This window comes from Phocoena sinus, chromosome 10 (genome assembly GCF_008692025.1).
Source record: "Phocoena sinus isolate mPhoSin1 chromosome 10, mPhoSin1.pri, whole genome shotgun sequence".
NCBI lineage: Eukaryota > Metazoa > Chordata > Mammalia > Artiodactyla > Phocoenidae > Phocoena > Phocoena sinus.
The window spans coordinates 72,557,263-72,845,620 of NC_045772.1; the positions used below are offsets into that span (position 1 = coordinate 72,557,263).

The 288,358-nt window shown below is 36.0% G+C and overlaps 2 protein-coding genes across 5 annotated transcripts; both read right to left on the reverse strand.

Moving 5' to 3' along the window:
* Positions 1 to 29,009: 29,009 nt before the first annotated feature.
* LRRK2 (leucine rich repeat kinase 2) lies at positions 29,010 to 182,042 on the reverse strand. Of its 4 annotated transcripts, none has more exons than XM_032644297.1 (51): positions 181,788 to 182,042; positions 181,423 to 181,508; positions 176,912 to 177,021; positions 174,322 to 174,410; positions 170,891 to 171,025; positions 168,181 to 168,315; positions 165,626 to 165,757; positions 159,886 to 160,005; positions 159,273 to 159,412; positions 159,100 to 159,179; positions 157,650 to 157,756; positions 144,122 to 144,251; positions 142,587 to 142,711; positions 138,216 to 138,328; positions 125,929 to 126,073; positions 125,665 to 125,804; positions 123,566 to 123,694; positions 123,321 to 123,491; positions 118,692 to 118,950; positions 114,445 to 114,633; positions 108,001 to 108,119; positions 107,508 to 107,577; positions 106,744 to 106,961; positions 99,124 to 99,374; positions 98,692 to 98,840; positions 94,498 to 94,591; positions 91,972 to 92,158; positions 90,691 to 90,872; positions 87,962 to 88,191; positions 87,430 to 87,557; positions 85,868 to 86,086; positions 82,340 to 82,541; positions 81,252 to 81,340; positions 74,849 to 75,036; positions 73,811 to 73,965; positions 72,606 to 72,752; positions 72,256 to 72,447; positions 71,450 to 71,596; positions 68,192 to 68,292; positions 64,961 to 65,151; positions 59,591 to 59,751; positions 50,664 to 50,834; positions 49,331 to 49,431; positions 43,092 to 43,286; positions 41,636 to 41,829; positions 40,319 to 40,391; positions 38,136 to 38,320; positions 34,722 to 34,874; positions 33,286 to 33,494; positions 31,435 to 31,488; positions 29,010 to 30,797 (listed from the first exon to the last, which is right to left on the reverse strand). In XM_032644297.1, the coding sequence occupies exons 1-51, from the start codon at positions 181,939 to 181,941 to the stop codon at positions 30,676 to 30,678; spliced, it is 7,566 nt and encodes a 2,521-aa protein (XP_032500188.1). In that variant the 5' UTR covers positions 181,942 to 182,042; the 3' UTR covers positions 29,010 to 30,675. The 4 variants fall into 4 exon arrangements, with proteins under 4 accessions (XP_032500188.1, XP_032500187.1, XP_032500189.1 ...); XM_032644296.1 differs by having other exon boundaries at positions 31,417 to 31,488; XM_032644298.1 differs by having other exon boundaries at positions 31,417 to 31,488; positions 181,423 to 181,570; positions 181,788 to 181,924.
* Positions 75,062 to 79,748, reverse strand: LOC116760060 (high mobility group nucleosome-binding domain-containing protein 3-like). Its single transcript, XM_032644300.1, has one exon. It carries the CDS (start codon positions 77,645 to 77,647, stop codon positions 77,372 to 77,374), a length of 276 nt encoding a protein of 91 aa, XP_032500191.1. The 5' UTR covers positions 77,648 to 79,748; the 3' UTR covers positions 75,062 to 77,371.
* Positions 182,043 to 288,358: the final 106,316 nt, after the last annotated feature.

Genomic DNA, 288,358 nt, shown 5'->3' on the forward strand with positions numbered 1-288,358 from the left:
AGAACATCTTACATATACATTATAAACACTGAACATTAAAAATCAAACTACCTGGAGTGCTGAGTAGTCCAGAAGTACTGTAGTCAGATGAGCTTGTGACATCTATTTAATACAAAATGATTAGGCTGTTTATGTGTATAATTTTATCTGGTAAAATATGAAAAAAATATTTTTAGATCTGATGTATAAACCATAGGTCCAAGTTCAGCAATGGTATGCTAGCAGACTTAAAACCACGTGAAGCTATATAAGAAAAAAATATTATCAACTCAACAACCTGCTGGAGTAACAAAATTATAAGCCTCACTATTAAATGAACTGACACCAAATTACTTTATTCCAGATAAATTGCCTTAAAACTTGTTCAGGGAAAGAGAAAAGGGTTGTGTAGACAGGGCTCCAAGTCTGATATTTCAGTTTCAACCAAACTTACTCCCACTTTGAATTGTTTTACACTTGGGAAACCTAGGTACCATTTCAAGATTTCAACTGAATAAAGGATTCTGCATTCACAGAAACTGGAAGTATTAAAACTATTAATCTAGATGAACTGAGATGTTCAATCTCAAGATGTCTGATATCAAGAGACATTAATGTCTCTGTCCCTTAGTAACAGAGACTGAGAGGATATCTGAACTACCGGCATCAGAGCCAAAGTCTTTATGTCTACCCCCAACAGATGTACTGCCACTCATTCTATCCCCTCCAAGTTCATTGATTCCAAATCCCTGTTGGCCAAAAGCCCCTAATTTGGATTCTAAGTTTCCAGAGCTATCACCAAAAAAGGTATTACCATTTCTCAAATTGGTGTCACCTGCAGAATATAAAATGACTGTCACAGAGTATATTGAAAATATTTTATGATTCAGAAATTTGTATGCACAAATATGAGATATCAATAACTAGATCATTGGAAATGGATCCTTCAGATCTAATCACTCAATTTCCTTCAACTGTTTTGCTACTAAAGTCACCATCACCAAATGAACTCAAACCAGAAGCTCCAAAACCAAATGCAGCATTGCCCTTCCCTGCTCCAAGTTCCTAACTAAAGACCCCGTTCCAACGGATGAAAAAAAATCAAGATGTTATTAAAATTCAATCTTTAATAATTAGTTAGTTTGTTGTGAAATGTTATTTAGAGAAAAGTGTTTCCACTACTTAGTTAATTTAATTAACTTAAAATTTGCCAGAATGAGTCTTTATTGGAATACCTGACCTACTGACATCAGATCCAAGGCCTTTAAATCCAGCCCCAACAGATGCACTGCCACTCATTCTATCCCCTCCAAGTTCATTGATTCCAAATCCCTGTTGACCAAAAGCCCCTAAATTGGATTCCAAATTTCCAGAGCTATCACCAACAAAGGTATTCCCAATTCTCAGACTGGTGTCACCTGAAGAATATAAAATGATCATCACAGAGCCTACTGAAAACATTCTATGATTCAGAAGTTTGTATACACAAAAATGGGATATCAATACCTAGATCATTGGAAATGGATCTTTCAGATCTAATCACTCAATTTCCTTCAACTGTTCTGGTACTAAAGCTGCTGTCACCAAATGAACTCAAACCAGAAGCTCTAAAACCAAATGCAGCATCGCCCCTTCTAGCTCCAAGTTCCCAGCCAAAACACCCTGTTCCAACTGATGAAAAATCAAGATGTTATTAAAAATTAATCTTTTTAAACTAATTAATTTGTTGTTAAATGTAAAGAGAAGTATTTTAACTAATTAATTTAATTAATTTAAATTTTTTCTGGAATGAGTCTTAGTTGGAATACCTAAGCTACAGGCATCTAAAACCTATGGATTCACCCCCAGCAGATCCTCTACTGCTAATTTCACTCCAATCAACTCTACTGACTTCCAATCCCTTTTGACCAGATGTCCCCAAACCAAATGCTAAATTTCCAGAGGCACTGCTACTAAATCCAGCCCCTCTGCCTATGTTGGTGCCTATATGTTCAGCTGTCTGCTGAAATTAAAAAAGATTGTCACCAGGGAATATTTAGGTACAACTTATGAGTCAATACTTTTTATGCACAAAACCTAAAGAGTAGTACTTAGATCACTGGAACTTGATTTTCCAAAGCTCCCTGTTTTATTTTTACCATAGCTTTTTATTTTCAAGATCACTGACACCAACTCTGCGTGAGCCAGAATTACCAAGACCAAATCCAAATTAACCTGCCTTTTTACTATCAAGTCCAAAATCAAAAGACAAATGGAAACTTAAACTGTAATCAGGAGCAATAAACAAAGGATGTAAATCATTTGTGTTTTTTCTTAATAGAGTCTAGATCAGAATTCCTGAGCCTCTGAAGTGAGAGCCAAAGCCAAAGCCCAGCGAGAACAAACTCCTTGCTCTTCTTCCTGTTTCCACCAATTTCCACGTCTTTTAAGATAAGTTGCTCTGACACCAGAAATACCTATATTTACTGTACTTTATTGACCCTCACTTCTGTCACTGACTTTAATTTCCAAATATATAAAAAGTTATTTATCCACACCATTTTGTTTATTAAAAATATAATATAAAACAATATTGAAAACCATTTTGAAATAAAAATCACTATAACAAATTTTAACACTTTTGTTTTGCTTATCACCTCCTAATTCTTGACTGTAGATATACACATTTGACAGTTTCAAACATTCTTGCCTTTTCAAGACAACTAGTTCAAATATGAGTAATAGAACTTAAAAAGTCAAATTCATACAGAAACATGAGACCAAAAAGTTTCTGTTTCTTATGACAAAACTTGGGAACAAGAGAGTTTAAGTGGCTTTACCAAAGTCCACAGAAGGTTAGTAGAAAAGACTGGATAGAAACCGGATCTCTTCATTCCAGGTCCAAGTCCCTTCATAAAAGCATTCAATCTATTGTCCCTTCTAAAAGCATTCAATCTACTTGCCTCTTCACTAAAATGTTTAAATTGATTTCTGTTGAAGATAACACAGATCCTTTAAGAATCAAACATAGTTTAAAAATCTTTCCCATGAGTCCCTCCAACACTAAATCTGTATTGGTCAAAAAATAACCATCAGTTCCTCCTTTGCTAATTGATTACTTTTTCTGTCAAAAGCAGAAACTAAGAAACAACTTAGAATACTTGTTTCACTGGCAGCAGAATTCAGAGAACAGTTACATTCATTCATATTATACAAGAAATTAATCTATACACATTGCTTGAACTAGGCCTTCATTATAGTTTTGAATGTAACATTCCCTCCCTTCCACATATCTTTCCATATATGATTCCACACAGTGTAACTAGGGGTGTGCATGGCAACCAATTTACCATGAAGTTTGAGAGAATTCCATAAGAAAAGTGAAGCACTAGGTTCATTTAAGATAAAGTTTCAATATATTCTATAGAATATGAGCAAACAATTCACACCTCAGTGTTGTAAACAAGAGCAAATATCTGTGTTAACTTATTAGTCATACTGAGCTTGTCAATCCCAAAACAGATGACTGAACAGATAGGAAACCTTTGTGTCTTTCCTGAAGAGATTTCAACCGTATCCCTACACCTAAAACTGCTTCTCTCTTTTCAGTTATCACCACCTGGACTCAAATATTAAATTTTAATATAAAATATTGAAGTTATCTTCTTCACTGTATCTCCTTCTTTCCGACTTTTGCAGAGGTACAAAATACAGAAACTTCAGGGACCAGGCAAGTAAAGGAAAAGTTTGAATCAGCCAATAGGTAGAAGCATATTGAATCAGAGAGGACATGCCTCACCGAATGAAAATTAAAATTATTTTCCAAACAAAACAAAATTAAAGGCCACAAACAAACTGTCTAAAAACCCTACTTTATAATATTGCTTGGCAAACTGAGTATGCAATTTCAAGAGAGAATCTTGGTATAGAAAATGGATTGTGGTTGCCGACAGAAACATGAGAGATTCTGCACTAAAATTGGGTCCAGGAAGCATTTTAAATTATTAGTTTATAATCATAAAAATGATTGATCTTCACAATAATAGTAAGAAAGATAGCATAAGAAAATAAAAATTATCAGGAAGAATTTAATTTAATGTAAACTGCTTTGCCAAAATTCTCTTAAAACAGAATTCATCACTCTCATTGGCACTGGAATTAGTGCCTTTAGCTTTTCACTGTTACTATTAAGGCCATGTGCTGCTAATAAAACAAAGATGACTAGATTATCCCAAATGAAAAAAGCACTTCTAGGTCAGTATTTTTCTCCAACAGTACCTGCTGGGGTGTCTTTTAACTCTAAACTGTTGACATCCTGAGGTTCTCTCAACCTGTCTTCAGCTTCTCCTTGAGCACTAAATCCACTGTTAAGGAGTGAACCAACAAGAGATTTCTTTCTCCTGTTTGAGTCACAAAAGGATAAGCTACTGAGCAAAAAAGGACCTAATGCGAATAACAGAAGATTGTATTTGAAAACAGTATTGCTAACACTATAAAGGGTTATTGGATTGTGACACTATAAAAAGCCATATTTTATTTTGTGTAAGTGCCTTTACTCTGGTGGCACTTAGAACAACATACACCCCTTATTGACTTAATCACTATGCCCATATCTTTTTGTCATAGTTCTAAGACTTCAAGAAAGAGATGAATAGAGGTGTGAAGATTTAATTGATGTGTAGTAGAAATTCTTCCTCTCATGGACAGGGCAGAAACCTCCCCATCTGCTTCATTGTCTACCGCTAAGCTCCAAGTTCCATTGTTCAACCTCCTCTCATCAAAATATTCTACCATGTTGGATCCACACTGTCCTTGGCTTAGTAACAGCTGATAAATTTAAAATAACATACCTGATTCTCTTTTCCATATTTCTACAAAGAAAAAACGATGAAAACATTTACTCATAAATTAACATTTACTCACCTCCAAGTCTTAGCTTAAATGTCATCTCAGTGAGGCATACTCTGACAGTGTAAATTTGCAACCCCCATTTTAATCCTCCCAATTATCATTATATTACCCTAATTTATTCCATAGAAATTGTCACCCTGTAGTATATCATGTTTACTACTTATAATGTTTATTGTTTATGAACTGTCTCCTCCTTCCAGATTTTAAGCTCTATAAACTCAAGATTTTTGCCTGTTTTATTCACTGGGGTATTCCAGATGTCTTGAAATGTGCCTGAACCATAAAGGACACTCAATTAATATTTATTTAGTAAATGCATTCATCAACAAAGACCTTTTGTTAAGGTAATATACACTGAATTACATGAGTTATTTTGTGCTTTCTGTCATACCATTTATGTTTTTTTAAATCTCTATGATAAAATTAAAGTACTTTAGAATTAGGTCTTAATAACTATGATATTCTTGTAAATTTGTGGAAGACATGCATTTTGGTCACTAACTAGACAATAAAATAAAATGTGTGATTTGTAAGCAAAACTTGAAGACTATGTAAGAGAAATACAAATAAAAATAAAAGACAATTCTCTCTGTTGACAATAAGGGGAGAGACTCTCCTCGTTTTTAGATCATTTACTTTAGAAAATTGTGAGTTCTTTGTCTACATCTTTAAAATGTTTGTAAATCTTTGTAAAGGTTATATAAGCAACCCAAGAATGTTTCTTCGAGGGATTGGTGACCATCTTTTTGAAATGCTGTCATCAAGGGAGAGAGCTCCCCTATGTCCTAGGTGATATGAACATAACTTCAGCTGGTGTCTGGCTCCAAGCACAAACCTACCTCTTTTATGATTTTAAAGATACAAGAAAGTACTTTTTTTCTTATAAAGGCAATTAGCAAACACAGGTGGCTACCCCAACTACCAAGCAAATTTAGGACAAATCATGTGTGACAATTGGTGATGTCAAGTGCTCTTACTTGAGGACTAGTTATTGTTCATCTTGAGGACAGGTATGTAGTGAGTTGTATCTGCCTGGCTGTATAAAAGGGTGAGATTTCTTTCTGTCCTTGCAATCTCTCCATCAGATTGCCTGTGACGTGTATCACATTCTGGTTGAATGCTTATTCAGTAATAAAACTGTTTTCCTTCTCTTCTACTTTTGTGGAGAGGTTTTCTGGGGTGACAGGAGATTTTGTTTTAAATTATCTTTCCTCAACAACTCTTGCATTTCTTAGCCATTTTCCATGTTTACAGCAAAATTATTTTTCTATAGCAAACAATATACAGGAATAAAATATTAATGATTTTGAGAATAGTAATGAGTTAGTCTACTACGTAGTTGGATGAAGAGGCCCCCAACATTTAAAACATCATGAAATTATAATATTTACTTATTAGTGTTTGGTTTAGGAGGAATTCAAGTGCTGCTTAAATTACAGCCAATTTGTATTATTATGTTATTAAGTAATCCTCAAACCACTATTACATTTACAACTCTTCTCCATATAGAACTTTTTTCTTTTTCTGAGCTTTCCCTCTACCTGCCTTACTTCACTACACACTCTTCTCCTTTCCTCTTTTATCCTCTCTCTCTCACTGTCTTTCTTCACTGCCATGTACTTTTATAACTGCATCTTGAAATCTAAATATCTCAGTTTGATGGAAAAGCAGAAAGAAATAAGGCCATATTCAGTAGTGGGAAATATATGAGCTTTTGAGTCAAACTCATCTGGACTTCCAAACTTGCAATCAGAATGGCCTTTGATAGGACCTCCCTTAAACTCAGACAAGAGGGGTTCCTACTTTAAGCCACACAAGTTTCACTCTGGCCTTCCTTGAGTCATGGTCCTCCTTAGAGGGCAAAGAATACAGACATAGGGTCAGGTGGATATGCTAACCCAGAGCCAGGACCACCTTCCCTCCTCCACTGTAGATCATACTAAGGCCCTAGGGCCCTGTAGTCTCAAGCATGTTACTATCTTTCTCAAGACGGTCTTTCCAAGGTTAGACCACATCACAGAAATGAGAACCCCTAGGCCTGGGGGGATGGCCTGGAGGTGGCTGTTTATAGGAAAAGTAGATGGAACTGAGACATGCAGGTTAAGATATCCCTCTATGTGTGTGACAAAGCAAGGAATGGAAAGGGCAATGGGACAGGAACATTGGCAAGGGTACTGCCCATCCTATTCTTGGGTTGAATTCCAGTGATCTGAAAATTCTGCATCGGTATCAGGCCTTCCATGTTGTCACAAATATATTTTTGTCAAGGTGGAAGAAAAAACACATTTTAATTAGATGTTTTTCTTTTTATTTATGCATATGCTATGTAGACATTCATTTTTATTCTTGCCCCTGGCTGTGCCCTTGACCTGTCCTTGGCTAAATTATTTAATACTTCTGAAACAAAGTTTCCTTATCTATTAAACTGAGAGTACATAATAAATGAGGATAAAACAATATCTACTTCATAATATATTTATTAATTAAGTAAAAGAATTAAATGAGATGAAAGCACCTCTCACAGTGTCTGGCACATAAATAGTCAACAGTCAAAAGCCACATATCTTTTAATATATTTCATTTTCTTCACCAAACTTGTCACATCAAACTCATGCAGATTCATTTTATTTCACTTATTTAATTCATGATAAGTATTCACTATATCCATCATACCTCTCCTGAGTTTAACCTTACAGATATATTAGATCCTTCATTTTGTTAGACCAACATTTCTTCTGAATTTATTTCCTCATTCTGTTGTTGAAATGAATAGCCTGGTATCTTAGCCAGTGTGCCATATTCGTTTCTACTAACTATTTTATCCTTCTCATATTTTACTATATAAGACTTATTCAATATATAAATATTGCCATTGGGGTTACCAGCAGTAATGGCCAGTTTTATGTGCCACATCTTAGATGTGTAAAAGTATCTTACTTGCCTTATCTCTTTTAACTCTCTTACTCTTACTCTTTAACTCTTGCCTTATCCCTTTAATGGTTCTCCTATTAGGTAGGTACTATTATTAATCCTCACTTGTAAATGAGAAAACTGATACTTTAAAAAGGTTGAATAACTTGCCCAAGATCAGGTGGTAAAATCTGCTAAGAAACCCTTTTCTCTTAAGCAAGAGGTACACTGCTTTCACCTTGCTTAAAGACAGATTGCTTATACAATTCTTAGAGATAAATAAAATATGTTCATATACTTCATAGCTCAAAGGTAGGTAAAATACATTTACTTATTTCAGAGTAAAGTCATACTATATTTTGCATACATTTTGCATAAATTTTTGGAAGAGTTATCTTATACTTTGGATCTTAGAATGGAATAGAATAAAGAAATAGACATAATTCTGCTCCTCCACCCCCACTCTATGGAGAAAAATTGCCAGATCAGAGAGGAGAATATGCGTGAGCTGTGTGGAAGGAGAGATTTTTAAATTAATAGTGCTAGGGATTCCCTGGTGGCGCAGTGATTGAGAGTCCGCCTGCCGGGGCAGGGGACACGGGTTCGCGCCCCTGTCCGGAAAGATCCCACATGCCGCGGAGCGGATGGGCCTGTGAGCCATGGCCGCTGAGCCTGCGCGTCCGGAGCCTGTGCTCCGCAGCGGGAGAGGCCACAACAGTGAGAGGCCAGCGTACCGGAAAAAAAAAAAAAAAAAGTAATGGTGATAAATGAGTTATGTTGTCTAAAATTAATGAATATCAATAGTATAAAGTACTACAGTGGCCTATGGATCCTTTTCTCAGATATGTGAGACTTTGTCCCTTTTAGGAATGAAGGTTGTGGGATTAACATAGCTCTGGAGCTTGTCCAGTTTGTTTTTTTTTTTTTTTTTTGCGGTACGCGGGCCTCTCACTGCTGTGGCCTCTCCCGTTGCGGAGCACAGGCTCCGGACGCACAGGCTCAGCAGCCATGGCTCACGGTCCCAGCCGCTCCGCGGCATGCGGGACCCTCCTGGACCGGGGCGCGAACCCGTGTCCGCTGCATCAGCAGGCGGACTCTCAACCACTGTGCCACCAGGGAAGCCCGAGTTTGTCCAATTTTACGCTGGCTGGTTGGGTGGTTGGTTGGGGCTTCCTTGCTTGGCATTTTTATTCATCCAATGCAGCTCTAGTTTTAGAGACCCTCAGGTCCCTCCTCAATGAGACCTGGAAAGTTCCCTGAGCGACAAAGGAATAAATCCAATTGCTCATAATTTCAGAGGATTTTCAGAGAGCTATGGAATTCCAAGTGTTCCCTTGCCTCGTTCTAACTCCCTGAAGGAGGAAGTAGAGAAGCTCTTGCTATGCCATTGTGACAGAACCTAATGAGTCTTGTTTGTAGTTATGATGAGGTGACTTCTTCATGAGACAGTGGACCTGCTGCTTATTTTCAGTTTGTGTTTTACCTCAAAGGAAATATGTGCCAATTACATTTTATTGTATTAAGGTTGTAGAAAGAGAGATCGAAAAAATATATAAAAGTAATCTTGGGCTATTTGATTGCTGTGTACATTACACCAGAATCAAATTGAATCTATATTGATATTGACAAAAATCCTATCATTAGGTTTACGAAAAATTCCATAATAGTAGTGTTCATTTTCTGTGGCTTATTTTTCATTTGGTGGAGGGGGAAAACAAATAATGGGTGATAGCGGCCTAGTTTCCAACTGTACCAAAATGATGAGTAATAAACATAGCTATTCAGTTGCTCAAAGAAATCTGTAGTAAAACTATTGGAACTAAGATCGATTTTAATTAAAATAAATCAGTAAGGAATTAATCGCAGAATACAAAATAAAAGCATGTTCTGTCAATAAAAATATAGGAAAGTAAAACTTTAAATCTACATTCACATTTTTCTCATAGGTTTAAGAAATTTTTAAAAAGCACATAACCAGAGTAGTTTCCTATTTCAAAGGTCACCACCTTCATAAATACTGATTAAATATTAAATGGCTGGCCCAGATTATGTTAAAACACACTATGGTATGTTCCTTTGTATTAATAAGGAATATTTCATTTTAGGTGTTTTAATGATTTTCCATGGAAGAAATGTCCTGTCTCCAAAGAAAAGCACTGCCACTCTATCGTTATTTAGCATAAATAGCATAAGAAAAGAAAACAAGGTAATTTACCTGATTTGCTTTGAGCTATTTTATCATCTGAATAAAAAAAGGGAGAACTGCTGTCAGTGATAGATTTTTAAATAGATTTTCCAATAGAAAGTGAATCTTGATTGCAGACAGTTCTTGTCCTGAGAGGTGTTCCCATATACATCTGCTAACTGAGTCAATACTCAGGCATGAATATAGTAATTATCCATTGACCATGGTATCTTAATACCCCTCCAGACCAGACCCATAAAGGAGAATGGCTGCACTAATGCTCCAGCCAATTTATAGAGTCAGTCTAGATGCATGAATTAGAACACAGCAAAATATAATTCTTAGATGACTTGAAAAGGTGCCTCAAAGCATAAATTATTATTCTGTTGGTGAAATCTGTTGGTGAAATGTAGAAGAGTTAGTTAAAAGTTTTTCATGTGACAAAAGTACTGTATAAATTAAAATTAATTATGAATTAAATGGCTACAATTTCTATTTTACAGCTGGATACCAAAATTCATGTACACACAACTTACAGATGATTCCAGGATTGTTATTATTATGAATCAAGGTGAATTTTCTTCATATTTAAATAAATAGCATGTAAATTTGCAAGATTGTCAAGCTATAGTAAGTATAGCAGAGTCAAAAACACACAATAAGAATGAGTACTTTACAACAAATGGCATGATTTACATGCAAGCACACATATTAAGAAAGATTTAGAGTCATCAAAATATTTTTATCAAATACATCAAAGCATTGGTCTCCAAAAGAATTTTCTCAATAACTATGTGAAATAAAATACTTAACAATGGCAATAGAATTTTGCATAAGGTTACCAGTCAATTATATATTCAAGAAACCTCAAAAAAACCATTTTGGGTAATATTTTTATTTTGGGACTTAGTGGATTGCAGGTTTCTTTTCTTTTTTAGTGCTTCTCTATGCTCTAAAATTCACAAATTTCCTAAATACAAACTGACTATATCATTCAAATAAAAAGTTAAAGCTTTTTTATTTTTTATTTTTTGATACTAAGATAAAATTTTAGAAATTGGAGCTCTTCTGGGAAATCCAAGACTTATGGTCAGCAAATCTATCTGAGAGATATAGGTGCAAATTAAAACAAACAGTAAATAGAGCTGGTTAAAAGACAAAGGTCTTCCTATGTGTTCTGATAAATCATTGCCAAAACTAAATTGTGCATAGTTTTATACACACACACACACACACACACACACATACACATTTAGCCAAAAGATAAGAGGAAATGGTTTACAGACAGTGTTTGGGGACACTCAATATTGTCTCTAAAGAAAAATTATACAATAACATTCCCCATATAGGTTAAATACCTGGAAAATTCTAGCTATCTGAAATGTGGGTTGCAATCAGGAGTCATCCCCAAACCCCCTTGCAATAAATAGAGATGTCACAAAACCCATGCATAAACTTCTCCCTCCAGGAAAAATTCCTTGGTGTCTCACAGAGAGTGCCTACCCTTACAGCATATACGAGGTTAATGAACTGGGATAAAAAGTGTTCTCATCACACTAGACTGAAGACAGTAAGAATTGGAACTGAGTGCTAAAAGCAGACATAATGACCCTATAAAGATATAAAGCTAGATATTCAACATAAGTGAGGAGAAAGAAAGGCAAATTAAGAAGAAACATAGAAACTATCTCTAGAGTAGGGTCCAACTGTCACATGCATATCAGCATATGCCAAGAGCATCATTGAATGGTATATAATATAATTGGCATTTATTTTTATGCCCTCAAAATAAGGTTAAACTGTTCAGAAGTCCCATGTCTCCCTGGGTCTGAAGATAGGCCTTCTGTGGTTCATTTTAGAAAGTTTACCTTGCAGAGGGTTTGGTTACCTTCATATAGAAAATTTTTATATGTAGAACAAATCATTTATCAATCATCCTGAATTATTTTATTAATTCAAAACAAACATATACTGAGTGTCATTGCAGCCATAGATCAAAAATCCTACCCTTGAGTAGTTTACAATCATGTGAGATAAATGAGTGAGGAGTCCTGGTAGTTCATTCACAAAATCAAGTATGTATAAAAACAGAATACATCAATTTTCTGCATTCCATATTGGTGGGAATGTAAATTGGTACAGCTATTTTGAAAAACAGTATGGAGGTTCCTCAAAAGATTAAAAATAGAACTACCATATGACCTACCAATCCCACTCAAGTATAGACCCAACGGAAATAAAATCACTATCTCAAAGAGATATCTTCACTCCCATATTCATTGCAGCACTATTCACAATAGCCTAGCCAAGACATGGAAACCACCTAAGTGGCCATCAACAGATGAATGGCTAAAGAAAGTGTGAGATATATATATATATATATATATATATATATATATATATATCATGCACAGTGGAATACTATTCAGCCATAAAAAGAAAATCCTACTATTTGTGGCAACATGGATGGATCTTAAGGGCATTATGTAATAGGGAAGAACATTTTGTATTCTATTACAAATTAATCACTAAAGGGATGTTGCCTATAAATTTAAATTATACATAATGGCTTGTCTCTGGGGACCCTGCCTCCCAGGTAATGAGCACTAAGTTAAGATACCCTTGTTTCCCTTGTTTAGCTCGCCAGAAACATCCTGAACAGGCCCACCCGTGAATGACTTCAGGGAGGAAGAAATTAACACATCCCCTCCGGAGGCTGATGGGAACCAGGAAATGTTTGACTTTACTCCTTCCCCTTTTAGTATAAAAGAAGCCTGAAGTCTAACTCAGGCAAGATGGTATTCTGGGGCATGAGTCCACCATCTTGGTCTTCTGGCTTTCTGAATAAAGTCTCTATTCCTTACCCCAACAACTCGTCTCTCAATTTCTGGCCTGTTGTGCATCAAGCAGTACGAGCTTGGACTTGGTAACAATTATGCTAAGTGAAGTAAGTCAGAAAAAGACAAATACTATACGATTTCCCTTTTATGTGGAATCTAAAAACATCTAACTCATAGAAACAGAGAGTAGAATGGTGGTGTCCAGGAGATTGAAGATGGGAGAAATGGGAAGAACTTCATCAAAAGTACAAACTTCCAATTATAAGATGAATAAGTTCGGGTGATCTAATGTACAGCAAGGTGACTACAGTTAATCATTTTGTATCAGGTACGTAAACGTTGCTATGAGAGTAGATCTTACATTGTTCTCACCACACACACACAGACACACACACAAAATAATTGTGTGAGGTGATTGAGGTGTCAACTAACTTTACTGTGGTAGTCATTTTAAATATATACACATACTGAATCATCCATCACGTTGTATATTTTAAACTTATGCCAATTATATCTCAACATAGGTGGAAAAAATTTCTGTGTTTCAAAAGTGGGCTCAGAATACTCCTTGCTATATCAAAGTGAAGATTAATTTCTGAAAGATACTGACCTGAGTTTAGCCTATAAAATAGGGCTTCCCCATCTACAAAAATGAAAAAAAAGTGAAAACAATTAGATCATTTTATACTTCTCTATAGCATACTTTTTAAGAGAATGAGATTAATTCTGTTGTTTCCATTCTTCTTTTAAATTCATTATAAGCAATCTACTTTTTGTATCTAATCATTATGTTATTTCAATGTTAATTTATTATTTTGGAGCTTTCTTATTTAATAAATCTCATATATATATATAAGTAATACATTTACCTATCAACATACTTAAAGTTTTTAACATCAACGTACTCTTGGGAATATATGTAGCCAAATAAATTAGACTCACAAATTAATATCAACCAATACTTCATACCTTTTTCATACTATTTATACTTATACCTTTTTCAAACCTTTTACAGCTGCCAATATGAAGTTTATTTTCTGATCTATATTTTACTTTATTTTCCCTAAACATTTTCTGGCTAATGTGTTCATAAGCAAGGAATTAGGCAAAAAAGGGAAAAAAGACAATTGTATAGATTTTACTCTACTGAGAGGATAAAATAGCCTGGGAATAAAATAAGAACTGATTTTGCATATCCATTTTGTGCCAAATCTACCTCTTGTATCACTGAAGCTTTTTTCCACTTAGCCAGGGAACTATTTATTAGGTTTCTTTCTTTCTATACATTTACGGTTGATGAAACAATACAAATATTTCTTCTGACTGATTCTATGTATGCCCTTTAAATATCTGTCTTCTGTAACTTCCAGTCATCAATTCTTTATCATCCTGTAACCTACTGAAAATGAAGGGAATCTGTTTGGATCATAAATCTTATTGACTAAGAGCAATAAAAATTCATTTCAACTAAGGCACTTGGAATTTCTGCAAAGAGTAGTTTTTCAGGTATATTCCTTACTTCTGACTATGAACTTATAAATACCTGAATTTTGTTAGTAAATAACCAGCCTATGGAAATCCTATTGAAATATTTATAATAATTTACCAGAATTATCAGGGATATCTAGGAATTTACTTTAGAAATATTCTCCAGTTCTCTGGTGAATTTAGCATACTTTAGCAAATACAAACACATTTTGTTGTGATATATCATTTAATAAATGCTTTGAAATGAGTTTTGTGAACTGTTACTTAAGACATAAGAAATACATTTATGCAAAGTATAGGCAAAGAATATTTATATTTATATAAAATAGAAGCAAAGATTACAGCAAAGTGCTGTATAAGATTACAAAAGTCACCATTACTTGAAATAATCATTTTCTAAGGGCCTATCAATTTCTCAGGTAGCTGGATTAAGGATAGGAATGTTTTCTCTTAATCAAAACAAATAATTGTAGTCCTCTTTATTCTGGTTTCTCACAGAGAAGCAAAATGTTTCCTACTCCCAAATTTAGAAAATAGATTTTAAGTTTAGATATAGTATGAATTTCCTCTTTTGCACACCTTTCTCCTTATGTTTGGATATTATTGTTTTCCTATCCTTTTCAGAAACAAACCTAAAGGGCAAGAAATACATTTGTTTCTAAAGATTTTTTTTTCATTTTGCTCAATTTTTAATTAAAATTCATTAATGATCTTATCTTTCAATTAATTCTAGAAATTAATTAATTGACTTTCTAAAATGTCCATGAAAGTTGTTTAAGAAATATTCTTCCTACAAAATTTTCTTTTGATGATGAACCAGTCTTTTAATTGATGAAACTTTATGATTTGTGAAAACTGAAATTACCAGTGTGGGTCTTTAGTCTTAAGGTAGATGCAAGATCAAGACAGAGTCATCAAAAACCTGTTCACTAATATTTCTAAGCATATAGATACAGATATACATATTGCCTTAAGACAGGCTTGTAAAACCTGAAATAATACCTAATAAAAGGCAAATCCAATTTTCTTACTTATTATCCTACTCTTGGTGTAGGAAAGATTTCCCAGGAGGAAAAATATTTGAAATACAGAACACTAAACATTTAAACAAATATATTCATGGATCTATCAAGATATGGAAGGATTCTTTAAGTTAGTCCCTTACCTTTGCAGAAGATGCAAAGTACCACAACCAAATACAAAAATATCAACTTCATGGTGGTGATTTGGGACCTAGAAATGAAGAACAGTCATGGTGGAGAATCAGATCTGCAAGGGCTCCTGTAACTGGAGTTTTTATACCCACACATAGCACCGTCTTTCATCATGGGCTAGGTATGGTAAAGTTAGTGATGACAGGGCCAAAGTAAATATCATAGCATGCCCCAGATGAAATCCATCTCAAGTTAGTTTAGTGTCTTATTTCTGTGATATCTTCTATCTTGAATCAAGTCCAGCTCACACCAAACACAGACCATGCCTTCTTGCCACCCTAGGCAAACAGCAGAGGCAGGAACTAAAAGCCCCAGGATTAAAAACCAATATGCCAGTGATATATATTTATCTGTACTCTACTGATCATTGCAAAAGTCTTAACACCTCAAGAAACTCAAATACTGTGATTAAATATTGTAATTGTCTCTCCCTTAACAAGAAAATGAATTTTAAACATTAACCTACCTTGAAACAAAGAACTCTTTACTTATCGATATATTATTAGGTATTTCCTTAGAGAAATATGTAGCTATCACATAGGGTATATGCATAGGTATAGACATACTAAGACATATTTAAGTGCAATATGTTTACAGTAATTGCTTTTTTACTCACAAGGATACATAATTCTCCAGTAATATACATTTTACCATGACGTTTATAATCAGATATGTAAGTAGAAGATGTATGAAAATGAGAACATCTGAAAAAATGTTTTAGGACAAAAATTAAATTGAATAGAAAATGCCATCCATAAATTATATATGTAGATGTTCTGGGATACAGGGAGCAAGTTCAAATTAGGATTTAAGAAGAGAAGATCTAGTCTGTGCTGAGCAAGGTAGAGGGGATTGACAATTAGAGGAATCCCTGATACTGGTCAGCTGGACCTGAAAACTAGAAGGGCCGACTCCATGGTTTTGATGATGCCATCTGCTTCTCATCTGCTCCCAGTCACTACCAAGCAAAGACTTCAGTGGCCAGAGGGAAAACAGTCTTTATTCCCTCCAGAAAAGCAGAATAATCCCAAGAAAGGGGAAAAGTAGCCAAACATCCCTTTCTTTCTTCTTTATTCACTCACGCCTCTGCTAATCTAAAGGAAAAAGTGATGCCTGCCTTCTTCGAGGGCCTCCTCAGTAAATACTGAATGCTTGTACTCCATGCTGCCTGCTCCAGAGGATCTCCTTAGTCTACTTACTGAATTCTTAAATCATTTTGAAAGTGGGAAGAGTTCCACAGATTTAAATATTTAAAATTCATTTTCCTGTTTAAGGTAACACATTTACTGAAGGCCAGGCATTTTTTAATCTGACATCAGTGAAAGTATCGGATTTTTCCTTGTGGGGCAGAGACCTGGAGAGTGGACAAACAGGAGACACAGGAGCACTGAGGAGAGGGCTGTTCATGCCACGAACAGAGAGGGAGGTAACAAAGGACTGACTTCACAGACCATAATTTTTCCAAAACCCAGCTCTGATTGTCTTAATAATTCACAAATAAAGACTGTACATTGAGGACTTTTCTCCAACACAGAAATTAAAAGTATAGCTAAGAGGGAACATTGCCACCATTACTGCTGCCATTTAAGACATACTTTTCTTTATCATACATGACTTCATTGTGAAGGAGATTTGGTCCCGGAGCACCCATTTATCAGGTGATCATTATGACATAATTATTCTTTTATGTGCTTGACTGTGAGCTTAGGTATGAAGGAGACCAGAATGAAACATTAAGTTACCTAGAGGCTTTTGGGGGAACTAAGAATACACAGAAGATAGAAATTTTCTATAAGTCAGGTTTAGTAGGCAATCCTATAGACGTACCAAGAAAGGCAGGATTTCTTTTAGCTTGGGAGAATCAGGGAAAATTTCATGGTTTCATAGTCTAAGGGCTGGACCAAGGCTTGGACTTGCAGAATCAGGGAAGGATTCCAAGTGGAAAATGCATTATGAATAAGGTCAAATGCAATTTCAAATATTTCAATGTCCTCTCTCTTTCCAGATCACTTCTTCTAGTAGTGTGATTATAATGATCTACTGGTTCCCACTCAGAACGATAATGCATTGAGCCTATTTACCTTTCATTCACCCTCACTTCCCTCAACAATTCAAGTACTTTCTTCCTTGGTTTAAAGTCTGTGGTCAATCATTATCATTCCCTTGCATGAACCCTCAGTTCCCTTGACCCTCTCTATACTTGCTTGGCAAAACCACAACCATGACTTAAATTAGACTCTTTCCTTTTCCCTACCTATACCAGGCAGATGAACATGATAGGGTAAAAACACATCGTCATGCTATCTTGTCTCACTTAAATTCATTACCCAAGTGGATTCTTAAGACAGTCAGTTATACTTTGTAGTCCCTTTGCTTCTATGCTCTTCTGCTTCATATTTTTTCTCTTCCCCAATAGTCAATATCTCCTTCCCATCCTCCCTCTTGTCAATGACCTTACTTCTAAATTTCCTAAGAAAATAAAAGCCATCAAAAGAGAAACTCTACATCCCCATGCAAGCACACCTGCTGGTATTTGTACCCTGAACTCTGCCGACCTTCTTATTAATACAGATGAACACTATGTGCTGCCACCTAAGCTTGACCTCCCATTTCTGTACTGGATTCCATCCAGGAGCATCATGCCAGGACTTTGCTCATTTCTATCCATATCATCAACGTTTCCCTCCTCTTTTGGCTTACTCCCAACCATATAAATATATGCTGTTATTTGTCTTTACTTAAAAAATGAATAAATATAATAAAACAAACAATTTTATGGTATCTGAATTATATCTCAATAAACCTGCATTTTTAGCTATTGAACTCACTTCCTCCAGTTCTATTCCCACTCCTCCACCGCCCTTAATGGTTAAACTTCACAAAGGAGCTACCTGTGCACATTGACTCTGGCTCCTGACATTCTCTCAGAATGGACTAACTCCCATTGTTTTCGCTCCAGCACTGCACACAATGTGCTCTTGTCAAGGACACTGTATTCTTTTGTGAATCCAATGGTCAGTTTTCAGTCCTGATTTTATTGACCTCTCAACCTCATTTAACACAGTTAATCAATTCTTCCTTCCCAGTACACCTGACTTCTGTGATTCCCAGTTTTTTCCTGCTTCATTTGTTACTCCCTCTTCTGCCGATTCCTTCTCATCTACAAGACCTCTTAACACGAGGGTCTGGAGGCTCAAATTTGAATCTCTTCTTTTTTTCTAGCCACTTTACTTCCTTGGTGACTGTACCCAAGTTCTATGGATTTACAAGGCCCACTCCATCAGCCCCAACTCTGATCTCACCTCCTACCAACTCGCTCTTACCCTCTTTCCTCCAGCCTCAGAGGCCTCTCTGCTGTCTTTGGTGAAGCTCACCAGACAGAATCCCATGTCAGAGCCATTGCATTTGCTGTTTCTCTCCCTGGAATACTCTCTCTTCAGCTATCCACAGACTGTGCTCGCTCACCTTATTAAAACTGGAGTTTTAATGACATACTTTGCAAATAGCTAGCGTCCACTTCTATATGTTATAATTATTTTCCTCCAGAATAACTCTTTTCAGGGTTATAATTAAACTTTAGCCTTAAGAATTAAAGCCTTGGGCTTCCCTGGTGGCTCAGTGGTTGAGAGTCCACCTTCCGATGCAGGGGACACGGGTTCGTGCCCCGATCCGGGAAGATCCCACATGCCGCGGAGCGGCTGGGCCCGTGAGCCATGGCTGCTCAGCCTGCGCGTCCGGAGCCTGTGCTCTGCGGCGGGAGAGGCCACAACGGTGAGAGGCCCGCGTACCGCAAAAAAAAAAAAAAAAAAAAAAAAAAAGAATTAAAGCCTCTCTATACGTAAAACATTTAAGTTATGGATAATTTGCATATATTTTAAACAGATGTCCAGAAAGATGGTTAGATAACATAATTATTTGTCACTATTACTATTTTTACACTATTAAATTTAATATTAATCAATATTCTAATTTCAAAGTAAATTAAAAGCACTTTTAAATTTCTTCTAAGTTATTTTTACTTTTAAGCAATTGCTAATTCTTCCCCTAAATACCACCCCCTCACCTCATAAATGTTTGCTCAAATACTATCTTCTCATGGACACCTTCCCTGAATACTTTTAATTACAAACCTCACCCCATGACACTTCTTCCTTCTCCCCTCTTTCTGCTTGATTTTTTCTCCATAGTTTTCACCACCATCTAATGTATCCATTTTGATTTAATCTGTTTAATACATTTAACTATTGTCTGTTGTGAGTTCTAGAATGTAAATTCAATTAGGACAGGTATCTTCATGTCGTTTGTTCACTGCTGAGTCCCAGTGCCTAGAAAAGAACCTGGCACATACTCGGTGCTCAATAAATACTGAATGAATGATTTAATGAATAATTTTGGGGGGGCTCAAAAATAAACATTACATTAAATAATAATGTCAGTAATAATCATAATTAGGTGTTAGTACTGAAGCTATTTATATTGAGATTCATTTCAACATAATATAGCAGGCATTCAGTTAGACACATTGTACTGAAACAAAGAAAATATTGATGGTTAAGAAAAAGTTCCCACCATTTGAACCTTCTAGTCCAGATTTATTCTCAGTTAATGACACAGGGAAAATGCTATACTAACAGTATTATAGTTTTGTTTGATTTCACCAACTCAGATTTGCCTAGTAGTGAAAAATTGTTACAAAGTTTTAAGATGTGTCCTAGAATTTTTTCACTATAAGGTTAATAACTATAGATAAAATTTGGTTTACAGTGGTGCTAAAAGTCAAGATGACAATAAAATGCCAGTAAACTATATTTATATATGTGGTCTTGGTATGAGTTTTTTTTTCAATTTTCATTGAGAACCAGATAATTCAATGCTTATGCATGAAAGCATGTAAGCTACAAACCACATTTGTTTGACCCTAGTGCCTCTCTCCTCCTCAGACCACTCCTTTTAGGATTCCACTTCAGGTTATTCTTTTTTACCTTCTAAAGTTTTTCAAAGTATCCGTTATTGATATTATAAGAGGAAAAGTATTTTTAAAGGAATTAAAACTATCCACTTAGCAAATGTTAAATAGTGTTCTTAAAATAATTTTTCTAGGAGTTATAATTATAACCTCTTTTCAGGGTTATAATTAAACTTTAGCCTTAAGAATTAAAGCCTTGGGCTTCCCTGGTGGCGCAGTGGTTGAGAGTCCACCTGCCGATGTTCTGGTGCATCTCATATTGTTCTGGAGCATCTCATTATGTAGCTCCTTTTTACAAGGAAATTAAGCACTTTAACTCTTTTGTAATAGTATATTGTTTGGATAAAACCATGTAATAATGCTAAAACATACACTGCATAACTACGGTACATAGCTTAAAAGCACATCCAACAAAAAGAACAATAGTCAAATGTTTCCTTCTTGATTTTAAAGGATGTGGCTTAAATGTCTGTACACATAATGATATACTGCCAGAGGAAAAGTCAACAGTTGAAAGAACAATAGCATCAGGGTGGGCAAGATAGTTTGTTTTATCAATAACGTTTATTCCAGAAGCAAACACAGAAAATGTTAAACAGTGTCTCTTTGGATTGTGGAACGAGTTCCCTACTTTCATATATTATTACCTGAAATTATATTCAAAAGTTGAGTGTCTGAAAATTAGAAAACTTTTACTATATGGGAAGACTCATACCAAAAAGAAATACAATTGAATTTTTAAATAAATATTATTCAAAGTTATATAAATAATTTAACTAATATTTAACATTAGATATAGACAATAAATAATTTTCTACAGTAAATTGCCACCTCCAATTTAACTTCCCCAAATTTTCTTAGAGTAATACTTAGTAAGCAGAAGAAACTGGTAATGTTGGAACAGACTTTCAGATAGTGATTTAGAGTAAATGAGAAATTTTGCAGGGTTCTGAGCAGGCTATTATAGTGACCTTGATACTTACAGTTATTATGTCAACTTCTTTGAATAAAATTTTAAAAGGAATTTGAACACCGACCTTCTCTTGATAAAGAGGTTTATAGTAAACCATATCCCTGACTATAGCTTTATGTCTTCTCTCTGCATTTGTATCATTGAAATGGTTTCTTTTGCTCAATCTAAAGCATATTTTTAAAGATCCCTCTACCATTTGTCCTTTAAAATTACCCCTTCACCCCACTTATTGTATCAATTCCCTCTTTCTAGCTTTCTTCTGCTTCTTAACATGCACTGCTGTCTTTTCATTCTTGTTGCACTTCTTAGTTAGGCATACTTCTCAACCCACTTCCATCAGCTTTCCACCCTATAAGCCCTGTCCTCTAAATGGTCACCATGGACGGCTTCAACACCACATGTATTTGCTGTATTCAGTCCTGATAGATCCTTATTGAATGTTCTGTCTCTTTTGATTCCACTGATCATCTCCTTCTTTAAACTGTCTCCTCCTTGGGCTGTCCCATTCTGTCTGTTCTGAATACAGATGTGTTCCAGAGCCTTCTTTCTCCAATGTGACCCTCTTCATTGGCCATCTCACACTTTCACATTTTTAAATGATGGTGCTATAGAATGAATTGTGATCCCTCAAAAATTCATATGTTGAAGTCCTAACCCTTAGTACCTCAGAACATAACCATATTTGGAGATAGGGTCTTTAAAAAGGTAATTAAATTAAAATGTCATTAATGTGGGCCTCAATCCAATACAACTCGTGTTCTTATAAGAAGAGAAAATTTGAACAGACATGTGTAAGACAATCTGAAGACACAGGGAGAAGATAGCCATCTATAAGCCAAAGACAGAGGACTAGAGCAGTTCCTTTCCCCACAGCCCTCAGAAGGAAACAACCCTGTCAACACCTTGATCTTAGACTTCTAGCCTCCAGAACTGTGGGAAAATAGATCTCTGTTGTTTAACCACCCACTCTTTGGTACTTTGTTATAGCAGCCCTAGCAAACCAATACAGATGACCTCTCAACAGATCACTTCCAGATCTGCCTTTGACCCATAATTTCTTCTGAGTCTTGGATCAGCACTCACAACTGCCTACTGAACATTCCCATCTGTGTTTTACAAGAAGCTGAAATAAATGTCAAAAATGAGATAATCATCTGCCCCATACCTGCTACGCTTTTCCACTTTCCAGTATGTCTTAATACTCAACACTTTAAGCTTAAAAGTTCAGAATTATTTTACATGTATAGTCTTAATTGTAATGTTAAAACTGAGTAAGGCAGTATGTGGTGATGTTAACTAGAAATGAGTGATACATTTCATTATCTATGAATCATTTACTCCTTATCAAACCATATGCCCTACTGACACTTGACAGGCTGGGGAAAAAAAATTAAATCCAAAGAGATAAGAAGAACTCCAGAAATTTATGAAAATTTTTAGCATATGTTTTCAGGACAATGTTACCTCATTAAGTGCCAAGTAATTAGTGTGACCTCTTTTTAAATTGAGAGATAACATGCATGAGTAAGTAAATAAAATATAAATGTGTAATTTAAGAAATTGTTATACAACAGAACCCCATCTAATCAACAACTAAGTCTAGAGATAGAACATTTTCCAGCATCCTAGAATCCCCCACCTGCCTGCTTCTCAATCATAATTCCTTTCCTCCTTTATAGAGATGACCACTCTCTTGACATTTGTAATCACCATTTCTTTACTTGCTTATAGTTTTGCCATCTATCTACGCATCCTTAAACAAGAGTTCAGTTTTTCTTTTCATTTTTGTATGAATGGAAGCTTACTGTGTATATTCTTTGTGTTTTGCTTCTCTCACTCAGTGTAATGTTTGTGAGAATCACCCAGGTCTTCTTATTTGACATTCTGTCTATGTGGAGATATCTTTTAATTTATCTTAATTTAGATTCTCAAGGTTTCTTGTATAAAGATTGGTATCTTTCATCAGTTCTAGCCATTTCTTTGCCATTATCTCCTCAAACACACCTCTCCCCTATTCCTCTTCTGATAGTCCAATCAGACAAATGTGAGAAATTCTTACTCCATCCTACAAGATTCTTGACTATTCAGTATATATGTTTGATCTATTTTGTTATCCCTGCTGCATTACAGAAAATCTCTTTGGATTTATCTTCAAGTTTATTAACTTTTTGTTCACCTGTCTAAAATGCTATTAAACTCATCTATGACATTTTAACTATAATTATTATATTTTTCCTTTTTAGAAGTTCCACTTGATTCTTTTACAAATCTCCTTAGTCATAATTATGGTTTCCTGACCCCTGAAGAAATTGTCAAGTTTATCTTTGTTTCAGATTCTGTTTCACAATTCTACAATAATATTTGGACTCTTAGACAGCCTCTGAGTTGATCCTGAAGCTTCTCTCTCATGTTGTCTTCTTTTCTTGTAGGCTTTGTTTATTAAACTGTACACTGCTTATTATCTTGAAAAACTTATTTATGTTATTTAAGAGAAAGGATAAATATCTATTCCTCCAGAGAATATGTAAGTTTTCTTTTTCCAGACACTTAATCAATACCAGTGGAACAGCTTTCAATAGTCTCTTGATGTTTTTTGGAAACACATGTCATGTAAATTTGGTCTGTAAATATATTACGAATTCAGTTACAATGTCTCAGATTCTTTTATAACCACCTTGCTATGCTCAGCACCAACACAATTTTACCTGGAGGGAGAGGCTGCAAATTGTGGGGTGAGTGAAGTCTGGTTTACCTTTATTCGAAGAGTATACTTCTTTGGGGATACAGCTTTATTTGAGGAGTGAATCTACAACTAGACTCCCCATGTTGGGTAGGACTTCATTTATGTCTTCTGTCCCTATAAATCCTTCAAAACCTCACCCCAATTTCACCAGAATTAACAAATTCACTCAAGCAATTGGTTGTTTACACATGTATTTATTACTTTCAAAACATATCAGAATTTTAGTTATCAACCATAGATGTTTTTCATTGCCACCCAGGATCCACTCCCCCAGTTGCTGGGAAGGTTGTAAACTTATCTGACAGCCTGCTCCTAGAGATGCCTCTGCTGAAAGTGTTGAAATGTCCAAGGTTACTCTGCCTTCTTCAGGTATCCCACATCTAATAACTGGCCTGGGGCTCTCACCCCAACCTAGGACAACCCTAATGTAGAAGCTTCACAGGTCTCCATGAGGTTAACTGAGGCCCTGTTATGTTTGTGACAACACCCAATTTCTCCTTTTACCCATTGTGCTTGCTTTCCCCCTGCTCCCCGCGACCACGTGTGGATTCAGGGAGCACAAACTGATGAACTTCCTGCACAATAATTTCTATCTCAGAGTCTGCTTGCCAGGGAATCTCGCTTGTGACATCTTTTTGCAACTGATTTTATGTTAATTCAATTCTTGTGAGAGAATAAACTTGTATGATTTCAGCCCTTTAAAATTAAATGATGACCTTAATGATGTATGGGCCCTTTTATGGTCAGTTTTGTAAATGTTCTTTGCATTTGAAAAAAAAGGGGGGAGGGATAAATTAGGGGTTTGGGATTAACATATACACACTACTATATATGAAATAGGTAACCAACAAAGACCTACTTTATAGCACAGGGAACTATACTCAGTATCTTTTAATAACCTATAATGGAAAAGAATCTAAAAAAGAATATATATGTGTGTGTGTGTATATATACACATATATATATAGCTGAATCACTTTGCTATACACCTGAAACTAAGACATTTTAAATCAAAGTTTATTACAAAATAAACTTGTAACTTTGAGAGCTTATGTATAAGTTTGTTAATTCAAGATACTTAAATAAAATATCTAGAGTGAAAAAAACACATATGGTAAAGATATTGGTTGCCATGTTCTTCATATGTCCATCATGTCAGTTATTCACTGTGCTGTTCAAACCTCTGCCCTCACTCATTTGTTCTTCTTCTGTCTAGTTGCTCCATTATTGAGAGAGGTATGTTAAAATCTTTCACTCTGTTGTCTAACTATTCCTTGTAGTTTTGCTAATTTATACATACCATCTTACGGAAAAACCCAAATGAACTTTTTGGCCAACCCAATATTTGAGAATATGTGATTATATAAATTTTAATGCATATTGTGCATATAAATTTAAAATTTATGTCTTTACGGTGGATTAAACATTTTGCCATTATGAAATAATCCTCTTTATTTCTGGTATGATGTTTGCCTTAAAGTTTTTTTGTCTGACATTAATATTGCTGCCTTGGCTTCATTTTGGTTGTTAATTGTATATACACATTTCAACACTTAAATATACTTAAATTTTAGACGTATCATATAATGCACACAAGGATTTTTATTGTCTCAAAATCTTATCAACTGGATCATTTAGTTCATTTACATTTTATTTAAGCACTGATACATTAGGTTTTATACCTATGAACTATTTATCAGTCCCCTTTTTTTGTTTCTATTTAGTCATTTCTTACTTTCATTTGGATTGAAAAATATTTTGTAATTTATTTTTTCCCTCTCAACTAGTTTGGGAATTATATACTCTGTACTTATTCTTTTAGTGGGTACTCAAGAATTGACACTATATACATTGTCAATATATACATATATATCTAACAAAATCTAGACTTTTCTTTCTCCCTAGCTAATTCAAGGACTTTAAAACACTTTTCATTTTATTAATAGCTTGGGTGATTTTTTAAAAATAATATGGATGATACGAATTTGGGTTGTAACACCAGGAAGGATGACTTATGGGCCTTCCCAGAAGCTTGCTGTCCCCAGTAGGGAGAGGATGGGACAGTTCTGCTTCTCGCTTACGGAGACGTATCCCTTCATGTTCCAGCCCAGTGGGAATACCTGTCTATATTTGATTCCTGACCTTGGAGTGTGTTGGGATTTGTCCTTTGTCCTTCAATCCTTTTGAAGCTGAGAAAACTGTCGCTATGTTCACTAGGATCAGCAAATGCTCACAGGAAAAACAGCTTTGGTGTTCTGCTTAAGTCTTTGTCTTCACCTTCACTTTAATTTCAGCTTGATACTTCTATGCCATCTTACCAGATCTTTTCCTTCTGTTTACCTAGGCTTTTTAGTTTTCAGCAGATGGACTTCTCCAAATCATTGCCAACTGGAAACAAAACCAAAGCCAATTTGTTTTCATACTACTTTTATTAACACAAAGTCAGTTTCTCCCAGCTTCCACTAAATAAATGCTAAGCAAATATTCAAAGTATTAGTTTGACAGGTTGCCAAGTTACTAGCTTTCTCGATCTCTGATACCCATGATATATAATCCAGAGGCCTTAGTCTGTCACTCAAGTAACACAGCAGAATGAATAATCAGCAGAATATTGGCTCCGTCTACCAGCTTCAGACGTCAAAATTCACCTTTCTCTCATCAACAAATATAAAGCAGCTAACAGTCCTTTTAGGTTTGGGGATAAAAGTGATAAGAATATGCTTCTCACAACAACTGTATGTGATAGTATTTTTGTCCCTTTTGACATCTGAGGACATTAACATGAAGACAGATTAAGCAACATGGCTGGCACAAGGAGATGGGGTCAGGCCCAGGAGCCCAGAGCACATCTCTTAACTTCTACAAATTTTTTGAATCTGACACATAGAATAAAAAAAGAAATTTTAAAACATTAATTCTTCTGTGTGTGTAAACTTTCAAGGGAGATTTTTCTACATGTTTTTGACAGGTAGGCTTTTAACTAGGGATTGAAGACAGGTTGATTATTTCTTTACTTTTTCCATTATGTGCAATTCTGCTATAAAAATCTCCTTCAGTCACTGTTTCAAGTTATGTCAGTTTTCTCTCTTCCTATTTACATTACCTTGAAAATGTAAAAATTACTTGAAGGAACAATTAAATAATTTATAGACCAATTTATATCATGACATTTAGAAAGTAAGTCAACACCTGGAGAAACATATTCTTTAATATAAAGTCAATAAACCAAAAAGTGGAGGTAAAGAGTAAAATGTCAATAGTTATGGATGAAGGACAACTTATTTATCTGTAATTTACACATACTAATTATCTTTATGGAACACCAAAATGTACAAAATAATTGAGGGCATTTTATGAAAATGGGATTGAGTTGACTTAAAAGACTAACATTTCACTAAGGGTATTGCTACATATTGTTACTACTTGTGTTTACTTTTGAAATGAATATATATCAGTGAAGACATTCTATTGTATGTGGCTGAACTTATGTTCATCTCTGAAATAAAATCTCTCTTGCTAAACAAAGATACTCCCACCTTTATTCAAGAATTCTAGTCACATAAAACTGAAATGATCTCATTTATTTTATAATCTCCTACTGCAAGAAGAAAGAACTGTCCAGAAATTATCAGAAATTCATAGAAGGTTTTGAATGCAAAATTAAATTTCCCATATATAATTATGTGCCAGGAGCATTGTGCTAGCCAGTAATGTAGCTCAAACATAGTGGATATGAAACAGATAAAATTTTTAAAAACCCATATTGTAGGAGGGGAAGGGAGCAAAGAGATGTTGAGTGTAATACATGGAAGTTACATAGAAAAAATAATTCTGTGCTAAGGCAGAAGAGTTTTCATTGGATGATCTTCAACCACACCGCTCTCTCTACTCCCACTCCTACCCCACCCCCCAACAACAAAAACTCAGAGCAATCTCACCCCACTCTGTACACAAAACATTACCCAGCTCAGAATAGGGATGTACCATCTGGAAATCAGCAGCCACAGGCAATTCATTGGAGGAGAGAAAATCATAAACCCTATCAAGTACACTGATCTTCATATTAAAAAATTAAGTATGTCCATAGTTAATACCATTGATAGAGTTGCACTTAATATGCTTATTTCAGTAAATGCAGAAAAAAATCCTGTTAACTCTTTGCAAGTACCACTTTCATTTCGACACGAGGAAATCCCCTTGCTGTAATAGGCTGACATGGAATTTAGACCAATGTAGGATAGAAAAGTAAATCAGTAAGCAGCAATAGAACTGACAAGCAGGCAATCTTTTTTGCTACTTCTGTTCTGTTTCATCAATATGTCTTACCGTCCAGATGAAAAATAAATAGTTCACACATAATCAATAATGCCTGCCAGAATTAGATTCAGAGAAGCTCCCTTTTCTTTATATCTAAACTTCCCCCAAAGTATATTTTCTGTTAAGATAAATGCTTACGTTTTGATAATGATTAGCAGTTTACACTAGGGTTCAAATCAGAAAAAAAAATTAAATGACTATTTTTTTAATAAATCGGTTGTTCTAAAGTCTTATTTTTTGAACAGTACTCAAGAGTGAACCATTCTTCTTAAGAAAATTTTTATGAGAATTTGAAAATAGAATACATTATGCCCATTGGGTTTTATCCCGAGATCCTGACAACTGGTTGTACTATAGAAAATTGAATAAAGCTCCAGGAGAATATTTCAGTTAGCAACTCCTATAGTGGAATGTTACATACACAGATGAATACAAAGTTTAGATGGATTACAGACTTATATGTGAAAAATAAAACATTATCACAAAGTTTTAAAATTCACAAACATGCTTTAAAAAATGTTTATTGCTTCATTTAAATACAATGTTCATTTACCTATTTCTCCATAACTGTCTTTGGCATATGAATACAAAGTAACAATGAGAAATATCACAGGAACAAATAGCTCCATCATTTCTGACTTTTTTTTGAACTACACAACAAATTAAAATATAGGTCCTCTGAAAAATGGAGAATCTTTCAGGGTTAAGAATTTATTAATTACCCTTAATATAAAGAAATTTAGTCTTCATATAATAAAATTCTCAGTTTTGAGATTATTAAATGGGCTAGTTATCCTATCATAGGGAATTGTTTGAAATTATAAATATTGGCCAGGGTCAACAGATTTACCAAAAATGTATTTTTTTAAAGCAGAAATGACACTTAAATGGTTACCTAGGTACTCAGCCCTGATACTCCTACCATGGGAATTTATTTAAACAATTTAAGTATAATTTAGAAGATTAGGTTAACAGGTACCATTATAGCTAAAGCTCCTTTCTTCTTCAGCAAACTGGTATGTTACATTCTTGTCCCAATGGTCTTAGTGGGAGTTGTAGAATTCTATAATTCTGAAAATAGTTTCTACCTGAATGATGTAGAATTTGCAGGGTCACAAATTTAGGAAGAAGAAGAGTAGAAATATTTGGAGTGGAGAAAATTAGGAACAAGTAGCCAGTGGTCTGGCTTAGCACTTAGAATCAAAATTAAAACATAAAAATATCACTTGAAGGACTGAACATTTTATTTACACCAATTATAAAACTTCAGGGCTCCATATTCAAAGGCAGAATTGTAATTAGGAAAAGAGAGTGGCTATGTCTTTCTTGGAGAGGAGGATTTTGACAATATGTTGGTTTCTTATCAGCACATTTCATGGCATTTTCTTTTAGATAAAGTGAAGTTGTATGAGATGCTCTGCTTGCATCAGGAACAAAAAGAACTCACATCCCAACAAAGGGCTTTATTAGTGCAAATTCACTGACTATTTACAAGCATATATGATAACTTCATTTAAAAGCAATCTAAGAAGGAATGTATTACATGTAAAACTGTTCTAACATTTTTATTCTGTTTTATAGAATATCTAGAAAGTAGTCCAGCAATAGACCTGTCAATCACAGAATGTAAAATAAAGTTTACCTTCATTATGAGTAACAAAACAAAAAATTATCCACTTTGTAAATTTCACTACGAGTACTGCAATTAAGTACTTTTTCGATTTCCTTTCATTACTTAATCCACAAGATTAATTAGGATATATAAGAAACATTAAGTTTATACATTTTTACAAAATAAAACCTATAAACATTCCTTCATATACACAGTAGCAAACAGCAAGTAGTGGAAATACCCATTTTTTTTTTTTTTTTTTTTTTTTTTTTTTGCGGTACGCGGGCCTCTCACTGTTGTGGCCTCTCCCATAGCGGAGCACAGGCTCCGGACACGCAGGCTCAGTGGCCATGGCTCACAGGCCCAGCCGTTCCGCGGCATGTGGGATCCTCCCGGACCGGGTCATGAACCCACGTCCCCTGCATCAGCAGGCAGACTCTCAACCACTGCGCCACCAGGGAAGCTCTGAAATACCCTTTTTATATGTGAACATTTTTAAAAGAATATTTACAAGATAATAATTTTCCCATCCAAAGACAAAGATTTCCAAGATCTCTCTTATTCAACAGATATTCTTCTCATTTTTTCAGCTAATTCTTTTCTCACTCCAATATGTTTTTCTAAATTTTTCACTTCATGTGGAAGATTGATGTCCCAAACAGACAAGCAGGACTGTATCTCTAGAAAATTAAAAAACAAATCATGTTTCAAAGATCTTCCATGAGACATTTTTATTTTACTTTTTGTTAATTTATATTTAGTTGCCTTGGACAAATGTGTGTGTGTGTGTGTGTGTGTGTATGTAAATAATGTACTAAATTATTGCCATTTATAAGAAATTACATTTGGAAAATGTTTAAAATACATTCTATAATGTATTTTGTTCTATAACTACTAAACTTTAATAAGTGTGGACCTTTAATAACCTATAACACTTCATTTTCTGAAAGAAATAAAGATTTTTCAAACACTGTTCAAAATCAGACATAATATGGATATAGGTAATATGTAAGGAAAAATATCCACATTTAGTTTAGGTTTGAGCTAGTTCTCATTTTATAGTGGTTGATATTTCTATTTCACCTGAAAAATAAATACTTAACACTGCTAAATAACTAAAACTTAATTTTAAAGATTTATATCTAAATTATTTGCACTATAAAGAAGCTACCAATTAAAAATGCCTAAAGTTTTATAGCATATGTAATATTTACTGTAAATGTATAAACACATAATATGTTATAATCATTCATATCATTGCACCCTGCTTGGAATATAGCATATCCTATTAAACATTACCTTTTTGATGTTGCATACCTTCAATACTCTTCCGGTTATACCCCAAAACGAGCATGACATTTTTAAGGCTTCCTTTATCAAAAAATAAAAGTTTTCTGTTAAAACAATATAATAAGTTGGACTTCAAAGCGTACAACTGTTCATATTTAAGACACAAAAACCTTGGAACTTACAATTCCATTATTTATGAGATCCCTCAACTATACTGAATAAAAAAACTCTCCAAGATGACCAGAAATTTTTTAAAGTTAGAAAATTTGTGATCTACTCCTTATTATCATTCTTATTAATTGTGTGAATCTGAGAAAATAGCTTAACCTTTCTGCAAAATGGGTTCAATATTTATACAGTACCCCTCCAGCCAAAGTTATATGTCGAAGAGATAGTGCGAAAGTGCTTTGGATACTATAAGGCACTGGTCAAATGTGAAGCATCTGGATAGAGAGTTGCATGAATAGATAATATACTGATACCCTGTCACATAACCATACTTTATTCTCAAGTCATTCAATAATTTATTCAACAAATATTTATCAAAAGCCTCTATGTACTAGGCCCTAGGCTAGGCCATGGGAATAAAAGGGAACAAACACAAGCAGAGCCAACCCACATGGAGTTTACAGTCTAGTGAGGAGATTAGTTACTACTCAGTAACTAAGTTATTAACTAGGCAAAAGATGAAACCACACACATAAAACCTTGAGGTAGGGCGAAGCATAGTATTTAAGAGGGACTGAATGTTCTTCTAGACCAGAAAGAGCAGAGAGGAATATGGCAAATGATAAGGGCTAGAGAGCTAGAGTGAAGCCAGATCATGCCATACATTGTACATTAAGTTTAAATTATTTAAAAAATCAATAAAACCCATTGAAATCTCACTATAATGTCAGTAATGAACAACCATTTGGATGCCAAAGTATTGGGCTGGCCAAAAAGTTCGTACGGAAAAACCCGAATGAACTTTTTGGCCAACTCAATACATACAAATTAAATTAAAGGATAAAACAGCCTTGGTGAGTAAGACTAGAGGGACGACGCCCTGCACACCTACTACTTTGCTGGTGTGGACGTGTGTCCTGGTAGTCACCAGTCACTAGGAGCACCTCATTCTAACTCCTGTGCAACTCTGACACCCATTCATGGACAATGGGTGAGGTTGAGGAGAAACATTTATCTCAGCCCTTAATATATTCCTGTAAAAGGAATTTACTATTCTCTTTACCCTGTTAAACATTTTATTTCTCATTTGCTAAAGCTACATTAACTCTAGTTTTGCAGAACTTAACCCCATTTTTGTGATCAACTCTATATATACTAAGTCTATTCCTTAAAGCAAATAATTAGTCAAAAGAAGATAGTTAAGTGTGAGTATCATGTGCTATCATGATTTTTTCATACTTAAGTAGAAAAGGAGTACCAAGAAAAAACATAAAAGCTTGAGTAAAACATGATTTGTAAATTGTGAAGTTCGGCATATATTGCTACAAGAATCTAAATTTATTTATAGAATGAAAAACTAGTAGGAAGCTTAAACTATGATCAAAATAAACATCTGTTTTAATTTCTTTGGTCAAAAACTTAAAAATACTCAACATTATATGTTTTTGTCTTAATTATAAAGAACAAAGAGAAAGTAAGACCCAAATTTAGTGTCAGAATAATCTGCTTCTCTTATGGGACTAAAAACATCTATTCCCTCCGTGTTTTTAAGGGCCCTATTCAAAATACATCCTGCAAAATTTCACTGTGAACTTCTGAGACACTTCACATGACGCTGGAAAGTGAAGAGAAAACTTAAATTTAAAATAAAAACATATTTTTATAGTCTTAGAGAATATGAAAAAAAAGATCTAAAGGAAAGAAACTTGCCTAACTGTGCAGTCATCATGGCCCTAACAGAATCACAAAAGCTGTGAATTATACAGATGATTCGACGAGCTGAAAGATCAAGGAGTAAGATATGGCCCCCCCCAGTCCCTATCCAGAGGGCAGTGTTCTTCTGGAGGCAGAGAGTTTTCACTCTCCCAGAATAAGACATTTGGTGTTTCGCTTCCTTGCTTGCTTTGACCAGCTCCTCCCTAAAAACCGTAAGGAAAGTATGCATTAATACTTTTTTCAGAAATAAAGAGATAAAATAAATGTGTGTCTCTCTCTGTATATACAGACACACACACATATATAACATTTTAAATTATGAATACATGACAGCATACATTACATACTATTAAAATTGTACAGAACTAATTTTGCTAAATATAGTATGTCAAAGAGCCACGTTTCACTACATAAAGCATAAATGATCAAAGATAACAAAACTGTCTCCTAACTTCAAGAAATTCTGAAATAAATAAGATAGATACAATTTTTATTAATAAGCCTATGTAATCCAGCAAAAAAAAAAGAACCAATTTGCCCAATACGAAGAAAAAAAAGTTAGTTTCAAAAGGTTTTTATGAAGTCTAAAAGTTATAGAGGAAAATAAAATTATAATCATCTACATGTAAAAGATATGAATACAAACGACTGAATTTTTCGCTGAGCTAATGAGTAATTCATGACAAAAATGAGGTATCCAGAAGTAAAAGAATCGTAATAATTTTAGAATTTCATGAAGTAAGGGACCCTTTACCAGGCAGAACTTCTGAACATAAATTTCCTCACCATCCAGAGAAAAACTAAGAAGGTGTTAGGAAAGTAAACTCTGAAATCTCATTTTATGGATACGGTATATAATCTAAATGTTCTCCAGCAGATAAAAAAATCTATACTATAAAACCAGAACAAAACTATGAAGTAGCTAGCAAAGAAGGCTGGCAATGGTCCTGTGTGCCAGCAGCAGCAAACAAGGGATGTGCTTGATGGGAAGTCTCCGACACACTGTATCAGACTGAGCACTGCGGCCTCAGTCTGGCATCTTGATCTTCCCTCCTTAGTGCACTGGTCAATCCAGTACATTTTTTCACCCATATTTTATATTGTTTTGTGACTTTTTCTTTGTAATACCTTGAGGAAACCATATCTATTATGTGCCTATTTTTTTTTTCAAAAATGAAATTTGTTGGATACCAACAGATGGTGCTGAGAAGCATTAACAATTTTGTTTCTGAGGGTTGTTTTTTTAAATAAGCCATACTTCCTCTCTCTGTGAAATATGAAGTGTAAGGACAGCTCTTATAGGCATAAAATAAAGAACCAATGACACTGTACCTACAGTCAACAACATATTGTACACTTAAAAATTTGTTGATTGGGTAGGTCTCATGTAGTATTCTTTTCACAGTAAAATTAAAAAAAAAATAATTTACTTTAAAAAGTGCACACAGTCTATCAGTTCACAGAGTTTTTCAGTCTTCTTGTCCCATACTTCCACAAATGGGCTATTTTTCTTAGCAACATAAAGAGCCGTGTCTACCACCACTGCTATGATGTTGGAATCACTGAAAGATGCATAAGAAAACCTAGGGGGAAAGAAAAGAATGTCATTTCATTTTTCTAGTATTTCAAAATATAATACAACCTTATTATGTTAGCTCTTAATGCATATAAAGGATTAACACTATTTTGAAAAAGAAACAGGCTAGAGTATTTGGCAATTATTTCATATTATCCCCTAACCATTCTGAATAGAATACTTTGTGAACAAAAGTCCAGGACCAGAAAGCTCCACAAATGAATTCTACCAATCATTTAGAGAAGAGTTTTAACATCTATCCTTCTCAAAATATTTCAGAATATTAGAGGAAGGAATGCTCCTGAATTCATTCTATGAGGCCAGCATCACCTCAATACTAAAAACCAGACAAAGAAAACACATAAAAAAGAAAATTACAGGCCAGTATCACTGATAAACATAGATGCAAAAATCCTCAACAAAATATTAGCAAACCAAATCCAACAATACATTAAAATGATCATATACCATTATCAAGTAGGATTTAACCCAGCAATGCAAGGATTTTTCAATATCCACAAATCAATCAGTGTGATACACCACATCAAACTGAAGAATAAAAAGCATATGATCATCTCAATAGAGGCAGAAAAGGCTTTTGACAAAATTCAACATCCATTTATGATAAAAACTTGACAGAAAGTAGTCGTAGAGGGAACATATCTCAACATAATACAGGTCATATATGACAAGCACATAGCTAACATCATTCTCAATGGCGAAAACCTGAAAGCGTTCCCTCTAAGATCAGGAACAAGACAAGGATGCCCACTCTGGCTACTTTTATTCAACATAATACTGGAAGTAGACACAGCTATCAGACAAGAAAAAGAAATAAAAGGAATCCAAACTGGAAAGGAAGAAGTAAAACTGTCACTGTTTGCAGATGACATGATACTATACATAGAAAATCCTGAAGTTGCTACCAGAAAACTACTAGAGCTCATCAATGAATTCACTAAAGTTGCAGGATACAGAAATCTGTTGCATTTCTATACACTAACAACAAACAATCAGAAAGAGAAATTAAGGAAACAATCCCATTAACAACTGCATCAAAAAGAATAAAATAACAAGGAATAAACCTACTACAGCAGATAAAAGAGCTGTACTCAGAAAACTGTAAGACTCTGATGAAAGAAATTGAAGATGACACAAACTGATGGAAAGCTACACCGTGTTCACGGATTGGAAGAATTAATATTGTTAAAACGACCATACTACACCAGGCAATCTACATATTCAATGCAATCCCTATTAAAATACCAATGGCATTTTTCACAGAACAAGAACAAATAATTTTAAAAATTTGTATGGAAATACAAAAGACCTGAATAGCCAAAACAATCTTGAGAAAGAACATAACTTAAGGAATCGCACTCCCTGACTTCGGACTATATTACAAGCTACAGTAATCAAAACAGTATGGTACTGGCACAAAAACAAACACATACATCAATGGAATATAAGAGACCAGAAATAAACCCACCCACTTATATTCAATTAATCTACAACAAAGAAGGCAAGAATGCACAATGGAGAAAAGACAGTGTCTTCAATAAGTGGTGCTGGAAAAACAGGAAAAACAGCTACCTGGAAAAGAATGAAATATAGAAGATTCTCTAACCGCATATACAAAAATAAACTCAAAGTGGATTAAAGACTTAAATGTAAGATTAGGTACCATAAAACTCTTAGAAGAAAACATAGGCTGAGCACTCTTTGGTTTAAATTGTAACAAAATTTTTGGGGGGGATCTGTCTCCTAAAGCAAAGAAAATAACAGCAAAAATAAACAATGGGACCTAAGTAAACTTAAAAGCTTTTGTACAGCAAAGGAAACCATCAACAAAATGAAAAGACAACCTACTGAATGGAAGAAGATATTTGCAAATGATACGATTGATAAGGGGTTAATATCCATAATATATAGACAGCTCCTATAACTCAACATCAGAAAAAACAAAAAACCCAATTAAAAAATGGGCAGAAGACCTGAACAGACGTTTTTCCAAAGAAGACATACAGATGGTCTGCAGGCACATGAAAAGATGCTCAACATCATTAATCATCAGAGAAATACAAATTAAAACCACAGTGAGATATCACCTCACACCTGTCAGAATGGCTCTCATCAAAAAGACCACAAATAATAAATATTGGCAAGAATGTGGAGAAAAGGGAAACCTCATACACTGTTGGTGAGAATGTAAATTGGTGCAGCCACTGTGGGAAACAGTATGGAGGTTTCTCAAAAAACTAAAAATAGAACTACCATATGCCCCAGCAATTCCACTCCTGGGTATTTATCCAAAAAAATGAAAACACTAATTTGAAAAGATACACACACCTTAATATTCATAGTAGCATTATTTACAATAGCCAAGATATGGAAGCAACCTAAGTGTCCATCAACAGATGAATGGATAAAGAAGATGTGGTATATATACATATAAAATAGAATAATACCCAGCTATAAAAAAGAATGAAATTTTGCCATTTGCAACAACATGGATGGACTTAGAGGTTATTATGATAGGTGAAATAAGTAAAAGAAAAACAAATACTGTTTGATATCACTTCTACATAGAATCTAAAAAATAAAACAAACTAGTGAATATAACAAAATAGAAACAGACTCACAGATACAGAGAACAAACTAGTGTTTACCAGTTGGGATAGGGAAGGGGGGGAGGGCCAAGATAATGTTAGGGGATTAAGAGGTACAAACTACTATGTATAAAATAAATAAGCTATAACGATATATAGTGCAACACAGGGAATATAGCCAATAGTTTATAACTATAAATGGAATATAAACTTTAAAAATTGTGAATCACTATGTTGTACCCCTGGAACTTACATAATATTGTAAATCAACTATACCTCAATAAAAAAAGGAAGAACAAAGAAAACTATACAAAATACATGTGTTAAATCCATATCTTTAGTAAAATAATGAGTTGCTGCCTCTCAAATTCCATGTTTAATTTGATACAGAGATAATGAAAATTAAAAAAAATTAGACTGATAGATACTACTAAAATTACTATGAGTTTTCATATTTTATCCCAAATGTGATTAGACTGGGTGATTTTTTAATGTTCCTCTGCTTTCTAAGTTCTATAATGAATATTTAAATTTACAATAGAAAAATAAAGTACGCATTTTGAAAGATCTTTGGGATTATCAATAGCATTACTGACTTGATTATAAAGAATAAAAATGAAAAATATGGTAAATGAGTTGCACAGATAAGAATAACTTACAGCTGATTTGTCCTGGTCTCAATCAGTTTCTGAATGGTGAAATCATCAGAAAATGAGAAAACTTTTGTACCACATCCTCCCCACGTAATGTTTTTCTCGGTTGAATTCATGGATTCACTCAAACACATCAGTGGAGTGCTGACATTTCCTATATTGAGTGTCTTCACAGGAGCAGCTCCTTTACACTTTGCCAAAAAGAGAAAACACATTCAGTAAATTGAGTAGCCACAGAATGAAACAGTGTAAAATTTCAGCTTTCTAAAAACTACTTTCCCATCTTAAATGGTTAGAGGTATTAAAATAAAAATTCAGGATACATTTTTCAAAGGACTTATAAAAACAGGATTTAATTCAAATGGTATTCAATGTGTTATTCTTATAACCAATCTCTTCACTTCTCCATGCAAAAATTGTACAGGAAGTAACCTAGAGATTATACTATAATTACGTCTTTGTCTCTCATTAGATAATAAGCTTTTTTGATAACAAAGAGTATGAATGGGTAGGATGTTGAATGACTAGATAGAACCACAGATGAATGATGGATGGAGAAATTAATTCTTTAATGATAAATGTGAATCTTAATAACAGAAAGTCACATGATTTCTTCAAGGTTAAAGAACAGGTTAACCACCTAGAGAAATGGAAATAAAAACAAAAGGAAACAAATGGGACCTAATGAAACTTAACGGCTTTTGCACAGCAAAGAAAACCATAAACAAGAATGAAAAGACAACCCTTAGAATGGGAGAAAATATTTGGAAATGAAGCAACTGACAAAGGATTAATCTTCAAAATATACAAGCAGCTCATGCAGCTCAATATAAAAAAAACAAACAACCCAATCCAAAAATGGGCAGAAGACCTAAATGGACATTTCTCCAAAGAAGATTGCCAACAAACACATGAAAGGATGCTTAACATTACTAATCATTAGAGAAATGCAAATCAAAACTACAATAAGATATCACCTCACACTGGTCAGAATAGCCATCGTCAAAAAAATCTACAAACAGTAAATGCTGGAGAGGGTGTGGAGAAAAGGGAACCCTTCTGCACTGTTGGTGGGAATGTAAATTGATACAGCCACTATGGAGAACAGTATGGAGGTTCCTTAAAAAACTAAAAATAGAACTACCATATGACCCAGCAATCCCACTACTGGGCATATACCCTGAGAAAACCGTAATTCAAAAAGAGTCATGTACCACAATGTTCACTGCAGCACTATTTACAATAGCCAGGACATGGAAGCAACCTAGGTGTCCATCAACAGATGAGTGGATAAAGAAGATGTGGCACATATATATAATGGAATATTACTCAGCCATAAAAAGAAATGAAATTGAGTTATTTTTAGCGAGGTGGATGGATCTAGAGACAGTCATACAGAGTGAAGTAAGTCAGAAAGAAAAAAAAATACTGTAGGCTAACACATATATATGGAGTCTAAAAAAAAAATGGTTGTGAAGAACCTAGGGGCAGGACAGGAATAAAGATACAGACATAGAGAATGGACTTGATGACACGGGGAGGGAGAAGGGTAAGCTGGGACGAAGTGAGAGAGTGGCACTGACATATATACACTACCAAATGTAAAATAGATAGCTAGTGGGAAGCAGCTGCATAGCACAGGGAGATCAGCTCAGTGCTTTGTGTCCACCTAGAGGGGTGGGATAGGGAGGGTGGGAGGGAGGGAGCCACAAGAGGGAGGATATATGGGGATGTATGTATACATATAGCTGATTCACTTTGTTATACAGCAGAAACTAACACACCACTGTAAAGCAATTATACTCCAATAAATATGTTAAAAAAAAGAAAGAACAGGTTGGTAGCAAGCCAGACTTAAAACTTGTTTCCCCTGTTTTTTCCACAATGTATTTATAAGAAATTATCTAATTCACTTATATAAAAATGGAATTATTTCCATCCCTAACCTTATAAAGCAGATCTCATTTATCAATTCATCCTTGGTTCATTCATATAAAATATACAGTTAATCAGTAAGTACTTATAGAGAATGTACTGTGTTCAACACTTCCTGAAGCAATAGAAAGGTAAAAAGCAGAATATATGATCCAGAATCTCAAGGAGTTTATAATCAGTTAGAAGGAAGGTGGTGATGAGTAAACATAAGACAAAGAACTTAAATTTTGATGCAGAATGCATTCAACATTTACCTTAACTGTTTTATCTTCAAAAATTGCTAGGTTGCCATCAGCAGTTCCCACTAAAAGGAAATTTTTTTGCTTGCTAAAAGAAAAAATGTCAAAATTGTTACAAAAATAATGCTTATATTGACCAAGATGGTCTTAACATCCCACCTACCTTAACTAAACTTTAGATAGGTTTCTTCCTGATTATTGGCCTCTACCTCCTTTTCCTTAGGGCATTTACTTGAGAATACTTACATTGCAACTTCTTTCTCTGCCCATTTAAGATGTAGAGCTTCTTCAAGTTTTACAACTCAAGAATGTCTTTTCTCAAGGATCTGGGTGCCCTCTCTGAAATGTCATCAGGAAGGATGGCACCCCTTCTCCCATTCTTTGTGGGAGGGTAGGAGCCTACTTCAATAAGCAACAATCAGCAAACAGATAACCTAATCACACTGACCCTCCCCCTCCCCCAATGTCCTCCAGTACTTTTCCACTAGCTCACTATAGGGTTTAAAAAATCTCCCACCTTTTATTTCAGCAGAGCTGAGTCCAATCCCTCTCCCCTATTGCAATAATCTTAAATATAAATTCTTCCTTGCCTATTTGACTTCATCTGATGAAATTTTTATTTGACAGTATCCAAATAATTTCAACTCCAAAATTGCCAGTGGAGTTTATATTTTAGCCACCAAAAACTTGAACTTCACATTTTTCTAATACTTTTTTTCCAGTACTGACTTAAACCAGAGAAGTATATGGTGCATAATCTAAATGGCTCCTGGAAATCATACTGCCCCAAATATTACAGCAACTAACCTGTTACACCTGAAATTCTGCCATTTCGATAAATTCCTGAGATAAAATCCTTTCGACTGATAATGGTTAAGCCATTTCACTATTGACAACTTCTGAATTCATCTACTGAAGTTTTTTTCCAATTTGGTAGTTAGTTAAGTGATATGCTTTAGACTGGCATTAACAGTTTATTGATATACATGTATTCAAAGTAAGAATTAATGAGAACTCATTTTTGAAGAGGCCCTACAAAAATGAACTGATGTGCTGAGTGGTGAAGAGTTACAGCCATAGTTGAGATAAAACCAGGAGCAAGGCTGGAAGCCTGAAGAAATGACTGACCTATTTTTTAACTGTCTCAGCTTGATCTGTATACAGAAAAATGCAAATATCTTCGTGGCCTCCTATAGTTCCCTTTAATATATGCAACCAATGGAAAAATGTTAAAAATGAGCAACCTTTCTTGATACTGTAACAATTTTGCACACAATTAAGTCATCTAAAAGATATGTAATTTTCCCCCAATGGTCAAAATCACTACCTTACCTTTGCTTGGAAAAGGAATTGCAATACAAGCAAGTAACAGAATCAGTCATCTTTTCAAGAGTGTGCCTCTTTCTCTCATCTTCAGTATTGATGACGAGGAGCATGCCAGACTGTGTTCCAGATACAATCCAGCTTTCCTTTTCAACAGGAAGATGCACCAAGGCTAGGCACAATATTCTACTATCAGTAACTTCCTGTTAAGAAAAGAAAACACGCTTTAAAGGACTTGGTTCTAACTTAAGCGACTAGAACTTACATAGAATGAAAATATTATGTAATCCACATACTTAACTCTTTTTACTTTCTTGGTTTTCATTTTTAAAACAATGCCAATTTTATTTAACTTTCAACAATAAATGAGTTAACTGGCAAAAAAAAACCCTGCCTAGAATGCACCTGAAACTAAAATTTTAAAATTGAAAATTATTTCTCAGTGTCATTTCCCACTCCATCAAAGTAATATAAGAGGATTGTTCAACCTTAAGAATAATGTTTAGGTACAACATTTCTTTCAAGGCAACAATCAAAATATAAGGTTTTTTTAAGTCTAGAAATTTACCTTATATTTCCCAATATAATTTATTGATCCATCTTGCAGAAGCCATGCACAGATCTCCTCTATCACCCACCCCCGGCTGCTCTGAGTGTTGGCTACTAAGAGCTCAGAGCTGCACCCTTCACTACCTTCAGCCCATGGGAGCTGGCTTGTTAAGAAATGGTTGGGAGGTTATGCCACCCCTACCCTTGGACAAATTGCAGCTGATGACTGACTGATAAGTGGGAATGAAATATTGGACCCCTTGCCTGGTGAAGGGATAAATCTGCGCCGTTATTCACATTCCAGAGTTTCTTGTGGGTAAAGACTGAGGCTAGACTTCCTCAGACACTACATTTTTGCTAAGCTTCTTCCCCTGATCTATGTGGCTTCCCATACCTCCTTAAAAGTTTCTCTCTCCTTGAATCACTCATATAAGATTCTCTGTTTCAGGCTGTGTTTCTAGCATTCCTGACCTAAGACACACATATACTGTGATTTTAAAATAAAACACACACTACTTCATTTCATGTGAATACACTTGTTTTAACAGGAAGCTAATTTAATAACACTCCTATATTACCTCTTATTTTATTTCCTCGCAAGTAACTTTTTTGTTTTTGTTTTTTTTTTTAAAGAACCAGTCACTGCAGTCCACTTGAAAGTCATGGACACCCTCGGGAATCTCACGGGCCTGGTACTTGGCTGGGCCCCTGACAAAAGGTTCTGCCCAGCGGTTGAACCCAGATAGCTGTGTCCAAAACCAAATGCCGGTTCTTCAAGTCCTCCCCCGGCCCCAGCTGGATGCTTCACACCTGCACACTGAGTACCCTAAATAATTTTCAATTGGTTCATGCTTTAAAATAATTTGCAAAGTGAGTTTTCTGGAGTTTCACTAATTTAAATGGTATTTGGACTTACCGCAGAAGTGTATCTTTCTGTATTTAAGTCAAGAAAGGAGAGCTGTCCTTTGTCAGTGTGCCCACAGCCCAGCCAAATGCTTGCATTCTTGCTGTTATGATTCATAGCAACCATGCATTCAACAGTAAAGTTTTTAGGTATTGATATACGCCTCATCAGACAGATTAACTCAGCTGAATTCAAAATGTCAAAGACCTGAGAAAGTTTAAAAATTAACAAAATAACACACATCAGGTTAACATATGCTCTCTTGAAAGATCGTATCATTATGCATAATGTAGTATTAAATGTTACAGCACTAAACCTAAATCTGTTATTTAAACTGTGACACATTCAGAGCAACAAGATTAACAATCAAACTATAGATATTAAGATAATACTTATTTTTAAACTATGCATGATATACGCACTTTTGTACATATGGTATGTTTTGTAACTTGAAAAGAAAATCTCAAAAGTGCCAAATGAACAGAAATTTAGCAGAGTCAGGAACTATTCTTCATTCAGTTTCATACCGCAGAGACGCATCATGTTGAAGGGCCCACGATAGAATACACCTTCTACCAGTTGAAGGGAAAAGACATTTTGATTTTGGTAACAAAACTCACAAATCACCTCTAGATTCTGTTTTTATATTTTTCCTGCAAGCACTAACGAACTAAAGAGACGGCAGAGAGCCAGTGTAAGGAAACAGAACCAGGGGTCAGGAAAATGGAATTAGAGCCCCGTGTCACAGCCACTTACCTGCCACTCACGAGGCTCCAAGACAGCTCCATTTCTCCCAGTGACTCATCTGATAAAGGTGATGAGTTTACCCACCTTGCCTAGTACACACTGTATTTTAAAGACTAAATGGGTATGTGAAAGTTTCTGAAAACTGTCATGTGCTAAAAAAAAAACCCTCAAGATTGTTATGTAATCTGTAAAATACAGGTGAAGTATAACTGAAAATTAAAAGAATAAAAAGTAAAATAATAATTAAGCTCTGGAAAATTTTGCTTTGATAATTTTTTTTAAAGTCTGTGTAATTAACACTGGTAGCAACCAAAATTAAAAAGCCAGTAAGGCAACTAGTCAAGATGATTATATGATGTTTGATAAAGGCAGTGTATACATGTCCTCAGCTATTTCTGAGTAGGAAATTTAAAATTGAACAAAAATTTTTCAATGAATGATTATACAAAATTGAGAGTCCACAACATAAAAACAGCTCTTATTTTGATCTATTAAAATCTGTTTCATTTAAAACATAGTAAGAGTTCTGTTTCCAAAAATATGGTGGAAGAGGTTATTTGGACAAAACTTCCAGCTGAATACAACTTAAAATGCTGAAGAAATTATTTTTTAATCTCTTAAAAACATTAAAGATCTAACAACACCATATAGAATTTTCAGGCCAAAATATTAATGAAAGACAGAATCCAGAGAGGTCAGATGAACCCTGAAGCCCAATTTTCCCTTTAGGCATTTGTCTATTGAAGCAAAATTGATGTGCGGTTTTTAGTGCCTTGTGAGGCCAGTGGGAAAGAGTTAAACCTATGGCCTGTCCAAAGTGGAGAATGTAGTTAATGGTCTTGTTCCCATAAAACTGGGATCCCAAAAGGACTGCATATTTAGAATAAATGAGAACCAGATATAAAGCCACTCCACACTCCCACTCTCACTGGTTTATAAGAAAAGTTGCATTAGGACTTTACAGACACAGGGGGAGAGAGCAAAAGAACCCTGAGAAACTGTTTATTAATTAATAAGCTTGCTCTCAAGATTTGTAGACCAGATTCTCATCACCTGGGTGATTCAAAAACATCTCAAGCCAGGAATTGAGTGTAAAGCAATTTATAGCAAGATAATCCAGAAAAAGATGTGCAAGACCTATATGCAAAATTATAAAACTTTATTGAAAGACACTTAAGAAGACCTAAATAGGGCTTCCCTGGTGGCGCAGTGGTTGAGAGTCCGCCTGCCGATGTAGGGGACACGGGTTCGTGCCCCGGTCCGGGAAGATCCCACATGCCGCGGAGCGGCTGGGCCCGTGAGCCATGGCTTCTGAGCCTGCGCGTCCGGAGCCTGTGCTCCGCAGCGGGAGAGGCCACAACAGTGAGAGGCCCGCGTACCGCAAAAAGAAAAAAAAAAAAAAAAGAAGACCTAAATACAGAGATAACCCATATTCAAGAATAGAGAGACAATATATCATAAGGATATTGTCTACAGATTCAATGCAAGTCTAATCCAAAGCACAATAGAATTTTTCATAAAAGTTGACAAAGTGATTTAAAATTTTTTTTTTTTTTTAATCTTTTATTTTTTTTTTTTAACATCTTTATTGGGGTATAATTGCTTTACAATGGTGTGTTAGTTTCTGATTTATAACAAAGTGAATCAGCCATACATATACATGTGCTCCCATGTGTCTTCCCTCTTGCATCTCCCTCCCTCCCACTCTCCCCCCCCCACCCCTCCAGGCTGTCCCAAAGCCCCGAGCTAATATCCCTGTGCCTTGCGGCTGCTTCCCCCTAGCTATCTACCTTACTACGTTTGTTAGTGTGTATATGTCCATGACTCTCTCTCGCCCTGTCAAAACTCACCCTTCCCCCTCCCCATATCCTCAAGTCCGTTCTCCAGTAGGTCTGCGCCTCTATTCCTGTCTTATCCCTAGGTTCTTCATGACATTTTTTCCCCTTAAATTCCATATATATGTGTTAGCATACGGTATTTGTCTTTGTCTTTCTGACTTACTTCACTCTGTATGACAGACTCTAGGTCTATCCATCTCATTACAAATAACTCAATTTCATTTCTTTTTAAGGCTGAGTAATATTCCATTGTGTATATGTGCCACATCTTCTTTATCCATTCGTCCGATGATGGGCGCTTAGGTTCTTTCCATCTCCGGGCTATTGTAAATAGAGCTGCAATGAACATTTTGGTACATGACTCTTTTTGAATTTTGGTTTTCTCAGGGTATATGCCCAGTAGTGGGATTGCTGGGTCGTATGGTAATTCTATTTGTAGTTTTTTAAGGAACCTCCATACTGTTCTCCATAGTGGCTGAACCAATTCACATTCCCACCAGCAGTGCAAGAGTGTCCCCTTTTCTCCACACCCTCTCCAGCATTTATTGTTTCTAGATTTTTTGATGATGGCCATTCTGACTGCTGTGAGATGATATCTCATTGTAGTTTTGATTTGCATTTCTCTAATGATTAATGATGTTGAGCATTCTTTCATGTGTTTGTTGGCATTCTGTATATCTTCTTTGGAGAAATGTCTGTTTAGGTCTTCTGCCCATTTTTGGATGGGGTTGTTTGTTTTTTTGTTATTGAGCTGCATGAGCTGCTTGTAAATTTTGGAGATTAATCCTTTGTCAGTTGCTTCATTTGCAAATGTTTTCTCCCATTCTGAGGGTTGTCTTTTGGTCTTGATTATGGTTTCCTTTGCTGTGCAAAAGCTTTGAAGTTTCATTAGGTCCCATTTGTTTATTTTTGTTTTTATTTCCATTACTCTAGGAGGTGGGTCAGAAAGGATCTTGCTGTGATTTATGTCATAGAGTGTTCTTCCTATGTTTTCCTCTAAGAGTTTGATAGTTTCTGGCCTTACATTTAGGTCTTTAATCCATTTTGAGCTTATTTTTGTGTATGGTGTTAGGGAGTGATCTAATCTCATACTTTTACATGTACCTGTCCAGTTTTCCCAGCACCATTTATTGAAGAGGCTGTCCTTTCTCCACTGTACATTCCTGCCTCCTTTATCAAAGATAAGGTGTCCATATGTGCGTGGGTTTATCTCTGGGCTTTCTATCCTGTTCCACTGATCTATCTTTCTGTTTTTGTGCCAGTACCATACTGTCTTAATTACTGTTGCTTTGTAGTATAGTCTGAAGTCAGGGAGCCTGATTCCTCCAGCTCCTTTTTTCGTTCTCAAGATTGCTTTGGCTATTCGGGGTCTTTTGTGTTTCCATACAAATTGCGAAATTTTTTGTTCTAGTTCTGTGAAAAATGCCAGTGGTAGTTTGATAGGGATTGCATTGAATCTGTAGATTGCTTTGGGTAGTAGAGTCATTTTCACAATGTTGATTCTTCCCATCCAAGAACATGGTATATCTCTCCATCTATTTGTATCATCTTTAATTTCTTTCATCAGTGTCTTATAATTTTCTGCATACAGGTCTTTCGTATCCTTAGGTAGGTTTATTCCTAGATATTTTATTCTTTTTGTTGCAATGGTAAATGGGAGTGTTTTCTTGATTTCACTTTCAGATTTTTCATCATTAGTATATAGGAATGCCAGAGATTTCTGTGCATTAATTTTGTATCCTGCTACTTTACCAAATTCATTGATTAGCTCTAGTAGTTTTCTGGTAGCATCTTTAGGATTCTCTATGTATAGTATCATGTCATCTGCAAACAGTGACAGCTTTACTTCTTCTTTTCCGACGTGGATTCCTTTTATTTCCTTTTCTTCTCTGATTGCTGTGGCTAAAACTTCCAAAACTATGTTGAATAAGAGTGGTGAGAGTGGGCAACCTTGTCTTGTTCCTGATCTTAGTGGAAATGCTTTCAGTTTTTCACCATTGAGGATGATGTTTGCTGTGGTCTTGTCATATATGGCCTTTATTATGTTGAGGAAAGTTCCCTCTATGCCTACTTTCTGGAGGGTTTTTATCATAAATGGGTGTTGAATTTTGTCGAAAGCTTTCTCTGCATCTATTGAGATGATCATATGGTTTTTCTCCTTCAATGATTTAAAATTTTATATGGAAAAACTAGACTGAAGAACAGCTAAAGCATTCCTAAAAGATAAAAATAAGGGGGGAAAGAGACTATTATAAAGCTTCAGGAATTAAGACAGGATTGTACCGGAGGAAGAACAGGTAAATTGACCAATGGAAGAGAATGTGTGTGTGTTTATCTTTGAGTGTATATTACAGAATGGAAATGGAAAATAAAAAGATCAGTAGAAGACAAAGGAAGAAACAATTTCATAGATGAAGCTGGAAAAATTGGTTACCCATATGGAAAAAAGGAAATTGGATCTAGATAAAAATGTCATTCAGAACTTAACTATTAAGAACAAAACTTTTAAACATTTTGAAGAAACCATAGGTAAATATTTTTGTGACTCTGAGAGAGATAAGGACCTTTTAAAACAGGACCCTAAAATTAATAACGATAAAAAGAAGTATTGTTAAATTTATCTCTATTAAAATTAAGAAAATCTGTTAATCAAAAGGCACTCTTTAGGAAATAAAAATGCAAACCATGAATTGGGAAAAGAAATGTGCAACATATATAACCAACAAAGTTTTAGTATACAATGTATAAAGAAGCGCTTTTTAAATTTTATTTTTACAAAAACAACTCAATAGAAAAATGGCTAAATAATGAACAGGCATTTTCCAGAAGAGGAAACATATATGTGACCAATGAATATATAAAGAGATGCTCATCTTTATTAGTAATTAGGAAAATGTAAATCAATACACAAGACTGAATCTATTTGGAAAAAATTAAGAAGTCAGATACTCCAACGTTTAGGGAGAATATATTAAAAAAACAGCTACCCTAATATACAGATGATGGAACTGTTAAGCTGGTACAACTTCTTCAAGAAATGATTTAGATATTCCCATATCCCATGATTCTGCAATTCAACTCCTGGTTAGATACCACAAAGCAATTCTGATACAATTTGCACTAGGCGACATGTACGACCACACTCATAACAGCACTATTTATAATAGCAAAAAACTAGAAACAATACCAATACCCACTGATATGATCACGGGTAAATACATTGTTGTGCATTCAAACAATGGAATGGAATAGTAGGGAAAGTAATCAATAGCTATGCTCAACAACATGAATGAAGCTTACAAAATAATGTTGGGAGAACAACTGAAAAAACTCAGAACAGCACGTGACTATGATTCCATTTTAAATAAATTATAAACTGGGTAGTAAAATCATAAAAAGAAAAATAAACAATGATTATCATGAAAGTCAGGAGACTGGCTACATATAGGGAAAAGAGGGTGATGCAATCAGAAAGAGGCATATGTGCATTTCTGGGGTGTTGGCCCTTTATTTTGTGCCTGGGGTAGTGACGGGATAGAGGAGTTTTGCTTTATAACTGTTTTAAACTGTGTGTGTTTATATGTTTGAGTATATATATTTGAATATTACATATATAGTTTTTGATGTTCTGAACAAAATACTGATACATTTTAACTACACAAATACCTGGGCAGAAGTAGGTCTTTCCTGAGGATTTTCTTTCAAACATTTTTTAATTAACTTCTCAACCATAGGCCATGGGGCACAACCATATTCTTTAACTGGATCTAAAACATTACAAAACATATCACGCTTAAACACTGGACAAATCAGAACAATTATTTTATTTCTTCTCAATGTGTATGAGAGGTCCAGACATTGCAAAGGAACCACTGATCTCTATAATCCCATATATATCATGAATCTACTTATCACTCTTAAAGCTAATTTTGTTAACTGTCTCCACTAGAGACATCAAGAATGAGTTCTTAATTTTTACAGTATAAAAAGAGACACAAATACCAATTGAATAAAAATAGATTTTCCTTTCATACCTTCATTTCAAATAGACTTTGAAAACACTTTTGTTCATATAATAGACTTCTTTGCAAATACTTTTTATTTTAATATTCAATGTAGACAGGCATTTAATCCATTTAATCCAATGTTACCCCCACAGTCACTTTGTGCACATTTGTTTTTTTTATAAGAGGTATGCCATTTTTCTGATTGGTATAGAATACAGGCCTGAAAACTTTCACTGGAAAGCTAACTGATAAAATGAGGGAGACGACCTAGATTGTGCACAAAGTTTAGTCGAGTAATAATAGATTTCCTTCTGCTGGGAATCTTTAAAGGTCCCCCAGAAGGAGATAGTTAAAGCTGTATTCCCTGCAGATGTAACATAGTATACACTCAAAACTTTTCTTAAATGAAAAGAAAAGCAGAAAATATGAGAAACAACTAAATATATTTAAAAGAATACTTTAGAATGAGAACTGAAGCGTTAAGGAATGAATGACAAAGCCCTAGAATTTCTTTAAAGCATGAGGCAACCATTCAAAATGAGATTTGATCTCATTAAATACTCATTTACTAATTCTTACTAATATTTACTACTAAAAATTATTATTGTAAATAATTCAAGCTTCCATTCCTGCATAGAAATTACTTCACTCCAAGAAAATGAAAATACCCCAAGCTAATGGACACTTAGTAACTCCTTACAAGAAGAAAAGTCACTAAACCTGGAGTTCTAATAGTATTTCCTTCTCTGAGTATTCTTCTAAATATAATACCAAATATATCAATATTTGGAATATTAAAAAGAAGCCCTATAACTTCTATCTTTCTCATATGATTTTATTAATATGTCACAGAATTTAAGAATATTCATGCACTAAAAAAGTATTCAGCTGTGAAATGAATTACTATACAACTACAATTAAATAACTTGGAAATGAAGCTGCTACTATTAAAAAATAATAATAATCTTTATTGTAGATAAAATAAAACTTACCAGGTAATTTTCCTTGTATTGCCAATTCATCAAACTCATTTGGGAACTTCAAACCCTCTGCTATTCTACCTCCAGTTGTCAAAATATCATAGAGTAGCAAACCAAATGAATAAACATCAGCCTGTTGGTTATAAATAACATTTCCTCTGGCAACTTCAGGTGCACGAAACCCTGAAAGTAAACAGACATATTAATAAATATGCCCAACCCCAGAACTTATACACCCAGGGAGGTATATACTTAGGCATATGTGCTGATGAAGAGACAGGAAGATGAGTTCTAAACAGGCCACATCATCTCTATAAGAAGACATCTTAATCAAGTCAATTAACAGCCCTATCCCAGGACATTTCACCCCAAGGTCCATCTTCAAGAATAACAAGGATAAACATTCAATAATAAATTATTAAGTGATATTTCATAATTAAATAAATAAAGCCTAAGAGGGGGGGAAAGTCTACATCATTCTTAATAATAACTATTCCCAGAGCAGTGTTTCAAACAGAGGAGGAGACAGGAGGGAGATTTCTAGACTTCACTCCAAGTCACTTTAACCTGGCTGCAATGCTAATGGCCTTATCATTCCAAGAATTGTGACTCTGCTCCTTGAACCCAACTGAACACTAAAAAGAAAACCTCGAATAAAACGAATAAAAGCCCTCTCTCTCAGGTGTAAGTTCATGCCTGAAATTCTCTGAAATAAAAATAAAACCTTTCATTTTGCAATAGAGATAAATCATTTTTAATCACTTCAGGGAAAAAAAAGTAATTTCAACATTACCTGTAATAGTCAACAATCTAAGGAAAACCAACTATGTTCTGTATATAAATATTTGAAAAATAAACACATTAAATTATCACTTTTTGACTATTAACTTCATGAAGATTAAAAACAATAACAAACCCAGAATGGGAAATAGGTGCTCTAATTCAAGTTTTGAGGGAATTTTAATTGATAAACCTTTCTAGAAGGTAATTAGTATTTCAAAATTCAAAATATGCCTACCCAGCAATATGATTTTTAGAAATTTAATGTTTAAAAATTAGTTTCATAAATGGGAAATTTTTAATTTACAAGTCTATTAATTAAAGCCTTTCAATATATCAAAAAGTTCAAAAAAAATAAATATATATCAAGATGTGGTTAAGTAAATTACTGAAATATTATGTAACTCTTAAAACTGATATATGACACAGAAAGATGTCCCTGAAATATTAAGTAGAAAAAGAAAACAGAGACGCAGAATTTACAATACAGTATGTATATAAAACACTCAAGCACATTAAATCTAGATATATCTCTTTGTTGCTGGAGTGTTATTTCCACTAATTTATTAGAAACACATCTTTTGACCTGCTCAATAGCATTTGCTGCTTTCAATTCACAACCTTATGTTTTGCAAATCAAATCTCAATTTAAAACATCATGGAGTATTTCAACCAAAATGGGGAGGGGAGGGGGACTGAGGGCATCAAGACCTAAGCTACCAACATAACATTTAACTATCAATCTAATAAACCATAAGATCCTCCAAGCTACTCTACATGTATCCTTATCACTGAGGACTTCCCTGGAAAAGCAACTGCAATTTCTTCAAAAATTTTTGCCTTATTTTTCAGTATACTGGTCACCATAGTAGTAACAGGAAGAATAACATTTCAAGCTACTCAATGTATTCACCACTGAATTTAATTTGGGATGAAAATGAACACTTTTAATGTTACTTGTCACTGGAAGGCTAGAAATAGAAACATTTCCTGCCTGTTTACAAAAGGACAGTGTTGTCACCTGATCTAATACTGTGAATGATCTATGGTGGTTATGGACCATGCTACTGTACTACACGGATACCCTCTTTAGCACTGATGCCCCTCAAAGACTACAAATGTTAAGTACTAACTAAAATCCTAAACGTACGTTGTTGTATTAGGCTGTTCAAATAAGTCATTTATTTAAACATGTATCACTTCTACTTCTAGGTAAGATAGAATAACAGGGACTAGACTTACCATTCTGCATAAAACAATGAAATAACTAGACAACATGTATGAAACTCTGGACACCAGGAACACAAGACAGTGATCTCTGAGAGAGAGCAAACAAACAAGATGAGTTTTCTGAGTGCCCTTCAGAGGACAGGGAAAGGGAAGGCAAACAGAGCCTTCTGTGTTAAGAAGGGGACCCCCTGTGTTAAGAAGACAGAGCAGAGGGCTTCCCTGGTGGCGCAGTGGTTGAGAGTCCGCCTGCCGATGCAGGGGACACGGGTTCGTGCCCCGGTCCGGGAAGATCCCACATGCCGCGGAGCGGCTGGGCCCGTGAGCCATGGTCGCTGGGCCTGCGCGTCCAGAGCCTGTGCTCCGCAACGGGAGAGGCCACAACAGTGAGAGGCCCGCGTACCGCAAAAAAAAAAGAAGACAGAGTAGAGAGTCCAGGAAAGAAAAGACAGCTAAGGAATGTGCCAGGCATTGTGCTAAACACTTTACATGAATTTTTCATCTGATTTTCACAACAATCCCCTACAACAGATACTATTATTAGGTACTACTGTTTAACCAAGGAAAGGAATTAGGTAATTTCTCCAGCCCTGGCTAGTAAGTGGTAGAGCAAGGATTCAAATTAAGACACTCTGACTTCATAGCCCAAGTTTAACAGAATCCAGACAGCCAATAATCATTAGGTCATATATATCTATCTCCAGAATCCACTGCGGTGCCTAGAATGTGCACCATTGAGAAAGATTAATTTAAAACAGACATTTGCTCTTTTTATCTGAACATAAGTCTAAATGCTATTCATATTTACTCTCATAACTTTTTGCTTATATCACAGGCTAATACTCTCAAAATCTACAGTAAATGCTAATCATCTTGTTAAAAGTTTTTCTGCAAATAACATTTTCCCCAATGTGAGACAATACCACAATTTGAGCTGCCCATCTTATAACTGATTTATAGAGGCAATGACACTATTTATATGATGAAGAGATGGGAATCACCTGGGGATCATTTAAATAACCTCAATGTCTGGGCTCCACCCAAACTATTTAAATCAGAATCCTGGGCATGGGGTCCTGCTACCTGTACATTTGAAAGTCCTCCAGTAGCTTCAAACATGTGGCCACATTGAGAGCCCCTGCTCCACACCTACTAAAATACAACTGTAAAGGACACAATCCTAGGGGATATATCCCTTAAGCCCTACATGTTATCTAATATACAGCCAGAATTGAAAAACATAACCAAAGAATCCTCCATCCTCCATCTGTCACTTAGACCGCATGGAACTTCTTGCAGTTATCGGAATGAGACAAGTCATTTTCTACCTTAGCGCGTTTTGCCTGAAATGTCTCCTCCCACTTACTTATTTATTTACTCAAACCTCAAACTTCTCCTTTAAGATGTCATTCCAGAGTCACCTCCTCTATGAAGGAAGTCCTGACGACCCATAGCTCAGTTAACCACTTGCGCCTTGCACTATCACTGTACCTTGAACTAGATCTCCTGTTGAAACTAATACAATGCTTTATGATTATTGTTTACAGCCGTTTCTCCTGGCAAAATGTGTGCTTCTGGAGACGAAAATTTACATTTATTAATGCCCATTCTCCAAGTTCACCACTAAAACAGCTAACACACTTGGCGCAACTGCAACATGCCAGCTCTTCTCTATGTTACTTACATGGGTTACCTCATTTTACCTTTAAACAACTCTTTGAGGTAGGCATTATTTTTCTCGTCACAATTTACAGAAATGAAAAGTGAGCCCCAGAAAGTGAATCTTGAGCACCACACAGCTATTAAGTAGTGACACCAGTTTGATATTTGGTAAACATTCAATAAATTATTGCCAGATGCATGAATAAATGAATAAAAAATAAGAATACCTTTCCCTTAGAGAATTATTACAAGTCACAATGTTAAAATAATTGGGAAAATATGATGCATTTGTCTAAAAACTATATTTAGAGATACTTTTCCAGAGAAGTCTGCATTTAAAAGATCCATAGATCAAAAACATGAGAAATTTATAAATTAGGTCTGACTATATATCACAAAGTACACAGAAACATATACTTTCTTCTTTACTTTCCAAAAAGTCTGAGTAGAGCATGTCTCATAATTTCTATCAGATGATAGGTATAACCAGAGAATAACATTTTTGTTTACCCAAAGACTGTTGTATTTCTGTGGATGTTGGCGGGGTGAAAGCCATCAGTCAGCATCCATCTCAGTCAACAGTGTAACTGTCATAAGACCCAGAATTAACCGTTGCTACTAACAGGATATAATACATACATACCCATTTGACTGAGTTAAAGTTGAATCTCTCCAAATTATTTGAAGTTGAAAGTTTCCATCCCATATTTACCTTTGAAAATGTAGACAGACACGGTGCTGTGGTACTTGCCAATAACCGAGTTGTTTCTACCTTTGTGCTCCAGCTAGGATGGTACCTGGCCAGGGGCTGTGTTCTCAGGAAGGTTGGGTTTGTGTCTTATGTGACCCTATAGACATTTTTAATGGTCCCTAAGCTTTATTTAGTTTCCCTATCTGTAAACCAGGAATAATAATAGGACTCATGTCAGAGGGTCATGAGGGTTAAATGAGATAATCAACCTATGCAAAGGGCTAAGCATGAGACAAGCACTCTGTTCGTGCCACGAAAGGTTTGCTCCCATTACCATATTCCCTGAGACAACAGTAATGAACCCACACTCACATGCACACATGGTGTTAATGCACCACAGTAAGAGTTAGTATAAAAATTCACAAAAGTTTAACAATAACAAACACATGGTCTTTTGTTTCTCTAAAATTTCCAAGTTAAACCTTATATTTTGTTTCTCATAAAGTTTCTAAGTATAACATTAACAGGAAGATCCATTAAAAAGGAAAAGACAAGGAGAGAACTAAAATCATATGAGAGGGAATGATTTTCTTCTCAAACATAATTGCTCTGGGGAAGGAAAAGTTTGGTGATGGTGGCAGCAGTGGTGACAATTACTGTTATTTAAAATTTTTAATTTGAGTTTAGGGCTGAGGTGATTAGAAGTGCTCTAACAATAATAAATACAGTAGAGATAAAGAGAAGGTCCAAGATATAGCAAGGAAAAATGCTTACCATGTATTAAGCAGCCTGGGGGAAAAGCGGGCAGAAAGAATCGGGCTCTGGGTTTCCCTGTCATGATCTTTCTCCATACTTGTGTTACTGCACATTGATACAGCAGATTAAAAGGGGTCAGGAACAAGTATCTGGCTTGGTATGAAAAATCAGTTGGATATTGAACTATAGACAGGTTTTGACCCAAACCAGGAAGACACATAAAATGAAGGGCCATGAGTTTGAACAGAGTTGAAATGAGCTGACTGCTGGCTGGCCCAGCCCACTGAGGGAGCACAATCTACAAGGATCAGAGAGGTCCACTGCCAAGTAGGGGGTTGAGGCTTCAACAGCAGGATTTCCTCTCCACGAACACAGTGACGTGGCTGGGGGGAGGGGGAACGAATTGCAGGCCCCAGATGAGTGACCTGGCCCACCTTCATGAGACATGACAGTAATGAGCAGATCTTCCAAGAGAAGAATGCCGTCATGTGCCCATTTCTAGGTGGGTTTACGAGGCCTGTGGAATCCCATCTTCTAAGATTATTCTTCCAAACCTGTATGTGACAATATTTGTGGTTTCTGGCCCTGTCATTTTGCTTTGTTTATTTGGATTTTTAATAACTAAGGTTAAGTAAACCTCTTTAAGTATATGTCACAGTTGCATGTGATCCAGGAGAGCGACTACAGGCATACCTTGGAGATATTGCAGGTTTGGTGCCAGATCACCTCAATAAAGCAAGTATCACAAAGTGAGTCATACAAATTTTTTGGTTTCCCAGTGCATATAAAAGTTATGTTTACAATACTGCAGTCTATTAATGTGCAACAGCACTATGTCTAAAAATAATGTACAATCCTTTATTTAAAAATACTTTATTGTTAAAAACTGCTAACGATCATCTGAGCTGTTAGCAAGTCACAATCTTTTTGCAATAGTAATGTCACTGATCACAGATCACCATAACAAACATAATAATAATGAAGAAGTTTGAAATATCGTGAGAATAATCAAAATGTGACACAGAGACCCAAAGTTAGCAAAGGCTGTTGAAGAAAACAGCTCTGACAGACTGGCTTGATGCATGGTTGCCACAAACCTGCAATTTGTAAGAGACACAACATCTGCGAAGCATAATAAAGCAAAGTACAATAAAATAAGGTATGCCTGTATAGGACTTAAAGCCAAATAGCTCTGCATTCAAATGTCATTTAGACTGAGCTTTATCTTGGCCACTTACTGCATGACTTTGTGCAAGTTACACAATCTCACTGAGCCTCAGCTTCCTCATTTTATAGATGAGAAGATAAAAGCTAACTTTCAGCCCTGGCATGAGGATAGGATACCATGTGTCTAATGTATCTGGCCCTGAGCCTGGGACACAGCAGGTGCTGAAAAGATAATTATTTTATTATTATTGAACAACCCAGAGACACTTGAGTCAGAAAATATACTTTGAAATGTTTATGAGAATGCACACTCTACTTCCAACAGATAGCCATGTAAAATGAAAGAGATGATATGTATTTGGAGCAAAAATAAAACCAGGCATTGGAAGCTGGGGCCATTTGCTTGTCTAAGGACAAAAATGGGGAAAGGGGAAGAGGGTAGGGGACAATTTTGCCTAGTCAGATATCCTCTAAAGTACTTTCTTCTGTCTTAAGAATGTGTTTTAACTGAGCTGCAATCATCAAGATGATGTAAAGCCAACTGTAATTTTATTTACAAATAACTAACCATGTAAGATTTCTCCAGAGCTAGAGCTGCCCCCCACTAAACAGATGTCAACCCTTCAATTTTCTATTCCCACGCAAACTGAAATCTGAAAGACAAGATGTCTGTACAGATTACTTGCCCTATGACTGTTTCTTACTAATGGGAAGCTGAGATTCTGATGAATCTATTATTAGAAGAGGAAAGAGAGCTGAGAAAGGGAGGGAGAACTCCAAGTGGAAAGAACATGTCTGAGTATAAGATCATGAAAACCCAAGAACAAAGGAAATAGAATTTTCACTGGTAGAAACTCAGTTTACAGTTAAAGTAATAGGAGTATTACAGCAGGCATGACAAAAAAAGAGTTGGGTATGACACTTAAAAGCAATATTAAAATCTAAGGTAAGAAAATGATGCCTGTGATTTCTGGAGACCATAAATATAACAGTACGCAAAATGGGTATGTCTCATTTTACATAGTAACATGACTCTACAGTACTTTTAAGTATTGAAGCATTAACAACCTATAAATTATGAAGAAAGAAAAACAAAGTTCAATGTTTGAAGGTTTAAATTACTGTACCAGTCAGAACCCTCCTACACTGTTGGTGGGGATGTAAATTGGTACAGCCACTATGGAGAACAGTATGGAGGTTCCTTAAAAAACTAAAAATAGAACTACCATATGATCCAGAAGTCTCACTACTGAGCATATACCCTGAGAAAACCATAATCTGAAAAGATACGTGCACCCCAATGTTCAGTGCAGCACTGTTTACAATAGCCAAGACATGGAATCAACCTAAATGTCCATCGACAGAGGAATGGATAAAGAAGATGTGGTACGTATATACAATGGACTATTACTCAGCCATAAAAAATGAAATAATGCCATTTGCAGCAACACGGTGGACCTAGAGATTATCATACTAAGTGAAGTAAGTCAGACAGAGAAAGACAAATCTCAGATGATATCACTCATATGTGGAATCTAATTTTTAAAAAAATGATACAAATGAACTTATTTACAAAACAGAAACAAACTTAGAGATATCAAAAACAAACTTATGGTTACCAAAGGCGAAAGTGGTGGGGAGGGATAAATCAGGAACTTGGAATGAACATACACACACTACTATATATAAGAAAGGTAACCAACAAGGACCTACTGTATAGCAGAGGGAACTCTACTCAATATTCTGTGATAAACTCTATGAGAAAACAATCTAAAAAAGAATGAATATATGTATATGTAAAACTGAATCACTTGGTTGTACACCTGAAACACAACACTGTAAGTCAACTATACTCCAATAAAATTAAATTAAAAAAATTTTTTAATTAAAAAAAATTTTTTAAAAGAATAAGAAAGTATGCTTGTATCAAGAACAGTGCAACTAAGAACTCCAGTCCCAAAGTCCCTACCTGAAACTCTTGGAGCTAGAAGTATTTAGGAATTTATACTTTTTCATATTTAAGAAAGTAATAATGCATATAACAAATTACATAAAATTCAGTGGGATCAGAGCCAACAACCTGTACTCAAACAAACATGTTTATATTTCTGCTGTGAAACATCCACACATTCACAGTGAATATGAGAAATAAAGATCCTAACAAGGATCAATTCAATCGGGTCAGATTTTGCCACCGAATCAGTTATAAAAAAAAAAAACTTTGGATTTTCAAAGTTATTTGGGTTTCAGAGTTACAAAAAAGGGTTTGAGAACCTGAATTTGGTTTGCCTCATTTTTAGGTAAGTGTTATCAGTAGCTAGATTAAAACTTTGAGGCTCCTTTTCACCACCTCTGGAGTATTTAAACATTTTTAAGAAGTCCAACTTTTAAAAATATAACTTGACATAAAACACACTCTATTTATTTAATTTGTTTTTTACCCTGGAAAATTACATCAGTTGATTTTTTTGCCCTACAGGATATAATAATCAAAATCACAAATGTAGTGGTCACAATTATTCACATACTGGTCACAACAAATATCTGTTCACAGTGTGATAGGCTACAGTGTTCTCTTGATTCTCCTGAACTCATAACTGAAGTCAGTGGTTATCTATTCTGAAGAGGGAATTATCACACAAACCTTGTCACCCACCTGGTGTGCCCTCTGACGTTTTTATCCCCATTCTACAGCAGTACTGAGCAATCCCATAGTCCGCAATCTTGGCAATGATGGCGGCATTGGGATACAGGGTGAAAAGCAACACGTTGTGGGGCTTCAAGTCACGGTATATAATCATGGCTGAGTGGAGGTATCTGCCGTGAAATGCACAGGAAACCTTATTAAAATGTGATTATACCATAATAAATTTTGTCATTATTTTTAAAAATATGTATGTTTATTATGCAAAGCATCAAAAATTCTGTGCTAAGTTTCACCTTCAAAGTTAAGAGATATTGCAGAAGGAAATCAAAACCTACAAGTCCAATATTACAGAGCAAGCTTATGCTTTTAAAACAAACAAACAAAAAGACATGTCAATCCTGATAAGTGATTTAAACTTTAAAGCACAACCACTTTAAGCAAAGTACGAATTTTTGAAGACTTACCTTTTGTATACTTTAAAAACTACTTAAAAGGAATTCTGAATTCCCTCAATACCATGTGACTATTTTAATTAGTTTAAAATGTAAATATGTTAAATAAGAATTGATAGTATTTTGTTATAACTCCCATTTATTTAAGTTTTAATTTTCTTAAAACCACAGAGAAGTTTTTCTTAGCTTTTAAAATTCTCTCTATTCCATCTCTCCTTTGATATTTATTTTTTTCTGACTAAACTATTTCCTAATTTTTTGGAAAATATTTTTTACTTTTTCAATAGTAATATATCAAAATAAAAGACTTTTCTAGCTATCAATACTGTACCGTTTGAAGATGTAATTTACTTTAAAACCCAATTCAGTTATAAATTATCAAAGAACATTTTAGACCAAGAGTTGGAATGAGTAAAACATTGTCTTGGGAAAGGTGATATGGGGGAATTTTAAAGTCTTTCCTTTTAGAAACAGATCCATTCAACCATCAGCAACTAGAGCTGGACACTCACTGTAAGTGAAGAATAAAAACTAGTTAATATAAAAAATAAAAAGTTTTCATCTCAACCAGGTCTTGTCCATTCTGGAAACATGGCTGAAGAGCCATTACTTTGCCCCAACTACTAAAGTAACTCTATTACCTTTCCTTACACACTCGCAAAATTCAGATTTCCCCCACTCTGTTTACCCTGCCCTGTGACATTAAGTTTGCCATAGCTCTGCACATGATCTCACGACTACTTTATGTCCTACCTTGAGAAAAGAATTTTTCATAGAACTTAATAGAGGTAAATTTAAATCCATTGTTTGTGGCTTTTGGTTTAGGTTCACATTATATCAATAAATATTTACTCCATTACCTAATACCAATCACTGCTAGGGGCATTAGGAGCAGAGTGGCAGCAATACCCTGAACTTTCCACTGATTGATGGGAGTGTATGTATCATTTAACGGCATCAACTAATGCAGGAGAAGATTCTTTCTCTTCCAGGATGTAGTTAAGACATTTGACATTAGGCCTATTCCTTTCAGTAAACATATTTTTGGTTGAAAAGTAAGATAGATGTACTAATGAAGTTGACCTTAATAATAAGTTATGGGCTTAAAAGAAAAATTTACTAAGGGCTTACTGAAAAGCCATTAGCTACTTTGCCCTGCTGAAGAGAAAAGCTGGGAGATTAAGAACAAAAAAGTTAAAGCCAAGTCATACATAATTGAATGGCATCCAAATCCTTCATAATGCATGCCTCTTTCAGAATATTTATAGAATACAGACTCTCTCGGAATACTTTCCAAAGGTTAAAAAAAAGTAGTTAAACTTAATTTGAAATTATGTCAGTGGGAGAGAAAGATTATCTGGATTAGTTAAAATGTTCAGTTATAGAATTTAATCTTAAAAGTGCAGTTTTAATAGCTTTTAATAGAATAGCAGAATAGCTTTCGAAATGTTAACAAGTACAGATCTTGTCTTACTAAGAATAATTCAGCCATAATTTATATATTACATGACAGCGAGCATTGTCAAATATTTTATTAAAACAAACTGGTCTAAACTCAACTAGTCATTTTTAAATTGTGATTATCATCAATGTTGCTAAGAAACTCGTATAACTTAAAGTAAACTTTATCTCATCCTAAAGAGAATTACTCTAAAAATAGAATGCCTTCATTCATTTAACAAATATATATTGGGCATCTATGAGGGACAGTCACGGGGGATATAATGTCATCTTTGTCTCCCTGCTCTTGAGGGGCCACTATCTCGGAGAGACAGGTGCTCAAACAAGGTTGCAGAAATGTGATGAGCACCAAATGCTAGGGAAGCCAGAGGAAGAAAAGCACAAAGGTACAGATAGCAAAGCAGACTCTCCCACTAGACTATAAGTTTTAAACCTTGATAAGAGCAATATAATCCCTATCTTTCCTTCTTCAGCAGCCAGCACAAAGTCCTGCATGGAGACTCAAGAAACATGTGTTAGCCAAACCAACTCTTCATGATGCAGTCAGACATCATTGTGGAGATGGTACGTGAGCAAATTCTAGAGGAAAATGAGTTCTCTAGGCAGACAATTTTTTGAAAAGACAGGAATGACAAATGCAAAGACAGACATGGATGTCAGTGAGAAGTCAAGCCCTTCAGCATGGTTAGAATGAGGGCAGTGGAATGGGAGGAGGCTGGAGAGGCAGGCTAGAGGATACATAAAGAGTTTTGATGCTATGGCCAAGGAGTTTAGATGTATTCTGCAGATAACTTGGAATGCCAGGGAATTTCAAGGATAATTAGATTTTATTTTAGAAGAATATAATATCAGAAATGTTCTGATAGTTCCCCAAAGGTACTGGACCAAGTCAGCAGTAGTGGCATAAAAATAAATTAATCAATTAAAAAGATGATGTAAAATAGTCAAGGACCTGGCGGACAAATGAGTACTTACTTTTGTGGGAGAGGGGGTTGCTCTGGATGTGACTACGAAGACCTTTGTTGGCAAATGGGAGATACAAGATAAAGAACAGATTCATGGTGGAAGGAAAAAGAGAAAGCAAATTCAATTTTGAACATACTGAAACACAGAATCTTATGGGAAATATAGGTGACCATATCTTCAAAGGTAGTTGAGAATTATAATAAAGAACTCAAAGCAGCAGACAGTTAGAGGTGTAAACTAATAGCTGAAGGCCAGGCTGCAAAAGAGAAAATATGCAACATGAAGAAAGTTCCTGTATGTCACTCTAAACAGCGCCATCATTTAAGGGACTGCAGAGGCGTACGACTTTATTGTCTCTTTCTACCTCTATAGTTATAGCTCTGTGCTAAAATATATTTGGGAAGACAAACCCTAATGCTGAGATTTTTAAATATACTTCGTGCTGGGAGAAGATCGATTGTTACTGAAATCTACTAGCCTCTTGTAGCACAAGACCCAGAAAGCTCCCTTGGCATTATGCTGAGAACAAATCAGGCAAATGATAGGAAAATATGATGAGATTTCATTTACTTTAACAGAAACTGCTGGATTTGTTATTTTAAGTAAGGTCTTCAAGAGATGAGGTCTTTCAAACAGTGATGAATTTTTTAAAAAATCAATTATTCATTTTATAAATAAGCACTTTGGGAATTATGTGGAAGATTTAGGGAAAAACCAGGACCTGGAGTCGGTTTAATCAAGGAAAATGACCAATACAACTTTTGAAATACATAAGACATAGCTGCCCTTTATCTAGATTAATTTAGTACAAGGTTCCCCCTGGTGTTCAAAAGTAGATGTAGCAACCCAGATCCAAATCTTTGCATTCCTGTTTCATATAATAATCTGTGTTTTTCAATAGCTTCCGGACTCTTTCAGGAAAGGAAATCTACTCATTTTATTCTCCTATTATATTCCCTATACAGTATTAATAGTTATATCGTATATATCAATAGTTTAGTTTTATTTGTTTGTGATCAGTGTTTGTTCTCCTTACCATCCATTCCATTTACATTTCTGGATACTGCTCAAAAGGAATAGACACTATTTAAGAAGGAAAGGAAGAGAAGGAAATTTGCATCCACTTTGTGGCTACCATGCACCAGGCACTGTCTTCCTTCCTTCCTCCCTCTCTCCCCAGTGGCAACATGTGTAATGAGAACGCACCGTTCTAGGTGCTGAGGTACAACGGTGAACAAGAGGAAAAATCCCTGCTATCGTGGCACTTAGATTCTGGTGGCAAAGACAGACAATAAACAAACTTTTAAAATAAAAACATAAAGAATACCCGGCAGGGATAAGTGCTACAGGTGCCAAAGAGACACAAGGTAGTCAGGGACACCCTCTCTGAGGAGAAACCTGAATGAAATGAGAAGTGAGCCAAGAGGATATCTGAAGGTTCGACATTCTGGCCAAGAGAATAGCTGGTATAAAGTCTCTGGCATATTCCAGAAGCCTCGGGGAGGCGAGTAGCTGAGCACAGTGACCAGAGTGAGGTGGGAGAGGGTTGATAACAGGAGAAAGATGTGATCCAACTTCCATGTTAGAATGATCACTCTGGCTACTGTGTGAAAAGCAGGTTATCTGGGGGGCAAAGGTGAAAGCAGGGAGACCAGCTGGGCGAGAAGAGATGACAGCTGCTTAGACACTGCTGGGAGGGAGAGAAGTTAGGAGAAGGAGCTGCATTGAGATATGTTTGCTAAAGACATTTGCTGAAGGATGAGGTGTGGGATGTGAGAGAAAGGAAGGACTAAAGGATGATTCCAAGGTGACACAACTGGGTGACCGGAGATGGAAAGCAGTGGAAAAGGGGGAAATCAAGAGTATGACTTGGGATGTCTTCAATTATTACAGAAGAACTCGAAACACTATTCACTAAGTATTAGGCACAGTTTAGAGACTACAAAAAAGAGAGAATCAGAGATATAAAATCAAAGCAAGTGTATGGACAGTCCCTCTGTCTCCAAGGGCCATGGCCTTTCCACCCTCCAAGGCTCTGTCCGGATGCCATCCGGCCGCGGCGCTGGGTGCACCTCTGAGACACACTATGGTCTTACAGGACAACCCAACTCAAATCACTCCAGTCCCCTTCAGAAATATGGCCTCATCTCTCCTCATTAGAATTACCCATGATAACTGACACTTTCCTTGATACTTTGAAGCCTTACCTATTTTTTTAGGGAAGGTAGGTCAATACAGGGTTAAGATCATGGGCTCTGGAGAAGGCCTCCTGGGTTCCAACTGTAATTCTGCTAGCTATGAGATCTGCACGCTCTTCCTACTCTTATTTTATGAAATTGTAAAATCTGATCAGGGAAATGGTAGTTTTACACCCAAATAGTTTGTGAAATATTGCCAGGACACATTGTTACAGGGAAGCACTCTTCTCAAAGTCTGAGAGTAATTTTGGGCTCACACTCATCATGCCCTGAATAGAAAACAGCATGACCTAATCTATTACCTCAGACCATCAGCCACATGTAGTGCGATCCTGTGCTGCAGTGTTCTGGTGAGACTGGCTTTGTCTTGTTGAAGCAAGCGATCCAGGGAACCCTTGGAGGCTAACTCCATCACCAACATTCGAGGACGAACCCCAGCTGCCAGCAAAGATATTAAGCTGGGATGGTGGAGGTGGCAAAGCACCACCAGCTCCTGCAAAGTCAAGAATCATTTCAGAGTCATAGACAATCAGCTTTACCCAAGTGTCTCCTTCCTTAAGCCCATCAACATTTGGAGCACAGTTTTCCCTGAGTGACTGGATTATAGCAAACTTTCCATTTCTTCTTTGAGCTTTTTTACATTTTCCACATTTTCAGAATTAAACCACTGGTTTTGCAACCATATTCTGAATTAAAATTTTAAGTTCTCTTTTTCCGTTTGCTCTGCTTTATCAGAACATTTAATGCTAGGACAGGACACTGTCCTATTGTGGCACACTAATAGGTCATGTCAGTCTTACCTACTGAATCCTCCTTAGCCACAGAATCCTTCTCAGCCCAACATCCTGAGCAGCCACTACTAATCAACTGCACTTTGAGGCATGTGAGGTACAACCTGCCTATTATCTCTGGTTTAATGACTAGAGAGTTTTCTGGATAGAAATGTCTAAGTCTAAAGAAATGTATGGCATTGCCCCTGCCTGAAACTCTCTAATGACTTCCTGTTACTTTAATTGGGTTGGCCAAAAAGTTCGTCTGGGTTTTTCCACAAGGTATTACAGAAAAACCCAAACAAACTTTTTGGCCAACCCAATAGATTAAGATCCCATGAACTTAAACAGCCATTGTGGCCTGACCCGATCTGCCTTAGCCCATCTTTCAAACCTCATCTCCTTTCTCTCTCTTCCTTATTCACCACCCTTCTGCCACACTGGTGTTCATTAAATCCCCAGCACCGCACACACCCAGCTCCTGCCTTCCAGCCGCAGAGTCTTTGCCCTTGCTGATCCCTCTGCCTAGAAATCCCTTCACCCTTCACACAGCTAAAGGCTTCTTGCCATTCAGATCTTAGCTCAAAACTCTTACTTCCTCAGAGTGACCTGCCTTGGACCACCCTTACTAAAGAAAGCAATCACCATGTGCAACAATCTCTCTCTAATCCAAGAAGTTAGCTGGAACAGAGAGGTCTCCAATCTGATTCCTAGGCCACATTTTGTGAGACTTTACAACCTGCTTCATGATACTGTTGTTTTGAATTCCATACATGTTATTCTGTATATTTCACTCTACTCTGAAACTGTATTTAGTTGAGATTTATAGCTTATGTGGTATTAAACTGATTCATGTTTTTTTGTTTTTGTTTTTGCTTTTTATTATTTTGCGGCACGCGGGCCTCTCACCGCTGTGGCCCCTCCCGCCGCGGAGCACAGGCTCCGGACCCACAGGCCCAGAGGCCATGGCTCACGGGCCCAGCCGCTCCGCGGCACGTGGGATCCTCCCGGACCGGGGCACGAACCCGCGTCCCCCGAATCGGCAGGCGGACTCCCAACCACTGAGCCACCAGGGAAGCCCTGATTCATGTTTTAAATTATGATTTCTGCAGAAGCTCTGCTTCTTAACAACCAGCTTCAAAGATGAGTATCAGTGCCAACTGCATTTATCAGGAAACTGATGTGTGAAGAATTCTGCAAGCTGAAGAATAAAGGCTCAATGCCCTGAGAGGGGATTTTTCAAGAACACGGACTTCAGACTGCAGTCATACTTCCTTAGTAGATAAAAATCTTTTTTTCTTCTATGTCTGATTAGCTCAGTTGGCTAAAACTGATGAGAACAAGTCAAGTTAGCTTTGTTTTCTTTCATAAGCACAGACTGGAGCCTAATTCAAATTTCCTATCCTAGAAAAACAGCTCACTGATTGCAAAGAGAAAGGAACAAAAAGAGTGTAACAGATCAGCCCCGATTCATGACCACAGGTAGAATGACCCTTAAAATGCAGCACTGAATACAAGTGTTTTCCTTTCCTTTTCTTTTTTTCTAAAGAGGCATATTACACACACTCCATTGTTTCTATTTCTTCTACTATTTCCTTGGTTCACCTAGCTGCCCATACACTAATCAGTCCCATAAACCTTTCTAGTGTTCTGATTTCCAACAAGGTTCCCTGAGCACATTACATAAAACTGAAACATATTGAAGACTAATGATCAAGACTGAAAAATTACAATTAATACAACAAACTGCCTACAGATAGAAAGAGATTGTGCTCAGATTTGGTTCACTGACTTGCAAAATATTATATACAAAATATTTATTAGCTTATTCCTAGAGCTACAGTGTAATTTTTGGTACTAATAATCAAAATTACTCCAGGATATTTTACAAAGACATGAAATTATTTTCATTATTCAGAGTAACTAATATATTGCAACTGTATTTTTTTTGTTTATATAAGTTATTTAGATTCAGATTCAGGCACAATTTTTTTTTAATAAATCAAGAAAAAAATAAGAAAGAATAGAATCAAAACTATGGTTGAGTTCTGGTGTAAGACTGCAGAATTCACATGGATTTTATCTCTCCTCTCACCCTGTCTCTCTCACTCATCCCTACTGTTAGGACTCAGAAAAAAGAAATAAATCCACCAGTATTCAAAACAAGAGAGGGTACTGGAGTGACCACTCTTGGTTATGCATTCAATCAACTTTCACTCTTCCTAACAGTACCCTGACTTTTGCTGAGGTATCCAACCCTCAGCCAAGCAGCCCATGAACTTTAAGGGGAACTGACCCCAATCTCAGCTTCAGGGAAAGGTGGGGATATTTTAAATAATACCCTGCTCATTATCACAGTGATTGGTTCAGTAACACAGGCCTAAGCCAATCAGCAACAGTACTGCCCTGAACATTGGTGCTTGCAGAGAAAAGAATGTGTGACTTAACTGAGGCCAAGAGAAGTTTTTAAATGGACTACTGTTGTATGGATTTTGGTTCCTTTGAATTACAAAAATGCAAAAAAGGTACCCTCTTTTCTTCTGTGCTTGTAAAGCCTGGAACAAAAATTCTCAGAATACTGTCTTTGTTTTTCAACAGGAGTAACCTATTTCACTCCATAAAGAAAGGACAAAAGTAGGATTTCATAACTAAACTCAAGTAAACTTTGAGGGAAAATACGGTAATTACAAATGCATGCAAAACAAGAGTTCCAGGAGATTAACAATGTATGATTTAATGTAATAATACTGTTGCATTTCTTACTTGTCTTAACAGTCTAAGTGATGTATGTTTATTAAAAATCTTCACAGCCACTTCTTCTCCTTCATAGGACGCTCGATAAACAGATCCAAAACTGCCGTCACCTTTTGAAAAGAAAGTACAAAGCACTTAGGTTAATCTGTGCAAGCAGAAAAACTCAATAAATTGTATCTTTTGTAATTACATCTGTTTCAAAGAGAAATATGACCCACTAGTTTCACTGAATCAAGTCTCCTTTAATGCTTTCTCTTCCTTCTTCTACTCCATGAACTAAGATGGAGTTTCAGGGGGAAACGAAGGCTCTAGTAACAGTTAAGTATTGGATTCAAAACAGGATTGGGCAAATAGAAGAAGGAAAAGAGAAGGAAAGCAAGTGGAGGGGGAAGGGAGACAAGAAGAGATGGAGACTTAAATAATAGACATATCCTGCTCTGATTCCCTTCAATCTGAACAAATACTGACAACAAAGAAAAAATTTAATGAGCAGAGAAAAGAAATACACTCTAGGGAAACATAAAATTTTCAGGTGGGAGTAGTAGAGATTTCTAATTTTTTAAAGCCCTTCCCTATTTCATAATCACTGTCATATTAAATTGGAGTATGGGCTGTCGTACCCTTCAGGTAACTAAGAGGAAAAATAAGGTTAAGGACTGCTATTGGGTACTTGTGACACAAAGGTGTGAAAAAATTGACAAGTAATACCACTGAAGTATCTTCTATTGTGGCTCTCTGGAAAAATAGTCCCTTAAAGAGGAAATGTACCCCCTCCCATAACTCTTCAGATAGACAAACAAAACCCCATATATGTGTATTTTAAAATATTCAGTTGACCCTTGCACAACACACAACATGGGGTTAGGAATGCAGAAGCCCCGAGTGCAGTGGAAAATCTGCACACTGCTGTCTCTGCCTCAAAAACAAAGGAACTGAAATATGTCTCACCCAAGGAAAGGAAGCTGAAAACAGTTTAGATACAATCAGGACTCAAACCCTAGTTCTTTTGATTTCACACACTATAATCCCTAATTGAACACAAACTTTTCCCTACATTTAGTTAAAGATCTGTAAAATAAAAATACAGGTACTGTATTTATTGAAAAAAAGTTGCAGATAAGTGGACCCATACTGTTCTAATCTGTGTTGTTCAAGGGTCAACTGTATTTACAAAAACAAGTCTACTAATATTCACAAATCTATTAATATGTGTCATATTAGTCACTGCCTAATAGTAACTGCTATCTGGGAAGGAAAGTGTTAACTGAAGCCCTAAAATTCACTCCTGTCCCACAAAGAAAATGCGGAAGGGAGGGAGATGAATGACCTCCCCCAGATCATCCCAGCATAAAGATACCAGGGTGTTTCTGATTGTAAAATGTTTTTAGAAGGATTTATCTGATTTGTTCAGATCAGTGGTTCTCAGCTAGGGTGACGTTGCTCCGTATCCCCAGCCCCACCTTTGACAGTGTTTGGAGACATTTTTGATTGTCAAATCTGAGACGGGGTGAGGAGATACTACTGACATCTAGTGGGTAGTGGCCAAGGACGCTGCTAAACACCCTGCAATGCACAGGACACCCCTCATAACAAAGAATTATCAAGTCCCAAACAGCATCAGTGCAGAGGTTGAGAAACCCTGACCTAGATTGCTTTTTGTATAATAAATAAACATGGAATTTATGAGTTTATGGGAAATGGGGCTAGAGAATGGGGAGTACTCTTATAAACATTTTCCTATCTGCATAATTAAAGAATATAAAACATAGGTGCTTTTGAAGGTGGTCAAAAGGTACAAACTTCCAGTTATAAGGTAAATAAATACTAGGGATGTACTGTACAACATGATAACTACAGTTAACACTGCTGTAGGTTATGTATGAAAGTGGTTAAGAGAGTAAATCCTGAGAGTTCTCATCACAAGAATAAAAATACTTCTTTCTTTTTCCTTTATTTTTTATATATATGCAATTATGGATGTCAGCTAAAGCTACTGTGGTAATCGTTTCACCGTACATGTAAGTCAAGTCATTATGCTGTACACCTTGAACTTCTACAGTGCTATATGTCAATTACACCTCAGTAAAACTGGTGGAAAAACACAGGTGCTTCAAAAGTGAACTTTTTGAACATTTCTACATAACATTGCTCAAAACATGTCCATTAATCTGAAACACAACTTAGTGCACTAGAAGGGTATATTTGGGGGAGCTGTATCTGATGGCTTGAGACTCTTTCAGAGAAAGAAAATAGTATGTCTGGTACTTGTCTGTATCTTTCAAATCACAAGTCAAGTTTGGTGGTGGTTAAGATCTAAGATTCAGGGTTAACAATTCAGCATTTTGCATTAGCCTACTATTACTAATATATTCACTCTCAGAGTGCAAAGGCATTTAAAATCATTCAAAATTTCCCAATCAATGTAAAGAATAAAGGTACAAAGGAGTTTATTTACCCCTACACGTCATATCCCAAATTTTGGACATTGTTTGTTAATAATATTAATATCCTGACACATCATCTAGTCATTCTCTCTGTGGAAATTTAATTAAAATAAAATGTATATACACATAACAACAACAAATACTCCACAAAGTAAAGTCAGAATTGTCTTCAAATACTTTACATTAAATCAACTCAATACTCTCCATAGCTCCCAAGTATTCTCAGGAATGTTTAGAACTTGAGTACATCACCAATTTAATGCTTCTGAATTTTTAATCTCAAATTGGCTTTTTATGAATATTTTAATGAAAATTTATGATTGTCATACTTAGCAACAAAATTGCTACAATGACTACTTAGAGGTATTCTTCCTTTACTTATTCTTTTTGTGACTGAAAAATGGCTGCATTACTCAACTGAAAACTTCATAAATGCCTTCCCTATCACTGAAAATTAAAGCAAATGCAAGGACATATTTCATAAATATGTGTGCTTCCATGGTGGTTCCATCCTCAACTCAAACCCAGCCTACAAAAGTGTTGGGGTTTTTTTTTGGCCGTGTCGTGCCACATACAGGATCTTAGCTCCCTGGCCAGGGAATCAAATCCGCGCCCCCTGCAGTGGAAGTGCAGAAGCTTAACCACTGGACCACCAGGGAAGTCCCAACATGATATTACTTTAAAATATATTATCCCAAAGGAAAAACATTACAAAAAATATATGAAGACACTAAAAACTATGACAATATAATTATACATAAATATTTTCTAGATTATAAATCTGCACTCTAATTTTTATTCTCAAATCAACAAAAATAGTTACCTAAAAGAAACTCTGGAGCTTGTTCAAATTCCAATTCATCATTATTCAACATAATATTTCTAGGCAGGTCAGCCAAAATCAAGTCAGGAGCAATCTGAGATATTGGAACGGTGAGCCTTGGTTGGTCTGGATTCACTAGGAGGTCTCCTGAGAAGTACATAAAACATTTTTTTTTAAAAGGTAAACTATTAAGGTTGTATATAAGTTTGTCCTTTTGATTTACAGAAATAATCACATATTTTCTATGATTTCTAATCACTCTTTAAGGTTTTCTTACCAATCTTATTTTTCTCTAGAAACTCTGAGAAAGTTTTAAAAGTTGAATTAATACCTATCTACTAGGAATTTTAAATACTCATTCCTAGGTTCACTCACTAGAAAGTAGAATTCAGAACTGCCTTAGACTATTGATACATGAGTAGGAAATTATATATTCTTTACTTTTACAACATTCTTGGAGCACTTAGCCTATGGTTATCATTGCTAAGTTACTTCCATATATCATCTATTTTAATCCTCATAACAATTCTATGAGGTAGTTTTGGTCAGTACTCTTATTTCACAGATGAGGTTATGTTGCTCAATAGCCAGTATTCAAACTCTCAAACCAACATTTTTTCTGAATCTAGAGTATAAGATCTTACTGGGTAATAAATATATTTTTCTGAACTGTCACTACAATTGAATGCAGTATCCTCTAACTCATCCCTTATGGATAAGAATAATTTTTACATTTATTTCAAACCTCACTTCACAAATATTGAAAGGATCACTTAAAAACATTTGTATGTTGTATCAACACATACCTTCTTCTACTTTCTTCATCAAGTTGTCAAGTAAGATTTTCTGATGTTCTTCACCATCATTAAAACTATATAATGCCCACTTCTTCAACAGAGTTTCTCCTTCACCACAAATATCAATCTCCAATAACCCTGGAAACCACTCTTCCATGAGAGAGTCAATGTGGTCCACAACTTGGCCCAAAAGAATACAGCCTACATAATCCAAAGAAGACTTCATCAACACCCTAGCTGAACCTTATTCTGTCACAAAACTGGAAAGAACCTTATTCTGTCACAAAACTATAAAGTTTTTTTTAAAAGTTTAGATTTCTTTAGTGGTACAATTCAAAGTTTTTAATTAATTTCCTTACCTTTTCTACAAGAAGGAACTGTAATTTTTAAGAAACTCTCTGGGTGATTATCTAAGACTTCAGATCCTACCAAGCAATAAGCTTCAGGAGACCAATTCAAGTAGATGCCTTGTCGCCAATACATTCTGTTTGGGCGAAGTGCTCGTTCTGAAAGAAGTTTAAATGAACCCACATATAACCATTAATTATTAGCGGTTCCATAAATTAAAGGGGAAAAATTCACTGCACACACCACAAATGACAGTAAGAGAGATATATTTGTTTTGAAGGAAAGTACTGGAATCGTTAAAGATATGAGTCCCCATCCATATCTATTAAATATAATATTAAATATTTTATCCTCAATTTTGGAATGAAGTAAATAAAATGCCCAGTATACAACCTAAGATAGATTTCAGGTTCATGGTGTTAAGTAGTTTAGTATGTGTAATAGATGAAGAAAGAGAATCATAAGTAAGTTCCCAAAACTTTTAAAAAGAGGTTGGTGGTCATGCTAAAACCAACACTTTGATGTGATGTAACTTTCTATATGTCGATTAACTGCAAGCAACATAGGTTTACTTCAGAATACAGTACCACCTCAATAAAGCTGATTTTTAAGCACATAAAAAATTATATTTTCCCTTTGGAGCACTAAGATCTCTCCTTCTTCCAGGAGGAAGAGCTAGCATTATAAACACCCATTTTTATTCTTTTTTGTAAACCCCTCAGGGATTGTGCAGCAGAATAGAGCTATTATAGTCCCTACACAGAATGGTCTGAATGGTCAGGAACTGCTACACTGTTAAATAAAACTCCCTGACTGCAGTGGTGGCCATTCCTAGTTTTTCTTTGCGCACACGTGCGTGTGTGTATGTTTGTGTGTATGTGTAGGTTGGGTGGGTGTGTTTAAACAAATGATGCTTACTAATTTCACCTTTTTAAATTGCTACGTCTAGTCTGCTTTGGCTTGCAAAGCGAGATAGTCATAGGCATTGTAAATGTGTCTAAAATAAGCACACATGGGCTTTGAGGAATTTTCTTCTTAACAAATTGCATGAATTTATTTGAGTGTATATCTTTATATTGGCCACTCTGAGGTCTTTTGAGCTTATTTTCTGATTTTCAGCTGCCTTTCAAACAAGTAAACTCTGGGAAAATGACATTAATTTTAATATGCTTTCCTCCTAACTTCTCTAAATATGAATTCTTCATTAAATACATACCTCTTCCTGAAAGCATGTAAGGTGAAATTTCAAGTAATCGATTGATTAATCTCGACCAAAAGCCCATTGGAAAATAAGGCATCTCATACAGTCGAATGATAATTTCAGAGTTCTCACAATGGGGAAGCTCTATTACAGGTCTGTGGTCCGACAAACTAAAGATAAAAGGACACTGTCATTATACAGCTTCATAAAATACCCAATCATGTTGACCAAAGTGCTTTACTACTTGAAATCAATGAATTGAAGATAAATATTCTAAGCAATTGCACTTTTTATAATGTTCTTTTGCTACATGCTCTTCCTACTCAAAATGTAATGGTTATTTAATTAATGCAAATGCATGATCAGATGTAGATGCATGAAATTTTTTCAATAATCTTATTTATACTATAAATAAATTATTACAGTTCGTTATGCATAGACAAGTAAAGGGATTATGTAAAACTTGAAAAAAATTCATGTCCTAGAAAAGAGTTATATCTATTTTTAGAATTAGTTACCATCCATCAACCAATGCAATTTGCACTTTTCAATGTCATATTACTTTATAACATTTCCCAGGTGCTTATAAAGCAGTAAGAATTTCTACAGTACAGGGCTATAACTTAGGCCTCCATTGTGTTGCCCATACCTCTGAAAATTCACAGCCATAAATTATTTTAAGACTATGTTGAAAACTCATTATATCCCCAGAATCTGCCTAATAACTCTTCCAGTACCATGTAAGGACACACACACACACACACGCACACACACATACACACACAGAGAGACTTATCTCCACTATTAACCTTTATTAAATTAGGCAGTGCTAAATCAAATAGTAATTATATACATAAAATCAGTCATTTACTGTATCTTTAAATGTCAAATTTAGTGTTTTCATTAAAAGAAAATGTTATACTTCAGTACAAAGTTTACACAAGAAGAAAAAAGTTACTACATTTATCACAGACCAAAGTTACTTTGACTACTAAAACAATATAATATATGGTGAATTTCCATAGGGTAATAAAATTTTAAGTTTTGGCTTACCTGCTTGGAACCAGCAAATATTCTTCTCCTGTTGGCAAGGCAATCTGGAATTTTTCTAAGAGTTTAAAGTACTGTGACATGTAGTTCTTTGGAAATCTCTTTTTCTTTGAAAGAAATTTTTCCACATCTCTACGTGAAATAATTCCCTTAGGATGTTTTGGACAGCCCTCCACTTTCACTGTCAAAATCTGAAAGATTTAAACTTATACATAATCACTAAAATTTATTTTCTGGAAAGTTTTGAATTTAAAACATTTCCTGTGCTCAGTAAAAATGATTAAAACAATTTTAATGTTGTCAAGTACAACACAGGACCTAATTTCTCTAGCTAGCAGCCAGGTAGCCTAGAAGCCCAGTGGGGCATGTACTCCCTACACACACAAAAAAATTTTTATTAAATTAAGGGAGTTAATTCAGATCAGAAATTCTGGAGATCCTCTGAAACCAATGAACCACAAGCCTTCCCCAACTCCAATTAACACATCAATCCAGTATCCCACATCCTTGTTACAGTCTCATCAATAGTATATTCCTAGGGAAATTATCTTCCAGACTGTGTTATCACTACAGGTTTGCAATAGAAATGTTACTTTACATTTATATAATAGGAGATGGTTTGCATCAGCGAGAAGAGAGGTAGCTTAGCACATTTCAGTGATTCTCAAACAAAGTAAGTAACCCCTGAATTTCACTGGACTCCACTCAGTCTGGATCAGTAGGTCTGAGATGAGGCTTGAGAATCTGCTTTTTTAACAAGAAACTCTGATGATTCTAATGTGGAGACCATACTTTGAGCTTTGATCATCATCATAACAATTAAAAATATAAGTTCAGAAGAACTCAGGTTCAAATCCAGGCTCTACTGCCAATTGTGTGACCTTGGGAAAGATATTTAATTTCTTTACCCACAGTTTCCTTCTCTGTAACATAAGATAATAAAAGTGACTGTCTCTTAGACTGCATGAGAACAAAATAAGATACACATAAAACATGCAAAATACATACAACAATTTTTAGCAAATAGCAAGCCTTCAAATGTTAGCCATTATCTACATATTCCTATTCATTTTACTTGGCCAAATTAATTTTCAAAAGAGATTTGTGCTTAATTTTCTTTAGTAGATCTATAATGCTTAAGGGATACTTAAATAGGAACAAACATTATTTACATTATCATGTAGCTGGGTAAAATACTGGACTGTAAAATCCGTAGGCCCGAGGACTTGTCTCACTCAACACCATATTTCTATTTTGTACATATACCGTCATTGAATCAATGAATGCATGACTGATTGAACATAATGATATCTAATGCAATGTATAATGGGTCATTAAATAATAAAAACTATAATTTGGGACTTCCTCCATATCGTATAGTTTATAGCCCAAACTGCTCTTACACTTTAGGTAGTGAAGAAAACTGCTGTTTTAGTGTTTTTAAAGTTGCTAAGACCTGTCTGACAAACTCACTCTCTACCCCCAGCCATACTTTATACTTTCTTTGTAGCATTCTGTACCACCTAACATGTTAAGGATCCATGTTTTGGTTATTTCCTCCCATTTGAACGTCAACTCCATGAATGCAGGAAACTTGTTTTGTCTACTGCTGTCGCCCCAGCACCAGAACAATATCTGGAACATCATTAGGTGCTGAATAAATACTGTTGAATTCGTGAACTGGGGGAAAATAAAGTTTGGAGCATTTTATCCTAGGGTTAGGTTCATAGGCACTGGAGCCAAACCACTTGGTTTGAAATCATAACTCTAATTCTCCCTGAATATGGAGTCAAACCACTTGGTTTGAAATCGTAACTCTAATTCTCCCTGAATATGTAACTTTGGATAAATTATTTAACCTCTCTGTCCATCAATTTCTTCATCTTCAAGAATGGGCACTAATAAAGTACCATTTAAAAGAGTTGTTCTGAGAATTAAATGAGATAATCTTTGAAAAGCATATAAGTAACCTCTCATATGTCAGCCATTATTGTATACTTATTCTAATTTATTTTACTTAGACAAACTGATTTTATTTTATTTTATTTTATTTACTTTTTTTTTGCAGGAAGGAAAACCTTTTATTTTAAACCACAAATAGTCAGCAGGTGGCCACAACTATCCATGTTTCATTAAAATTACATAAAACCTAGGTACAAAAGCACCACTGATTATTGTTCTAGAAAAACTGCATGAAAAAATTCAAATACACACAGTAAAAACACCACAGTATGCACAGGACTAAATTTTTAAAGCAAGTGCATGGAATGGTGAATCAATTTTACAGACAGCTTCCTATACTAAATTGGTATTTATTTTACTCAAGGATGATGGGAATCTCCAAAACTCATGACTATGAGAAGGTAAAATGTCCATCCTTATATATTTTTGTATGCCAACTAGTAGAGTCCTAAAAAATTAGCATTTACAAAATACTCGGTAAAAATAGCTTTTAAAAGTTGTCCCAAGAGGTACATAAAATCAACCCTAATTTTCATGACAAATCATTCTCTTTCGTTTACAGATTCAGTTTTCTGTGCCTTCCTTTCCAGCTTCTTGCTTTTCCTCCTTCTTCCCTTTAGCACCTTTTTTAACCTTTGTTGCCAGTTCTTTCTCAGTAGGGCTAATGTGAGGATCTATGCATAGGATAAGGGCCTTAGCAGATGTTTTTCTTGGTTTAGGTTCAGGTTTTGGGGGAGCAGCTTTCGCTGACAACCTGGCAGACCCTCTGGTGGGCTCCTGTTTAGTTACTTTGGAGCCATCCTTGCCCTCTGGATTCTCTGGAGACTTTCTCTTAGGCATAATGACTACGTTGGTACAGCTAAAAAGTAAAGCAACGGGCTGGAACTGCTGGCACCGCCACTGGATGCTGCCCCTGCCGCAGCTGTTCACGCACAGGGATCGGTGTAGCACGGCCTCCGACAAACTGATTTTAAAATAGAAGTTTGTGCTTGATTTTTTTAGTAGATCTATGCTGCGCTACCACTATCTGTAGCAGATAGTTTCCAAAGACGGACACATTAATTTTTTTCTCTCTCTACATGTGGGCTGCTTAATCCTTCAATATATAGAATCCATCCATTTCCCTGAACAAGACTTGTGGTTGCTCTGCTCACTAGAATATGGCAGAGCTGACATTTTACCAGTTCTGGGCCTGGCCTTTAAGAGGTCTAGGCATATATGAGAGACCACATGGAGGAGCACCAACACACCAAAAATGTGAGTGTAGCCTTCTTGGACTCTCCAGCCCAGCTCAATGAGGAAGCCAAGCGAACGACCCCTGTCAATGCCATGTGGAGCAGAACCACTTGGCTGAACCCAGTCAACCCACAGAACAGCGAGAAACAATAAGCTGTTGATGTTTTACTCCAAGTTTACTTGTGTACGCTAGGTTTTGGGGTATTTTGTTATATAGCAATAAAAAACTGAAACCTTATCTTAATTTTATCACCTTTGAAAGACCTCTTATTATTCCTTCAGCCTGGTAATTTCTAAGGCTAACTTATGCCCTTGTGCAAGGAAAGAAAATTTTCCAAATTTCTCACACAACTTTTTATCAAGATTAAATTGCCATGCAAGTTTTATAATACTCTACCAGTAAGTCCATTTCATATCTCTTTTATCATATAGTTAAATGAGTTTTGCAAATTTCTCTGTGTGTTGATGGAAACTTTAATAAGTTTAGTGACCTAACAGCTCTGCGCACAAAGAGGGTGGCTGGGCACATTAGAGCTTCTACACCATGAAATTATTTCTTCCCTTGTCTTGATGACTCACTTGGAGGTGAATAACCCTATTTATTTTTGCTGGTTTGGTGTCAGGCAGATCATTCTGTCTTCACGTGATTACTTATGGCTTTCATTCTCTTTAAACCTTAATAAAAATGACATATTTCAGTATATCACATAAATAAAAATGATGGCATTTATCTTTTACATTAAGAAATTTTACTGACCCTTTAGATCTATCTTTCAAAATAACCTGAGTTGTTCAAATTCTTGACTTAATTTTCAATTAAATTAACATGTTTATAGTATAACTAATAGTATAACTATGCTAATGAGAGTTTCAACTTAATTACTCCATAGTATCTTCAGGGATTTTATTGCATCATGATGGAAATTTGCTTCTGTTAAAAGATAGTGATTCTGATGCAAACCACTTTGTTATTCTATTGAATAAGATGTACCCACTCTCATATTATCCACACGTGTGCAACTTTAAATAGTCCCAATTCACATGGAAACACATCACCTTTTGGTGCAACTTTAGCCTTTTCTTGACTATACAGAGTTCAGTTATTTTCTGATACAGGTGCCACCTAACAACAAATCTTTAGGGTATAATTAAAACTCCCTTTTCTACACAGAGTGCATATAACTACACATATTGTTTCATTTAGCTCCATACCTGGCACACTTTCCAAAACTACATGAATACATCTTTACAGTTTTGAAGATTTTTTTCATTTCCTGAAATCATAAGTCTTTAATTACCAAATAGGTCAAATATAAACTTTTGCTAAAACTTACTATTTACTTATACTGAACTAGGGAGCCAATGTAGAAGATAATATTGTTATTATCCTTATTTTACAAGTGAAGAAACAAAAGGTTAAAACATTAAGAAATGTCAAAGTGAGTAAGGATTTAGGAGAGATCTGAATGCAGGTCATGCTGACTCTAGAGCTTGTGCTCTTGACCACTATACCTTCCTGGCTCCATTCTCATTAGGTAGATGAGTAAAATCACACTTTCCATGGCATATGTGCAGAAGGATGAAAATCTACTTTAAAAATATCTGCCAGACGGGCTTCCCTGGTGGTGCAGTGATTGAGAGTCCGCCTGCCGATGCAGGGGACGCGGGTTCGTGCCCCGGTCCGGGAGGATCCCACATGCCGTGGAGGGGCTGGGCCCGTGAGCCATGGCCACTGAGCCTGTGCGTCCGGAGCCTGTGCTCCGCAACGGGATAGGCCACAACAGTGAGAGGCCCGCGTACCACAAAAAAAAAAAAAAAAAAACTGCCAGAATAGTAATAACTGTCCCATTACGATTAACTGCCAATTGCAACATTTCAATACATTCTCAAGTTCTGTGGTATAGGATTTAGCCACAAATTAATTCCCTCTTTAAAATATCTTTCTTATTCTTCCTTAGATGAAATTTAGGAACTATTATTCAAGATTACCTGAGGGAATTTAATTACCATTACAGTTGATTAGAAGAGAGCTTTCTGAGGCTTCCCTGGTGGCGCAGTGGTTGAGAGTCTGCCTACCAATGCAGGGGATGCGGGTTCGTGCCCTGGTCCGGGAAGATCCCACATGCCGCAGAGCGGCTGGGCCCGTGAGCCATGGCCACTGAGCCTGCGTGTCCGGAGCCTGTGCTCCACAACGGGAGAGGCCACAACAGTGAGAGGCCCGCGTACCGCAAAAAAAAAAAAAAAAAAAAAAAAGAAGAGAGATTTCTAACATAAAAAAATACAATCATTTTAGTGACTCAAAAAATTATACTCATAAACAAAATAGCCACCAGTGAGTGCACATGCTGGAGACGCCCTCCCCAGGCTCACTTCAATTCATGATTCATCCAGATGCAGTTGTTCTCACCCAGGGTGATTTTGTGCATCCTAAAATATTTGGCAATGTCTGGGCACATTTTTGCTTGTCATACTGGGAAGGTACTACTGGCATCTAGAGGGTAGAGGCCAAAGATGCTGCTATCATCCTACAATGTACAACAAAGAATTATCTGGCCCAAAATGTCAATAATGCTGACATTGAGGAACCCTGAGCTAGTGTGTTCTGTTTGAATGGTTTTCTGTGGCAAATCTATAGAGGTGGATTATGATAGCTAATTAATATAAACTCATTGGTAACTGTTATTGGGAGAAGAAATAATTTTCCATATGAAATATAAATAGAGAAAAGACAGCCATAACCACCACTATTCAAAATTTTTAAAATTGTAAGCATTTAGAACTTACATTCCACTGAAGAGTCAAAATTTTCCTCCATGTTGTCTAGACTGAGGTTTCAGAGGCTCATCAACCCAATTTTTGTATATGTACTTATCCCAAAGATTTTCACAAAGCTTTCATTCAATTGACTATATCAATAACCAAACCAAAGCTATCATCAGGATCTAGAAAAGTACTACGGAACAGAGCAGTACAAACACCTGTCTGTGACTTGAAAACAAAGACATTAAAGTAAATTCTAAGATGTCTTCTCTTCTTTCATGAAGTTCTTCTTTATGCAGTCTTCTACACAAATTGTTCTACAGTTTTCTATATTCACAGTAGTTTCTACCTTAACTGAACACAAACTCTATAAAACTCAGTGCTCTAGGTGTCACTTGTAGTTTTCTTCAATCATTACTCCCATGCCACAAAAATATAGTATACCAACCTGGGCCATGACTTTACAAAGCCACTTGGGTTCCACAAAATATAAGTCACTTAACTGCAAGGCTGGGTCTTGAAAATGAAGGAGGACCCCTGGAGTACAAATCAAGAGTGAAACATAGAATTTAGAATATGCAAATATCAAGGGGCTTTAGAGAGAATCTAGTCCAACCTCCTCATTTTACAGATGAGTAAACTTCAGTGGCAGAGCTGAGACCCGAACCCAGGCAACACAGCTCCCAAGCCCTGAAATCCAAATATTATTTTAAAAAGTTATCTTTTGAACTATATAAAATGATCATATTTAAGACAAAGCCATACATTGAAGAGCATGTATTTAGAAATAAATAGAAATTCATAAATATTTTTGGCTTTCTAATTACATATTACAAAGACACATCTTATTTTCGAATACAGGTAAGAAACACAAAATATCAAAGGAAGCTACTGGTTTAAGAACAATGAGGAGATGAATGGATCAGATTCAATCCACATAAAGATTATTTTTCATACAGCAGAATCTGGAGATCAAAAGCAACTTCCCAACCACTTATCCGAGCACTACAAATCAACTCACACATTTCTAGCAAGGTTATATTGATCAAGTACACAATTAGCACCAAAGTCTGTTCAAGAGTTTTCATCTGTGAGGTCATGCTGACAACATGTTATGCAACAGAGCAAGATCTGCCACTCAGTAGCTGCATCATCTCAGACAACCATTGATTCTCCAAGTGCCACGTTAAACCATCCCAATAATAATTCTTCTTTTCAGTGTACAAATAGCCTCCACATAGGGTCTCACAGGTCCTGAATAGTACAGTCAAGTTCTACAACCCATGTTTTAACTCCTGCTCAGAGACCTTTTCCACTACTACCCTTAGATAATTTCTCAATTTTTCTCTTATGACATAATACATGATTCAACATCAATGCTCATGATGATCTTTCAAAAAGAAAAAAAAATCAGTTACCTATTAAAGAATTTTGTCAATATTCTGTTAAATTTTAAATGTAAGTTCTATACAAGGTTCAGGTACATTTTCACAAATTACTACAGCAGAGCTTTCAAAGAATATGCAATAAACAAACCTGATTCATTTAGGAAGTGAACTGCATGAGGAAGCTCATTTTCATCTAACTGCAGCTGATGTTCTTTCACAAGTTGTAATAATCGTTTCTGGTCAATTACAGGAAATTCAACTGGCACATTTTTACGCTCTGATAAAATGATTTTCTCAAGTTCTACATAGCAGTCTGGAATCAGCTGCCCAACAACAGGCTGATCTCGGATCTATGAAATTACAAATGACAAGCTGTAAAAATCCATTTTATTCATCGATTTGTCTGGTGGGTGGTAAATTCTATGCTAATCATTCAGAACTGTATTTTTTAATAAAATCAAAATGTAATGTAAAACCAATTAAATTGTCAGGAATAAATAAGATGATCTTAAAATAAGAAAAAATATGAACACAGAAGCCAATTTGGAAAGAACTATCAAATAATATTACATGGAAATATTTATCTAGCTATTCAGAAAATCCATGGCAAAATCCAAGATAAATCATTGACAGTAAATAAAGGACTTTCTGTTTTCTAAGACATTAAACTTACATGCAATAGATATGCTAGCATAAGAAGTCAGCAAGTATTGTAAGAGCGTTTGAACCTTATTTATTAGATGAAAATGTGATCCACAACCCAAGGTAAAACTAAATTTTGTTCTTGTTATTTGCAAAATGTTGTATTAGTGGAATGTAGGTATCAACAGTGAAATCTGGAGACAGACAAAAAATTTCCTCACCCAAGCTATGCTTTTTCGTGGAAACTTGAACTTGGAAAAATAAGAAATCATCTAAACCCCAATGATTCTGATATGAGAGGATGATCTGGGGTCTGTTACACTTAGAATCTAACAACTGTCTACTAATCGAGAGATACATAAAATAAAATTTTAAAAGAATGACCTTAAAGTGATAGTTTCTATAATTAAAATCTTTTCCAAACTTTTTTCTTAAAAATCTAATTTTAAATAGAAATGCAACCCTAACAATAGTAACTAAAATACCTTTGAGAACCACCAGGTGGCACACTCTCCCCATTTCTCAACCCATGAATATATTCTTGTATATTCTTTTTACCTGACAATAACTAACATAATTTCTACTTGAATTCTTCAACTTATTACAAATAGAAATTGGGTTTTATTACACACATGCACACACACACTTTAACTTGCTCCTTCTACTTTTAACTAGAATCTTAAGGAAATTGATTTACAGCAACTGTAACCATTACTTGCATATTTACCTCCAAACATTCAAGATTGTTTCAATGTACGCTTTGAACCAGAAAATTAAATATAATTTCACTAACCTGCACTTTTCATATTCTCTCTCTTCATCATTTATAAATTAAGATAAAAAATAAATTCAGACTGAAATTTATGTTTTAACCCAAGAAGGGAAACCTACATATAAAAGTAAACAAGAGTTCTCACAGAAAGCAATCAAGTAACCAAAGGATGAACTTTACAGGGCTGGATTACAGGGCCAGCAAAGGATCCCACTCTGCTAAGGGGCTGGACAAGATTGAGAGGGATATGGTTGGCACTGAATTCTGTTTTGTCCTCCTTGTTTTAAGCTTTATTATCAGGTCACCAACAGCCAAAAACAAAAAACTTTTATTCTGAAGTCTGCACAGACACATGTTAATAAGGGTGAGACAGGGAAAGATTAGAAAAGAGCCAAGATAAAAGGAAAAGATGAAAAACAAATGAAAGGGCAAACAAAAAAAGATTTCTAGTAGATTAAAAGCTGTTGTTTGAATACAGGTTGAAGCACCTCAGGGAGGAAAGAATATTCAAGTTCTGGCAGGTTTATTGTTTTGGGGTCATCTGAGTCACTATTCTGCAAAGCAATCAAACAGATTTTCAAACCAATATGCCAGAATGATGTATCCATTAGTAATAGATACCTTTCTTCAAATAATACTGCCATTTCTCAAAGCATTTGTTTTACTTCCTTATCTGGTATTGCCTTCAGAGTTCATGTACAAGTGCAGAAAGAAAATTGGTCTCATTAATTGATAGTGATAAATTGCTATTAGCCTAAAGCAATACCAGTACAGCTTGATGAACCACCTTATCCAGACTTTGCTTCAACTAAATTCAGGCTTTCTCAAAACAAACTCATCCTCCAAGAAGTCTTTTTTAAAATATGATAAATGCTCTGATACCAATGATAAAAAGAGAAGCTATTAAAATATTATAAATAACAACAAAGTTCTGTAAGCATAGGTATAGTCTCAAAAGAAAACTCCCTGGGTAAGGAGAATATTTAATTGAATATATTAATTTTGCATATTTGTTTCTTAAAAGTCATATTACTCTTTAGTCATATGTCCCACAAAAAAAGTAAGAAAATCTACAAATAAATGATATTTCATTCTTCTTATATAAAATGTCACTGATCCACCATTTGTAAAAGCTTTTAGTGACTGGGATAAATGTGCTGAAAGATACAAATGTGCAAATTCTCTCCCTGGGCACCACAAAGACCAGTTTATAAATGGCTCATTAGGTTTTGGATAGGAACATAATCTGTGGAAATGGAAAAGTAAGCTAACTAGCCAACACATTATAACCAAGGTGACCATATAATTTATCATCCAAACTGGAATGCTTCTGAGAATATAGTGGGACACAATTAATAATTATGCTGGGACTGTCCAGGCAAAACAGGACCCTTGTTATAAGCCATGGCCTTGATCATTAGTGCTAATGAGCTAAACGAACAGAGATTAACAGTGAAATCCACCATTGTGTTGTTATATTGAACTATTCAGGGTGTTTTTCAGTACAGTTCATACCATGCTGTCTGTAGAACCCAGGTAAAATTTCTTTCTCTTGCAAGTATTAAAAACAAGTATTCTCACTGTTAACCAATTTATTTGCGTTTTATGAATTACACTTGTCTTACCAGAAGAAAACTTTGAAATCAAAAACATAATTCCCAAAATGAAAAAACCCAGTTTGTATGAACTAAAAATTGCTTAGACATTGATGAAAACCAAATTAGTGACCCTGATTATCAGATGAAAGAAACTTCTCCCAATATTGAGAAAAAAATATTTGGAAGGGAGATCACAGTGACAAGAGACATGAAGGAACAACAAAGAAAATCAAGGAGAGCATAAAATAAGAACTCGAAAAGAAAGCAGATGGAAAATATAAGAAAGATAACCCCAAGACCCCAACATTCATCTTTATCCTTTGGATTGAATCACCACTACAGGAAGTTGGGAGAGAAAGGGCATCAGAAACATGTCTGAGATTCTCTCAGGAATATTCTCTCAGCTTCTCAGATATCCTCTTAGTTTCTCTCAGTATCCTCAAATTATTTTTATTCCCACTTCTATGAGTTTGAAATAAAGTATAGCATAAATAATTTTAAAATTGAAAGTACTTTAATAATGTTAACAGCTCTGAAAAACACCCACAATTTTAAGATAGCTGCTCTCTTCTCAAGACTTTCGACATTTCTTAGCAGTTGCACAACATGAGAATTAATAAATTATATTTATCTACTACCTAAAGTTGGCAATGAACCATGTTACCTTGAAATTGAGGCTCTCATTTATGATGGTTTTCCGAAGTTTTGCCAAAGCATCGGATTCCTCAGTGGCATTTACAAAGTGGTAATCCCGTATTGCAGGAAACCCTCTTTTGTTCAAGAGTTCCTTGGTGATTTTACTGATACAGGCTTTGCGCTGCTTCTCATCAGAAACATCCAAATGTGTCCCAACAAGAATCACAGGGGACGAAGAAGCACGAGCCTATGGGGAAAGATACAAAATACTTTTGTGTTTTTTTTTTTAAATCAAGACTGCTTACATTTCCACTGACATTCACTTTCTATGAAATTCACTTGAGTGGAAATGAGAAATCAAGACTTCTAAGAAGAAAATAACAACTTCCTTTCCTTCCTTAAACCTAAGAAAAAACTTACCCTTACAAAATTTTAAAAGTCAATTTTATGCCCCTTCTTATCCAATTATTACCACTTTTCTTTCAGGTGGCCTATGTAACAGTAATAGTATATTTTTCTTTTGCTTTTTCCGTGCCTTAAAATAGGTTATTCTCTAAGTGTGCTTTGGTCTTCTAAATAAAATAGTATTTAATAACCCCCAAATTATTTCAGAGTAATACAATTTGTTTTATATTTTCTCTTCCTTACCTGTAAATTCAATCTCCTTAATTCATATTAAAGTCATTCAGTGTGGAGTCTACAATGAAAAAAGTCACTAAAGCAAATATTACTGCGACTATAGTATTTTCTCACTTTGGCTAGCTATAATAAAGTCAAAAAAAGGAAGTTTAAAAAATTACCAAAATGACAAAACAAGCTTGATGGAGCCAAAATTTCCTGACAAATCTTTTTAAGGGCTTGCCTCACAGAAGAGCCCACTGGAACATCATTCAAAGACCATTCACTCTTACTTTGGTCTCAATTCTAAAAAGTCATATATATTTAAAACCATATATACATAAAGTAATAGCTGACAATATGACAGCAAGGGACAAATTGGAAAAATTGCAAAATTCCAAATATACTATTAATCTGGGACCATTTAAAACTGTAAGATCTGAAGGACTTCACACTAAATTGCCTCTGAGGACAGAGTTGGTGATGCACAGATTGCTTTTTTTCACTATGGTTTATTTTAAATTAGGGAAGTTCATATTACCCTTAAGAAATAATATCAGGGAATTCCCTGGTCACCTAGTGGTTAGGATTCAGGCTTTCACTGATGTGGCCCAGGTTCAATCCCTGGTCAGGGAACTGAGATCCTGCCAGCTACGTGGCACAGCCGAAAAAAAAAACAGAAATAGTATCAAATAATATCAAAATAATACCAAAAATAGTTTAACTTATAAACTCTCAATTTCTATAGCTTAAAATGGTTTCCAGTTTCTATAACTCTCACTAATATAGAAAACACTATTTTCATGTCACAACTTAATTACTTTCCCAACTCAAAATTTTAGTGCTTCTTTCTTTTAAAAAATTATTTGAAGAGACTATTTGAAGCACCTGTTTGCCCAAAATAAATTACCTTACATACCAAAAAAAAATCCAAGAATTATTTTCTATTTTCAAATGATTAGAACAGATCACCTTTATATTGAAGAGCCAAGGCTTCATGGCATCAACTTCAGCTTGCCCTTTGCTGAGGTCATAGACAGCAAGATACAGGGCTCGTTGGGTCATAAAGTGGGGGTGAGTGCTGTAGAATTCCTCACAACCTAAATAAAAATTAGAGAATTTTTTAGCCTTCCAGAAAATAGGCAAGAATTTTTCATCTTATTCAAAAATAAAATTAAGTGATACTATCCACTATTTATCACACAAAGAAAGAGAAAAACTATAAAAAATGATGGTTACATGGCTACACTGGCTTTTTACTAGGGACTGACAACTTTTCACCTGTGTCAGCTACTTAGCTTCAGCTGGCATGTACTGGTTCCTAACATTTCCTTCCATGGCTTCTCCATTCTGGTGGCGAGGGTACAATTAAGAGAAATAAGTGGCTTTGGAATAATTCCATAGGATCCACCAGGTCTCTTTGCAGTATTGGAACAGAAAATTCAGTTTTTAAGTCCCTGTTTTAAAAAGATGTGTGAATAAAAAATTCTAGCAAAATAAATACCTGCAAAATCCCACACATTTAGAATGAGGTCTTTCTTCCCTTTGCCTCTTATTTGGATGGGCCAGTCTTTCACGTCTATGCCAACTGTGGCACCTTGCATCCCAAGATCTGATTTCTTGATTTTCATTAATTGCTGCAACAAGGTGGTCTTACCACTCCCGGTATTTCCCACAATCATAAGTTTCATTCGGTTATAGGGCACAGCTTTTTTTAACCGCTGTTGAAGAAACCTGGTATTTGAAAAACAAAAATAAAATAAACTGCTTAGGAGTGTACTTATGATATAGGTGAATTCTTATGCACTGAATTCTTTCAAATATCAAACTGTTCTAAAATACAGTATGCAAAAGAGTGCATAGCTCATGTAACTAATAATGCATGTGTCTTTCAATGCACTATTGATGCATATATTTTGTTAGCGATGTTGGTGTAGTTGATAATGATCGGCAGCATTATCAAATATAATGACATTCTATCACCAGAAATAATCAAAATTTCAAAATATGTTTGTAATACTCACTAGAATTTTATACACACAATTTCTTTAAATAACACAAATAAAACCCTAAAAATTATAAAGTATAATTTTTTTTTTTTTTTCAGTATGCGGGCCTCACTGTTGTGGCCTCTCCTGTTGCGGAGCACAGGCTCCAGACACACAGGCTCAGCGGCCATGGCTCACGGGCCCAGCCACTCCGCGGCACATGGGACCCTCCCGGACCGGGGCACGAACCCGTGTCCCCTGCATCGGCAGGCGGACTCTCAACCACTGAGCCACCAGGGAAGCCCAAAGTATAAAATTTTACAAAGCTCATAGGATAAACAATCAAGGTAGAGTATATAAGCATGCTGCTATACTAAACTTTGATAGTGAGGTCGTATTTGGTACATTATACATGTGTATGCGTACATATATTCATGTATGGTATACATAATGTATATATTTATATATATCATACATGCATATACATAATGTAAATGGAAAGGGAGAACATACTGGTTAAATTATAAATTGATACATATAAATGATTATACTATCAGCAGATAATATGTTGCTGTTCCTAAGTCTTAATGTGAAAATAATTGAAACTAACTAGAAGTGCTGCAGGTGGCTAGCAATACCACCTTTAAATTAATAGTACATTTAAATGTTCTCAAAAATAAAATGGATATAGAAAGATATATTTTAAGTATGTTAAAATGTTGCCACAGTTTAAAATTAGAAAAATAAACTAAATCATAAGTGAATCTTAGGGAATATTGACTGATTAGTTCTCATAACTAATAGGAATCTGTCCAACATTCCTGATGATCTGAGCAAAAAGCATCATTATTTTCTTGAATTATTTGATGCTCTAGAAAACAAGATCTGGCAGATCAGATCTTGTACCTGCTGTTATTGAAATCAGTCATTTTCTCACATACAGCTTATGTTCTGTTTTCATCACCAATAAACAAGAAAATCAATGGTCCAAATGTCTATTTATTAAGAATTCATTCTTTGTCATTCTTTAAAAAAGCAAATGAGGACTACAATTTCTAAACTACTCCAGGTCTATGTTCTCTCTAAAAATGTTAAATATGTTTAAAAATATTTAGTTATATAGTAGCTTGATAATATAGCATAACACATCGAAAACCAGTTCTACTAAATGTTTAGTAAGAATTGAATACATTTTTATATGAACATCTTTTCCAGTTTCAGGAAGGAAAATCATGGGAAATAACTGTGTAGGGTGCGGGCTAATCACGTTTATTTAGCATAGTTGGTGAAAAGATCTTTTTTGTTTTTTCAAGTTAAATCACACTCAGGAGAACAAAAAAAACAAATCTTTGTTCATAAAAAGAGACAAAAAGCTAAATATAAATTAAGAAACTTTAAAGAAGAGATTTAGGTAACTGTAGTTCACTCGTAATGCAACAATTATTAATTGTATGCCAGGCTCCGTGTTTGGTGCCAAGAATGAAATAGTAAGTAAATGTAGCCATGGTCCTTGACTTAGTGGACATTATAGGCAAGTCAAGGATACATTAAGAGGTGATAGCTGAAACCTGTAAGATAAATATGGACAGCAGTAGTTTTGTGGAAATAAAAATAAATGATTTTACAGGTAGGTAACAATAAGAGTAATGTGCTCAAACAGTAACAATAAGACTAATGTGCTCAAACAGTAACAAAGAGTGGAATAAAGTTCATTATTAAAGATATTTGAAGTTCATAAAATATAAAACCAGAAACAGTGATACGTGGAAGTTTTGGTGGTTTCAAAAATGATCAAGTTGAGTAGGTTATCAGCTTCCTAAGCAAAATTGATGTAATTTTATATCATTTAAGTAACTATAATGCTTTAAGATATAATAGACATACGATAACTATTTGCTATATGAAATGCAGCTTGAGAAGTTATAATACTATGCTTTATTTCTTTAGATTGTATAACTGGTAACAAGAGACCAAATAGTAATAATTTCCTTTTAGAGACCCTTTCTACTGAAAAGCATGATAAGGAGAAGCCATTCTGTCAACCTTAACTTGGCTAGGAGGAAATGAAAAACTCTGCAGTGGCACTAAACAAACCCATTTATTAAATAAAGGGCAAATGACAAATAAACGTTGGATGGTACTATATATTTTTTTCTTAAATTGTAACTATATATCCATCAAAGTCACAAAGAAAGGATATCTGAAACAAATTTAATAAAAACAAATGAAAATAAAATTATCTAACCTTATGATGTCTTTGGCTTTACATCCTATGTGTTTAAAATCAAAATTAAGATGCAGTTCATCCAAAGGAAGATCCCATATTTTGCTTAATTTCCCCATTTCATTGGGAAAGGATCTCAGCTCCAAGTTGTAACTAACATCAAGAGATGTCAGATTTTCAAGACAGCCAATCTCAGGAGGAATCTTAATGAAATAAAAAAGGGCAAATCTTGTTGGTGGGAAGAAAGAAATGTGTGCTGCCAAAACACAAGATGCTAATATGAAACAAGAGAGGTTCAGAGATCCCATCAGCACCTTGCACAGCCTCTCAAAAGAGTTCTAAAACTTTCCAAAGGTTTGTCATAGTTTTCATTATAAATGTTTGAAAACATACATATAAAGGACTTACCCCAATCTATGTCATTTATTTATAATCTTTAAAAACCCATTCTGCCTCCTTCACATATTTCATCACTTCACAACACTGAAAGTAAAGAAGTTCTTTTTATGTATCCAAAACCAATCATCTGTGGCTTCAGTCTATTCCCTCACACTGTGTTCTTCAGTAAAACTAAAGATCTAATCATCACAGACTTATGTACAACTTACTGTTCTTAAAATACAACTAAATGTTTATACCTTAAGTGGCATAAATATTGGAATTTCTTTCTGTTCCAAATTTTTAAGCAATATTCATTACTTCTATAATAGCAAACATTAATTTTCTGCAAAAAAAGTCAGGTATTCCAAAATATTCAGAGTTATTCTGAACCTCATGGTTTCAGGCACTTTACTGTTTTTTTGGCTTTTATAGGCAACAGACTTGAACCTGGCCAAAAAAAAAATTTTTTTCTGGGACGAATGGATAATCAATTTCAGATTTATAACAGAGACCTGTCCATTTGGGTGAATGCAGAAATTTAAGAATGTGGAAAAGAATGTCAGCTGAAAAACACAGGCTGCATATGGCCCGGAGACAACTTGAGAAATACAGCGTGTCTGAGAGTCTGTTAACAGATTAGCGATTTTGTGATAAATTGTCACACTTAAAGCATTACACACATTCATAATTAAATATATATATATATAAATATTCAAAATAAAATAGAGCACAAAAAGTGATTTTTTAAGGAAATTAAGCATTGTTAATATACCCATTTACCTCAGGGTAGGATTAGATCTTATTCAAAAAGTAAGCAATATCAAATAACAGATTTTGAAATGATCATTTGTGATAATGCAAATTATAAAAGCATATTTTCAAACTGGAAATAATTCTAAACAAATAAAGATGACCTCTTACCTCTTTCAGTTTATTATGAGAAAGATGTAGTTTCTCTACTCTAGACCATGCACAGGCTTTTTCACTCAAGTCCAAGATACTGATTTGATTATGACTAAACAAGAGTTCCCTTAAGTTCAAAGATCTCCAGTGCACAGGACCTGGTAGATATTGAATATCATTGTTGCTCATATCTAAGGACCGCAGGCTGAAACAATACAATGTCCAGATAAAAATCAAATGAGTGTTTCCAAAATACATGAAATAACATCACAAGTAATTTTCACCAGAGTGAGAATAAGGTATAACTTTAAAACTAACATTATTTATATATGAGTACATACGTGTTTTTTTGTGTACATAAAGGTATATACAGGCTAGAAAAAAAAGGCATGTCTCAACAGGAACATTTTTAAAAAGGACAAATAAAAACAAAATTGAGGCCTAATTTCCCTACTTCAGAAACATAAAAATGTCAACCATAAGGAAAGACCAAGTGTTTTACAAACACTTATGATGCGTGAGAAATCATAATTAACAAAGGCAAAAACAGTCATTAAGATTCCTGCCTTCTATACAAGATTTACAAATATGTAGCCTCCATTTCTCTGTTCAATTTCACTCATACCTGGAGGGATTCTTCAGAGGTTGGGTCCTTAAGTTTACTATCATTTTTAGCAGCCAGCCTCAGTGTGAAAAGTATCATAACATTGAGCATGATGTCTTGTATACAGTAGGCCCTCAATGTAAATTTGTTGCTTTCAGGCAGGAATAGCTACCCAAAATTTGCAGGAAATAGCAGAAAAACACATGTCACATGTAAATGTACATGTGTAGGAAGAATAAAGATAGTCAACAATTGTGGTATATTTGACTATGTAAAAGGTTGCCTGGACTTTTACTACTGTATACTGATCCCTTTCATCCAGCATATTTGAAGTATTATGAATTAATTCTAAGCTCAAATAGCTGTACTGCCTGCTAGACCAAGATTCAGATCTGCAGAGCAACATTATTGCTCTAATTTTTAAATGATCTAGATTTTGCCCTAGTTACCTTATAAAAATGTTGAAAACAAGAAAATTAATTTGACTATATTAAAGATAAGACATGTATGTCTAACAAACAATGCAACTGAGACAAAGTTGAGAATCGTCAGGTTGTTCAAAGGCAGTGTCTCTTAGCTTTTAGACTAAACTTGGAGACTGAAGCTGGCCAACCACACGCTCATTTGTGAAACAAAAGAATAAATTTAAAAAATACATATAAAACACTAAAAATGTATACCTGAAGATGGTGTCTAAAGGTATAGTGTAATTAGGGACTGCATAATATTTTTAGTTCTCTGGGAAGAAAGCTTTCTTATGACATGCATCTTCTAATAAGCTTTTTTTTTTTTTGCGGTACGTGGGCCTCTCACTGTTGTGGCCTCTCCCGTTGCGGAGCACAGGCTCCAGACGCGCAGGCTCCGCGACATGTGGGATCTTCCCGGACCGGGGCACAAACCCGCGTCCCCTGCATCGGCAGGCGGACTCTCAACCACTGTGCCACCAGGGAAGCCCTCTAATGAGCTTTTACAAATAGGTGGCTTCCAAACACATTTTCAAGAATAAATTATGTTTAAAATATAGGACCGCCCACCTGTATTCTATAGATGCCTGTATGTCAGAATTAAGAGTCTGAAATCAAACCACCAGTGTTTAAGAACTGTGACTACAGGCAAGTTACTTTCTCTCTCTTATGAAATAGTGTTCTCATTATAAAGTGGAGATGATAACAGTAAGTATTTCATAGGATTATTAGGAAGATTAAAAAGATGATCCACTGTTAAGCAGTAAACTACAGTGTCTGACACATTCTAAACCTAGACTTAAATTAACTATTATTCATCTGTCTCACACCTTCCATGGCTAAATTATAACTAAGTATTATTTGCCTGTATATGTATATATTTGCACATGTACCTTGATGGATTTTATTTATAATAAATAATACTACTAGAATAGTTATTTAAGCTTACAACACATTTGAAATCTAATTAATGCCTGGATTTGTAGTTAATAGGAAGCTTTTATTTTTAATGAAATTAACCAAAAATATCCCCAAATACTTGGAACGACATAAATTATCCTATTCTTCACCAAAAATGTCACTCAAACATAACAGGTATAATTTCAAAGTTAACAGTGTTTTAGCAACATAATCCCCAAAGCAAGTGAAATTTTAAAAGTTAAAGTGATAGCCAGTACAATCTCATTTGATTATAATAATGCAACAATTAATTACTCTTAAATTGTTTCTACACAACAGCACATTAAATAAATATAAAAGTTAAAAAGCCCAAATATAAAAAAAAAAAAAAAAAAAAAGCCCAAATAACAATTCACGTCTTTCATCTAATATTAAAAGTCAAACACTCATAGATTTAAAAACATTAAGTTTAGTAGGTTTAGAAATCAATTACATTTATATGTCTAAGTTAAAACCATGTTTATGAAGGTTTTGTTCCACCTCGTGTGGTTTTTAAAGTTAAAATAATAAACTTACTGTGGAAGATTTAAAATTGCTTCCGGAACACATGTAAATTTGTTTTGAGATAATTTTAGGCTTGTCATGGAAGAAGGCAAAAAAGGCATAGCAGCTAAGAGAAAACGAAAGTGAGATAATGGACATTTTAATAACTTTAACTACATTTCCATTAGATTCTACAATAAGAGCAGCTACCAATGATCTATCACATAATTTAATTTCCATTCTCACACTGACAATAAAATAATTCTACTTTTAAAATAAATTAATACTACCACAAAACATTAAAACAATACACCATAATTATAAGACTCTCTTAACCTGAAAGCCACGAAAGTGTCTAAGTATAAATTCATCTGTCCAACAACTGTACAAAGTAGAAATCATTAGAATATTCATTTCAAATTATCTGTGATATTATGGGACATACATTATAGATTAATTCAAATTACTCTGAAGTAAGTCTAACAAAACATTTTGGAATATTTTACTAATCCACAATATAATATAAAAATAAAAATTCTCTATAACACCATCTTGTAAAGAGTATTCTATGGAATAACTATGGATGTTACTTAATAAAAGTATTCTTTGATCATATGATCTTAAGAGATTAGGGACCTCCCCACAGAGATTTCTACCTTGAATTTGGTGTTATTTCGATACATGTTTTTGTACTTTTATGATGTATGCATCCACAGGTAATACATATTACTGTTTTGCACTACATAAATATTATCATATCGTACATGTCTATATTCAATTTGCTTTTTCATGTAACAATTTTTTTAGATTTATTTTTCATGTTGATAAATACATCTTATTCATTTATTTTAACTGCTACATAGCATTTCCATGGTATGAATATAGCCAATTTATTCACTCTCCTGTTGATAGACATTTACATTCTTTCCAATGTTTGGCTACTATGAAAAATGCCATAATAAATATTCTTATGCTTATGCTTACTTGCATACTACTCAGTGCCTATGACAATGTTTAGCAAATTGTCAAAAAAACCCAAAAAGCAAAAGGGTGTTCTGTGAACAGTGAGAGGATGCCTCTATTGTATATAACCACTAGTAGAATTCCTGAACAGTAGGGCATCTACAATTTCATTAGAAATGCCAAATTTCCCTTTAAGACAGATATGTCAATTTTGTCAGTTATTCCTAAGGTATTTTATATCTTTTGAGACTAAAAATATATACTTTACAAAAAAAAAAAGGGATTAGGGAAACATTATGCAAAATAAAATGAAATATTTCAGAGCTGTCAATATTCTGGTATATTTTATGAATTTCCAAAAGGGAAATACAGTACAAGGTACGTCCAAGGAATAAAATTCTATGGAACATAATTTTGGAAACTGAGCAAATCATACAGACTGTTTTCTCATCTGTAAAATAGTGAAGCTAAATCAGATGAACTCTGAGATTCTTTAGAGATCTGAAAATCTGTGGTTCTATGAAAGTGGCTTGAGAAATTATTTCTTAGCATTTTCAAGGTTAAAAATATGGGTTATGTTTTATCCAGAAAATCTTTGAGGGTCAAAATGTTCCAGGACATTACTAGAAGCTATTTTCCTGAGAAGCAGAAAGGTACATGCTATACTTCACCTATTTCCAAAAAGTATTTGTAGCAAAATAAATTAGTAGAAATGATTCTCCACTTAGGAATTAAAAGTCTTAAGGTTCAGATTCTATATGGAAGACTGATAAAATCAAAGAACTAAAACTTCATTTCACATGGGAATTTATTTTTTTTTGTGGTACGCGGGCCTCTCACTGTTGTGGGCTCTCCCGCTGCGGAGCACAGGCTCCGGACGCGCAGGCCCAGCGGCCATGGTTCACGGGCCCATTCGCTCCGCGGCACGTGGGATCTTCCCGGACCGGGGCACGAACCCGTGTCCCCTGTATCGGCAGGCGGGATCTCAACCACTGCGCAACCAGGGAAGCCCCCACATGGGAATTTTTAATGGTTGTGGTCCCACTCAGGTATGACCTCCATAATGTGTCTTTCCAAATATAAAACCACTTCTAAAATTATTACAAAGTTGTGCAGTGCAAACATTTTTTGAACATAGGTATGTTCAAGCTTTCACAACTAATTAATTAATTCTATGCCCCTGAACATGTCACACAAAAATCTCAGTGCTTCAATTTCCTCAATTAGTCAAGCAGAGATCATACCTGTCCTACCCTATAGGATTTTTGTGAGATTCAGCTGAGATAACATATTGACCATAAGCTAGCCTTAGGGTCCCTCAGATGCTCTTCTTTCCAGACTTAACTTAATTAAACGTCACAGACACAGACACACTTCCCTGCCTCCACAGTCTGGATCAGATCCCCTTAAGGTACCCTCATAGCATCTTGAAACTTCTCCTCACAGCACTTAGTACGATATACAATTACATTTATTTATTCCATCATTATTCAATGTCAGTTTTCTGAACTTAACTACACGTTCCTTAAGGACACAGACTGGGTTGCTTTACTCACTAGTGAGTGAATCACTCTATTCCCCAGTTTCACTCTCATGGTAAGAACATGGTCAATATCCAAAGAGGGTGGAAGGAAGGGAAAAAGAAGGAAAATAATTCTATGCAAATTAATATGGATTTTATTGTTAGTAGTTTCTCAAAGTTCTGGGAAAATAAAATATTTTAAAGTAAGTTGTCAAACTATATTCTGCTATTAAATAGTATTAGAAATTATTTTACCAAGTCAGGTATAGGTATGTGGGTGGCAAGGTATGCATGGCCTCCATTAAGGAAGATAAAATAGGGAAAGTTCCCACTTATTTCCATGGAAGTATTCTGTTCTTCAATATTAGAACTTTCAGACAGGCTACAAATGAACATAATTTCCTGTTGTCTCACATGCTACGAGAACATAGAGTATTCCAGGATTTTTAACAAAAGTGATCATATTGTGTATTATTATAATATTTTGCACAGAGCAAGAGCTCAATGAATACACATTAACCTAATTAATTTAAAAACTTTTAAATAATTAATTTTATTTCTAAAAAAAATAATAGTGGGGTTCCCTGGTGGCGCAGTGGTTGAGAGTCCGCCTGCCGATGTAAGGGACACGGGTTCCTGCCCCGGTCCGGGAGGATCCCACATGCCGCGGAGCAGCTGGGCCCGTGAGCCATGGCCACTGAGCCTGCTCGTCCGGAGCCTGTGCTCCGCAATGGGAGAGGCCACAACAGTGAGAGGCCCGCGTACCGCAAATAATAATAATAATAATAATAATAATAATAATAATAATAATAGTACTTATACTCCAAAAATCTGCTGAAGAAACTTCAGTAGGAAACTCAGTATTTCTGCTTCAAGCAGCTCAGGCAACTTATAAGCATTTTTAGTATAATCGTGTAAAAGGAACCACAGTTTAATGACTATCTGCAGTCCAAGATATTGACATTTTAGCCTATGACAATAACAACATGTTAAATACTGTAATACAATTTTTAATATTAAAATTTTTAAATATTAAAAACTAGACTTTTTTTAGAGCAGCTTTAGGTTTATAGAAAAATTGAGCAGAAAATACAGAGAGCTCCCACATCTACCTTTTCCCTTCACCATCACCACCCCAGACACATGCATCTTTTCCCCATTATGAACAACTAGAATAGTTTGGTATACTTGTATGTATAACTGACGAGCCTATATTAATAAATTATTATTAACTGAAGTCCACAGTTTACAATAGAGTTCACTCTTTGTGTACTATATTCTGTGGGTCTTGACAAATGTATAATGACATGTATCCACATTACAGTACCACACAAACTAATTCCACTGCCCTAAAAATCTCCTCTTCTCCACCTAGTCATCACTCCCTCCCTCCAAAATCTTGGAAATCACTGATTATTTTACTAACCCCTTAGTTTTGCCTTTCCCAAAATGTCATATAGTTGAAATTATACAGTGTGTAGCCTTGTCAGATTGGCTTCTTTCACTTAGCAATATGCATTTAAGTTCCCTCCACATTTCACGGCTTGACAGCTCATTTCTTTTTATCACCAACCTGCTAACTTGATATTTAAAACTCCAGCATAATATTTAACTGAAATGCCACCTTTAAATCCCCACCTAAAATGTCCATATATGGCTCATGCAATTACATTTATTTGTTGCATTCGACCCATACAACACTCAAAAGGACTGGAAGGAGAAGACTCATATAAAACACTTACCAAGAAAATTCATTCTGGCACTTAAACTCTCCACTTTAGGACAAGTCTCAAGAAAGTCCTCTGATAGAGATGAAATGTGGTTTTTACTAAGGTTTAAAATCTTCAGTTCCTTCAGGCTCAAAGGGGAACATATTCCTGATATTTTATTTCTAGTCGTAAGAGACAAAATGAGGATTAAATTGCATAAATTCACATGCTTTGAAGAAAAATAGTCAAAATATCTTCAAAAATAGCATTAAAGCACATTTATTAATTTTAAAATTAGTTTTAAAAATTTAAGACAATTGAAAGAAGCTGTATTATGAATTTCCTCAGTCTTTTATCACATTACCATGTAAAAGTCATTACTATGGAAACAATGTCATTGTATGTCAACCTTATGAAACTTCAACGTGAGGTGACCCTTTTTTCTTCAATGAACCCCTTTCTTACCCTTCTAAAATGAGCTGTTCAAGTTTCTCTACCACATCACCGAGATTCTCAGGAAGAAAAGATAGCTGATTGTAGGACAGGTTAAACTGTTTCAAGGTTGAGCACCTCACAGCCCGATCCAAAACTACTGAGGGTCCAATGTCATTTCGAGAGACGTCAAGGTTGGCAATACAATTCATTTTCAACAAGTAAGGGGGAAATGATGTAAATTTATTACTTTGCAAGTCCAAATGTGTCAAACACTTCAGAGTCTGGAAAGACAATATTTTAAAATTTTTTAATGAACCACCTGAACAACTTAAGTTTAGCTAATATTTCTGCCTTCCATACTTCTGGTAACTAGAACCATTAAGAAGTTTCCAAAAAATTGAAAACACAATCTACAAGAGAACTTCAGTATACTGACTGGTACTACCTGCTCTGCTAATAAAATGGGTAAAGCCGGAAAAATATAACAGGTAGAAGGTCAAAAGCACACTCATAGAAATAAGGTTTAGAGTCTAATTCAGCTTTTCTTGTAAACTATTCCTGCAATGAGTAAAATGGAAGAATACTTTTGAACTAATGACTTAATGAATAAGCAGTATAACATAATCCTGGGAATATAGTTTTTAACACTAGCTTTTAGAAATTGTTACACATTTTAATATAAATAAGATTTACCATAAAGTAGTCATGTATATAATACACATTTTATTTTATAACCTCCTTTTTATTTTCTATTTTTTAATTTATTTTATTTATTTATTTTTGGCTTCATTGGGTCTTTGTTGCTCTGCACAGACTTTCTCTAGTTGCGGTAAGCAGGAGCTACTCTTTGTTGCAGCTTGCGGGCTTCTCATTGCGGTGGCTTCTCTTGTTGCGGAGCACAGGCTCTAGGCACAAAGGCTTCAGTAGTTGTGGCACGCAGGCTCAGTAGTTGTGGCTCATGGGCTCTAGAGCACAGGCTCAGTAGTTGTGGTGCACAGGCTTAGTTGCTCCACGGCATGTGAGATCTTCCCAGACCAGGGCTCAAACCTGTGTCCCCTGCATTGGCAGGCAGATTCTTAACCACTGCGCCACCAGGGAAGCCCTAACCTCTATTTTTAAATGAAATGTTTTGTTTCAAATCTCTATTTTCTATTTTTAATCAATTTCTAATTTTACTATGATAATAGCAAAACTTCCATTTATGTATCATATCAATTTTTAAAATGTTTCGTATGAATTATTGTCAAAGGGCTAAACTACCAAAAAACAATCACTTCGTTATTCTCCTCCTTATAAATCAATATATGTACTTATTCTCATATGGAATTCTAAACAGTTTAACATGATTAAAAAGGCTTATTAATGGATCACTGCCCAAAAAATCGGTTTCAAAATTTCTATCATTGTTTCAGATACTACAAGATTATTCAGAAGGAAAGATTTTTACATTATTTATTCCCAAGGTTTAATCACCAAATTTTCTTGTAAAGAGACAGCTACAAGCAGTAACAAAAAGTCCCATCTAGTGGTGCTGACTTGAAATTTCCTTAGAGAAAGTTATGAGCTGGCCCAGTCTTTGAATGCCCTAATGTATTTCACCTTGCCATGCTCTCTTCACTCTCTTTGTTTCCACTAGGCTAAATTCTAGTTTTCTTTTACTTAATCTTTAGCAAATATTGATGGTCTACCAAGGGTCAGTCATTAATTCCTTCACAAATTAGTTCAGTAATCATCTATCAAACATCTACTATATGTCATACCTTAGTAGGCATTGGGGATACATGTGAACAAGTCTAAAACAGTTCCTGTTCTAAAGGAGTTTACAATTTTGTGAGGACAATATACTTTAGATCAAAATTTATAGTAATGAGCACTGGAAGAAAAAGAGTGGGTGCCAGGGAAAGGTAAACCAGATGGGAGCCAACCTAGCCTGGAGGGAAGACAAGAGAAGAAAGGAAGAAGATGGTAAGGAAGTGACATTTAAAATGAGGTCCTTTGAAAACTTCCCTAATATGGGAAAGGAAATAGTCAATCAAGTGCAGGAAGCACAGAGAGTCCCATACAGGATAAATCCAAGAAGAAGCACACCAAGATACAGATTAATCAAACTATCAAAAATTAAATACAAAGAAAAAATATTAAAAGCAGCAAGGGAGAAATACCAATAACATACAAGAAAATCCTCATAAGGTTAACAGCTGATCTTTCAGCAGAAACTCTGCAAGCCAGAAAGGAATGGCAGGACATATTTAAAGTGATGAAAGGGAAAAATCTACAACCAAGATTACTCTACCCAGCAAGGATCTCATTCAGATTTGATGGAGAAATTAAAACCTTTAGAGACAAGCAAAAGCTAAGAGAATTCAGCACTACCAAACCAGCTTTACAACAAATGCTAAAGGAACTACCTAGGCAGGAAACACAAGAGAAGGAAAAGACCTACAATAAAAAACACAAAACAATTAAGAAAATGGGAATAGGAACATATATATTGATATTCACACTTAAATGTACATGGACTGAATGCTCCAACCAAAACACACAGACTGGATGTCTGTATCCACTGAATGGATACAAAAACAAGACCCCTATATATGCTGTCTACAAGAGACCCACTTCAGACCTAGGAACACACACAGACTGGAAGTGAGGGGATGGAAAAAGATATTCCATGCAAATGGAAACCAAAAGAAAGCTGGAGTAGCAATTCTCATATCAGACAAAATAGACTTTAAAATAAAGACTATTACAAGAGACAAAGAAGGACACTACATAATGATCAAGGGGTCAATCCAAGAAGAAGATATAACAATTGTAAATATTTATGTACCCAACATAGGAGCACCTCAATACATAAGGCAAAGGCTAACAGCTATAAAAGGGGAAATCAACAGTAACACAACCATAGTAGGGGACTTTAACACCCCACTTTCACCAATGGACAGACCATTCAAATTGAAAATAAATAAGGAAACACAAGACTTAAATGATACATTAAATAAGATGGACTTAATTGATATTTATAGGACATTCCATCCAAAAACAACAGAATACACTTTCTTCTCAACTGCTCATGGAACATTCTCCAGAAGAGATCATATCTTGGGTGACAAATCAAGCCACGGTAAATTTAAGAACTCTGAAATCGTATCAAGTATCTTCTCCGACCACAACACTATGAGACTAGATTTCACTTACAGGAAAAAATCTGTAAAAAATGCAAACACATGGAGGCTAAACAATACACCACTTAATAGCCAAGAGATCACTGAAGAAATCAAAGAGGAAATCAAAAAATACCTAGAAACAAATGACAATGAAAACATGACGACCCAAAACCTATGTGATGCAGCAAAAGCAGTTCTAAGAGGGAAGTTTACAGCAACACAATCCTACCTCAAGAAACAAGAAACATCTCAAATAACCTAACCTTACACCTAAAGCAATTAGAGAAAGAAGAACAAAAAAAACCCCAAAGTTAGCAGAAGGAAAGAAATCATAAAGATCAGATCACAAATAAATGGAAAAGAAATGAAGGAAATGATAGCAAAGATCAATAAAACTAAAAGCTGGTTCTTTGAGAAGATAAACAAAATTGAAAAACCATTAGCCAGACTCATCGAGAAAAAAAGAGAGAAGACTCAAATCAATAGAATGAGAAAGGAAAAAGGAGAAGTAACAACTGACACCGCAGAAATACAAAGGATCAGGAGAGATTACTATAGGCAACTCTATGCCAATAAAATGGACAACCTGGAAGAAATGGACAAATTCTTAGAAAAGCAAAACCTACCGAGACTGAAGCAGGAGGAAATAGAAAATATAAACAGACCAACCACAAGCTCTGAAATTGAGACTGTGATTAAAAATCTTCCAACAAACAAAAATCCAGGACCAGTTGGCTTCACAGGCGAATTCTATCAAACATTTAGAGAAGAGCTAACACCTAGCCTTCTCAAACTCTTCCAAAATATAGCAGAGGGAGGAACACTCCCAAACTCATTCTACAAGGTCATCATCACCCTAATACCAAAACCAGAGAAAGATGTCACAAAGAAAGAAAACGACAGGCCAATATCACTGTTGAACATAGATGCAAAAATCCTCAACAAAATATTAGCAAACAAAACCAACAGCACATTTAAAGGATCATACTCCATGATCAAGTGGGGTTTACCCCAGGAATGCAAAGATTCTTCAATATCTGCAAATCAGTCAATGTGATACACAATATTAACAAATTGAAGAATAAAAACCATATGATCATCTCAAAAGATGCAGAAAAAGCTTTTGACAAAATTCAACACCCATTTATGATAAAAACCCTCCAGAAAGTAGGCATAGAGGAAACTTTCCTCAACATAATAAAGGCCATATATGACAAACTCACAGCCAACATTGTTCTCAGTGGTGAAAAACTGAAACCATTTCCCCTCAGATCAGAACAACACAAGGTTGTCCACTCTCACCACTATTATTCAACATAGTTTCGGAAGTTTTAGCCACAGCAATCAGAAAAGAAAAAGAAAGGGAATCCAAATCGGAAAAGAAGAAGTAACACTGTCACTCTTTGCAGATGACATGATACTATATGGAGAGAATCCTAAAGATGCTACCAGAAAACTACTAGACCTAACCAGTGGATTTGGTAAAGTAGCAGGATACAATATTAATGCACAGAAATCTCTGGCATTCCTATACACTAATGATGAAAAATCTGAAACAGAAATTAAGGAAACACTCCCATTTACCACTGAAACAAAAAGAATAAAATACCTAGGAATAAACCTACCTAAGGAGACAAAAGACCTGTATGCAGAAACTATAAGACACGGATGAAAGAAAGTAAAGATGATACAAACAGATGGAGAGATATACCATGTTCTTGGATTGGAAGAATCAACATTGTGAAAATGACTATAGTACCCAAAAAAACCTACAGATTCAGTGCAATCCCTATCAAACTAGCAATGGCATTTTTCACAGAACTAAAACAAAAAATTTCACAATTTGTACGTAAACACAAAAGACCCCAAATAGCCAAAGCAATCTTGAGAGAGAAAAACGAGCTGGAGGAATCAGGCTCCCTGACTTCAGACTATACTACAAAGCTACAGTAATCAAGACAGTATGGTACTGGCATAAAGACAGAAATACAGATCAATGGAACAGGACAGAAATACCAGAGGTAAACCCACGCAATATGGTCACCTTATTTTTTATAAAGGAGGCAAGAATATACAATGGAGAAAAGACAGCCTCTTCAAAAAGTGGTGTTGGGAAAACTGGACTGCTACATGTAAAAGAATGAAATTAGAACACTCCTTAACACCATATACAAAAATAAGCTCAAAATGGATTAAAGACCGAAATGTAAGGCCAGACACTATCAAACTCTGAGAGGAAAACATAGGCAGAACACTCTATGACATAAATCACAGCAGGATCCTTTCTGACCGATCTGCTAAAGAAATGGAAATAAAAACAAAATAAACAAATGGGACATAATGAAACTTAAAAGCTTTTGCACAGCAAAGGAAACCATAAACCAAAAGAAAAGACAACCCTCAGAATGGGAGAAAATATTTGCAAATGAAGCAACTGACAAGGCATTAATCTCCAAAATATACAAGCAGCTCATGTAGCTCAATATCAAAAAAAGAAACAGCCCAATCCAAAAATGGACTGAATAAGTATAGACATTTCTCCAAAGAAGATATACATATTGCCCACAAATACATGAAAGGATGCTCAACATCACTAATCATTAGAGAAATGCAAATCAAAACTACAATGAGGTATCACCTCACACCAGTCAGAATGGCCATCATCTAAAAATCTACAAACAATAAATGCTGGAGAGGGTGTGGAGAGAAGGGAACCCTCTTGCACTGTTGGTGGGAATGTTAATTGATACAACCACTATGGAGAACAGTATGGAGGTTCCTTAAAAAAATGAAAATAGAACTACCATATGACCCAGCAATCCCATTACCAGGCATATACCCTGAGAAAACCATAATTCAAAAAGAGTCATGTACCACAATGTTCACTGCAGCTCTATTTACAATAGCCAGGACATGCAACCAACCTAAGTGTCCACTGATAAAGAAGATAAATGTATAAAGTAGATGTGGCACATATATACAATGGAATATTACTCAGCCATAAAAAGAAACAAAATTGAGTTATTTGTAGTGAGGTGGATGGACTTAGAGTCTGTCATGCAGAGTGAAGTAAGTCAGAAAGAGAAAAACAAATACCATATTCTAACACATATATACGGAATCTAAAAAGAAAAGAAGAGAAAAGAACATGTTTCTGAAGAACCTAGGGGCAGGACAGGAATAAAGACACAGACATAGAGAATGGACTTGAGGACATGGGGAGGGGGAAGGGTAAGCTGGGACAAAGTGAGATAGTGGCATGGACATATATACACTATCAAATGTAAAACAGATAGCAAGTGGGAAGCAGCCGCATCGCAGAGGGAGATCAGCTTGGAGCTTTGTGAACACCTAGAGGGGTGGGGTAGGGAGTTTGGGAGGGAGACACAAGAGGGAGGAGATATGTGGATATATGTATATGTATAGCTGATTTACTTTGTTATAAAGCAGAAACTAACACATCATTTTAAAGTCATTATACTCCAATAAAGATGTTAAAAAAAAAATGAGGCCCTTGTAACTTGGGCCTGCATAAAGAGGAGAATAGAGTGGGGATATATTTTAGACATTGGGGTAGCATTAGGGATCACCTTTTTTTCTTCTCTCTCCCCAGATATACAAACTTTAGGGGAAAGATACCACTTAAATATATTTAAAAATCATGCAATGTTGCTGTTAAAATATGTCAAAACTATGGTAAATTTTAAAAATTAGAAAAAGGGAAATGTACTGGCAACAACACTAGTTTATAAAAACAGGTATAATTCTTTTTCAAACTTTGCAGTTCAGTTCAAGAATTTGTTTAAAAATTTAAACATTTGTATTAAGATCGTTTTGTCCGTATATTTTCTTTGACTTCTGATCTAAGTACATAAAAAAAGGATGAACAAAGTCAATAGTCAGAGGACTACCCTATTAGCAGACTATTTTATACTTTAATTTTTATGAAATGGGAACTTTGAGCATAAAAATCAATTTTTAAGCTGCACATAATTTCAAAACTCAATTAATGCCTTATGGATAGTTTAGTTGAGCCTCTGTATTTTGCAGATAAGAAAATTAAGGTCTACAGCAGTCAGAGTAATATGTTCTTATTGTCACACAGTTGGTAGCTGAGCAGAGCCAGGACCACCAAACTAGGTCTAACCTAATTTAAACAGTTTAAGTTGTCCTATTAGAATTAAATAATTGAAGGCATAATCAACACATAGCCTTGCTAGACTTTAATACTTACCATGTAGCATCAGGACAGAACCTCGAATTCCTTTTTAATCACATTTCCATTTCCATTACCTGCCCCCAAAGATGCTTCTGGAATACCACACAGACTAAGATACTTGTATGACAACCAGAATAATGGGGGAATTATTGTCCAATGACACAAAAACAGAACGTTCCTTTTAAAGATTTAAGCATGAAAGTTAGATATAAATGTAAAAGCTCTTCAAATATCCTGAGAATTATAAGGATAAATTAAACTTACTTCACATAGTTGTTGTGGAAAGCTCGTGAGTGCATTCTGGTGAAGTTCCAGCTTTTCAAGATGCTCCAAATGACCACTTATACAGGATTTCTGGCTCAGGGCATCAATATCTCTTAGTTCATTTGCTGAAAGGTCTAAAGATGTAATATATTCTCTCTCAGAAGACAGGGAAGAAATGCTTTCTGAATGCCTCATATGTGATTGGAATTTTGATGCTCCTTTTGTCAAAAACAAACAAACAATGGAAATATAAGCAAGTAATTTAAGTTCATATGGTAAATGTTTATGGATCACCTACTACTGTCAGGCTGTCTTCAAGGCACTGGAAATTCAACAGAAAACCAAACTATGGAACTTATATTACAGTGTCAGAGATAAACAGTAAATAATAAATATTTAATCAGGTGGTATAAGTAGTGTAAAAAAACAACAGACCTGAAGAAGAAGATCAAGAGTGGCATTGGTGAGGGTATTATTTACATTTCAGGAATACAGTAGAAAGGATAAAAACTGTATGATGTATATCATAAAGGCTAAATTTTTATTTTTTTTATTTATTTTTTTTATTTATTTTTTTAAGGCTAAATTTTTAAATCTATAATTGTATTTCATTTTTCTACAGTCTATGGAATCATTAGGTAAATATAATTTGAAGGTTATGTGAAATTGGCATCAAGAAAATTTGCATAATCAGAGGAAATTTATCAAAGTGCTGTATTCTGCTCAAAATATCTATTTACTTGTGATTACTTTCAAATACTTACTGAGTGAATCATCTGAAGTCAATATTTTTCTTTTTCTCTTCAGTAAATCTTCATGATCAAACATGGGTCCCTATTAAATATTTATAATAAAATTACCATCATTTTTTGGAGCAAAGAGAACATTTTCCTATCTGGTTTCTTTAGGAGTCACTATAAGATTACTAGCTAAAATATTCATGGGACCAAGCCATACCATAAGACACAGACCTAGTCTGGGCTCCATAGACATGAAGCTCTAAAAAGAAGAAAGAGTAAAACCATTTTAAAGTGTACAGAGCACCTATATGCCCCAAACATGCTCAAAAGTCTACAAATGTAAATTTAAAATAGCATACGTGCACGCACACACACACGTGTATATATAGAGAGACAGTTTTCTCACATTAGGGAATTTCTGCACCAATAGTTCCTAGCTTTGGCACACAATTTCAGTTATTGAAAGAATGTCAAAAAGTATACAATATTTAACTGCAGTTTTTACAGTATAACTTACCAATGAATTGGAATGTCTTTGCAAATTTGGTGAGCAACGCTGCAAGGCAGGATCTCGGTAAAATTCTCCTACGCTAATTGAATTTGATTTCTTTTTCACAAGAAATGAGCCTTCACTTCCTATTTTTAAACAATAACATAAAGGCAAGTAAGAAAAGCTGACCTAATCATAAGATGCTAGCATAGTAGTTCAATCACAAAACATTAAACACATTTTCATGAATGGAAATTGCCCAATTCCTTTTGTAACATCTTTAAAATAGAAATGATAAACTATGTCAGCTTGTCATTTTCAAATTCAACTACATTATTCTTCATCCACAAATATTTATTGAATGGCTGTCACAGACTAGACACTGAGTAAGTGCAGGATAAAGATAAGCAGGAAAAATAATCCAGGCCTCATATGAGCTCATAGTACAGCAGGAAAGAGCCAAGTAAAAAAATAGTTACAAGTGCTACAATAAATACATGCATGTTCAGGAAGCAGACAAAGTTTATACATAAATCTGATCAATGTTATTCCTTTCTGTTTCTCTGAATTTTGCTTAGAAAATTTTCGAATCTTGTTTTAAATATTGGAATCACACTAAATTATTTAACATTCAGTAATTTTGAGTACATCTCTGTTTGAATTACATATTTTATAGTTTCATTTATGAAATGACATTAAAATAAACACAATGAGTTTAGTTGGCAATATTGTTTTGAGAGAGAAAAGAATTACTTTGAAAATTATGGATTTTCAAGAAAATAAGGATCAATATTAGTCATATTTTAAGGATAAATAATGTAGAGCCATTTTTAAGAACTCATGAGATTTTAAATTCTATCACTTTTTATCTTACAAGCATAAAGAATTAATTGTGTCAAAACATTATAAAATTTACAAATCCAAAAATCAATTATTTTTACATTAGCATTTCTGATGTTTTCCTTTATTTAAAAATATTTAATGAGAATTCTTCTTTCATCTATGATGGTGTAACAAACACTGAACTTAACCTCCCCACAACAAACAACTAGAAAATTGGACAAATTTTTTAAAACAACTGGTTTCAAGACATTGGGCTGCAGAGAGTACAGGACTGTGTAATCCCTGAAAGAAGGGAAACAAACTATGTGAACCTTATGATCACCCTGGCTTTCTGCCTGGAGGCAATTTAAGGGCCATTGGCACAATGAGAAGGAATTTAAACAAAGCCCAATGGCTTTCTTGAGATGAGGAAATGGAGATCAGTGTTCATGGAGACTAACTTAGCTGGGAGTTCCAGGAGAGAGTCATGGAAAAAGAGCTCCAGTAATCTGCATAGGGATTTCCTATAGCTGTGCACTAGAAGAAATGTAAAAGGGAGTTCTTCAGGAGGAAGGAAATGATACTAGATGCAAACTTGGATCAATATAAGGAGGTTAAGTCATCAAAAAAATTATAGTATTTAATGTATGTTCACCCAGTAACAGAGCTTCAAAATACACAAAGCATAAACTGATAAAATGAAAAGGAAAATTAACAAATTACAATCTCAACACTTTGTTCTTAAATATAACAAGTAGAGAAAAAATCAGTAAAGATATAGAGGACCTGAAAAACACTATCAAACAAGTTGACCCAATTTCACCCAACAACAACCAAATACACATTTTTTTAATTGCACATGAAACATTCATGAAGATAGACCACACAGTAGTCCACAAAGCATGTCTCAATAAATATAAAAGGACAGAAATCATCAGAGTAGGTTCTTTAACCACAACAAAATGAAATTTGAAACCAATAAGAGAAAGCTATGTGGCAAAATGTCCAAGTATTTGGAAAATAAACAACACTCTTCTAAATAAATCATGAGTCAAAAAATCTCAAAGGAAATTAGAAAATTTCAAAAGTGAATGTAAACAGAATATATAAAAGTTGTGGGATGCAGCTAAAATGGTGTTCAGAAGGATCTGCATGGTCTTAAATGTTTATATTATAAAATTAGAAAGCTCTAAAAATCAGTGTTCTAAGCTTCCATGTTAAGAATCTATAAAATAAGAGTCAAATAAAATCTAAATAAGTAAAAAAAAAGAAAAAGAAAAGAAAAAGCAAAAATCAATGAAAAATAAAATGGACAATCAATACAGAAAGTCAATGAAACAAAAACCTGATTCTTTGAAAAGATCGATAAAATTGATAAATCTTGAGCTAGACTGAAGAAGGAAAAAAAGGAAAGACAAAAACTATCAATGTCAAGAATTAAAGATCAGATATCACTAATGATCTTATAAACATTAACAGGACAATAAGAGATTATAAATAACAATAAATAAATTTGGCAACTTATGTAAAGTGGACAAATTCCTTGAACATTTCAAATTACAAAAACTGACAAAAGAAGTAACAGAAAAATCAAAAGAACCATAAATTTATTAAAGTTATTATATTTATAATTAAAAAGCCTCCCCCCCACCACCAAAAAGTATTCCTAACCTACAAGGCTTTACTCATGAATCCTATTAAACATTTAAGACCTCTCCTACACAAATTCTTTCAGAAAACAGTGGAGTCAGGAGCACCTTCCAATTCATTTCAAGAGGCTAGCATATTCTCATAGTTACAACAAAACAAAACTACAGACCAATATCCCTCATAGATGCAATATCCTTAACAAAATTTTAGAAAATCAAATCAAATAATATATTAAAAGGATAATACACCATAACCCAGTAAGATTTAGCCCAGAAAAGCAAGTTTGGTTTAACATTAGGAAATCAATCAATGTAATTAACTAAATAACAGAATAAAGGGAGAAAATATGCCCATTTCAACAGATGCAGAAAAGCATTTTCCAACACCCATTATGATAAAAAGTTGCAGCAAATAATTACTAGAAACAAGTTTCCTAAACCTGATGAAGGATAGCTATTAAAAAAAAAAAAAAAAAACTACATATAACATCATACTTAATGATGAGAGACTGAATGCTTTCCCCCTAAGTTTGGAAGCCAGGGAACAATGCCTACTCTTACCACTTCTATTCAGCATAGTACTGGAGGTCCTAGCCAGTGTAATAAGACATGAAAAAGAAGAAGAAAATAAGATATACAGGTTAAAAGGAAGAAGTAAATCTGTCTGTATTAGCAAATGGCATTATTGTGAACATAGAAAAATGTGTGGAGTCAACAAAAAGCTGTCATAACTCATGAGTTTTGCAAGCCCACAGGATACATTAACATACAAAGAAATCAACAGCATTTCTATAAACCAGCAGTGAATGAACTACTGGAAACTGGAATTCAAAAACAATACTATTTACAATAGCATCGAAAAACATGCAATACAAAACATTGGTGGGAGAAATTTAAATGACAAATAAACGGAAATAAATACTACATTTATATGTCAGAAGACTCATTATTAAGACACCAGTTCCCTCAAATTTATTTCTAGGTTTAATCTAAAGAAATTTTTATTTATATGTTAATTATATATTATATAACAATAATATTTTATACATTAATTCTATATTAAATGTATATATAGATTTAATTCTAATAAAAAATCCCAGCATAAAATTAATTAGTTGATTCAAAATGTATATGGAAATGCAAACAATCTAGTATAAGAAGAAAAATTTTGAAAAAGAACACCACCAGAGAACTTATACTACCAGATTTCATTAAGCTAAAGTAATCAAGACAGTATGGCATTGGCATAAGGATAAAGATTTAAATCAATGGCACAGAATAAAATCCCACTCTGAGTCATATACCTGGAGAAAACCATAATTTGAAAAGGTACATGCACCCCAATGTTCACTGCAGCACTATTTACAATAGCCAGGACATGGAAGCAACCTAAATGTCCATCAACAGAGGAATGGATAAAGAAGATGTGGTACCCATATACAATAGAATATTACTCAGGCTTAAAAAAAAGAACAAAATAATGCCATTTGCAGCAACATGGATGAACCTAGAGATTGCTGTACTGAGTAAAATAAGTCAAGACACAGAAAGACAAATATCATATGATGATATCACTTATATGTGGAATCTAAAAAAAGGGTACAAATGAACTTATTAACAAAACAGAAGTAGAGTCACAGATGTAGAAAACAAACTTATGGTTACCAGGGGATAAGGAGGGGAGGGATAAATTGGGAGACTGGGATTGACATATACACAATACTATATATAAAATAGACAGCTAATAAGAACCTACTGTATAGCACAGGTATGTCTACTTCATACTCTGTAATGGCCTATATGGGAAAAGAACCTATAAAAAGAGTGGATATATGTGTATGTATAACTGATTCACCTTGCTGTACACGTGAAACTAACACAACATTGTAAGTCAACTATACTCCAATAAATTTTTTTTTTACTTTTTTTAAAAAAGAATGCAGAAATAGAACCACACCTATATGGTCAGTTAAATTGGACAAACATGCCATTAATTCAATGAGGAAATATAGTATATTCAACAAGTGATGTTAAAACAACTGGATATCTATGTGAAAAAGAAATGTCAATTCTTCACTGACACTATATACCAAAATTAAAATGGATTATAGACCTAAATGTAAAAGCTAACAATTTAACACTTCTATGAGAAAACATAAGAGAAAATATTCACAAATTTGAGATAGGAAAAGATTTCTTAAATGGGATAGAAAAAGCACAAACTAGAAAAGAAAAAACAGAAACACTGCACTTTTCAAAATTTAAGACCTCTGCTCTTTGAAAAATAACATTAATAAATGAAAAAACAAGCTATAAATGAAAGAAAATATTTGTAATTCATATATCTGTCAAATGACTTCTACTTAGAATATAAAAAGAACTCTTAAAATAACATAAGACAACAAGACAATTAAAAGTTAGCAAAGATTTGAACAGACACTTTGCAAAGAAAATATCAATATATGAATGGCCAATAAGAACATGAAAATATTCTCAATATCAATAGTTTTCAGGGAAATGAAAATTAAACCCAAATAAGCTAGGACTACAGCCTCACTAGAATGGCTAAAATTAAACTGACTTACGATACTAAGTGTTATAGTGTAATGAGGATTCAGAGCAACTAGAATTTTCATACATTGCTGGTGGGAGTATAATATGGTATAACCACTTCAGAAAACAGCCAGACATAAAAAAGGACATACTGTATCCTATTTATATGAAACTTGAGAAAATAATAATTTAATCTATTGTGACAGAAAGCAAATCAGCGGTTGCCAAGGGACAAGGTAGGGGGGGACGTTTTTTGTAAAGAGACATATAAAAGGACTTTTTTGGATGATAGAAACATTGCATAACTTAATAGTGGTGATGATTACATGGATGTATAAATGAAAACATATACTTAAAATGGGTAAATTAGTATATCTCAATAAAGTTGCGGGGGGTTTTGTTTATTTATTTATTTTTGGCTGCATTGGGTCTTCGTTGCTGGGTGTGGGCTTTCTCTAGTTGCGGCAAACGGGGGCTACTCTTGGTTGCGGTGCGCAGGCTTCTCATTGTGGTGGCTTCTATTATTGCAGAGCACAGGCTCTAGGTGCGTGGGCTTCAGTAGTTGTAGCACATGGGACCAGTAGTTATGGCTCACGGGCTCTAGAGTTCAGGCTCAGTAGTTGTGGCGTGCAGGCTTGGCTGCTCTGCGGCATGTGGGATCTTCCTGGACCAGGGCTCGAACCCATGTCCCCTGCATTGGCAGGCAGATTCTTAACCACTGCACCACCAGGGAAGTCCCAATAAAGTTGGTTTTAAAGAATGTTTGGACTTGAGACATGAGATTTTGGAATAACTCTTATTTTTGCCCTCTCAAATGTCTTTATTCTATCACCCAAAGGTTTCAATCATACTATTTTAATAAAAAAGCACCTCACCCTATTTTTACCAAACTGTAGTATGTTAAATGTCAGCCTTAATCACTGCCATTAATATCTTGCCATGTTAAATTTTTGTTATTTCAGGAGTTATTAAAATATTATTTTTAACTCTAATAAAGATAAAAATATTTTTTATTAAGCACTTTCTATTTGCAAACACTCTCCCAGACACTTTACATACATTTTTCCAAATTCCTATAAATAATCCTGGAAGTTTAGCAACACTGCTTTTAATAAGGATAAGGGGCTTACACAAACCACAGAAGTATCTAGTCGATGATGGAATATGGAATCCAATTCCAGTCTGAGTCAGTGTTTTCACTGCAATAGCCACCACTCACTGATTATGGGCAGTATGATAACACTTAAAAGTGTAGACATACATTTTCTTCATTGCCTTAAGTAGTAGTAAAGTAATAGTAAGCATTAACTATTTCCACTAATGAATACAGTTTTCCTCAAGATTTTCCAAATGAAGTAAATCAGATTTTTGTCTCAGTTTCTACTGTTCAATGCCAGAGGGTAAGTGTTTTAAAACATAACTGACTCTATTGTTTAGTAATAATTACCTTCACTATCCAGGTCATCGCTTTGAGCAAATACACTGTCAACATAAGACTCAGGAATGAAGGTCCATTCATCAAATTTATCAAGTATTTCTTCAGAAAAAGTCCCACTGCTGCCTGAGCCTGTTCCTTCTTCCACAGCACTTTTCATCTGATATCTGAGCACCATTCTCGCTAGGGTGGATCCTATATCTAAAAATAAAAAGATATACCAGCAACAACTTTTTATTTTTCAACATCTTTATTGGAGTATAATTGCTCTACAATGTTGTGTTAGTCTCTGCTCTATAACAAAGTGAATCTGCTATACATATACATACATCCCCATATCTCCTCCCTCTTGCGTTTCCCTCCCACCCTCCCTATCCCACCTTTCTAAGTGGTCACAAAGCACTGAGCTGATCTCCCTGTGCTATGCGGCTGCTTCCCACAAGCCATCCATTCTACATTGGGTAGTGTATATATGTCCATGCCATTCTCTCACTTCGTCCCAGCTTACCCTTCCCCCTCCCCATGTCCTCAAGTCCATTCTCTATGTCTCCATCTTTATTCCTGTCCTGCCCCTAGGTTCTTCAGAACCTTTTCTTTTTTAGATTCCATATATATGTGTTAGCATATAGTATTTGTTTTTCTCTTTCTGACTTATTTCACACTGTATGACAGATCTAGGTCCATCCACCTCACTACAAATAACTCAATTTCGTTTCTTTTTATGGCTGGGTAATATTCCATTGCATATATGTGTCACATCTTCTTTATCCATTCACCTGTCAATGGACACTTAGGTTGCTTCCATATCCTGGCTATTGTAAATAGAGCTGCAATGAACATTGTGGTACATGACTCTTTTTGAATTATGGTTCTCTCTGGGTATATGCCCAGTAGTGGGACTGCTGGGTCGTATGGTAGTTCTATTTTTAGAAATCAATAATTATACAAGCATAAACATATATCATACCAAAGTTCCTTATATAGTCTCCTACTTCTAAGATTTTTTATTCTTACTTCAAAGTCACTTTACAATCATGATACTGTATAAAGTAGCAGGCAATGAACTTAAATTTTTTAAAAATTTACACAGAGCTTTGGCGTTGGTGACAAAACTGAATCTTTATGAAACTAACTTGATCCAGGAAAAAGTCTGGGCCTTGAAGCCAGACAGGCCTGTGCTCAAGTTACTTGCAAGTTATACAAGCTCCCTGAGTGTCAGTGTCCTCACTTGAGAAGTGAAGACAACAATATACACAGCACAGGATTATGGAAAAAATTAAAGAATATGAGGCATATGAAGTTTTTAGCAGGAACACTTAGAACACAGAAGATAATAAATGATATTCTTATTTTTATAAACTATTTGCTGAGTGATTCATTCTATTAGGAAATTTGATGAAATTTTAAAATTCTTCTTAACATTCTTGCTATTTTACTGCATTTTATATTATGCTCTATTTTGACGAAATACGTGGCAGAGTTCTCATTGTCCTACATATATCCTGGAAAATTTCTTCAAATATTACTCTCATAACTCACATTACAACATGTGTGCGTAACTCAAATAGTACCTGGAAAATGTTTTAAAGCTTTGAATTCAAAATGTTCTTTACTCAGACCAGTTGTCAAAAAATTATGGCTATGCCCTCCAATCTCTCAAATGACATTATATTTTTTAAATTAGGTAAGACTTGTCAATACTTGTAAAAAACTTCATACAGAAACAAAAGAATACCCTGAATGTATATCTCCCTTCATACCTCTCCAAAGGCCCACAATTCCTCTCCATCAGAGATCAAAGATTAAAGTAAGCAGGTTGTTGGCATGAGACCAACTGAAGTGATAAAACATAGACTCTAATCATATTTCATTAGTTTCCAAGGTCCCCAAAGGCAACCAGGGCACCCATTTCTGGATTATTTTCTCAACATGGTCTTTTCACATTCGAACACTTATGACTACCATATCCCAATTGTCTTTTCACCAATATTAGTATACTAAAAACACTTCTCTAACTGTTTTTTCCCTTAAGAATGCATTCTAAGGGCTACCCTGGTGGCGCAGTGGTTGAGAGTCCACCTGCCGATGCAGGGGACACGGGTTCGTGCCCCAGTCCAGGAAGATCCCACATGCCGCGGAGTGGCTAGGCCCATGAGCCAGTGCATCCGGAGCCTGTGCTCCACAACGGGAGAGGCCACAACAGTGAGAGGCCCGCGTACCGCAAAAAAAAAAAAAAAAAAGAATGCATTCTAGGGACTTCCCTGGTGGCGCAGTGGTTAAGAATCCGCCTGCCAATGCAGGGGACACGGGTTCGAGCCCTGTTCCGGGAAGATCCCACATGTCACGGAACAACTAGGTCCATGTGCCACAACTACTGAGCCTGTGCTCTAGAGCCCAGGAGCCACAACTGCTGAGCCCACGTGCCACAACTACTGAAGCCTGCACACCTAGAGCCTGTGTTCCACAACAAGAGAAGCCACCGCAGTGCGAAGCCCGCGCACCTCAATGAAGAGTAGCCTCCACTCGCTACAACTAGAGAAAGCCCATGTACAGCAACGAAGACCCAACACAGCCAAAAATAAATAAATTTATTAAAAAAAAAAAAAAAAGAATGCATTCTATGTCTGGACATTTGGATTTGCTAGATGTTTTTCTCCCAATGAATGCAAAGCATTCCACTGCATGAACATACCATAATTAATTTGAACAGTTCCTTTCGGGGAATACTTAGGTTTTTCCCTAATTTTTTGTTATTATGAATAATATTTTTTTTCTAATTTATTTATTTATTTATTTATGGCTGTGTTGGGTCTTCGTTTCTGTGCGAGGGCTTTCTCTAGTTGTGGCGAGCGGAGGCCACTCTTCATCGTGGTGCACGGGCCTCTCACTATCGCGGCCTCTGTTGTTGCGGAGCACAAGCTCCAGATGCACAGGCTCAGTAGCTGTGGCTCACAGGCCTAGTTGCCCTGTGGCATGTGGGATCCTCCCAGACCAGGGCTCAAACCCGTGTCCCCTGCATTAGCAGGCAGATCGTCAACCACTGCGCCACCCGGGAAGCCCTATGAATAATATTTTAATGTGCATCCTTGAACATAATTTTTGTGCACATTAAGAATGCCTGGGGCTGCCCTGGTGGCGCAGTGGTTGAGAATCCGCCTGCCAATTCAGGGGACACGGGTTTGAGCCCTGCTCTGGGAAGATCCCACGTGCCGCGGAGCAACTACGCCCGTGAGCCACAACTACTGAGCCTGCGCGTCTGGAGCTTGTGCTCCACAACAAGAGAGGCCGCGACAGTGAGAGGCCCGCGCACCACGATGAAGAATGGCCCCCGCTCGCCGCAACTAGAGAAAGCCTGCGCACAGAAATGAAGACCCAACACAGCCAAAAAAATAAATAAATGAAAATAAATAAATAAATAAATAAATAAATAAATGAATAAATAAATAAAATTAAAAAAAAAAAAAAGAATGCCTGTATCATGGACCCCTATCAGCATATTCCTGGGTCAAAAAAGTATGGGTGTACATTTAAAGTATTAATGGATATTGCCAAATTTTCCTCAAAAGAGGAAGATTTGAATTCATATCTATAATGTGTGAAGTGCCTGTTTCCACATATGCTTATCAACAATTTCTTACCGAATTTTATATTTGCCTATACTATATTTAATGAGCACTTACTATGTGAAAAGCACTAGTATAGATGCTAGTGGTAACTGTCATCAATGTACTTAATGTATACAAGATCTATATTAACTTGAAATTACATCCTTAAGTGAAATGCGAAGTATACTAACTTGAAAATGCAAAGTATATATGTGTTTATATTTCCATGCACATATTTTAATTCATATGTAAGCATACAAAAAGTCTAGGGAAAAAAATCTACATTGATTACCTATAAGTGAAAAAATAAGTTGTTATTTTCTTCCTTAGAATTCTTATGTTTTTCTATTTGTAAATGCACATAGATTATTTGTATAATAAAAAATAAAATATGTAACAAAGAAAAGAAACCTGACAGAAAGATCCCACTGTTTTGCTCTATCTTTATAAAATATGTATTTGCTGGCTCATAAAGAACTTAAATATAATGTCAGTTTCAAGCATTTCTTGACAAAAAAAAAAGATATCCAAGCCTTTACAATATTTTTGGCTTAAGTTGAACCAAACTGGAATGAAAACTAACTAAAAGATTAGTGATTTTTAAAACTACTACTAAAATTAAGACTTGTACAGACTTTTCTTGTTAATACTTACTTGTCTCTTTTCTTAAATTAGATGTCTTATCTGGAAATAGAGGACCAAGCCAAGAAGGTTCAATTTTTCCCATACAAAATCCTCCAAGGCAGATGCTATTATTGGCCAGATCCAGGGCAAGCCTCTTTAAGAGTAAGCTGATGATTTGGCTGTCGCCTTTCCCAATGCTGATTGTTAGAGCTTTCCGTACATCCTGCTCACGGGATCCACTATTCAGTAACAGTTCTACCACTTTGGGACTGCTCGCTTTCTCACATACCTATTAAAGAAAAAGAGTAGGTAAGCACATTAACAACCTGTCATTTTTCCTTTTAAGAGACTGATAATCAAACTTGGTGTGATTTTTCCCTACATCCGTAAATTCAGAATGAAACAAAATAAGGCAAAACCCATCCTTGAAATAGATTAGGAAAATAAAATAAGATTAGCACCACAAATATCAGAGCAGCATAAATCAAATAAATCTGCCACATGAGAGTTAGTTACCATGAAAAAGGCAACATGGTATGAAATAAAACTCATAGGCTTGAAGTCAGAATACCTGAGGCTCCAACAATTTACACGTTTCTCATACTTTCTGGACTTCTGTTTGTTCATTGGAAGACATCTGGGAAACTAGTACCTTAACACAGTAAATGCTACTGCCCTGCCTTCATTCGTGACACAGAATAACTAAGTGTGAGTATAAATATCATAAAATTTGCTAATGCCACATGCAAAGGACAGTCATCATTTACTTCTGGTTTTCCAGGACAAGAATTTTAATTTCCACAAAAACGTATCTTGTCTCTCAGTTTTCTACCTTTCCCTGAATGTTACGTTTTCAGAGCAGGTCCTCAAGGTGGGTTAGCATGCTAGCTGCTACAAAAACTAGAGTGACCATAGTAAGCAGAGAGAAGCCTTAGCAACCTGCAGCATAGCACACTGGCCCAACCCAGCAACAGCTTCTGAAAGGCGATGGAATGTGATGTTACCAACTAGAAGAACAAAGTCATAGATAATATAAATATTATATGCCAGGGACTGTGCTAACTTCTATAAACACATTACCTCCAATCCTTATTTTTAAAAAACCTACACCGTAAAAATTATTACCCCCATTTTATAGATGAATATTTAGGAAAAATATGTGATTTGTCCAAACCCTTAGAGCTAGTCAATAAGAGACTTGGATTTGAAATCAAATCTGCTGGCTCCAAAGCCTGTGCTCCTTTCATGACCCAATATTAAGGATTAAAAAATAAAAGGAAAGAAGACCCTAAGATTCAGGGTACCAGGTCAGTGGAACAAGATGGTTGGGGAAAATTCCTGAATTCTTCAGAATTAAAGTGTGTCCAAGAGGTTTGAGGGGACAGTCTTGTGGCGTGATGGCACCAACTTAGTGCCCATCGGTCTCCAGGATCACCCACCTTCAACCCATTCTCCCCAGAGCCACTATAGTACTTTTCTAGTCTGGATATGATCAGGTCATTAACCTATTTTAAAATCTTCTAAAACCTTTCTGCTCCAGGACATTCCCCCAAATACGACATGCAATTTTTCAAACCTTATTACCTTCATTTATGCTATTTCTCTTGCCTCAAATATCTAATTATGTTCTTCAGCCAGTAAAAAGATGTTCATTCTTGAAGGAATAGTTTTAAACTCTCTTGCACATTAAGTCCTTGCTATCAACTTTCCAGGCTACACACACCCTTCTTCCTCCAATGCCCATCCCATTTTGTTTAACATAGCACTTAGCACACTGAACTAGATATGCTTATCTGTTTTATAACTAGAATGAAAGGCATGGATGCTACTGCAATTCAATTTGTACCTCTGTACCCTAGCACAATGCCTAAGGAATATATTTAATTTAGCAAATTATTAAAATCCTTTAAAGGCCCACAGGAAATTTTAAAGGAAGGAAGGAAGGAAGGGAGGCAGGGAGGGAGGGAGGGAGGCAGGGAGGGAGGCAGGGAGGGAGGGAGGAAGGGAGGGGCCAAAAAAACTCATTTCTTCTCTTGGAGCCCAGAAATCTTTTATCTCTAAATTATGGCATTTACTGCCTACCTTGTATTAAGGTGATTTATATTTTATCCTCCCCCATCTCCCAACAGACACTTTGAAACCATCTTGAAACAGGAAACTCCTTTTCTATTCTTTACTGAATATCTAGCACTGTGCTTTCCACAGAGAAGATGCTCAATACATTTTATAGCAGAATTTTCCTCAGGGGACCCAAGCTATCCAAGCTGATTTCAGGGATATGGTGCCATGAAGAGATAAATATATAAGAAACAGTATCAGACAAAAGAAATAAAATTATGAAAGTAATTCCAACTTCATGAGGAGGAAAAAAAGTACTGCTCAGATACACAGTTTTGTATTTTAATAATGAGGATAATTCAAATATAATCAAACTGTAATTTACTATCCTTTTTGCCATCTTGTCTCTCATATTCTAATTTATAAATAATTCAGCCCACAATCAAATCCTAATATTTCAAACCAGCATTCAGTAATGAATGTACAACCCCCTCCCCCCACCACCAGTATCATGAATCTGTTATGTAAACAAAAGATTAAAGCAGGCAGATTTTCCACTACTTACCTGTAGAGTGTCCTCAGGCAAGTTACTTAACCTTTCTGTGCCTCAATTCCTCTCCTGCATAATAGGATAATACTAGGACTTATTCCTAAGGTTTTTGTGAGGAGTTTATTAAGTAAAGGGCTCAGAGCAGGGCCCAGGTGATAATGAACAGCACAGAAGTGTCTGCTATTATATTTATTCACAATTCATTATACGTGCTCTTCCCACCATGATTTGATGAGTCATCTTCAGGTCTCTATTCATGCATTTTCACACCCGATATTAATCCTCCATATTCTTCTCTACCAGTCATGTACATTACATTATTATTATATTCACCTCAGAAAACCTAACAAGATTAAATCTGTCCTTGCTCTGAATAGTTGTTAATATGCAGCTTTGGTGCATGAATAGTCTTGATTATGTTACTTTGCAGTGGTACAAAATAAGGTATGTTCAATCAATCTACCCACAATATTTAATCAACATTTATCATGTTAGATACAAATAATCTCTGACAACTAGGATAAATTCTTTACATTTAATACACCCATGGATGTAAAGATCTGATTTTAAGAAGAAAAGATATAAATAAGTACATTAAGTCCAAAAGAACTTGGGAAGAAGAATAAGGTAAAAATTCTTTTGTATAGAAATATTTGGATAAATTGAGAGAAAAGTAGAAAGCACTCCCTGTGGGGAATGTAGAGTAATTGCACTCAAGTGATTTTAGCTATGTTGTTTCCCTAGGAAAAATCTGAAGGGGAAGTTTCTTTTCAATCCAAGTAACATTAACTCAATGATCTCAAGATCACACAAAAGATACACAATAAAAACATATTAAATTATTGAGGAAAATAATTTAATTATCTTTAATAACAGAGAAGCAACTATTTTTAATGTTGCTTGTTTAAATGAAATATGACTAATTTAAATAATTTGATTATGTATTTGGCATAAATTAATTGTGCATGAAAATGAGTTACAGGTTCAGTTTCTTTTTAGGTAGATTGCTAATAGGTGCTAACTTAATCTTACAGGTGACAAATTGATTTGAATCCATAGGTGACTGGGAAATTAAATAAAGTAAGGCTTTAAAAGTAAATTATTAGAAAACATAGCACTCTGCTGGTTATTTAATAATGTATATTAAATCACTACATAATTGCTTTGTTGGAAATATTAAGTAACCAGAAAATATATGTAGTGCTTCCCGAATGCTATTATAAACGCTAAAATTTATAGAATGAAGACAAACTTGAAATAACATGTAATGCACTCTGATAAATACATACCGAATTCATACTGTATGTAAAGCAGTGAGTTAGATATTCTGAATGATACATAGATGAACCTTGTACATCTCTACTTTCACATAACTCACAAAATATAAAGTGTGTACATAAACTGTCACAGACTTACACAAGAAGTAAATCTTTATTTTGTATGGAGGTCTGGGAGTGTGGGGAGGGCTTTATTGAGGACAAGGAATTTAGGTTAGATTTTGAAGGCAAAGCAGATTTAGATATATGTGTTTGCACAGTGCATGAGGGAAGGGAGAGAAGGGAAGCAGGCCCAGTGCCACACAACTGCAGGGTGGCCCACAGCAGGGTTGTCAATGTGTACAGCACCCCGAAGTGTGCAGTACACAGCCTACAGGGCCACATGTGGTAGCCCTGAGGGGAGAATTTTCGAGAGAGAGAAACTGAAAACAGAGAGAAAATAGCTGAAAGATGATCAAAACAAGATAAAACCATGTGTTGTATGGTGTGTGGCTGGAGAACGATTTGCACAGAGATGCATAGTAGGAGACACATTTGAAAAGTTACTTATCAACTTAACGAGCTAGGTAGAAAAATAAAATGAATGATTAGATAATAACACCTAAGGGACCTATTAGCTCTGAAATTCTCTGAATCTAAACTCCTACAAATCACAAGCATTTGTTCAATAAACTGATAAATTCTGTAGTGTAGAATAATAGGATGTAGATAAGAGCTATACAATGGCAGAGTCAAATAACAGAAAAAAACAAAAGTAAGTCCTTGAATATTTACCTGACAAATTAAAGAAGCTGCTTCTTTTGCTCGATTGGCATCTGCTCCCAACAGAAGCAAGCATTCAACCATGATGCTGTTATTCTGATCACATGCTCTCTCTAGCATCACACTTTTTAACTCATCATCCATAGCCAATTTTGCAAAGCACTTGCAACAAAGATTTAGAAACTAAAAAGAATGGAAGTGAGGATTAGAGTCAGCTAAAAGTGTAACAGTTAGAATACAAGTGAAAAACATTGTACCTGTTGATCCTTTTGCTCCATGATGTTGGAGGACAACTGATGGAATATTACTGAATCAAAGGAATGATGCACCAGCAGCTTGGAAAAAGACACTGACAATTCCAGTACTGTCAAGATTGTCTGAAATCCCTGAAAGTGTGATCAAAAATAATAATAACAAAGCAACTGTGGACAAAAAGTAAATAAATAATGTAAAAGAGAGACTGTATATGGTACTTAAAACCTTGGATGTTCACTTAGCTAAGTAGATGTATTTATTAGGTTTGTACTTTAAAGCTATAAACCTTGAGACAATGAAACAAATACACCTTGCTCTCTCATTACTAAGAAATAAGCAGGTGCACAGAGAATAAGATGCTAGTTAACAAACTATCATCTAGCAAAGCAGGAAAAATACCTAATACACCAAAATTTGCCTTTTAAAGATTCCCTGCCTGAAGCCATACCTACAGGTTGAAAGCCAGATACTAATCAGGATTAGAACAGCAGAGTCAGCAGTGCCACAAATCCAAATAGACCAGTGATGTGAATTGCTTATTACAAGATTGCAGATCAGGTTCTCTAGATAGCTTAGCACTTCCCCCAAAATTTTTGTGCTATCTTCTTAAATTTTAACCTCAGACAAATGCGAGTTCCTAGATTTTATTCACATTGAGTGCATCTGAGAGAAGCTCTAAAGACACTCTGAGATTTACATCCTTATAGCAAATCATTTATAAAGAACTGATCAGTACACCATTACTTTTTAGAACCACCCCAAGAGTTGTGAACTTCTGACTTGACTATTATATAGCTTGGGTAAACTCACCAAAGATCCACTTAACTTTTAAAATTTTTATCTTTCTAGTATATATTAATGAAATCATCTAAATGTTGAAATTATTATTTTGAGATCTTAAGATGCTGAGTTTCTACAAATGCTTCCTAACATTTGACAGGAGAAATAGTATTAATCTATGCAGGTCTGAGCGGCATGTGGTCCACTAACCTCTAGAGGAGAGGTCCTTGCAAACTCAAATGAATGCAATAGCAAAGCAGGTAATGCAAATGCATAGAAGGCATATAATTCAAGTTAAAAACTTATAAACACTGAACTGGCCAAATAAAATATGTTGACAAGCCAAATTCAGCCCACTGGTCAATAGTTTACAACCTCTACTATAAAAATCCTAAAATTTATGCTTAGATGAATAAATACTGACTGACACTTTCATACCTGCACAAAATAATTTCCTTTCCCTAGGATTACGTATAATCAATTCTGCCTTGGTTTTAATCAGCCTAGGTTGAGGCACATTAAAAAAGCAGATTTATAAAAGACATTTTGGTTCTAAAACACATTTTTGCTTGTGTGTTCAGCACTTTAAAATTTAAAATCTTACATGCATTATCACATTTACTAATAATGTCTGTGCAAAGATTAGAGCTTAGACATTTTCACTCCTGGTGAAGGCTGCCATTTATGAAAATATTTGGTTTATGAAAGTTGTAAACTCCATTACTAAAAAACCACAACCAAGGCAGAAACTCTTAAGGAAACTATTTGTTTTGCTAACATTAAAAGAAAAACACTCTGAAACAATTTACTTCTTAATCTCCCCTAAATTAATCTTAAACCAGTATCTTGGATTCCTTATAGACAGTTAATATAGATCCCATTTTAAATTTTGCTTGATAAAAAATGTTTAAAATATTGTTTCACTGCAAGAAAAAAAATCAAGGGGCAAAATTACTAGGTAAGCAGCTAACAATAAAACACAGAGAATGACAAACTTCAGAATAATTATAACTTTTACTTATCTAAAATCTAAGCAAATAAAGCTCAGCTGGCTGAAATTTCTTTAGCACATTCTGTGCTCTTTCATGGAAAAGATAAATGACAAATAAATATACTAATTTTAGAGATTTAGCTATGTAACAGGATATTTTGAGATTCAATCCAATTATCTTCATCTACTATAATTAAAATACTACAAAATGATAAAAACGGTTTTCAGTTAACTAGAATATACCCATTAACGCAAAGTGGGAGTTATACCAGCTGCTCTGAAAGAGAAATCTGTGCAAGATCGCAATTCCCTTCAAGATAATGCACATACTTTCATCTGTATTTCACCAATATCCTTAAATCGTTGTAGGCTGGAAATCAGAACTTTTGCCAGCAGATGCCCAGTGCCTATGCATAAATTCTTCTTTGTAATCAAACATCCTATAAGACTTAAACCCAGACACTGAATTTCTAAAAAAAAAAAAAAGAAACAATTTATTGTTTTAAATCTCAAAACTGAAGAAAACATTTAAACATGTCCAACCAACAGCTAAAGGCCTATAAAAATCTAAATCCTGAGTTCAATTGTACCAACCTTGGTCATCTGGATACATCTGCAGTGTGTGAAGCACCGAATCAATAGCATCTTCCAGGGATAACACCTCTAATGCATCAGGAAAATGTGCTATAGAAGAAATTACTTTTAATCCACATTTCTGAATCCCAGGATTTCCAATGAACTAAAGTCAGAAAGAAAATTAAGAATATTTGCTGTTAAAAAATGAATTCTAATATTTACCTTAGTTAAAGCCAGCTATACACTGATAAAATATAAACTAAGTAGTCTAAATAAAATTACTATCCTTGATTCTGCCTTATATCATGAATTACTTTTATTTATTATTAAGAATAAGAGCTAACATTTTAATGCTTATTAAGTACCTGTTCTGTGCCAGGCACTATACTAAATACTTTTACATGCTCTTCTTTGCAGGGCATTCTTATTAAACACACACTAATATGATTCCCATTAAAAGATGAGTTTACTGAGGGTTAGCAGGGTGGAGTAGCTATTCCTAAATTCTCACAGAGTGTACACTACTGGGAAGATACCAAATCAAGGACATTTGCTCCCACAGCCTAAATTCTTAACCAGAAAAACCAGTGCTGTCTCTCACCACAGAAAATACTAATTGAAAATTTACTCTTTACGTGCTTTATATGCCATATCTCATCTGTTCCTCCTCAACAGCCTCATCCAATAGGTTCACCAGACTTTAAAGATGCAGGGACAAAGTGACCATATGTGTGTGGGTTTATCTCTGGGCTTTCTATCCTGTTCCATTGATCTATTTTTCTGTTTTTGTGCCAGTACCATACTGTCTTGATTACTGTAGCTTTGTAGTATAGTCTGAAGTCAGGGAGCCTGATTCCTCCAGCTCCGTTTTTCATTCTCAAGATTGCTTTGGCTATTCGGGGTCTTTTGTGTTTCTATACAAATTGTGAAATTTTTTGTTCTAGTTCTGTGAAAAATGCCAGTGGTAGTTTCAAAAAATCTAGAAACAATAAATGCTGGAGAGGGTGTGGAGAAAAGGGAACAATCTTGCACTGCTGGTGGGAATGTGAATTGGTACAGCCACTATGGAGAACAGTATGGAGGTTCCTTAAAGAACTACAAATAGAACTACCATATGACCCAGCAATCCCTCTACTGGGCATATACCCTGAGAAAACCAGAATTCAAAAAGAGTCATGTACCAAAATGTTCATTGCAGCTCTATTTACAATAGCCCAGAGATAGAAACAACCTAAGTGTCCATCATCGGATGAATGGATAAAGATGTGGCAAATATATACAATGGAATATTACTCAGCCATAAAAAGAAATGAAATTGAGCTGTTTGTAATGAGGTGGATAGACCTAGAGTCTGTCATACAGAGTGAAGTAAGTCAGAAAGAGAAAGACAAATACCGTATGCTAACACATATATATGGAATTTAAGAAAACAAAAAAAAAATATCATGAAGAACTTAGGGGTAAGACAGGAACAAAGACACAGACCTACTAGAGAATGGACTTGAGGATATGGGGAGGAGGAAGGGTAAGCTGTGACAAAGCGAGAGAGAGGCATGGACATATATACGCTACCAAACGTAAGGTAGATAGCTAGTGGGAAGCAGCCGCATAGCACAGGGAGATTAGCTCGATGCTTTGTGACCGCCTGGAGGGGTGGGATAGGGAGGGTGGGAGGGAGGGAGATGCAAGAGGGAAGAGATATGGGAACATAAGTATATGTATAACTGATTTACTTTGTTATAAAGCAGAAGCTAACACACCATTGTAAAGCAATTATACTCCAATAAAGATGTAAAAAAAAAAAAAAAATGCTGGGACAAGAGCTCAAGTCACACAGCTAACATGTGTCAGGCCTAGTACTTGAATATAAGTGTGTCTGACTTAAAAGTACAGAATCTTAATCACTATCTCTTCCAAACTTTTCATCTCAATTCCTCCAGAATTTGACATTATTTGACAGGTATTCTAACAGAGGCCACTTCTTTTCCCAGGCCATCCTTCTCATTGACTGAGAAGAAAACAGGCAACAACACACTCTCCAACCATGTGACAATCACAATCACACTTCCCCTCTTTTGATGTCTGTGACATATACCTAACTCTTACAGTCTGCTTTTCCATGGTGCTCTTTAAACTTCAACTATGATATGAATGCCCACCTAACAGTTTTCCTTTCAAAAATTACAATGCTATCTTTCTGAGGACTTCTGCTTTCATAGACACTAGTTTCATGGTTATCTTCACTCCAAATCTCTGACTGACCCCACCACATGTTCAACTATAGAGCTGAAATAACTTCCAGCCAGACCTCAAATTCTGATGTAGTCTCTTCAACCAAAACCTCCTACCTTCCAGCCTGTCTCACTTCCATACTGTCAATGAACAGATTTTCATTCATTTCCCAATCTAGTCCCTCAATACCTCTCAAGTGTCCTTACTCAGCATCTTTCTTTGTATTGGTTATGGGGAGAAGCATCATTTTCTCATCCTGTGTCCTTCTCCTCCATCCCGTAACTGCTCACCTTGGACATCATTTCATCTATCATTTCAGCAAGACACTCATATTCTTGCCTCCCTTGGCATTTTTTCCCATCATTATTTCCATCTTATCAACTCCTTGAGCAGTAAAAATATATCAGCTTTGGAGCCAATTAAATTTGAGTTTAAATTGTCTCATCACTCAATAGTTCCATGAATCTGAGGACCATTAAAAAATGAATGAAATAACATTTCCTGAGAAGTGGTATTTACTCAGAAGGTATTATTCAAGAAATATAAAGAAATTCAAAGTGGTGCAAAGTGAAGCTGGAGGGATGGCTCAGTGTCTGTCTCGACTTCTTCACCTCTGAAATGATCCTAATAATGCAGTGTTGTTAGGAGTGTGAAATGAGATAACTCATCATCCATGCAATAAACATTGAGTGATGGCACAGTTCAAGCCTTGGGCTGAACACTCTTCTCAAAAGTGAAAGCCTTCTCACTGGGAGAGAGTATCCCTAACTTGGTCTTCCATTCCATCGAACTATCACTTTTCCTTCATTTCTAAACTTATTAATAGAAAAGTCTACACCCACGACCCCCACATTCTTCCCACCTCTTAATTTCACATAATCAGACTTCTGTCCTAACCACTCCAAATTAAAACCATTCAAAGAAACAAGTCCTTTAACAACTGAATTGCTGCTTTTTCCTCCCTTGATTTCCATGACACAGTAATCCACCCCCCCCACCCGCCCCCCGGCAATTATTCTCAAACTTTAAAACCATTCATTTACCCATCTTCTTCACAATCACTTCTTTCAACTCCAGAATTTATCCAAAGAACTTTTCTTAAAACTCTTCTATTCATGGATGGAATTTCATACACTATCATGGCTTCAAGTCACCATAACAACAATAGCAACAACCATAAGGATAATGCCAAAACCTAAGCAGCGTTTGCTATGTGCCAGACTTTCTTTTAAGCACTTCATATATATTAACTCATTTAATCCTCACAACAACCCTATGATGTAGACACACAATTAATTCTCCCTATGTTACTGATGAAAAAAAACCTGAGACACAGAAACCTTTGAGCAGATAACTCAAAGCACAAGTTTGAACTCTCTTAAGCTCTAAGCCCGTGTTTCTCTTTGCTTGACACCAGTATCTTTAACTCAGATGTTCAAAGTTAAAAGTTTATCACCTTCTCAAAGAAAAAGAAAAAAGAAAACTCAGACTGTCATTCTGAACTTTCTGTTTTAATTAATAGTACCATCATTTCTGCCTCCTAGGCAGGGCCAGCTTCCGGGGTGCACACATGTGCAGTAGCACAGTCTCTGTGCTCAGAAGGGCCCCACACCTGGTTTAATGCTCTGCAGCTACCACCTTGAAATACTTAATAATTTTTTTTTTTTTTTTTTTGCGGTATGCTGGCCTCTCCCATTGCAGAGCACAGGCTCCGGACGCGCAGGCCAGCGGCCATGGCTCACGGGCCTAGCCACTCCGCGGCATGTGGGATCTTCCCGGACCGGGACACGAACCCGCAACCCCTGCATCTGCAGGCGGACTCTCAACCACTGCACCGCCAGGGAAGCCTGAAATACTTAATAATACTTAATAATTTTTAAACAAGAGGTCCTGCATTTTCATCTGTTATCCCACAAGTTATGTAGCTGGTCCTGCTCTTAAGCTCAAAATGCATCCATAGGCTTATTTTTATGCTAAAGTTAAGTCAAATTGATATTTATAAAGTACCTGTTCTTGTCTTAATACCATCACCTCTAACAAGTTTCTACTCAACTATTGGTTCTGCTACCCTGAGCCCCCTTAATCTCTATTTCAGGTGCAGTTAGATGATGATAAATGACTAGCAACAGGAAATCTGTGATTTGTCTATGCAGAAAGAGAATGCAGAGTATCACATTATTACATGTGATGGAGCTCAAATAAACTATTTGATGATTTTAAATAGTGGTGTCTGATTTTTGACAGTTTCATAAATTAGAAAAAATATATATATATACACATATATATGTTGCTTACAATGGACTTTCTTTCACTTATCAAATGGTCTATCTTGCAAATAATGATTTATTGCATTGTTGTTCAAATGGGTATTGAAATTAATTTACTAGCAAGTGTTGTCCACATGAAATTTTTGAAAGTACCAATGGTGGACAGCTACAAACGTTGATTAGAAACCTCCTATTACCTATGCTTCACAATTTTCCAAATTTTTTCAAAGAATACAAATGGTTTCGCTAATGAGTGAGCTAGCCAGCTCAAGGGGAAAATGCCCACACCATTCTCTTTCCTGTCAGCTAAGTCAATTGCAACTCAGAAAAACTTTCCAGAAAAAAAATTAATTGAATGTACAGCTAGAAAGAAGACACCATAGTACATGACTAACACTAAGACATATCCTAATAAAGTAGATTTCAAGAAAAAGAATCCTTTGGGGTCCCAGATAAAAATATCAAATCCTTTAAAAATGAGAAAAGAATCAAGTTGGTCTCAGACTTCTCCACTAAAACATTCAGTACTAGAAGACAGTGAAATGCTTACAGAGTTTTCAAAGAAAGAAAATAAAACCCCAATACTTTGCAACCAACCAAACTGTTTTTTCAAGAGTCCAAATATAGAAACAACAACAAAATGTTCAGGAAATGGAACTTTAAAAAAAAACAGACCATTAAACGATAAATGGAAAAACTGTAACAAAAGAACTTGCAGTGAACACTGAATCCACATGACTGTAGGCACAAGATGAAAACAAAGTTATTAAGTATGGTTATAGAGCTGAATGTAAATATTTTAAACCTCGTCAAATGTAGAATTAATATATTTAACAAAAGCTGGTGATAAGATAGGTAGAAATAGTGGAAGATAGTGTGAATACTTCAATTTTCTCATCTTTTATAGCCAATGGTCAAAAGATACTTTTAAATCTAATAGTAATAACATTAACTAACATTTATTGACTGAATACTATGTGCCAGGCATTGTACCAAGTACATGGCATGAATTATCTCATAAAATTCTTCATAATAACCCCAAGTGAAAAGCCATTTATTGTCTCCATTTTATAGATAATGAAACTGAGACTGTCAATAACTTGTCCAGAATACATTTGTCTGTAGGTGGTAAAGCCAGATTCAAACCCAGATATCCTGATTCCAGGACCCACACACTTAACTATTAGAATATGTTATAGAGTTAAAGCTATAAAAGTAAACACTGTATAATCTGCTTTAATTGAGTGATAGAGGGGAGGAAGACATAAAGATGTGAAAACATGCTAATTTCATCAAAAGTGTGCATAATGTGCTAACATATATGAAGGAAAAAAAATGAGTACCTGGGTGATACATTCATATTCATGGAAAACTGTAGATAATTCCATGGCAACACATTGGGAATCTCATCTAGTTGTTTTTAATCTCTATGTAGAACTACATAACTTGGAAATAATATAATTTATTTAATTAGGACCTATTGATAAGAATTGTATTGTCAGGACAGACTAAATTAAGCTGTAGTAACAACCTCAAAATTTCATAGGCTGGAAAAAGAAAAGGTTCAATTCTTATTCATGCTTCATTTGTGTGACCGGTCAGGAGGGGTCTCTGTCCAGCACAATCCCTCTGGGAGCCCTGCTAATGGAGCAATCACCATCTCAGACATTACAGGTCACACAGTGCCTGAGACAGTGTTCTGTAGCCGCAGTCCCCAGACTTTTTGGCACCAGGGACCGGTTTCATGGAAGACAATTTTTCCATGGACCAGGGCGGGAGGGGATGGTTTCGGGATGATTCAAGCACATTACATTTATTGTGCACTTTATTTCTATTATTATTACATGGTAATATATAATGAAATAATTATACAACTCACCATCATGCAGAATCATGGGGAGCCCTGAACCTGTTTTCCTGCAACTAGATGGTCCCATCTGGGGGTGACGGGAGACAGTGACACCAAGTGTGTTGCTTATGTCCAATCTACTCCATAATCTCGCTTTGGTTGCTGTCACTGCAGAAAACCCTGCTTCACAAAGACAGGACGTTGGAACTGGAAGCAGGCTTTTCAGTGCTTTTGTGGCAATCTCAGCATATTCCACCTTGACTTTAATCCAGAACATATGGAGATTTGAAGTTGTCTCAAACATATGTTTAAGGCCATTTGCAATCTCAAGCAACTGATCCTCTTCTAGCACGGACAAAGTCAATTCACCTGGCTTATTCACAAATGGGTCGCACATCCACTCCTTCCCAGTTTGGGGGTCTTTTGTGCTTGGGAAGTAATGCTCAAACTCTTTTGAAAGCTGAGATAGGTGATCATGCACCAGCTGGGAGAAAGAAGACCCTGGCTCAGTCTCTTTCAAAACCTCTGCTAATGTTTGAAACATGTCAAAAATCCCAGTGTTCAATCGTCACCCCTATAATTCCAGTTTGGCTTTGAATGCAGCCACTTTATCTGCTGACTTGAACACAGTTGTCATTCTCACCTGAAGTGACAGATTGAGTTCATTGAGCAGGTTGAATATGTCACACAAGTAAGCAAGTTTTTCGACCCATTCTGTGTCACTGAAATGTGCTGCCAGTGGTGACCTTTTCTAAAAGAAATCTCTGGAGCAGCTCTTGTAACTCAAAAATGCTGGCCAGTGACCTACCTTTAGAAAGCCATCTCACTTCTGTGTATGAGGGAAGATGTGTGTGCTCTGCATCCATCTCCTCACAAAGCTGTGAGAACAGACATGAGTTAAGGGCATGTACTTTAATGTGGTTGATAATTTTAATCACATCCTGCAAAATGCTGTTAAGTTCAGGTGACATTTTTCAGCTAGCCAGCATTTCTCTATGGATGACACAGTGTGTAGACTCACATTCAGAAGTGACCTCTTTGACCTGAGTAGTAAAACCAGAAAGCCGTCCAGTCATGGCAGCCGTTCTGTCCGTGCATATACCGTCACAAAATGACCAATTCAGTTTTCCTGATATGCAATCATTCAAAGACTTGAATAGTTCTGCAGCTGTGGTGTTGGCTGGCAACAAAAGTGCACATAACATATCCTCATGCACATCCTCCTGAAAATATATATCGCACAGAAACAAGCTTTGCTAACTTGTTGTCAACATCGGTAGACTCATCAACCTGCATTGCGTACCACGGTGACTCATTAATCCTCTCTAACAATTGTCCCTCAATATCCTCTGCTATTTCATCAATTCGTCTAGTTATGGTGCTAGCTGAAAGAGGAACACGTGCCACTTTTTGAACTGTAGCCTCTCCTAAAAGTTCACGACAAATGCCCTTAGCAGCAGGCAGGATCTACTCTCCACCAATAGTAAAGGGCTTCTCAGCTTTAGCAATGCGGTTAGCCACTAAGAATGACGCTCTTAGTGCAGACACATTTGATGAAGTGGTGGCCTTCAATAATTGCTTCTGTTCTTCATGTTCACATTTTTTTCTTTTGAAAAACTCCAAAGGCTTGTCTTTTAATGCAGGGTGCTTGGTCTCCATGTGGCAAAACAGTTTTGAAGGTTTCATGGCTTCGCTGGATAGCTGGTCGCCACATATTATACAAAGCAGGCTTGGAAAATGTGAATCACCTGTTGCAATGAACACTTAATTTAAGGACTCGGTATTTTCTTTAATATGCAGCTTTCTTTTTGTTAGCAGTCTTAGAGTCTTCTACTGTCTCATCATTGGGTCTTTCTCCCTTTTCAAAGAAGCTCTCCAGCGATGTTTATTTTTTACTCATTTTGGCTAGGGTTAGCTTGTGGGGGGCTTACCAAAACTGACTGAGACAAGTGCGCAGTGAAGGAAAGAGGCACGGACGGAAGTGGTAAATAAAATAATGGGAGGGCCATGTGTGGACTAAAATAAGTGTCAGATTCTGACTTAAAGCCTGCACCCGATGCAGCTTGTCACTTGCCACTCACTGATAGGGTTTTATTTATTTATTTTTTTAACATCTTTCTTGGAGTATAATTGGTTTACAATGGTGTGTTAGTTTCTGCTTTATAACAAAGTGAATCAGCTAGTCAGAAAGAGAAAAACTGATAGGGTTTTTGTATGAGTCTGCAAGCAATTGATTTATTATGGTCTCTGTGCAGTCAAACCTCTCTGCTAATGATAATCTGTATTTGCAGCCACTCCCCAGCACTAGCATCACTGCCTCAGCTCCACCTCAGATCATCAGGCATTAGATTCTCATAAGGAGCATGCAACCTAGATCCCTCGCATGCACAGTTCATAGTAGGGTTCGCGCTCCTATGACAATCTAATACCGCCACTTATCTGAGAGGAGACGGAGCTCAGGTGGTAATGTGAGCGATGGGGAGCGGCTGTAAATACAGATGAAGCTTCGCTCGCTCGCCTGCCACTCACCTGCTGCTGTGTGGCCCGGTTCCTAACAGGCCACGAACCAGTACTGCTCCATTCCTGTGGATTGGGAACCCCTGTTCTGTAAGATGCCTCACCAGCAATTAAATGTTTGGTCCAGAAATGACAGATGTAACCTCTACTTACAACTGCTTGGTCAAAACCAGACACATGATCCAATCTAACAACAAAAGGGCCAATAAATACTATCCCAGAATCACCAGAAGGTGGAGAACTGAAAACATTTGGCAAACAACACTAATGATTACCACATAAACATTTAGCTTGTTACCACATTTTTCTTACTACAGATAACGCCACAATAAACATTCTTGTTTAAAAAAACTTTGTGTACATGTACAGGTATATCTATATTATAACTTCTTAGAATGGAACCGCTGGTCAGAAAACATGTCCATTTTAATTTAGACAGATATTACTAAATTTCCCCCAAAAGGTTTTTCTTTTTTAAAATTTACATTTCTTTAATAATGACTGTATGTACTTGAGAACCTTTTCATGTGTTTATATGCCAAATTCATTTTTAGCTTTAAATCTCATCTACATGAGATTTAATCTTTAAATGAGTAAGGTAAATATGCAGCTTCCTTTGCTTTCTCCAAATGGCCAGAGAATTAGTTCTTCCAACACAAGCAATCTATTTCCCTCTCCAGTGGTTGTGAAATATCATATATGAATTGAACATTTGCATTTGAGTTTATTTCCTAAATCACCATTATGTGACATTGATCTATCTCCAGTGCCAATGTCACACCATTTTAATTACTAAAATTTTATAATACATTTTATAGTCTACTAGAGTTAGGCCATATTAATTATCCTCTTTTTCAAAATTTGACCGGTTATTCACATATATTATTTAATTAATTTTCTCAAAATTTTATACTAGCTTATCTAGTTCCATAAAATACTATTGTTATTTTTATTAAGGGTTCATAAATCCAGATCAATTTTCATTTTTAAAAAATTAGTAATTTTATCAAAACAGAGAGTATATACATTTTCCTATGTTCAACTCTTCTTTTGTACTTACTCTCAGTTGTTTCAGTTTTCTTTAGAGTAGTTTTATACACTTTTATTACTTTACTCCTATGTAACTTCTTTTTGCTGTTGTTATTATTGTTACTTTTGCAAATAAGCTCTTTCTTTCATTACATATTATTTACAGTTGAAATAAATATCTTCAGTATTTAAACTGGGTACATTTTGCTTTAAGGTTTTTGAGAAGCACACAAGCTCTTTGATTTGTGTCCATTTAATCAGAAGATTGGTTTGACTTTGTAAGTTCCCTGGCTGAAGACAGCAGCATTGTCACTGCAGACAAAGCACAGATGTGACCAAAATGCTGAGAGTCCTATTTTCTACTGTGTTCTCCAGAGACGATACTGGGCAAATCAATCTCTCTAGAATAGGTGACTGAATGTTTCATGTGCAGAAAAAGCTAAAAGGATCAAGCATAAATGGAATGTCAATATTTCAGACATTTAACTTCACCCTGAATGTTACTGGATTTATACATACATATGTATATATACATATTATATGTGTATATATTTACATACACACATATATATCTCCAAACACTGATTCACTTTAATAAATACTGTTAATAGTCTTCACATTGTAAATCTTAGTTGAATCTCAAATTCTACCTTATTTGGAAGTCTGCTCTCCAAGAATAGACCTATTTTTAATGGTAATTCATTTTATTACATCAGTAGTATTTGGACCTAAAACTTCTGATTCCTTGTAACATTTATTCAGAGTGAGACATGCAATCACAGAATTTTAGAACTAAAAAAAAGATACATTCATCTTTTAGAACATTTTTTCTCAACCATGGTGAAGAATTAGGGGAATTACACAGGGGAGATATTTTTAAATAAATAGTGTCACTTCTGTTTCCCCATGACCTTAATTCCCTGCCCACAAATGACAGTCACTGTTTAGTGAGATGCTGTGTGTCATTACTCAGGTGTGGCATGGAAAATAAAGGAAGGGGTAGGGAGGTTCTCAACCACTTCTCCTGGGATTATATAGCAAAAGAAAGTAAGACCTGGGAGCAGAGTGATCTTCTTGGCATCACAGTACTGATGGCAGTAAGCACAGTACTTCTCCCTTGACTGCCCACTCCTTCCACTCTATCACACCCGTATTCAGTAATGTTAGGAAAGATGGGATAACCAGAATCAGAGTTACCAAAAGGCTTTTCTGGTACCTCTTGCTTCTCACCAACACATACCATGAACAAAATTAACTACTTTCTCCTCTATGTTCCTAAAGTACTGTTCATAAAGCTAGTGCAGCTCATAAGTGCTAATACAGAATAATCTAATATGTGTTTTATGTTTTATGCATGGCCCAGCCAGATTATGAGATCCATTACAGAAGGATACAAAGCATATTCATTTTTGTCTGCCCAGTGTCTAACACAGTTCCTTCCATATACTTATTTTCACCAAATATTTCTGGAATTAAATTCAACCCATGGCTATACTCAAGAATCATATTAAGGTCTGAGTACAAATGACTCAAATATATCATAAACAATTACATTATAAAGCTCAGGTTAAATCGCATTTTTGAAGATCTCTCTGCAGGCTTTTCTAATTAATTCATGACATTTTTCAAAGTATACTAAATCACAAGGAATTATTTCCAATAATTGCTTTGACTACTCTCTTCCTTTCATGAAAACATTAACCTAATCTTCACATCTTTACATCTTTACTCTGATATCTTTTATAAAGAACCAATTCATCTTATGTTAAATTTCAAAACCATCTTAATTCCATCAATACCTTTTGCACTGCACAATATAAACATAATGCTCCTCTTCTCCTTTTTCAGATGTAGTATGATTATTAATTTATTAATTATATTATTGCAAAGGTACATAGATCTGTAAATACCTAACACTGGGAGAAAAAAATACACACTGAGCCATTTCAGAGGTTATCCCTAAGGAGTAAAATGAAAACAAGCACAGGGAATCAAAAAAGACTTTAATGTGTGCCCTGTGTGTCTTCATGGACTGAACCTTTCAGCCTGGGACCAGAAAATAAAGACAAGCAGCCAGGAGGACAGAAAGAGAAAATAGCAGTCATGGCTCCTGACAGAGCTCGTGAGGCTTAGCTGCACATCTAGAGTTCTCTTTCTCATTGAACAGACTCGAGTGGATTTATCAAAAGAGCCTGTCAAAGTCTGTAGTGGACGGTGCACTTCTCTTAGCTGGAATGGCACATCTCTTCACCCCCTACATCCCTACTGTCATCTTATGTCTCTAAACATATAACTTCCTACTATCATAGTAAACGGAACATGGAAAACTTAAGCTAATAAAAGCCCCCCTACTTCCCCAATTTCATATTGTAGTTAAGAGTATAAAGGCAGAAAACCTATATTATACGTACCCTGTTCAAAGCCGCTAGGACCAATTTGTGAATATCATTCCTGAAACACTGTTTTTTAACCATATTTAGCTTATGCTGATATTCAGTATCTTCCCTGGATTCTTCTGGGATGCCTAAATGCACAAATAAACAAATGTTTTTCTCATAAAGATTTGGGCTGAATAGATTGTCACTTATTAGGAATGATTATAATTAACCCAACAATACATATATATGTTATACCTTTTTCTAATCCATGGTTCCTTACCAAAGAAATAACTCTTAGCTTTAAGAAATTTCTAAAAACAGTTCATCACTGAATGTAAAATAAATACAGTGTGTGCGGATGTTCACTGAATTTAAAGTAGCAAGAAGTTACTATGGTGGAGGAATTTTCTGGAACAAACAATCTCTTTTTTGTATGAATAGGCTGTACTCATTACAAGAAGCTAGAAGATTTTTATGCAACAATGCACAACTTGAGAAAAGATCAAAGTTACTTGGACTACAACATAAAAAGGTCAGATATGAAATGTAGACATAAAAGAGCAGCTGGAATAACAGTGGGAAAAAAAAGATTTTAGTTTCAGCATTATAATGGTAAAGAGCATATAGTTTTATTAAAAGTCCTCTAAGGCTGTATAAAAGTATTAAGTAACTTAAAGAAAACATATTCCTTATTCAGCTACACTGTAGCTGAACTAACCCAAAACTGTTGGAAAAACAGGAAGTCAAAAAATATTGGTTATGCAATAGAACATATAAGTAAAATTATTATGAATAAATAACGTTTCTAAAACCTATGACTATAGAAATAATTATTAATAAACAATTCCTTCTAACCTTTCACTTCAATAATTTGTATTAACACAAACTATAAGTTGACTGCATATAACTTTTCATTTACTTAACAAACATTTGAATGCCAACTACATGCAAGGGATTTTGCTACATGCTGAGAATACCACAGTGACTATGACAGGCATGATTTTCACCCTCCTAGAACTTTCAGTCTTCATTTTAAAATTTATTCAAACAGGTCCTGACATTCACTACAGCTGTATGACCTTCGATAAGTTACTTAAACTCTCAGTGTCTCATTTTCAGTGACCAAGATCACATTAATTGCTGAAGCTGCCCATTACATCACAAGCAGATGTGACCATTAAAAGCAGTACTGTTGAGAAGTAAAATCTTCATGCCATATGTAAGGAGACTTACTAAATGTCTTTCTTATGTTAAGACCAAATGAATATTCCCAAAAGTTCATCTCTGGTCTTTGTTATATCACTTGAGGTTCTACTATCCAGAATGGATATAATTTCCTTTCCACATAATAGTCCTTTAAATTGTTTGAACTGCAAACTTTTTGAAGGCAGGATCCATAACCTAATCATCTCCAGGTTACCAAGAGTTCCAAGCAGAGTACTTTAGGTATAACAGTTGTTCCACATACACTTATTGCACAAATGTGTCTTTAAAAAGCACACACTCTGATTCAGGCTGCACAGGGTGAAAACCTGGCTCCGTTACATAAGCTGTGACCTTAAAATCTCTATATCTTATGCCTCAGTTTCATCATCTGTGATATGGGGTGGAAAAGTAGAACCTGCCTTACGGGTTGCTACAAGAATTTTTAAAGTTTATATACATAAAGTACTTTGAATAATGCCTTACACATTTGTTACTAACTATAAATGAGTGAATTTTAATAGCTTTCATAACCTCCTGCATTATCTCCTCTCCAAATTAAACAAATTCAGCTTCTCTTATTGTTCTTAAGGATGTGGTTTTATATTCATAATCACTTTCCTCTATACACTTCCCAATATGCATATGTCCTTTCCTAAAGAATTTTTTCCTCTAGAACTGACAGTAAATCAAGAAAGAACAAGTCAAATGATATTTTATTAAAATAAGTAGGTCTTTATTATTATTTTTTAAAGCAACAGGCTCAATCACTTCAATAAGTTATTGTTATAAAAAAGAGGAGGAAGTGAACAGTACCAGATTGAAAGAAACTTAAGAGACATAATACTAGCTGCAATATGTGGCCCTGAATTAAATTATACATATTTGCTATAATGCACATCTTTGTTACAATTAATAATCTGAATGTGGTCTAGTTAATAAAATTAATACATGTACATCTAAACATAAGTACCTACTTCAGCATGTCAAAACCTGAGAATCATATTAAACCTCAAAACTACTGGCATACTGATATTATAGTTACTCACTGACACAGAGAATGATATAATATAGAATGATAAAGTATAGTATGGTACAGTTACAGCATGGTAGAGTATGGTATTGTGTGGTATGGTATGGTAATATAGTAGGTTAGCATAGAGTGAAGTAGATGGTTAAGCCTTTACCTAATAGAGAAATGTATTTATATGTTGATATGCTTATAAAATACGTCTATTAATATGTTTCCATACATAAAGTACCACCATAAAGTTATAAAATTATTTTCAAGGGCACCTGTTTAATACACCTAAACATTATTATAAAAAAAAACATTTAAATACATCATTTCATACATCTAAATTATTACTGACTATCAATGTCGCTTCAGGCTCAATCTCAGAACAATAAAAGAAAAGAAATTCTACATTCAAAACTTATTTTTGAACTAAAAGAATGTTATTAACTAACAGATGATTCATAATGTCTTTTGGTTATCTTTAAAACTCAAATTCACTCTCAAAAGAAGAACGTTGACACCTTTAAGGGTAATCAAAAGGATTTTGTTTTTTTTACAATCTACAAAGTTTAAAAAAATTCACAATAATATTTTCAAGCAACACTATGTCTGTTAAATTATATCTCTAAAGTTGTGTGACAACTATGAATGGGACATCATGGTTCAATTCAAAATTTATTGAATAGCTATTTTTGTTCAAGTTACCAGGGGGTTAAAAAAAAAAAAAAAGGCATGACTAAAGAAAGCCCTCTCTTTGAAAAAATCTATACTCTTATACAGAGAATACTCTTATACTCAGAAACATAAAATACCAATATGACTACAGATAACGGTAGATTTAGGAAGATTTCATTTAAAAAGGACCAAAAAAAATGGGCTTCAAAAGAATTGGGACTTTTACAGAGCAAAATAATAATAACATCCCTGATATTCAGTAGTCAGAAAATCACGCCAAATGTACCTCCTAAACATCTCCCACATCCATCCTCTCCTCGGTTTTCTTTGCTGGGCACCCACCATGTCTCACCTATCACAGCCTCCAGCCTAATCACCCTGCAGGAGGTTCCCCTCCCGTCAATCATTATCCACACCACAGTGCTACTGTTATAAATTGCAGATTTGGTTATGACACTGCAATTTTGAAACACCTTAAATAAATTTGAATTGACTTGTGCTAAGAAAAAGCACAAATTGCTCAGTGTTGTATTCAAGGCCCTTCCCTCTCAGCCTCTGCCTGTCCTTCCACATTTATCCCCAGGACTGCTTTCCTCACATACCATGCTCCACTCACCCCACACTATGAGCACTTTCTCTTTCTGCTTGAAATGTCCTTCCTGGCTTTACCAGGTCAGCCTTATTCACCCATCAGGTTCAAATATCACAATCTCTGGCCTACTCTTTTGAATAAATTATCTGTGCCTCCATCAATACTCTCATAGCCTTTTATAATACATGTATCTATAATAGCTCCTCACAACTGTCTGGTAATTAACTATCTGTCTACCTCTAGGCTCCTATAAATAGTACAGTCATGTCTTGTTTTACTTGTCTTTCAGACCTTTGCAGTCATCACAATATATAGAACGTAAGAAGCACTTAATAACTACATGCTGAATGAATGGGGGAGCCGTTGTTTTAAATGGGCTTTGGAGGACAAATAAGGTCATAACAGATGTAAGCAGGAAGTAAATGTGGGGAGGATTGACACTATTGCGGCTCATGAGTAAAAGCTACATGGTTATATTTGAGAAAGATTAATTCAACCAGAGAGTAAAAGAAGGACTGGAAAGAGGCAAAAGAGGAAGTGTGAAAATTAGTTGGGTATTATTATAATTCAGACAGGAAAAAAACAAACAAAAAAACTTGGACTTGGTAAGGTCAACAGAAATAGAAAAGAAATAGCAGAGATGACACTCTCCTTGGAGGTAAAGCTCCACACTATGTTGCAGTTATTTTTTCTGGAAATAAATTATTGATGTTTCTTATTAAATTTTAATCTAAATTTATCTGACTCTTCCACATCATCATTTTCCCTCTATTTTAATTTTTGGGCTAGTGAAAAGATTACATTTGGTTGGCAGAAACTGGTCCTTTAATTTTTGCCTAGAAAGTTGATATTTCATGAAAAGTCAAAAAATCCACTTCAAATGACATCTCTTCCCACAATCAATCATGTAACTTACCTGGAACTATAAAATGTAATATAGCTCGAAGTGCCTCCAGCTGCACTGATACTGACATCTCATGACTTCTCATAACTGTTATTATTTTGCGGGCCACTGCTGCCATTGTATCCAGGGAAGTGTTACTAGAGATAAAATATTGAAATGCTTATTAAGAGTACAACCTGATTCCAATACAAACACCAATTTGAAACAAGTACGAGAAAACAGAACTATTTTATCAGAAAAGGCTGATGTGAATTCGGCAGTATGAGCATACACAATTTAAGTTCTAATTTAGTTAAACTTTGACGTCAAGAAGTTAAATTTACAGTAAACTGGGAATTCTTTTATATAGTTTCCCAGAACTAACAACTTCCTTCTGATCTATACATGGGTCACTGGCAGCAAGCCTGGAAAGTAGGTGTTATTATTTGCATTTTCCAGGTACAGAATTTAGGCTGACAGAGGTTAAACATCAAGGTCATATCACTGGAATGTGACAGAGCCAGAGCTGGAATGCAAACTCTGACTGCCAAGTCCAGAGAGCTGTTTATTGTATAACTACCTGCCTCTTCCAGATTAACACCACTAGACTTCTTATATGGTATTCTTAATTATTTTTTGCATTAAGTCTTGGTGTCTCTAAGGTATTTTAGCTATACTTTCTTTTACATATAAATAAATGTAGATTTCAGTAGGTCCTACAAACTGTAATAGAGGCAGCCCTTGCTTTACACAGTGCCCTACTGACTAAAACTTCCGCATATCATAACTGTGTCCTCACTTCGCGTGGGTCTGTGGTTACTGACATATAGTCCCTTTTTTCCACTTTAAAGTCCCAGGTTAAACACATCCCCTCTTTGTAGCCTCTCTCCTTTGGTCGCCCTAGCTTGGTTCACCAAGACCCTATGATTTTACACATCCTGCCATTGAATTATCACATTGTATTGTAATTATCTGTTTATAAATTAGTCTCCCCAACTAGACAGGGAGATTTTTAAGGGCAGGCACATTGTCATAGTTAACTTTGAATCCCCAGGACTGGAAATTTACACATTTAATATATGAGAAAACAGCCAGAAACATTAACTGCCCAGAATATACAAAATCTTAAACTGTCAGTTATTCCACTGCATTTTTGCCTCATATATAAAGGTTCACACACTGCCAGGACCATAAAAATCACAATTTAAGGTAAACTTAAAAATAACAATTAGAAGCCATATCCTGATTTTATCTTTTATACCTTTCACATAACACAATAATCTGAAAAACTGTTTAAGGTTATGTTCTATATAACTGCCATTTTTCAAAACATAGTCAACACCAAGCATTAAGCACAAAAGCAAACCTTCAACGTATTTCTACTTTATCATCCCTTTCAATATGTAGATAAAATAAGTCTATGTATCACTGACATGAAATTATATTGCAAAATGTTTCACTCTTCAAATGCCTTGTTTTTCCTTTTATTCTTAAAATTATGCTCAAAATATTGATATTCTACCTGGTCCAATTAATATATTCTACATAAATTCAGAAATATGTATTACCTTCCTTCAAAAAGATGATTTAGCATTTTACAGCCACTTTCAGCCACTTCAGGAGAATGTATATGCTTCTGCATTAACTCCAATACATTCAGATATATTCCTTTTGATAACAGGATCTTTCTGAAATTAACTACAAGATTTTTTAAATGTTACTTGTATAAATGAAAGCACATTCTCATAATCTTGCAAAAAGACACATACTATTAAAATAATCCAAATTCATAGGAAGGTATTTAAACTACATATTTAATTTATATTTCATTGGCAACTTAAAGATCATTCATTTTTTTAATTTAAAATATATACCATTTCCAATTTTTACACATTTATTGACCATTTGTTGAGGTTTTAGTATTAAAGTCTCATTCACAGAGTAAACTAGTGGAATGTAACCATCATCCACGTGAAAAGAGTATTTTTTGCAGAAATGCATTTTAAAATAATGTCCTCCAAAATAAGAATGAAAGTTAAATTTCATTCTAATATTTAAAACAACTTCCTAAAATAACCATACTTATATAGAGCTAAGGCTCACTAGTGAGTTGGGAATAAGCTATAGATGTGTGAAGATACTGAGCATTCTATTGGCTCTTGGGGGATGCAGGAAGTGGGCCTGAAACCAGGCTGGGTTGCCCTCAGCCTTGAGCTACCTTCTCCATTTACCCCAGTGGAATGTACAAACATTATCATTTCTATGTGTGCCATGATATGCAAAGTGATGAAAAGCACTGATAGAGAACAAAAATAATTACATACTTTCACAGAATAATGCCAAAGCTTAAGAAACACATAGATTGCTTTGAAACTGATTGCGTATTATATGTGGAAAAGTAATTATATCCCAGCAATAATTATTACAAATTAATTTTCCTCTTCATAATAAACTTTCTTCACCAAATGCAAATCCAGTGTCTTAAAGTTTCCACACTGTCTTAAAGTTTCTATATAAATATCACTTACCTTGAAACCTCTATATAAATATCAATTCCAACATTATACACTATATTTCAACACTTTGAAGGTGGCAGGAAATGAAACTTTTAAAGCTTTAAGTACTATTTTGAAAAAATAAGATATGCATCTCAAATTGAGAAAAAAAGAAAAGATCAGACAAAACTCAGAAATAAGTGGAAGTGATATATGCATTCTAAATTACTGGCAAAAATCTGAAAACTAACACCTTTTAAAGACATCCTGAATAGCACACATTAAAATATAATACGAAGTTGGTTATTCAAGTGTTGGTGAGGATGTGGATAAAAGGGAATGTAAAATAGTACAGCCACTATGGAAAAAAGTATGGAGATTCCTCAAAAAAATTAAGAATAGAACTATCATATGATCCAGGTATCCCACTTCTGGATATTTATCCAAAAAATGTGAAACTCCACTAATTTGAAAAGATATATGCACCCCTACGTTCTTCACAGCATTATTTATAATATCCAAGATAAGGAAACAACCTAAGTGCCCATCAACCAATGAATGCATAAAGAAGATATGACATACATATATGGTGGAATACTACTCAGTCATAAAAAAAGATGAAATCTTGTCATTTGCACCAACATGGATGGACCTTGGAGGTATTATGCTAAGTGAAATAAGTCAGATGGAGAAAGACAAATACTGTATGATTTCACTCACACGTGGAATATAAAAAAATAAATAAATGAACAAACGAAACAAAAACAGAGTACTAGTGGTTACCAGAGGGGAGAGGGGCCAGGGAATGTGAAATGTATAAAGGGGATGATGGATGGAAACTACATTTTTGGTGGTGAGCACACTGTAGTATATACAGAAGTAGAAATATAATGTTGCATACATGAAACTTATAATGTTATAAACTAAGCCCAATAAAAAAATTTTAATGATTTTAATTAACTAATTTAAAAAAGAATTTGGTTGTTTTGCTCAGTCAGATCAGAAGTTTTAATAGCCCCTCCTAAAATGGCTAAATTCCAACCAAGGAAATACTTTAAATTATAGAACTTATTCTAGACCAGCAGTTCCCACACTTCAGAGTACATGAGAATCCCCTGGGTGACTTGTTAAAATAGATTGCTGGGTTCCACCTACAGAGTTTATGATTCATTGGGTCTATATGGCACCCTAGAAATTACATTTTTAACGAGTTCCCAAATGATGTTTCTGGTCCAGAGACCACACTATAATGATCACTGTCTTGGACATTAACTCAATTTGAGACTTGAAAATTAAGAGTAGAAATTCCATTGTACAGTACACGTTGGAGAAAAAATTATAGCATGGAGTCACTTTAGAGTTTATAGAAGACTTTACACACCTTATCTCATCTACCAGCTATCTACACAATACTCATGACTTCTTCCACTCCATTTTAGCAATAAATTATCTGCTTTACGAGACCAATAACAATATGCAAAACTCCCTCCAGGCCTTCACTTCAATAGTCACCTTCTTTCCTCACTAGGCAGTGAGGAAAGTGAGGAAAGTCACAATTTCATCACCTCTGAACCCTAATATGTATACTCCTTCTTTGCTTCGTATTTTTTTCTTAGTTACCTCACATATCATATATGCCAATTAGCCTTTTTATTTATCTTCCCCACTAGAGTGTAAGCTTCATGAGCCTGGGATTTCTATTTATCTGCTGTGTCTCAAGTGCCTAAGGTTCAATAAATATTAATTTGATTAATTAATTAAATGAAGAAAATGTTACACAAGATGCTTGAACCTTCACCTGGTTAGCACCATCACAAAACCCAGTTTTTCTGGCCAAGAATCCAGTCATTTTTTTCTAGAAAACTATACCCAGCCCTACACATGCAATGTTCCCAAGTGTGTTTCAATGACAAGTTGCCCATGGAGATTGGTGAACAAACTACTTAAGTTCTTAATACTCTCATAAGGCAGAACTCCAAGGACTATACAAAGGGATCTGAGGAAAGTTAACATGGCAAGTGACCAAGAACAAAGAAGTAAGAAAGCAGAAAGAGCAGAGAACTGATTCTGAACAAAGAAACCAAGGTTAACTCCAAATGTAACTAATCCTGAGACACCATAATAAGAATCAGCCCAGGGACTGATCAAAATTGCAGAGATCAGGGCTTCCCTGGTGGCGCAGTGGTTGGGCGTCCGCCTGCCGACGCAGAGGACATGGGTTCGTGCCCCGGTCTGGGAAGATCCCATATGCCACGGAGCGGCTGGGCCCGTGAGCCATGGCCGCTGGGCCTGCGTGTCCGGATCCTGTGCTCTGCAACAGGAGAGGCCATGGCAGTGAGAGGCCCATGTATCGCAAAAAAAAAAAAAAAAAAAAATTGCAGAGATCAAGATTCTTCCCAGGGAAGACCCTGAGCTCACCTCCTCCCATGGGCATACCAAAATTACAACTATTTACAGAGCAACTATCTATGAGAATGATCTGAAGACTAGCAGAAAAGATATTCCACAAGTAAAGACATAAAAGAAGAACCACAATGAGATGACAGGAGGGGTGTAGAAAGTGATGTAGTCAAGACTCACACTCCCGGATAAGGGACCAAAAAACAGGAGGATAATCACAACTGCAGAGGTTCTCCTCATGGAGCAAGAGGTCCAAGCCCCTCATTGGTCTCTCCAGCCTGGGGGTACTGCACTGGGAAGATGAGCCCCCAGAACATCAGGCTTTGAAAGCCACTGGGGCTTGTATAGTGGGAGAGCAAGAGGGCTGTAGGAAACAGAGATTCCACCCTTAAAGAGTGCACGTGAAGTCTCACACACTTGGAGATCCAGCACACAGTAAGTTGAAAAGAGCCTGGGTCAGACCCACTTGCTCATCTTGGAGAGTCTCCCAGAGAGGCAGAAGGTAACTGGGACTCCCCCTGGGCACAAAGATGCTGATGACAGCCATTTTGGGTAGCATATTCTACCACGAGGACATTGGTGCTGACAAGTACCATTTTGGAGTTCTCCATCTAGCCAATTAGCACTAGGATTCAGCTGCACCGATCAGCAGGTTGGCACTAGTCCTGAGAACCCCTCAGGCCCATAGTCAGCTGCCACGGGATTCTCAGGCGCACAGCCAGCCACCCAGGGACCTGGCACTGCCAACCAGCAAGTTGGCACCAGCTCCAAAACCCTAAGCTCTGCAGTCAACTGCCCCAAGACCTCCCAGGCCTGAAGTCAGCCTGCCAGGACCCAGCACCCCCCACCAGTGGGCTAGAACCAGTCCCAGAAATCCCCAGACTGTGCAATCAGCCATGCCATGACCCAGCCTTGGCCACCAGGGACCTGCAGCCTCTGCACAGGAGGTTCAGGCGGCCAACCAGCCAGAAACTGGCCCCGCCTACCTGAGCACCCATAGTAGTTGGACTCACCACAACAGAAGAGCCCACTCAGAACACACAGGGGGCACCCCTAGAAGATATACTCTGTTAACCAGAGGGGAGTGTACTCCTAGATCTAATAATATGTTCCTACATAAGGACACTTCTCCAAGATCAGGAAACAATCAACCCACCTAAACATACAAATAAAAACAAAAAATTAGGCAAAATGAGACAACAAAGGAATATATTCCAAATGAAGGAACAAGATAAAATCTCAGAAGAATTAAGCCAAGTGGAGATATGCAATCTACCAGATAAAGCATTCAAGGTAATGATCAAAAAGATGCTCAACAGGGCTTCCCTGGTGGCACAGTGGTTGAGAGTCTGCCTGCCAATGCAAGGGACACAGGTTTGTGCCACGTTCCAGGAAGATCCCACATGCCGCGGAGCGGCTGGGCCCGTGAGCCATGGCCACTGAGCCTGTGCATCTGGAGCCTGTGCTCCACAACAGGAGAGGCTACAACAGTGAGAGGCCCGCGTACTGAAAAAAAAAAAAAAAAAAAAAAAAGATGCTCAACAAACTCAGGAGAAGGATGAGTGCAGTGAGTTTAACAAAGAGTTAGAAAATATAAAGAATTAAAGAGATGAAGAATACAAAAATATGAGTTCAATTTAAGAGAACTCTGAGACAACATCAAGCATACTAACATTCTCATATAGAGACCCCAGAAGGAGAAGAGACAGAGAAAATGGCAGAGAAATTATTTGAAGTGACAATAGCTGAAAACTTCTCTAAACTGGGAAAGGAATAGATATCCAGATCCAGAAAGCACAGAGAGTCCCAAACAAGATCAACAGATTGAGGTCCATAAAAAGACATATTGTAATTAAAATGGAAAAAATTGAAGATAAGGAGAGAATATTAAAGCAAAAGAGAAGCAACTAGTTATATACAAAGGAACTCCCATAAGACTGTCAGCTTAAATTCTGCAGAACAGAAGGGAGTAGCAGGATATATTCAAAATGATAAAAGGAAAAAATACTCTACCCAGCAAGGCTATCATTCATTTGAAGGAGAGATAGAGTTTTACAGACTAGCAAAAGCTAAGAGTTCAGCATCACTATGCTGTATAAGAAATGTTAAAGAGATGTCTCTGGTGGAAAAAAGAAGACCACAACTAGAAAAATAAAATTTATGAAAGGACAAATTTCATTGGTAAAGGCAAATAAAGTAAAGGTAGTAGATCAACCACTTATAAAACTAGTAGGAAGGTTAAAAGAAAAAAGTAGTAAAATCATCTATGCCCACAGTAAGTAGGTAAGGGATTCTTACAAAACAAAAAGATGCAAAATATTATGTAAAAAACACTGAATGTGGAGAGAGTAGTAAAAATGCAGGGATATTAAAATGCTTTCAAAGTTAAGAGATCATCTTCTCAAGAAAGTAACATTGGAAAAAAGAAAAATACAACAGATTAATGTTTTATATGTGTGTATGTGTGTGTCTGTATATATATCTATAATATATATAGGAATATATACTCATAATAACAAAATAAATCCATATTTGATCAGTAAATTAGAAATAAAAAGTTAAGAGATCAACTTAAAATAATTTTATACACACACACACACCCCTCACAGTAACCACGAACCAAAAATCTATAATAGATACATACTGAAAAAAAGAAAATAATCCAAACATAAAACTAAAGGATAGTCATCAAATCGTAAGAGAAAGGAACAAAAGAAAAAGGAACAAAAAAGAACTACAAAAAAAAGCACCCATAAACAGCAATAAGCACGCACCATAAGTAATTACTTTAAATGTAAAGGGACTAAATGTTCCAACCAAAAGACATAGAGTATCTGAACAGATGAACAGATAATAAAACAAAATCTACCTATATGCTACCTACAAGGGGCTCACTTCAGATCTAAAGACACAAACAGACTGAAAGTGAGGGGATGAAAACAGGTATTCCGTGCAAATGGAAAAGAAAAGAAAGCTGGGGGGGCTTCCCTGGTGGCGCAGTGGTTGAGGGTCCGCCTGCCGATGCAGGGGACACGGGTTCGTGCCCCGGTCCGGGAGGATCCCACATGCTGCGGAGCGGCTGGGCCCGTGAGCCATGGCCGCTGAGCCTGGCGTCCAGGGCCTGTTCTCTGCAACGGGAGAGGCCACAACAGTGAGAGGCCCGCGTACCGCAAAAAAAAAAAAAAAAAAAAAAAAAAAAAAGAAAGCTGGGGTAGCAATACTTATATCAGACAAAATACACTTTAAACAAAGACTGTAGCAAATGACAAGAAAGGACATTACATAGTGATAGAGGGATCAATCCAGCAAGAAGATATAACAATTATAAATACATATGCACACAACATAGGAACATCTGAATACATAAAGCAAATATTAACAAACATATAGAAAGAAATTGACAGCAACACAATAATACTAGGGAACTTTAACACTCAATTTACATCAATGGACAGATCATTCAGACAGAAAATCAATATGAAAACACTGGCCTTAAAAGACACAATGAATCTGATGGACTTAATAGATATGTGTGTGTGTGTATGTGTGTGTGTGTGTGTGTGTGTGGATATATATCACTCTCTATCCAAAAGCAGCAAAATACATATTTCTTTCAAGTGCACATGGAACATTTTCCAGGACAGATCACAGGCTAGTCCACAAAACAAGTCTCAATAAATTTAAAAAGACTGAAATCATATCAAGCATCTTTTCCTACCGTAATGCTATAGAACTAGAAATAAACTTGAAGAAAAAAACTGCAAAAAAACACAAATATGTGCAGGCTAAACAATATGTACTAAACAACCAATGGGTCACTGAAGAAATCAAAGCAGAAATTTTAAAAATACCTGGAAATAAATGAAAACACAAAGAAAAGAACCCAAATTCTATGGGATGCAAGCAGAAGTAGTTCTAAAAGAGAATTATATAGCAATACAAGCATACCTCACAAAACAAGAAAAATCTCAAATAAACAACCTAACCTTATATATAAAGGACCACAAAAAGAAGAACAAACAAAACCCAAAATTAGTAGAAGGAAAGAAATCATAAAGATCAGAGAAGAAATAAATGAAACAGAGACTAAAAAATCAATAGAGAAGATCAACAAAACTTAGAGCTGGTACTCTGAAAAGATAAACATAATTGATAAACCATTAGCCAGACTCATCAAGAATAAAAAAAGAGAGAGAGGACCTGGCCCAAATCAATAAAATCATAAATAAAAAAGAAGTTACAATCAAAACCAAAGAAATATAAAGAATCATAAGAGATTACTACAATTATATGGCTATAAAAAGGACAACCTAGAAGAAAAGGACAAATTCCTAGAAATGTACAATCTCCCAAGACTGAACCAGGAAGAAATAGAAAATACAAACAGACTGATTACCAGTAATGAATTTGAATCAGTAAAAAAAAAAATAAACAAAAAAAAAAACTCCCAACAAACAAAAGTCCAAGACCAGACAGCTTCAGAGATGAATTCTACCAAACACTTAAAGAAGAGTAAATGCCCCTACTTCTCAAACTATTCTAAAAAACTGAAGGGAAAAGAATGCTTCTGAACCTGTTCTACAAGGCCAGCACCACCCTGATACAAAAACCAAAGATACCACAAAAGAAAATTACAGGCCAATATAACTGATGAACATAAATGCAGAAATCCTCAACAAAATATTAGCAAACTGAATTCAACAGTACATTTAAGGAATCATATACCACGGTTTATCCCAGGGATTCAAAGATGGCTCAGTATTCACCAATCAGTCAATGTGATATACCACATTAACAAACTGAAGAAAAACAACAGCATATGATGACCTCAACAGATGCAGAAAAAGCTTTTGACAAAATTTAATATCAATTTATGATAAAAACTCTGAACAAAGTGAGTTTAGAGGGAACATATCTCAACATAATAATGGCCTTATATGAAAAACCTATAGCCAATATCATACTCAATGGGGAAAAGCTGAAGCATTTCCTCTAAGATCAGGAACAAGACAAGGATGCCCACTTTTGTCATTTTATTCAATATAGTATTTGAAGTCCTAGCCACACAAGACAAAGAAATATAGGGAATCCAAATTGGAGAGGAAGACGTAAAACTGTCACTGTTTGCAGATGACATGATATATATAAAGAAAATCCTAAAGATGCCACCAAAAAAGTATTAGAACTAATAAATGAACTTAGTAAAGTTGCAGGTACAAAATTAAAATACAGAAATACATTGTGTTCCTATATACACAATGAGAACAAACTATCAGAAAGGGAAATTAAGCAAACAATCCCATATACAATTGCATCAGAAATAAATCTAACTACAGATGTAAAAGACCTATACTCAGAAAACTATAGACACTAATGAAAGAAAATGAAGATGACACAAACAAATGAAAAGCTATTCTGTGCTCATAGATTGGAAGAATTAATACTGTTAAAATGACCAAACTACCCCAGGCAATCTACAGGTTCAAAGCAATCCCTATCAAAATACCAATGGCATTTTTCACAGAACTAGAACAAACCATTCTAAGATTTTTATGGAAACACAAAATACACCAAATATCCAAAACAATATTAAAAAGAAGAACAAAACTGGAGGCATCACGCTCCCTGATTTCAAACTAATAGTAAACAAAACAGTATGATACTGGCAAAACAAACAAACAAACAAACACATAGCTCAATGGAACAGACTAGAGAGTCCAGAAATGTACCCACACTTATATGTTCATTTACTCTCCAACAAAGGATGCAGGAATATACAATGGGGTAAACACAGCCTCTTCCATAAATGGTGTTAGGAAAACTGGACAGCTACATACAAAAGAATCAAGCTGGACTTTCTTTTCACAGGATATACAAAAATAAACTCAAAATGGATTAAAGAATTAAATGGAAGACCTGAAACCATAAAACTCCTAAAAGAAAACATAAGCAGTATGCTCTTTGACAATGATCTTAGCAATATGTTTTTCGATCTCTCTCCTCAGGCAAGGGAATCAAAAGTAAAAATGAACAAATGGGACTGCATCGAACTAAAAAGCTTTTGCCCAGTAAAGGAAACTATCAACAAAATGAAATGGCCACCTACTGAATGGGAGAAGATATTTGCAAATGATATATCTAATAAGGGGTTCATGTTCAAAATATACAAAGAACTTATACAACCCAACATCAGAAAAACAAATAACAAGACTAAAATATGGGCAGATGACCCTAATAAACATTTTTCAAAGAAGACTTAGGGATGGCCAACACACACAGGAAAAGATGCTCAGCATTACTAATCATCAGGGAAATGCAAATCAAAACCATAATGATTTATCACCTCACAACTATCAGAATGGCTATCATCAAAAAGACCACAAATAACAAACGTTGGCGAGGATGTGCAGAGAAGCGAACCCTCATGAACTGTTGGTAGAATGCAAACTGGTGCAGGCACTATGGAAAATAGTATGGAGATACCTCAAAAAATTAAAAGTAGAACTACCATATGATCCAGCAATTCCACTCCTGGATATTTATCCAAAGAAAACAAAAATGCTAATTCAAAAAGATATATGCTCATACTAAGTGAAGTAAGCCAGACAGAGAAAGATAAATATCATATGATATCACTTATATGATGAATCTAAAAAAATGATCCAGATGAAGAAAGACAAATATCATATGATATCACTTATATATGAGGAATCTAAAAAAAATTATACAAATGAACTTATTTACAAAAAAGAAATAGATTCACAGACACAGAAAACAAACTTATAGTTACCAAATGGGGGGAAGGGATAAATTGGGAGTTTGGGATTAAAATATACACACTACTATATATAAAATAGATAACCAACAAGGACCTACTACATAGCACAGGGAACTATACTCAGTATCTTGTAATAACCTATAACAGAAGAGAATGTAAAAAAAGAATGCAAATATTTACAAATATTTACATATTACAAAGTGAATCACTTTGCTGTACACCTGAAGCTAACACAACATTGTAAATCAACTATATTCCAATAAATTTTTTAAAAAAGAAAATATACATATGCACCCCTATGTTCTATGTTCATTGTAGCATTATTCACAATAGCCAAAATATGGAAGCAACCTAAGTGCCCATAGATACATTAATGGAAGATGTGAATATTACTGAGCCATGAAAAAAAGTAAAATCTTGCCACTTGCAGCAACATGATGGACCTAGGGGGTTAGACTAAGTGAAATAAGTAGGAGAAAGACAAATATCCTATGATTTCACTTATATGTGGAATGTAAAAAGGAAAAGAAGTGAACAAACAATGAAACAAACAGACTCATAGATACAGCAAACAAAATGGTGGTTGCCAGAGCAGAGAACAGTGGGGGATAAGTGAAAGAGGGGGAGGGAACTTAAGAGGCACAAACTTCCTGTTACACAATAAAGGAATCATAGGGATGGAATGTATAGCATGGGAAATACAGCCTATAATAACGTAATATCTTTGTATAATGACAGATGATAACTAGGCTGACCATGCTGCTCATTTTGTAGTGTATAGAAATATAAAATCGCTATGTTGTGCACCTGGAACTAACAGAGTGTTGCAGGTCAATTATATTTCAAAAACAGAATCATAGAAAAAGAGGAATTTGTGGTTACCAAAAGCTGGGGGAGGGGTGGAAGGGGGGATTGGATGAAAGTGGTGAAAAGGTACAAACTCCCATTTATAAGATAAATAAATACTAGGGCTATAATGTACAACATGATTAATATAAGTAACACTGCTGTGTGTTATATATGAAAGTTGTTAAGAGAGTTAATCCTAAGAGTTCTCACCACAAGGAAAACATTTCTTTCTTCTTTTATTTTGTATCCATATGAGATGATGGAAGTTCACTGAACTTATTGTACTAATAATTTCATAATGCTGTACACCTTAAACTTATACAATGCTTTATGTCAATTATATCTCAATAAAAATGAAGAAAAAAACACAAGAAAAAATATTTTAAAAAGTAAAAATGGTACATCTTCCAACCTAAATACTACTGTCTTGCATGGAGCAGGATAAGCTTTCATCAGGGGAAACAACAATGGTTCCACCTAATCAGAACATGTGACATCTACCTGGCCACTTTAAGCTACTGTATGAACTGAACCACCAGTTTAAAAAAAAGGAGCTACTCTCCTGGCTGATGTTACTGATCCAATTACCAAGGGGAGACAGGTTACTGCTACACAATGGTGGTGAGGAAGACTGTCTGAGATCCAAGGTAAGCTCTAGCAGCCTCTTGATACCTGCATCCCCAACAGTAAAAGTGAATTGAAAACTACAGCAACCAACACACTACTATAATATATAAAATAAGTAACCAACAAGTACCTACTGTATAGCACAGGGAACTATACTCAATATTTTATAATCACCTATAAGGGAAAATAATCTGAAAAAGAATATATGTATGTATAACTGAATCACTGATGTGCTGTACATCTGAAACTAACACAACATTGTAAATCAACTATACTTCAATAAAAATAAAAAAATTTTAAAAAAATTCAAAAGAAAGAAAGAAAGAAAACTACAGCAAACCAAAAAAAAATCAGTATGACTGAGGACTTTGACCTTTCATGGATGAAGGTTTGGGTCACTCCAGAACCAGGAGCAACTGAAGTTCTGGCGGAGGACATGGGAAGTATGGAATGAGGAGATGAAAACAGAAACTAACTAAATATATATACATATACACATACACACACCAACTACGACCTGGTGACCAATTACAGAAATGAGTACTACTATAGTAGCTTTAGCTAATGTCTCCAGGATTCTTACATGTATGTGTCAATATGTATAATGTAATCCTTTTCTTAAAAAAACAACAAAAAAAAGAAGCAGTTTAAATCTCACAAAATCATGGTTGTTTTGTTGACATATCAAAGATATCCAGGGAGTTAAGAACTACAGCACCAACACAATGTGGTTTGTACATGGTAAGGGTTTGTCTCCTCTCTAAGGGGCCTCACACAAAAAACAGCCAAGGCCAGTGCTCATTTTCAAGAGTGAGATCCCCATCCAGATCTCTGCACAGTAGAGGATGGGTGACTCAAGAAGAGCAGTTTCCTTTTCTGCCACTCCTGCTCTGACTCATTATCCCTTGAAGGCAACCCCTGGCTATCTCTCAGGGCTCTTGCCAGCCCAAGCCTCTTATGATGGCCTTTTCAGTGCCATCAGAGAGGTAGAGCAAGAAAGGAGGAAAACAAAGAAGTGATTTTTCTCTTGATTTGATTTAAATAATAGTGTAAGGAAACATGCATGAGGAGGTTTCTTTATTCTTTTCACTCTAACCAGGTTCTCTACTAAAAGCTGATGCTAACACTGGTCTTATTTTCAAGCTTTCAGTGTTTTTCTCTATTTTTCTCCCTCCAAAAATATCCTTCAAGAGCTGCCAAGTCCCAATGCCTTTATGATGAATTTTCTCCCAAGATTTTCTGGCAGTATTTCCTGTTTATAAGGGCAGGAATCAGAGCAGCCTGAGACTCAGTTTTAAACCTCAAGTGTTCTTCCAAAGGTATAACAGCCATTTTTCTCTCCTTAATAATGCAAAGCTATAAGATTTACATGTAAAGGACTATTTTTTTTAATTTTTATAATGGACAATTTTAGTAGATTTTATAATGGTGAATATCTCTCCACCCATTGCATTCCTAATAAAATAACAAGAAGAGTGTATAAAGGAAACTGGGGGAAAAAAGTGACCATTTGGTGATTATTATAGGTATCCAAAAAAAATACACTGGACACAAGCTAAAAGTCCATCAACAAGAAACTGGACTATAAAATAGGAAATAGGCATACATTGGGAAACTACACAACCATTAAAAACAATAATGTGAGAATTTACATTTATCAACACAAAAAAAGAAATGTAAAATTTGTTTATAAAAAGTTATATGATCCCATTTCTCCAAAAAATATAAAGCATATTGTATATGCCATGTGTAAGTACATACATAGAAGTCCAGAAGAACATCAAAATGCTATTTTCTTCTTTATCCTTTTACCTATATATATCAATATATCTATATATTAGATGTATAATTTACATATTTGAAGTTTTTATAATATATTGCTTTTATAATTTAAAAAATACCACAAAACGTGTTTCTTTTTATTAAAAAATATGGTGTATCTCTTACCATTTTGTTCTAACAGAGTCGACAATGCATTTGCAGATGCCTGGAAGACTTCTTTTGATGAAGAATGCATCAGCATCGAGAGCATCACTTCCCTGTGAGCTGGGAACCTTTCACAAATTCAACCACAGTGTGAATAGTAATCTCTTTAATAATTAGCTCAAATATTCACTTACTGTTATCTAATCTCTCTAACAACAAATAAGGGCAGATAAACAATATTTTATGCCACCTCTACTCACAGGAGTGAATTACAGTTAAACAGTTTTGTATTTAAAAGTTATATTCAAATCCGTGAATTACTAGTAAAGTAGTATTTCTGTTTCTTCAAAGTAGATAAGCAGTAGACGGAGAAAATAAAAGACTCAGCAGATATATAAAGAGGTGCTAAGGGTAAAAAGATTAAGTGAGAAAAAGAAGATGATGTAAGCAAGAAATGAAAAATTAAAAGTCATAATGAAGCAAAGTGAAATTTTTAATGTAGAGCATAAATATGTTTTAATGATGTATTTTTTTAATGATCTCCTATGGATTTTGAGGAATTAGTGTCTATGAACTGAAACTTATAAACTGCAACATGAACCAACCTTATCCTAATTTCTTTAAAAGATTGCTCAAAGCAGATTAGAAGGCTGGTTTAACATATATTTTTCAAAATTTACTGTTTCCATTCAAAATAGATGTTTAAATAAATAGCATCTGTGTCATTAATTCCCTTCTGATTGGCAGTAGATCACTCTGCTGACAGGCTGTCAGGATTTGAGATGCAGATTTAAATTACTATTTAAATTTCCAAGGTAAGTCATTCAAAATTTAAAATCCAGAGGATATGCAGAGCCAACAGTAAAAATCTAAGCAGTTGCTCATGGACATGAAACAAATCTGATATACTCAGAACTCGTGTATCTGTGGGAGAGATGACTGGTCTTACGAGGTTTAAATGGTGCTCCCATAGAAAGCATCCTCAAGAGCTGACAGCTACAAATAACCCTCTCTAGAGAAGAGAGTTCAACACTGCTACACCAAGTGGGGAATCACTATAGGAGGCTTCTAAGCACATCTAATTCCTGATATTGACAACCTGCTGGCTAGTAACCACAACAGAAAAGGTCACAGATTGCTCTCCGATTTCTATCACTTGAGATTAATTAATATGGCATTTTAAATGATTAGCCAGAAAATTGAAAGGTTCTTTCTTGATGATTCATAATTTACTGAATGACTCTTGATTCTAAATCTCTCAGTAATAATTCTCAAACAAACCACCTTTTACTAACTATCCAAGGCAATGGGATCAAAATATATATCCACAAGTATTTTGTGGCAACACTTAAAACATAAATGCCTACATCAAAAATATTTCAAACAATAAAAATTTCAGTTATGGTATTTCATGTGGATTGATTAAAAATATGACTGAAATTTTCTATCATATAGAATCAAAACTACTGACTGGCCATCTTCATCTCCAATCTTCTCATGTAAACTGTTTTGGTACATAAGGAGATTATTCAGGGCCCAACATGCAGCCTCCTGGATTAGGGAAGGAAAAAAAGAAAACTGTCAAAAAATAAATTATTGAACAAACAATTCTGAAAGACTACAAAATTTATGAAAGAGTCTAACCTGCACATGCTTGTTCTTTCTATGCCACGTTAATGCTTTGTAGCAGGCTTCCAGCCAAAATAATTTATCTTCTTCTTCATCATCATTCTCCTGATTCTCATTCTTTTCCTCTAAGTCTTGATTTAAGAAAATAGTCTCAGCTTGGAAAAAATGTAAACATGTAACTTACTTACAGTTTGAATGACCAACTCTAAGTCCGTATACTGAAACATTATCAACAGAGTGAGGTATTCTTTAGTAGTGGCCCTGGTTATTTAAAAGACCTTTTAAATATATTACACACTTCATCATACTGCTATCCCATCTAGATAAATTACCAAATGAACAAGAGGGTACCAAACAAAACTAATAGGCTAGAAGAAGATTAATTAAGGAAGTTAACTGCTAATAATAAAGCTAAATCAAGGATGTATTTACTGATATCTGAACTGGGAAGGATGTACTTACCACAACTGTTAGTCCCCTTGAAAGTATCGTCTATTGGACAATGAGTTACATTAAGACAGAAAAGGCATTTAAGGGTTCCTTCTCCACATATGACTTTCTTGTTATAATGTTAATATTCAAGATCAAATGCACCTGTAAGAATTTCCTTGTTAGTTAAGTTACTTACTGAGGAGAGCTAAACAGCTGAGTGCTGCAATCTGTAATGCTGCATTCTCTGAATACTGCTGCACAGCTTTCACCACAAACTCATGCACCTCGTTTAATACCAGGATATTAAAAAAATTACCTGAAAGTTAAGTGAGATATTAGTGGAAATTCTCATCCATGGAACTTAAATTACCTTTAATCACATAACAGTATTTAAATCAACAAATTTGAGTAGTGATGACTATTCTTAATGACATTAAAACATATATTTACTTTAATTAAAACAGCTTAAAAGGATTGCATAAAGTATTGAAATTTTATTTTATGCACTCATTCAATTATCTTGCTTAGGCAACGGAACTGACTGGGCAAAAAAAAAATTAAATGTTTGAGTTATATTAACTTGTGTTCATTGACTCCCTCTCATGTCATCATCATATTAAAACAATGAGGTATCTGTTATTCATGACACTACAATATTGAGTGTACAAAACAGCTTAATTTTCCTGCCTTCTAAAAGACGGGGGAAAAAAACCTTCCTTGTCATTAAATGCTTTTGCTGAAACAGCCTTCTTTCACTTAAAGAATAGTGCTCAGAAAACCCATTGGCACACTTATCATTACCTGATCTTGTCTATGATAATCTTAGAAGAAAAATATGAGAATATTTTACTACCTCTAACCCAACCCAGGAAGACATCCCTTACATTTTTATACTCATTCTTCTCATAATCATATAGGAATCTAAATCCTTATAAGGAAAACACTTGTAAATGACAGTCCAAAAATATGTGCCTCCTTCCACTTAGCTTATCTGTAACTCATTAACAGTCACCAAGTTTCCTTCTAGGAGTAAGAATGAAACTCCTAGTTAGCTATATGTGTAATTAGATGATCCCTGAGACACACAGCCAGAATTGGAAAAGATTCTATACCATGAAAAGCCTAAAGCCCACACTAAATATTAATCAAGGCTTCAAAATCAAAAGGCAGATTAACTAGGGGTAGCTCTTCTTTATCAACATCTTTTTATGTTCATGCCTCTTCCGTATTCACCCATTAGGCTGACATACTCCCCAGCCCTTAGTGGTCTCTCATCTTGGAGGGTCATTTCAAAAAGGGTTCTTTTCCACTTTTACCAGCTTATCTAAACTTGGGCTGTCTCCTTTTCCCTAGTATTATTCCCATGCCACTGCCAACAGCTGCTCTACCACTGAAAACTGTGTGACTCTGAGCAAACATCAGTGAGACTGGCCTTATCTTATTTTCATTTATATTTAATTTATGTGAAAATATATAGTAAATTATATAAGGCCTTTAAATGCATTAACCCCATAATTGAATTTCATAATTTGACAAAATGCTTAGTATTTATTTACTGACTTTGGGTTTTTATTTTAATTATGAGGAAGAAGTAAGTTTTATTCAGCTTCTTTGAAACAGTAACAGGGACAATAAATTCTCTAGTCACTAAGAAAGCACCTTTAACTAAAGATCAATTTGAGGAAATTCGCTGGTGGTCCAGTGGTTAAGACTCTGCACTGTCACTGCCAAGGGCCTGGGTTTAATCCCTGGTCAAGGAACTAAGATCCCACAAGCCTTGAGGTGTGACCAAAAAAAAGATCAATTTGATGACTTTTTACTTTCAAAAAATGTCACAGACCAATATGAAACTTATAATAGTTTATATGGTTTATTTAATTTCAACAGTATAATGTCAACCACCCTTAATGTGCTATTGTAGACCTATTTGAAATTCAAGTACCATTTCCTCAACATGACAATAAAACCACTTCCTCGTCTGGCTCATTTAAGGGATTAAGGTAAACTCACATTCTTAGTATGTCATGCAAGTTTTAACTTGAGTGGTAAATCGTAGAACATGAAATAGAGAATTCTGTATTAGTGTGCTACTATATTACCTAGATTTAAGAAATCAACTTTTGAATTACAACTTTCCCAGATATCAGCTAGCTTGTACAACTGTGTGCTTCTTCATGAAAATATGAGTAAAATTCTCACCTGATAAAAGAAATAAACTAGTAAATGGCTACAACATTTTAGAAGAAATGCTTTGTTTTCCTTATGAATGCAGAAATTCTGTATTTTACCACTTACTGACTACATGATCTTGAATAAGACACACAGACTTGCTAAAATAGGTCCTCATCTGTAAATATGGAGATAATAAAAATATCACATCTCCCAGGATTGTTTCAAGGATCAAAAAATTATATATTATATATGAAACTACTTTAGAAAATATGAAAGAAATGTGCAAATAAGACTTTATTTTCATATCTCCACAGTTTTGGTCAAATGATAAGCATTCAATAAATGCTTATCAAGGAAAGAAACAAACTGAAGTTGTGTATGCAAATTAGAATTCAATTTATAAAAATTCCATTTTAACTGAAACTACCTAGGAATATTCCTAAGGCTAAAATCAATTGCAGAATTATACAAATTCTGAATACAGGGGATATAGCCATATTTATGTAAGTAAAAATATAAGTTGCTACAATAAAAACATAAAAATGAGTTTTTTTTAATGAATGATGATGTTTTTTCCCAAAGTTATAGTGATGAAAAGTCAAATGTCTATTATAATAATCCTGATTTTGCACAAAACATTTCTGGTGATCCTTTTTAGAAAAGGTTGTCGGAACCAATTTCCAACAGTTAGGGATCCTGCCTTACTATTCACCAACCATTTACTTTTTAATGCGTTGTTCTCCTCACAAAAACATCAAGGAAATCTCCAAGGTGTGTATTGAGGGAGTTGGGGAAGGCTCAACAAGGAGCTGAAACAAGAACTGTGAGCTGAAAGCAAATGGTCAAGCCAGAGTAGCCATGTGGGAAAGTATGAGTCACTGTGATCAACTAGCCTTGATCAGACTAGCCTTGTACTCTCTCCAAAGGAGGGTAGCTCAATCAGAGTCTCCCACTTCAAGTTTGAATCTTAAAAAGATTCTAAAGTGGTCCCAGGTCAGTCCTGTGCCCTAGTTTCTGGCAAACATCTCTGGATGAGATGTTTAGGTTCTCAGGATTCTCAGAGATTAAACTCAATCAAAGAAAAACTCACAAACATACAGGAAAACAAGACTCCATGACAGACAGGCAGTCAGCACAGGAGCAGAACTCAAGAACTTCATATATTGGAATTATCAGATACAGAACACAAGATAGCTATGTATTAATGATTAAAGAAATAAAAGAATAAAAGAAAAGAGAAAGGGGAAGGGAAGAGTGAATAAGAGTCAGTCAAAAGTTACCTGGCAGATCTGAAAATAAATATATAAATTTTTTATATTTTTTATATTTTAGATTTTTTTATAAATATATAAAAAATCTAATAAAATGACCAAGTTGAGTTTATCATAGGAGTACAAAGTGGCTTACTATTAGAAAACCTGTACATGCAATTCTAATTCTCCATATTATCAAGATAAGAGGAAAACAAATGATCTTAAAATTTTTTTAAATATTTGATAAAATTCAATATTCATAATTCTTTTTAAAAAGCCCACATATTAAAATAAAAGCAAACAAGAAACAGAAGGAAACTTCTTAACTTGATAAAAGCTACCTGTCACAAAACAAACAAGATTGGGGCTTCCCTGGTGGTGCAGTGGTTGAGAGTCCACCTACCGATGCAGGGGACATGGGTTCGTGCCCCGGTCCGGGAAGATCTCACGTGCCGCAGAGCGGCTGGGCCCGTGAGCCATGGCCGCTGAGCCTGCACGTCCGGAGCCTGTGCTCCGCAACGGGAGAGGCCACAACAGTGAGAGGCCCGTGTACCACAAAAAAATAATAATAATAATAAAAAAACCAAGATTAACAACAACAATAACAACAACAAAACCCCATATAATAAGCATTATCCTGGATAGAAGAATATAAAGCATTCCCTTTAAAATCAAGAAAACGACAAGGATGCCTACTATCACGGCTTGTAGTCAACACTGTACTAGTAATTGTGGGCCATGCAAGAAGACAAGGAAATCAAATTAAATAACTGCTACACAGAAAACTTAAGAGCATTTATAAATAAATTTTTAGAATTAATAAGAGTTTAGATAAGATTAATATGCAAAAAATCATTTGCATTTCTTTACACATACACAGTTCAAAAATACAATTTTAAAAAAGAAACCGTTTATAATAACAAAAATAGGGTACCTAGAAATAACTAATAAGATGTGCAAGACTTGTATGGAAAAAATTATAATGTAAAGTTGTCAGTTCTTAAATTGATCCATATATTCTGTATGATTTTAATCAAAATCCAAATAGAGTTTTCCAAGGAACTGGACAAGTTAATTCTAAAATGTATATGGCATTGTAAAGGCCCAGGAAAAAAGCCAAGCTGTAACCAAAGAAGAATAATATATAATGACTTTACCTATTAGCTTTTGAGATATCAGGACTTACAGAGCTATAATAATTTAAACAGTTTGATATGGAGCCAGGCAAATCAAATCAACAAACACAACAGAACAGCAAAAACAGAAATATACATATATTACATGTTATAAACCTATAAATAATACATACATATTATATACATATATTCAATATATGATACTACTGGGAAATGGCTGAACCATATAATAAATTGTGCTCTCCATATTATAAATGGGGGGGGGTTAATTGAATTCCTACTGTATAAAATAATTCCAAACAGATTTTAACACTTTAATGCTTAAATTAGAAAGATTTTGGATAAAATGTGGAATACATTTATTATCTTAGGCAAAGGAAGGATTTCTTAAAATACATTAAAAAGGTTAAATCACAAAGCAACTAATCATGAAATTAAACTATACCACAAAAGCCACATAAAGAAGATAAAAAGACAGCTCACCAATCAAGACAAAATATTTTCGATACATATAACTGACAACCAAAACATTATTAGCCAGAACTAAGAATCAATTTTTAAGAAGACAGACTATACCATGAAAAAAAAGAAAAAGGCAAATCAGGTACTCCACAAAAAGAGGAAGTACCAATAGCAAAGAAATATTTGAAAAGATATTCACCTTCCTTTACACTTTCATAGCAAGAAAGATGGTAGTAGCATAAAACAAGACATAAACCAATGTCCGTGGATAGGAAAATGGATAAATAAATTGTGGTATACTCACATCATAGAATACTACATACAACTATATGCAAAAATATTCATGAGTCTTATAAACAAAATAGTCTTTAAAAACTTGCAGAAGACAACATTCAGCATGATGCCATTTTTATCAAGCAAAAACAAGCAAACGTTAACGATTTTGTTTACAGAGACAAATGAATGTAGTAAAATTTAATTTAGAAAGCAAAAGGTTTATTAACACAAAACTCTGGAGAGTGTTAACCTCTGTAGAGAAAGTGGAAGAAGGGCAGAGCCCAGAGTAGCTTTACCAGCACTGGTAATGTACTAATACTTAAGTTGGGTAAGGAGTTCTTTTGCACTGTGCTTCACATTTTCTATATGTTATGCTTATTTTTTTGTATGTATCAACTATTTACACAATAATACTTTAAATATAGCATAACAGTAATAAGACTTCTCATATTGCACACTTTTATTTTTGCCACTCCTATTAAAATTCCACCTAAGAATGGCAGAACAGTTTGCTAATTTACAATATTTCCATCCAGTGTATGTCAATATTTACTTATCCATAAACATAAGCATATGTATGCTATATATACTTACATCATATAGAATTGCGATAAATTAACCAAGAATTATAACTTACCTAATGTAAGCCTATGGAGCAAGCAGCAACTCACTTCTTGGATTTTTTCACTGATAGGGAATGCTATCATGGCTTCTACCACAATATTATAACACCTGACATTGCCACTCATGAGGACTTCAACATTACTGCCTAAATTTAAAGAAATCATAATTTTCAATAAGGTAATAATTTCCCCTTTGAAATATGCATACAAAGACACCTTAAAGAGATTTGAAATATATGGCAGTATAATGGCTACATTTCCAAATTTAAATATACTGTTCTGTCAAATAGCTATAAAAATACTGTTGTTCAATGTTAATATAATACAATTTAGGACTCATCTCTAGCATTAAGGGAAAGTTGCTTTATTCCTGTATTTTTGGCTTAAAAACTTAAAGAAAATAAAGGGAAAACTGAGAGTGCTTTTTATATAAGTCAAAATACATAAAGTTTTGGCTGTAAGTTTTCAAATAAATGGATTTGGGGCCTGTTTCCGAATGAGGCACTATTCCATTGGATAACGGATTTTAATTCCTCCTTTCCTCAAACCAACAGAAAGAAAATCAAGATTATATCACATAATAGAAGAGGTAGAATCAGCTATCATCTATTTCCTGTCCATTCCAGAAGGGCAGCAGAAGAGCAGCCAGTGTAAAAGGCAGCAAAACCGAGCTTCCTGAAGACTCTGAGATAGACAGGGAAAAGAATGGATGAAGGGGAGAGGAGGGACATAATATTAAAATGTATAACTAAGGGATAAACATAGGTGAACCACAAAGGAAGGAAAGAATCCACTGGGAAAGGCAATTAATCAATAGAGTATGTGAATCTATGTGGAGAAAACTAATTTATATGTCTGAATGAAATGTTGACTATTCTTAAAACAGACAGAAAAAAGGTGTTTGCAAAACATTTTTCTTTCTTTTCTGGCACAATCAAACTAACCAACTGTTTTCCAAAAACTACATTTTTAATGCTTAATTTGTATTTAAAAAAACACTAAATATGGAAAAAGAAGGAAATGAAATGAAAGGAAATGGCCTCAACGCAATTAACTCCTTTTATTCAGAATCAAAGATACAACCTGCTCTAGATTCAAGGTAAAGTTTAAGACACTTGTTTTTTTTTAAGTTTTAGTTGCTGCTTTCTTTGACCTTTTCTTTATGAATCAGCACATTTACACTGGAGTTATGGTGATGTGGGTGGAAAAGAATGAATTTCAAAACAACCAGCACAAAATAAATAAATAAATGTATAGCCAAGGAAAGGTAAAATGAAGAATATATTCAGTTTGTTGGCAGTAGATGACTCAGAGAAGTTTAAATTCCATTTCCTATTATTGTTCTGCCCCATCTACTTCTAAGAGTTTAACTTTCCATGGATAAGAAAATGATGGATTTTATAACCATTATTAAGAACGGGCATTATTTCACAAGCTGATTAGTCTCACATCTGTGAGATTTCTATGTCTGAAACCATATATGCATATTATATATAATAAGCTACATATGTATGAAATACAAAGCATGTAGTAATACTGTCAGTGTTTTAACCACACTTACTACATTACATTACCAGGTACTATTCTACATTTTTCACATTATTTAACTGATTTAACCCTCACAACTTCACATGTGTGAAGATGAAATTATTACCAGATAAATGCATGTGTAAATCCTGTACAAGCCCAAACACGTAATACATGAAATACAAAATGCTCATGTGCACTTACAAAAGTAATAGAAATCTGATGTATTATTTTTGTCCATTAGTATTCACTGGTAGCATACACAGCAAATTAATTTCTTCTTATTTGTACTTTTTTGTTATAAAAGTGGCTAGATTTCATAGCATCACCCAAATGCCAAACAAGAATCACAATAAAGTTCCAACTCCTTCCTGTGGCTTTTCAGGCCCTAGGATCTGGTTATGTCTCCAGCCTCATCCACTGACTCTCATCAAGCCCTTCCCCTACCTCCATGAAATGGCACAGGAGCAGATGCTCAGGACTCTGCATGTGTATTACACACACGCATGCGTGCACACACTTATAAATACAGTTTACTGAGCTACTTTTATCCTCTTGATTCCTCTATGCTATCTTTTGCTCCAGGATGTTTACGCTTAGGATGCCCACTGCCTGGGATACTGCCTGCACTTCTACTTCACCTCACACCTCTCCGCACACAAAGCTCTCCTCATCATTCAAGACTCCGCTGAGAGATCTTGCCTCACTCCCTGTTTGTTCTCAAAACCCTAGGTACTTCTGCCAACACTTGCCCTATAATACTTTGTAATCACTTCCATGCTTATCTGTATCTTGTGGGGTACCATGGGGTCAGAAAAGGAAAGAAACATGTTTACATTTTCTGCTACTGTTTCTCCAGCACCAAGCCCAGAGCCGGTAGCAGTACAGCATCAATAAATAAAAATTTATTAAATGAATAAATGAATGAGTTTAGCATCTACAAGTTTCTAAATAATAAAAATATTTTTGAAACACACTCAGAAAGAAGATATATTGTAATTTTTCAGATTCAAAAATGAAACCATGTATGCAGGCTACTTACAAGGAATTGCTAGGGAATATAAACAGTGCAGTACATGAAACACAATTTCCTCTTCATCTTTAAAATGTTTTAATGTACTTAGCAATATCATATAATCTTTATTCTCAACAAATTCAGTCAGTTGCTCCTCTGAAACTAAAAAATGAAAGACAAAATACCGAAAGAGTTCAAACATGATATAAAAGTTTAATTACTCAAAAATATAATATTCATAATGATTAGATAAGACAGTCGATACAACAAATTAAAAATTATATTTTAGCAAAGAGCACTTCCTAGGAATTTTATAATGGGGAAAATAGCTATTGAGGTTAAAATAATTGTTTTGACCCATATTAGTTATTCCATGTTTTGAAATGTAGTGACCATGTAGTGACCAAACAGTTCTCAGAAAAATTAAATTATTTACAATTTCATTTGAAAGATTCTAGAGAAAACTAATCAATGAATAATAAAGATGGCCTACTGAAGTGAACATATCACAATACTTAAAAAGGAGTGGTTGGGCTTCCCTGGTGGCGCAGTGGTTGAGAGTCCGCCTGCTGATGCAGGGGACACGCGTTCATGTCCCGGTCCGGGAAGATCCCACATGTCGTGGAGTGGCTGGGCCCGTGAGCCATGGCCACTGAGCCTGCGCGTCTGGAGCCTGTGCTCCGCAACGGGAGAGGCCACAGCAGTGAGAGGCCCACGTATCGCAAAAAAAAAAAAAAAAAAAAAAAAAAAAGGAGTGGTTAATGGTACATTGTTGAAGGGCAGCTCAGCTAAGTGGATGAGTTCAAGAGGAATGAACTTCAGCAAATAACAAGTAATTAGACTTTGAAATACTTTATCTTAATGGTCTGACTTCATCAGAGATCAAAAATTGTCATCATTAATTTTCATAATTAAAGTCTTGGGATCAAGCCAATGAGTTTCATTTGGAGTCATTTTATTGGGTGGGAACCTCAAAAACATGTATAAAAATCTGGTTTATCTAGCCTGAGAAGGACACTGACATAAATGTCAGTGTCACTCTTCATAATCAACATTACTTTTTGCTGTTCAACTTTACACCAATAGTCCATATAATATAATGTGAAATTGACTGGGTTCTTCTAATAAATGAGAAGTATCACCAAACCTTCTCATTTTATGAAACAGTTTCCAGAGCATAGTTTCAAATTTTGAAAATTAACTTTACACGTGCCACTAATTAATGGGGAACTTCATATTCTTGAAAACTTCAGAAATGTTTCTACTCTACATATACAATCACAACACTGTCAGCGCTGATCTATCAAATAAGATCATCTTTTTAATATTCCCTGGCGCTTCTCCATATGTCCTAGATGGATCCCACAATGCTGGTGAGTGATGCTAACCCTTCTTTCATGAATAAGAATGTGCCCCTTAAACTGCAGCACAGAAGATTATAAGCCCTCAAGACAGTAATTCCTCAAACTCAATTCTGCCCAATTCTTAGGAAAAGCTTAGTTTCAAGATATGACATTTAGAGAAGACAGCCTGAAAGACATGCAGTTCCTCCATTCCTCTCTTCCACCACCAGAGAGCTGAGCCCCATGTCCATGCTGTTCTGACTCTTGATAGAATCTCTTTCACTGAAATACACTTTGTGTTCCTTGCAAACTGTATGTATTTTATCAACTTATCCAGGGAAACCCAAGGGAGTATTTTCTCAAGTCTCCCATGAGACTGATTGCGTCTTCTGATTAATGAGTTTACTTTTATCTCAAGTAACTTTGTAACCAATGATGTTTACCTCTTTGCCTGATAGGAAGCAAAGAACCAAATTTCTGGTCCATCCCTTTGCAAAGATACAGGATCTGAAGTAAGCAGTAAATTTAACCTAGCTTCATATCATTTTCCCTTCACCCATTTCCTCATTCATTTTTCTTTTCCTCTAATGTATTATAAATATCTATAAGCTAGTTGAAGTCCTTCTGGAATAAGAGAATTAAACAGTAGAATTTCCATTCCTGGAGCTTCCAGAAACTAGAGTAGGTAAACTGATATGAACACAGGGCCCACATACGTTATTCTTATCCTAAACTCCTAGCACTGTTGGCTCTCATAATGACACAAAAGGTGCTCTCAAAAACTGTGGTAAATTGAATTGTAATGGAGATAACTAGCTGTGTACTCTCAGGCAGGTTGCTCATTTCACTTCTCTGATCCATTTCCTCACCAAGCCAGTGGAAGGACTAAAGGTTCCAACCAACTATAAAATTACATGGCTATCTCTGTCATCATTCTCAGTGCCATGTGATAAAATACATATTAGTCTTTTTCCTAAGGGACACTTTGTAAACCTTTTAGTTCTTTATCCAGAGCCTTTAGCAATTTCTAAAACCTCTGGTGATGACTTAACATCATAAACCCAAACTTAACCTATGCTTGGCTTCACAGTATTACTTTTTCTTCCTTAACTCCTACACATACAGTTTGCAAAGTGAACCTATGCCTTGCTAAGCAATGGAAGAAAGTTTACTACAATTGCATAATTGATAATCCATGAATGAAATTCATTCTGCAAAAACAAGCAATATTTCTGAATTAACCCCATTACTTATCCTTGACTGACAATCCAACTTTTAATAAATAGTACAATTTCAGATCTTTTCTTATTATCATAATTATATCCTACTTATCCCACTATAAACCATTTCTTCTTATATAAATATCAAAATAAAGAATTTGACATTTTAAATACCTCTCTCAAACAGCACATGTAAAGCTTTGCATCCAAGTTTCTGGACTTCGTCATTGGCTGAAAATGTGCGCATGGCATCAAAAATTAACAAGAAAATATCATTTTCTTCATCCAGTATCAGCAAAGTGATTTTACCTATTTCAAAGAGAATATGCTCCAAGTAAATAGCTGCTTTAACATTTAATGTCTTCATTTTTACATGAGGGTTATGAATGGTTTGTGGACTTCTCTTTTTGATGAACCACTTAATTGCCCCAGATGTTAGACCTATCAAGCTTTACGGTCTTTCTAAATGAGATAAACTCCCAGTACACTTTACTATAACTCTGTGATTCCCAATCAATACCCATAGCCAAGACCTCTTGCCCCAAATTCCTGAAACATTTCTACCTGCCTCTTAGACAACACCATCTGAATACTCCATGGCCACCCAAACCTTGCCTACTCCAGTTCCATCTCTTCATCAATAACCACCATCCAATAGTTACCAGAGAAACTACAGTCATCTTCCTTCTTTCATCCTCCCTCTCTCTTCTCATTCTCTGACTAGACAAAGAATCAACTCATTACCAAGTCCTTCAAGTCTAACTTCTAAATATCTCAAAAACTCCTTTTGAACTAGGCCCCTCCATTTCTGTCTTGTTCAGGACCCCAACACTTCTCACCTAGAATGCAAACACAATTGCATAATTGCTCTGGTAGGTCCAAATCCCTACCTAACTAGTTTACCTGCTGCATTATATTTCTAAAACACAAATGTGATCTGTAAATCCCTTGCTGAAGTCTTCTAGGCCTTCTCGCACTCCTCAGTCTGACAAACAAGACTTTTCACAGACTACATGTATCTCATCAGCCTCACGTCCCTCCCTGCACTACTGACTCCAAACATGCTAAACCCCTTGCTCATCATGAACACATTTCTTTTGATATCTTTTTGCACTTGCACTAGCTGCATGGAATGCCCTTGCCATTTTCTGCACCAAATATGATCCTACCTTAAATCAAGAAATAACACAAACAGTACCTATTCTGTCAATAAAAACTGTAGGAGTGGTAGTCGTAGCAAACACTTCTACAGCACATAACATGTCAGACATAGGTTGAAGTATTGATAGTTCACTCTAACACGTGTAAACCACCACAACCCTGTGAGGTAGGTGCAATCCTCATGTTAGATAGAGATAAGGAAACTGAGGCACAGAAGTGATGCAGTGACTTTGCCCAAAGTAGAACAAATAAGAGGCAGAGCTGGATTAAAATTAAAGCAGGTCATGACCATGCTCTTAACTCCTACAAATGAGCTTAGCTGCTCTCTTCTCTTTGTTCCTATGGTGGTTTTCTTCATATCTCTGTTAGAGTACTTTTGTCATTACATTGAAATCATTTCTTTAAATGCTTTTTATCTCTTTGTCAGTGCTATCCAATTCTGTAGCCACCAATCACATGAGGCTACTTAAACTCAAATTTAAATCAATTAAAATTAAATAAAATTAAAATTCAGTTTCTCACATTTCCAATGTTCAACCACCACACGTGGCTACTCGCCATGATTTTGAACATATACAACACTTCCTTCATTGCAAAATGTTATATTGGACAGTGGTGCTGGACTGTGAACTTCTACATTGTAGGAACTTTGCCTCACCTGTCTGAGAGTTCTCTAGCAGCCAGCACAGCAGTAAGTGCCCAATAACTATTACCTCAGTTAACAAATAAGCCAAACAAAAATATGATTCATAAATTAGCCTCTAATAAGTACCTGAAATGAACTCTAAAACACATTACAAATTTTCCTAAAAGCTCAAAATCCTTAATGTTACGTGGAAGAAATTAACTAGTCTTTTTAAAACACATGTCAAATTTACTATTTGTCTACATGCTGCTAACCTTGATATATTCATGTTGGGAGATTTCTCAAATTCATAAACCTCCTGTCCATTGCCAAATGGAGAATAAATCTTTACCTCCTCACCTCCACCAAAAAACAAGATCCCAAGGATGAGTTTAAATAAATCATGGTTAAGACTAGTTAGTACATCCCATTATATATTTTAATAAAAGGCTCTGGTGAAGTGGTGAGTACCTTCTGGCCTTTCCTATCCCTCTTCAGTTCATTCTCTGATCTTCACCCTCTTTCTTCCTTTCTCTTTCTCCTATTGGACCTTCATCACTTAGCATGGCCAATGAGGGCCTTTAAAAATCTTACCACCCACACATCCAGCCCCTCCCAGGCCTCTGCAACGCTGCACATGCTGTTTTCTTGACCTAAAGCACCCTTCACACTTTGAAGGAAATCCACTCTATCCTTCATGCTTAGCTTCCCTGAAAGGAGCCTTTCTTCTCAGAACCTTACATCATAGCAAGTGTCTGTCACAGCAATGATCACAACTATTGCACCACAGCAACATTCTTTGTTTTCAGGTCCATTATCCTCCAAGTATAAGTTTACTCAGGGAAAGAACCTGACATGTGAAATCAGACCCTGGTTCTACTACTTTTTGGCTGAGGCAATCTCTCTATGCTTCAGTGTTCTCTAGAAAACTGAGATAAAATAATAAACTTAAGGGATGTTTTGAGGATTATGCTTTTAAAAGCATATTAAGTATTTTACATGTTAAGCCTAGCATTTAGCAAGCACTCAAGAAGAAAAGCTATATATTTTTATTATGACATATTACTATTATGTCATACTCTAGAGCATATATTATAGAAAATATATTAGAGATCTAATGAAGTACAATACAGTCATGACAAGGACATGTATGGCTAACAAACTAATGAGAATGTGAGATGTGGGACCAGATCTGAGGAGCAAAGCTGGGGACAGACATTAGATTTGGGAGTAATATATAAGGTGATGTTTAAGGCCAAGATGTTGGGTGGTATTTTTGAGAGAAAAAGTGTAGAGAAAAGAGATAAGGAAAGAAAATGGAGGGGTTCCCTGGTGGCGCAATGGTTAAGAATCTGCCTGTCAATGCAGGGGACACGAGTTTGGGCCGTGGTCCAGGAAGATTCCACATGTCACAGAGCAACAAAGCTCGTGCGCCGCAACTACTGAGCCTGTGCTCTAGAGCCCGCGAGCCACAACTACTGAGCCCACATGCCACAACTACTGAAGCCCACGCGCCTAGAGCCCATGCTCCACAATAAAGAGAAGCCACCCAGTGAGAAGCCCGCACATACAATGAAAAGCAGCCCCTGCTCCCCGCAACTAGAGAAAGCCGGCACCCAGCAACCAAGACCCAATGCAGCCAAAAATAAATAAATAAATTTATTTTTAAAAAATGGAAAATGGAAACAGAATTTTGGAAATCACCAATATTGAGGTTATATTATGTGATTATACTTTAAAAAAATAACATCAAAACACATTTAGCAAATGGTTTAAAATGGTTTTTTCAGTCAACATTAAAATTGTGTGTATATACTACCTGAAGTTAGGAGAAGATCTAAGGCCTTCAATCCAACTGTTGACAGGTTGACACTGGCATTATGAACTGTTAGCATTTTAAGAATCAGTCTGTAATTAAAAACAAAAATCAAGATCATACCTAGATGTTTGCTCTTTTAGATATTGTTTTTTACTCACCTACATTTTTATTCATCTCATTGTATTTCATTCCCTATATTGAAGCTAGTGTATTTTTTCTCCCTGTAAACCTGAGCCAGGTTTATGATGACTAACAGGGAATTATTATGAGTCTCAATAGAAAAGTTATAACTTTTTCCTCTAAATATTCAAATTCAACTATTAACTATTTCACCCAATTCTATATCCAAAATAATATTGAGCTATATGCACCAAGGGATCAATCATTCTATATGTGATACAAACTTGTAAATTATGTTATACACATTGATATTATTATAGAGAGATGTAATTAAAATGTTAGCTTGTATATAAAAATTAAGAACCATTTGAATATTTAAATTATTGATTTTTACTATTTTTGAAAGAGAAATTGATATTTTATAACAGAAAGTGAACCTAGTCTATCAATAGTATTCAATTAGTTCAAATGCATTAAATTTGAGCCCCTGAGTTATCAATTCTAAAATATACAGTCTTTAGTCTATTCCTACCCCAGTGCTGTTTGGCTTTCTATTGTTAGAAGAAGAGAGAGCCTCCATGGCTTCACCTAGATCCAAGAAACTTGGCACGTGGTCTCCAGGTGGTGAGGTGAGGAACTGAGAGACCCTGTCCTTCGACTCTGTCAATTCTCCTCCTACCTATGCTGCCCCTACCTCTCCCTGCACCACTCCCACTATTCCTGACTTCAACACCACACAAGAGATTTCTCCTTTAGTACTGTAAGCCTTTGGGGGGATAAAAGTCCTTGAATATAAGGAGATATGTTTTACAATAAATATTTGCTGGTAATGATCTAATATGCTCCACTGTAGAGAGAGTGTGTCTACACTGTTCACACTACTTCTGGCCTAAAGGAGTGTAATACCTGATGAACAGAAGATGAATCAATGATGAGTGAGTGACCAAATAAATGAGTGAATGAAACTCCCTGTAGAAATGTTTATGTAAGTTAATTTGAACATTTGGTTTATACCAGAATATGACTAGATGAGTTTTCCATTGCTCGCTAAAGTTATAGATGGCTAATCTTTGGGGATCTTGGAAATTCTCATCCAAAGCAAGGGACACATAACATTACAACTACTAATTGCAGGCATATTTTGTCTAATTCCTCATTAAATGCAGTATTCTTTACTACTGACTCATAGAATTTCAGAGATTAGTTTGGTGTTCAGAGAACACCAATTAACTGTAATTAGTCTCTTTTCAGAGCACAGTCTTTAGATGCTAGAAACCGAAGAACGGCAACACATGTTTATCAAAGATGGAAAAATGTATAAGCACGGGCATGCTCGCCTATGAACAAACAGCTCTGATTTGTCAAAATCTGCAGCCACAGTTAATACTAATAAATAATGCAAAGATGTAAACTTTAGTTTTGCATTAATTACATTTTCCACAAGCAATATGCCTTTGGAAGCAATTAGTATTCACTTCTCTGTGGTAAAGAAGAGTCACATTAGGTATAAAGAACACCTAAAGTTGATGACAGAAGATATTTTCTTAAATGTCAAGAAACAAAGTTATCCAAAAAGGATTTTCCTGGAAACACATTCTTTTTTCAGAAAAGTTTTTCTTAACTAATTATGGCTAAAGAAGTAGTCTCATTTAAGAAGTCATTATGTTGCAAACTGCAATAATATAGCTGGTAAATAGCTATCAAGATTTGGCTGCAGATGTACTGAAAGATAATTTCCTCTTTTTTCTTCATTTTAAAAGCTGTAGTTTAAGCTCATTAAATATATATGTATGAATATACATAAATGTACTTTTTAAAGACAGTAAAGCATAAACTTCTAAATTACTATTTATAGAACTAACATTTTAGTTCCCATATTTTTGTTTTGAAGAAGTTGTGGTTTGTGTCAGTTCTACTATTAAAAAGTAAAAAAAGAGGGGCTTCCCTGGTAGCGCAGTGGTTGAGAGTCCGCCTGCTGATGCAGGGGACACGGGTTCGTGTCCCGGTCCGGGAAGATCCCACATGCCGCGGAGCGGCTGGGCCCGTGAGCCATGGCCGCTGAGCCTGCGCATCCGGAGCCTGTGCTCCGCAACGGGAGAGGCCACAACAGTGAGAGGCCCGCATACCCCCCCAAAAAAAAAAAGAAAAGAAAAAATCTTTCCTTGGTTTGAATTCATAAACAGTCATCAACAACAATCTACAACTTAATCAATTGTATAACTATTATTATATTACTAAAATCATAACAACACCTGACTTCTTACCTCAAATGTTAGTTTTCTAATTCAAATAGATTATAGACTTCTGAGTCAAAAGCTCTCTATAAATGTAAATCATTGATTCAGGGAAAACTATATGTATTTTAAAGGATTTTTACCAGATTGGCTTGGATTGCAAATATAATGTATCAAGGGAAGGGTTGTCATATGTACAGATAAATATTCAATGCAGTTTGTTTTTACATACTTACTGGTGAACCCCTAGGACTTCCCAATCATGTCCAATATCCTGGGGACCCATTAAGATTTGCATTGTATTTGGACAGATTTCTATTAATTTGCATAAAAGTGACCAACCCACCTAAAAACAAGAAAGACAAATATTCACATTTTTTAAAAAACCACACAAATAGAATATATTCAGTCAAAGAATCTCTTCATTCTTAATAGAATAGGTGGCTACTATTTTAAAATAATTATTTTAAAACAAAATGATACTCTAAAAATGCTTACTGAGAAAAGCAACTCATATACTTAGAATACATCTTTCTTCAAAAATCTACTGAAAAGGCATACAAAAATATTATAACATTTCTGAATGATGAAGGCAATAGACTGCCTATTGTCTACATAAAAGGAAATAAAACACACAAAAAAATAGTTTTAGAGGACACACCAAAATTATGAAGTACAGGAAAGGCTATTCTCAGGCCTTCGTACTTTTTAAGGCATATCTACCTGACAGATTTTCTTCTAAATATTTAGTACTTTAATTATAAGAAGAAATGAAGTTGTTTGGAATGGAGGATTAGGGGAAGTTGGAGATTTTGATGGCAAAGTGTAAGCTTTCAGGAAAGACTGCTCCCCAGATAATGGAGCTAGAAAAAATAGCAAAAGAAGTAGTATCGTCTGATGACAGTGTAACATCTTTCACAGGTAAAAGAGACAGGCATTATGAGATAGAGAGGTAGAATTTCTCAGTGGACCCCTCTAGATTTCTTCCATACACCTAACTATGAGCTGATGAGATTCAGACATCACAAGTGTCCCTAAACTCTCTCACATTCCCAAATTAAGTATGATCTTACTGATGAATTTTAAATATACCTTCGTTCAGCTCATTTATACATGATGCCAACTTGAATAAGCTGCTCTTTACTTCTGAAAAAAATACATTTTTTTACATACGATATTTTAATTCCAAACTGGAGATTAAATTTAACTCACTTTTCCTGTTATAGTTTCCTCCCCAAATTTAAGGACTCTTCAATTCTTTCTACTATATTACAGAACTAAACTTGATATGGTCAGAAAAAGAAAATAGAAAATGCATATACATGCAGATCTAGAGATTAATGAAAAAGTGCCTAAGCACGATGTGTGATAAATACCAATATAATATGAATCCTGAAAGCAGGATTCGCTAGAATTACTCAGGGAAGAATATAATACAGAAAAGGTAGAATTTGAGTCAGATTTCAAAAGAATTATAAATTTGGTCACTCAAAATAGGGAAATGGAAACTTCTAATACTGATGAGTTGTGAGGAAGGAAAGTAAGATGCTAAATGGTGAGGAGGCTGCCAAAGAGGGGCCCACTGCTAAATGAGACTGGATACGTGAGTTGGAGCTGAGTGGTACAGACGGTTGAGTGACAAGGGGAGAAAACTCTATGCAACCAAAAAGGAATAATGCCACATTTCCTACTTGTTTACAGGAATAAACAAGGGGTATTTAATAAGATAAAAGTGACTACATAAGATCTTGTTACAATATTATTTCCAGATCTTTTCTGGATTAAGCATGAATTGCTTTACTCTGTCATCACTTCCTCTTACACAATTTCAAATTCCTTGAAAAGGAAGCAATTTCTGACAGCTATTTTTACCTATATTTAAGTAGACAACCTCCTCCACGTAAGTCGAACAGATATTGACAATCCAGATGTCATAGAAACTGGCTATTTTTGTGCTTTCATAAAATCATCAAGACTTTTTTCCCCAAGTATTTCAAAAATTAACATTTGGAACAGTTTCTGGTGGGAAATATAAAATCATAAATCACACAGGATGCTATACTCATCTCTGCACCTGCATGGCTAACTCAAGGAGAAAACCTGTTTTGTTTTGCTTGATGAAACAGCAGCATCAGTAATTGCTTTGCAAAAAGACTGAGGCAACTGAGCTTCCAAGATTAAATAGAATTGCTAGCAGCAAAGCAGAGGTAACAATTGATCCATTAATGTATTCAATTAAAAGCTTATCTTTCAAAAAGAGAAGGCTCCCATCCTGCACAGTTATAATACAATTAAATTAGTAGTTTCACTTTATTATAATTATTCTGTAAACTCAAGTATCTAAGTAATGCACAATGGGAAAGAGTCTAGGGGTTAAAGAAAATTTCAGTCACTTTCATATATTTCACTCATTTACATCAAAGGTGGAAACTGTGTGGATAAAGAGAAGTAATGTAAACTGAAGAACACAGAGAAATGATCAGATGACTGACAGGAAAAGAAATTTATAAGACAGCAGCCTAACTACCAATTCTCTAAAGATTGTCATTTATTAAGGAGAACTAATAAAATATGAAAAGGCATTGAAAATAAAAATTCAGAGTCTGGAATGTCATGTTAAATGAATTCTGAAAACAAACCTTACTATTTACTTTTGAAGGGTACTTTACCTTAACTCCTTAAATTCATCAAGTGATTTTAGTTCAGCACCTCCAGCTGATTCAAGATATAAAGCTTTAAAGAATATCTAGACTAATTTCACCAGTAATATGAAGAAAGCTAAAGGAAAATTTTTTTTCTTTTAAGTGGAGTATTAAAATATCAGTAGAGCTACCCCACTCCACATCCCTTTGATAAGATCAATGATAATTTAAATCGATAATGTCATTGTGCATAGCACGGCCACAGTATTTGTATCATACCATTGTACTTTTTACTTACGTAAAAATCTTATGACATCAGCATCTACTATATGATGGAAAAAGATTCTGAAGGTGTGTGAAGCTTGAGTCCTGACCCTGTCACTAGCTCTGTGATCCTAAATGAGCTACTTATTCTGAGGAAAAAACATTCAGTGTGATTTCTGAGAGGATAGTGAGAGTCCAGCAAGAATCAAATGATATAATATACGTAATGCCCTTTGTAGAGTAATATATTGTGCTGAAACTAATAATTCTATTCCATTAAATTACCAAATCAAAAGACAATTCCTTATTTTCATTTATCTCTGGTACCTACTGGGCAAGGAAATTGAGTGACATTCATAACTACTCCAAACAAACATGTCCAGGCTCAGGCAGTTTCTGAAATGAAGAAGAATTAGGTGGTGGGAATGTTGCAGGCTTCCCTGGATTCTCAAGTCTAGCACTGCCTCCTCTGGACCCTGCAGACCAAAGGCCACCCAGGGACCAATTGTTCTGAGTTGTACCTGGCAGGAGACTACCAAGAACAGAATCCAAGGAATGCAGGCTGCCAGACAAGGCACTTTGGAACACCAAAGCAGAGGCAAGTAAGAAGGATGATGTGGGTGGAGAGTAGCAAGCACAATAAGCCAGTGCCAGGGAGTGACTCATGTTTCATGGGCAAAATTCAGACATTGGGTGTTAAAAAGAACAGTGTCTTTATCATGTCTCCATTTTTTCATGATCTTATTTGCTAACAGCCTGAAAATCAATAGTCAGATGGGAAATATTTCAGTTGAAGAAAAATAAAAGTAACCATTTATCTGAGATATAAACATCTTCATATAAAAGAAGCTAGATATATGTTTCACCCAAACTAGACATAGCTAGACACAGAGATTAGCATAAGATAGACAGATACAGACTTAAGAGATCCAGATAATTCTTACATCTGTCTAGCCTCTCAAGTAGGTATTAAGATACACTGCACCTCGATAGAGTTCAAAGTTCAATTCTCTTTCCCTTCAGGATCTAACATGCAAATGAAAAAAGTAATTTCAGTTCCCCAAATCTCAATAGCTACAAAGGAAGTTAACCTTAGGCAGTAATTTTGTTTTGACTGTAAATCATCCTTAATTATCATCTTAAGGCTCCTTTTTAAATATATCTAAGACATGTAACAAATTTCTGGGTTTCCTACAGTGCAGATTCTAAGATTCACTTTTACATTCATTTTATATGAAAACGGTTGAGAAGTATAGATTTAAACTTATAGGGGAATCCTAAAACATCACTCTTTAGATAATACATTGTGTACTACAACTAAGGAAGGTTAGAAATCTGTCTTCAAGTTTAAAAAAAAAGAAAACCTTAAACCTATGAGAGTTTGCCAGTAACTTCATTTTATTAATTTAATTATTATTAGTCCTATTATTGTTCATTATTCCTCTTTCCCGAACTATTCACAATTGTGTCATCTGCAGGACATGCTGTACATTGGGAAGATTCTTAGAATAATTTTATTTAAGCACTGATGAACTAGCCATCTAGCCAATGTCAGAACGAAACCTCAATCCATTATTATTCCCCTCCCACCACCATTCATATTCTGTCAGCCGACTGTATAAAGTTACTTCTTGAATACAACTAGGGAGCACACAGCTGGCCCTCTTACACCGTTAACATTTGATAATGATTTGAAAACGCTTCCATTTTAAAACCACAGTCAGCGGTTTGTCAGGACAAATCTCAGAAATAACCCAGAACTCTGGGTATAGAATATTAATAGAAAAACACCTATTTCCAATGAGAAGGGGAAGTGGGAGAAATGAAAACAACTCCTTTACCTGCTGCACACTAGCGACTCTCATATATGAGTCCAAGACGATCAACAGAGGCACGTGGACATTTTTGTCTTGAAATAACTTGGAGGCTGGAAAAGAAGGGGGTTAGGGAAAAGTAGCAAAGTCACGATTCATGGCACCCCTTTTAAGTCTGAAAAGGAGGGAGAAAACAAAAGAAGTGAGCTCAAGACCTTCCTAGAATTGTCAGCTCTTTTCTTCCCTAAGGAGTAGAGAGTTTGCGGCTTCTCAAGAATCCAGGTTTGTGCGGCCACAAAGTTCGGGGGGAGAAAGTTTGTAAAAAAAGGCCGGGGGGGAAGGAGGGCCGGGGCGGGGGACGGTAAAGGGACAGTTCCCTGGCAAACGATTACCGTGGTCGGCGTAAGTGAACACGAGCATATCCTCCAGGATTTGGACCAGCGTCTCTATCTGTTTTCCTTCCTGGACATTGTTCAGCCTGACTATCAACTTCTTCAGAGTTTCCTCATCCTCCTCCTCGCAGTCCTGGCAGCTGCCACTGGCCATGACCGACCCTGCTTCAAACCGGCCGCCCCTCCCGCACCAAGGCCGGCCGCTCCGGTCAGACGACGAGCCCACCTCACCGCCCGCAGCCAGCGCTCCCGGCTGATCCCATCTGCACCCACGCCCGCCCATTTATGCGAAGGCGGCGGCTCCGCGTCCGGCGCCGCCCTCCCCCGCCCGCTCCCTTTCCTCCTCTGCTTCCCCCTCCCCCACCCAGGGCCAAAACACAGCTCTGGGGCCTGCGAGAGGTTCAGCTGAGGTGCTGTGCCCGCAGAACCGTGGCAGGCAGGCAGGACGCAGCAAGAGCCCGCCCGGCCCGGGTGACAGTGGCCGTGGCCCCCGCGCCGGCCGAGACTGGACCCCGGGACGGCGCAGCCTCCCGAGACCGGATCCGGCTCTCCGCAGCGGCGCGGCCGGGAGTAGCGCAGGAAGAAACCGACTCAGCGGACTCCGCCAAGTGCCCAGTCCCCGGGCCCTGCAGCGGCCGGCGAGGCGCGCGGTGGGCACCGCGGCCCACGCGCCCCGACCCACCAGCCTTGACTCCTGTACCCCCGCGGAAGGTCTGGGAACTAGGAAGAAGAAAAATAAAAGCTGCCGCGGATCTCCAGATCTAAGAATAGAAATCGGGGCGTTGGGAAAAGAGGGAGCCGCCCAGTTGGCCCCTTTTAGGAAAACATTCTCTTTATAGTCACCACTATAGGGAGATGAGTAATTTCCCCCCAAGGATGGACGAAGATTTAAGCAACCAAAATGTACCCAGTTAAATGCTTTTCTATGGTTGCTGTGGCTGTAGGGAAGGAAACAAAAACATTTTTCCTGTTAGTTATCTGGAAGCTCTGCTGGCCAAAAGTCCACTAAAATTAGCTTTTGAAAATTTGAGTTTCAGTTCAGTGCAATTAAAACTAAAGAGAGGGCTTCCCTGGTTGTGCAGTGGTTAGGAATCCGCCTGCCAAGGCAAAGGACACGGGTTGGAGCCCTGGTCCAGGAAGATCCCACATGCTGCAGAGCAACTAAGCCCAAGCGGCCACAACTACTGATCCTGAGCTCTAGAAACCATGAGCCACAACTACTGAAGCCCCCTGCCCTAGACGGCCCGTGCTCTGCAACAAGAGAAGCCACAGCAATGAGAAGCCCGCGCACCGCGGCGTATAGTTGCCCCCACTCACCGCAACTGGAGAAAGCCCTCGCAGCAAGGAGGACCCAATGTAGCCAAAAATAAATTAATTAATTTTTTAAAAAAAAACTACAGGGGCTTCCCTGGTGATGCAGTGGTTGAGAGTCCGCCTGCCGATGCAGGGGACACGGGTTCGTGCCCCGGTCCAGGAAGATCCCACATGCCGCGGAGCGGCTGGGCCCGTGAGCCATGGCCGCTGGGCTTGCGCGTCCGGAGCCTGTGCTCCTCAACGGGAGAGGCCACAACAGTGAGAGGCCCACATACCACAAAAAAAAAAAAAAAAAAAACTGCAGAAAAACACAGGATAAATGAAATGAAGAGGTGAGAGATACAGACCTAAACATTGTTCTCTTGGTATTCAAAATTACTAAAGTGTTAGAAAAAAAAAAAAAAAAGTACCGCAGTAATGTGTTTTTTCAGGAAGAGAAACCCGAGCAAGAAAAGTTAAAAGACAAGGCTGGACAAAGATAATCTATTGCCTTCAGAAGATCTCTTCTGGGATGCGGGCGGGGTGGGGTGGGGGGATCATTCACAACGGAGAAGACTGGACTGGAAGTTAGATCCTTTTATTTCACTTCTGTTACCCAATTCTGACGACACTTCTGAAATGGATAAGACAGCTACTTATCCTTCTTTTACTGATGAGGAAACGGAATTTAGAGTCGATAAGAGAAGAGCATTGTTGGTGTCACACAGATGAGAACTTGAGAATCAGGACTTAAATGCAGGTATATCTCCTAACCCTAAATTGAAGGTTGTTTACACTCTACCACTTTAATCAAAATGAGCTAGGCTTGGGCTTCCCTGGTGGCGCAGTGGTTGAGAGTCTGCCTGCCGATGCAGGGGACACGGGTTCGTGCCCCAGTCTGGGAGGATCCCACATGCTGCGGAGCGGCTGGGCCCGTGAGCCATGGCCGCTGAGCCCGTGCGTCCGGAGCCTGTGCTCCGCAACGGAAGAGGCCACAACAGTGAGAGGCCCGCGTACCGCAAAAAAAAAAAAAAAAAAAAACAGACATTGCTAATTACAGTAAATTACCAAAACAAATTCCAGATGAGTTAAAAAGTTAAATGAAAATAACAAAAAGAAAATATAAATTAACAGTTATTTAATCTTGGTATGAGGAAACATAAAAACTACAGAAGATTGGTGTATGTAACTCCATAAAAATTCTAATTTTCTGCAGTCAAGGAAAACAACATAAATAAAACTAAAAGGCAAATGGCATACTGTAAAAAGAAAAGTTGCAATACATATGACAAAAACAATTAGCCTTAATCTTTTAAAAGTTCTTACAAATCACTGGATGGGAAATGACAAGCCACAGGTACCCCAGAAAAAAAGGGATTAAAGTTTTAAACTGGAAATTCACTGTGAATGGACAATAACTATAAGGAAAGTATATTCATAACTATACAAAAATTGTGTTCCTAAATATCAATAACATAGTTTTAAAATTCAATTTTCTGTGTGTATCAGTGCATAATAACAATGAGAAAGAGAGAGAGAACTTGGGAGTAGATCTAACAAAGTATTTTTAAAACCTTTATGAAGAAATTATTAAACTGTATTAAAAGGCATTATTAACAACATATAAATGAGTGAATAGGCCATATCAATTAATGAAAAGATTAAATATCAAAAAGATGCCAATGTCCCCGCAAAGTAATAAAGAAACCGTGCAAGGCTAATGAAAATTAAGCAAAAAAAATTTTTTTTTTCAGCAAGAGTGAAGAGCCTAGAAGAGCCAAGACACCTTCGAAGAAGGACAAAGCAGGAGAATTGCCCAATCAGACATTGATTCAGGGCTTCTGATAGCCTTTATCAATTTTCCAGAGGAGGAAAAAGTGCCTAACAATGTCTTCCTGTGAATTAGAAAAATGTGCACCTCCTTCCAAGCAGACACAGCCCTGTGCCAGGGTGCAAAAAGCAAGATTTGGATTTCAGACTCCACCCATCCTTTCAGCCTGGTGTCCTAATGCAGGGCGTAACCTCTACAAAATATGAAGCAGTGTGTTCAGTCTTATTATGATGCTATAATAACAGGCATGTTTCTGGTACTGTGCAAAAAAAATCAATGAAAGAGTTAGAACCCAGAAATATACCCTTATATATATGGAAATTATATGAGAGATGTTGCATTGTGTACCAGTGGGAAAAGAATAGATTATTTGATAAATGAATCTGAGACCATTGGTTGTAGAAAAAACCGCAAATCATACCCTTACCTCATGCCATATTAAAAAATAAATTCCATGTTGGTTTGAACAATTTTATATGAAAAATGTAACTAAATGTTTTGAACGTTTTGAGGGGGAAATGACCTTTTGAAGACCTTAAGGTACAGAAAGACAAGATATAATCATCACAGTCTATAAAGGAAAAGATTGTTAAATTAAAGTACATTAAAATTTAAAACTTCATACAAAGACTCCATCAACAAAGTTAAAAGATGAACACAGGCTGAAAAATTTTTGCAATGCATATAATCAAGAAAATATTAATAAGAAAAGGTAAAAAGAACTATCATAAAAGATAGGTTAGTTTTTATATAACAAAAGATATAAAAGGCATTTACAGAAGAGAAAATGCCATTTAAACCTGATGCCCAACCCCACTAAAAATAGAAGTGCAAATTAAAGCCATAATGAGATATGATTTCACACCCCGCAGATTAACCAAAAATGTAAAGTTTGATAATGCCAGTGATTGGCTGGGATATGGAGGAACTAGAACACTTATACACTACTGATGAGAGTATAAATCAGAAAAATCACTTTGGAAAGCAATATGGAAGTATCTAGTAGAGTTGAAGATGTAAGTATTCTGTGACCCAGCACTTTCTCTCCAAGGATATTCCTTAGAGACAGTCTCACATATACATAGAAAATTCATATTAAAATGTTCAGTTAGGCATTTTTTGCTTGTAATGAAAATGAAAACCACTTGAATATCCATGAACACTTACATTTCATATATTCATATAATAGACATATAAACCTGTGAAAATTATTGAACTAGAGCTTCATGTATCAACATGACTAAACAGCAAAAAAATATAATACCTTTTTAAAAGTTCCAGTAGTATATATATCCTACTGGGATATCAATACTCTAATACTAAACATACAAAGTTCCATAGTAAAAGTATAAAAATTATGCATGGGACTAATAAATTCTAGCTAGTGGTTAACCTCTGGGGAGAGGAAAGTAGAAATGCATCCAGGAAGAATACACTGAAGGCTAGAATTGTATCTGTAATTTTTTTTCTTAAACTTATTATTGGATACATGGATGTTCATTACATTGTTATCTATGGTCTGTATTCCTAACTTATTTCATAATAAAAATAATTAAATGTATTTTCAACTTCACTGGTGCTCAAAGTAATAAATAAAAAATAGATGAATTCCTTTTATTCATCAAATTGGCAAAGAACTCCTTGAAATTTGTTTGGAAGTTAGTATATGAGGAAATAATAAATTATTAATAATATATAAAAGTTGGACACAAAATTACAGAATTTTGATCCAAGTTTTGCAAAAATAACCAAAGTACATGCCTAATAAACTACTGAAAGTAGATAAGATAAACACATATGTAACAGGGGTTCTTGTGAGGTCATAGAATTATAAGTGATTTTTATGCTTCATGTATTTTTCAAATTTTTCACAGCAAATAATGTATTATAATAAGAAATAAGGCAAAGAAATTTATAAAATACAAAGTTTATACGTAGAAAACTTATTGGGAGAATATAACTTACCACACTAATAAATATAAAATATTTTACATGGCACAAGCCAAACAGGAAAATTCAAACTGAATTGTAGCAAACTCCCTGGATATATGCTATAATTCAAAAGTCTACATAGCCCAAAAACAATAATCCAAGTAATGTAAGCCTGTTCTCAGAAATACTACATTGATGGCTACAAATTCCATGAGAGCATCTTGAGTATTGTTCTATACCCACACTACAAAACAGTTTCTGGCACAACATAGCCATTCCATGAATATCTGTCACTTGGATGAATAACTGAATGAATGTAAATGGAAGACCAGAGGAGTAAAATAATCTTCCCAAGTCATCACTAAAAGGCAGAACTGAACTGTATGACAGTCTCAGACTCTCAGTCCAAACTTTTTCCATCATTTTGTTGTTCCATGTGAGTTTCATTAAACCAGAGCAAGGCTGCCTAATCACTGAAACTGCACTTACCTTTTATCATCTATGCCTTATATATACAGAAAGCAACTTTTTGTTTCTGGTTTCTGAACTAGAGATAAAAATTACAACTGTGCTTGTGATGTGATATTCTTCCCCTATCAGCTGAAATAATCTCTCATTAAATCAAATCCAAGTTACTCTGAGATTAGAACAGCAGAGTATCCACAGTCTTCATGCTTGATTTGCTCAGGAAATCAGTCTCCAAATTTATGCTAATATTATATTCTAGTTTAAAATTTTTAGAAGTATGTATATATATTAAGAGTATTATAGAAAAATAAAAGCAGTGCCATAGAAAACCAATTCAATGTCTCGTTCACCAAAAATAGATCATTGCCTTTATGTTGCTGGGCATATTATAGGTGGTCAAAAATATTTCTTGAATTGAAAAATATAAATATTATTCATAGTACTTAATCTCTACTGATAAAATAATATTAAGAACAAGAAAATTAAATGATGCATCTTTTTTATCACATTTCTTCATAGGAAAAAAATAACGAAATTTCTTTTTAGGAGAAACATTATTTTTACAACTCAATAATTAAATGGTATCTTTAGAACATAGTTTCATATCCCTGCCAAGGGTTGTTATAAAATAAAAGCACATGCAAGCTTAAGTTCCAAATGAAGAGATATATATCAATCATATCTTTCACCACTAGTACTAGAGTTTCAAAAAAATTTAGATGACTATTATAAGTGAATGATTTTACTTAAATCTATCATAAGAAGCATATATCTTTCTAGACTATTTAAAATTTTGATTGTTTAATTAGTTTAGAGTGATTTTTTGAGATTAATAAGAAGGCAAATTTGGACTATAAAAAAAAACATATTCTAGGGTATTCAGTTATTAAGTCAATAACTATTGTGCACCTACTGTGTTTGAACTCTGCTTGTGTGTTAGGGACCCAGAAGACACAATCTCTACCCTGAAGTAGTTCATAGTCTAGTGAGACAGATATTCAAAAAATTATGAAGCAAAACAACACAGTGAAAGTGGAAGAAGAGGCCCAGCAGGAACCAGGAGGGGTGAGAGGAGGAAAGGGAAGAATGCAGGCAAGTGTGTAAAAGGAGAAGTGTTTACCATTGAGGTAAGAGCAGGAAGGACTGAGAAGTGCACTCTGGTGTGGGTAACTGAGAGATCCTACTGACAAGTGTTCTGTGCAGGACAAGCCCTGAAGCCCGAGTGCCGCGCTCACTGAACAGGAATGCTAAGGGAATGAGTGCTTTACATGTGCAGTTAGTCTACAGGTATTTTTCATATATTAATGAGGTGTTACTTTTCATATTTCAAGTATCTGAAAGAGCATTCTGAATCTACTTCTTGCCTATTATTATCTCTCCATTAGTGTCACCTTTTCCCCAAAATTAGTGTTTCTTCCCATGGACAAGCAAGAATCCTGCTAAAAAACATAAGTTGCTACCAATAGTTGGAAAACATATTTGTTTTATTGCAAACCAGAAAAAGCCAAGAGAGAAAAATGTTAATAAATGGCCTTGCTGTTATTGGCCGCCAGAACATGGGAACTATGGGGGAGAGTTAGCAACCTCCACAAAAACTTGGGGAAAAAATGAAGCATAAAATCAACAAAAGCAGATGAGGCCAAAAATAATATATTAAAATCACTTCGAAGTGACACAACTGCACCCAGGCTGGCAACACTATACTTAACTGGTTAAATATGTTAACATATCTAAAGAACAAATATATTTATGTGAACGGGATTGGTGGTCCACCATGAAAACACAGATAAAGAACATAATAGGCAAACTTGAGTAATGCCCAACCAGGAGAGGTTCTTATTAAGACAACCTTTAGTAGTGAAGTGGAGCAAAAGCAGACTGCACAATGGGACTTCCCTGGTGGTCCAGTGGTCAAGACTTTGCTTTCCAATGCAGGAGGTGAAGGTTCAATCCCTGGTGGGGGAGCTCAGATCCCACTTGCCTCATGGCCAAAAAAACCAAGACATAAAACAGAAGTAAAGTTGCAACAAATTCAATAAAGACTTTAAAAAATGGTTCACATCAAAAAAAAAAAAAGTAGACTGCACTGTTGGAGAGTGAGTCTTGACCATTGGATTTTGGATCTTCTGATGAAGCTACCCTATTATGAGTGAATGAATGAATGAACTTAATTGTTTATTGAGCCTCTGTTATGTGCCAGAGGGGATATGTTATATGGGGATATGAAAGTAAACACAGAGTTTACAATCCAGGGGTGTTACTAGTGTTGAGTGATAAGTGCTATAATGAGGTACGTGTAGGTTACAACGAGAGTACATTGAAAAAGGAATTTTTGGAATAGGAAAATAAAATGAGAGAAGACTTTCTTCTAATCTGGAAAGCACAGGCCTGGAGGTGACAGAGAACAAGACAAGCATTCTAGAAATTCAACAATATTCAGTATGAATAGAGCCAGGGGTGCAAAACAGAGTTGATGCAAGTTGGATTTTTCAGGAAGCAGATTCTGAGACAGAGGTTAGGGTTGGGGGTGGGGGTGGGGATTTTTAGAGAGCACTCTTTACTATGGAGTATGGAAAGGAGGGAAGGAAATAAGGTTGAGCAGAGAGAGAAGTTGGGCTGTGATACAGTGTCAGCAGAGGGCTCAGCCAAACCTGCCAGGGACTCTAGAGCTGAGATGGCCCTCAGAGTGATTCCAAGTTGAGATAATGGGACCAGGTCTTTATTCCTCCATGTGGACCAGTCAATGGATAGAGGTATTTCTGGGAATGGGGAGTGGCATGACCTTGTGTGAGAGAATTCTCTTTAGCTAAGGCAGTTCTGAAAAGGGATGGCAGCTGAGGGCTGTCTGCCAACAGTAGTCCCAGGAGCTAGCAGAATAAAGCTTCAGTCCTCGAGGCAGATCTGGTAGCTGCATTACAGCATGACTGCAAGACAGGTGAGAGATAAAGCAGGACGGTAAGCCAAAATCACATCATGAAGGGCATTGTAAGTCATGTTAGGGGCTTTGGCTTTTACATAAGGAAAACAGGGTGGCCACTGCAGAGTTTTGCTTAAAATAGTGACATGTGAAGATTTGTGCTTCCAAGTGATCACTATGGAAGGGGTATTCTTTAGGGTAGGAAAAGAAATTGAAAGGACAAAATTGGAGGAAAATAAAATTGTGTTTGGATGCTCTTGAAGGGATCCAAGAGAGAGATGGTGGTGACCTGAATGACGAGGCCATAGCAGTAAAGATGGAAAACAGCAATGGATTTGAAAGAAATTTCAGTCACAGAATGAACTGAACTTGGTTATTGGTTTGATGTGAAGGTGCAAAGGAAGAAGTATGAAACTTAACTATTAAGTGATGGCGGTACCATTCATCAAGCCAAGAACCAGCAGAGATGGAGCAGGGCCCAGTGGCAAGCTCAGTTTTGGAATCATAGATATTACGTCTGTGGTACATTCAATTGGTAAGGGGTCATATCTATAGGTCAAAAGGTAAGAGGAAAATGTGGGCCTCCACATTTTTTAGGTTTGCCTCCAACTTAAAAATAATAAATCATCCAGAAGGAAACATGAAATCTCCTATAGGACAAAAAAAACACTTGGGACTGGAAAGGAGGAGTCCAAAAAAGGTGATTAAGAAAGAACAGCCAAAGATGTAGGAGGAAAACCCATTGAGAATGATCAGTAAGAGATCAAGGAGACAATGAGCTCAAGGGGCAAGGGTGCCACCATGTCTCAACATTCCCGGCAGAGAGACTGGGGGTTCCCTTGCCAAGAGCCATACCAGGAGAGTAGTGTGGGTGGAAGCCAGACCACAGGGGGCAGGAGTCTAGCAAAGAAACCATATATCCTGGAGGTGGTGTTGGGGTGGCATCAAGAGTGGGGCATTCTGTATTGTCTTATGATATAGAAACATAAAAGGAAAGGCCAGGAGGAGATAATTTATAGAATGAACTCCAAGTGGAAGCCCTGTGCACATAAGATCTGGAGTATAAATAACAGGGTTGGAATTAACCTCAGGGAGGTTTTAGAGTAACCTAAAGGAAGGAGGAAGGGGCACTGTGGAGACAGGTAAGTTTGTAGGTGGAATAACAGGAAATAAGAAGAGTTCCCATTGTATTGGTGGGCTGTGTGTGAGGTCATCTGTGAGGGTGAAGGATGGGAACATGTTGGAGTTGGGGATTAGAAGAAAGAAAGTTTTCAATTTATATTGGATGGAAGAATACCTTAACTAGGTAGCCTGTTGCTTCTAAACATTTAAATCATTTAGTCACTTTTCTGATTTCATGCTCAGCAAACAACTAGTGTTTATAAGTTGACTTCCCTGTAGTTTTCTCAAAACTTTTTAGTCATTACTATGGTTGTTGTTATGATTACAGGGAAGAAATGTACTATGCAGGATGATATGTGTATTCTGGTCCTCATGACAGTTATATTTCTTATTGTAATCAGTACATTGACATTTTTGCTTTATACTACTTGGAAGGGTAAGTTTGGTTTGTGTGAATGCCCTTGAACAAGTTCATTGTGAATGTATTGTCTATATAGGCCAGATATCTGGGCCATCAAGTCCAGGGGCATAGGGGACCATGCCAGGTTTGCCATGCACTCTGAGAAAAGGCCTCTTGGAGGACAGCCAACCAGACTGTTCCTGTTTTCCTGTCTTGAATTTCATATATTCTTTTAAAACTTTCCAGTATTAATTATGGGACACATCCAAAGCCAGAGCTAAATAGGAAAATAGAGTTGGAAGTATCACAACAAGATACAGAAAACAGTTTAAGGCAATTCCAAAAGAATCAGAAAGGGAAAATTTTGACAAAAAGTAGAATAAAACTTCTGATGTATTGACAGTCATCTTCTTCTCTAAAGGCACATCAATTCATTCCTTCATTTACTCATTCAGTATATAAGTATTGATCACCCACTACCTACTAGGAAGATGGTTATGAACAAGTGAGATTAGCTCCTTTCCCTACAGTGTCTACTGCCAAATGCTGCCAAGATGAAGAGTTTGCAGAGGGAATAATAGAATAGAACAGAATAGAAAGTATACGTAGCTATATCAGTCTCTTGTGACAAATTTCTTCTACAACACAATCCAATTGTTGAACAATTGACAAAGATTAACCAAAAACTCTTGTGCTATATTTACCATAGAAAATAGTATTAAGGTACTAAAAAAATCTTTTAAAATGTATATACTGTTGCTTGAAAAGAAAATCAGAGAAGACATCAAGGAATTATCACCTTTATTTTTCTGATTTGAAGAATAAACAGAAGAGAATGATAGAGGACATTTCTATTCAACTAGTACAAATATTGCAACTGAAAGATGTCTCAATGATAAAAAATAATAAGTTAATATAAACATCCAGAGTAGGATTTTATCATCAAAATGTATTATGTCCTTTAGGAATATAGCAAGATCTTTAGACACAAGGTTTTTAGAATACTAAAAAAGCAAATCACAGGGGATCCATACAATACAGAATACACATTTCATCATATTCTGTAATAGTGACCTGGCAAGGATAAGAGACATAGAGAAGTTGGAATATTATTCAGCCATAAAAAAGAATGAAATAATGCCACTTGCAGCAACATGGATGGAGCTAGAGTTTATCACACTAAGTGAAGTAAGACAGAGAAAGACAAATATATGACATTGCCTATATGTGGAATCTTAAAAAAAATGATACAGATGAACGTATGTACAAAACAGAAATAGACCCACAGACATAGAAAACAAACTTAGAGTTACCAAAGGGGAAAGGTGGGGGGCAAGGATGGGAGGATAAATTAGGAGTTTGAGATTGACATATACACACTACTATATATAAAATAGATAACCAACAAGGACCTACTGTATAGCACAGGGAACTACACTCAATATTTTGTAATAAGCTATAAGGGAAAAACTGAATCAATTTGCTGTACACCTGAAATTAACACAATGTTGTAAATCAACTATACTTCAATTTAAAAAATTTTAAAAGAGAAATAGAGAAGGTGAAAGTGGTAACAGAAGTTCTACTGGCTGCAAAAGCTAAATCAGGTTTTTTATTGTTATGCATTCACACATACACACACATACACAGTCTGTCTGTAAACGATCCCAAAGAGGAGTCAAAAATCTTTAGAAAGCTAAGATCTTAATGCCCAGAGCACTTGCAACAGCAGAGAGAAGAAAGAGAAAGAGAAACTACAGCTAGTAGATGTAGAACTAGCCATGAGAGAGTGACTGTGCTCCTCCCGTGTGGGGTATTTCTTCATACTTATGGCTCAAAAATATTATGAAAACATCCTGGGCAAAGTTTAAAGCCATTTTCCTTGGCGTTGAGTAATGCTTATGTAGGGCAGAAAAAATTTCTTGTCCCAGATGGCTACATACGAAATAAAAGGGTGGATGGGTCACTGGAAATAAAGGGACACAAAATTTCCTGAGCACCTATAAATCCTACTTTATTCAGGACATTTTGCATATGTAATGTGTTTAAGCTCAGCAATCCTAAGACGCAGCTATTACTCCTATTTTTCAAGAAATAGTTTTAGAGAAGTTATAAACTGCCTAAGTAAGACATGGAGCTGGGATTCAAACACATAACTGTGTAACTGGAGACGATTCTCACCAGGAAGAAATGGGCTGTGAAAAGTCATCACTATGTAGAGACAGAAAGGGAGAAACCCCCCATGGCCCAGATCATCATTGCAATGGTTGGTAGGGTTTGCTTTGGCTGAAAGCATATTAAAACCTCAGATAAGTCTCTTTGACTTTGACTCACGATTTAGAGTCCACAAAATGAGAAGACTTTTTCAAAAATTGAGAACTAAATTTGGGTTCCTACACACTTAATTTACACATCATAAAATGTAACCTATATTTTATTGGCCAAATGAGACTAGGGATCCACAGAGAGTCACAGCAGACAAACAGCAGTTCTCTGGAGCTGTCACCCCCTGCTCTGGGTCAACATCAGGTCCTTCATGATCTTCCAAATATGCCTGGAGTCCCCAGGATGTATATCACATGTGCCCCCAAAGTATTCTTTTGACTACCAAGTAGGAACTAACTTAATTTTTTTCTTCTCTTCCTCGATTAGATTATAAACTCCATGAGTTTTTCTCACTCCTGTGCCCCCAGAGTTTAGCCATTTTTTTTTCCAATAAAGGAATTTTTTTTTCATGGAAAGACATTTTATTTTGAATTTAGCAGTGTGTACATGTTAATCCCAAACTCCCAATCTAGCCCTTTTAATGGTTGAGCTATATTCCACTGTACATATGTACCACAGCTTCTTTATCCATTCATCTCTCAATGGATATTTAGGTTGCTTCCATGTCTTGGCTACTGTAAACAGTGCTTCAATGAACATTGGGGTGCATGTATACTTTTGAATCAAGTTTTTCTCCAGATATATGCCCAAAAGTGGGATTCCTGGATCATATGGTAGCTCTATTTTTAGTTTTTTAAGGAACTTCCATACTGTTCTCCATAGTGGCTATACCAATTTACATTCCCACCAACATTGTAGGAGGGCTCCCTTTTCTCCACACCCTCTCCAACATTTATTGTTTGCAAATTTTTTGATGATGGCCATTCTGGCTGGTGTGAGGTGATATCTCACTGTAGTTTTGATTTTGCATTTCTCTAATAATTAGTAATGTTGAGCATCTTTTCATGTGTCTCTTGGCCATCTGTATATCTTCTTTGGAGAAATGTCTCTTTACGTCTTCTGCCCATTTTTTAATTGGGTTGTTTGTTTTTTTGATATTGAGCTGCAGGAGCTGTTTGTAAATTTTGGAGACTAATCCCTTGTTGGTCTCATCACTTGCAAATATTTTCTCCCATTCTGTGGGTTGTCTTTTCATTTTGTTTATGGTTTCCTTTGCTGTGCAAAACATTTTAAGTTTAATTAGGTCCCATTTGTTAATTTTGTTTTTATTTCCATTACTCTGGGAGATGGATTGAAAAAGATATTGCTGTGATTCGTGTCAGAGAGTGTTCTGCCTATGTTTTCCAAAGCAATCTTGAGAAAGAAGAATGGAGCTGGAGAAATCAGGCTCCCTGACTTCAGACTATATTACAAAGCTACAAGACATCAAACCAGTATGATACTGGCACAAAAACAGAAATATAGAACCATGGAACAGGATAGAAAGCTCAGAAATAAACCCACACACCTATGGCCAATTAATCTACAACAAAGGAGAAAAGACTATAAAATGAAGGAAAGACAGTCTCTTCAATAAATGGTGTTGAGAAAACTGGACAGCTACATGTAAAAAAATAAAATTAGAACATTCTTTAATACCATACACAAAAATAAACTCAAAATGGATTAAAGACCTAAATGTAAGACTAGATACTATAAAACCCTTAGCCATTTTTTTTTAATTCAGGGATATAGTTGATAAATATTGAGTGAATGGGGGATTGCCCCTGTTTCTACCTCAGCAAAAGCAAGATGACTACTGCTAACCACGTGCTGAGGGCGCATGGACCTCTGCTGCCTGAGCCTGGGAGACTATCTCCAGTCCCCTGAAAATAGCAGCCATGTCCTTCTATTGTAGCCAGATTCTACTGAAACCAAAGCTGCTGATGCCCTCCATGTGCAATGAATGCCCCACAAATGTTATTAATGATAGTGATTTTATTTACCTGATTTCTGTAGTCCTCTCATTCTATGCCTCAGACTAGAGGACAATCTACATAACAAATACTGTGCTGTTCTCAGAAATACCTCACCCAATGGGGAATTTTATTCCATTGTTTTTGAAATAACCCTGTCTCCCTAGTTCCATTGTCCTCTTAGAATACTCATCCCTAAGCTTATTATATGTTTGTCTATTATATATAAGCTTATCATATAAATAGATGCATATGTATGCATATATACACATATGTATATAGCATATATAGTACAAATTGCATGTTTATTATACAGTATATAATTATAATATATAATTGTGTACATATATATAGTACATATTATATGCCATAAAATGTACATATTCTATTGATACATGTTTATATTATATAATTATTATATCATACAAATATATATTATTATAGTTATATAAAATTTATTATGTATGCATGTGTACACATAAACACATATATAAACTTATCATAATATATGAAAGGGAAAGAGAAAGGAAATAACTTTAAATAAAACACAGTGTGTTTGGGTTTTAATTTCCACATGTTGCTTTCTAGAAATTGTTGCCCACCTTAGCTTGTACCTGAGGGAAATGGTTCTGATCTTCTTTGTCCACCTGCATTATCTCTAATTCTGTATCTAACATTATTTATATCGTGGACCATATAGTGCAAACCATCACCTACGTGAGTCAAGAGGTAGCAGACTTTTGTTATTATCATCATTGTTTGAAATTATTTTGGATTTTTACACTCAGTATCTTTCCTTCCACTTCCAATTTCTAACTGGTTATTCATGCCTTTTGTGTTTCTTGTCCAAGATTCATGGGACTCAGAGAGAAGATTCCTTCCCTCCTTTTTATTATCCTAAGGCCTACTCTTTTTTAAGAGATTAAGTGCCAATGAAAAGTGAGAAGGTGTTATTTGGAGGATAAAAGGAAAAGGAGCAGGGGAGGTAAGATTTCCCTAAGATCCAAAATAAATGTCCAAATTGAGGGGTGGGAGAGCTGGGGAGACAGGACAGTGATCAGGCTTTAAAGCAAATTCCTTCCAGGTACTCAGAAGGCTGGGCTCTGGTCAGGGGCTTCCCAGAAGCCGCTCAGATCTACGAACCCCTGTGTAGACCAAAAGCAGATATGGGTGAGACTTCTGCAGCCTTGCACTAGGAGCAGGACCAGAAGGACCCTGGAGCCCATTCAGCCATTTCCTGGATCACATATAAAACTCTCTGATTCTGTGCAACTTCAAGGAAGGATCCAGACCCTAAATGACAGACATCAAATGTCCTACCATCCAGACGAACAGCAGCTTGGGGTTAGAATTCAGCTAATTTAAAGAAAATGAAGATAATGATAATATTTGCACAATTGTGTGTGCCATCTGAGATTTGATCCTACTATTAAAACTTTTAAAATTTTAAATGTAAAATTTCTTTGGTGCTTCTGCACCAAATAAATGAACTCATTCATTCAACAAACACTTATTGAAGGACTTCTAAGTGCCAGGGATTTGGGATAAAATGGTGAACAAGACAGATAAGCCAACGTTTGCAGTCTAGCAGCAGGGTAAACTAGTAAGTGGAATTAAATACTGTATGCTAAGAATAATGATAAGGTAAGATAAATAGGAGAGATATAGGAGACCACTTAACTCAGACTTAGGGAGTTAGACAAGAGAATGTTCCTCCAGCAACAGACCTGGAGAGGAGAGATTACACTGAGTACTGATGAAAGTGAGATAAACATGGAGTTTAAGGTGGGGAGTGGCAAAAATGAATGAGTCCATAGAGGCCACCAAGGTTCAAGTAACTGAAAACAGTGTTAAAGGACTTGGGTGTTTAATTGATTGCTCCAGCTTTTCATATCTACAAACCTCCATCAGGTTTCTAAAGTTTTCTTTCTCCCATTGCCTTTGCATATACACTGGCTACAACTACTGGTTCAGCAGGAATAGCATCTCTGATGTGTAAATTTGTTGTTAGTATTTCCATTTGTGTTAAGAGCTGTGCCCTGCACTAGGCAATAAGAGAAGTTCTGAGTTGCAAATGTTTGTAACCAGAAAAAGGCCATTTCCAATCTGGCTATTACCTGAAGATGGCCCCTCCTTGCACAGGACCCTTTTATCTCTGTTTCACTTCTTTTGTTGCAATATCAAACACCCCCATGATTGTGGCAGCTCAGGTCCACTTCTGTTTAAAATAAGGAAGGGGAAATTTGGTTCCATTTTCATTTTAGGTTTAATATTTCAGTTCTGAAAATGAGCCTACCTTCAAAAACTAACCAGATTAACTGATTTACCAGATTAGACAGAAGTCTTACAACTCACTCAGAACTACACAGGCCCAGGCAATGTGGAGCTAGACACTGATGGGTGGTTTGCTCAAGGGTAGGGTAATCTGAGCCCTTCTAAAGTGAAAATTTGATATGATTATATTTTTAAAAATCTTCTTTCAACTATGTCATCAGCACTTGGAAAATTTAAAACACCTTAAACATTAACTTTGCAGTTACTGGTTCAAATTCAAGGAGTGTTGCCTTAAAGATAGCTAATTTTTTTATTTTCCAAAGCCTAGAAAGATTCTAGTGGATGCTCTACCTGTTCAAGGCAGTTGGATGAACAAACCATTGTTATTCAGCTGAGTTTATGTGTAATGGAGTTGTAGCTTAAAATTTAATGAAAGTTACAAACATTTGAGAGCAGACAATGTATCCAAAAAAATATCTCAAACTGTTTTTTGTACTCCTGAGTGGAAAGCAAATTGGAAAAAAGTCAACCTACACAATAATCTCATAGCCAACTAAAGAGTAAAATTAGTTTATAAGGTGATATGATTTTGAGCTCACTTAGCATGATAATTTGTCTACTACTTTGTTATAGCTGAACTTTATCAGCTTGGGTGAACTCTATTTGGGACCCATGATATGGGCTGCTACAGAGTTTATGTAAAATGCCATATTTTCCCTGCTCTGTAATATCTAGTAGTGCTGTCCACCAGGTCCTCATGACACAGGCTGATATTACACAGTGGTGTCTAATACCTACTGCCACCTAATCTGGTCTTCTGTGAGTAAACTAGGCAGACTGTGCGAAGGGCCAGCATGGCCGTAGATACCTTATGAGTTTCAATCCCTAGGCTATGAAAGCCAGTAAGTTTGCAGTTTGCTTGCAGTCACTGACATAACTTACCAACTCTTTGATTTCAATTGTACCAGTGAGGTGGGAGCCATCACACACTCTGGTCATCTTCCAGGATAAGAGACAAGACTAAACCTTTAATGATGCAGCATTGCTGTGTGACACAGGAGAAGCAGAGCTTTAATCCACAATTACTCCGGACTTTACTGTGACTCTTTTTTTTTTTTTTTTTTTTTGTGGTACGCTGGCCTCTCACTGTTGTGGCCTCTCCCGTTGCGGAGCACGAGCTCCGGACGCGCAGGCTCAGCGGCCATGGCTCACGGGCCTAGCCGCTCCGTGGCATGTGGGATCTTCCCGGACCGGGGCACGAACCCGTGTCCCCTGCATCGGCAGGTAGACTCTCAACCACTGCGCCACCAGGGAAGCCCTGTGACTCTTTTAATGTGAGATACATTTAAAGCCAGAGTTTGAGGAAAATGTATCTGTGTGACCTCTTACATTAATAAGCAATGGGCAAAAAATTTTTCATTCCAACAAAGTTGTAAACTTTAGAACCTCTAGGCAAAATAAATGGAAGTCAGGGGCTTATATCTGTAGAAAAATAAGCAAGGAAGATGGACTTAATTGATATTTATAGGACATTCCATCCAAAAACAACAGAATACACATTTTTTTCAAGTATTCAATGTGTATTCAACAGTATACACATTTTTTTCAATACACATTTTTTCAAACAGAATACACATTTTTTTCTCTATAACAGAAGCAAGGAGTCCAAAACTGAGGGCACTTTGAATCAGTTTAAAATATGAAATTGGGCATCAGCATCTAGCATACTGTTTTTCCTATGGTTAGTGCTCAAAAAATATATATATATGTAGAATATAACTGAAAAAACTTACCCAAAATATGTGGCCTTTGCAATTTAGCAATATTAAAGATTTATTATGGAAAAATATGCAAAGAAGGCTCAAGCCACTGTATCAAGTAGTTATTTCTAACTCTGGCAAAATTTTTATATATATAAAAGGAACTTGAACATCTTACCCATTATTATATGAGTTCATATTAACTCAGCATTAAAGTAAAAGAGATTATGACTTCATATTTGAACTATAATATCCATCATGGCCTGTCTTACTAGATTTTGTTCCTGGTGCAAACTATTTCAATTTTAGATGAACATTTTCTCTAAAAGGTTTTCTGATTGTAACTACTCTGGGTAAAAGAGATGAAAATTTCTGGGAAATTTTCTTAAGGTAAAATAGAAATCCGACATTGAGAGGTTAAAAATTAATTTTTTAGAGGGCACAACTTAACTAGTAGATTAAAATTTTATATTTTTAAACAGTAATCTATCAATTATGTCTTAAAGTTTTAAGGTTTAAATCCTCTAAAACATTCTGCAATATGTCAACCTTTAAGTTATTAGTGAGTGTCAAGAACCACTTAGAATTTGGGCCCCGTAATGCGAAGAGGCCAAATCCAAAAATAACACCCAGCTAGGCCTTGGTGATGCCAAGAGCTGACCTGTTCTCACAACTAGGCCTTGCTGTTCTATGCAGCCTAAAATTTCATAGAACATTAACATCAGACAAGGCCACTCTGTGACTGTGATAGATCAAGACAAAAACTAGAACACTATGCAATCATGTTTGAATACATACCAAAATATGAAATTTGTCCAATTCACAAAAATGATGAAACATTCCCTGTCCCAGCTGCTATACACTGTTTGAACTCATATGTTGAAACCTAATCCCCAGTGTGATGGTATTAGAAGGTGTGGCCTTTGGAAAGTGATTAGGTCATGAAGGTGGAGCCCTCTTGAATGGGATTAGTGCCCTCACAGAAGAGACCCCAGAGAGCTCCTTTGCTCCCTCTACCATGTGAAGACAAGCAAGAAGATGCTGTCTGAGAACCAGGAAACAGGCTTTCACCAGACACTGAATCTTGGACTTCCAGCCTCCAGAACTGTAAGAACTGTAAGAAGTAAATTTCTGTTTTTTAAGCCACTCAGAATAATGGTATTCTGTTAGAGCAGCCTGAACTAAGACACTGGCTAACAGGAGTGATTGCTGCTTCTTTTTTTTTTTTTTTTTTTTTTGCCATACGCGGGCCTCTCACTGTTGTGGCCCCTCCCGTTGCAGAGCACAGGCTCTGGACGCACAGGCTCAGCGGCCATGGCTTACAGGCCCAGCCGCTCCGCGGCATGTGGGATCTTCCTGGACCGTGGCACGAACCTGTGTCACCTGCATCGGCAGGCGGACTCTCAACCAGTGCGCCACCAGGGAAGCCCTGCTTCTTTAGCAATTATATCTTTGGACTACATTTAGCCTTTTCTCCTAGGTAAGATCTATTTAGGTATCTAATCATAGAATCATAGAATCACAGAATTGTTACCAGAGTTTTCCTCTTCACTTCCTCCTTTCTCTCAGCATATAAACTTTTAAAATAATAATACTTCCTAAGTACTTTCCACATATCAGCTCCCCTTTTATTCTCACAAATGCCCTGTGAGGTGAGCACGCAGAGGCCCTGTGAGATTGAGTAATACTCAGCTGATGAGCAGCCTGGGATTCCAATCAGCCCAGTCTGGATGAAGAGCATGTGATCTTAATCACTACACAAAACTGCATCTTATAAACAAAATGAAGCATAAGCTGGACTCTATTTCCCCTTTCTGGTTCCATCTCTCTCATTTTTTGTCACAGTTAAGCTTCGGTGTCTTCACTGCCTACTTTCCCTTAATTCCCATTAACAGTATCATCAGAGTGCTCTGCCTTCCATGCCCCACATTCTATCAAAACCACCAACAACCTGAGAACAGCTTGGAGACAGGACAGGCTTTGGAATAATACAGACCTGAATTTAAATCCCAGCAAGTTATTTAACTCTTCTAATTTTCATTTTTACCTCATGCAGTCCTTGAGAGATCAAATGAGATAACACATACAAAGCACCTTGTATATTATTATCATTAAAAATAATAATATATTGGGCTTCCCTGGTGGCGCAGTGGTTGTGAGTCCTCCTGCCGATGCAGGGGACACGGGTTCGTGCCCCGGTCTGGGAAGATCCCATGTGCCGCAGAGCAGCTGGGCTGGTGAGCCATGGCCGCTAAGCCGGTGCGTCTGGAGCCTGTGCTCCTCAACGGGAGAGGCCACAACAGTGAGAGGCCCGCATACCGCAAAAAAAAAGAAAAGTGTTTGTAATATATTAAGGACTCACTAAATATTTACTGAATTAAGGAAGGTCTCATGACCAGTGTAGGTGCCCTGCTAAATTGTTTTTAATAAAAATGGGCCAATTGATTTGAGTATTTCTTTCACACCCATGCGTCCCACTTATTTTAAAAAAATATTTAAGGATACAATGCAGATTATAGATCTAAATCTTATTTTTCTACTGACCTTACAAAAAGATGTTGAAAGAGGAGTAAACAGTGACAAAGAGTGTGATGAGAATGCTTTGGAACAGAAAACATATCAGGGTGGCATCAAGAATGTCCTTACAGAGGTGAAAGTTACAGATGTCCCTCCCACTCTCTAGTACGGATAGTTTTCCCTCTGCAGAAATAGAGCATTAGGACAGGAGCAGGGATCACATGTGATTCATGAATTTGATGTAGCAGGGTCAAAGCTACTCATATAAAGTCCCTTGTCCAGTTTCAGAACCACCAACACCATTCACTACACTTGTACATATCAATGTTCAAGCACTAGAGCTCACATTGGGAGATATAATCCTGTTTGTTGTCCAGACCTTCTTATAGATTCTGCTGAGATTTATATTCTTGAGCATGAAGTAAGAAGAAAGATGAAAAGACACTATTTAATTTGAGGAAGGAGCTCTGTTCCTCTTGTTTTCTGCTTGAAAATATGACAGTGCCTAAAAGATAGCAAGAAGAGTATCCATGAGCTGTGCAATGCAACTAGGCATTAAAGTATTAGATAAGGTTCAGAGAGTTCCCTGGTGGCCTAGTGGTTAGGATTCCAGGCTTTCACAACTGGCCCAGTTTCAGTCCCTGATTGGGGAACTGAGATCCCATCCCATAAGCCACAAGTCATGGCCGACCAAAACAAAAAACAAAACAAAGATAATGTTCAGTAGGGACAAAAGTAACATAACCTATTGAGATAAAAATAACCCATACTCTACTAATATGACAATGACTATGTGACTGTGACTCATCCCTTAGCAAAGATAGGAGTCTCATTAGGTCTTGAAAATATCAGTTTAGGGTGCTCTTTGGTCAAAAGCAAAACACCAGTTACTTTTTAGGAAGGAAGCAAATTATGAAACAGGAATCTTGCCTTGTTTAGTTACTTTAATATGCATCTTGTCTCTAAGACAGTGAAAAGAAGTTATGGGTCAAGAAACTTTGAAGATGACTTAACAAATCTGGAGAAGTGAGAGAACACATAACTAGAGTAATATAGGATGTAAAGTAGCTTCTGTATGCGAAAATATCTAAGACCGTTTAGTCTGAAAAGATGAAATAAGATGAAATCAAAGTTCATAGTATGATAACAGGTTTATACAGGACACATGGAGACTCCTTCATCAATCACTGGTTTTAGAATGGAAGCGATAGACTTGATAGAACTTCAGGACTATATAGGAACTTAGAAGTCACTCTAATCCAATCCCCTTATTAAAAATCAGGGAATTGAGACCTTGAGAGATGAAGTGACACCCTGCTGGTAATAACAGAGCTAGCACTAGGCCTTATTTCTCTATCCAACCACCTCTCTTTGACTCCATTTAGAGTTCTCATACTGCTCCCTGACTTGTAAGTGATGCCTACAATGGAACCCCTTTCAGGCCTGTTCAGCTCATTCTTGCTTTGCAGTCCTGAGTTAGAAAACAGATGAAGTAATTTATTCTAAGGTGAAAAGAACAATAACTGTATGCCTTACCTCCTCCATGGATTTATTTATTTTTTTAATTTTATAAATATATTTTAATTGAAGCACAGCTGATTTACAATGTTGTGTTTGTTTCAGGTGTACAGCAAAGTGATTCAGTTTATATATATATATATATATATATATATATATATATATATATTCTTTATCAGACTCTTATAGCTTATTACAAAATATTGAATATAGTTCCCTGTGCTATACAGTAGGTCCTTGTTGATTATCCATTTTATCTATGGTAGTGTGAATAGGTTAATCCCAATATCCTAATTTATCCCTCCCCCAACACTTTCCCCTTCGGTAAACCATAAGTTTGTTTTCTATGTCTCTGGGTCTATTGCTGTTTTGTAGATAAGCTCATACATATCATTTTTTTTTTTTTTTAGGATTCCACATATAAGCAATATCATATGATATTTGTCTTTCTCTGGCTTACTTCACTTAATATGATATTCTCTGGGTCCATCTATGTTGCTGCAAATGGCATTATTTTATTCTTTTTTATGGCTGAGTAATATTACACACCACATCTTCTTTATCCATTCATTTGTTGATGGACATTTAGGTTGCTTCCACGTCTTGGCTATTGTAAATAGTGCTGCAATGAATATAGGGGTGCATGTATCTTTTTGACTTATAGTTTTGTCTGGATATATGCCCACAATGGGATTGCTGGATCACATGGCAACTCTATTTTTAGTTTTTTGAGGAATCTCCATACTGTTCTCCATAGTGGCTGTACCAGTTTACATTTCCACCAATATTGTAGAAGGGTTCCCTTTTCTCCACACCCTCTCCAACATTTATTGTTTGCTAATTTGTTATTTGTAGATATTTTAATGACAGCCATTCTGACCAGTGTGAGGTGATACCTCGTTGTAGTTTTGATTTGCATTTCTCTAATAATTAGTGATGTTGAGCATCTTTTCATGTGCCTATTGACCATCTGTACGTCTTCTTTGGAGAAATGTCTATTTAGGTCTTCTGCCCATTTTTTTATTGGATTTTTTTTCGTTATTGAGTTGTATAAGCTATTTGTATATTTTGGAAATTAATCCCTTTTCAGTCACATTATTTGCAAATATTTTCTCCCAGTGTGTAGCTTGTCTTTTTGTTTTGTTTATGGTTTCCTTTGCTGTGCAAAGGCTTATAAGTTTGATTAGGCCCCATTTGGGTTTTTTTGCTTTTATTTCTATTGCCTTGGTAGACTGACCTAAGAAAACATTGGTATGATTTATGTCAGAGAATGTTTTGCCTGTGTTCTCTTCTAGGAGTTTTACATCATTACTCTTTGATATGGGAGATAATGAGAGCCAGGGCCACTCTCCTGGACCTTCTAAAATTATACAACCTAGATACCTACTAAGTCCTGTTAAAAACAAGACTGCAGGCTCAAAATGGAGTCATTTATGGGAAGGCCTGTGTCACCAAACTGAGACTTAACATAATCACAGTTTTGGTTCTCTCAGGAATAGAATCTTAAACCAGTCAATCAGAAATCGCCTGGTCAGTATTGGTTAGGTAATCTGCCAGATAGACCCCTGCCATCCCCTATCAGAAAAGTAAACTTTGGATAACCACTCTGCTTTTTAGCCTAGTAAAGCTTCCTTGTTCCTGCTCCCTTCTGCCTATAAAATCTCTTGCCTTTTATAGCTCTTCAGACTCCTTTCTATCTGCTAGATTGGATGCTGCCCAATTCATGAATCCCTTCAATATTACTGACTTTCTAGTCCAAGCTTAACAGGTCAGCCCAGACTGACAGGAGGCTCTATCAGAGTACCAGTCCTTAGAGCTTCGTTAGTCCACAATTGCTGTCCAGGGCTTAGCAGGTCAGCTTGAGCTGGCAAACCAGTCCACCTGGAACTCCCTAGCCCTTGGCCAATACACAGTACTGTTTCTTTGGTTACTGCTGGTGTCCATAGTTCTGCTTCCTCAGTTACTGTTTGTTACTGTTAATGTGCACAGGAGGTAAAGGAATAATAGATCTATTATTTTTAAAGGTTTTTTTGATGTGGACAATTTTTTTTTTTTTTTTTTTTTGCTGTACACGGGCCTCTCACTGCTGTGGCCTCTCCCATTGCGGAGCACAGGCTCCAGACGCGCAGGCTCAGCGGCCATGGCTCATGGGCCCAGCTGCTCCGTGGTATGTGGGATCCTCCCGGAGGGGGCACAAACCCGTGTCCCCTGCATCGTCAGGCGGACTCTCAACCACTGCGCCACCAGGGAAGCACATTGTGGACAATTTTTTAAGTCTTTTATTGAATTTGTTACAATATTGCTTCTGTTTTTTCATGTTTTGGTTTTTGGCCACAAGGCATGTGGGATCTTAGCTTGCTGACCAAGGATTGAACCCTCACCCACTGCATTTGAAAGCAAAGTTTTAACCACTGGACCACCAGGGAAGTACCGAGATCTATTGTTAATGGGAGTCTCAGAAGCCAAAGTTGCAAAACTGGTGGGTATAGATCAAGCATGTAGAAGCTGTTAGAGCACTCACCACCTAAATCTAAGACTCTCATGCTAGGAAAATTTGGTACCCTGTAAAACACCATAAAACTCTCAACCCAGGGGCACAGCCTTCTTAGGTTAATTTATTTCTGAGACATCCAAGGCTTATCTAGAGAAATAGGATCTTCAAGATCCAAATAATTCAGTGCTCCACCTTCTAGCACACCTTATTTTTAAGAAATATGGTCCTGGAAGCTGTAGATATCAATAATAATAGCAAAATCTTACTAAAGGTGTACACTGGAAAGCCACGTTTCCCAAATCAAACAAAGAGAATGGGATACCAATTTTTATTGGCCTGCAGAAAGCCCCAAAAGTCTTCAAGATTCCAAAATAGCTTCAATGAAGTATTCATTGCAAAAGGCTATTAAAAAATTGAAGACACATGAGGTATCCCCCGGAAAGGCTATAAGACTAATATGACTCCTACTACTCGCCTCTACCTTCCTTTACCTGAGCACTCACATCTACTAATCCTCTATCTGAATTGCCTTTCTACTCTACAGAGAATATTAAAGTTATCTTTTTCATTTCTTTCTTTTTTTAAATTTTTGGCTGCATTGGTTCTTTATTGCTGCACATGGTCTTTCTCTAGTTGTGGTGAGTGGGGGCTACTCTTCATTGCGGTGCACAGACTTCTCAATGCAGTGGCCTCTCTTGTTGCAGAGCACAGGTGCCCAGGCTTCAGTAGTTGTTCCTCTAGTGCACAGACTCAGTAGTTGTGGTGCACGGGCTTAGTTGCTCCAAGGCATGTGAGATCTTCTTGGACTAGGGCTTGAACCCATGTCCCCTGAATTGACAGGTGGATTCTTAACCGCTGCGCCAGCAGGGAAGTCCCAAAACAGTTATCTTTTAAAATAAAGCTACATCTTGGGTAACCACCTTCAGGTATCTTTCACCTTTGGGTCAAAGACCAAACCAAGGGCCACAGTTAAAAAATTTCCTAAACCCAGAAAGGATCCCCAAAACTTTTCTAAAGAATTTAATCTTCATCAGGGCCTAAGACCCCAGACTGGCAAATCCTTATCACCTTCTGCACATGATGGTAGGACCTGGTGAAGCCCAAAAAGAGGTGCAGGAAGCAGAATGGCATAACCTCAAGAGTGATATTGATATCAGTCTCCAACATGGTCCCCTTATGAACCAGAAAAAATGATGAAATAGCAGACAATATTTTAAAAGCTATTGCTAGAGTTCCTTGCCCACACTGATTGGTCTATTATTCAAACCTGCAAGGAAAAGAAAGATGAATCTATGTCAGACTTTAAAGCTCATCTGGAAGCTTTTTTCCTACAGCATGAAGGAAGGGCATGGAAAGGTAGGCAAGGATATGCCTCAAGAGAAACAAACTATTTCCTAACTTTTACTGGGTCTCTGTGACACTTCTTACTCTTGACAAAGCCATTGTAACCTTGGAAGCAAAAGCTGTCATTGCTCTGCCTTTTCCTAGAGTGAATGTTTGCCTTTAAATTTCCCTTCACAAGTTTACCCTCTGAGAATGTTACTCTCTGAAATGCTCCTGGGGTGTACAGAATAGAGGGAAAGAAGAAGCAAGACTCTCACCGCTTTAAAAGTAGAGTTAAGGGCTTCCCTGGTGGCACAGTGGTTGAGAGTCCGCCTGCTGATGCAGGGGACATGGGTTCGTTCCCCGGTCCGGGAAGATCCCACATGCCGCGGAGCGGCTGGGCCCATGAGCCATGGCCACTGAGCCTGCGCGTCCAGAGCCTGTGCTCTGCAACGGGAGAGGCCACAACAGTGAGAGGCCCACGTACTGCAAAAAAAAAAAAAAAAAAAGTAGAGTTAACAATTCATGTCCCAAAGGGGAAAAGATAAGTTATTGCAAAGACAGGTTGAGTCATATTGTCATATTCAGTCATTGAGACTAACTGTATGTTTAAAGGGATAAGTATCTGTAGCAAAATGAGCTCAACCCCTGGGGCTATTGTTTCTTTGTTTTGGTTTTTGGTTTTTTTGAGAATATAAATTTTTGTTTGTTTAAACATCTTTATTGGAGTATAATTGCTCCACAATGGTGTGTTAGTTTCTGCTTTATAACAAAGTGAATCAGCTATACATATACATATATCCCCATATCTCTTCCCTCTTGCATCTCCCTCCCACCCTCCCTATCCCACCCCTCTAGGTGGTCACAAAGCACCAAGCTGATCTCCCTGGGCTATGTGGCTCCTTCCCACTAGCTATCTATTTTACATTTGGTAGTGTATATTAGTCCATGCCACTCTCTCTCTTAGTCCCAGCTTACCCTTCCCCCTCCCCATGTCCTCAAGTCCATTCTCTACAACTAGGTCTTTATTCCTGTTCTGCCCCTAGGTTCTCCAGAACCTTTTTTTTTTTTAGATTCCATATATGTGTGTTAGCATACGGTATTTGTTTTTCTCTTTCTAACTTACTTCACTCTGTATGACAGACTCTAGGTCCATCCACCTCACTACAAATAACTCAATTTCATTTCTTTTTATGGCTGAGTAATATTCCATTGTATATATGTGCCTCATCTTCTTTATCCATTCATCTGTCGATGGACACTTAGGTTGCTTCCATGTCCTGGCTATTGTAAATAGAGCTGCAATGAACATTGTGGTACATGACCCTTCTTGAATTATGGTTTTCTCTGGGTATATGCCCAGTAGTGGGATTGCTGGGTCGTATGGTAGTTTAATTTTTAGTTTTTTAAGGAACTTCCATACTGTTCTCCATAGTGGCTGTATCAATTTACATTCCCACCAACAATGCAAGAGAGTTCCCTTTTCTCCACACACTCTCCAGCACTTTTATTGTTTGTAGATTCTTTTTTTTTTTTTTTTTTTTTTTTTTGCGGTACACGGGCCTCTCACTGTTGTGGCCTCTCCCATTGCGGAGCACAGGCTCCGGATGTGCAGGCCCAGCAGCCATGGCTCATGGGCACAGCCGCTCTGCGGCATGTGGGATCTTCACAGACCGAGGCATGAACCCGTGTCCCCTGCATCAGCAGGCGGACTCTCAACCACTGCACCACCAGGGAACCCATTTTTGTAGATTTTTTGATGATGGCCATTCTGAGTGGTGTGAGGTGATACCTCATTGTAGTTTTGATTTTGCATTTCTCTAATGATTAGTGATGTTGAGCATTCTTTCATGTGTTTGTTGGCAATCTGTATATCTTCTTTGGAGAAATGCCTATTTAGGTCTTCTGCCCATTTTTGGATTGGGTTGTTTGTTTTTTTGATATTGAGCTGCATGAGCTGCTTGTATATTTTGGAGACTAATCCTTGGTCAGTTGTTTCATTTGCAAATATTTTCCCCCATCCTGAGGGTTGTCTTTTCATCATTTTTATGGTTTCCTTTGCTGTGCAAAAGCTTTTAAGTTTCAGTAGGTGCCATTTGTTTAATTTTGTTTTTAATTTCCATTTCTCTAGGAGGTGGGTCAAAAAGGATCTTGTGATTTATGTCATAGAGTGTTCTGCCTATGTTTTCCTCTAAGAGTTTTATAGTGTCTGGCCTTACATTTAGGTCTTTAATCCATTTTCAGTTTATTTTTGTGTATGGTGTTAGGGAGTGTTCTAATTTCATTCTTTTACATGTAGCTGTCCAGTTTTCCCAGCACCACTTATTGAAGAAGCTGTCTTTTCTCCATTGTATATTCTTGCCTCCTTTATCAAAACTGAGGTGACCATATGTGCATGTGTTTATCTCTGGGCTTTCTATCCTGTTCTATTGATCTATATTTCTGTTTTTGTGCTTGTGCCATAGGCCTGTTGTTAAAGAGAATCTTGGGAGCATGTCATCTCATCAAACAGAGCTTGAGGAAATTAACCATTACAAACAAGTTTCTTACTTAACTAGTCATGTACCCAAGCATTATTAGTAAAATTTCAAGCAAATACCCTTTTGCTCTAATAACCTAAAAATTAAACAATGATCCTGTAGGAGAGCAAAATTTGCCACCCCAACATGTCTCTTTGGTATGTGAATTATTTCAAGTTGAAATCAATCAAGGCCCAAAAAGACTCAGGAAGAAACTTGGACCTTCCCCCTTAATGCCTAAAAGAATGTATAGGTAGAGGACCTTGTCCAAGATAGGAACTATTACCATGGATAACTATAGTATGAACTAGGTGCATAGACAGGAAGGAAGAAAGCAAAGTCTGTTTGTTAAAATTTCACTCTGTGTCTCATTGTCTCTGAATAAGCAAGCAAACATCTGTTTACCAAACTTGCTTTTCCATGGTTATGTAAATTGCCTTCTTCCTCTTGAGGTCCAAATCACTACCCCAACATCCCTTTTTTTTTTTTTTTTTTTTTTTTTTGCAGTACGCGGGCCTCTCACTGTTGTGGCCTCTCCCGTTGCGGAGCACGGGCTCTGGACGCGCAGACTCAGCGACCATGGCTCACGGGTCCAGCCGCTCCGGGGCATGTGGGATCTTCCCGGACCGGGGCACGAACCCGTGTCCCCTGCATCGGCAGGCGGACTCTCAACCACTGCGCCACCAGGGAAGCCCCCCAACATCCCTTTTTGTCTTTAGCTGAAAACTGTGTTTAAGGTGAGGGTTTCAGCCACTTTGGTGAGTTACTCAGTTTCCCTGGGTGTCTCCTGGGTATACATGTTATCGAAAGTTTGTTTGATTTTCTACTGTTAATCTGTCCCACATCAATTTAATTCTTAGACCAGCCAGAAGAACCTAGAAGGGTAAAGGAAAATTTCTTCCTCCCTGACAATATCTACACTCACCATTATTCATCTCAGCACACATGTTGGAGGTGATCCCAAGGGCTCATCTAATCTGTCCTCTCATATTAAAATCTTCCCAAAGTCAAGAAGATTCCACATTTTAAAATATTCTAGTGGCTTTATCAAGAACTTTGTGAATTTTCTTAAACTTTACACATAAACATTCTTACTTGTTTAGTTTGCAGCTTATAAGTAAATGGTTATGCTAAAAATAGTTCACCAAAGAAGATCAAGATGGCAGAGTAGGAGGATGCTGGGCTCATCTCCCCTCACAAACACATAGAAACTACAACTATATATAGACCAGCTCTCACTGAAATCAACATGGGGACTAGCAGAAGAGATTTTCTATAACCAAGGCTGTAAAGATAGATCCACATAGAGTCTGGTAAGAAGGAGAAAGAAGCATCTGTTCAAGACCTGCAACCCTAGTGGAGTACACAGAAAAGGAGGGGGAAATTACAGGCTTGGGGATCTTCCCTGGGGATCAAGGAATTCAAGTCACTTATTAGGCACCCCAGCTCTGAGGTCTAACACTAGGAATATGAGCCCCATAGCTAGTTTAAAAACCAGTGGGGCCTACTGGAGAGGTGTAGAAACCAAGACTCTGCTCTTAACGAGCACACACACAGACTTGCTTATTCCCAGTCACAATGTGTAGGCAGCAGATTGAAAACTGCATGAGACTCTAACCCTTGCCAGGATTACACCAGTGTGCCCTCCAACATTAGCTCATTCCAGGATCCAACTCCAGACCCTCTTGCTTCTGCACTACTTCCCACGAAGGCAGAGGCCGCCATTGTCAATGAGAGTGTGCACATGTGGAGGGAGCAGAACCAGTTCTGACCCCAGCCCTGCCTCTGATCAGCATAGAGGAAGCCATTACCAGCATGCACATTGATGTACACACTCAGGAGGGAACAAGACTAGGTCCAGGGAAGAGATCACCAACACCAGAGTGGCCAACAGTTTTCACCCTCGGAAAGGAATGAGGCTAGCTCCAGGATAGAGACTGCCAGCACCAGAGCACCTGCCCCTGCACACACTCAGAAAGGAACAAGGCTAAGTGCAGGGTGAAGAATGTTGGGTACATGAAAAATGCATAAGGATGCTCCTGCATAAGCACACACCTTCAATACCAGGATAGGCAGTCATTTCTCCTAATTTTACAGAAACAGAGAAAGTTAAACAAAATGAGAAGATGGAAAAATATGATTCAAATTAAAGAAAAAGGAAAAAACTCTGGGAAAAAAGCCCTAATGAAACAGAGGGAAATAATTTTTCTGGTAAAGAAATCAAAATGATAATAATAAGAAAGCTAACTGAACTCAGGAAAAGAATAGATGAACACAGTGAGAATTTTAACAAAGAACTAGAAAATATAAAAAAGAACCAGTCAGAGCTGAAGTGAATCACTGAAATGAAAACAACTCTAGAGGGAATTAACAGCAGACCAGGTGATACAAAAGAACACATAAGTGATCTGGAAGATAGAACAATGGAAATCACCCATTCAAAACAGCAAAAAGAAAAATAAATTTTTAAAAATGGGAATAGCTTAAGGAACCTCAGAGACAACATCAAGCATCTTAACATTTGCAAATAGGGGTTCCAGAAGGAGAAGAGAAAGAGAAAGAGGTAGAAAATGTATTTGATGAAGTTATGGCTGAAAACTTCCCGAACCTGGAGAAGGAAATATATATCCAGGTATAGGAAGCACAAAGATTCCCAAACAAGAGGAATCCAATGAGTCCCACACCAATACATAACATGATTAAAATGGCAAGAGTTAAATATAAAGAGAGAATTCTAAAGTCAGCAAGAGAAAAACAAAGAGTCACATACCAAGGAACCCCTATAAGTCTATCAGTTAATTTTTCAGCAACAGCTCTGTAGGCCATAAGGGAGTAGCATGATATATTTAAAGTGTTGAAAGGAAAAAAAAAAAAAAAACTCTGCAATCTAGGATACTCTACACAGCAAGGTAATCATTCAAAATTGAAGAAAAAATAAAGAACTTCTCAGACAAGGAAAAACTGAAAGTATACATTAGTACTAAACTTACCTTACAAGAAGTGTTAAAGATCTTTTTTAAGTAGAAAAGAAAAGGCTATGAAAAGAATTTATATGAAAGGAAAAATCCCACTAGTAAAGGCAAATATATAGTAAAGGCAGTGCATCTACCACTTAAGTAAGCTAGTTAAAAGATTAAAAGACAAAAATTATAAAATCACCTATAAATACAAGAGGATAAACATAAAGATGTAAAATATGACATTGAAAACACAAAACATGCGGGAGAGGAGTAAAAAATGTAGCTCATTTAGAATGTGTTTAAATGAAGTTAAGTGCCTACCAGTTTAAAACAAGTAGATATAGTTGTAAGTCAACATATATAAATTCCATGTTAATCACAAGTCCAAAACTCCCAATAGATACACAAGCATACCACTAAAGAAAGGAACACAAGCATACCACTAAAGAAAATCATCAAACCACAAGACAAGAAACTAATAGAAGAAGAAAAGAGAACTACAAAAACAACCAGAAAACAAGAAAGAAAATGGTAAAAAATACATACCTATCAGTAACCACTTTAAATGTTTTTATAACTTTTAAATTTTATTTTATTTATTTTTTTATACAGCAGGTTCTTATTAGTCATCAATTTTACACACATCAGTGTATACATGTCAATCCCAATCACCAAATTCATCACACCACCACCCCCACCCCCCTGCTGCATTCCCCCCTTGGTATCTGTATGTTTGTTCTCTATATTGGTGTCTCAGTTTCTGCCCTGCAAACCAGTTCATCTGTACCATTTTTCTAGGTTCCACATACATGCGTTAATATACGATATTTGTTTTTCTCTTTCTGACTTACTTCACTTTGTATGACAGTCTCTAGATCTATCCACGTCTCAACAAATGGCCCAATTTCATTCCTATTTATGGCTGAGTAATATTCCATTGTATATAGGTACCACTACTTCTTTATCCATTCATCTGTCGATGGGCATTTAGGTTGCTTCCATAACCTGGTTATTGTAAATAGTGCTGCAATGAACATTGGGGTGCGTGTGTCTTTTTGAATTATGGTTTTCTCTGCGTGTATGCTGAGTAGTGGGATTGCTGCATCCTATGATAATTTTATTTTTAGTTTTTTAAGGAACCTGCATACTGTTCTCCATAGTGGCTGTATCAATTTACATTCCCACCAACAGTGCAAGAGGGTTCCCTTTCCTCCACACCCTCTCAGGCATTTGTTGTTTGTAGATTTTCTGATGACACCCATTCTCACTGTACTTTTGATTTGCATTTCTCTAATAATTAGTGATGTTGAGCAGCTTTTCATTTGCTTCTTGGCCATCTGTATGTCTTCTTTGAAGAAATGTCTATTTAGGTCTTTTGCCCATTTTTGGATTGGGTTGTTTGTTTTTTTAATATTGAGCTGCATGAGCTGTTTATATATTTTAAAGATTAATCCGTTGTCCGTTGATTTGTTTGCAAATATTTTCTCCCATTCTGAGGGTTGTCTTTTCGTCATGTTTATGGTTTCCTTTGTTGTGCAAAAGCTTTTAAGTTTCATTAGGTGCCATTTGTTTATTTTTGTTTTTATTTCCATTTCTCTAGGAAGTGGGTCAAAAAGGACCTTGCTGTGATGTATGTCATAGAGTGTTCTGTCTATGTTTTCCTCTAAGAGTTTTATAGTGTCTGGACTTACATTTAGGTCTCTAATTCATTTTCAGTTTATTTTTGTGTATGGTGTTAGAGAGTGTTCTAATTTCATTCTTTTACATGTAGCTGTCCAGTTTTCCCAGCATCACTTATTGAAGAGACTGTCTTTTCTCCATTGTATATCCTTGCCTCCTCTGTCATAGATTAGTTGACCCTAGGTGTGTGGGTTTATCTCTGGGCTTTCGATCTTGTTCCATTGATCTATGTTTCTGTTTTTGTGCCAGTACCATATTGTCTTGATTACTGTAGCTTTGTAGTATAGTCTGAAGTCAGGGAGTCAGATTCCTCCAGCTCCGTTTTTTTCCCTCAAGACTGATTTGGCTATTCGAGGTCTTTTGTGTTTCCATACAAATTTTAAGATTTTTTCTTCTAGTTCCGTAAAAAAAATGCCATTGGTAATTTGATAGGGATTGTATTGAATCTGTAGATTGCTTTGGGTAGTATAGTCATTTTCACAATATTGATTCTTCCAATCCAAGAACATAGTATATCTCTCCACCTGGTGGTATCATCTTTAATTTATTTCATCAGTGTCTTATACTTACCTGCATACAGGTCTTTTGTCACCCTAGGTAGGTTTATTCTTAGGTATTTTTTGTTGTTGTTGCAATGGTAAATGGCAGTGTTTCCTTAATTTTGCTTTCAGATTTTTCATTACTAATGTATAGGAATGTAAGAGCTTTCTGTGCATTATTTTTATAACCTGCAACTTTACCAAATTCACTGATTAGTTCTAGTAGTTTTCTGGTGACATCTTTAGGATTCTCTATGTATACTATCATGTCATCTGCAAACAGTGACAGTGTTACTTCTTCTTTTCCAATTTGTATTCCTTTTATTTCTTTTTCTTCTCTGATTGCCATGGCTAGGACTTCCAAATCTATGTTGAACAATACTGGTGAGAGTGGACATTCTTGTCTTGTTCCTGATCTTAAAGGAAATGCTTTCAGTTTTTCACCATTGAGAATGATGTTTGCTGTGGGTTTATCATATATGGCCTTTATTATGTTGAGGTAGATTCCCCCTATACCCACTTTCTGGAGAGTTTTTATCATAAATGGGCGTTGAATTTTGTCCAAAGCTTTTTCTGCATCTATTGAGATGATCGTATGGTTTTTCTTCTTCAATTTGTTAATATGGTGTATCACATTGATTTATTTGCATATATTGAAGAATCCTTGCATTCCTGGGATAAATTCCACTTGGTCATGGTGTATGATTCCTTTAATGTGTTGTTGGATTCTGTTTGCTAGTATTTTGTTGAGGATTTTTGCATCTATATTCATCAGTGATATTGGTCTGTAATTTTCTTTTTTTGTAGTATCTTTGTCTGGTTTTGGTATCACAGTGACGATGGCCTCATAAAATGAGTGTGGGAGTGTTCCTTCCTCTGCAATTTTTTGGAAGAGTTTGAGACGGATGGGTGTTACCTCTTCTCTAAATGTTTGATAAAATTCACCTGTGAAGCCATCTGATCCTGGGCTTTTGTTTGTTGGAAGATTTTTAATCACAGTTTCAATTTCATTACTTGTGATTGGTCTGTTCATATTTTCTATTTCTTCCTGGTTCAGTCTTCGAAGGTTATACCTTTCTAAGAATTTGTCCATTTCTTCTAGGTTGTCCATTTTATTGGCATAGAGTTGCTTGTAGTAGTCTCTTAGGATGCTTTGTATTTCTTCAGTGTCTGTTGTAACTTCTCCTTTTTCATTTCTAATATTATTGATTTGACTTCTCTCCCTCTTTTTTTTTTTTCTGGTACATGGGCCTCTCACTGTTGTGGCCTCTCCTGTTGTGGACCACAGGCTCTGGACGTGCAGGCTCAGCGGCCATGGCTCACAGGCCCAGCCACTCCGCGGCATGTGGGATCTTCCCGGACTGGGGCACAAACCCGTGTCCCCTGCATTGGCAGGCAGACTCTCAACCACTGCGCCACCAGGGAAGCCCTCCCTCTTTTTCTTGATGAGTCTGGCTAATGTTTTGTCAATTTTGTTTATCTCCTCAAAGAACAAGCTTTTAGTTTTATTGATCTTTGCTGTTGTTTTCTTTGTTTCTATTTCATTTATTTCTGCTCTGATCTTTATGATTTCTTTCCTTCTGCTAACTTTGGGTTTTGTTTGTTCTTCTTTCTCTAGTTCCTTCAGGTGTAAGGTTAAATTGTTTATTTGAGATTTTTCTTGTTTCTTGTTGTATGCTTGTATAGCTGTAAACTTCCCTCTTAGAAATGCTTTTGCTGTGTCCCATAGGTTTTGGATTGTCGTGTTTTCATTGTCATTTGTCTCTAGGTAATTTTTTTTTTTTTTTTTTTTTTTTTTTTGTGGTACGCGGGCCTCTCACTGTTGTGGCCTCTCCCGTTGTGGAGCACAGGTTCCGGACGCACAGGCTCAGCGGCCATGGCTTACGGGCCCAGCCGCTCCGCGGCATGTGGGATCTTCCCGGACCGGGGCGCGAACCCATGTCCCCTGCATCGGCAGGCGGACTCTCAACCACTGCGCCACCAGGGAAGCCCTCTCTAGGTAATTTTTGATTTCCTTTTTGATTTTTTCAGTGATCTCTTGGTTATTTAGTAACACATTGTTTAGCCTCCATGTGTTTGTGATTTTTACATTTTGTCCCCTATAATTCATTTCTAATCTCATAGCATTGTGGTAGAAAAGATGCTTGATATGATTTCAATTTTCTTAAGTTTACTGAGGCTTGATTTGTGACCCAATATGTGATGTATCTTGGAGAATGTCCCATGCTCACTTGAGAAGAAAGGGAAATCTGCTGTTTTTGGATGGAATGTCCTATAAATATCAACTAAATCTATCTGGTCTATTATGTCATTTAAAGCTTCTGTTTCCTTATTTATTTTCATTTTATATGATCTGTCCATTGGTGTAAGTGAGGTGTTAAAGTCCCCCACTATTATTGTGTTACTGTCAATTTCCTTTTTTTTTTTTTTTTTTTTTTTTTTTGCGGTATGCGGGCCTCTCACTGTTGCGGAGCACAGGCTCCAGACGCTCAGGCTCAGCCGCTCCGCGGCATGTGGGATCCTCCCAGACCAGGGCACGAACCCGTGTCCCCTGCATCGGCAGGCAGACTCTCAACCACTGCGCCACCAGGGAAGCCCCAATTTCCTCTTTTATAGCTGTTAGCAGTTGCCTTATGTATTGATGTGCTCCTGTGTTGGGTGCATATATATTTATAATTGTTGTATCTTCTTCTTGGATTGATCCCTTGATCATTATGTAGTGTCCTTCCTTGTCTCTTGTAACATTCTTTATTTTAAAGTCTACTTTATCTGATATGAGTATTGCTACTCCAGCTTTCTTTTGATTTCCATTTGCATGGAATATCTTCTTCCATCTCCTCACTTTCAGTCTGTATGTGTCCCGAGGTCTGAAGTGGGTCTCTTGTAGACAGCATATATATGGGTCTTGTTTTTGTCTCCATTCAACAAGGCTGTGTCTTTTGGTTGGAGCATTTAATCCATTCGCGTTTAAGTAATTATCAATATGTATGTTCCTGTGACCATTTTCTTGATTGTTTTGGGTTTGTTTTTGTAGGCCCTTTTCTTCTCTTGTGTTTCACACTTAGAGAATTTCCTTTAGTGTTTGTTGTGAGTTGGTTTGGTGGTGCTGAATTCTCTTAGATTTTGCTTGTCTGGAAAGCTTTTATTTCTCCATTGAATCTGAATGAGATCCTTGCAGGGTAATCTTGGTTGTAGATTCTTCCCTTTCATCACTTTAAGTATATCATGCCACTCCCTTCTGGCTTGTAGAGTTTCCACTGAGAAATCAGCTGTTAACCTTATGGGAGTTCCCTTGTATGTTATTTGTCCTTTTTCCCTTGCTGCTTTCAATAATTTTTCTTTGTCTTTAATTTTTGCCAATTTGATTACTATGTGTCTCAGCGTGTTTCTCCTTGGGTTTATCCTGTATAGGATTCCCTGTGCTTCCTGGACTTGGATGGCTATTTCCTTTCCCATGTTAGGGAAATTTTCGACTATAATCTCTTCAATATTTTCTCTGGTCCTTTCTCTCTCTCTTCTCCTTCTGGGACCCCTATAATGCAAATGTTGTTGCATTTAATGTTTTCCCAGAGGTCTCTTAGGCTTTATTCATTTCTTTTAATTCTTTTTTCTTTATTCTGTTCTGCAGAAGTGAATTCCACCATTCTGTCTTCCAGGTCACTTATCAGTTCTTCTGCCTCAGTTATTCTGCTATTGATCCCTTCTAGTGTAGTTTTCATTACAGTTATTGTATTATTCATCTCTGTTTGTTTGTTCTTTAATTCTTCTAGGTCTCTGTTAAACATTTCTTGCATCTTCTCCATCTTTGCCACCATTGTTTTTCCGAGGTCCTGGATCATCTTCACTATTGTTATTCTGAATTCTTTTTCTGGAAGGTTGCCTATCTCCACTTCAGTTAGTTGTTTTTCTGGGGTTTTATCTTGTTCCTTTGTCTGGTACATAGCCCTCTGCCTTTTCATCTTGTCTATCTTTCTATGAATGTGGTTTTTGTTCCACAGGCTGCAGGATTGTAGCTCTTCTTGCTTCTGCTCTCTGTCCTCTGGTGGATGTGGCTATCTAAGAGGCTCATGCAAGTTTCCTGATGGAAGGGACTGGTGGTGGGTAGAGCTGACTGTTGCTCTGGTGGGCAGAGCTCTGTAAAACTTTAATCCAGTTGACTGCTCATAGGTGGGGCTGGGTTCCCTCCCTAGTGGTTGTTTGACCTGAGGCAACCCAACACTGGAGCCTACCTGGGATCTTTGTTGGGGCTAATGGTGGACTCTGGGAGGGCTCATGCCAAGGAGTACTTCCCAGAACTTCTGCTGCCAGTGTCCTTGTCCCCACAGTGAGCCACAGTCACCCCCCACCTCTGCAGGAGATCCTCCAAAACTAGCATGTAGGTCTGGTTCAGTCTCCCCTGGCATCACTCTTCCTTCCCCTGGGTCCTGATGTGCACACTAGTTTGTGTGTGCCCTCCATGAGTGGAATCTCTGTTTCTCCCAGTCCTGTTGAAGTTCTGCAATCAAATCCCACTAGCCTTCAAAGTCTGATTCTCTAGGAATTCCTCCTCCCATTGCTGGACCCCCAGTTTGGGAAGCCTGACATGGGGCTCAGAGCCTTTACTCTAGTTGATGGACTTCTGTGGTATATGTGTTCTCCAGTCTGTGAGTCATCCACCTGGCAGTTATGGGATTTGATTTTACTGTGATTGCGCCCCTCCTACCATCTCATTGTGGCTTCTCCTTTGTCTTTGGATGTGGGGTATCTTTTTTGGTGAGTTCCAGTGTCCTCCTATCAGTGACAGTCCAGCAGCTAGTTGTGATTCTGGTGTCCTCGCAAGAGGGAGTGGGAGCATGTCCTTCTACTCCACCATCTTGGTTCAGGGCCAAAAAGCTCTTTAAATGTTAAAGGACTAAATGATCCAATCAAAGACAAAAAGTGGCTAATTGGATTAAAACAAAAACAAAAAAATGAAGAATCTGCAATATGCTGCCTAAAAGGGACTCACTTCAGTGCTCAAGACACACACAGACTGAAATTGAGGGGATGGAAAAAGATAGTTCATGCAAATAGAAATGACAAGAAAGTGGGGGTAACAATACTCATGTCAGAAAAACTAGACTTTAAAACAAAGCCCATAAAGAAAGAAAAAGAAGGGCATTATATAATGATAAAGGGATCAATACAAGAAGAGGATATAACATTTGTAAACATATGTGCACTTAATTAGGAGCACCTAAATATATAAAGCAAACATAAACCAACATACAGGGAGAAACTGACAATAATACAACAATTGTAGGGGACTTTAACCCATGAATGGACAGATCACCCAGAGAGAAAATCAACAAAGAAACAATGACCTTAACGGACACATTAGAATAGTTAGACTTAATAGGTATGTACAGGACATTGCATCCAAAAACAGCAGAATACACATTCTTTTCAAGTGCACATGGGATATTCTCCAAGATAGACCATGTTCTGGGCCATGAAACACTTCTCAAAAGATTTGAAGGGGGCTTCCCTGGTAGCGCAGTAGTTGGGGGTCCGCCTGCCGATGCAGGGGACACGGGTTTGTGCCCCAGTCCGGGAGGATCCCACATGCCACGGATCGGCTCGGTCCGTGGGCCATGGCAGCTGAGCCTGCGCATCCGGAGCCTGTGCTCCGCGACGGGAGAGGCCACAGCAGTGAGAGGCCCGTGTACAGCAAAAAAAAAAAAAAAGATTTGAAGGAATTGAAATTATTCCAAGTATCTTTTTCACCACTACAGTATGAAATGAGGAATCAATTACAGGAAGAAAAGTGGGGAAAACACAAACACCTGAATACTAAACACCATGTTACTAAAAATCAATGGGTCAACAACAACAACAACAAATCAAAGAGAAAATCAGAAAATACTTTCAGACAATAATTTCAGAAAAATTTTTAAAACTTTCCAAAATATTTAGGACCCAGCAAAAACAGTTCTAAGCGGGCAGTTTATAGTGATACAGGCATACCTCAAAAAACAAGAAAATCTCAAACAACCTAAAATACCATCTAAATGAATTATCAAAAGAAGAAAAAACAAAGTCCAATGTCAGCAGAAGGAGAACATAATAACGATCAGAGAGAAAATAAATAAAATAGATTCTAAAAACACTATAAAAAATGAATAAAACAAAGAGCTGGTTTTTTTAAAAAAGATGCACAAAATTGATAAACCTTTAGCCAAGCTCATCAAGAAAAGAGAGAGAGCCCAAATTAAAAAAAAATAAGAAATGAAAGAGGAGAAAAAAACAACGGATTCACAGAGATACAAAAAATCATAAGAGTATACTACGGACAGTTATATGTCAACAAATTGGACAATATAGAAGAAACAGACAAATATCTAGAAACATATACCTTCCAAGAGTCAACAAGGCAGAAACAGCCAATCTGAACAGAATGATCAGTAGTACTGAAACTGAACTTCAAAAAAAAAAAAAAACTCCCAGCAACAAAAGCCTAGGACTGGATGACTTTACAGGGGAATTCTTACAAACATATAAAGAAGAGTTACTATCTGTCTTTCTTAAACTATTCCCAAAAATTGAAGAGGAAGGTGCATCCCCAAATTCATTCTACAAGACCACCATTATCCTGATATCAAAATCAGACAAAAACACTGCAAAGAAAGATAATTACAGGCTAATATCTGTCATGAATATAGATGCAGAAAAATCCTCAAACAAATATTAGCAGACGGAATGCAACAGTATATTAAAAGGATCATACACCATAATCAAACTTGGTTTATTCCAAGGATGCAAGGATGGTTCAATATCCACAAATCGATGTGTTACACCACACTAACAAAATGAGGGATAAGGGCTTCCCTTGTGGCGCAGTGGTTGAGAGCCCGTCTGCTGATGCAGGGGACACGGGTTCGTGTTCCGGTCCGGGACAATCCCACATGCCATGGAGTGGCTGCGCCCATGAGCCATGGCCGCTGAGCCTGCGCGTCTGGAGCCTGTGCTCCACAATAGGAGAGGCCACGGCAGTGAGAGGCCCGTGAACCGCAAAAAAAAAGAGGGATAAAAATCACATGATCACCTCAATAGAGGTAGAAAAAGCATTTGACAAAATTCGACACTCATTCATGGTAAAAGCTCTCAACAAAGTCGGTATAGAGGGAACATATCTCAACATAATAAAGGTCATTTATGACAAACCCACAGCTAATATACTCAATGGTGATAAACTAAAAGCTTTTCCTCTAAAATCAGAAACAAGTCAAGGATGTCTGCTCTCACCATTTCTATCTAACACAGTATTGGAAGTCCTATCCACAGCAATCAGACAAGAAAAAGAAACAAAAGTCATCCAAATTGGAAGGGAAGAAATAAAACTGTCACTATTTGCAGGTGGCATAATACTATATATAGAAAACACTAACGTCTCCACAAAAAAATGATTAGAACTAATAAGTGAATTCAGTGAAGTTGCAGGATACAAAATTAATATACAGAAATCAGTTGTGTTTTCATATAGTAACAATGAACCATCAGAAAGGGAAATTAAGAAAACAATCCCATGTGCAATTTTATCAAAAAGAATAAGATACATAAGAATAAACTTAACCAAGGAGGTGAAAGACCTATATTAAAACTATAAGACACTGATGAAGGAAATTGAAGATAATACAAATAAATGGAAAGTTATCCCATGTTCCTGAATTGGAAGAATTAATATTGTTTAAAAATGCATACAACCCAACACAATCTACAGATGTAATGCAATTGCTATCAAAATACCCATGATATTTTTCACAGAACTAGAACAAATCATCCTAAAATTTGTATGGAATTTCAAAAGTCCCCACATAGCCAAATTAATCTTGAGAACAAAGAGGAAAGCTAGAGATATCATGCTCCCTGACTTTAGACTGTAATACAAAGCTACAGTAATTAAAACAGTATGGTACTGGCACAAAACAGACACAAAAATCAGTGGCACAAAATAGAGAGGCAAGAAATAAACACATATGGTCAATTAATCTATGAAAAAGGAGGCAAAAATATATAAAGAGGGCAAGACAGTCTCTTCAGTAAGTGGCATTAGGAAAACTGGACAACTACATGTAAAAAAAGTAAAACATTTTTTCATACCATATTAAATTTAAAAAACTAAAAATGAATTAAAGACCTAAATGTAAGGCTGGAAACCATAAAACTCCTAGAAGAAAACCTAGGCAATACACTCTTTGACATAATCCCTGGCAATAGTTTTGGGGGAATGTGTCTCCTCAGGCAAGAGAAACAAAAGCCAAAATAAACAAATGTGACCTAATTAAATTAAAAGCTTTTACACAATAAAGGAAACTATTAACAAAACAAAAAGACAACTTACTGAATGGAGGAAGATATTTGCAAATGATATGTCTGATCAAGGATTTATTATGTCTCAATATAGAAAACAAGCAATCATTTTACTGATTATAAAATGGGCACAAGATGGGAATAGACATTTTTCCAAAGAAGACATACAGATGGCAAACAGGCACAGGAGAAGATGCTCCATGTCACTAATCATCAGGGAACTTCAAATCAAAACTACAATTACATATTACTTCATATCTGTCAGAATGGCTATCATCAAAAAGACCACAATGACAAATGTTGACTAGGATTTGGAGAAAAGGTAACCCTAGTTCACTCTTGGTGGGAATGTAAATTGGTATGGCCACTATGGAAAACATTATAAAGGTTCCTCAAAAATTTTAAAATAGAACTACCATATTATTCAGCAATTCTACTACTGGGTATATGTCTGAAAAACAACAACAACAACAAAAACTCACTAATTCCTAAAGATATATACACCCTAATGTTCACAGCAGCATTACTTACAATAGCCAAGATGTGAAACCAACCTAAGAGTCCATCAACAGATGAATGGATAAAGAAGAGGTGGTATATATATCTGTGTGTATTGCTCAGCCATAAAAAAAGAATGAAATTTTGCCATTTATAACAACATGGATGGACTTGAGGGTATTGTGCTTAATGAAGTAAGTCGGACAGAGAAAGACAAATACTGTATATTTTCACTAATTTTTAGAATCTAAAAAATAAAACAAATGAGTATAACAAAACAGAAACAAACTCACAGATACAGAGAACAAACTATTGGTTACCAGTAGGGGGAAGGCTTGCGGGAGGGGCAATATAAGGGAAGAGGATTAAGAGGTACAAACTATTAGATATAAAATAAATAAAATACAAAGGTGTAATGCACAGAACAGGGAATATAACCAAAATTTTATAATAACTTTAAATGGAATATATTGTATAAAAATATTGAATCACTATGTTTTACACCTGAAGCTAATATAATATTGTAAATCAACTATACTTCAATTTTAAAAAAGAAAAATATAGTCCACCAAATATTCTATAATAGTTTTGCTAATGTCAAAAAACTTTAAAATCATGTGGGAAAAAAAATCACGTAATGTTACTATGTTCAACAGAAGCAAAATGTGGTTAAGTTTGCAATAGGATTTCCAGTAAAATGCATACGTGGTATGCTAAGCACTCATGAAGTACTCAATAAATATTTGTTGCATGAATGACTGATGCTTTGCCTTACAGGAAGAAAGTGTCACTTATTGATAAGAATATGAATACTTTAAAATGGAAAAATTTGGGAACTTGAAGTAACAGCCAAATGCCAGTATGTTTTAAAATAGTGCTGTCAAACATGCAGTTGATACATTAACTCTTTTTTTTTAGAAAGCACTGGCTCTTTTATTTATTTATTTTTTAAGGTTTATTATTAATTTTATTTATTTTTGGCTGCATCAGGTCTTATTTGTGGCACATGATATCTTTGTCGTGGTGCACAGGCTTCTCTCTAGTTGTGGTGTGTAGGTTTTCTGTCTCTAGTTGTGCCGTGCAGGCTCCAGGGCATGTGGTCTCTGTAATTTGTGGCACTCAGGCTCTCTCATTGAGGCGCAGAGTTCAGTAGTTGTAGTACATGGGCTTAGTTGCCCCACGGCATGTGGGATCTTAGTTCCCTGACCAGGGATCAAGCCTGAGTCCCCTACGTTGTAAGGTGGATTCTTTACCACCGGACCACCAGGGAAGTCCCGATTAACTCTTGCTTATGATAAACCACCTGAATAAGACAATGAACCTGCATTTTGAATATTTTTGGAGAGGGATGCATACTTTGACAACTTTGAGAAACAGATAAAGCAACAGAATTCATTTAGTTTCCTCATTTTGCATGAGTATCATTTTAATAAGTTTTAATTGGCATAAATGGCTTTCCCCCAAAGGACCACTGCCCATCCATCAACAAATGAATCTCTTAGCATTGGAAGCAGGTGATAGAATGAAAGAGCATAGAGTTTGAATTCTGACACACTTGGGCATAAATCACAGCACCAACATTTATAGTTGCATGTGACCAATGGCAATAATAACATGTTTGAGCCTTTCTTTTCTTATCTGAAAAATTGAAAAAATAACATTTACCTTTCAGGATTGTTATGGGGATAATGATAATAAATGTAAAATTCCTAACATATAATATATATGTTACATTTAAAAATAGCTATTATCAAAATTATAAAGAATATTTCAACATGAGGAACTGTTTACAAATAAGATAATATTACGGAATAATCACTGATCTAAAAACAATAACATTCAAGACTATAATTCTGGATATAGAGCATAATGCAGAACTTAAAGTAGTATTTCCTACTCAATATACTGTTTTTTATTTTTCTATTTGTATAAAAAAAAGTCAAGCTTACAGAAAAGTTGAAGAATAATATATTGAATGCCTGCATACCCTTTACCTAGTTTCAACTGTTGCAGGGGAAGAAATTTTCCTCTATCCTTCTAGGTTCTTCTGACTGGTCTAAGAATTAAATTGACTTGAGACAGATTAACAGGATAATATCAAACAGAAGTTTAATAACATGTATACATTGGAGAGACCCAGGAAAACTGAGAAACTTGCGAAAATGGCCGAAATCCTCACCTTGAATACCATCTTCAGCTAAAGAAAAAAGAGGGTGTTGGGGATAGTGGTTTGGACCTCAAAGGGGAGGAAGGCAATTTACAAGAAGATAGAAAAACAAATGTTTGGTAAACAAATGTTTACTGGATCATCCAGAGATAATGGGATTCAGAGTGCACTGTGATAAAGCTCTAGACCCTGTGAAGTTTCCCTCCCACCACACTTAGCGCATATTAATTGCAGATATCTCTGGTGCTATCTCTATTCTGGGAACAGGACCTTTATCTAAATTCTTCAGGCAGCTAAGGGAGAGATAAAAAGAAAGGCTTTTTTTTTAAGCTCTCTCTTACCTCTGAGAGACTGTTCTGAAGAGGTAAGATGGGAGCCAGGGTACTTAGGAGTTTTTGTAACGAAGACCAGGTAGTCAGAACATCACAAGATTACTGTTAATTAAAGAAAACCAGACATCTCAAGTTAAGGAATCAAGCACTTTTATATGTATGGGAAGATGCAAGAGTCTGGGCTCACTGAAATCATTCCTTTGATATACACCTCAGCTATCTGGAGTCAGTATCCCGTGTTCTCCCATCCTAAGTCTCCTCAGAGTGCATCTTTGGGGGTGGCTGCAGTGCCTGACTACTTGATGGCAGGCATCCTGTTCCCATCCTGAGTTTCCTCAGGGCTCACCATGTGTGGGGTGGGCAGCACTACAGTGTGATGGCTTGATGGCTGCAACATCCTCTGTCTACTGATATAGCAGGCAACATTTTATCACTGGCACTCACTGCTGACTTTTCTCTAGTCTTTGCTCTGCAGCTTCTGTAGACAATAACTCAGCTGTGCTGGGTTAAGTTTGTCACACAATATCCATCCACCCCAGAGAACTAAGAGAAAAGTGCTTTCACAATTTTGTTTTTTCCCCTCAGCCTTATCTCTGTATTTAGTCTTTTCCTCTACCTTTATTTATGCACAATTCAGTCAATTCTACCTCAGGCAAGTTGCAATATGCAAACTCACCTTTGTTAACATTTTCCCTCTAATTTCCTCTCTTCCTGTTTTTGCTCAGTTTTCACAACAATACCTCACTCCCTTTGTATATCCTAGCTTTTCTTTTTTCCTTGACTTTTTTTTTTATTGTGAAGTAGCAAAATAATCCCAATTACTACTAGTTGGCTAGTTACCTTTGGGCAAAACGCTTGAACCTCCTGGACCTCAATTGTCCCTCCTGGCAGCCAAGTGAGTAAGTGCTATTTCCAAAGCCACAATGGAGAGTCAGCTAGGCTTGAGTGAGATTGAGTAGGTGAAATTCTGGCCTCAACCAGCCTGCGTTCAAATCTCTGCTTCTCAATTACTAGTTTGATGGCTGCAGTGAGTTACTTTTCATACCTATTTGTAAAACAAGTATGTTAAAAAGAGTACTTACCTCATAATTTGGAGTTAATATTTGTAACCATCGATAGTGTCTATGAGCAAAAAAGGTAAGAGTTATGCTTGGAATACATTCCCATCAAGGAAACAAACACCAGAAGCTCTGAGATAACTATGTAGAGAAAAGAGCTAGTGAAATGCCCACGGTCACGAGACCCCTCCACAAGACCACCAGAGACAAGAGTCAAAGCCAAACGGCAAGGGTCATTTATTGCAGGTTCGAACCTGGACCTCCGCGCACTCGTTGCCGGTGACGCTAAGAGGGTCCCGATGGAGTTTAGTACAGCTCTTTTATAGACAGGTACAAACAAGCTCGGGACCTTCTGCGGGGCTTTCCAGGGGTGGGGAGTACTGATTGGCTAACTTTTAAACAAAGACACTAGTCACTGATTGGTTAACTTTTAAACAAAGACACTAGTCACCGTCTGATTGGTTGGATGGTTGCAAAAGGGGGTTCAGCAAGCATAGTTACAGAAGCGAGAGCGGCTGGTTAAGTTTCGGTTTCCTGAGGCTTTGTTTTTCAATTAGGAATACTTAAGATGGGGCCATAGTTACAAACAGTACAAACAGGAAGATCGATGCAATCCTAGCAGCGCTACGGCCTAATGGCAGGGCATCAATTCAGTCCTATTTCTACCAAAGTAGAACATAGCCCTTCACTAGTGGGATCAAATCTCTGAAAGTATAGTCACGGAGGAAGAAATTTCTCTCTACCCTTCTAGGTTCGTCTGGATGGTCTAAGAATTAAATGACATGAGATAGACCAACAGGAGAAAATCAAACAAAAATATAATAACATGTATACTTAGGAGTGACCCAGGAAATCTAAGTAACTTACCAAAATGGCAGAAACCTTCACCTTCAATACCATCTTCAGCTAAGGACAAAAAAGGGATGTTGGGGTTAGTGATTTGGACCTCAAATTGCAGGAGGGCAATTCACATGGAAATGGAAAAGCAAATGTTTGATAAACAGATGTTTGCTTTGTTATGCAGAGACAGTGGGACACAGTGGAATTTTAACAGACTTTGCTAGGTTCTTCCACCTACATACCTAGTTCATACTAACTATTATGGTAATAGCTTCCTTCCTGGAATAGGTCCTCTATTTATATTCTTTTAGGCAGTTACAGGGAAGGTAAAAGTATCTTCCTGAGGTTTGGGACTTTGATTGTTTTTGGCTCAAAATAATCTGCATGCCAAAGAGACATTTTGGGAGGTCAAGGTTTGTTTCCCTACAGTCTTGCCTTTGAAACTTCTTTTAAGAAGTTTCACAGTCCAGAAGATGAGTTGATAGACTGTTCCATCTCATTAAACCAGTCTCTTAGTACTAACAATAGATCAGTTCAGTTACTTATTTCAGTAGGTGGTGATGCAGGTGGGCTCTCAAAGTTAGGCCTATAAAGCGCAAGCAGTTATGTATTTTGTAAGAGACATTTCTAATGGATACAAAAGAAAAACAAAGGTTAGTGATTGGAGCAAACTACAAACCAGTTTCTGAGCCTAGGGGCCAGTCAGTCAAGAAGATTTCTAGATGTCAAGGTCAAAGCATCTTTTGCACTTTGGAATTGTTGCAGCAAAAATAGAAATAAAGTCTTCCCTCTCCTGAGAACAATGAAAATAAAAGGAACAGTGAACAAACAGGCTAGAGAAGAAACATAATCTGGCCTGAAAGAGTTAATCACTCCTAGTTTCTTTTTTTAACTGTTACTAATCTATAGTGTCTGTAACTAGATTTGTACTTCACAAAGCTAAACTATTACTCTTTAAAACTATGTGAATTACATCCTGCACTCCCTGTAGCAAATCACCCCCGTAACATTTGCATTTCAGAAAAAAGGTCCCAGGCCGATACCCAGAGACAAAAGGACCCAATTGCTGGGCTGCCTGACGCCAGCTGTGACTATTTTGAAATAATGCAGGAAGAAGAAGAATGCAAGACCTTCACTACTTTGATTCTTATCATATACCCCAGACTGTGAACCCCACATATAAAATCTTCTCCGATTCCCGAAGGAGGTGGGGGACAGAGTTCTTGAGGTGCTAGCCTGCTGTGTCTTCCCTTCTGCCTGGCAGAAAAATAAAGCCATCTCTCTCTTCCTCCAAAACCTCTGTCTCCATATTTGTTTGGCATCGGTGCACAGGAAAGCCGATATCTCGGCAACAAAATGCCTCTGATGACGTCATTGACTATTCAGTCAAACTTTCTGAGTGACTAACATAGCAACAGGCATGAGAATTGTCTATAAACATGGGCTATTTTGGTGATCTCTCTTAAGTTTATATGAAGGTGTTCAGCTTAATTTTGCAGATCTTCAGGAAAACAGCAGCTTTGATCCTCAGTAATTCCAAGTGAAAAGTGAGAGAAAATTGGAAACATTAGTTTGGAGAGCTGTAGCCAAATATTTGAGGAAACTAGAAGAATTCAGGATCCAGTCCAATTTACAGGTGGAAAAACAAAACTTCAAAGATGATTAACAGAACAAGAACCTAGTATCCACAACTGTGTACTATAGTTTCTGCTGAAGCAAAAAAATATTCTTTCTTTTTAAAAATCACCTTCAATTTGACTATCAATGTTATCAAAGATAGCCAAATTAAGACTAATTTATTTCCAAAATAAGTTTAGTTTCATTACACATGGTCTATTTCCATTAGTTCAGCAAGAATAGCAATTGACCATACATTTTCTTAAATCTGCTTTGTGGGTACTTTTCATAAATAATCTCAAATTGAACTTTTAAATGCCTCTTGAGGCCAGGAAGCCACACCAATAACTTGCCATCAGACTCATTTGTAATTCCTATAGATTTGGGTGAATTCCTCTTCTTGGGGTCCCCAAAATATGCTGAAGTCCCTGCATTTGCCAGGAAGTTACCTCCCTTATTCACCTGGTAAGGTTTCTGAGTAATATGTAAGCAAGGTACCACCAGGCCGCTTTCTCAAAGGGCTTTATGGCTCCATACAGTCAATATTAGTTTCTTAAAGTTGTCCGGTCATATCTGATTCTATGCATATTCTCAAATATGGCATTCTAGTCAAAGCCATGGTAATATAATCAATATTTCCAAGTATGTCCTGTTATAAGGAAAACAGATTCTTAGTGAACTTATGTAAATAATGATATTGCCATGAAAATAAGAATACTCATCAAGTTTCCAAATCCTGGAGGAATCAGGTAGGGAGTAAAAGATAAATATTTCAATTCTTCTTACAAAGATAAAATTTACCAAATGACTGAAGTCACAATTGGCATAAGAGGAAAAGTTTCCTTATATCTGGAAAACAAAATAAAAAGCTGGTAACATTTCAGACAAAAAGTCGTAAAAAATATAATCATATTTATCAGTTCATTCAGTTCCATGTAATTAATTGTTGTTGAGCTTGATCTTCTGTTAGGAGTTTTATGAAACCATCAGGTTTTCCATTTGAGTTCTGTAATTTCTAACCCAGTTCAGTAGTATAAACTAAATGTTATCAGAAAGCTTGATGTCATAAAGTCCTTTCTATGAATCTTCTTCAAGAAGAAGCATTTTTTCCAAAGAGTCAAAGAATAACTGTCTAAAATGACAAAAGACTTAAAATGGCATGGTTAAAGTTCTGATTACAATTAAATTGACAAAAAATTTGGTTAATTCTGTGACACACAACACTTTAAGATAATAACTAGATTTATGACTGATAAAATTATACCAGGAACATATCCAGATTTTAGGAATTTCATATAATTTCTAGAACATTGATATAAATAATATTTACACACCCAATAAAACCTAAGAAGTTTTATCATCTCTCATTTGACAATGTTTCCTGTGTAATTTTACATACCAAATAAGCCTAATTAGTTTAGGCTTTGAGATGTTTAAGGGGCCCTTTGAACATCCCAAAGTTAGCAAGAGCTAAAAAACACTTCATTTAGAATTTGATTTAGGGGTTTGTCAGTGATATCAAAAGGTTTTAAAATACTTTGTCAAATAGAACCACAGTTCACTGTGAAACAATACTTATTCACTTAACCAAAGTGACAATAAAAGATTTCAAAGGCAAATGCAGAAAGTTATTATACAGCAGATTACTTAAAAGGTAAAGAAAGTTTTACAATCTGTTATCAAAAACAAATCAATATTCCAAGAAAACTTTGTCCTCTTGACAGATAGAGAAAATAAAATTCTAGTTTTGCACCAGTATACTTTCAACATTAAAATTCATTTACTCAATTAAATTTATTCTAATCTTAGCCAGTCCTGACCATGCACAAAACTCTTTTTCTCAGGGTTTATTTTCCACAAACCTTCTATGACTTCCTTTTTACATTCAGATTTTATCCTATGCTTTCCCTTTCTCTCTCTTTCTTTAGAACAAGCTTACTTTTTTTTCCTTAACAAAATGCATTTTGATTCCTTATACAGTTCAAAAAATTTCCTTGCATACAAAGACATTTCCTTGTTAGTTTTAGTAGTTTCAATGACTTGTATTAATTAGAATTTTTAACCTTTAGAAACCTTAGTTTTTAGTGAAATCTAAAACTTTGCAATTGTTAACTGTTTGTTATACCAGTATTTTTTATGACTGGCAAACATGAATACATTTCATAATTTCTAGACGTGTACATTTTCTCATAGTATAACTATGTTTTTTCAATGTGGTACAAGACACATTTACTAATAAACCTACATATCTTTAGTTTTTCTGTAATAAGACAAAAATAGGTGAACTTAGAATTGTTTAGAAATTAATGTTTCAGTATTTTATCTTATTTGGAAATAATCTAGACATTTAATAAATTCTTATCATTTAAATTAACTTAGCAAAACTCTAAATTTCAAGTTACCAAAAAGATTTGGGGAAATTGCTGGTCAGTTTTCTCAGTGTGATTTTTTTTCTTCCAGTCTTTTAAATTTCTCCAAACTGGGATAAATAAAACAGACTTATTTGGAGCCCTTTAATACTGGGGTGACCTATAACGGGTCCCTTTGGCCCATCCAACCTTAGGTAGTGCTGAATTAAAATCTTTGTTTTAATCACATCACTTTCTATTTTATTTATCCCATTTCTTAATAAACATCTAAAGATTTCCATCCTGCTGGGTTGAGTCCCATGATTCTTCCCTATCTGATTTCTCTTTACTTCACCATTTTTGTTAGGGGAACCACTGACTGAAACCGCCTGCCCCAGCCAGGCATGATAGAAACCACTTGCTTGAGTTATCTTACAACAGAAGGTCCCGGTAAGGAACTCAGAACTGACAAGCTTACTACCAAACAGAAGAATTCGGGAAAGGTCAAAAGGAGAGAGGAGACGCCAGTCCATACATCCTACCAACCTCCCTGACTCCTTCTTGCCAGAATCTATCTTGGCTGAGCGATGTATGCACCACCAGGAGGGACCCTGAGTCAGAATGACTGGCCAGAGACAACCCAGAGACTAACCTCGTTACCATAGAATCTAAGACTGCAAGCCATGTGGCATTGCAGTTCTCCTGGGTTCCCTTACCCTACTGCTCTCCACCCCGGCGCCCCTTCCCAATAAAGTCTCTTGCTTTTTCAGCATATGTATCTCCTTGCACAATTCATTTCTGAGGTTAGACAGGAGCCCATTCTTGGGGCCTGGAAGGGGTTCCCCTTCCTGCAACACTTTCAATATTTGTTTTATTTACCTTATTTCTTATTAACACTTTAAAAAGTTTTACCTTGTTTGGAACAGTCCCTCGACTTTTCCCTTGGCTTCTTTCCATTCTTTTGTTAATTAACACAATGTTTTCTATTAGCATCTGTTTTTATTAGCATAAGGGGAAGCTGAGGTCACAAATTTAATAAAGCTTCCCAAACCTTTTTTTTTTTTTAACTAAGGGTTTAAGGTTAAGGGTTATGCTGTGGTCCGAACGCAGGTTGGAAAAGAATTTCCAGACACAAGGTAGAATGTAAAGAAGATAGAATTTATTAGAGGGAAAGGTCGCTGCCCGAACAGCTGGCCGACTTCCTAGTAGTCTGGGAGAGTTGAGCCCGAACATGTGCTATTGATCAGTTTTTATAGCCAGAAAACAAAGGAATGGTCCGAGGTGAAAATTTTGTTTACTGATTTTTTGAAGTACATATACCTTCCTTCTATAGGGTTGGAGTGGGACAGGGCATCTGCCTTTCCGTATTTGGGACAGATCCCATCACCCAGGTGGGCGTCGTCCAGGTGGGCTCAGGAATTTCGTAACCATTGCAACATGGTGGGGAAGACGACTAAGAGTCTGGTAGGGGGTGTAACAATGAAACTTTTTCAGGCAGCGTTGTCATTTGTCCTTGAAGCACCTTTGTCCTTGGAGCACCACAGGTTATATTTCTTTGTATCTACCTTATAATTTGATCCTTCTGTACGTACCAATAAAACAGCTGTTTATGATGAGAGCTCTCTAGAAAATTTACCAATTAAGAAGATTTTCCAATTTGAAGGATCCATTGTCTGGCCATTGATGAATAGAGTCTTAACAGTGACTGAAACCAGTAAGACAAAAAAGGTGTCCCCACAGGAGAGTGCAAAGGGTACAGCCTTCACAAGATTCAGAAAGTTTACTCTCCAAAATTGTCAAAGAGGGTAAAAACTTTTTGTTACATCACTAGTAAAACAATAGCGTTTGGGAAAACAAAAACCCCTTATGGACCAAGATCACTTATCTTTTTTTTTTTGGCCACACTGTGGCATGTGGGATCTTAGTTCCCTGACCAGGGATTGAACCCAAGCTCCCTACAGCAGAGTCCCAACCACTGGACCGGACTGCCAGGGAAGTCCCTTTTAAAATATTTTTTACGACCCTCTTACCCTTATGACAAACTCCCCTAAGCTCTTAACTTCAGCAGTCTTGGCAAGAGTAGTATTCAGTCAGTAAAGCTGCAGCCCATCCTCATCGCCAACTGTTGGGGAAGGGGAAATTTTCCTCTACCCTTCTGGTTCTTCTAGCTGGTCTAATAATTAAATTGACATGAGACAGATTAATAGGAGAAAATCAAACAAAATTTTCATAACATGTATACATAGGAGAGACCCGGGAAAACTGTGTAACTCACCAAAATGACTGAAACCTTCACCTTAAATACCATCTTCAGCTAAAGACAAAAGAGGATGTTGGGGGTAGTGGTTTGGACTTCAAAGGGGAGGAGGGAAATTCACGTGAAAACGGAAAAGCAAATGTTTGGTAAGCAAATGTTTGTTAAACAAATGTTTGTTGGGTTACAAAGAGACAATTGGGCACAGAAAAGAGTTTTAACAAGCAAACTTTGTTAGGTTCCTTCCTGTCTACACACTTAGTTCATACTATAGTTATCTACGGTGATAGCTCCTTTCCTGGAATATGTCCTCTGTTGACATTCTTTTAGGCCATTAGGGAGAAGATCAAAGTTTTTTCTGAGTCCTTTGAGCCTTGATTGTTTTCAGCTCAAAATAATCTGCATGCCAAAGAGTCATTTTGGGGTGGCAAATTTTTCTCCCCTACAAGTATTGAGAGCATGTAAAATGTCCTATAAGAATAGATAAGTCTAAATGCCTCCCCCTTGCTACCTACTTTATTCTCATTCTCTAATTACCCTACCTGTCTTCAAAGAGTCAATTAAGATAAAAATTCTTTAACAATATTTTCAAATTACAACAGTTTAATTTTCTAAAATTTAATTATATATTATACCAGATACATCATGTATGTACTAAATTTATATGGAGGGGGTAGTTGGGGCTTAACCACAGTATATACTATTATGGGTTCTCATTTTTGTCAAAGTATTAATCTCAAAGAGTTAAAAACAAAACTCTCATAAAAATAAAGAGTGAGCATATGTTAAAGATATTTAACTACTTAATCAGGGAACAAGTAGAATGGTAAAGCTGGTTCCAAAGAGGGAAGGAGTGACTAGTAGATATGGTCAATGGAAGAAAGAATACTGGAGAAAAAAAAAGATTGCAAGGTTAGATTTTTAAATACTAAATGCTATCATCTGAATGTTTGTGTCCCCCCAAAATTTGTACGTTGAAATCTCAACTCCCAAAGGTGATGGTATGTGGCTTTTGGCTGTGCTTAGATCATGAAGGTAGAACCCTCATGTGTAGGATTAGTGCTTTATGAAAAGGGACTTCTGACGGATCCCTAGCTCCTTCTGCCATATGACCTAGAAGAGAATCCTCACCCAACCATGATCTCAGAATTTCAGCCTCCAGAACTGCGAGAAATAAATTCTGTTGCTTTATAAGGTACCCAGATGTGGTATTTTGTTATAGGAGCCCCAAAGGACTGAGACACTGATTAATACTCCTCAGGATAATAAAACCATAACCTTTAAGGTTATCTTTTCTACTAGAAAGACATCATTTGATTCACTGCCAGACAAAAATAAATTGCAACTTAACAGTCTTTGACAAAATAACATCTAACTTTGCAAAGTCTGGATCCAATTAACAGTAAAAAGTAAGACAAACAACTGCAATCTCTAAAATGCCCTTAAGCAGGCTGATTAGACAATACTTCGGTATGATGATGAAAGCACACTTATGCCTTATTTTTAAGTTTTGGATAATCTTTCTCAACATTATGCATTTTTAAGTAGCCTTTTATAACAATCCAGGTATAAATTATACTTAATTTGGAAAAAACAGTATACACATGTAGAAAAAAAACAAAGGATATTTACAAAGACATATTTAAAAGTTAAACTTGATGAATGAATAAGTAGTTGGAATCAGTTCTAGTTTAATGTAGGTAATCAGAAAAAAAATAAGAAATATGATCTTTACACTTAAAACATTAAACACCAACTTTTAAAAGAGATAGCTTCAAAATGCATACCATGTACTACATATTAAAAACTTCATATTTATTTTATTAAATTCAGAGTTTATTCAAAAATTTTTCTCAATTTAAATTCAGTAATTATACTAAGCTAGTAATTTTTACATTCCCTCTTCTTTTCTGCCTCTTCCTCCTATAGAACAAAAGCACCAGAAAAGCCTGGCTTTTCTATGAAGAGGTAAAATTCATATGCAAGTATAGTGTATTAAAGAATACATATTTCATAGTAATCTTTTATTTTTTGTTTATTCTACTGAAAGAAATACCTTTGCAAATATACATTTCAATACTGTAATAACATGCAGGTAAAATAAGCAATTCTGGTTTTGGAAAAAATTTCTTAAAAATTCCTTTTCAAAATAGCCACACTTTTTTTTTTTGTTTGTAAATCTGTGCTTAAATAAAGAAGGGAATGTCTGAAAAGATTGCAAAAGATTACCATACCTACTCTACCTTATTAGTAGAAAACATAAATGAGTTAAAAATCTTATAAAAGATCTAAGGCAAATCAATAAGAAAACACAAAGACACCCAACAGTAAGAAGGCTAAGGATATGAAAAGAAAACTAAACAGAGGAACTACTGCTCAGCAGTCTTATGGGAATATGTTCTTAGCACTCAAAGAATGCAAATTAAAACAAAATACCAGTATTCATCTTAATTAGTACACTAGCTTTCTAGGACTGCCTTAACAAATTACCATAAACTGAATAGTTTAAAACAACAGAAAGTTATTCTCTCTCAGTTCTGGAGGCTAGAAATATGAAATTAAGGTGTCAACAGAGTCATGCTCTCTCTGAAGTCTCCTCCCTTGCCTCTTCCTAGCTTCTGATGGTAGCCAGCAATTCTTGACTTGCAGCTGCATCACTCTAATCTCTGCCTTCATCTCCACATTGCCTTCTCCCCTCTGTATATATGTCTCTGTGTCCAAATTCCCTCTTCTATAAGGACATGTCATTGGATTAGGGCCCATCCTAATCCAGTGTGACCTCATCATAACTTGGTTACATCTACAAAGACCCTATTTCCAAATAAGGACACATTCTGAAGTTCCAGATGGCATGAATTGTTGGGGGACACTATTCAACCCAGTATAATGCACGAGGATTTTTACCTAATGGTACATCCAGTACTTGGAGTCAACTGAGACTTGTCTCTGTCTCTCATCCCACATGTGATCATCAGCAAGCATATTTAAATATCTTCTAAATCTGACTTCTCAGGATCATCTCTCCATCTGGACTATTGCAGCAGTCACCTACTTGGTTTCCTGCTTCTGCCCTTGCCTCCCTACATTTTCTTCTCCACATCGTGCCAGGGTAAGCCTTCAAAACCTCAATCATGAAATATCACCTCTTTCTTCAAACTATGTCAGGAATCATCACATTTAGAATGGAGTAGAAAGTCCTCATCAGATTGTACAAGGCCAAATGCTCCAGACCCTGATTCCCTCTCTGGTCTCATTTCTAACCCTTCTTCCCGTTGTTCATGTCTCTCAGGTTGCTCTGACCTTCATATAGGGCATCTATGTATGTTCTCATTTGCAGCCATTTTTGCTTGTTATTCCCTCTGTTTGGAATGGTTTTCCTCAATATCCTACCAAGGCTGTTAATTCATTGTATTCAGCTCTCTGCTCAAATGTCTCTTTCTCCATGAATCATTCCTTATTCACTTTTTCTGAATGGTACTCCTTAAGCATTCTCTATAGTCTTTCTCTGATTTATTGTTCTTCATAGCATTTATCACTACCTGGTGTTACCTAGTCATGTGTATACATAAATGTATTTGTAATATATATGTATTGTGTATATAATAAACAATAGACCTGTGTATTATATATATCTAATTTTACATATGTGTGTTTCATTTTGTTCTCTTTACTCAAGTGAGTTCTCTACCCACATGAGACACTCTCCAAACATAACTCTTGTCTTTCCTCTCTAGAAGTCTTAATCCCTGTGTATGTAAGGCTGATCAAGTACACCATGAAATAGATTTTCAGGTGGCTATCCTGTTATCTTAGAGTTTCTAGAGAAGAGATGCCAGAGAAATAAGACAGAAACCAACTACATATTGAGTACTGGAATATGCACAGGATCACAACCTAAACGGGGAATGAAGTATAACTTGATTAAACTGGATGTGCATGCTTTAATCCCTCTAAATTTGGTGTTTCTGGTAATCTGTGTTGGACAATGCAGTTTAGATCTGAAGCTAAAGTGACGCTTTCTATTCTCTTCCCTCAGAATCGAAGGCAGCTGATTCTACAGTGTAGGCCCCACCTGAATAACCTACCCAGTTGCAGGAAAAGTTGTAACTGAGTCAGAGAAGAGAGATTCTGCCTCTTGTGTGGGTAGGCCTATTAGGTATAAATACCCCTCAGCCAAACAAAGCCATATACACCTGGATGCAGAAAATAAATGAGCATGGTATATTTTTAAGCCCCAACCTTAAGGCAAAAAGAACCTGTCCACTATTAAATGTTCATCAACGAATGGCAAGATCTAAGGAAGCACAATTACCATCTCCTTGCTTTGGAAGTGTTGTGGGTTGAATTGTGCCTCCCCCCCAAGAAAAAGATGCGTTCAATTCTTAACCCTCCCACCACTCCCCAGTTCCTGTGAATGTGATCTTATTTGGAAATAGGGGTTTTGCAGATGTGATCAATTTAAGATGAAATCATACTGGTTTAGGGCATGCCCTAATCCAATGACTAGTGTCCTTATAAGAAGAGGGAAATTTGGTCACAGACACACACACACACACACACACACACACACACACACACGCATACATAGAGAGAAGGTCATGTGAACATGTGAAGATGGAGGCGGAGGTCGAGACTAGAGCTGTGCAGCTGCAAGTCAAGAGAGCAAGGTTTGCCAGCAGCCACCAGAAGCTAGGAAGAAGAATGAAAGGATGTTTCTCTACAGACTTCAAAAGGGAGCATGACCCTACCAACTCCTTGATTTCAGAATTCTAGCCTCCAGAACTGAGAGAGAAAAACTTCCTATTGTTGTAAGCCACTCAGTGTGTGGTACTTTGTATGGCAGAATTAACAAACTAACACAGGGAGGAATAAGAAATGGGTTGTAAAGAAGGTCTGGAAGTGTTCCTTATTTTCAACTCTCCCTCAAGTGGAGGAAAAAAGCTTTTGCCCAATGGGATAGAGAGGATAAAACTTCTCCAAAAACTTTCCTTTGTGTCTCCCTGGACCAGTGAACTGGGGAATTCAGCAATGGGCCCCAGTGATCTCTGAAATTGGTCAGAATGAAATATTAATTAACTCTACAAGCATAGTATACCCTAAGCAAAAAATTCATTTTCTTTTCTATTTCCTAGGTCAAAATATGCTCAACCACTAGTCTTCAAATACCAGAGATTCATTATGAACTAGAATATCCTCAGCTCCAATTTTGAAAATGAAAGTACTGATTCCATTATTAAATTCCCAGAAAAAAATTAAAATCCAAAGTTAAAGTCTCCTTCAGTTGGTAAACTTAAGTTCAACAAAGTTAAAGCTCAATATTCTTCCCTTTCTAATTCTGTTTCTCTTCCGTATCAGTATAGGTGGCTCTCTGGTGCCCTTGGCTTGGGCTATCATTCTTTGCAACGGGTTAGCTCCCTTAGTCCCCCAGGAGTTGATTTAACCCAACACTAAATCTTTCATGTGTACTACCATGAGAGGACAACTCTCAACACGTTTTTTTTTTTTTTTTGGATTTTAGAAAAAAATATATTTTTTCTCTTTTATTTATTTATTTTTAATTTTTTTACATCTTTATTGGAGTATAATTGCTTTACAATGGTGTGTTAGTTTCTGCTTTATAACAAAGTGAATCAGTTATACATATACATATGTTCCCATATCTCTTCCCTCTTGCGTCTCCCTGCCTCCCACCCTCCCTATCCCACCCCTCTAGGTGGTCACAAAGCACTGAGCTGACCTCCCTGTGCTATGTGGCTGCTTCCCACTAACTATCTACTTTATGTTTGGTAGTGTATATATATCCATGCCATTCTCTCACTTTCTAACAGCTTACCCTTCCCCCTCCCCATATGCTCAAATCCATTCTCTAGTAGGTCTGTGTCTTTATTCCTTTCTTACCTCTAGGTTCTTCATGACATTTTTTTTTCTTAAATTCCGTATATATGTGTTAGCATATGGTATTTGTCTTTCTCTTTCTGACTTATTTCACTCTGTATGACATACTCTAGGTCCATCCACCTCACTACAAATAACTCAATTTTGTTTCTTTTTATGGCAGAGTAATATTCCATTGTATATATGTGCAACATCTTTATCCATTCATTTGATGATGGACACTTAGGTTGTTTCCATCTCCTGGCTATTGTAAATAGAGCTGAAATGAACATTTTGTTACATGACTCTTCTTGAATTATGGTTTTCTCAGGGTATATGCCCAGTAATGGCATTGCTGGGTCATATGATAGTTCTATTTGCAGTTTTTTAAGGAACCTCCATACTGTTCTCAATAGTGATTGTACCAATTCACATTCCCGCCAGCAGTGCAAGAGTGTTCCCTTTTCTCCACACTCTTTCCAGCATTTATTATTTCTAGATTTTTTGATGATGGCTTTCTTTGTGACATCCTTGTCTGGTTTTGGTATCAGGGTGATGATGGTCTCGTAGAATGAGTTTGGGAGTGTTCCTCCCTCTGCTATATTTTGGAGGAGTTTGAGAACGATAGGTGTTAGCTCTTCTCTAAATGTCTGAAAGAATTCACCTGTGAAGCCATCTGGTCCTGGGCTTTTGTTTGTTGGAAGATTTTTAATCACAGTTTCAATTTCAGTGCTTATGATTGGTCTGTTCATATTTTCTATTTATTCCTGATTCAGGCTTGGCAGGTTGTGCATTTCTAAGAATTTGTCCATTTCTTCCAGATTGTCCATTTTATTGGCATAGAGTTGCTTGTAGTAATCTCTCATGATCTTTTGTATTTCTGCAGTGTCTGTTGTTACTTCTCCTTTTTCATTTCTAATTCTATTGATTTGAGTCTTCTCCCTCTTTTTCTTCGTAAGTCTGGCTAATGGTTTATCAATTTTATCTTTTCAAAGAACCAGCTTTTAGTTTTATTGATCTTTGCTATTGTTTCCTTCATTTCTTTTTCATTTATTTCTGATGTGATCTTTATGATTTCTTTCCTTCTGCTAACTTTGGGGGTTTTTTTGTTCTTCTTTCTCTAATTGCTTTAGGTGCAAGGTTAGTTTGTTTATTCGAGATTTTTCCTGTTTCTTCAGGTAGGATTGTATTGCTATAAACTTCCCTCTTAGAACTGCTTTTGCTGCATCCATAGGTTTTGGATCATTGTGTCTCCATTGTCATTTGTTTCTAGATATTTTTTGATTTCCTCTTTGATTTCTTTAGTGATCACTTCGTTATTAAGTAGTGTATTGTTTAGCCTCCATGTGTTTGGTATTTTTTATAGATCTTTTCCTGTAATTGATATCTAGTCTTATAGCATTCTGGTCGGAAAAGATACTTGATACAATTTCAATTTTCTTAAATTTACCAAGGCTTGATTTGTGACACAAGGTATGATCTATCCTGGAGAACGTTCCATGAGCACTTGAGAAAAATGTGTATTCTGTTGTTTTTGAATGGAATGTCCTATAAATATAAATTAAGTCCATTTTGTTTAATGTATCATTTAAAGCTTGTGTTTCTTTATTTATTTTCATTTTGGGTGATCTGTCCATTGGTGAAAGTGGAGTGTTAAAGTCCCATACTATGAATGTGTTACTGTCGATTTCCCCTTTTATGGCTGTTAGTATTTGCCTTATGTATTGAGGTGCTCCTATGTTGGGTTCATAAATATTTACAATTGTTATATCTTCTTCTTGGATGGATCCCTTGATCATTATGTAGTGTCCTTCTTTGTCTCTTCTAATAGTCTTTATTTTAAAGTCTATTTTGTCTGATATGAGAATTGCTACTCCAGCTTTCTTTTGGTTTCTATTTGCATGGAATATTTTTTTCCATCTCCTCACTTTCAGTCTGTATGTGTCTCTAGGTCTGAAGTGGGTCTCTTGTAGACAGCATATATAAGGGTCTTGTTTTTGTATCCATTCAGCCAGTCTGTGTCTTTTGATGGGAGCATTTAATCCATTTACATTTAAGGTAATTATCGATATGTATGTTCCTATTCCCATTTTCTTAATTATTTTGGGTTTGTTATTATAGGTGTTTTCCTTCTCTTGTGTTTCTTGCCTAGAGAAGATCCTTTAGCATTTGTTGTAAAGCTGGTTTGGTGGTGCTGAACTCTCTCAGCTTTTGCTTGTCTGTGAAGATTTTAATTTCTCCATCAAATCTGAATGAGATCCTTGCTGGGTAGAGTAATCTTGGTTGTAGGTTTTTCTCCTTCATCACTTTAAATATGTCCTGTCAGTCCCTTCTGGCTTGCAGAGTTTCTGCTGAAAGATCAGCTGTTAACTTTATGGGGATTCCCTTGTGTGTTATTTGTTGTTTTTCCCTTACTGCTTTTAATATGTTTTCTTTATATTTAATTTTTGACAGTTTGATTAATATGTGTCTTGTAGTGTTTCACCTTGGATTTATCCTGTATGGGACTCTGTGCACTTCCTGGACTTGATTAACTATTTCCTTTCCCATATTAGGGAAGTTTTCAACTATAATCTCTTCAAATATTTTCTCAGTCCCTTTCTTTTTCTCTTCTTCTTCTGGAACCCCTATAATTTGAATGTTGCTGCATACAATGTTGCCCCAGAGGTCTCTGAGACTGTCCTCGTTCTTTTCATTCTTTTATCTTTATTCTGCTCTGCAGTAGTTATTTCCACTACTTTATCTTCCAGGTCACTTATCCGTTCTTCTGCCTCAGTTTTTTCTGCTATTGATCCCATCTAGAGTATTTTTAATTTCATTTATTGTGTTGTTCATCATTGCTTGTTTCACCTTTAGTTCTTCTAGGTCCTTGTTAAATGTTTCTTGCATTTTGTCTCTTCTATTTCCAAGATTTTGGATCATCTTTACTATCATTATTCTGAATTCTTTTTCAGGTAGACTGCCTATTTCCTCTTCATTTGTTAGGTCTGGTGGGGTTTTATCTTGCTCCTTCATCTGCTGTGTGTTTTTCTGTCTTCTCATTTTGCTTATCTTACTGTGTGTGGGGTCTCCTTTTTGCAGGCTGCAAGCTCGTAGTTCCTGTTGTTTTTGGTGTCTGTCCCCAGTGGCTAAAGTTGGTTCAGTGGGTTGTGTAGGCTTCCTGGTGGAGGGGACTAGTGCCTGTGTTGTGCTGGATGAGGCTGGATCTTGTCTTTCTGGTGGACAGGTCCACATCTGGTGGTGTGTTTTGGGGTGTCTGTGGACTTATTATGATTTTAGGCAGTCTCTCTGCTAACGTGTGGGGTTGTGTTCCTGTCTTGCTAGTTGTTTGGCATAGCGTGTCCAGCACTGTAGCTTGCTGGTCGTTGAGTGAAGCTGGGTGCTGGTGTTGAGATGGATATCTCTTGGAGATTTTTGCCGTTTGATACTACGTGGAGCTGGGAGGTCTCTTGTGGACCAGTGTCCTGAAGTTGGCTCTCCCACCTCAGAGGCACAGCACTGACTCCTGGCTATAGCACCAAGAGCCTTTCATCCATGCAGCTCAGAATAAAAGGGAGAAAAAGTAGAAAGAAAAAAAGAAACAAAGAAAGATAAAGGAAAATAAAATAAAGTTATTAAAACAAAAAATAACTATTAAGAAAGAAATTTTTTTAAAAAGTAAGAAAAAAATAATATGGATGGATTGAACCCTAGGACAAATGGTGAAAGCAAAGCTATACAGACAAAATCTCACACAGAAGCATACACATACACACTCACAAAAAGAGGAAAAGGGGAAAAAATAAAAAATCTTGCTCTCAAAGTCCACCTCCTCAATTTGGGATGATTCGTTGTCTCTTCAGGTATTCCACAGATGCAGGGTACATCAAGTTGATTGTGGAGATATAATCCACTGCTCCTGAGGCTGCTGGAGAGATTTCCCTTTCTCTTCTTTGTTCTCACAGCTCCCGGGGTTCAGCTTTGGATTTGACCCCACCTCTGCATGTAGATCGCCGGAAGGTGTCTGCTCAGACAGGACAGGGTTAAAGGAGCCGCTGATTCGGGGGATCTGGCTCACTCAGGCCAGGGGAAGGAGGGGTACGGAGTGCGGAGCGAGCCTGTGGCAGCAGAGGCCGGCGTGATTTTGCACCAGCCTGAGGTGCACCATGCGTTCTCCCGGGGAAGTTGTCCCTGGATCCCGGGACCCTAGCAGTGGCGGGCTGCACAGGCTCCCAGGATGGGAAGTGTGGAGCGTGACTTGTGCTCGCACACAGGCTTCTTGGTGGCGGCAGCAGTGGCCTTAGCGTCTCATGCCCGTCTCTGGAGTCCGTGCTGTTAGCAGTGGCTCACGCCCGTCTCTGGAGCTCCTTTAAGCAGCGCTCTTAATCCCCTCTCCTCGCGCACCAGGAAACAAGGAGGGAAGAAAAAGTCTCTTGCCTCTTCGGCAGGTCCAAACTTTTTCCCGGACTCCCTCCCGGCTAGCCATGGTGCACTAACCCCTTCAGGCCGTGTTCACACTGCCAACCCCAATCCTTTCCCCGTGCTCCATTGAAGCCCAAGCCTCAGCTCCCAGCCCCGCCCTCCCCGGTGGGGGAGCAGACAAGCCTCTCGGGCTGGTGAGTGCTGGTCGGCACCGATCCTCTGTGTGGAAATCTCTCCACTTTGCCTTCTGCAACCCTGTTGCTGGGCTCTCCTCCGAGACTCCGAAGCTGCTCCCTTCCACCACCTGCAGTCTCCGCCCGCGAAGGGGCTTCTAGTGTTTGGTAACCTTTCCTCCTTCACGGCTCCCTCCCACTGGTGCAGGTCCTGTCCCTATTCTTTTGTCTCTGTTTTTTCTTTTGCCCTACCCAGGTACATGGGGAGTTTTTTGCCTTTTGGGAGTTCTGAGGTCTTCTGCCAGCATTCAGTAGGTGTTCTGTAGGAGTTGTTCCACGTCTAGATGTATTTCTGATGTGTCTGTGGGGAGGACGGTTATCTCCGCGTCTTACTCTTCCACCATCTTCCCCCTCTGGCACAAGGTGACCATCCCTGGTTTCACATCAACATGTTCTCAGGCACAAGCCTCCTTGTTTTTCCATTTTGTCTTTAAGTTACTTGTTGAAACAACCAGCCCGCGGTCCCCAGGACTGTCGCGGCTTCTGCTGCCGGGGCCCCTCCAGAGCCGGCAGCCTCAGTGAGGCCGCCCTCCCCTCGGGCCCCAAGTTCCACGATGGCGGAGGGAAGAGACCCCGATCCAGGAGTTCCAGCTCTGTGGAAACGTGGCTCCGTTCTCTCAATAGGTTTTTTGATCTGGGTTCCTTCAGGGAAGTCATTCTACTTTGTTCCTTGAGAGCTTGCCTCTTATTTTTATTAGTGTTGTTAATATCCATAATAATGTAATAATATCTCATATTATAGAGTGCTTACTATATGTTTAAATGCTGTTCTAAAGTCTTTATCAATTTTTATCACACTTAATCCTTTCAAGAATCCTATGAGATTTTATTACTCCTGTTTTATAGAGCAGAAAACTAAGGCACAGAGACAAAAAATAAGAACAACAGCTAAGGTTCACACCCTGGTACTGTGGCTCAAAAGGCCACAGTCTTAACCATTACACAATATTGCCTTTACAAAACTTGTTTGATTTGGGGACGTCCAGTCAAACTTTCTGATCTAGGCACAAATAAATTTGTCTCCTCTTTTGAGCTCCATCCATTAAAACAAGCAGATATGTGCATCTTGTATCTTTTTCTTTTCTCCCAGCTTGCCATCTAAACTATCAACATTTCTCCTAAGGAATGCTTGTACTTTTTTTATCACCATCAATAAGGCTTCCTTCATTTTTGCTTCATGCTGCTACTCTTTCTAGAATGACTACCTGTCTTTCAAATCTGACTTGTCTTTGGTCTTGTGACTGTGATATATACATATGCATATATATTTATATAAAATTATTTAAATTATCAGGGAATAATGATCTAAATAAAATTGTCACAAGTTTCAAGCAACATTTTTTTAATGTAGGTATTGCAACTAGTTGTTCTTTAATGTCATACTTTTCTAACAAGTGCTTTTATAATGTACTTAAAACCTCTTCAGAAAACTCTTTTAAAATCTTTGTGGAAATCCCAAGTAAAAAAGTATATTTGCCCAGTATTCTGTTGAAAATATAACAAATAACCACATGCATAGGTATGTGCCATTTCTCAGATCAAAGAAATTCTTGAAAGCACTTTATTGTACAAATGTCCCTTTCAAAGAAAATTCCATGTACTTTATTACAAAACTGAATCTGGTCATTGTCCAAGTCCTTCAGAAAACCACCAGGTCCTGGCAATTGTCCATATTCTGATATTTCCTTATTCACCAATGTACACTATGCAGTTTTTCTTAGTTGGGAAGAGGCAGATTACGAAGACCCTAATTTTGGAATCAAGCTTCTACTTATACCTTTAAAGTTATTTGTAAGGAAACTTACACAAATTCTAATTATTCAAACAATTATATTTCATAGTAGGTGTATTGTACAAATGTAAATAAGTCTATCCACTGTGCAATGTCAGAACTCTTTTATGGCAGTTGTTTTCTGAAGTACCTTTTAGTTAGCACCCTAATAATCTTATGAGGATAAATTAACATAAACTAACAAAGAAGTTGTGAGAAGGTGCTCAGAATAAATTATACAGTCCAGTTTTATCTAAAACCTATAATAAAACTATGCTTTTTAAATGAAAATTATATATCTCTTTCATTAACACTTGAGTTTTTCCACAAGCAATTTTGCACAGGAAAAAATAATGAAGGAATTAAATTATGATGTGAAAAGTAACTAGTATCACAAGCTTTTGGAATTGCTGTCTGGATACTAGAATTTAATTTTTTTTTTTTTTTTTTTAGAATTTAATTTTTATTTCTTTCTTTCAGTTTCTGATTTAACAAACCTCAATTTATATACAGTTATTTATTGCAGCACAACAAATTAGCCACAAACTAAGTAACTTAAAACGGTAAACATTTATTATCTTCCAGTTTCTGTGGGTGAGGAAATTGGGGAACAGATTAGTTGGGCAGTCTTGCCTAGGGTCTCTCACAAGGTTGCAATCAGAGATGACAGGGGCCGCAGTCATCTGAAGGCCTGACTGGACTGGAGATGCCACTTCCAGTTTCTTGGCTTCCAAGGTGTTGATGGTTTTTGGCAGGAGTCCTCAGTTCCTCACCATGTGAGCCTCTCCACAGGCTGTCTGAGGGTTCCCATGACACAGCCAGTGGCTGGCTTCCTCCAGAGCAAACGATCTAAGAGAAAGCAAAGTCATATCCAAAATGTCACACACTGTCACTTCTGCCACTTTCTAGTTGTTAGAAGCCAGTCAGAGTCCAGCTCATGTTCAAGGGAAGGGAAGTTGGGCTCCATCTTTTGAAGTGAGGTGTATCAAAATACAGTGTGGACATGTTTTTAAACCACAATAGTATTTCTTACTTTATCTCTTATTATAAAGAAAGTTTAACAAAAACCTAAAATTATAGTAACAGATAATTTATCTCATTCTCAAATATTTCCCCCAATTTTTTCAACAAACTTACTTAACAGCCCTGTATATCTTGAAATTTTTTTTCTCACAATTTTATTGCTGTTCAGCATATAAGCCTGTTCTTACCTTCACCATTAGTACAATAGTGGTTAAACATGAATGCTTTGATGTACTAGATTAAGAGGTTCTTATTAGGCTTTGAGATTTGAAACTTTCTGTTGTTGTTCATTTATCCCTGCAGTCTCAGAGTTTGCATTGTGTATGTAACTTGGTTGGCACTCAAAAGTATGGTGAATAAATAAATGAAGCATCTATATTCCTTTTTTGTTTGTTTGTTTAGGATTCTTGGATCTAGCATTTCCCATCATGTTCATAAGGTAAAGTCAGAGATTTTGTAAAAATATTACACTTTGTGCCCTGAAAAGTTATGGCAAAAATATATATCATGAATTATTTTTACAAGAAAATGAAGTAAACTATGAAGCAAATGAAAATCCATAGGGCAATAAAAGTATTGAGTAGAAGAGACCGATATATCCATCTGGTGCTCCCCCCCACCCCTCCCCTTCTCACATGTGTGTGCGCACAAGATCTCAGAAGAAATGGAAGAGAAGGTTTCCAAAGAATAAAACCCCACAGTCCTGGGACTTCCCTGGTAGCACAATGGTTAAGAATCCACCTGCCAGCGCAGGGGACACGGGTTCGAGCCCTGGTCTGGGAAGATCCCACATGCTGTGGAACAACTAAGCCTGTGCACCACAACTACTGAGCCTGCACTCTAGAGCCTGCGGACCACAACTACTGAGCCCGTGTGCCTAGGGCCCATGCTCTGCAATAAGAGAAGCCACCACAATGAGAAGCCCGCAAACCACAGCAAAGAGTAGCCCCCAAAGAATAACCCCCACTCGCCACAACTAGAGAAAGCCTGCGTGCAGCAATGAAGACCCAATGCAGTAAAAAACAAACAAACAAAAACACAGCACTCCTGAAAATTAGGAGGAAAGTGTCATCAGCATAGTCACCACCTGAAAGTGGGGCCAACAAATAGAATTGAAGGTTTATAAAGAGAAACAAAGGAGTGAAAGAGTTGTTTTGGAGAGTGGAAGAGTGGGGGGGTCATTGACTAGGGAAATATAGTAGACTGCAGAGTCACACAGAGGCCCTCTTAGTGGTCATGAATTTAAAGTGACAGCCACATTCAGCTGTTAAGGGACAGGCAATGAATAGAAAGTGAGTTCAGTTTGACCTATAGTTGGGGTTTTGCCAGAGTAACTGGAGGGAAAGCAAGACAAGAGATATGTTATGATAAACCATGGAATCTAAAATGGGTAATAAAATGCAAGGACAAGACAGAAATGATGAACAGTAGAAAGGTGGTAGAATCAATGGATTAGAGGTCCATTAGGATTTAGGAATTTGGGGTGCAGATTTTTAGCTGGGAAGACAGTGGTGGTGGGAGAGTGGGATGTCTGAGATTATGATAGGGTAGAGTTGGCACTGACAATGTCTAAGCCAAGACCGTGGAAGTGAGTGATTGGCATGATGTGGAGGACAAGATCATTAAGGAAGTAAAAGAACTAAGAAACCAGGATAAGTATACCTCATCAGATAGGTTCTGAGAAAGATTATTTAAACTTAGAATTCTCTATTCATCCAAATTATCGATCCAATATGCAAAAATTGAAGAGTTTTTTACATACAAAAACTTAGAGAACATAACACCCATATACTATAAATGAAAAGACTCCAGAGTGGACTACAGAAAAATAAAATCTATAACCCCAAAACAAAGCAAAGTGGTGCCTAAGAAATGCCAGCCCCTGTGCGTGAAAATGAAGAAAGCTAGAAAATATTAAAACAGGACCTGTTATATTCAGACGCTTGCAGATTTTCCTTCAAATGGAAAAATTTAAATGATAAAAATATATATTAAGTGATATTATATTTTCTCTTTTCTTTGACTCTAATCACACCTCACTATGAGTATTACAGTGAATTAATTCTTCCACACTTTGTACATAAATTGATTATATAAATTGAAGCCAAATAGGCAATACTTATAATGTGAGTATATGAATAATGATTACAGTTAAAGTGTAAACATTATAATTTTTCACAACTAAAATAATAATATAACTAAAAGATAAAGAAGAGAACTGGAAGGAAGGGCAAGGTGTGTTCATTTCTTCATCTTTAATGGCAAAAGGTGGTAGGTATTGCATAAATCAATATAAATAGGGAGTTCAAGTGTGTTATTTCAAGGAGAATTAATATTGATGTTATAAATAACAATTTGGAAAGTGAAAGTGAACTAAATTCCTCATACCTCATAACAGATAAATGCAGCAAGAAATTGAGGTAAATGACTACCATATGTAAGTATAAACATAACCACAAAAGAACAAAAACAAATTGTTGATTGTGGTTGCCTCCAGGAAATTAAACAGCCTGGTGCTTGGGAAGAGGAATTACTGGTTTTCATTTTCTGCCTTTTAAATACTTTGACTTGAAAAAATATTATTTCTGTGTTTTAAAAATGTTAGCTCTAAAGAAAAATGGAGAGTGGGGCAGGGTTTGGGGTGAGGAATAAGTCACACAAAATTAATTTCAAGTCTACTTTTTTTATGTGTCATCTTAGGATACAGGTAATTATAAATTTACTTAGATTTATAAGGATTTAAATTACTTTACCCTATAAAGACAAAAATGAATAAATATCACAAGTTTTTAATTTAAAAATTACCTACAGATGTCACTTTTTCTTCTGTTTTTCATCCTTATTGTTAGTGTTACAGTATCCTTTTCCTAAAAATAGGAGGGGTAAGGAGGAAGAGAGGAGTGAGAGAAACACAAAGTTCAAGCAGAAGTTTGAAAGAAGCTGATCTGAGAGTTAATCATACAGAATAGAGATAAGATGAACCATAGCTGCATCCATTGCCACAGATAACAAAGCTTGTATTTGTAAATAGTTTTGCTGACTAAGTGCTATATTTTTCACAGATCTCATTGGGGTGTGCATAAAGAGATTTACCAAACACTGCCAAATAAGTTTTATATATCAGATGATTCTTCACATTATATTTAATGATAGATTATGAATAATTCAATAAATGTAGTAATTGATTATGTCCCATGTAATTGCTCAGATGAAAGATTACTGATACATTCAGTAAATTATGAACATTTTTACTAAATGTATTAGTTCTAATGGTTCACAGCTCTAATTTCAAGCAATTTATTCTGCTTTTTTGAATTAAGTTCAAGTAGGGGGAAAAAGTAGAAAAAAATCTTCCCTTTATTCTTGATCCTGTACCCCACCACCTCTCTTTTTCTTTTTGTTAATTCTTTTAACTGAATCAGCAGTTTAAGGCCAAGGGTCCTTTCAAGTAAAATAACAAGCATGTGAGAGCTACAACATGGTTGAAATAAATAGAAATTCCATTTTCTTTACTTTCCTTATTTGTTTATACCCTTCCTTCTTTCACGTGTGACAACTTTTTTTTTTTTTTTTTTTTTTTTTGCGGTACGCGGGCCTCTCACTGTTGTGGCTTCTCCCGTTGCGAAGCACAGGCTCCGGACGTGCAGGATCAGCAGCCATGGCTCACGGGCCCAGCCGCTCCTCAGCATGTGGGATCCTCCCAGACTGGGGCACGAACCTGTGTCTCTTGCATCGGCAGGCAGACTCTCAACCACTGCGCCACCAGAGAAGGCCGTGACAACTTTTTTTTAAAGATAATTTCCTTCATCACCAATATGAGATAATTCTTCTAAAAAATATGACTTTGTAAGTTCATATAAATATTTCCATAATTTGTTATTACAATTCTGGCTTTTTATCTTTATATCCTTAGAATAAGCTTTTTTGTGTCCTTAAAGAAATGTTTTCTCTCTCTTTTTTTTTTTTAGGAAATGTTTTCTCTTAATATTCTGGCCATTTTTTCAAAATTTCATATATTCACTCATACATTATAAATCTAGAAAGAATGACTAGCTGCTCTCCAATTTCTGTCTTCATGTGAAAAACTCCAACATCATGTGTAGAAACCAGCTAAGAATATACTGGTCTTATGATCACTTCATCAGAGGTTAATTTATGATATATAAGCTGTAATGAAAGAGAAAATCAATGTGTTAAATTGGTTGTCCTAGAGTAAATTTACTGCTAATGAATATTTATTTTGAAGAAAATTTTGTATTCTTGAATGAATAAAAAGTCTCATTTTAATTTTATATTTCAACACTAATCCTTTCTTGTTTGCTTTTATCAACACAAACTTTAATCAATTTAGCTTGAATTTTGTGGGTGATGTAGGAGAGATTGATGTAAAGTAAAGCACTGAAACTTAAGACTGAATCTCTTTGTGTTGGTATTAGTAAGACCTAAAAATATAGACCTCTGAGGGAAGGGAGAGTGAATGCAGCTATATAAGAAAGAGTAGTAAGAAAATTTTGCCATTTGCAACAACATGGATGGACCTTGAGGGCATTATGCTTAGTGAAATAATTCAGAGAAAGACATATACTATATGATTTTACTTTTATGTGAAATTAAAAAAAAAAAGAACTGAACCCATGGATACAGAAAACAGATTGGTGATTGTCAGAGGTGGGGGGGCAGGAGAGGGGGTGTGAGGAGTGGGCAAAATGGGTAAAGGAGATCAAAGATACAAACTTCCAGTCTACAATAAATAAGTCATGAGGATGTAATATACATCACAATGACTATAGTTAATAACACTATATTGTATATTTGAAAGTTGCTAAGAGAGATCCTAAAGTCCTCATCAAAAGAAAAAAAAATTGTAACTGTGTGCATTACAATTATTAAAAAATTATTGTAGGGCTTCCCTGATGATGCAGTGGTTGAGAGTCCACCTGCCGATGCAGGGGACATGGGTTCGTGCCCCAGTCCGGGAAGATCCCACATGCCGCAGAACAGCTAGGCCCATGAGCCATGGCCGCTGAGGCTGTGTGTCTGGAACCTGTGCTCCACAACGGGAGAGGCCACAACAGTGAGAGACCTGCGTACTGCAAAAAAGAAAAAAAAAAAAATTATTGTGGTGATCATTTCACAATATGTATCAAATCATTGTGTTGTACCCCTGAAACTAATATAATGTTACATGCCAATTATATCTCAATTAAAAAAGAAAGATTGATTAAAATACTTATCTATTAAAAGAAAGGGAAAAGTAATAGAGAAAACTAAAGCAGCACCATGAGATAAAAAAAGTAATAGAATGAGAAGAAATAGGAAGGTGAACACAATAGGATGAAAAAGAAAAATGCTGAGTGTTATGGACTGAATGTTTGTGGCCTCCCCAAAATCATATGTTGAAGCCCTAACCCCCATATAGCTGTATGTGGAGATGGGGCCTCTAAGGAAGTAATTAAGGTTAACTGAGGTCATAAGCATGGTGCCCTGATCCAATAGAATTAGTGTCCTTATAAGAAGAAATATCAGAGAGCTTGCTCTCACTGTCTGTGCATGTGTACAGAAGAAAGACTATGTGAGGACACAGTGAGAAGGAGGCCACCAGCCAGAAAGAGTGGGCCTCATCAGAAACCAACCATGCTGGCACCTTGAACTTAGATTTCTAGCCTCCATAACTTTGAGAAAATACACTTCTGTTATTTAACTAATACCCATTCTGTGGCATTTTGTTACAGGGGCTCAGGCAGACTAAGTGCTGAGATTAGAAAGTTTCTGCAAGGAAGCACAAAATATAATGACTAAATTAAAATCTATACTGAAGACCAGAAAAAGCAGGATTTACATTGAAGAAAATGTATCAGTGTTATAGAGTGTGTTTCTCACACTTCAGTGAGTATGGGAATCACCTGAGGTTCTTGTTAAAATGCAGAGTCTGGGGTCTGAGATTGTGACTTTCTAACAAGCTCCACTATGGTTGGTCTAAACACAACATACTGCGTGACATGGCTGTAGAGGACATTCTTGAGGAGTTCAGAAGATGATAGATATGGATGACAATGAATATATTGACGTTCGTAATTCTAAAGGAAAGATCAGAACAAATGCAACAGCAGAAATAATTAAATGTACAACTGAAGAAAACTTTACTGAGATTCAGAGAGAACCATGAGTGCAGAAAAAAGGCACTAATGCTTTATGTGCAAAATTCAGTGACATGTTCTTATACCTATTCCAGGAAACTAAAGAAAAAAAAAAACAGAACAAAAACAAGACCAAAAAAATTTACTACAAACATAATTAGGAAAAGGAAGAAAAACAGAAGAGGCAGATTTTAAAGTAAAACAAAAAATAAGCTGCCCTTAGAGCTCTCAGCAATTTTACTTAGCTGGAAAAATATTTATCATAAATGAGTTCATAATAGGGTAAAATACAAACAATCCAAATGTCCAACAATAAGTTGTCTAAAATTTTGGTACATTCATAAAGTAGACACTATGCTACAATTAAAATTACATAGCAGAAAAACACGTAATAAAAATAGAAAATATTCACAAAGTATTGTAAAGTGAAAAAAGAAAGTTGCAAAGCAGCATATGACTTCACTCCTGTAAAAATGTGTACTAATGAATATGTGAGTATATGCACAGAAAAACTGGACGTATATACTCCTGCTCCCTCATGTGGGATTCCAGGTGATTTTTTATTTTCTTCTTCCTTTTTTTCCTCATTTTTAAAAAATATTTATTTAGTATTTATTTGGCTGCACCGGGTCTTAGTTGCAGATCTTCGTTGCAACATATGGGATATTTAGTTGTGGCAAGTGGGATCTAGTTCCCTGATCAGGGATTGAACCGAGGCCCCCTGCATTGGGAGCACAGAGTCTTAACCACTGGACCACAAGGGAAGTCCCTATTTTCTTCTTTCTTGCTGATATTTTCTAAATTCTCTACAGTAAATATAAAATGGGTCTATAAAAATGTCTAAGAGATATAAATCACTAAGAATGCCTATCACTGGGCACGTTATGTCCAATAAAGTCCTTCATATTTTATAATAAATACCTAAATGGTTTTTTTAAATTAAATAGACATCACCGGTGTTCAGGGAAGGTTAATTATGACATAATTTCAAGAAAATTAGCAAGGCAACCAGGGACAGTATTGCCATAACTTGACTTCTCTTGTTTGAGGAAATAGTTTTCCTGTCCCATTTCTGATTTTTCTATCTTATGAAAATTTCAAATATTCAAAAAAGACTAAATAAATTATATTTGAGATGGTTTTATTCTATGTCTTCTTTAAATTATTTTTTAAATCAAAATTCACTTCAATAAAATTAAGAATAAAAAATATTCTCAATTCCACTATAAAATCATTACATTATAATATCTACGTTACTCAGTAACAGATTTTTAAAGCAAAAATGAGAAAAAGTAGGTAGTAGAACAGATGTATTTCTTTATGTACAAGTGATTATAGAAACAGTTTTTCTTTATAGTTAGAAGGAGAAAAGGGCCACACAGTGTTTTGGAAATAGATTTTGTAATGTTTTTTTCCCTAGATGCACTTTAATTTTGCTTTCTATATGCATTTCCTAAGCATAGTTGGAGATTCTGAACCACATATTATAAGGATATTCCCACATGTACCCAATATGTAATTTCAGTGTTCTATTAAAAGAGCTAATAAGCTGAACACAATGTAATTTATATTCATTCTTAGATCCAACATCAGCTGTTCTTTCAAAAATAACAATAACAAAACAAAATAAAGCAAAACGTCATCTCTTCTATTATTTTGGATATTAAAATAAACTTATTACATTCAAATTATTTTTAAGTTCAAAATATCACTTTAGGCATTTTCCAAAATTGAAACAGGGCATTTGAACTCTTCTATGTCATTTCAGATAACTCATAAATAATTACTTTTGGAAATGAAGAACTCAAGTTGATTCCTAACCATAATTCTCACTTTTTTTTTCACTATGTGGTGATTTTTCAAAATGACAGAAATGTAGTCTTCTCACGGCCTTTAACTATTTTATGAATTTATCCTTATATCCATGTCCTTTTGTACTCTGATGCTAGGCTTAGACCTCTGACTGGCTTTGGGCCATGGGAGGTTAGATAAGATGATGCAAACAGATCTTGAAAAGCACCTGCACCGGCCTGTTCTTGCTGTCTTCCATTGCCATGAAAACATGTGCCAGCTAGCCTGCTGGAACAAGAGGCATGTAAAACACAGGCAAGCCTCCACAACTGTCATAGGCAAGGTCTTACCAAATTGGATGACAGCCAGTTGACTCCTGGACATGAGAACAAGCCCAAATGAGATCAGCAAAAGCACCTAGCTAACCACCTACCACATATGGGCAAAACATATATATTGTTGTATGTCACTAAGGTTTGTAGTTTTTGTTGCATATCATTATTGTGGTAATGTGTAACTGATACAAAAATAACATTGGTATTCTGTTGGCACTGTTTTATAATACAGTGAATTGAAGAGATTTGGAATATCTTGTAGAAGCAAAAATGAATGTCAGAAGTGATTGACTAAAGAAACTTCAGCAAGAGTTAGGAAAAACTGATAGATGTTCATCAAGACATTGAAATTTTCCCTGTGAATTTTCAGAAATGTTGTGGGTATGTCAATAGTCAAAAGTCACTTAGCTAAAAAAAAAAATTATATTTGGTCATTACTTTTTAAAGAGGGGAATTCTACCGAGTGGGTGTGTGGCCAAGATGACAGAGCAGGAAGACCCTGGGTTCAACCCCTCCCATAGGCACATATAATTACAACTATTTACAGAGCAACAATCTATTATGAGAAACACCTGAAAACTAAAAGAAAATATTTCCCACAGCTAAAGATATAAGAAAGGAACCACAGTGAGATGTGTAGGAGGGGCACAGAAGTGGTATAGTCAAGACCCCAAAATGGGAAGATAATCACAATTAGAGAGGTTCTCCCCAGGGAGCAAGGGGTCTGAACCCCATATCCCACATCCTGGTAGGTCCTGCACCAGAAATATGAGCCCACAGAATGTCTGGCTTTGAAGGCCAGCAGGGTTTGTGTATGGGAGAGCTGGAAGGCAATAAGAAAGAGAGACTGCAATATTAATGGGCGAGTGCAAAATCTCATGCGCTCTGGTCCCAGCCATGATGCAGTAATTTGAAAAGAGCCTTGGCTATACCCACCTGCTGATCTTGTAGAGCTCCCTCAGAGAGGTAAGGGGCAACGAGGAATCCTCCTGGGGATGGAGAAGCTGGCAGCAAACATTTTTGGGATCTCCTTCTACCATGAGGACATTGGTGCTGGCAAGGCCCATTTTGGGGTCCTCCCTCTAAGCTATTAGCACCAGTGTCTTACCTGCCTACCAGCAGTCCAGCACTAACCCTGAGACCACCAGCCCCAGGACCCCCAGGCCCACAGTGGACCTGGCACTGAACTGTCAGGACCCAACCACACCCAGCTGCATGCCCACAGTAGTTGGCCTTGCCACAACAGAAGGGCTCAAGGAACCCACATAGGAGGAACCCCTAGAGCTTATAGCTCTAGTGACCAGAGGGGAGTGTGCTGCTGGACCCCACAGAACATTTCCTACATAAGGACACTTCTGCAAGATTAGGAAATATAAAGGACCTACACAATACATCGAAATAAGCACAGAGAATTAAGCAAAATGAATAGACATAGGACTAGGTTCCAAACAAAGGAATAAGGCAACATTTCAGAAGAACTAAATAAAATGGAAATAAGGAATCTACTTAATAGAGTTCAAGATAATGATCATAAAGATGCTCAGGGAGGGAGACGCAAGAGGGAAGACACATGGGAGCATATGTATATGTATAGCTGATTCACTTTGTTATAAAGCGGAAACTAACACACCATTGTAAAGCAATTATACCCCAATAAAGATGTTAAAAAAATAAATAAATAAATAAATAAAGATGCTCAAAAATCTCAGGGGAAGAATTGAAGAACACAATGAAAAGTTTAACAAAGAGTTAGGAAATATAAAAATGAAATAAACAGAGATAAAAGATATAATAACTGAAATAAAAAATACACTAGAATCAACTGATCAACTGTAGATTAGAGGTACAGAATAATAGATCAACAAACCAGAAGCAGAATAGTGGAAATCACCCAAGCTGACAAAAACAAAAAAGATAAAACAACAACAAAAAACAAAAAGAGAAATAGAGAAAATGAGGGTAGCTTAAGTGACCTCTGAGACAACATCAAACATACTGATATTCACATTATAGGGATCCCAGGAAAAGAAGAAAGAGAAACAGCAGAGAATTTGTTTGAAGAAATAATAGCTGAAAACTTCTCTAACCCAGGAAAGGAAACAGACATGCAGGTTCAGGAAGCACAGAGAGTCCCAAGCAAGATGAACCCAAAGAGGCCCACACTAAGGCGCACTTTAATTAAAATGGCTAAAACCTAGAGAGAATATTAAAAGCAGCAAAGGAAAAGCAACTATTTATATGCAAGGAAACTACATAAGATTGTCAGCTGACTTCTCAGCAGAAACTTTGCAAGTCAGAAGGAAGAGGCACTATATATTCAAAGAAATGAAAGTAAAAAACCTACAACCAAGAATACTCTACCAGACAACACTACCATTCAGATTTGAAGGAGAGATAAAGGGTTTCACAGACAAGCAAAAGCTAAAAGAATCCAGCACCACTAAACCAGCTTTACAAGAAATGTTAAAGGGACCTCTCTAAGCAGAATAGAAAAAACTACAGCTAGAAATATGAATATTACAAAAAGAAAATGTCATTGGTAAAGGCAAATGTACAGTAAAGGTAGTAGATCAGCTACCTAAAGTTAGTAGAAAGGTTGAAAGGCAAAAGTAGTAAAACCATCTATATTCACAATAAGTAGTTAAGGGATATGTGAAACAAAAAGATGTAAAAAATGATGTCAAAAACATTAAACATGAAGGTGGGAGATAAAAATGCAGGGTTATTAGAATGCATTTGAATTTAAAAGATCATCAACTTAAATAATAAAGTATATATATACATATATACTTACAAGTATATATATTTATATAAATATAGATAAAATTTATGTTTATACATATAAGTATGCATACTCAAAACAAAATATAATATATATAAACAAAACCAAACAAAATATATATTTCTTATATATAAACCTCATGGTAACAACAATGAAAAATCTTTAATAGACACAAACACAAAAAAGAGAAAGGAATCCAAACAAAAACTAAAGATAGCCATCAAATCACAAGAAAAGAGAGAAAAAAAGAAACAAAAAGAACTACAAAACAACCCCAAAATAACTACAAAATGCCCATAAGTACCTACCTATCAATAATTACTTTAAACATAAATGGATTAATGCTCCAATCAAAAGACATAGAGTGGCTGCATGGATAAAAAAACAAGACCCATATGTGCTGCTGCCTACAAAAGACTCACTTCAGATATGAAGACATACACATACTGAAAGTGAGGAGATGGAAAATGTATTCCATTTAAATGTAAATGAAGAGAAACCTGCGTAGCAATACTTGTATCAGACAAAATAAACTTTAAAACAAAGTCTGTAACAAAAGACAAAGAAGGACATTATATGATGATACAGGGCTCAATCCAACAAGAACATATAATACATAAATATATATGAATCCAATATAGCAGCACCTAAATAAATACAGAAAATATTAACAGACATGAAGGGAAAAATTGACATTAACATAATAATAGTAAAGAATTTTAACACCCCACTTACATCAGTGGATAGATCATCTAGATGGAAATCAATAAGGAAACATTGGCCTTAAACAACATTACATCAGATGAACTTAATAGATATATATTGAATATTCCACTCAAAAAGCAGCAGAATACACTATCTTTTCAAGTGCACATGAAATATTCTCCAGGATAGATCACAAGCTAGGCCATGAAACAAGTCTCAATAAATTCAAGATTGAAATCAATATCAGGCATCTTTTCTGACCAAATGGTATGAGACTAGAAGTCACCTACAAGAAAAAAACTGCAAAAAACACAAACACATGGAAGCTAAACAATATGCTACTAAACAATCAATGGGTCACTGAAGAAATCTTCTAAAAAAATTAAAAATTATCTGAAGACAAATGAAAATGGACCAAAAGGATCCAAAATCTATGGGACACAGCAAAACAATTTTAAGAGGGAAGTTTACAGCAATAAAAACCTATTTCAGGAAACAAGAAAAATCTCAAATAAGCTACTTAATATTACACCAAATGAACTAGAAAAAGAACAAATAAAACCCAAAGTTAGTGAAAGAAGGGAAATATTAAACATCAGAGCAGAAATAAATGAAATAGAGACTAAAAAACACTGAAAAAGATCAGTGAAACCAAGAACTGGTTCTTTTAAAAGGTAAACAAAATTAATAAGCATTTAGCCAGACTCATCAAGAAAAAAAGAGAGGGCCCAAATCAAGAAAATCAGAAATGAAAAAGGAGAAGTTACAACCAGCATTACAGAAATACAAAAGACCATAAGAGATTACAATGAACAATAATGTACAATAAAATGAACAATCCAGAAGAAATAAATTCCTAGAAATGTACAATTTCCCAAGACTGAATCAGGAAGAAGCATAAATTATGAACAAACCAATTACAAGTAATAATATTGAATCAGTTAAAAAAAAAAAAAAAAAAACTCCCAACAAATGAAAGTCCAGGAACAGATGGCTTCACAGGGGAATTTCATCAAACATTTAAAGAAGAGTTAATGCCTATCCTTCTCAAACTATTGCCAAAAATTGAAGAGGAAACAATGCTTCCAAACTCATTCTAAAGCACCAACATCACCCTGATACCAAAACCAGACAGACACCACAAGCAAAACAAAAATCCTTAACTAACATAGATGCAAAAATCCTCAACAAAATATTAGCAAGCTGAATACAACAATACATTAAAAGGATCATACACAAGTGGGATTTACCCTACAAATACAAGGATGGTTCAATAACCACAAATCAATCAATATGATATACCACCTTAACTACCTGAAGACTAAAAATTATACAATCATCATCTCAATTTTTTTGACAAAATTCAACACCCATTCATGATAAAAACTCTCAACAAAGTGAATAAAGAGGGAATATACCTCAATATAATCAAGGTCATATATGACAAACCTATAGCCAACATCATACTTGATGGGAAAAAACTGAAAACATTTCCTCTAAGAACAGGAACAAGGCAAAGATGCCCACTCTCACCACTTTTATTCAATATAGTATTGAAAGTCCTAGCCACATCAATTAGGCAAGAAAAGGAAATAAAAGGCATCCGAACTGGAAAGAAAGAAGTAAAACTGTTACTGTTTGCAGATGATATGGTAGATAGATAGATAGATAGATAATCCTAAAGATGCCACCAAAAAAACTATTAGAACTAATAAATGAATTCAATAAAGTTGCAGAATACAAAATTAATATACAGAAATCTGTTGCTTTTCTCTACACTAACAACTATTGGAAAGTGTAATTAAGAAAATAATCCCATTTACAACTACATCAAAAAGAATAAAATGCCTAGGAATAAATCTAGCCAAGGAGGTAAAAAACTTATACTCAGAAAACAATAAGACATTGATGAAAGAAATTGAAGGTGACACAAAGGGAAAGATATACCGTGTTCATAGATTGGAAGAATTTATATTGTTACAGTAACCATACTACCCAAGGCAATCTACGGATTCAATGCAATTCCATCAAAATAACAACGGCATTTTTCACAGAACTACAACAAAGAATTATTTTCCAAAGAAGAATACAAATGGCCAACAGGTACATGAAAAAATGCTTAACACTACTAATCATCAGGGAAATGCAAATAAAATCATAATGAGGTATCCTGAACACTGTCATAATGGTTATTATCAAAAAGGCAAGAAATAACAAGTGTTGGCAAAGATGTAGAGAAAAGGGAACCCCTTTGCACTGTTGGTGTGAATGTAAATCGGTACAGGCACTATGGAAAATAGTATGGAGGTTCCTCAAAAATTAAAAATAGAACTACCATATGATCCAGCAATTCCACTTCTTGACTTTTTTGAAGAAAACAAAAACACTAATTCAATAAGATATATGCATCCCTATGTTCATAGCAGCATTATGTGAAATAGTCAAGATATGGAAGCAACCTAAGTGTCCACCTATAGATGAATGGATAAAGAAGATGTGATATATATATATATAATGTTTATATGTATATATGTGTGTATATATATATATGCACACTATATATACACACAATATTACTCAGCCATAAAAAAATGAAATCTTGCCATTTGGGATAGCATAAATGGACCTAGAGGGTATTATGCTAAGTGAAATAAATCAGACAGAGATCGACAAATACCATATGATTTCACACATGTGGAATATAAAAAGCAAAACAAACATAACAAAAAAGAAACAGACTCATAGATACAGAGAACAAACTGGTGGTTGCCAGAGAGAAAGTGGTTGAAGGATGAGTGAAATAGGAGAGGGAGGTACAAACCTCCCATTACAAAAAAATAAGCCACAGGGATATAATACACAGCATAGGGAATATATATAGTCAATAATACTGTAATTACTTTGTACAGTGACAGATTGTAACTAGACTTATCATGGTGATCATTTCGTAATGTATAAAAAATATTGAATCACTGTGTTATAAACCTGAAGCTAATATAATATTGCAAGTCAACTAAACGTCAATATAAATAAATAAATAGTGGAAACCTTAGAAACCTGAAGGATTGGGGATCTTATTTTATTTTATTTTATTTTATACTTATTTAAAGTACATTACTGTGAGTTTCTTGAATCCTTAATGGAACAATAGACAGAATAAAAAATAAAGAATAGTGTTTTTTCCCCATAATTAATAAACCACTGATGGGTAGAGACAATATTTTATTTTATTATTTTACCTCCCACAGTACCTATTCTGTGATTTGCACATAAATTGTCACTCAGTATGCGTTTTGGGGTGCTCAGTTGGACAACTGTGGAATAATTACTTCGTAAGTCCTTTGAGCTCTGTGAGAGAATTCTCACCCAAGATTTTGCTGAAAGATGTGTTCAAGTGTTTGAAATTGATGCAGAAATCTATGTTTATTTGCATATCGTTCATTTAAAAAACATAACCTACTTCACCGAATTTCAGGTAACTATAAATTTACTATCATTGGCCCAAGTTCCCTACAACAAAATTAAAAAGAATTTCTGGGAGAGGTAAGTTGCAGATGAGAAATGAGAATGAAGATGTTTTTAACACCAATGATTCTAACAGCAAAGGGACAAGGAAAGATCAGAAGATAAAGCTGACTGCTGATTCACCCTCTTGCATCCATGTGACCTCAGGTAAGCCACCTAATGTCTCTAAGCCTCGCTCTTTTTGATTGTTTGAATTTTCTATAAAATGGGGGAAAGTGGAGGATATGCTCTGCTTGCCTCACTGGGTGATAGTGATAATGAACTGTTGGGGTATGTGAAAGCCATACAGACATTATACAATATATAAACCATCATCCTTATTATTATTGTGACACGAGATTAGAATACACTACGCTTCATGTAACATTGCACTTATCTAGCTCTAACTCTATGATGTTAAATAATCACTCTACTTTTATTCTAACTCCAGAGAACATAATACAACACCTTCCAAAAGAAATCTCACATGCCCTCAGTCAGGCTATACAGAGACACACCAAGAACTCCTTCAGTGGGGCCATGCCATCTTGGCCTTCAATCTGTGAGTCAGAAATTGAACTGGCTAAATTGTAAAGACCACTTTAAGTAACTTGTAATTGTCTTTTTCCTTGACTATGCACAATTTCCCAATTTAAATTATTGTGATACTTTGAGGAAATTCTTTATGAACGCAATATTTGCAATAAAATTAGTATGTAGCTTGTTCTGGAATTCAGTAAGCTCACCAGGAAGGGTCAGAGTTAAATCCCTCATATTTAGTAAAAATACAAAGAAAATTCACAACAGAATAGTCTTCCTCTGTTGAAATCATAAAAGAGAATACTGATAATATGAAAGAAACAATAAGTGTGAATGATCACCTACCAGGTATAATATAATGATAAAAATACTGGACTTAAACTACTGAACATCTCTTAAGTCTCCATTTTCTCACTTATGCAATGAAATTAGTACCACTTACCTTACCAAATTGCTGTAAGGATTAAATTAGGCAAGGCTTATTAAATAAGAGCAGAGCATAGCATACTCTTTGTTTCCTTTCTTTTTCTTTTTTTTTTTTAAATCTTCCCTGAAATTTGGTTAAAGCAAATCCTTCTTCAAAGGACCATATGTTTGTCTCCATTTCTTGAAGCTAAGGCCATTTCTGGTGAGCTTCTGCCCATCCAGCTATGTAATATAAGCTCCATATTCTTGCTCTCAATAGAGACCTCTGTAATTTGCCGCATTTCTTTCTTACCTATAGATTCTCCAATTCCAGATCTCAGACTCTAGCTCTGTCACATGAGAAATATCTTCTGTGTGCTCACTGCTTGCGCATGCTTTATCACTCCCTATGTATCACCTGTGTACATAGAAACGGTAAGGTTGCACGGTAACTACATTATCAAGCATCTTCATTCTACCTCTATCCATCTTAAACGACCAAAAAACTAGTAGAACATTTTCAGCTAACAACAGAAAGAGAAGAGATATAATTTAACCAGAAAGAGAAAAGATATAATTTCAGGTTGTTAATTCAGGTTTTTAAAAATTCACCTTTATTTTTATATTCACCAGGCTTGTGCATAAAATAAAGACTGAAGTGCTCATGGATGAGGTGGCAATTAGCATCTAAACATACCATATGCTGTTGTTGCACCTATCCAAAGCTATCTAGGTTATCACTGACAAATAGCTTCCCCCAGAACACAAGAAATCGACACCACCTGCTCCTTCTTGGCTTGTGGAGTGAAACAGACTTTATCCTCTACTGCCTCTGCTAAACTGAGCATTACAGGTGAGCCAAAACCACTCTGCCAACCAATCAAAGAAAAATGACTTCACTCAACAGGAGTACTCTCCCTTGCCAAAAGAAAGGAAAAGAGACCTGAAAAATCATTTAATCCAAGACCCTCATTGTATAGATCAGAATGCAGGTCAAATGCTTTGCCAAAGTCATAAAAGTTAGTTAGTTGCAAAACTAGGATGTGTAAAAACCTTTCTGCTTAAATTAAGGATTCCTTCAGGGAGGGAGCAGGATGTACTGTGGTAAAATACACATAATATGACATAAATATACATAACATGTGTATTTTAAGAGCACAGAACCAGTATTGAGTGAGACTGCCTTGGCTTGTATTATAATTCTTCAATTATATACAAACTACCAAGTTAATCTGTAGGGTCTTCAGTTTTCTCGAAACTATCTTGCAGGATCATTGTGAAGAGTACATGAGACAATGCACATAATATCCATGTAATTGCACCACACATAGATTAAACACATGATAGCAATTATTATTATTATTCAATGGTCCAGAAAATCTAAACCTATTAATAGATTAAATCTATTAAGTCCCAAAATAACTTAATATCTTCAAAAGAAGGGAACACCCTACTTCAATGGAACTGTAAAGTCAAACTTCCAAATTTTAAAACTTTATCTAGATCACCAACTATTCAGTCCCTTTAAAATTCTCTTTTCTTTATCTTTGGAATGGCTGTCCTAAGCTTTCAGTAAATTCACCTGTCCCAGAACATAACCACATATTATATAGAGATTAAGAAATAAAGGTTTTTATTTCCATTGAAAACTCTCATTTGAGCCTTTAAACCAGTTCTAGCTATTATGTAGTATAAAAGATTAAGGAAACAAAATAAAAATTTATGAAGTATGAGGAACTCTGCCTAATTTGAGCTTTGAGCCATGGTTTAAATATTCTTTTAAGGAAAAGCCTCTTAAACCATTTATCTATTGATGGGTATTTAGATTGCTTCCGTATCTTGGCTATTTTAAATAATACTGCAATGCCATAGGGGTGAATATATCTTTTTGAAATAGTTAAATACTCAGGAATGAAATTGCTGGATTTTAATTTTTTTTTTTTTTTTTTTTTTTGCAGTACGCAGGCCTCTCACTGTTGTGGCCTCTCCCGTTGCGGAGCACAGGCTCTGGACGTGCAGGCTCAGCGGCCATGGCTCACGGACCCAGCCGCCGCACGGCATGTGGGATCTTCCCGGACCAGGGCACAAACCAGTGTCCCCTGCATCAGCAGGTGGACTCTCAACCACTGCGCCACCAGGGAAACCCTGGATTTTAATTAAAAAAAAAAATCTCCACACTGTTTTCCACAGTGGCTGCACCAATTTACATTCCCACAAATGGGGCACAAGGGTTTCCTCTTCTCCATAACCTCTCAAACTCTTATTTGTTGTCATTTTGATGCTAGCCATTCTGACACGTGTGAAGTGTTATTGTGGTTTTGACTCGCATTTCCCTGATGATTAGTGATATTTAGCGTCTTTTCATGTGCTTGTTGGTCATCTGTATGTCTTCTTTGGAAAACTGTCTATTCAGACCCTGTACCCATTTTTTAATTGGGTTGTTTGTTTTTTGATGTTGAATTATATGAATTCTTTGCATATTTTGGATATTAACCTTTCTCTCTCTCTCTCTCTTTTTTTTCAGTGCCATGCAGATTGCAGGATCTTAGTTCCCTGACCAGGGATTGAACCCGGGCCCCAGTAGTGAAAGCTCCATGTCCTAACCACTGGACAACCAGGGAATTCCCTGGGTATTAACCTCTTATGGGGTATATCATTTGCAAATACCTTCTCCCATTCAGTAGATGGCCTTCTCATTTTGTTGACAGTTTCCTTCACTGTGCAAAGCTTTTAGTTTAATGTAATCCAATTTGCCTATTTTTCCTTTTGTTTCCCATGCCTAAGGAGACATATATCCCAAAAATATTGCTAAGAACAATATCAAACTACGTACTGCCAAGAAAGGGATCAAGAGGAAAGAGTAGGAAGATGCTGGGCTCACCTCCCCTCATGAACGCATCAAATCTACCACTGTATATTGACGCTTGCTGAAATCAACCTGGGGACTAGCAGGACGGCTTTTCAGCAACCAAGGCTGTAAAGAAAGATCCACACAGAGTCTGGTAGGAAGGGATGAGAAGGGCTCTGGTTGAGACCTGCACTGTGTCTTTTAGGTAACACAGAAGTGGAGGGGGGATATCACAGCCTCATGGATCCTCCCCGGGGAGCAGCGGGTTCAAGCCACATATTAGGCACCCTAGCCCTGGGGTCAGACACCAGGAAAACAAGCCTCCTTATCTTGCTTCAAAACCGGTGGGGCACAATCCCACTACTGGGCATATACCCTGAGAAAACCAGAATTCAAAAAGAGTCATGTACCAAAATGTTCGTTGCAGCTCTATTTACAATAGCCAGGACATGGAAGCAACCTAAGTATCCATCAACAGATGAATGGATAAAGAAGATGTGGCACATATATACAATGGAATATCTACTCAGCCATAAAAAGAAACGAAATTGAGTTATTTGTTGTGAGGTGGATGGACCTAGAGTCTGTCATACAGAGTGAAGTAAGTCAGAAGGAGAAAAAGAAATACTGTATACTAACACATATATGGAATCTAAGAAAAAAAAAATGTCATGAAGAACCCAGGGGCAAGACGAGAATAAAGACACAGACCTACTAGAGAATGGACTTGAGGATATGGGGAGGGGGAAGGGTAAGCTGTGACAAAGTGAGAGAGTGGCATGGACATATATACACTACCAAACGTAAAATAGATAGCCAGTGGGAAGCAGCCGCATAGCACAGGGAGATCAGCTCAGTGCTTTGTGACCACCTAGAGGGGTGGGATAGGGAGGGTGGGAGGGAGGGAGACGCAAGAGGGAATAGATATGGGAACATATATATATATGTATAACTGATTCACTTTGTCATAAAGCAGAAACTAACGCACCATTGTAAAGCAATTATACTCCAATAAAGATGTTAAAAAAAAAACAAAAAACGGTGTGGCTTACTGGAGGACTGTAAGAGAACCAAGGCTCTATGATTAAAGCATGCAAGCATAGACTTGCTTACTCCCAGTCACAGCATGGAGGCAGCAGATTGAAAACTACTTGAAGCCCTGGCTGGCTTGCCAGAACTGACCTTGTACAGAAGTTGCAACTACGTTCACCTGCAAATGTGGGATGACAAGTCCTTTAAATGAGAATTAAATATCACAGTAAAGCATGAATTTCTATGATGAATTTAGTAAAGAAGGTTGTTCTGAATTTGACTCACCAAATAATATTGAGTCAGGAAGTTGAGGGATACGGACAAACAAAAAAAATTGGTAACCGATTGATACAATCTGGCACAAACACAGAAGTGCCAATGACATATGCCTCATTTAACAGTTTTTGGTAAAGCTTTGGTACTTAGTAAGGTTAGAGACAGACCGTTTAAGAATCATCTAGAACATGTATGAACTTCAAAGAATTATGCAAGGTGAAATACATGAGTCACAAAGGGACAAATGCTATATGAGTCCCCTTATACGTGAAATACCCAGAGTAGTCAAATTTGTAGACAGAAAGTCTGGTAGTAGCCAGGGGTTAGAGAGAGAGGGAAGTGGACCTGTTTAATATGTACAGAGTTTCAGTTTAGAAAGATGAAGAAGTTATGCATATGGATGGTGATGATGGTTGCACAACAATGTGAATGTACTTAATGCTACTGAACTGTACACTTTAAAATGGTTAAAATGGCAAATTTTATGTTATGCGTATTTCACCACAGTTAAAAAAAAGAATCACCTGGAGAAACATAGCAAAGGAAGAAACTGACTAGAATAATGCAACTGAAATAACCATGAGAAACTAAACGTGCATATCTATTTATTGGTACCAAATTTCCTTATCATAAAATCTGTTTTTACCTTAAAATGTGTAGAAAATTTCAGCAAAAGAGTGCCCCCTTGTGGACCTTTGTGAAGTGGCAAAATTCATAATGAATAAGTTCTCTAAAATTGCACAGCTCTTCTGAATCATATATTCCAGTTCCTGCACATAAGCCTTGTGCTTGCATTCCTTGATATCAAAGGACTCAGACACCTCCAAAAAGTTAATCCAGAATCAGAGACTAAAAGAAGGATGCTGATATATTTTGGAGAGATTCTTTTCTCAATTTCTTGGCTGACATTCAAAAGACTATTCTTTTCTTGAAAGTTTTAAAGGTTTAAGCTCAGTGGCTTTTATGCTAATTGTAACCTAGTATGTTCAAATTCATACTGGGTTTCTGGAAGAAGCTTCTCTACATGAAGAAAGAAAACATTTTGAGTGGATCTTTTTGGGGGGAGGTGGTTTAAGATTAACTTTATTTCATTCATCACTGCATTTTGTTCTGTTTCTCAGTAGAAATGACACCTTTTTTGTTACTGCCATCCAACTTTGCTGTTAATAAATAGGAAACTGAGGAAAATAAATATCTCTTTGATCACCACAAAGTGGTATGATATCTTTCCACAACAGATATCTTTATTTAACACTTTTATTTTAAGTTGCTTTTTGATGATTATGTAATTGTTTCTCCTGTTTTTGTTTTTTAACCTAGAGAATTTCATTAACCTCATTTGGTGGCCAAGGAACATGTTAAGTAAACTTTTAAAGGTCATTGAAAGAATGAGTGGCAAAGCAAGATTAAATTCTGATGTACTGATTTCCTATGCTAATCTTAGCTGATTGCCAAAGCTGCTGCTCTAAAAATGTATGTTCTTAAGTAGAAGCAATTTTTTTTGAATGGGATTTTTCAAGGTAATTCTATTTTGTGGGGGAAAATAATTTATAGGATTTGATAAAAATTTCTTTTATAAACATAAGTTCCTAATCATGAATATGTTAATTTTGAAGAAGACAATAGAAAGATAAATTGCACCTGCTGGCAGCTTTCACTTGACCTTGGAAAGGTTAGAGTCATCCAGAGATCTCCTTAGAAATACTTTTTAGTGAAAAGTTCAAATTAAATGTCTTTTTACACTTTGGCTTCTGTTTCCTTAGCATCTGGAACTTGAACCAGTCTGGTATTAATGCATTAACTGTAAGTATCTTAAGCAATTTGTGGTTACCCATCATGAGATGCTTTGAAGATCATTAGTTATAAGTTGATGATGTCACATTGTCTCATTAGTAGGCTATTGTCATTTCCAATTGTAACTATGTGAGGATATTTAAAAACTTCTTATTTTAGAATAATTTTAGATTTACAGAAGAACTGCAAAGATAGTATAGAGAATTTTTATATACCCTTCACCCAGTTTCCCCTCATGTTAACATCTTACATTACCATGCCACATTTGGCAAAATTTAGACACTAATATTGGCACATTACTGTTAACTAAACCCCTAAATTTATTCCATTTTTCCACTAATGTTTTTCTCTATCCCAGATTTTCATCCAGGATATCACTTTGCATTTAGTGGTCATACCTCCTTAGTCTTCTCTGATCTATGACAGTCTCTCAGATTTTCCCTGTTTTTCATGACCTTGACAGTTTTGAGGAATATGTATTTTGTAGATTGTCCTTCAAATTTGGTTTTTTTATGATGTTTTTCTCATGATTAGACTGGAGTTAGGGTTCCTGTGTGTCTGTGTGTGTGTGTGTGGGTGTGTAGAATACTGAAAATGTGGCAGTGTCCTTTTCATAACATCAAATCAGAGGTGCATATCAGCATGACTTATCACTGGTAAGATAATCTTGATCACTAGGTTAAGATTGTGCTTGCCAAGTTTTTCCATTATAACATTTCTGGTTTTTCCATTTTTTCTTTTCACAATTCTTTGGAAGGGATCATTATGTCCAGCCCACACTGAAGGTGGGGAGAATTAAGCTCTACCTCCTGAAGGGGGGAGTATTTGCATATGTTATTTGGAATTTTCTATAAGGAAGGTTTGTCTCTTCTTTTCCATTTATTTGTTTATTCAGTTATTTCTTTATATCAGTATGGACTAATGTATATTTTATACTTTGGGTTATAATCCAATACTATCTATTTTGTTGCCCACATTTTCCAGCTTTGGCCATTGGGATCTCTTTCAGATTTGTTCCCGTGACCTTTTGACATGCCCCCATTCTTTTGTTTTCTTAAGCACCTCCTTACTTTCTGGCATTATAAGATGCTCCAGGTTCACCTAGGATTTACTAGTATTTCTATTGCCTCAGCCCTAGAATCAACCATTTTTCCAAGGAGCTCTGATTGCTTTTATTGGCAAATGGTATTTAGAAACCAAGATCTGGGCACTCAGTGTGCTCATTATTACTAGGTTTCACTCCTTCTAGGCCCTCTCAGTAAATAGAACTAGGAAACATATGTATGTATAAACATATGTATATAATTATTTCTGTATCTCTCCATCTGTAGACAGACGATAGATGAATGGTTAGGTAGATAGATATAGGAATTCATACTAAAGTCTCTGACACTAACCCAATACCAAATGGTTTATTCTAGCCTGTTGTGAGAATTTTTTTTAAATCTTACTTCCTCTTAATCACTGAATCTTTTTTGGTAACATGTTTTATATTACTAAAGAATGTTTGCCTTTTAGGCTGCTACCAGTGTACTTTGGTGACATAATGATGTTGCAGTATCATTTTCCATAAGTCAGGTCAAGTTTTTTGACCCATATGGCAGATCCTGCTGATTACCTACTTAATATTTATTCAAGTCTTCTTTATTCTTCAAAGTTTAGGGGTAGCAGTGTGCCCAGTTTAAAAATTCTTCTCCCCAGACTTTCTTTAACTTAGGTAAACCTGCAATCTAGATTTACAAGATATAAGAGGGAGCTTCCTGGGTAGAGTATATGGGAAGGCTATTGTTTTCCCAATAAAACACATATTTTGCTCTTCATTCTGTTCTCTTCCATCTGAGACACGTGATATCTGGAGGCGGAGCAGCTATCTTGTGAACAAGTGGATAATAACCATATACGAAAGACGGCAGAGCAGGATGATTAGAAGGATCCTGGTTTAATGAGTTCTCTAAGCAACTGCACCAGCTTTAGACTGCCTACCTCCAGATTTCTTGTTCTGTGGGGGAAGTGGGCTCCTATTAAGTTAATCTACTGCAGTCTGTTATATGAAGTTGAACAGAATTAATTGGTACAACCAATTTGGAAGAATGGAACAATAATTCTTTTCTGTCTAAATTGGATGACCTGTTATTGTAATATGTGCCATGAAATACCAGCCAGAGCTGTTTTGTTGTATCACATTTAGGTGTTGAAAAGCATAGTTCAGTTTTTAACCTGTTGATATGCAAAATTTTAATGGTATTAGGCCAGCAAGTTTCAGGATTAGCCAAAAGTTCCTCCATACATACCATGTAAAGGAAAAAACTTTGGGGAGAAAAAGGAAATTGTATACGGGCTCTGAGGTTATAAATTAATTTCATAAGAGATTGATTTGCAGGATGTGAGTCAGTATCTTAAGAGTACAGTCCAAAGATTCTTGGGATAGCAGGAGGGGAATATGGGGAAGGGAGAGGGGGAAACAGGGGAGTGTCAGAGTTCAAGGGAGAATGTGCAATTTGAAAAACTCATATTAGAGTTATAATGACTTTTGATTAATATATTTAATTTTCTTTGAAAATTAATAATGATAATAATAGATATTTTTTATGTTCCAGGCTATATACTAAGCCTCATAAAAGTATTATAACATTAACTTGTCACAATAATACTTTGCAGTAGCTACTCTTAGTATCTTCATTTAAAAGATTAGGAAACAAGTGTAGAAGTGTCAGCTCACATATCTAACGAGCTCTGACATTTAAAACCAAGTATGTCTGGTTCCAGGATCTATGTTCCTACTCACCTCACTGAACTGTTTCCTTGCTAAATAACATTAAAGGAAATTATAGGGCTCTTATTTCATCAAGTGGCACTTTACAAAAGGGATTTTTAAAAAGTTGAGTAGGGCTTCCCTGGTGGCACAGTGGTTGAGAGTCCACCTGCCAATGCAGGGGACATGGGTTCGTGCCCCGGGAAGATCCCACATGCCGTGGAGCGGCAAGGCCCATGAGCCATGGCCGCTGAGCCTGCACGTCTGGAGCCTGTGCTCTGCAATGGAAAGCTGAGTAATATTGCTATACTCAGTGAAAAATGAAAAGATGTTTTCCTACCTACTGATAGGAGTAAATCACATTGCCAAATGACATATTTCTAGATGAATATAACAATTTAAATTGACAGTTGACTTGTATGAATCTATGACCTGAGTTTATTGCAATTTCACTAAGAAATCTTTTCTCAATTAAAACATAAAAAATGAGGTATATTTGTTTCACATAAATTATTTGCAAGAGGAATATGTATAGCCCTACTGTATACTTGCTCATAATTCACTTTTATATGAGATATTTTGAATCATGCTAGAAATGACAGGCAGCTTTAACTGTCATTCTGATTTAGAAAATGCTAGGTATCTGTGAACTTAATTGGCATGAATAAAATATGATTTATGAAAGATATTGGAAGGATTTTTGTCAATTTTTCTATTCATAGTAGATGTATGTGATTGTATTCTTGAAAATTATTGTTTAATAAATTATGAAGTAGAAATTTCTACCAGAATAAGAAGAAGTACATTTTCCAACATTTATAGTCCTTTTAGTAGGTATACTTTTTTTTTTTAACCCTACCTATAACAGATTTTCACACTGATTATAATAGATTAGCATGGAACAACCAACTATTACCTTATGAACATAAAGATTTTCATGAAGAGCTTATGGCATCCCTAATAAAACTGAGCACAGGACTGAATAAGTTGTCTCAAATAGCAATTCCCATGTATTGACAGTCATAGTAACAAAATCTCATAACTGAAGTAGCATCCATAATAATTTAATTCTAATATCAATACATAGTTCCATAAATTATTGATTAAAGAAAATAAATGTACCTTCTTTTTTTCAGAAAAAAGACTTCTGCATATAAATGCATAAAAAGAGACAGCTAAAAATCAATATCACTGCAGTACTAGCCTCTGTGAGGGACACTGCCTGATGAAGTATATATTATCTGTACCCTAGATGTCAGGTGGGATTGCCAGTCCCCTTAATGTCTGAATAAAATTTCCTCCATCATCCCATTCCATGACTTGTGTCAGCACAAAACTTTTCTCAAGTTTTCTGAAAATTATCTAGGTCTTACATTTTCTTTGTTCTTCTGGCTTCTAGCTTTCTGCTCTTTGAATTAGTTTACCTTTTCACCTTTTCAACTATCCTTTCTGTTCCAGGTCATGTTAACCCAGATATGAAACTCAGTCATTTATTATAGTACCACAAAATTTAAAAAATAATAAGACATATTATGTAATATAATGTACTAAATTTGGGGGAGAAAAGGGATAGGAGAGAATTTACCTGGAAGAAATATCATCATCTTAAATTGAATAATAGACATCCTAGTTTAAAATACTTCAGCCATCCCACCCACTGCCAGGGATTTTTCATTGCTACCTCACTGCGTATAGACCCTCAGCTTTATACCATCTCTTTGGCTCCTTATTCATCTTCCCACTTCTATCTAGTCTCTTCCCTGCCCTCGCCTTCCTGAATTGCCACGGATAACTCCAAATTCAGCAGAGAAATTCATTTTGTCTTCCTCTGAGTACCTTAAAACACCAAAAACCAAACACCAAACAAACAGAAACACACAGAGCCTGAATAAAGCTTCCCTGCTGTTTTATCAGGAAGTGAAATTCCAGGGAAGTAAGAATGAGGTAAAAAGGAAAGTGAAGCAAGGAAGAAAAGAAAATATAAGGGGATGGAGCTTCCCTGGCGGCGCAGTGGTTGGGAGTCCGCCTGCCTATGCAGGGGATGAGGGTTCGTCCCTCGGTCCAGGAGGATCCCATATGCCGCGGAGCGGCTGGGCCCGTGAGCCATGGCCACTGAGCCTGTGCGTCCGGAGCCTGTGCTCCGCAATGGGAGAGGCCACAACAGTGAGAGGCCCGCATACCATAAAATATATATATATATATATATATATATATATATATATATATAGGTGTATTACTGACCTGGCTGTAGTTTCACAAGAAAACATAACTTAGTATTGCAGGACATGTGGAACTTTTTGCATCTCCAAATAGGGGCTGGAAGAGATCAAAATATATCTGCGGGACCCTTTCCATCTCCTGCCTCTCATTGATCAGTTTCCTTCTAGTGGAGTTTTAACTTCACAGCACCTGTGATTTTAAATAAGATTCCTCATCAGATACATATATTACATTACTTGATTTTCTGGATACACATAAATGGTAAACTCTGCTTCAGAAGTTTAATTAGCAATCAGACTCACCGGCAACCGTAGTCTGTCATTTCAAACAACCTCTTATCACTGTCCTAAATTATTCAACAAAATGTTATCCTTTTGTCACCACCTGCTAGGGAAAAAAACCCTAGAACAATATATCTGCACTATGGAATGCTGGTGAAAATTGTACAGCTGGGAATTCTGGCTACAAATTCAATAACCTTAACTGGATTTTCAACAGTGCCCAATTCAACTGCTTTATTTCCTTCATTAGTTTGCTCTCCTGTTTCCACACAATTTAAAATCTTCACTCTCCTTAAATCTCAAGCCCCAAGTTTTTCCCTCACCCTTAGGAAATGACCCTCCACCCCATATTCAGATAGAAAAAGAAAGCTTTTATACAGACTTTCCATCAAATACCTATGACCCAATTCTCAAAGCTACCTTCATCCTTTGTATCAACAGGCCCTGGCATAGAGTGGGTACACAATAAGTATTTTTAAATAAATACATACTCACTCTTAACTGCTCCCCCATGTCTAATGAAGAAATGTCCGTTCCACCTGTCTCTTCTATGTCTTCAGCCTCCCACTCCTTACTAATGGACATTTAAATTTGCTATAGTGTCTCTAGTTTGTTTGTTTGTTTGGTTGTTTTTCAATCTTCCTTCAGTCTTACACTTTCAGCCTTACCCACCCACAGCTGAATAGGATTCCACTGTATAAATGTCATTTCTGTATCCATTCTACTGTTGGTCATTTGAGTTGTTTCCAGTTTTTTTTGCTATTACAGCAATTCCACAAAGATACTTGTGCATGTTTCCTGGTGCGTATATGTAAGATTTTCTCTAGAAGAGAAATTTCTGGGTCACTATGTATACACATTCTCAACTATAGTATATAATGCCAAATTATGATCCAGAATGGTTGGACACTTTACACTTCTGCCAGCCATACGTAAGGGTTTCCCGTAGCTCCACATCATCATAAATTGATAAACTCATTATTTCTTAGTTTTTACAAATCAAATGGGCATGTAATGACATCACACTTTGGCTATAATTTGCAGTTTCTTGATTACTAATGAAACTGATTATATTTTAATGTTTTTAGACCATCCTTTTTTCTGTGAGGAGCTTTCTCAAATATTTTGCCCATTTTTCTTTTGGGTAACTTTTTAGTGTCGGTTTGCCGTTCTTTGTATATTCTGGATATTAATAATTTTAAATTAAATTTCTTTCAAATATCTTCTATTTTGATTTTTCACTTTCTATATGCTCTTTTGATAAATAGATGTTTTATTTTTAACATAATTGAATTTATCAGTCCTTTCCTTTATAATTTGAGTAGTTTGTTTCTTACTTGAGAATCTTTGCTGTGAGATACTAAAGATTCTCATAGATTGTCTTACAAAAGTATTATAGAATTCTCTAATTCACCTATAATTTTTGTGTGTGTATGTGGTAGCCAGGTTCCAAGATGGCCTCCAATAATCCCTGCCTCTGTTATTCTTACCCTTGTGTATTATCTCCCCACAATGAATAAGGCTAACCTGTGTAATAAATAGTAGATGTGGAAATAATGGTTTCTGACCTCTGAGTCTAGATAATAAAAGGCTTGCAGTTTCCATTTTGCTCTCTCTTATATCACTAACTATGGGAGAAAACAGCTGCCATGTTGTGAGGATGCTCAGGCAGCCCAGTGGAGTAGTCCATGTAGGTAGGGGCTGAACTCTCCCTAGCCAAGAGCCAGTAAGAAACTGGTTGACAACAGCCATATGAATAAGTCATCTCTGAAGTGGGTCCTCCTGTCTCAGTCTTGCCTTCAGAAGACTGAAGCACCTGGTTAACATTTTGACTGCAACCTCATGACAGACTCTGAGACAGAACTACCAAATAAGCTGCTCTTGAACTTCTAACCTGCAGAAGCTGTGTGAATTAAATGTGTTATTTATTAGCCCTAAGTGTTGGGCTAGTATGTTGCGCAGTACAGATAATTAACAATTATATACGTAAGATAGCATTTACATTTCAATATTTTTCACTTGCATAATCAGTTTTTCCAGCATAATTTATTTGAAAAGTCCTTTTTATCTACAGTTATCTGCAAGAGTAGTTCTTCCATAAATAAATTTTCCACTTATATGTGGATCTGATTCTGGACTCCTTATTCTATTTTATTGGTCAATTTGTACACACTTGAGTTAATTCTTCATTAGTTACTAAGCTATATAACTTCTTATATTTGGAAGGCAGCTACAATAACCACTAACCAACACACACTAACTTCTTATATTTGATAAAACATGCTTCCAATATTCTTCAGGAAACTCTTACCTGCTTTTAACCTTTTGATCTTCTATGTGTATATTTAGAATCATCTTATCATTCTCTGTAGGAAAACCTGTTGAGTCTTTTAGTATTTTAGCATTTTGAATATTTTAGTCTATGTGTATCCATTTGGAGTTGTCTTTAACAAGTATCATAATTTTCTTCAAAAAGACCACGTAAATTTTTTATTAGATTTATACCTAGGTATTTCATTTTTATAAACCAACATGGAGTATTATAAAATGGAATTTTAAAGAAGATATAATCTAAAATAGCAAAAAATATAACAAATTGCTCAAGCCAGAAACTGGCCTATAGTAAGCACTCCATAATATTTTAAAGAAGATTTATGAATGAATAAATGGATAAATGGTAAATAACTAAATGGATGACCATCTACCATTTATTTTTGAAGTGAATGGTATGCCTACCTCTAATATCTATTTCAGATACCATTTTAATTAGGTACTCTGTATTCTCGGGGGATTTTTCCCCCACAATAAGAAACCCTGATGTTTCTAGTTCTCATCTCAGTATGCCACTGATCCAGTGATACAGGATCTAAAGGAATACTTCAAAGGGGCATAAGACAGCATCTTATATCAACTCGTCTTTTCTTTTTCCATGATACCCTTTTCTTCTTTATAACGTTTGACATGTGTTACTGAGCTCTCCTGCTAAGTATATTCAGTTCAACTTATTGTACTTCACTGAGGCCTTTACAAACCTTTTCATGTGTAAGGATAATAGTTACATATTTTTCTATACCTCATTTTGTTGCTGATTTTGTTGTTGTTTTCTTTCATTTGTTATAAAGATTAGACTCTTATTCAATGGAAAAACTTTCAAAAATTATATCACTATTATCCTCATTCCTCACTGTATATGGAATTTATAAATATTTCCAAATTCTCAATCCTGGACATCTTTCAGTGATATTTTTTAAGTCTCTTAAGTTATTCAGCAATTTAATAACTCCTTTTTGCTATTTTTTTCAAAGCCTGGGGAAGAAACTGCATATTGGACTTGGGCCAACAATATGTGTTTCTCTCTGTGGTTAAGCAAAATTTCATAAGAACTAAGATAATTCAAGCAGATGTTCATGATGTAACTGCCAGAAAAAGCACTCAGAGGCACAAAGATAAATTCAAATTCAGTGTTTGGAAATTTCCCCACTATACCCAAGCATCTTTTGAAGAAATTATTTTGTGGGTTTTAGTTACTTTTAAAGACCTTCCATAATTTCATCTAAAAATCACTTTTGAAATTTGAACTACTATTCCTGGAAATATATCTTAGATGGATTTTGGATGGAAGTGAGGGAGTAGATATGGGTCTTTATCTTTTAGTGCCTCACTCACTTACAAATATATGGGGCTCTCCATGATCAAGCCACAGCTTATTTCTTGTCACTTCCTATTTTCAAATCTTCTTCCAATTATATGGAAATTCCAGCATCTCCTAAAGCATGTCATGCTATTTCACACCTGTGTGGCTTTGCTCATTTTGTTGTCTTTCCTTAGAATGCTCTACTCTAAGCCCCACTGCCATTATCCACCAGGCAAATACATACTGTGTTTTCAGGTACAGCCCAACATCACCTGTTCTAGGAAACCTCCTCTGACTGCCATTCATCTCCCACAGGCAAATTAACTACTTTATCTTTCGTACTTTCTCTCTCTCTATTCTAGACCTTTCTATCATGGTATCTATATCATTGTATTGGCTTATTTGAATTTTTGGCTCTCCCTGAGCAGCCATAAATTATTCGGAGGTAAACATTTTATCGTCCAGTTTTGGATTACTAGCACATAGTAGTACCTGACTCAGTACGAACTCAGTGAATTCATCTCAAAGGAATGAATGAATGTCTCTATTTCCATCAGTGATTTAATACTTGATAGTAAACGTTTGAAATTTTATTCTCCCACATTTTGAGATTTTGGCTTTAATGAAATCTCTTGCATACGTTAGACATTACTTTGTCCTTTTGATTTGTCCCTAACACATATGAGATAAATAATCTCCATAAATGTTAAGAGAACATATTGTAATATGTCATAGCATAGAAAATGCATACCTAAAACACCATAGTGCAGACACTGTGTTCCAATGTTTGACAGAATGCTGGACTAAAACTTAAAGGATCTTGAAAAAAAGGAATACTTAAATAAGGATAACTTTATAATGTTTCATTTATATCCTTAGAACTGTAATGTGTTCCCTGAATAAGTTGCCTCATTTAACTTAATGTGCACAAAAAGCCTACAAGATTTGTGGGTATTTTCCTCATAGCAGATAAGGAAACTGAGAGATTAAATAAATCTCAGAAAGAGAGATTTGACATAAATTGCAGCAATATTTTTTTCAGGTTAAATAAATCTGAAATAAATAAATAAATCTCAGACAGATTAAATAAATCTCCCAAGGACACACAAAGTGACTTTGACTCTGGTATTTCTAACACAAAAGCCCATGATTTTTGTTTTCTTTTCTTTTCTTTTTTACAGTGGTAAGAACACTTAACATGAGATCAACCCTCAACACATTTTTAAGCATGCAATGCTGTATTGTTACTATAGGCACAATGTTTTACAACAGAGCTCTAGAACTTAATCACCTTGAGTAACTGAAACATTATACCAGTTGATTAGCAGCTCTCCATTGCTACACACACCCCCACACCCCACCCCTGGCAACGCCATTGCACTCTCTACTTCTATGTGTCTGACTATTTTATTTTATTTTTAATTGAAGTAGAGCTGCTGTACAATATTACATAAGCTACAGATGTACAATATAGTGATTCACTATTTTTAAAGGTTATATTCTATTTATAGTTATTATAAAATATTGGCTACAATCCCCATGTTGTACAATATAACCTTGTAGGTTATTTTATACCCAATAGTTTGTATCTCTTAATCCCCTAGCCTAGAGTCCCTCCCCCTTTCCTCTCCCCACTGGTAATGACTAGTTTGTTCTCTATATCTGTGAGTATTCTTCTTTTTTGTTATATTCACTAATTTATTATATTTTAGATTCCACATATAAGTGATATCATACAGTGTTTGTCTTTCTCTGTCTGACTTATTTCACTTAGCATGATGCCCTCCATGTCTTTTCATGTGCCTGTTGGCCATCTGCATTTCCTCTTTGGAAAAAGGTCTATTCAGTAATGCTCATTTTTTAATTAGGCTTTTTGTTTTCTTGATGTTGAGTTGTATGAGCTGTTTTTATATGCTGAATATTAATCCCTTATCAGTCATATCATTTGCAAATATCATCTCCCATTCAGTACGTTGTCCTTTTGTTTAGTCCATGGTTTCCTTTGCTGTTAAAAAGCTTTGAAGTTTAATTATGTCCCATTTCTTTGTTTTGCTTTTATTTCATTTATTTAGGAGACAGATCCAAAAAATTATTGCTGCAATTTATGTCAAAGAGTGTTCTGCCTATATTTTCCTCTAGGAGTTTTATAGTATCTGGTCTTACATTTAGGTCTTTAATTCATTTAGGTTTTTTATATGGTGTTAGACAATGAATTTGGTAAAGTTGCAGGATACAAAATTAAGACACAGAAATCTGTTGCATTTCTATACACTAACAATGAAATATCAGAAAGAGAAATTAAGGAAACAATCCCATAACATCAAAAAGAATAAAATACCTGGAATAAATCTACCGAAAGAAGTAAAAGATCTGTACTCAAAATCTATAAGACACTGATGAAAGAAACTGAAGATGACATAAACAGATGGAAAGATATACTGAGTTCTTGGATTGGAAAAATTAATATTGTTAAATGACTATACTACTCAGGTCAAGCTACAGATTCAATGCAATCCCTATCAAAATACCAATGGCATTTTTTTGCAGAACTAAAACAAATAATTTTAAATTTTGTATAGAAACACAAAAGACCTCCAATAGCCAAAACAATCATGAGAAGGAAGAATAGAGCTTGAGGAATCATGCTCCTTGACTTTAGATTATAGTACAAAGCTACAGTAATAAAAACCGTATGGTACTGACACAAAAGCAGACATATAGCTCAATGGAACAGTATAGAGGGCCCAGAAATAAACCCACACAACTACAGTCAGTCAAGTTACAACAAAGGAAGCAAGCATATACAATGGAGAAAAGACAGTCTCTTCAATAAGTGGTATTGGGAAAACTGGACAACCACATGTAAAAGAATGAAAGCGTTTGACTATTTTAGAGTCATGATATAGGTTGAATCATACAATATTTGTCTTTCTGAAAGCCTATGTTTTAATTTATTAGCCCTTTGAAAAATAACAATAATAAATTGTAACATGTTAACAAAAGATTTATGAATGGTATTTGCTATTGAAGAATTAATTTACAATGTTGTTTTAGTTTCTAGTGTACAGAAAAGTGATTCTAATACATATATATGTATTTTTATATATTTTTTTTCTGATTCTTTTCCATTGTAGGTTATTACAAGGTATTGAATATAGTTCCCTGTGCTATACGGTAGGAATTTGCTGTTAATTTTATATGTATTAGTGTGTATCTGTTAATCCAAAGCTCCTAATTTATTCCTCCTCCTCCCTTTCCCCATTGGTAACAATAAGTTTTTTCTATGGCTGTGAGTTTCTTTCTGTTTTGTAGATAGGTTCATTTGTGCCGTACTTTAGATTCCCCACATAAGTGATATCATATGATATTTGTCTTTCTCTGACTGACTTACTTCACTTAAGATGATAATCTCTCATCCATGTTGCTGCGAATGGCATTATTTCATTCTTTTTTATAGCTGAGTAGGATTCCATTATATATATATACCACATCTTTATCCATTCATCTGTCAATGGACATTTAGGTTGCTGCCATGTCTTGGCTATTGTAAATAGTGCTACTACAAACATTACAATGAATGTAACTTTTCAAATTAGACTTTTCTCCAGACATAGGCCCAGGAGTGGGATCACTGGATCATATGGTAATTCTATTTTTAGGTTTCTGAGGAACCTCCACAATGTTTTCCATAGCAGCTACACCAACTTATATTCCCACCAACAGTGTAGAAGTGTTCCCTTTTCTCCACAGCCTGTCCAGCATTTGTTATTTGTAGACTTTTTAATGATGGCCATTCTGACAGGTGTGAGGTGGTATCTCATTGTAGTTTTGATTTGCATTTCTGTAATAGTTAGTGATGTTGAGCATCTTTTCACGTGTTTGTTGACCATCTGTGTGTCTTCTTTGGAGAAATGTCTATTGAGGCCTTCTGCCCATTTTTTGATTGGGTTGTTTGTTTTTTTTTTTGATATTGAGTTGTATGAGCTGTTTGTTTATTTTGGATATTAACTCCTTGACAGTTGTATCATTTGCAAATATTTCTCCCATTCCATAGTTTTTGTTTTGTTTTGTTGATTGTTTCCTTCACTATGCAGAAGATTTAAATTTAATTATGTTCCATTTGCTTATTTTCACTTTCATTCCTGTCACCTTGGAAGAGTGACCTAAGAAAATATTGCTATGATTTATATCCAAAAATATTTTGTCTATGTTCTAGTCTATGAGTTTTATGATGTCATATAATATTTACATCAGTCATTTTGAGTTTACTTTTGTGTATGGTGCAAGGGAGTGTTCTAACTTCACTGATTTACATGTGGCTGTCCAGCTTTCCCAGCACTACTTGCCAGAGAGACTGTCTTTTTTTCCATTGTATATTCTTGCCTCCTTTGTTAAACATTAATTGACCATAGTTGTGTGGGTATATTTCTGGGTCTTCTCTTCTGTTCCATTGATCCATATGTCAGTTTTTGTGCCAATACCACGCAGTTTTGATTACTGTAGCTTTGTAGTATTGTCTGAAGTCTGGGTGGGTTATGCTTACTGCTTTGTTGGGGTTTTTTTCCCTTAGGATTGCTTTGGTAATTCTGGGTCTTTTGTGGTTCCATATAAATTTTAGGATTATTTGTTCTAGTTCTTTGAAAAATGTCATGGGTAATTTGATAGGGATCACATTAAATCTGTAGATTGCTTTGGGTAGTATGGCCATTTTAACAATATTAATTCTTTCATTCCAAGAGCATGGGATATCTTTCCATTTCTTTGAATCCCTTTCAATTTCCTTTATCAGTGTTTTATAGTTCTCAGCATATATGTCTTTCACCTTCTTGGTCAGGTTTTTTTCTAAGTATTTTATTTATTTTTTTGGATGCAACTTTAAAAGGGATTTCTTTTTTTACTTTCTCTTTCTGATATTTCATTGTTAATGTAAAGAAATGCACTAGATTTCTGTATATTAATCTTGTATCTTCATAACTTCCTGAATTGTTTATCAGTTCTAGTAGTTTTTGTGTAGAGTCTTTGGGGTTATCTGCATATAATGACAATTTTACCTCTTCCCTTCCAATTTAGATAGATTTTATTTCTTTTTCTTGTCTGATTGCTGTGCCTAGAACTTCCAATACTATGTTGAATAGAGGTGGTGAGAGTGGGCATCTTGGTATTGTTCCAGATTTTAGCAAGAAGGCTTTCAGCCTTTCACTGTTGAGTATTGTGCTGGCTGTGGATTTGTCATAAATAGCTTTTTTTAATTTTATTTTTTTATTGAAGTATAGTTGATTTACCTTGCTGTACCAATCTCTGCTGTACAGCAAAGTGACTCAGTTACACACATAGAGACATTCTCTTTTTTTTAAATATTCTTTTCCATTATGGTTTATCACAGGATATTGAATATAGTTCCCTGTGCTATTCAGTAGAACCTTGCTGTTTATCCATCCTATACATAATAGTTTACATTTGCTAATCTCACACTCCCAGTCCTTCCCTCCTCACACCCCACCCCCTTGGCAACCACAGATCTGTTCTTTATGTCTGTGAGTCTGTTTCTCTTTTGTAGATAGGTTCATTTGTGCCATATTTTAGATTCCACATATAAGTGATATCATGTGGTATTTGTCTTTCTCTTTCTGACTTACTTCAGTTAAGATGATAATCTCTAGTTGCATCCATGTTGCTGCAAATGGCATTATTTCATTTTTTTTTATGGGTGAATAGGATTCCATTGTATTTACATACCACATCTTCTTTATCCATTCATCTGTTGATGGACATTTAAGTTGTTTCCATGTTTTGGCTATTGTGAATAGTGCTGCTATGAACATAGAGGTGCATATATCTTGTTGAATTATAGTTTTGTCTGGGTACAGGCCCAGGAGTGGGATTGCTGGATCATATGGTAATTCTATTTTTAGTTTTCTGAGGAACCTCCACACTGTTTTCCATAGTGGCTGCACCAACTTACATTCCCACCAACAGTGTAGAAATGTTCCCTTTTCTCCACAGACTGTCCAGCATTTGTTATTTGTAGACTTTTTAATGATGGCCATTCTGACTGGTGTGAGGAGGTACCTCATTATAGTTTTGATTTGCATTTCTATAATAATTAGTGATGCTGGACATTGTTTCATGTGCCTCATTGCCATCTGTATGTGTTCTTTGTATAAATGTCTATTAAGGTCTTCTGCCCATTTTTATATTGGGCTGTTTGGTTTTTGCTGTTGTTGTTGTTGAATTGTATTAGCTGTGTGTATATTTTGGAGATTAAGCCCTAGTCTGTCACATCATTTGCAAATATTTTCTCCCCTTTCATAGGCTGTCTTTTCAGTTTTGTTTGTTTCTGTTTCTGCTGTGCAAAAGCTTGTAAGTTTGATTAGGTCCCATTTGTTTATTTTTGTTTTTATTCCTATTGCCTTGGGAGACTGACCTAATAAAACATTGGTATGATTTATGTCAGAGAATGTTTTGCTTATGCTCTCTTCTAGGAGTTCTGTGGTGTCATGTCTTATGTTTAAGTCTTTAAGCCATTTTGAGTTTCTTTTTGTGCATTGTGTGAGGGTGTGTTCTAACTTCATTGATTCACATGTGGCTGTCTAAGTTTCCCAGCATCACTTGCTGGAGACACTGTTTCCCATTTTATATTCTTTCCTCCTTTGTCAAAGATTAATTGACGATAGGTGTGTGGGTTTGTTTTGGGGTTCTCTATTCTGTTCCATTGGTCTGTTTGTCCGTTTTTGTGCCAATAGCACACTGTTTTGATAACTGTAGCTTTGTAGTATTGTCTGAAGTCTGGGAGAGTTATGCTTACTGCTTTGTTCCCCCCACCCCCCAAGATTGCTTTGGAAATTATATGTCTTTTATGGTAGCATGTAAATTTTAGGGTTATTTATTCTAGTTCTGTGAAAAATGTCTTGGGTATTTTGATAGGGATCACATTAAATCTGTAGATTGCTTTGGGTAGTACTGCCATTTTAACAATAATTCTTCTAATCCAAGAGCATGGGCTATCTTTCTATTTCTTTGCAATCTTTTTAATTTCTTTTATTAATGTTTTATAGTTTTCAGCATGTTATTCTTTCACCTACTTGTCAAGTTTATTCTTAGGGTTTTTTTTTTTTGGTGCTATTTTAAAAGGTTTTTTTTTTTTTACATTCCCTTTCTGATATTTCATTTTTAGTGTAAAGAAATGCAACCAATCTTTGAATGTTTATCTTGTATTCTGTTACTTTGCTGAATTTATTTGTTAGTAGTCTTTGTGTGGAGTCCTTAGGGTTTTGTATATATAGTATTATTAAATCTGCATATAGTGACAATTTTACCTCTTCCCTTCTAATTTGGATATGTTTTATTTCTTTTTCTTATCTGATTACTGTGGCTAGGACTTCCAATATTATGTTGAATAGAAGTGGTGAGAGTGGGCATCCTTGTCTTGTTCCAGATTTTATCTGGAAGACTTTTAGCTTTTCACTGTTGAGTATTATATTGGCTGTGGGTTTGTCATAAATGGCTTTCATTATGTTGAAATAAGTTCCCTCTATTCCTGCTTAGGTAAGAATTTTTATCATGAATGAATGTTGAATTTTGTCAAATGCTTTTTCTACATCTATTGAGATGATCATGTGGTTTTTTACTTTTCTTTTTTTAATGTGGTGTATTACATTGATTGATTTGCAAAGTTGAACCATCCTCGTGAACTTGGGATGAATCCCACTTGGTCGTTGTGTGTGATCTTTTTTATATGTTGTTGGATTCAGTTTGCTAATATTTTGTTGAGAATTTTGGCATCTATGTTCATCAAAAATATTGGCCTGTAATTTTATTTTTTGGTGGTGGTGGTGTCTTTTTCTGGTTTTGGTATCAGGGTGACTGTGGCTTCATAGAATGTCTCTGGGAGTGTTCCCTCCTCTTCAATCTTTTGGAAGAGTTTGAGAAGAATCAGTATAAGTTCTTTGTATGTTTGGTAGAATTCACCTGTGAAGCTATCTGGTCATGGACTTTTGTTTGTAGGGAACTTTTTTTTTAATTACAGACTCTAATTTACTTCTAGTGATTGGTCTGTTCAAATCATCTATTTCTTCTTGATTCAATTTTGCTGGGCTGTATGTTTCTAAAAAGTTGTCCATTTCTTCTAGGTTGTCAAATTTGTTGACATATAATTGTTCATACAATTATATATGTCATAAGGTAATACACCATATGTCATAAGGTAATACACCTTATGGTTTTATGCATTTCTGTGGTATCAGTTGAGATTTCTTCTTTTCATTTCTTATTTTGTTATTTGGGTTCTCTCCTTTGTCTTCTTGGTGAGCGTGGCCAGAAGTTTGTCAATTTTGTTTACCTTTTCAAAGAGAGAGCTCTTGGTTTTATTAAGTTTTTTCTATTGTTTTTTAATCTCTATTTTATTTAGTTCCTTCCTGATCTTTATTATTTCCTTCCTTCTACTGACTTTAGGTTTTGCTTGTTCTTCTTTTTCTAATTCTTTTAGGTGGTGGGTTAGGTTGTTGACTTGAGATTTTTCTTGTTTTTTGAGGAAGCCTGTATGGCTATGAACTTCCCTCTAAGTACTGCTTTTTCTGCATCCCATAGATTTTGTAATTATTTTCATTGTTGTTTGTCTCAAGGTATTTTTTTTTTTTTTTTTTTTTTTTATGCGTTACGCGGGCCTCTCACTGCTGTGGCCTCTCCCGTTGTGGAGGACAGGCTCCGGACGCGCAGGCTCAGCGGCCATGGCTCACGGGCCCAGCCGCTCGGCGGCATGTGGGACCCCCCCAGACCGGGGCACGAACCCGTGTCCCCTGCATCGGCAGGCAGACTCCCAACCACTGCGCCACCAGGGAAGCCCTCAAGGTATTTTTTAATTTCCTTTGTGATTTCCTCACTGACCCACTGGTTTTTTAGTAGTATGTTGTTTAGTCTCCATGTAGTCATTTTTTTCTCTTTTCTTTTCCTGTGGTTGATTTCTAGTTTCATGCCATTGTGGTCAGAGAAGATGCTTGAAATAATTTCTGTACTCTTAAATTTGTTGAGGTTAGTTTTGTGCCCTAGTATGTGGTCAATCCTAGA

Coding starts and splice junctions, on each gene's coding strand:
- LRRK2 (XM_032644296.1), bottom strand. CDS start 181,941: ATGGCCAGTGGCAGCTGCCAGGACTGCGAGGAGGAGGATGAGGAAACT. Junction 118,951..123,320: donor CAGCTTCTTTAATTTGTCAG/GTAAATATTCAA, acceptor TTTCTTTAATAG/GTATGTGAGAAAGCGAGCAG. Junction 68,293..71,449: donor AGCTCCAGAGTTTCTTTTAG/GTAACTATTTTT, acceptor TCTTTTCAAAAG/GTGACGGCAGTTTTGGATCT.
- LOC116760060 (XM_032644300.1), bottom strand. CDS start 77,647: ATGCCTAAGAGAAAGTCTCCAGAGAATCCAGAGGGCAAGGATGGCTCC.